The sequence below is a fragment of the Capricornis sumatraensis genome, chromosome 7 (genome assembly GCF_032405125.1).
Source record: "Capricornis sumatraensis isolate serow.1 chromosome 7, serow.2, whole genome shotgun sequence".
In the NCBI taxonomy this organism is placed as follows: Eukaryota; Metazoa; Chordata; class Mammalia; order Artiodactyla; family Bovidae; genus Capricornis; species Capricornis sumatraensis.
Window position 1 is genome coordinate 39,013,144 of NC_091075.1, and position 264,218 is coordinate 39,277,361.

At 40.1% G+C, this 264,218-nt stretch overlaps 3 protein-coding genes across 7 annotated transcripts; 2 read left to right on the forward strand and 1 right to left on the reverse strand.

The window, feature by feature from the left end:
- Nucleotides 1-13,763: 13,763 nt before the first annotated feature.
- PPM1K (protein phosphatase, Mg2+/Mn2+ dependent 1K) lies at nucleotides 13,764-38,456 on the forward strand. Of its 3 annotated transcripts, none has more exons than XM_068975212.1 (9): nucleotides 13,764-13,893; nucleotides 20,262-20,775; nucleotides 21,920-22,020; nucleotides 29,031-29,196; nucleotides 29,348-29,492; nucleotides 30,758-30,892; nucleotides 34,630-34,842; nucleotides 36,773-36,874; nucleotides 37,967-38,456. In XM_068975212.1, exons 2-7 carry the CDS (start codon nucleotides 20,336-20,338, stop codon nucleotides 34,759-34,761), a joined length of 1,119 nt encoding a protein of 372 aa, XP_068831313.1. In that variant the 5' UTR covers nucleotides 13,764-13,893; nucleotides 20,262-20,335; the 3' UTR covers nucleotides 34,762-34,842; nucleotides 36,773-36,874; nucleotides 37,967-38,456. The 3 variants fall into 3 exon arrangements, with proteins under 3 accessions (XP_068831313.1, XP_068831314.1, XP_068831312.1); XM_068975213.1 differs by having other exon boundaries at nucleotides 38,047-38,456; XM_068975211.1 differs by having other exon boundaries at nucleotides 36,773-38,456.
- Nucleotides 38,457-42,028: 3,572 nt separating this feature from the next.
- On the forward strand, nucleotides 42,029-169,616 carry ABCG2 (ATP binding cassette subfamily G member 2 (JR blood group)). 3 transcript variants are annotated; one of them, XM_068975750.1, is made up of 16 exons: nucleotides 42,029-42,066; nucleotides 126,813-127,031; nucleotides 134,179-134,238; nucleotides 135,109-135,223; nucleotides 136,038-136,190; nucleotides 138,837-138,994; nucleotides 146,669-146,820; nucleotides 148,967-149,071; nucleotides 150,206-150,456; nucleotides 156,243-156,325; nucleotides 161,128-161,217; nucleotides 162,805-162,929; nucleotides 164,154-164,308; nucleotides 166,118-166,207; nucleotides 167,038-167,120; nucleotides 169,442-169,616. In XM_068975750.1, exons 2-16 carry the CDS (start codon nucleotides 126,823-126,825, stop codon nucleotides 169,587-169,589), a joined length of 1,977 nt encoding a protein of 658 aa, XP_068831851.1. In that variant the 5' UTR covers nucleotides 42,029-42,066; nucleotides 126,813-126,822; the 3' UTR covers nucleotides 169,590-169,616. The 3 variants fall into 3 exon arrangements, with proteins under 3 accessions (XP_068831851.1, XP_068831849.1, XP_068831850.1); XM_068975748.1 differs by lacking the exon at nucleotides 42,029-42,066 and adding an exon at nucleotides 62,739-62,858; XM_068975749.1 differs by lacking the exon at nucleotides 42,029-42,066 and adding an exon at nucleotides 104,466-104,577.
- Nucleotides 169,617-177,110: 7,494 nt separating this feature from the next.
- Nucleotides 177,111-243,079, reverse strand: PKD2 (polycystin 2, transient receptor potential cation channel). The gene is made up of 15 exons (XM_068975096.1): nucleotides 242,479-243,079; nucleotides 233,204-233,317; nucleotides 206,803-206,936; nucleotides 204,879-205,129; nucleotides 200,777-201,001; nucleotides 197,655-197,883; nucleotides 195,129-195,296; nucleotides 192,448-192,629; nucleotides 191,192-191,312; nucleotides 187,688-187,786; nucleotides 184,610-184,731; nucleotides 184,242-184,359; nucleotides 182,717-182,880; nucleotides 179,614-179,761; nucleotides 177,111-179,257 (listed from the first exon to the last, which is right to left on the reverse strand). The coding sequence occupies exons 1-15, from the start codon at nucleotides 243,077-243,079 to the stop codon at nucleotides 179,021-179,023; spliced, it is 2,913 nt and encodes a 970-aa protein (XP_068831197.1). The 3' UTR covers nucleotides 177,111-179,020.
- Nucleotides 243,080-264,218: the final 21,139 nt, after the last annotated feature.

Below are 264,218 nucleotides of genomic sequence, written 5' to 3' on the forward strand. Positions count from 1 at the left end.
GTGCCTCCATCCAGAGGACCTTCCCAACCCAGGGATCAAACCCCCATCTCTTATGTCTACCTGCATTGGCAGGCAGGTTCTTTACCAAGAGCACCACCTGGGTTAGTGGTAAAGTGAAAGTGAAAGTCACTCAGTTGTGTCCAACTATTTGCAACCCCATGAACTATACAGTCCATCTAATTCTCTAGGTCAGAACACTAGAGTGGGTATTCTTTCCCTTTCCCTTCTCCAGGGGACCTTTCCAACCCAGGGTTTGAACCCAGGTCTCCCACATTGCAAGAAGACTCTTTACCAGCTGAGCCACGCTCATTAAATATGTTCCCATCCTGCAAGCTTCTTTGCCACTCTGCTGCACGGCCTTTGCACTTGCCCTTTCCTCTGACTGGAATATTTTACCTCCAAATATATGTATGCATCTGTTCTCTCCCTTCAGTATGGCTTTTGCCCTCCAATGCCAGGCTTTCCCTCACTTCTTCACCTCAAAGAGCACAAATTCCTTTCTCTAGCCCATTAGTCATCATTTCTTTTTTTAAATAGACCATTTACTGTTATAAATATCAAATAACATATTTATCTTTTTTGTTTTCTATTTCTTTCTCTAGAGTGTATGTTCCACAAGGACAGAATTTTGTCTCTTTCAGTTCAGTTCAGTTCAGTCGCTCAGTTGTGTCTGACTCTTTGCGACCCCATAAACCCCAAAACGCCAGGCCTCCCTGTCCATCACCACTCCTGGAGTTCACCCAAACTCATGTCCATTGAGTCGGTGAAAAATGCCATCCAGCCATCTCATCCTCTGTCATCCCCTTCTCCTCCTGCCCTCAATCTTTCCCAGCATCAGAGACTTTTCCAATGAGTCAGCTCTTCACATCAGGTGGCCAAAGTATTAAGAGTTTCAGCTTCAACATCAGTCCTTCCAGTGAACACCCAGGACTGATCTCCTTTAGGATGGACTTGTTGTATCTCCTTGCAGTCCAAGGGACTCTCAGGAGTCTCCTCCAGCACCACAGTTCAAAAGCATCAATTCTTCGGTGCTCAGCTTTCTTTATAGTTCAATTCTTACATCCATACATGACCACTGGAAAAACCATAGCCTTGACTAGATGGACCTTTGTTGACAAAGTAATGTCTCTGCTTTTTAATATGCTGTCTAGGTTGGTCATAACTTTCCTTACAAGGAGTAAGCATCTATTTTTTAAAATTCTTTATTTTTACTTTATTTTACTTTACAATACTGTATTGGTTTTGCCATACATTGACATGAATCCACCACGGGTGTACATGCGTTCCTAAACATGAACCCCTCTCCCACCTCCCTCCCCAGCATCTTTTAATTTCATGGCTGCAATCACCATCTTCAGTGACTTTGGAGCCCCCCAAAATAAAGTCTGACACTGTTTCCATTGTTTCCCCATCTATTTGCCATGAAGTGATGGGACTGGATGCCATGATCTTAGTTTTCTGAATGTTGAGCTTTAACCAATTTTTTCACTCTCCTCTTTCACTTTCATCAAGAGGCTCTTTAGTTCTTCTTCACTTTCTGCCATAAGAGTGGTGTCATCTACATATCTGAGGTTATTGATATTTCTCCCAGCAATCTTGATTCCAGCTTGTGCTTTATCCAGCCCAGTGTTTCTCATGATGTACTCTGCATAGAAGTTAAATAAGCAGGGTGACAATATACAGCCTTGACATACTCCTTTTCCTATTTGGAACCAGTCTGTTGTTCCCTTTCCAGTTCTAACTATTGCTAGACAAGGACAGAGAATAATAAAAATTTCTAACATTTACTATGCTCTCTAAAGTAAAAATCTACTCTGACTGCATAAGGTGTGAAGAGGTAGGATTAGTATTTGCCTGGAATATAGAAATTTGGCCTAGAGCTCCTGTCTGTAGTTACCAGCTCTGTGATGTTGGGCAAATCTCTTCACCTCTCAGAGTTGACATTTTTCTGAAAAACGAAGAGAAGAGGAGGAAAATAGTTCAAAGAAACCTCGTGTCTCTAAATTTCTTTGATCATATTGACTTCTGGAGTAGTCAGAAAACTTCTGGGATCTTTCCTCTCCCAGGCTACAAATGTAGTCAGTGAGTTAAGAAGAGAGAGGTGAAAGGTACCTGGTAACAAGCACTACTACGTTGTGATCCTTATCAACAGTAAACAATATGCTCTGCCTTCTCACGGGCACCACTGAGAAACCAAGACTCCTGGAATAAAAATTTCTACATCAGTCCCTTAACAACTGCTGCTGCTGCTGCTAAGTCGCTTCAGTCATGTCCGACTCTGTCTGACCCCATAGACAGCAGCCCACCAGGCTCCTCTATCCCTGGGATTCTCCAGGCAAGAATACTGGAGTGGATTGCCATTTCCTTCTCCAATGCATGCATGCATGCTAAATCACTTAAGTCATGTCCGACTCTGTGGGACCCTATGGACAGCAGCCCACCAGGCTCCTTTGTTCACGGGATTCTCTAGGCAAGAATACTGGAGTGGGTTGCCATTTCCTTCTCCCCTTAGCAACAAAGTGAACTCATAATTCCAGTGTGGCAAACCACACTACAAAATGGGCACTTTTTATTGTATGTTTTCCTGCCCACTGAAGCTCTTGCCACTAGGCTAGTCTTAGGCAAGTTTACTTCTCAGGCTCAATCTGTATTCCTCTCTAACTGCTTCTTTTCTCTCATTTCAGTGCTTCAGAGTGATGTATTCAACCCTTGCACTTTCTCTAAACACAGCAGACCCCCAGTAGATGATACTATCTAATCCCTACTTGGTAAAACAGGAAATGCTCTCTCTTTGTTTTTTCTTTCCATTTAGCTACAATCTATGTTCTTTTCTGGTGCATGAAGTAGTCAGATATATAGGCTTATATGTACAGTGTATTTCACTTGTGGAATACATCAAAACAGAAAGCCAATGTTTATTAATTTGCAAAGCTAACTTTGGTTAAAGTAATTTAAGGTCTTCAAAACAGAGATGAGTAGGAACATGTTTAACACACAGAGACAGAGTGGGCAGGGGATATGCTTTGGAGACTGTGGGTCCTGGGTTCAGTTGCCTGCTTTTTCACTCATTACCATGTGGCCTGGGGCAAATCATTAACATCTCTGTGCCTCAAACTTCCCTTATCTGTAAAATAGGGGCAATACTACCTACATCAAAGGGCTTTTCTGTGGTCTGCCTGTAATGCAGGAGACCCCAGTTTGATTCCTGGGTCGGGAAGATCCACTGGAGAAAGGATAGGCTAAACCACTCCAGTATTCTTGGGCTTCCCTTGTGGCTCAGCTGGTAAAGAATCTGCCTGTAATGAGGGAAACCTGCACTGGGAAGGGAAACCTTGGGTTGGGAAGATCCCTTGCGGAAGGGAAAGGCTACCTACTCCAGTATTCTGGCCTGGAGATTTCCATGGACTGTATAGTCCATGGGGTCACAAAGAGCTGGACATGACTGAGTGACTTTCACTTTCACTATAATAAGCTGATTTCTAACAAATGTTAATGGCAGGCAAAGATATTTATGGGGGCAGCAAGCAGAACATATCAGGTATCAGTGACTTAAACTCAACTTCCTTGAGAGATAAATAGCACAGTAGAGGAGCATGGAGGGCTACAGTCCATAGGGTCTCAAAGAGTTGGACACCAGAGTGACTGAGCACGCACAGTTAAAAACATAAAACTCTGGGGCCAGGCAGCAAAGATTCAAGTCCCAGCAAGCCATCATTTATAAGCTATATAACTTCAGGCAAATTACTTAATCTATCTCGTCCTCATCTTTAAAATGGGAAAGATAATAATAACCCTATCTCATAGGATTCTTAGGGTTAAATGAGTTAATACATGTAAAGAATTTAGAACAGTGCCTGGAGAGAGTAAACATTTGCATGGTTAGTGTGATAGTTAATTTCATGTGCCAGTTTGACTAGGTCAAGCTACCAGACATTTCTCTGTGAAGGTATTTTTAGATGGAATTAACATTTAAATCACTAGGTTGAATAAAGCAGATTCCACCCCCATAATGTGGATGGACCTCATCAAGTCAGTTAAAGGCCTTAAGAGAAAGACTGATATCTCCCAAGGAAGACATAATACTCTTCCAGACTGTCTTCAGACATGAGCTGCTCCATCATCTCTTCCCTGGGTCTCCAGCCTTCCACTCTGCTACAGGGCCTCTGTGCTTGCCCTTTCCTTTGAGAATATATCCATGGTCTGTTATCTCCATTCAGATTTGGACTTGTCAGATTCCACATCAAAAGAGTCAGTTCCTTAAATCTCAGTCTCTCTCTCCACACACACACCCACACATCTTATTGCTTGTTTCTCTGGAGAGTTAATAATTATTATTAGAGTTAATAATTATTATTTCTGTTTGCAGCATAAGTTCAGTTCAGTTCAGTCACTCAGTCGTGTCCGACTCTTTGAGACCCCATGAACCGCAGCTCGCCAGCCCTCCCTATTCATCACCAACTCCTGGAGTCCACCCAAACCCATGTCAATGGAGTCAATGATGCCATCCAATCATCTCATCCTCTGTCGTCCACTTCTCCTCCTGCCTTCAATCCCTCCCAGCATCAGGGTCTTTACCAATGAGTCAGCTCTTCGCATCAGGTAGCCAAAGTATTGGAGTTTCAGCTTCAACATCAGTCTTTCCAATGAACACCCAGGACTGGTCTCCTTTAAGATGGACTGGGTGGATCTCCTTGAAGTCCAAGGGACTCTCAAGAGTCTCCTCCAGCGCCACAGTTCAAAAGCATCAATTCTTCGGCGCTCAGCTTTCTTCACAGTCCAACTCTCACATCCATACCTGACCACTGGAAAAACCATAGCCTTAACTAAATGGACCTTTGTTGGCAAAGTAGTGTCTCTGCTTTTCAATATACAGTCTAGGTTGGTCATAACTTTCCTTCCAAGGAGTGTCTTTTAATTTCATGGCTGCAATCACCATTTGCAGTGATTTTGGAGCCCCCAAATATAAAGTCTGACACTGTTTCCCCATCTATTTCCCATGAAGTGATGGGACCGGATGCCATGATCTTCATTTCCTGAATGCTGAGCTTTAAGCCAATTTTTTCACTCTCTTCTTTCACTTTCATCAAGAGGCTCTTTAATTCCTCTTCACTTTCTGCCATAAGGGTGGTGTCATCTGCATATCTGAGGTTATTGATATTTCTCCCGGCAATCTTGATTCCAGCTTGTGTTTCTTCCAGCCCAGCATTTCTCATGATGTACTCTGCATAGAAGTTAAATAAGCAGGGTGACAATATACAGCCTTGATGTACTCCTTTTCCTATGTGGAACCAGTCTGTTGTTCCATGTCCAGTTCTAACTGTTGCTTCCTGACCTGTATACAGGTTTCTCAAGAGGCAGGTCAGGTGGTCTGGTATTCCCATCTCTTTCAGAATATTCCATAGTTTATTGTGATCCACACAGCCAAAGGCTTTGGCATAGTCAATAAAGCAGAAATAGATGTTTTTCTGGAACTCCCTTGCTTTGTCAATGATCCAGTGGATGTTGGCAATTTGATCTCTGGTTCCTCTGCCTTTTCTAAAACCAACTTGAACATCTAGAAGTTCATGGTTCATGTATTGCTGAAGCCTGGCTTGGAGAATTTTGAGCATTACTTTACTAGCATGTGAGATGAGTGCAATTGTGTGGTAGTTTGAGCATTCTTTGGCATTGCCTTTCTTTGGGATTGGAATGAAAACACTTTTTCCAGTCCTGTGGCCACTGTTGAGTTTTCCATATTTGCTGGCATATTGAGCGCAGCACTTTCACAATGTCATCTTTCAGGATTTGAAATAGCTCAACTGGAATTCCATCACCTCCACTAGCTTTGTTCGTAGTGATGCTTCCTAAGGCACACTTGACTTCACATTCCAGGTTGTCTGGTTCTAGGTGAGTGATCACACCATTGTGATTATCTGGGTCGTGAAGATCTTTTTTGTTTAGTTCTTCTGTGTATTCTTGCCACCTCTTCTTAATATCTTCTGCTTCTGTTAGGTCCTTACCATTTCTGTCCTTTATTGAGCCCATCTTTGCATGAAATGTTCCCTTGGTATCTCTAATTTTCTTGAGGAGATCTCTAGTCTTTCCCATTCTATTGTTTTCCTCTATTTCTTTGCACTGATTGCTGAGGAAAGCTTTCTTATCTCTCCTTGCTATTCTTTGGAACTCTGCATTCACATGGGTATATCTTTCCTTTTCTCCTTTGCTTTTTGCTTCCCGTCTTTTCACAGCTATTTGTAGCTCAGGCAGCCATTTTGCTTTTTTGCATTTCCTTTTCTTGGGGATGGTCTTGATTCCTGTCTCCTGTACTATGTCCTGAACCTGCTTCCATAGTTCATCAGGCACTCTGTCTATCAGATCTAGTCCCTTAAATCTATTTCTCACTTCCACTATATAGTCATAAGGGATTTGATTTAGGTCATACCTGAATGGTCTAGTGGTTTGTTTTCTCCATTTTCTTCAATTTCAGTCTGAACTTGGCAATAAAGAGTTCATGATCCGAGCCACAGTCAGCTCCTTGTCTTGTTTTTGCTGACTGTATAGAGCTTCTCCATCTTTGGCTGCAAAGAATATAATCAATCTGATTTTGGTGTCGACCATCTGGTTTGCAGGTGTTGACCATTATGGTTTGCAGCATAAAGTGATACTCTATTCTGGTTCTTCTCTAACAGCACAAGCTGTCATTAATCACAAGGCAAACTGTTACTTTGATCCTTCCATTTCTGAAGGTTTAAGAAAACTAAGAGGAGAAAACTAAGGTTTGGTTTGAGCAGAGGCTAGGGAGCAAGCGAGCCAGAACCCTCATGGCAGGTATAGTAAATGATGTGTTTGGGTGGAGTGAGTGTCTGTTTAGGAAAGTAGTGGGTCAGAAGGTTGCTGAAGGGTAGCAGCAGCCCATGGAAAACTGTGAATACCAGCTGTAGAAGCTTAGGCTTTCTTTTATAAATTTAACACTATTGGAAATAGGGCGCTACTGAAGCTTTGTGAAACACTGCTATATGATGCAAAATAGTATCAGTGGGTGTAGGATGAAATTGGAGGAGGCAAAAACCAGAGAAAGAGAAAACATGTAGAAAATATTATGTAAGCTTGCATTATGCAATTACATACAGTTCAAAGAGCACTAAGCATCTGTTTCCATACTGTTTTCATTGGGTCACATTTCAGGCCATTTGACTGTCCCTCATGTGGGCAGACTGATATCCCTCTTTTGGTCCCCTCCCCTTTGTTTCTTTGCTATAACTTTGCCTTCTTCCCAGTTTTCTGACTATTTCTTGTGGTCTATGTAAAGGTGGGGTGAGGATCAGGAACACTATTTCTGTTGTTCTTTCAGACCTGGAGTTACTTTTCCTTGTTTCAATCTGGGAAGATAATTGTCAATTCTTATTTTCTTTATATAAAAGTATCCTCAAGAAAATCAATCTTTCTCTCTTGCTAACTTCTCATAGCATAATCATTGTGCACTATTAATTTATTTGAATTTTCAAAAGCTTTTCTGAAGTATTTTTGTACATAAAAATATAGACTATCCAAAGTTAAAGTAACTTTTAAATGATACATGCTAAAGGCTGGTTTTCAAGTCTATATTTAACACTGCCAGGGAAAGAAACAGTCTTTCCCAGAATATGCTAATTAACTGGGAGAAAAATACTTTCTCTTCTGCCATTGGAAAGGAAACTAACCAATAGAAAAGCAGTTCAGCACCTACACCCACTCTATGTACCTAATAAGGAGATGTGTTTGTACATGCCAATAACTCATGCTTCAGGTTGCCTGACAACCAGTGACAAATGTGCCTTTCATCATCTCTTATAACATTACCTTGAGACTCTGAACTCTAATCTAAATGAGACTTAGAAAAGAGGAATGAGTTCAGAACATTAGGTATTTCCAACAAGTTATAAGTGTACACATTTTTGAAATTACAGATCTCACAGACAATGGCAGTTTTTAATGCTGCATGCATTTTTTTATCCACTTGTATAAAACTAGGTATTTGTTCATTCATTGCATTCTACTGACAAGAAAAGTATTGAATATTTCTTGTGAAGATTACATGGAAATTTTTGGCATGTTTCAACCATATCCTAATAGGATGACATTAGCAGATATTAATGAACACTGAGTGAAGATTCTTGAAGGTGTAATTCTACCGTGTCATTCTGTAAAACTTCCCACAGCTGGAAGGGTACAATTTTAATTTAATTTGTTTATCTGTTGCTTCACAGGCAGACCAAATCTTTTTTTTTTTTTTAATTGGTTCTTTACAGCCTCATCCAATGCATTTCAAGTAAAATCTTCAAAGAATAATAACACTGTTTCTTTTTTATGGGACACTTAATTCTCTGCTTAATTTAATTATTGTAGTAATTATGAAAGTCTGGCCAGGGGAGGTTATATTTAGTGCTATTTTACATCTGATCTGTTTTACATCTTTTACACAGCAAAGCTTGCTACTTGTCTGAGGCTGCCCACTGTTCAAAAGCAATGTTGGAATCTAGGTTCCAGACTGGGTAAGGTACATTTCTATGATTCCAAGATATTTCTCAAGAGTTAGAAACTTGCTTTTATTTCCTTTCTCATTCTTTTCTAGGTAGCCTTGCATAATATTCAGTGACTGAATAATCTCTAATTTAAAAGAGAGACAGAAAGGGGAAAAGGAACCACAGCACTCTAAGAATAATACTTAGAGAAAGCCATACTTTTCCAATTACAGCATTCATCATACTTAGATATATGCACAATGTCTCCTTTGCTCTCTTCCAATTTTCATGAGAACAGAGACATTTATATTGTTCATTCTTTGCTATAAACCCCATAGGAACTTCATGAGAAATTACTGAAAAACTAAATGAAAATTTCTTTTTGACTAAAATTGCCCCAAGAAAAACTCAACCAAATGACATTAAGTTGGAGCTACTTGTATGAGTCAGGATAGGCTAGATTAAGTTGATTCAAGATGCAGTAACAAACAATATCAGGGGTTCAAAATGATAGGGACAGAATGAAGGGACAAAACAGGTGATTAAATAGTTAATCCCACTAGGGGATTGTAAGTATAAAAAGTATGAGAGACCTCTGTAAATTAATGATTACTCAAGAAAGTAGGTTTGCTTAACCACAAAACCAAGCAATCTAGCTTAGCAGCAAAATCATGCAACAGAAACATGAGACATGCCCCAAATCAATGAAACAGTGGTGGCATGAGACCCATATGCTACTCAATGAGTTCAGTAAGTTAATGATCCCTAGGACATGCTTTCTGCACACATTAAAAAAATAGTAATTTGTGGACCTAGCTTGATTATATAGGGACAAGAAAACTCCCCTGCTCAACCTGGAGGAGGAACTGATGACGGAAGCATGATGTCTACTCAAGAAAGACAAAGAAATTCTCCTCCCCCCACACCCCTACCCTACTGTTCCTTTGACTGTAAAAGTGTAGCCCAGTAAGTTCTCTGGGCATGGTACCCCCGTGCCTCCCTGCTTGTTAGCCTCACAAGCATCCTATTCTAGTAAATCACTTCTTATCTATCACTTTGCCTCTCGCTAAATTCTTTTCTGTGAGGAGACCTAAAGGTCCGTGGTACTGGACCTCTTGGGGAGCACCCAAAATGACACCCAATGGTTTCAAAAACAACAAAGGTTTGTTTCTTGCTCAGGCTATCTGGCTATGATGAGTTGGCAGCAGGATTCTGTTCTTCGTAGTTACTCAGGGACCCAAATTGAAGATGTAGACACGATCTGGAACTTTGTTGGTTGTAATGGCAGAGGGAAATAAGCCTTGAAGGGTCTTGCAGAAGGATATTAAATGCTGCAGCCCTGTCACCTCCACTCACAACTCATTGACCTAAACTAGTCACAGGTACTCTATCTTCCCATAGCATCACCCACAAAGGGAATAGAAATTGCCTGGGAAGTGGAGAGCAGGAAATATTGCAAATGTTGTTAATGACTATCACATTTCATTTCCTTGATTTTGAGCTTTTGCAATTTAAGTAGGAAAATGCAATTTTGTTTATAACCTTTTCTACATTTATAAAATGCAGTTTTCTTCACAACAGTTCTATATGAGAGTGATGTATATTGAGATTAAATATTTGAATAAGGTCAAGTAGAACCCCTTATGCCTGGAGAATTCCATGGACAGAGGCTACATACAGTCTATGGGGACGCATAAAATCAGACACAACGGAGTGACTAACATACTTTTGAAAGGTCCAAAAGAAAAGTCAGAGGTAGAAATGGAAAGAGAATTCAGATCTCTATAGCACTGGTACTGAGTGAAGCTTATTTATTCCCTATTTGTGGAAAAAGAGCAACAATTATATTCTAAAATAAAATCACCACTACAAGTTTTAACAGGGTCCAAAGACAAGACGTAAAACTTCTTTGAGTCAGTGCTTTGACAGTTATGCTGGTGACACACAGAAGGGACAGCTGGGCTAGCATTTCTGGATAGAACTGCCTGAACTGTGGGAAAATGTAGCTTAATATCCCATACTTTAGGCATGAGGCCAAAAGGAGCACATATTCTTACTTGGAGAATTACCAATTCTAATGCAGCCAAAGAAAAAAATGTTTCCCTTTACCTTCTTAGATTCTCTGCCTAGGGACCCTGGAAATTAAACTGACAAAAACAAATCAGCAAGAGAAAAAACAGTTTTAATTATGTGAGTATGTGGAGAAATTTCATAAAGAAATAAGACTCTAGGAGACCAAATGGTTGAGGTTTATGTGGGGAAATTTCATAAAGAAATAAGACTCTAGGAGACCAAATGATTGAGGTTTATGTACTATTTTAGGCAAAACAAAGGAAAAGGGGTTTCTGAGTGGAGAAGACAAGTTGCAGGAATATGAGAGTATAAATGTCCAGTAAATAAGCGTTGTCTTGTTATGCAGAAGAGTCTCTCAGCTGATAATAGTTATCTCTGAGACTGGCTCTCTTTCCATGCTTCAGAGTCAAAAGCAGAAATGTATAATTCAAAAGAAGTAATTGCTGGCTTTATTTATAAACAACTGCGGTAGGATAAAGAATGATATGATTTTCAAATACAAGGCCAAGGACTGTATTAGTACCAAACATTTGCACATTCTTCAGGACAGCCTAACTGACCTTGCTTATCATATGACTGTGGTTTACAGTCCATTACAGTAAAAAGATGTAGCAAAGTCATGATGTTCTCAAATCCTGGACATGCAGTTTGTGACTGCTTAAAAAGAAGGTCAAAATGGCAAATGTAATTCTAGGTGTTTTAGACTTTCAAACTTAAAATTTCTCACATCAACAGTCCTTGTTGCCAAAAGTTTTCACATTTGTGAGAGCAAAGTCCTTCATGATCTGGTGTTTATATGTTTGAGATATTGAAATATATAGTATTACATTTTTGATGAACAGATTAAAAAATAATTGTATTTAAAACTCAGCCACCAAAATGTTCCATCAAAAGAAAAGGCCAAAAGATATGTACTAGTATGTTTATAGTAACACTATCTATAATAGCTCCAAACTGAAACCTACCCTAACATCCATCAGAAAGGTAAATTCAAAGGTACACTTACAGAATGAAATAACATCAATAATTGACAACTATATGGAAGGATCTCATAAGTATAAAGTTGAGTAAAGAAGTCAAGCACAAAAGAATGCATACTTTATGATTCTATATATATCCAGTCCAAAAAGAGGCAAAACTAATCTATGGTGTTGGAAGTCAGGATAGGCAATGACTGGAAGGCAGTATGACAGAGTCCCCTGATGGAAATAATGTTTTGTTTCATGATCTGGGTAGTGGATACACAGGTGTGTTCAGATTGTGAAAATTCACTGAGCTGTATACACTTAGAGACTTCTCAGCTGGCACTAGTGGTAAAGAACCCACCTGCCAATGCAGGAGATGTAAGAGATGAGAGTTCGATCCCTGGGTCAGGAAGAGCCCCTGGAGAAGGGCGTGGCAATCTACTCCAGTATTCTTGCCTGGGAAATCCCATGGACAGAGGAGACTGGCAGCCTAGGGCTTCAGTTTATGGGGTCAGTAAGAGTTGGACACAACTGAGCGACTTAGCATACATGTACTCTTAAGATATATGTCTGGATATATGGATATACATACAAACATGGTGGGAGAGGGGCTTTCTGTAAATAAGATTGCCTTCCCTAATGGCAATAAAAGGTTTTTAAACAGGAAAGTGCACATAGCCCATGAAAACAGAATCACTCTCAAAAGAGAATACTCAATGAATTGGATTCAAAATAGTTGTCCTGGGACCAGGCTACCCAATACATTAAAACAATATGACTGTGGTTTACAGTCTATTACAGTAAAAAGATGTAGCAAATAATAATAATTTATCTTTAAAATCTTCAGTCTCTCAGCTTTTCTTTACCTCCAGTGGAATCACCATAGTTTAAACCAGGTCATCTCCCGCCTTGAAGCTCTTCTGATTTAGTCTCCTAACCAGTCTCCCAATGCTCTATTCTGCCTGTTCTCTGCACATTAACCAAAACGATTTACGGTCTAAACCAGATTCTTTGCTTCTTTGCCTAAAATGCCTCAATAGAGTCTCATTAAATCTAAAATGTAAAGGAAATTCCAAGTCTTGGTTACGTCAGCAGGCCTCTGTCTACCTTCTCTCCTTCCGTCATACTGCTCTCGCTCTCCCTCTGAACTAGAGCCACACTGGCCTTCTTTCTGTTCTCCCAAAATGTCAAGCTGTCCCACCTCAGGACGTTTGCTCTGCATCTTCTCTGCCCAGAACAGTCATCTTTTTCCAGGTTCCATGGCTGACTGATCTTCTCATTCTTCCTTTAAATGTAATAAAGTTCTTACTCCCTCCCTATCTAACTTCACCCTCCAATTATTCTCTATACCCACACCTTGTCTATTTCATTCCTTGTGATGATTTGTTATTATTTTATTGGCTTGTTCACCTGTTTGTCTTCTCCCTCTTCCTCCTCAGTTAGACTGGCAGCTTTATGAAGGCGACAATCATGCCTATTTGCTTCAAGATTATATCCCAGTGCCAGGTGTTCAAAAGGTCCTCCCTAAACAAATATCAATGCCTATACTTGTCAAATGAAAGAATCAACATTCCCAATGAGAATTTCCTGGCTGTTCAGTGGTTAGGACTCTCCGACAGGGGTTCCATCCCTGGTCAGGGAACCAAGATCCCACAACCTGTGGGGAGCAGCCGAAAAAAAGGTAAAAAACCCAAAAAACATTCTAAAGGGATCATGAGATGCCTGCCTGCTCAGTCAGGAAGAACGGTGTACTGTGAATGTTTCAAAGAATAGCAATGAAACCTGATGCCTTTCAATACCTTTGCCCTGCAAAGTGCTAAGTGCTGGCATTCCGTTCTCGCTCCTAGTTGTTACAACTACCGCTCCATTGCCCCAGGCGACACAACACCACCTCTCTTCAATCCTCTGGCGAGGTACCAAATTTCTCGTCCACTGCCGAGGCGTTCCCTCGTTGGTTTGCGCGCCATGGCCTTCGAGAGGGCGGACATCTCCATAACCCACGACTGGCCCAAGTCGACGTCGCTCTGCTGTGAGCTACTGAAAGTCAGCCAAGTCAAACTGATCTCGCGGGGAGGCACGGTCCTGTCGGAACCTGTGATTGGCTGCGACGAAGGGCCGGGCCGCGGGCGCGCCGCCTCGTGAAGCGTGGGTTGGTTGGAGCTGCCGTCAGTCAGCGGGAACAGACTTCCCCTCTCTATCTGACCTACTGCGGGCGAAAAATTCTCAAGAATTTCCAGCAGATTGAGCCAGTGGCTGTTCTAACTGCTTGCTTCAGAGATTGAAAACATCGGAGAAGGCAGTCTTATTTACAGAAAACACCTCTCCCGCCCTCCATTAGCTAATTGACCATTTTCCAGGGATATTGCCATCACGAGGTAAGAGCTTGGAGAATGCATTTCATTTATGTTAACCGTTTATAATATTATTTACAGGAGGGGGCACGTCCCATTGCTCCCCATCTGCGGAATGGAGAGTAAACGGGTTCCCCAGGGAGAGGAGGGGAAATATCGGTTTAATTTCTCCAGCTCCTTGAGTGCATGCCCAGCGGTCACTGTCTGGGTTCGCTGTGCGCAGCTTTCTTCCTTCTCGAGGTTTGGAGCAGCATGTCGGGGCGGGGCCCACCTCGGCTGAGCCACCCGCTGCTGGCATTTTCTGCGATTTTACGTTCCGCCTGAACTTGGCCGGAAGGCTGGAGGCTCTTGCCCGTGAATGTGCTGGATCGGGATGGAAGGAGGGAATGGAACTTGGAAGGAACGACGGCTGGCGTGCTGCAGTGCATAGGGTCGAAGAGTCAGACACGACTGAGCGACTGAATTGAACTGATGGAGGGGAGGAAGGGGCTCCCAGCCCACGCTTTCCTTCCGCGAAGCCTCGAGTCGCGGGCTGGAGGATGCTGCGAGCGTCAGCGCCTCCTCGCCGCTGCAGCACTGGTCGGGCTGAGGGAGACGTGGCGACACCCGGAATCTGTACGCAGCGAGGGTGGTTGAGAGGCGGAGACCGGGCGGCGGAAAGTGCTGGAGGGAACCCAGCTATCAGTGGCTGCGCCGGCGGGAGGGTGTGCTTCCTGCCTTGTTTCGCCCTGGTCATGCATCTGTCACGGCCAGCCAGCCAAGCCCAGGATCCCAAACTGTCCAAGGGTGAGCTTTTCAGGGGATCGGAGCAGAGAAAGATGCAGAGCCCTGGTTGGTGTCGATCTGAGGACGTGGGTTTTGCTTTGCCAAAAGAGCGCTGTAATCTCAAGGCCTTCTGGCCCTTGATGTCTTTTTTTTTTAGCAGCCACTGTCTGTAGATTAGAGATTTCACGGGAGATGACAAAGGCGAGACTCCGGGTGGCACTAGCCAGGGAATTTGGAGTATCTAAAGCTCCACCGGCCTTTCTGAGCTTCAGTCTGGAAATATGCAACAAGGCCTCTTCAGTCTTTTGCATCCCCTTTGCCTGTGCGGAGGAAAGAATGAGGTTGTCCGCGGTTTCAGAATGAGTAATTAAGGTGACAGATTATAATGGTCTTGAAAGATAACAGTGGCGTCTTAGCCTAGGAAAAAAATACTCCACTGTGTAATAAAATATATCAGTTATAATTTTTCAAGTTTTTTTTCTTGCAACCTTGCTGCTGCTGCTGCTAAGTCGCTTTAGTCGTGTCCGACTCTGTGCGACCCCATAGACGGCAGCCCTCCAGGCTCCCCCTTCCCTGGGATTCTCCAGGCAAGAAATACTGGAGTGGGTTGCCATTTCCTTCTCCAATGCATGAAAGTGAAAAGTGAAAGTGAAGTCGCTCAGTCGTGTCTGACTCTTGGTGACCCCATGGACTGCAGCCCACCAGGCTCCTCCATCCATGGAATTTTCCAGGCAAGAGTACTGGAGTGGGGTGCCATTGCCTTGCAACCTTAGTCACTTTCTATTGACCACCAACTCAAGCACCTACTTGACTGGAGTCTTAAGAGGAAGGAAGAGGGGAAAGATGTTAGTGATGTAGCATAGAATATAAAGGAAAATTCTCCTTTTAAAAAAAAACTAAATTTACTGAAAATTTAATGTATAGATGTCAACACTGTATTAGGTACTATAGAGGAAATGAAAAATACACACCTTATACTTGGTTGTTCTGGAAAATTCTTCTTAAATGAGGTTTGGAACATGATTCTGTGAGTTGTATCCACGTTAACTGAAATGTTTTTTAAAATATTTATGGAATTAGAATAATGAATACTTTTCATTGCTCCCTTGTTCTTTTCTCTGTTTGCACATCTAAACATATGTTCAGGTCAAACATAAGGGGAGTCATTCGGGGTTTCTCTTGTTGGTTTTGTTTTCTCCTTCATTTAGACTAGTACATTTTCTGTCCCTTCCTCCTAGCAGGGTACTGATAAAGAGGATACTGGAGTCCAGAGGTTTCCATAATATTTGAATTTATTGGGATAAATTGGTTGTTTTTTTTGTAGAGTCATTAAAGAAACATTTTAAGAATATTAAAATTACCTGTGTTTCCATTGTGGAAATTATTGATAATGAAGATACCTGAGTGCCACTTTATAATCGGCAGATATGAATATGTCCTTAAACATTTTTGCTAGAAATATAAACCTAAGCAGGTTTGAGCAGTACTGATCCTTAGAACTCCTGAGTAATTTTGGCATGTGCTTAACATGACATCAATAAACTGCCCTTTTGACCTGCTTTCAGCAGTCAAGAGCAGTTTAACTCAAATCCCAAGTGCACCCTCCTGCCAGGGACCATGAATGCCTCCCTATTCCAAAAATACATTTAGCCAGCTCTGAAGTATTTAAATCATTGCAGGATTATAAAATTGGAGTAAGATGAAAGTATAAAATTGGCATAGCAGTCTTGTAGTGGTATATGTGGTTTTTCTTCACCACTCAGTTCAGTTCAGTTCAGTCACTCAGTCGTGTCCGACTCTTTGCGACCCCATGAATTGCAGCACGCCAGGGCTCCCTGTCCATCACCAACTCCAGTTTACCCAAACTCATGTCCATTGAGTTGGTGATACCATCCAGCCATCTCATCCTCTGTTGTCCCCGTCTCCTCCTGCCCCCAATCGCTCCCAGCATCAGGGTCTTTTCCAATGAGTCAACTCTTTGCATGAGGTGGCCCAAGTATTGGAGTTTCAGCTTCAGCATCAGTCCTTCCAATGAATACTCAGGACTGATCTTTAGGATGGACTGGTTGGATCTCCTACCGCTATTATTTTTAAACGAAGTGTATACCTCAGAAGTTTACCAAATGCATTTCCTACACTCAGGCTGTGGCTTTTTAACCAGCACTCTTTTGTGGAATCTCAATGTCTGCTCTTGTGGACTCTCAACTTATTTCATTTAACCCTCTTTTCTGAGAATCCCCCCTGCTAGTCAATATTATTAAATCAGGAGTCAACTTTGTTCAATAGAGTTCTGTGTCAGAATCTGATACTTTAATCAGATTAACCAAAGCATATGGTGTGCCATGTAATGTCTTCTTGGGCTGTTGGTTCATTTAAATTTTGCTTTGACATTTTGTGTCTTCAAATGGCTTTCAAGCGGAATTACTTGTGCCCTTTGACTCTTTTGGGTTACTTTGACTTTCAAAGATTGAATATAACTGTTAAAAGGAAAATAAACTAGGCTTGATCTCTGATTGAGAGACTGACATAAAGGGTTCCTGAATAACTATTTTTGGCTTGCAGGATGATAAACACAGGACAATTTTTAATTCCTCAACTGACAATAAAAGATTTTTTATGTATTTATCAATTTGTTCTCAGCTCTTTCTGTTATAAAGAACACTGAGTTTTTTAAAGGCTTTTGTTTTTTTCCCCCACATTATAAATTCTACCTGCTAATCAGTGTCTAATCATTTCCATGGGCATCTGGAGAGCTAGGGGAGGGGAGTGGCAATAGCGGCTGATTGGTAGTTTGAAGCTCTGAAGGAAACTTCTTGATGTGTAAGTTTAATTCAGAGTTATTAATTAGCTTGGGAACAAAGTCCTCTTTGAACTGTTTCCTTGGGAACATGGAGATTAGTATGATGTTGTTATACTGCATTTAGCAAAGGAGATGGAACCACTTCTTTAGATACTCCCTTGCTTGCATAAGTGATGCTGACCTAGTTTGTAAACTGGTGAACTGGTTTATGCTTCATGTATGCCAATAACTGATAATATGCCTTAAAGTAAATATTTTCCTGTGACTCTTCTGCTTACTTTCTGAGATAATTGTGCAGATAAGGAATGAGGAAGGAGGCCAAGTTGAAGACTGATTTTAGTTTATGTAGGCTTAAAGAAACTGCTCAACCTGCATTTTTCATTCTTAAGTAATGTTTATAGTAGATGCATATTGCCTGATGTGAATGCAGCTCTGTTCATTCGGAGGAGAGAGTGAGAAATGACGAGAGTATCCTAGAAGAGCTGCAGGGAAACTATTCAGTATTTATTAGTTTGTAATTCTAGAACCCTTGTTTAAAGTACATGTGTGACTGCAAAATGACCCAAAGCTGAATATGGTATACATACTTTCAGATTGAAGCCAAAAGAATAATAGTACTTTGCTAATTTCTGGTGTACTCTTTGAATGTGAATGTTTTCTGATAAACATTTAAAGTTTTATTTTTCCTATAATGCAAAGCTGCTTTGTGAATTATCTCCATCAAGAATATACTTAGTTCTCTTACTTGCAAGATGGTATTACACTTAGAAAGTTCTCTACAAATTCACCTTTATTTGACACAGTTTTTGTTTTTGAATAAAATACAACCTTCAAACAGAACCAAAGGAATAAACTTTTCTTTTTATTTTGGTAATGGAATGCATTGTTTCTCTTTGATACTTGATAAAGAGGTACTGTGTCTCCTCCACCCCCAATAATGCAAAAGAAGTGAGTTTCAGACTTTAATATATGATGTTTGCTAAAAGGCCAAGAAGAAGCAGTCTTCTAAGTTTTTCATGACCTTTGAATTATTTGGGAGGCCATCTTCATTCTAAATTCTTAGACGGCTGTGCTCATATGTCTTCCATTGCTTAGATTTACAAGGGCTTTTTTTGGAACCTCATCCTTTCCTTCTACTTCTATTTACTTACTGAAAGGATTAATGGTTCTTCCTATACATAACTAGACTGATTTCCAAAAATTTGTTTGAAAATGATTGTTTAAAATCTGTAATACATTTTCTTATAGATGCACTCAAGCTAGGCTTTGTGTGTGTATGTGTGTGTGATTGTGCCTTTTGAGGAGATACAGTTTTTTCAAATTTATTTCTTATAGAGAAATAATTCAAACATACAATTAAGAATAATATAACACCTCTATACCCTCCAGTGGCATTATCAAATCTTGATATTATGTTATTTTTTCAAGTTGGTTTTTAATTCATAAAGTAATAGAATGAAATACTTTGGAGATGAATTTCTGCTTAAACCTTATTTGTATGCAAACTGCTAGCAACACGGTCCTTCCTGCAGGGGTATAGGAATTCCCCCAGCCATACAGGCATTTGGATGAGCCTCAGATGTTAATGTAAATGCATAGCTCGGCAGCTCATAAAAAGACTGCTTGTCATAAATTCAGTTTCCCCTAATCTCTGAGATCACACACATCAGAATTACTTTTTCTTTGTGCCTCTGGTGGGTGTTTGCATGAGCCAGTTTATATTAACCAGAGTAATAGAATATGTAAAGTTCAATAAGTTGAGAAACCTTAAAACAAACAGAACTGATGTCATAGATTGTATCTGTGCTACTTGGGCACTCTCTGAGTACAAAACTATCACGATGTGAGGTAGTTAGAATAGGAGAAAGGAGTCCAGATTGGCGATGACTAAAAGACAAGGAAGGGGAAAGCCCGGAAAGTAGAATACAGGAAGGTCCGAGGACCGGAGTGAGGACCTCAGATAGAACAAACAGCTCTCCCGGCTAGCCCAGTTTACATAGGGCAGGCCCGGGGGGAGGAAAAAACATATTAAAAAAGGAGCCTAAAGGGCTGGGGGTCTCTCTCTCTTCTCTTTATGTCTTTTGGGTCTGCATGCCCTCACACCTCGAGGATGTATTTTCTTTTATTTTCTAAATAAAACTGAGCTATAACACAGAGCTGTAACACTGATCTGTCCAAGAGCTGTAACACTGATCTGTCCGAGAGCTATAACACTGATCTGTCCCGAGAGCTGAGACATGGTCTGTCCAAGGGCTTTAACGTCCTTGGCTTCAAATTTTTGTTGTGATGAGACAGAACTGAGGAAATTACACACTCCCATGACAATAAATATTCTAATAACCAGTTATTTTTTTCTAATTTCTACTCTTGTAAGAGACTTTGTTATTGTTAATATTTGCTCCGCCTTTTCTTCAGAGCAATGAAGTTGATGAAAGAAAGACTATTTATTTACACCTGTTTTCTATATTCTCCCTAATCAAAAGTATGGGCCTGCCAGAACTGCAGCTCGGCATCACCAAGGAGGTGGTCTAAAATATGGCATCTCAGGCACCACCTGGCAGACTGAATCAGAATCTACAGGTGATTGTAGGTTAAAGCTGGAGAAGCACTTGTTCTATGTGATCTGTGCACACTGTCAAATTTTTATAGAAGTTAAACACTGTGAGTGGGTGGGGTAGGTAAATCGATTCATTTTTGAACCACTATTCTCAGGACTAGGCTGTTAAGTGCTCCCTTTCTTTACAGACTTCATTCTTGATAATATCTAATGATATATCAGTTGTATTTCAAATTACTGATGGAGTGTTCTGTCTCTTTCTCTACTCAGTTGCATCATTTTTCTGGAAGGCATCCCATTATTGTTCCATTGACCTTTCTCTCATTCCCGAGCCCTCTGGAGTTATGTCAACAGCTGCCTTACTTACTTTGGTAAGAAGTGGTGGGAACCAGGTGAGGAGGAGAGTGCTGCTCAGAGCCCGTGGTCTGCAGGATGACAGGTGGGTGACGCCCACGTGCCACAGCTCCACTTCAGAGCCGAGATGGTCTCGCTTTGATTCTGATGGTAGTGGCCGACCAGCCACCTGGGATAATTTTGGCATCTGGGATAACCGCCTGGAGGAGCCAATTCTGCTACCGCCCAGTATTAAGTATGGCAAGCCAATTCCCAAAGTCAGCTTGCAGAACGTGGGCAGCGCATCGCAGATTGGCAAACGAAAAGAGAATGAAGACCGGTTTGGCTTTGCTCAGCTGACCAATGAGATCCTGTACTTTGCGGTGTACGATGGCCACGGTGGACCTGCAGCGGCCGATTTCTGTCACACCCACATGGAGAAATGCATCCTGTACGTACAATGATACAATGATTTTCACTCTTTGCAGTTTGCCTTTTCCTTCCTGTTTAAACTTTCACCTTTTGGCTGAGACAGCCACTGTTAAGGTAGTTATTTGACTGCTTTCATACTATGGGTTTATGAACAAGCAGTAGCTCAAGCGTGCCATAAATTGCTGATGAGTAGTACCATTTCAGAAATGTGTATGTTTTAACCTCTCTCTTGGTGAGAGCATTGACCAGAATCTACAGCACTTGTGATCATTTCAAGGGAATTCACATAATAAAGTACATGATCTCATGTACTGTGAGAATCTATGAGAAGCACTTACTCCTCTCTGTGCATGGTGCTTAGTGCTTCAATAAATAGTAATTATTTTTTCAAGTGGTATGAATAGCTTTGAATACTTGTTGAAAATAGCTTTAGATGATTGGCAAAAACATGGGGAAAATGCTTTTAATGAGGATGTTTTGGAGCTCTTTAAAAAGTTTATTTACTGCAGTCAATATTTACATATTTTTGAGGATCACACTACTTCTAGAATTAAAAGAGGTGGAAAACATGTAAGAGTTATGACCATGTGACTATTCTTCCCAAGCAGTTATTCATACTGTTCATCAATTGATTTATGTATATCTTGCCTTATCCACAAAGGAATTCAGTGGCTTAATTAAATATAAAGGAATTCTTGACCTCTCAGGATTGTGATGGTGAGGGTTAATATCTTTAGACTGGAGACTTAGGCTTTTATTTTATTGTTTTTAGAACTTATCTCTGGGCCTAATTCTTTCTTAATTTGATTTATTAATATGTGGATCTTAAGCATCTGAAGATGCTTTCCCAGGTGGCTCTAGTGGTAAAGAACCCACCTGCCAATGCAGGAGACTTAAGAGATGTGGGTTAGATTCCTGGGTCAGGAAGATTCCCTGGAGGAGGAAATGGCAACCCGCTCCAGTATTCTTACTTGGAGAATCCTATGGACAGAGGAGCCTGGTGGGCTTTGGTCCATATAGTTGCAAAGACTCCGACAGGCAAGCATCTGAAGGGCAAACCTTGGAAGTCCATTGTATGGAATGACTCTGCTAGCTGGAGGGACAAAGAGGAAGGTGGGAAACCTACGTAAAGTGATTGGCCTCTTTTTTTTCTCTCCCTGAAGGGATTTGCTTCCTAAGGAGGAGAACTTGGAAACTGTGTTGACCTTGGCTTTTCTTGAAATAGATAAAACCTTTGCAAGGCACGCCCACCTATCTGCTGATGGTAAGTAAAACAATCTCTTTCCTTAAAGTCCTGGGGAATTTGGGGTAAGAAGGAAACAATTTAAGCCTTTCAGGGGTGGGAATTTTAATATTTATTGTAAGGATGCTTACATTGAAAATGACTTTTTAAATAATCATTATAAATATTATTTGGAATCCAAACTAAGGGTAGTATCTCACATTTAAATGAAACATATTAGAGGTTGTTTTAGAAATTGAAGCTCCAAAATAGATCTGATGTTGAATTTTGATTTTAAAAAGATTAAACATTAAAAAAAATCTGTTTGATTGTTCACTTTATGAACAAGAAGCATGTACGAGAGGGTTTTTTGTTTTTTAGAGGAATCTGATGAATGACTATTGAAATTTGCTAAAGGGTAATCTCAGAGAGTAGTAGTCCAGACAAGAAAATTGCTAATTGGTCCTCAAAAGGACAATGGTTAATATGCACTACTTTGTGAAATTAGAAGGAAGATATTTTTTCTTCCACTTCTTAAAATAGCTTGATCTTGCAGCTTTCCTATGGTAACTAGTTGACATTTTTGTTTTTATTTGTTAAACACAAGACTATAACAGCTGAATTTTAGGATTTGTATACTGGATGTCCTTATATTTTGAAAGAAAAATGTCTCTGATTTTGACTAAATTTATTAAAACCATTTCATGAAAATGTAGCTAATGTTTTCTAGTTAACTGGCCCCCAAATTTATTGCTCATAATATTTGAATGCTTCTACAGCAAACCATTAAAATGTGTGCATATAGACCTCATAACTGATTTTAAAATGAATCGTGCAATAATATTCATCTGTCTTTTGTTCATCCTCTTGTTTAAAGAAGGTCAAAGCTCACCACAGCAATGTTATCTTTGTAATTTTCAGTTGGAGTGTGTAGGGCTGGAAATTCTCCCCATTTCACAGTTAAGGAACTGAAACTCAGAGATAAAAGGTCAGTTGGAGAGTTAGGGCTGAGATTTTCCTAGCACCCACCATGGCCTCTCTCATGGGCATATTTAATGTGAGTATTAGGATGACTCTGGGATGGCTTCATTTGCCATCTTAAGACACTTTCCTCCTCTTTTTCAAGACCTTTATCACTGTCATAATTCTTCAAAAAGCTTCAGAGTCCACTCTCAGTGTTCGCGGATTTATTTTCTCATTTGTAGATTACTTAGGTCCATTTTCTTTTTTTCCTTTGGACCTTTTTCCCCTTCCAACTGGCTCCTGAGCTTGTGAGAATAAGAGGTGAGAGAGGGTAGGTTTTAGAATAAGATTCTGTTCTTGTTCCTAATGGGTAAAACATACGAAGGTGAAGAGGACATTAAAACACTTTCTTATAGTTTTATTTTCATAACTCTGAATATTGGTATGCTCTTATTTCATTTATAAGCAGGTCGGCTGTATCTCACACCATGAAGTTTATCGGCTGTAGTGCAGGTGGTGTGCCCCAGCTGTTGTGTAAACAGGTAGAGCTCACTGGGCAGGGTTTTCAGAAAGGACTGTTCAAGTGTATCTTGGAAATGTGGCCAACAATAAAAAACCATTAACCTTTCATGGGTGTAGTCAGCCCTTTTGTGCAGGATCTAATTGATAAAAATGCTTAAAACATTGATAGATTTGGTATAAAATGTGACAGGACTCCTTTCATTTATGAAATAATAAATTACAGTGGAAGGGAATTTTGAATTTAGGGAGAGAATTGATCTAACTTGCTATCTTAAAAGAAATTTTCTACAGATACCTTTCTCACGTCAATTTAGTTGTGCAAAGGAATGAATAAAATAGTTCTTCATTTCTAATAATTAAGTGAAAATGTATTCATTTAAACTTAGTTCCTCTGTCATAATTTTTGAGTTAATGATCTCAGAACTTTCATAAGATATTCTAAAGTTTGTTTTTCATTTAATGGCAGTTTGCTTACAAGTATAATGGAGCATGACAGAAGGATGGTTAGTGTATTACTAAAAGAAAAAGAAGGGATCTATTATGACATTGTCCTTCTTGAATCTTATTTTGGATGTATTCTTATAGGTCAGTTAGTCTCTATGGTTTTTGTTTTTTAAATAAGTATTTTGAGAACAATTTTGAAATTTATTCTTAATCAGTTGCCAGGCTTTCAAAGATTTCAAAAATTGGCTTTTGATATTTGGGGCTTATTTTATCAAATATACTAAACTTTTCAATTTGTGGATTTAAAAAGAACGTATACCACTTCAGAATTATTATTTAAATGAAAAAAAATTTTTTTTTACTTTTTAGTAGAACTGAAGCAGTATCAGTATTATAAGAGTAGATAATATTCTTTTTGGCACAGCTGTGGGTAGGACCAGTGCTAGTTAAATAAAATTGTGAAGTACAGTTTGCCCTCTCCAATTTCTTTCACCTTTTCTTTTAGCATCAGCTCCACTTGTCCTCACTGAACCCTTTCTGTGAGCAGCTTGAGGGTAGGGACCATGGCTTATTCATTTTTGAATTTCTAGTGTTCAACATCCTGCATAGAGTCTGAAAAGTACTCAATAATTATTTGGACTAAACTGATCTCCATTGCTTACTCTTTTATAACTTATAACTTGACTGTCCTACAGCCAATTTAACTAAATTATTTAATGTATATATTTTTATGTGTTACCACTTCAGGGGGGATTTGAATTTTGAGTAAGGAAAGCTGAAAAGAGATTGGTTAAACCTCAGGAATCACTAATGAATCACTCATGAATCATTAATGGTGGAATTTCAGGTAGGGAGGAGTGCCCCATGTCATACTATTAGCTTTCTCAAAAGAAAGTGAAAATAATAAGGTGAAAATAAAACATACTCATCTTTTTAAGACTCTCATCTAAAGCTGTCATATCTGCATAAAATACTTCAAGCTTTCTCATTAGCATTTAAAATATTTATTATTTAAGTTTTAAATGAGGGTAGTTTGAGGAGAATAAAATCAGAATACCGTTTATCAAGAAATAGCCCTTAAGATATTGCTGGCTATCTTTATTGATTTGTTGTAGATACATTTTGAACTTACCCTTATTTACAAATAGCTAATTTCATCATCATCTTTGAATATTTTGTATTCATTTTATACCAGTCATGTGTATTTTTACAACTAATGAAATCAGCCAGTAAGTTCAAATGGTGTCTGCCCATTAGTTTATTGTTTAATGGACAAACTGTCACTTAAGCCAGATGGTAGAAAAACTTAGATGATATCTTATATCCGATAAACTCTTCAAAGTGTTTCTAGATTACTTAAGATTTGAAAGCAACAAAGCTCCCCAAGAGACAAATGGATCAAAGAGAGAAGATGCTCTGACGTTCAGAGTGGGAGACGTTGGTGGCAGTATTGTGAGTCTTGTTGGAAACTTCCCTGCTCTTCGTATTATTTGATCTCTTATGGAAGAATTAAACTAAAAAATAACCAGTATGAGAAATGCAGTGTGTTTGATTACCCTTGTTATGTTGGAGGCAGCCAAAAGCAAAAAATAGGGACGGCATTGGAGAGATACTCTTATTGTGCTGTTACTGCTTCAACTTGTTCCTCTGATTTAGTGTTTATGATTCATTCATGTCTAGAGCATCATTTTGGTAAATATTGAAACTGTATTTGTTTATCCGTATTGTTGACACAGTTGAATAATTTCTGGGTGGGGGAGGTTATACTTAGAAAAGTACAGCCTGATTCTTTATGTTGCCATTCAAAATCTTGATCATTTTTTCTTTTGATATATTGACCTGCAACACTAGGGGAAAGAGAGAGCTGCGTAAACTCCCATTTTATGAATTACATAAAATTGTAAACACTTTTTAGCACTCAAGAGCCTTACTAGCTTTTATTTAAACAATTAAATTAATTATTCTATTCAGGAAATACCATCTAGATCCTAAAATCCCTGCATTTACCATGAACAAATAAGCTACTCCTTGTATCTGGTATAGGAGGTGCTTTGATTCCTTTTGATTTATGTTTTAATCCTAGCAATTTGGTAGTATACTGTAGTTTACATCCTCTCTAGTACGCTTGTCAGATACAAATTATTCAGTGCTCTACCCGTGAATTTCCCTTTTGTTACTGGGACAATTCTGATGTTGATACCAAACAAATTTAGTGTATTTTTTTCAACTCAGTAAAGGTACTGATTTACTCTTCAAGACTAATTGGCTGAGTCTGTGTGTATGTCACCACATATATGTCTTGGTGCACATACATTTGTATATGGGCTTTCCTACCTTGGGAAGACACAAAACTAAGAAGTGTTATTCTATGATGAAGAAAACAGACTCAGCTACAAAATACCATCAACTTGGTCAAACTGAGTTTTGGAATCATTGACTTGGCATCTCCTGGAATATTATATAATTTGCTACTGAAAATTTCACCAAAATAAAAACCCTTCCCCTTATTTTGCAGCTCTTTCTCTACCCTCCCCTGTGTTGCAGGTTTGTAATGTTTGAGCACAATTCCTGGGTGAATTTCCTATTTGCCTCTGTGCGTGTTATTTGTGGCAGAGAACTGTGCCTGGTCAGCAGCTCTAGACCTGGAGCCCGTGGACACTATATGCTGGGCTTCAGTGGAAAGAGAGATCTGCTTAATTTTGTCCCAGGTGAAGGAGTCCAGCGGTTCCTAGCCTGGACTACTGGAAGGTTCCCACATCCTCTTTGTCCCATTAGTTGAGATGACTTGCAGTAGAAAATGTCCAGTGAGTGTTAAGAACTTATTGAAAGATGTCTTAGTTTTATAATTTTATTGTTAAGGAAAAAAGTGAGAATTTTTACTCCCATGTTAAACGTTAAATGAAACTAAATGCTGATTTAATATTTATATTCTTAGATGCTTAGCAAATCAGAATCAACTGTTTAGAAAACTTTCCCATAAATCCTGGGATTTTGGAACTGTGAAGCTGGGTTGGTTAAAAACTCAAACTCTTTTAAATTAAATATCTAGGTGGCAGAACCATGGATTATAATCCTAAATGGCTAAATTTGAAGTTTTTCGTTTATGAAAGTATTAACTCTTTTGGGGCTTCCCTGGTGGCTCAGAGGTTAAAGCATCTGCCTCCAATGTGGGAGACCCGGGTTCGATCCCTGGGTCGGGAAGATCCCCTGGAGAAGGAAATGGCAATCCACTCCAGGACTATTGCCTGGAGAATCCCACGGACGGAGAAGCCTAGTAGGTTACAGTCCACGGAGTCGCAAAGAGTCGGACACGACTGAGCGACTTCATTTTACCTTAGGTAGCCAATTAAAAAACACTTGGAAAAAAAGCTGCCTCTTACATTTCAAACAAAGGAGAGGAACATTAAACTCCCTGGACAAGTAGCATCTAAGTAAATGCCTATGTTTTCTTACCAGGCTCTTCTAATCATTTGAAAAGATTACAGTGGTTCAACTGTAAAGATTCCGTTATACGATGTTTTATGAAACTCACAACCTAACGTTTGTAATATAAACATCACTGATACTTACACTGAAACTTTTGTGTTGTACAATGACAATATATAATCTACTTTACTACTGCCACAGTGATATTACTTTGGCACAGCAGTTCCAAAATCAAGAGATAAATGGGAAGATAGTGCAACTATAAATACTACTTCTCAGTAAATTCAGCATGAATATAGGAGATTAAGCAGGGTTTATTCATTTTTTTCCCCATTTTACTTTTCTAATTAAAGCAGGCATTTAAATACATTGATTGGAAAATATATACATATTTATCTTTCCAAATGCGTTACTGCTGTTTTAAAAATTGTCTTAGAAAAAATTGGAAAGACTGAGCCTCAATCAGTCAATAGCATTTCATTTTACTTAAATCTGCCTTTGAAGTCAAAATCATCTTTAGATGATCACCTGAATATTTTACTTAGATGCTTTAAAGAATTAACCATGTTATTGAAGATAATACCTGCTTTAACTGTTATCTTGTTAGATTTTTCCAATTTGCTTTACTTTTTAGTCTACTTCCACAGTATTCTCTTTGACAAGGCTCAATGCACCCTCAAAAATTTCAACAAATAGTGACGAACTTAGGGAGGCAATTTAGAATAAACTAAAGAAAGATGCAAAAATGCACTTTGAATTGGATGAAGGAAACCGCGATGACCTCAGGCCAAGCTACATATAATTTTGTTATTGGTCAAGGGAAATTAACGTTCTTGGAATGCTCTGGGCCCAGGCTGTGACCACAGGAGCAGCACTTGGCAGTACTTTCCTGCATTTGGGAACAGACTGATTGTTTCAGATCCTGCTGGAACCAGAAGTGTGAACTATACCAAGTTTATGGGAAACTAGAATGAATTTCATTCCCTGCCCTCCAGATTTTCTCCTAATACAATGATGGCTGTAACTTTGTTTTACATCTGGGGAGGACAAAGATAATCAAGGAAAGAATGTGAACCTTTAACCATTTTAGGATTTCTTTTTTTTTTTTTTTGCTGAAGATTTGTAAAATTAAAGCAGTTATAGAAGGAAAGAATATAAAATACAATTCTTAAAGAGCCAGTAAAACACTTGACATATCTTGCTTAGCCTATTAATTGATAATACTTTCATAGGATGGGAGTAAGAAATGGAAGAAAAATATTGAGTGTTTAGATTATAGAAAAGTTGGCTTGCCTGAATGGGCGCTGTAGTAAATCACTCTGCCTTATTAGCCAATCTAATTAAAATGTATTACTTTTAATCCTGACACCTGATGTACACACAGAGATGTCAGAATGATAAATTCAAGTGAGTTCTACTTTATATAAATAGAAGCCATTTGGAGATAGTGATGCATTTTTTACCAAATTAGGTTAGCAGCTTTTTCTGTTTGCATAGAGCCTTGTTACTGAATTAAATACTTCTTTTTCTGCATGCTCTTACTTCCATAGTTCATTTGCGTTTTATTTGCATAGCTCTAGTTAAATTAGAATGATACATTTCAGCATTAGTTTAACATGCCTGTGTTTTATTTTGTAATAAACATTCCAGATCCAATCATTTGATTGTCACTGACTTGTACTCTTCATCATTTGCAGCAACGCTTCTGACCTCTGGGACTACTGCAACAGTAGCCCTATTGAGAGATGGTATTGAACTGGTTATAGCTAGTGTTGGGGACAGCCGAGCTATTTTGTGTAGAAAAGGAAAACCCATGAAGCTGACCATTGACCACACTCCAGAAAGAAAAGACGAGAAAGAAAGGTACCACTTCTGCTAATCGATCTATGAGGATGATATGTATATAGTTCAAAATAGAAATAAAACCTTGCATTTTAAACTGACTTCATGCTTAAGTTTAACCGTTGGTTTTCTGGGTATCACATCATAGTCTTTTTTAACTTTTTTTGACCAGGATTAAGAAATGTGGGGGGTTTGTAGCTTGGAATAGTTTGGGACAGCCTCATGTGAACGGCAGACTTGCAATGACAAGGAGTCTCGGAGATTTGGATCTTAAAACCAGTGGTGTGATAGCAGAACCTGAAACAAAGAGGATTAAGGTAAGAAAAGACTTGCAAACACTTGATACACAGGCAAGGAATGAACACAGGATTGTCTCCAGCTGCAGGCTTTCTTAGAAGCCTTCATTGAAGCCTGTATGACTTCTAAAAAGAAGTGATTAGTGGAAGGAAAGATAAACTTTTCAGATAAAGTAAGATACTTCTTTCCTGGCCTTATGTATGATGAAGTGTTGGCTTTGTTTCATCCTGCTATGGAAATTGCCTGGAAGCCTGGTTTTACTGCCCTTCCTCACCAGCACCTCATCATTTAGCATCACCATCATTTGGAAGCTATCCTGACTTTCCTTTTCCACCAAGCCAGAGAATCACCCCACCTCTCTTTCCAGGACATCTTCTGCTTGCTACTAATCAGTCCCCCTTACACTATACTTCCCCCAGCGTACACCTTAGTGGTGAACTTTACCTATACCACTCCCAGCCTGCTCTAGTACCTCACACATTATATATAGGGATAGGCTCCCGGTAATGGCAGCAAATGATTGTTAATTTATTGAACAGTTTTATGTCTTATAGGTATCCCACGTATGTTCATTTCATCTAACAAATACTTCTATAGCAGTTTACAATGTGTGGGGCTCTGTTCAAAATAGCCACTCCTATCCCATTTTACACAGAGAAAACAAATCTGAGCATATACAGTCCAACTTACCTATGTTTTCCCAGCTGAAAAGTAGAGGTGGGCTTCACACCAAGGAGGTCTTAGCCATTACATTAGGCTGCTGCTAAGTCACGTCAGTCGTGTCCGACTCTGTGCGACCCCATAGACGGCAGCCCACGAGGCTCTCCCATCCCTGGGATTCTCCAGGCAAGAACACTGGAGTGGGTTGCCATTTCCTTCTCCAGTGCATGAAAATGAAAAGTGAAAGTGAAGTCGCTCAGTCATGTCCGACCCTCAGCAACCCCATGGACTGCAGCCCACCAGGCTCCTCCGTCCATGGGATTTTCCAGGCAAGAGTACTGGAGTGGGGTGCCATTGCCTTCTCCATACATTAGGTTGCCTCTCAGCATTTAGCTATCTGGCTTCTTCCTCTATGGTGTTACTAAGTAAATGTTAGGTTTGTCCTCCATGATTGATGCTAAATGTTGCTGTTGTTACCCTAAATGAAGGCCTGTTTTCACTCTGTTTGTCTGTAAGTTCTGAAACACAGATGACTACTCTGTAAACAGATAAAATTGCTGAATTATGACGATTATTCTAAGGCCAAGTCTAGTTTGTAATTCTGTACGTTTGGTTCTGATTGCAGTTACATCATGCTGATGACAGCTTCCTGGTCCTCACTACAGATGGAATTAACTTCATGGTGAACAGTCAGGAGATTTGTGACTTTGTCAATCAGTGCCACGATCCCAATGAAGCAGCCCATGCAGTGACTGAACAGGTAACACAGCAGAGCTCCTGCAAGAAAAATCCCAAAGTGGGGAGGAGAGGACAAAGCCAGGTGCAGGTCTTGGTGCAGCCAGGAGGGGCCGCCACTGTCTGGAGATTTCTTTGAAATCATGTGTTTTAGCTTTCAGTATTACAGTAAATTTTACACTTGACCCCATAGTATTAACAATTAAAAAAAAATTTTTTTTTGCTGGTTCTCCCAAGTAGTTAAGTAAAGTTAATCTGTCAAGAAGATGAGCTATTTTTATTTTTGGCTTTTTACCATCTTGAAATGTTAGTAACATCAATAGTAAATTATAACAATAGCAAGTACTATGTGACAGACACTTTTCTGTTCATATGTATTTAACTCATGTAATCATCACAGTAACCCTCTGAGGCTGGAGCTAGAACTAACTCTTCTTTGCAGAGGAGGAGAGCAGAGGCACTGTCACATTCCAGAACTGGACTTCAAACCCAGATAGCTGAGCTCTCAGTCCAACCACTAGATGATGTGAAACTAGACTGCTCCATGTAAATACCCAATATGAAAACACTGTGGTTAAAAACATACACTATGGCATAATCAACTTCTTGTTTTTAAAAATGGGTGCATGAAAACAGATACAAAAAAGTATATGGATGAGTGGTGTGTCAGTGTGCCAATTAGAGCTAAAATTTGGAAGCTAGATAATATCCAGTGTAAAAAAAAATGTAAAATTTCCATGTTTTAATATTCTATTTGGATAGATAGCTCTTCTAAGTTCTAGCCCCCACTAATCATTAGAGGCACACTTTAACTCATACATACAGTTATTTTTGCATTCCCAATTTTTACATTTGCAATCGGGGAGCCAAATTTGGCCCAAACTTTTAAGTGCTAACATTTAGAATTAAGATATAAGATCTTATTTAAAAAGCATTGTTTACTTGGAAACGGATAAGCATGAGTTATTCACTTGGTAACTATATATGCTCATGAAATTAAGAAACAGCCCAATTCTTGTGTATGACCACTTCTTTCTTAATTTCAACCACTTGTCTTAAGATATATATTTTCTAACTTACCAGGGCATACTATCCCTCATCTGAGTATTATTACTCATTTAATACTTACCATAATCAATTAATTTCATTTACATTCACTTTTCCATGTTTTAGAGGGAGCTCTGTAATAAACATTCTGTATATATTTGTGCATATCTATTTCCTTCAGATATTGCTTTCTTAGGTTAAATTCATCAAAGCAAAATTGTTAGGTAAAAGAATATACAGCATTCTGAAGCTTGTAATAAGCTTGCCAGATTGCCCTCCAAAAATACTGTCCATGTTATACTTTTCACTAGCATGTTTTATAGTTTGTGTTTCTACAAATTCTTATCATAGGTAATGTCTTGCCAATTTGATAGATGGAAAAATCAAATTTTAGTGTTTTAAGTTTGCACCTTTTTTCTTTGTTAGTAAAGCTAGCCATTTGCACAGGTTTACTAGTCATTTGTATTTCTTGTCTGTGTATAGCTTTTTTCCCCATGATCTTATAGGCATGTTTGTCTTCATGGTTCTTGTAAGAACTTCCTATATATTAAGTATATTAGTACTTTGTCTAACATTGCAAATATATATTTTGATCTTCTAATTTGTTTGTAAAACTTAAAAAAAATTTTTAGAAGGTTTTTATATCATATTTTTATCAGTCCTTTCCTTCTAGTTTTGACCTTACCCTGTGAGGTCTTTTGAAGTACGTTTCCTGTTAAATATAATCCCAAGGACTCTTATCTTTTTCTCTCTTTTTTAAATTTATAAAAGTGTGATAACATATTTATAGAAGACTTGGAAAATTCAGAACAAAGTTACATATATATATATTATAATTATTTTCTCAATTAGATAAATTAAGATTTTTAGTTGGAGTTTCAAAATCAAAGTCTCAAAAATTAATAGAATAAATAGAAAAGTAGAAGGATATAACAGACCTGAAAAGCACCATGAACCAATTCAACATAATTAAGATTAATACAGTTTTTACACAACAGCAGGATACAAATTCTATTCAGGTTCCCATAGACTATAAACCAGGAGACACTGGAAATATCCAGAGATGTAAAAACAAGGTGCAAAAATTCATGGCCTAAAGGTATTAAAATCATACAGAGTCTGTTCTTTTTTCACTGTGGAATTACACTGACCATATCATTTTCTGTTTGCATTTGTTCCTAAAATTGACATAATTCTACTGTAGGAAGTATAGTTTATGCCAATTTTCTATTTTGTATGAGCCATAATAAACTATCTTATAGTTTTATATCTTTGTATACTTCCATTTCTTCTTAATTTTTAAAATTTATTTGCTTTTGGCTTCCTTGGGTCTTCTTGCTGCACACACACAGGCTTTCTCTAGTAGTGGTGAGCAGGGCCTATTCTTCATTGTGGTGCATGGGATTTTCACTGGGGTGGCTTCTCTTTTGCAGAGCACAGACTCTAGGTGTGCAGGCTTCAATAGTTGCAGCACACAGGCTCAACAGTTGTGGCTCATGGGGTCTAGAACATGGGCTTAGCAGTTGTGGCAGATGGACTTAGTTGCTCCATGTTATGTGGAATCTTCCTGGACCAGGGATTGAACCCAGGTCCCATGCATTGGCAGGCAGATTCTTATCCACTGTATCACCAGGGTTATAATTTCTTTAAGCTAAATTCCTAGAAGAATTGCTAGGTAAGAGCTATCACTCTCTGAGTCCTTAACCTTTCATTCAGTTCAGTTCAGTTCAGTCACTCAGTTGTGTCCGACTCTTTGCCACCCCAAGGACTGCAACATGCCAAGTGCTGGCGACGGAATGAAACACCAACACTGCAGAGTGGTTTGAATCTTTATATTTTAACACTTGTTTCTTACAGCTGCTTTATTTTATATCCCTTGCACAACAACCTACAGGGCAAGCTGCCAAGCACTATGATTCAGAGACTATACAGTGCGCAGGTGCAGGGCGAGATAACCTTTACCTTGACCTATTTACTGCAGCTAAGACTTTATTTTGGGGAACTTCCTTATCAACTTAGAATCCATTTTGTCCCAGGGTCGGTTCCTTTTGAGGAATCAGAGAAACATCCTTGTGTGCAAGAATTGTTCTTTTCCCACGGCAACAAACAGGATTCTTAGCTGAACATCTCGTTTGCAAGAATGTTCAGCTCTGGTTGAGAGTCTTGTTTGCAAGCACTTCTCAACCTTCCTTAAACCTAGTTCCCTACACTGGGCAGAACATCTCGTTTGCAAGAATGTTCAGCCCTGGTTGAGAGTCTCGTTTGCAAGCGCTTCTCAACCTTCTTTATACCTTGTTCCCTACACCAAGCTTCCCTGTCCATCACCAACTCCCGGAGCTTGCTCAGACTCATGTCCACCAAGCTGGTGATGCCATCCAACCATCTCATCTGTGTGTAACCTTGCATTAGTTCCTATGCTAAATGCTTTATGTTTACTTTCTTCTTCAGGAGCTACATATCTCATACCTTATTAGTTCACTGGTACAATTTGCCAAAACTGCTACAATGGTATATACTTTGGATCGTTAGTTATCCTATCACAATCTAAAATTTTAAACTGTGGGCATTGATACCTGGGGAAAGAATCACAAACCACTGTGGAATAACTCGTAACTATGTGTTAAACCAGTTTGGCCTTCCAGGAAAAGACTGATTTCTTTTTTGTACGGATCCTGATTTCCATTGTTCATTTCTTCTTCCTGCCGTACCTTGCAGGCAATACAATATGGTACTGAAGATAACACTACTGCAGTAGTAGTGCCTTTTGGTGCCTGGGGAAAATACAAGAACTCTGAAATCACCTTCTCATTCAGCAGAAGCTTTGCCTCTAGTGGACGATGGGCCTGATTGCTTGCTGGGACTTGGAGTTTCTGTGCTACAGTTTTTCACTGAGTGTATCAAGAAACTGATTAGATTTAAAAGTCAACTGTAAGTGGTGACCCTAGAACTCACTAGACCAGTACATAAATCAACATAAACTTAGTAACCATCTACATAGTAGTTTTTTGTAAGTACCTGTGATATTTATGTTCAGCTAACTATATACTCAGCCTAAATATGTGGAATTCAGATACTGTGAGTGAGCCTCTGAGTTGAGTGAGCAAATGAAACATAGTTTTGATACATTTGTTGAGTGTTAAATTTCTAATTTTTAAAACTTTTAGGCAGCTGTGAGCTTCTTTTGATCATTTCTAGTCTTTATTCATTTGACCAGGTTCTTGCCTTAAGTTCTTCAAAACTAGTCAATATTTTGATGGCTACTCAATGTGTTATCTGCAAGTGTTTACTATATTTTGTATTCTGCATCACTTGCTGGTGAACTTAATGTATTGTTAAGAAATTAATTCGGCTAACTTGACACTGTTAAAATGTATACATATGTACTACAGTGCACTTACATATTTCAGCTGTGTCACCAGGTCTCTCCTATGTGCGCTGTTCTAAGTCGCTTCAGTCCTGTCTGACTCTTTGTGCCCCTGTGGACTGTAGCCCTCCAGTCTTCTCTGTCCATGGGATTCTCCAGGCAAGAATGCTTGACTATGTTGCCATGCCCTCCTCCAGGGGATCTTCCCGACCCAGGGATCGAACCTGTGGCTCCTGCATTGCAGGCAGATTCTTTACCTCTGAGACACCAGGGAAATCCCAGGTCTCTCTTGCCCCCACTCAGTTCATTCCTGTTTTTCTGTAGCTAATATATAGCTGTGACTATTCATTCATATCAGAAAAGAAAGTCCAATATAAGAGTTCTTTGGTCAAAGCTATACAAAGTACATCTGATAGTATCAGGTATTTTGTATGAAGTTTCTATTTGTTATCTCTAACCCTAAGTTTTGTGTTTTGTATATAGTCTGTTTACATCACTTTTTATATACAGTAAGCAAGTTGGATAATTTGTCCTTAAAGATAATCCCACATTGACTGCTAATTGCTACAGACATAGCTTGAGGTTTATGTCTTCTTTTTCTCAGACTCATAAGAAACAATAAATCTAAAAGCATTATCTATTTCAGCTTGCTATGTAATTTAGGGGTATAGAACTATATTTCCATATATCTGTGTGTAAGTTTACTGTTAAAATGTGAATCCCTAAATATGTGTATGGAATTATATCAGCAGTTTGTTTCTGCAGACAGTGTAAATTTGTTATATGTAGGTGTATGTACATATGTATATTTTGGACTAATGGAAAATGAAAGGGAACAATCTTTCATAGCTCCTTCACCAGTTAGCTGTAGATTATTGATACATTTATCTCTAACAACTCTTGACAAACTGAGGGAAGTTTTGTAGTGGAGAACCAATGGTTACTGGCAGATAGGTTAAAAATTATTGTAGGAGATATTTTGTGGTAGGTAACTTATGTGGAAAAACCTAGGAACAGAACCAGCATGTTGAAGCTACATTGTTATATGGTAATTTGCGTATAAAATAATAGGATGTGAGAAGAATGCTTAAATGTTAAGAAAGATGTGGAGTTTTTGTTGTAGAAACAAAAGAAACACCAAAACTTTAAAGTTGATATAATTTAAACTCAAGTTTTCCGGTTGATGTTTTTTTCTTCTTTAAGTTTTACTCAAGGCTTATAGAAGGAAGAGGGCACAATATATTCACATTTTCTCACCTTTTGGGGAATGGAAGAAAATAAATCTTGAGCTTTCCTGTCTGTATTAGTTAGGAATTGTCCTTTGGAAAAAAGGGTATGGGAATTTTTCAAGTTTTCTTTTTTTTTTTTAAGGAAATTTGGTAAAAGAAAGGAAAATATTACAAGAAAGAATATGGTCTTCTATTCGTTGCTTGGAAAGTGAGGAACCAAAATGGTTTAAGAAGGCTGGAAAACTTTCTTGCTTTTTCTGTATAGGGTCCTGGGACATAAACATGGAGGCTACATTTAGGAGTATGAAGAGTTTCCAAATTAGGAAGCTAACAGAAAAACTGAAGCACAGGATGACCTCCTAAAAATGTAGGTTTTATTTTTGTTTTGAATTCTTCACTTTGCTATTCCTCTATTTTACTTTAAAAAAACAGGGGTGGGAGTAATGTCAACTTCAGAGGTCTAAGAGTCACTGATCCATTGGGTGGATTGCCAACTGTGACAAAGAAGAATTTGTAGACTACATAGGCCTTGGTCTGAGGTGGAGTTTGCTCTGATCCACCTGAAAGTTTTTAAAACCTGAAACCAGTCAGCTTTGACTACAGCATAAAAACACACTGATATTTGTTTTTTAAGCCACAATGTTGAAGTACAACTTTTAGATTATTGTAACCCACAAAAGATAAGCATACATGTATTAGGCTTCTAAGTCTGTTACTGAAAATTATGCAAATAGTGGAACAAAAAGACTGTTCTAAATAGTTTTTTTAGTTATAACTGTGAATTTGCCATGTGGCTATTACCATGTGGGTATCGGTATGGTGTAAATTATATTAATGTAATTAAACTTAAATCAATTGTATTTATGTTTACCTTTCATTTATATGTAGTATATAAATCATCTTTTAAAAATGTGTTGCCAAACTCTATTTGCCATCATTGATTTGGCAAAATATTCTTAAAATCATTGTGATTTTCCACAAGTATAAATTGAGTACCTTATATATTCAAGTGTAAATAGAATCCTGCTTTCTATCAACCATTTGCTACAGACCCTTGTGTTAAGTTCTTCAAAGTTTTATGCATTTTTTTTCTAGAGAAAAAAAGAGTTTCGGTGGAATCAGTTTTGAATTTCTATACTCTATAATGGAAACATTTCTCAAGTTCCATTTAAAAAATTACTTACTTTGAAGAATTGTTAGCATGTAATTTAAATAGAAATTATTTTTTCAAAGTTGAATTTTATTTTTTTAATGAATCTTGGCAGAGAATGAGTAGGCCTATGATAACTTTTCAGTATCAAACAGGATATTTAGTTTCCTTGCAAAGAATGGACAAGGATTAAATTTCATGGTAGTATGATATACAATAAGACAATGCTTCAAGGTGGGGTGAGGGAAGGGATAGTCAAAGTTTAGTATTGAACCCTAAATACAAACACTTACTTGTATTTTCTTTTAGCACTTCATTTGTTCATATACCTGCATCTATGGAAAGTGACATAAAATCTTGGTTGGGTTACATTTTATTGTATTTACTAGATTGACTTCTCTGGATGAGTTCAACAGAAATAAAAACTCATGTCTTTAGAAGCCAAACTGTGATGGTCTGCCTGTTGCTTTTGGCATCTGGAATGAGACCGCCTGACTCTCTGGCAGCTCCCCTTGGTTGTTAGATTGTTGAAACGGCCCACTGATGGTCCTATTGAGCGTTCCAGGCTGTGAAATCATCATGTTGTTCCATCTCCAAGAATGACTCATCCTTCACTGGATTCCTGTATAGAATTTAACACCTTGCTGTGTCCCAAATTAAGTTCTGCCAAAGTGCTCTTGTGTACATTGGTTTTATAATTTACTAAAGTACTGATTGGGTGTATAGCACTTCTGTAGTGTGTTGATATAATTGCTGCTTTGACCATTGTTTTGAAAGTATGAATTATAATGACTGTAAGCATACTAAAATCACATAAGTGTTTAAAACATTTAAATAAAGTACATGCATTAAACACTTTTAAAATCCAACTGTGTTTGTTTGGCATCCACACACTCCAATATATTATGTGGCCTTGTGAACACTGATATAAAGCAGTCAATGAATGATTGGGAAATTTTTTAGCAGCGAAATTCTGCCTGTTTGCAAAATTAACATGAGAATCTTGGAAAATATTATATATACTTATTTATTCAAATCTTTTTGATTTAAAACAAGATTTGTCTCTTGCATTTCCCTCATCCAAAATATTTGTTGGTACATCAGAAGAAAATGGTTGTGAAGATTTCTATAGTATTTTGCCTGTGGTATATTTCACTGCAGCATCTCCATGTATTAAAAATGAGAACAAATGTTCAGTGGAAATTCCACAAGTAAGCAAGTTTTAATGTCCTCATTGATTGAATAAAATGTCATGTTGCAGTCTTTTGTCACAAGGATCTCTTCTAGAGTATGCTCTGAAGGTAACTTGGTAAACCCCATGGTAGCAGAGATCTATTTTGTTTTGTTGAAACTCCTGACCAAGAACTTTTTATACTTTTAGCAACGAGGATAAAATGTTTGTTGAATCATTAATGTTTATTGAATAAGTGAATTAATTTCATTAATTAATGCATTGAATTACACTTTCATTAATTTTATGTTAGTGGGGAAATGGGCATTAGCTATTTTAAATATTAAGCCATACATATTATTTAATGGTGAATGAATAGTATTTAACTTCTTTCCGTGTTTCCTTAGCCTGTGTCAGTTTTTCCTTGTAAAGGATGTTAGTATAAGTATGGTACAGAATTTTGTTCTGAACAAAACCTAAGGAGCAGTGCTGTATGGATGACTATAACCTTACTTCTTTAAAAAGCTGAGAAAGGGAAATGATTATTAAGGATTTCTGTGCTATTTTCTTTTGCATATATTATCTTTTTTTTTTTCAAATTTGCATTTTTTCCTGCAATGTGGTACATGCAGGATCTTAGTTCCCTGACCAGAGATCAAACCTGCACCCCTGCAGTTAAAGTGCAGAATCTTAACCTCTGGACTGCCAAGGAAATCCCTCTATTACTTGATTTAATCTTTTTTTGGGGGGTGGAATGGGGAGAATATTTGTGAATACTACAGTGTAGGTGTTAAGAATATGGTCCCTAGGGTAAGAAAGACTTGGTTTTGATCATTTAATCTTAAAATCTATTCAAGGAAGCCTTTCTAATGATCATTTTTATAGATGAGGAAATGGAGCCTTTAAGTAGTTAATAACAGCAAGATCTAATCCAGATGCTTTTGACTTTAGAGCCTTTCTTCTATCTTACCATACCTCCCTAATAACAAAAGCAAAACTAATTCACTGCTATCAAACATATTAACATTCACCTGCAGAAGGCTTTCTGGTGGATGTGAAAAAGTCATCAGGACATGATCCAGAAACTGAAGTGGATGAATGAACATAACAGAGACAGTAACTGAGCATTTGTTACCTAAGACTAGGGTAGAGAACTAAATTATGTTCAAGCCAAAGGAGTATAACCGGGGACCAAATGAGTGAATGCACAGAATAATGCTTTAAACTGCAGGGTTGAGATGATCACTTATCAAGTCCAATAAGTCAGTTTACCAATGACAAGCATTTTTTGAGAACCTACTATATGTGTCTGTAAATGACACTAGGGTAGTGTCACTAGCAGGGTTAGTGGTTGATCTCCCTAGAACTTGGTCAGGAGACCAGAAAGTGAGGAAAGCGAGTTATACTGTTGGGGCCAGTGTGAGAAAAGCAGGAGAGACTCCACCTTGAAGCCTGTCACCCATCTTAGAGACAGGATGTGAACTGGGCCTGAACCCTGCCCAAGAGTGAGGAAACTGTTGCTAGTGAAAACCAGGTCTCCTGGAGACTTCCCTCCCTACAGATGGCAAACGGAGATTGTAGTTGTGGTCAGGCTGCCCCTGTTAGATTAATCATGGAGACATCCCCCCCTGATGTATAATTGTTGTTCCCCGCCTTTAACCTTAATTGTTTGTTCTCCTAGCACCTACCTGTTGTAAAACTCAATCATATACAACAAAGAGATTGTTAACATGTAACCAGTCACGTGTGTGTGTAAAACTGGGCCTCTCAGAAACATCAGGGTCCTTGTTGGGAACTGATTCCCCTTGGACTTGCTGGCATAATAAACTGTACTCCAGTCTTGAGTGTCCCCTGAGCTGTGTTTTGCAGCTCCGGATTCCACAACATTTCCAGAAGGACATTAGTGTTGACCTAGACAGGTGAAGCAAAAATGTTTGGAGCCAAGAGAGATCTAACCAGTGAAGTCACTGAACCTTGTTCACAAGTCAAGGGTAGATTCTTTCAAGGACCAGGTGACTTATGTCATAGGAGGCAAGCGACCAAAGACAGGACTGGTTACATATTTCTTGACAAATGAAAATGCTAGGCCCTTATTCAAGACAGCAAGTGCAAAGCTCTAAAACCAGTATAGTGTTTATAGTGTTAGTCGCACAGTCTTGTCCGACTCTGTGCAACCCCATGGGCTGTAGCCTTCCAGGCTCCTCTTTCCAAGGGATTCTCCAAGCAAGGAGTGGGTTGCCATGCCCTCCATCAGGGAATCTTCCCCACCCAGGGACTGAACCTAGGTCTCTCGCATTGTAGGCAGATTCTTTAGCATCTGAGTCACCAGCTGGGCCCTGTGCAGCTGTACAGGTCGTGCCCCCGTATCCGGAGGGGAAATAACTCTCAAAGCAAACGCAACAAGTTAATGCAGAGCACGGGAAAAAGTAGGGCGCCCATTCACTACATCCCAAGGCCTTCCAGCACTGAACAAGCAGCACTGTGGGTGGTGCTTGGCCCCAGGTGGTGACTAGGGCTGCTGCCTCGGATTCCCCAACCAGGTACACCCGAGCAGCTCGCATCCTGGCTTCCCAGGCAGAGACGAGAATAGCGGTGTGGGGCGCTCTCCTCACTTTCAGGAAGGGGGCTGGAGGCTGCGCCCAGATCCTGTAACCCCCGCCCCGCGCCCTCCATCCCCCGCCCCGCGCCCCTCCATCCCCCGCTCCGAGCCCCTGTATCCCCGGCCGGGCGCTCCCCCCGCCCCGCTCCATTGGTCTGGCGGCTGCGCCTCGGGAGGGCCTGGCGGAGACCCGGGCCTGCGCCAGAAAACGGTCCGAGCAGCTAGCTACCCTTCCGGTCCTCCTTTCCCGCTTTCTTTCTTCTCGGGTTCCATCCACCCTAAGTCCTTTTCTCCTCTCCTCTCCCCGCCCCGCGATGTCAATCTCCCGGGATTGACATAGAACGTCGCCTAAATACCAAAGCCGAGAGAATCGCGCGCGGAGGCGCTCGCTGGTCCCGCCTCCTGCCGGCTTTCTTTACTCTGTGCGCCCCGGGTGGGCTTGGCGGAACTGGCCTCTACACCCCGACATCCTCCAGAGACTGCCCGGGCGCCGACTGTTTGGAAAGAGGATGGGACTGTTGGCGGCGGGGAGGCGCTCATCTGCCCGGGATAATAGCTGGAGAGGAGTGCGGGATGAGAGCTATCCCCCTGATGGTGTCCCCGCAACCAGGGAGATACTGTAGTTCCTCGGTCCTGGAGGTATGTTCTGGGCAGCACAACACAGCAACTGCTACGTATTCACTCGTCTTTACAGATAATACTGACGAGATGGAAGGACTTGTCTGAGGTTTCAGACAAATCGTCATCCCCAGGAACTGCCCTGTTCCTAGCTCTTGCTTAAATGGTGGGCCTGAGTGGCTATGTGTGTCCCAACTGACACATTTTTGCTGTTTGGATGGCAGGATCCTGAAGAGAGCCATTCCTTAGCTAGTCAGCGACCAAAGTCTATACTAAAGGAAGGATCAGCTCTCTAGCTGTGTAATGGGAGGAGCTGGTTTTGAGAGATTGTTGTCAGCTGGCATGGCCATTTCTAGATAATCCACACACTTATGACTTTGGAGAGAGGAGATACTTCCCCAGAGAGCGACAGACAAATGGAGGGAACAGCTGCCTCCACCGTGTGTGTGTGTGTGTGTGTGTGTGTGTGTGTGTGTCCCCAGTAGCCTCTGACTCTTTAACACCCCATTGATTGTAGCCTGCCAGGCTTCTCTGTCCATGGAGTTTTCCAGGCAAGGATACTGGAGTGGGTTGCCATTTCCTTCTCCAGGGGATCTTCCAACCCAGGGATAGAACCCTCATCTCCTGCATCTCCTGCATTGGCAGGTAGATTCTTTACCACTGTACCACCTGGGAAGCCTGCCTCCACCCCAGCAGAGTCTCAGTTCCAACCCATGGCTAGTTTGATAGGACTTCTGTACAGGCCTAAACTTCTGCAGTTAACAAAATACGAAAAGTTACTGCCTGAGGGTACAGCTAGGGATTCAAACACAGCCCTATTACTGCAAATTTTTCCACAACAGAAATCAGGTAAGGTTAATAAGCACTTATATATTAAGAATTAGGTGGAAAAAAATTTCAGAAGGAACTGAGAATGCTGCAGTTGTTCATTGAAAGCCAGGAGGAATAGAGTAATCGGGAAATGTGTCAGGCTCCCTCTGTCCATTCTCCACATGCTGATCTCCACACACTCATGTTTGCATTCTTTCAATCTCACCTCCCAGATAATTTAAAACACTTTAGCATTGCATTAAAAAAAAAAAAAAAAAAGCCCTTTCTTCCTGGTCTGTTCCCTGCCTGTACTCCTTTGTCATTTTTTTTAACTTTCCTTCTTACACTTTATCCCAGCCTGTGTACGTTTTTCTCTCTCCCTGTAACACAACCCCATTTCTTTCCCAGGTAAACTTCAAGTTCAGATGTCATTTCCCATGGGATGTTTTCTTCTGCCATTCCTTCAGTCTAAATGTCCCTTCCATTTAGTCCTCTGCCATCCAATATTTACTTCTGTTCTAACACCTGTTACCTTGTATCAGAACTCTTTGTTTCCTTCCCTTTCTTCACCATGAGGGTGAAATCTTTGAAGGCAGGGGCTAGGTCTCTTTTCTAAATAATCCTAACAGCGCAGTAGGTGTTTGGTAAAGTTTGGAATGCATGAATGACATACTTAAAATAGAGAAGTTATTATCTCATTCCTGAGCCTTATCTTAGTGCTTGAGGGTACACCCTTCCAAAATGATGAATCATGGAAAGAATAAAAATACAGTGTTACTAAGAGAAATGAAGCCTTCAGATTTCTAAAATTACAACCAAAGTGGGCAGGTGGGCCCAGCACCATTGTATGAAGATCTTATTCAGTCAGTTCTAGCAAGCTAGGATGGCACAGCTGAGAAAGTATGACAGTGGTACTTGAAGTAAGAAACAATGATAGTGTAAGAATATCCAAGTCTAAGGGTTTTTGTAGATCCTGCCAAGAACATCTTTACACTGTAATATTTCCCTGATGCTAAACATAGGAACTAAAGAGCCTCTTGATGAGGGTGAAAGAGGAGAGTAAAAAAGCTGGCTTAAAACTCAACATTTAGAAAACTAAGATCAAACACAAACAAACAGAGATCGTTGAATCTGGTTCCATCACTTCATGGCAGATTGATGGGGAAAAAGTGGAAACAGTGACAGACTTTATTTTCTTGGGCTCCAAAATCACTGCAGATGATGACAGCAGTCACGAAATTAAAGACACTTGCTCCTTGGAAGAAAAGCTATGGTAAATCTAGACAGCATATTCAAAAGCAGAGACATCACTTTGATGAGGGTAAGAGGAGAAGGGAGTGGCAGAGGATGAGATCGCTGGATGACATCACCAACTCAATGGACATGAGTTTGAGCAAACTCTGGGAGATAATGAAGGACAGGGAAGCCTGGAGAGCTGCAGTTAATGGGTCACAGAGTCAGACATGACTTAGCAACTGAACAACAACAAAACACAATGAGAAGCTTGTCTACTGCCAAAGCCTAGAACCAAGTTCATCGAAGAGAATCCCTGCCTCAAGGTTTCAATTTGGAAAGTCAGAGGATAGTAGAATTGGGTTTTCTAATAGTAAACCTCTTATTTTCAAGGTCACACAGTTTATTAGGTGTTAATCCAGAAATTGTTACAAGCTGTACCCCATGGGGCTTCCCCCAGTGGCTCGGCGGGTAAAGACTCCTCCTGCAATGCAGGAGATACAAGAGAGGGGGGTTCGATCCCTGAGCTGGGAAGATCCCCTGGAGGAGGGCATGGCAACCCACTGCAGTACTCTTGCCTGGAGAATCCCACGGACAGAGGAGCCTGGCGGGCTACAGTCTGTATGGTCACAAAAGAGTTAGACATGACTTGATGTGACTGAGCATATACCCCATAGGTCACTGTGCAGTTTTTGAGGACAGGGCCTAGGTGGTTTTACTCAGTCATGCACACACGCAGCACCTGTCACAATCCTGCCACAGTGGGCACTCAGCTTACTGAATGAAGGAAGAAAAGAATAAATGTGCTCTACCATAGGGGTATAGATGAGAGGGAAAGGCACTGTCATTTCTCCAAAGATGGAAAGCTTTAGAATCTGGGGGAAAACAAATATTTACTTTGAAAATAAACTTAACAAAGTAAAGGCAAACTATTTTAGATGTCACAAAGATCTATGTTAAGTTGCTGAATCAGTTGTTACTATTTCAAGAGGATGATGGAAACTTATCTTCTGAAATGTTGGCTTGTGTGTGTAAGAGGGGTCAAAGCAAAATGGTCCAGTCTTGAGCTTCCTGAATCCTGGCCTCCTTACCTGAAAAACTGAGCAAGTTATTTGGCCCAGTTATTTAACAGATGACTCAGTTTTGTCATTTGTAAAATGGGGATGATTATACCACATGGGTTGTTGAGAGACATTAAACAGTTAATACACAACCTATGAAGTAATTTGTATCCCATTTTCTGCCACTATTTCCTATTTCTCTAGGTGTCATTTTGCCTTTCACTGTGGCATAAAACATCTGTTTTTCCTCCGTCCGCTTCTGTGCTTTTTTCCTTCTCACTACCTTTCTGCTTTTTTCTTCTTTTTTTTTTTTTTTTACTATCTCTCTCCCTAACCAAATTCTTTTTTTTTCCTTTGGCCATATGAGGAATGTTAGTTCCCTGACCAGGGATGCATTCCTCTCCCTACGCAATGGAAGCACGGGGACATAACCACCAGATGGCCAGGAAAGTGCCAGTTTCTTCTTAACATTCTCATAGTTTTTCCTCACTCACCTGAAAAATGACTGATGGCTATGAACTTCAGTAAACTTATAGAATAAGAAAGTTAATAATAACTATTAAAACACTATTTTCTTTTCCCCAAACTAATTTTTCATTTCTGCCATGTTTATGCATACTTTTTTTGTATTTGAAAATCAGTGAATACGTTCATGCTAATTTAGCTCTGATTTTCTTCACTTAATATAACTTTATACTGAAAGGGTCAGGATATGTCCTTCCCTAATATGCCCCTTTGACATGAGGATTAATTTGAGCTGAATGCAATTAAGAATCAACAGATGCAAAAAGAAGCCTTCTCAGCATTTTCTTTATCTGATTAAAAAGCAGAAACTTCTGAGAAGTGAGGCTGTCATAAATTCCCTCTTGAGGATTGTCTTATTCCTAGGAGAGAGATAAAAGTAAATATACCGTAAATCTCTCTGGGAGTTTCGTGGCCATGAAGACAGAAAAGACTACTTGCATTTTCACAAACAAATATTATATCAAACTTTATCTCCAGGTTATTCTCCTAAAAATCCATTTGTCTTTCCTACAGAAACTTACTTGTTCTTTCCATAGAAGATTTTTCTGCATTTCCCTCCTTCCCCTACTAAGTTAGGTACATAAGCTTCTATCTTTAACCAGTTAGCTGCTAGCTATTTCCGTATGAATAAGCCCTTTTTTTCTCCTTTTGTCTTTTGTCAGCTTAATTAAGAGGTTCCCAGGGACTAAACCTAGGAGGGCAGAGCAAACATTTTTCCTCCCATATACCACAGTTTGTCACATTCCTCTCTCGTGGGGCACATTGATTGACTTTGATTTTTTTATTCTTTAAATATATACTTCCTTTATGACACTTTCCCTTGCCTTCTCTACTTCATAGATATATACAAACATACACATGTAATTATGTACATATATAAAATTTGCTGCATTTGTTGTCTAAATCCTCAGTTTTTGAGTCATCAGGTGGTGCTTTCCTCTTGAGAGTCTCTCTTTATAGAGGTGATCAAGGCACCAGTCATAAACTATTGTACCTAGATTTCTTAAACTCTAAATATTTATTAACAACCATACCAACATGGGAAGCAATAAAGAGAGGTGGGGTTGGTTGGTACAGTAAAAATGATTGCTTTGATTTGAGTTTCCCTCTTTTCTCCTAGAGCTTCTTGTGCTGCCAGTTCAGTACATAAATAACATGTATGAAGAGTTTACAAGAAAAATCTGTCAGGATTACTGCTTTTCTGCTGTGGTGTTTGGCTTTTAAAATTTAAAATTTTAAAAACACCATGGAAGTAGATTTGGTGTTTCAAAGTTCTGCCACAAGAGTGATTTTAAGTAATGTTCATAGCCTCTGTTTATATTATCATATGGTTTATAATTATGATTGTAAGTCTCGGTTAAATGATTACCATGTGAACAGCACCATACTGTGGGACTACAGAAGCCTAAGATGTGGCCTTTAGCTCTGGAGGAGCTTATAATCGGCAAAGTGAGAAACACAAACTATGGGTTCTGAGGTACTTGGACGTAGTCATTGACAGTCTTGATAATAAAAGTATGCAGCATAGGATTTTTGACTCTTTATAAACAATACTGTCTTGTGTTTGCTTCTAAACCTTAAAGAAAAATTGGAGCAACTTTTCCATACCCTGGAACAAAGGAATAGATCATCATAAATTTGCATGGATGCATTCTGGAGAATTCTGAAGACTCCATCATAGACCAACACAGGTTGGAAAATGAAACAAGTTTGGCATAATATCAAAGGTCCTTCCACCATTTTCAAATAACTGACCTAAGCACTGCTGTCTGTTACAGCTTCTCAGAGCACTGAGGAATGGTTAAAGTCAAGGGAAAAACAAGACTGGCAAAATATTTGCCTGGGGACCATCTTCTCAACCTCCCTACCTCGATAATTTGGATTAGTTTCCTCCCTACTGCATGCCATGGATTCTGATTAGAAAGAAGTCTTCTTTAGCTGAAGGACTTCATTGTTCTTTGAGTTAGAGGATGAAGCTGGCTGTTTGAAACCTTTCTCACTTTCCCTATTCCAAAGTGTTCAATATCTACTCAAACAAAATTGGGAATTAAACTCTATGTAGATTTAAGGGATATACATATTTTTGAAAGATAAAGGAGGCCTCTAAGAATTAGATAGGATTTTTACTACAACTCTTTACTTGGACACAATGCTTCCTTTATAAGAAATAAGGGATCGTCAGTGGTTCTTTGCCTTTGTAAAGAAATAGCTGGGGATTTCACAGAAGTTCCTAGGAATAATTAGCTTATTCTCAGTTGCTTGGAAAATAGGTGATCTGGGACAAGAAAATATACATTGTTAGATGCCGGGAGCCAGTGTGAGGAATCCTGCCCGTGGCAAAGGTCATGAGGAAGGAAGCCAGACATATGCGAAGGTGTGATCTAGCTTCAGGGGTTCCCCCTGGGTTTTCCTGAACATCTACCCCCCAAAACCAGAGTCTGCCTGCTTTATTGTACTGTGCTTTCCACTCTTCTGACATCCTCTGGAAAAAGTTAACTCAGGGCTTCAGTCTCCTGTATATGAAAGGAACGTTTCAGCTCAAACCCCTCTGATGGCTCTCTAACTTGCCTGACAGGTTCCCCCGGACTTTTTGCAACTTGTGAATTGCTTACAGCCCCCCCCAACCGCAAGAGGCACAAAGCTTAAAGCATCTTAGAGATACAGAGCCTTTTCTAAAGAGCTGAAAATTATATTGGTGACAGGTTTCACTGTTGACTCAATAACTGCTGCCAGGCCTCCATATTCTTTATCTTCTAGGCACCTGAAGGATATTAATCAATATAATTGAGATATCGAAATAGGAATATAGTAGTTTTGATGTTAGCAACACTAGACTTTTGAGTTAATTAACTCTCTTTGTTATGAATCACTGTACTTCTTTCATTGTTATAAATTGTTGTGTCCTTGCTATGTAAGAATGTAACTTTAGTTAGTGCTTTCTGAGAGGGGCACCAGACTTTGGGAAGAACAACACAAATAAGTCTTCTGGTTGACAAACCCTTATCAGAAAAGGGCTGTAAAATGTTAATTGGCCTTCTGACCAGAAGATGATGTAAATCACCTAAGACCTGTGTATGCAACTAGGTATGCAGAGAGAAAGCCTGGTCTCGATGAGTCAGGGCTGCTGAAGCTGCATAATTTTGTATTATCCATTGATCTCTATGTAAAATCAAAAGGTATATAAGGCCTTTCCGGACTATAGAGGATGGGCCAGTCATTGGAAAGACTGGTTTCCCCTGTGTCTTCTTTTCTTACTCTATTTTCTGGCTGAATTCCCATCTGGGGCATGGAGGCTCGCCATGTATACTTACTTGCCCCAGCTTCTAAGATCCATGAGAGAGGGAGCCCAAGGTGGGGCACCCTCCGATATTCAAACAGGCACCGGTGGTCTAACGTAGATGGTGCAAATCTCTTGTCCTGAGATTTTATTAGTTTTCCACATAAACCAAGTTATTCAGCCTCTTTTCTCCACTAAATTTTCCTACTATACGATTTCTTCTTAATTTCTTTTATATTTCTAAATAAATAAGTTTTTCCTCGCCATGCCGTCCCCGCTTCGAATTACCCTGGATCCACTGGGCTGGACCCTGGCAGTTAGATAGTGTGCCCAAGTCGATAGAAGGGATTCCATTCAAAAAGCTGCCTTCCCATATATTTTATCTTATTTAATAACTTTAAACCAAAGGTGTTCAAATCTTATTTCACAGAACCCAGTGAGTCCTTAAACATTTTGTTCTGACCTTTTGTTTGTGGATTGGTGGATATCTTTGATTTTATTTTTTTTTATTATATTATTTTTTTTAAATTTTTATTTTTACTTTATTTTACTTTACAATACTGTATTGGTTTTGCCATACATTGACATGAATCCACCACGGGTGTACATGCGTTCCCAAACATGAACCCCCCCCCCCACCTCCCTCCCCATAACATCTCTCTGCGTCATCACCGTGCACCAGCCCCAAGCATGCTGTATCCTGCGTCGGACATAGACTGGCGATTCGATTCCTACATGATAGTATACATGTTAAAATACACAAATATATTTTTGTGAATTGATTAATATATTTTATCAAGTTCCTACTGGTATACTAGGTACAATCCTAGGGACTAAGGCTCTATCAATGAACAAAGCAAATAAAAATTCAAATTATATTCTAATGGAATCAGAAATACAGATATAATAAGTAAGGAAATTATGTAATATGTGAGAAGGTAATAAGTGCTATTAACTAAAATAAGATATGGCAGATCAAGAATGCTAGTAGGAGGAATTGCAATTTTTAGTTGGTCAGGGTAGTCCTCATGAGAAGTTACCATTTGAGGAAAAACTTGAAGGAAGTGAAAGAATGAGCTAAATAGATGAATAGGGGAAGGACTGCCCTGAGCAGCTAGAGCACTTGCTAGGAAGTGGGTCAGTGTGTATATTTGAGCTATAACAGGGAGATATGTCTCGCTATATTACAATTCGTAAAGGGGAACGTGAGGTCGTAGTAGGGGTGGAAGATACATATTGTAAAGGTGTTTGGCTTTTACTCTTAAGAGAAATAGGAAAATAGAAGAATACATGGTGGGAAGTATTTAAACAATAGAGATATGTATTTTCAAAACAGCATCTCCACTTCCTAACCCTATACTTCCCAGACATTGCTGCCATTTGGGATCATATCTTTCTAAAGGTTTTTCTCCATGATTACATGCATGCTGCTGCTGCTAAGTCACTTCAGTCATGTCCGACTCTGTGCGACCCCATAGACGGCAGCCCACCAGGCTCCCCCGTCCCTGGGATTCTCCAGGCAAGATCACTGGAGTGGGTTGCCATTTCCTTCTCCAATGCAGGAAAGTGAAAAGTGAAAGTGAAGTCGCTCAGTCGTGCCCGACCCTCAGCGACCCCATGGACTGCAGCCTACCAGGCTCCTCCATCCATGGGATTTTCCAGGCAAGAGTACTGGAGTGGGATGCCATTGCCTTCTCCGATTACATGCATAGATGGGTACAAATAGAAATACACAATTTTGTTTCGTGAGGATATGTGTGTGTGTCTCTGTCTACATGTGTGCATTTTAACATAAAAAAAAAGCTCATTCAGTCGCGTCTGACTCTTTGCGATCCCATGGACTCTACAGTCCATGGTATTCTCCAGGCCAGATTACTGGAGTGGGTACGCATTCCCTTCTCCAGGGGATCTTCCCAACCCAGGGACTGAACCCAGGTCTCCCACATTGCAGGCCGATTCTTTACCAGCTGAGCCACCAGGGAAGCCCAGTGAACTTGTATTCACTGTGGAGATAGGAGACAGTGGACCCCTGGGCGGGACACAGTTTCCCAGGTGGTGCAGTGATAAAGAACCTACCTGCAATGCAGGAGACGCAGGACACGTGGATTCAAGCCCTGGGTCAGGAAGATCCCCTGGAGAAGGAAATGGCAACCCATTCCAGTATTCTTGCCTAGGAAAGCCCATGGAAAGAGGAGCCTGGCAGGCTATAGTCCATGAGGTGACAAAGAGTTAGCCACAGCCGAGTGAGCACATACACAGGGCCAGACATCAGGTGTTTGTCAAGCAGAGTAAAATTCAAGCTTTATTCTCACCCAGACACTTCAAGGACAAAGCTAGAGGCAGAAGCTGAGCTCTGCTAAAGTAAAGAGATAAGGTGCCCACTCCTGAGGTCAAGGAAGACTTCCCTGTCTACACATGCATAGGAAGGCTTCTTGGGGGCCTAAAGAGGGAGGGGTCCCCACCCCATAATAAGTGTGGACATGCATCCATAGGCCTCTGCAGTGGGATCTATCTTAGGAAAATATTGTGCTCCCCAAGGACCCTCTTGGAGAGGGTCCTAGGACCAATCAGATGTGAAGAGAGAAACAAGATGATTGGTCAAATACATACAAAGACCCGGAAGGACCACCCTATATAAGGGGTTTCCAGCACCTTCTTACTGTGCTCCTCCTCGCTGAGGATGCCTGCACTCCTCTCTGGGTGTGTATCTCTGCCTAGTTTCTGACTTACTATACTCCTCCTGAGAGAGGATGCCTGGACCCTTTCTCTCTGGATGTGTATCTCTGTCCTGCTTTTGACATAAATTAACAAACAGTTTTTCAGTGTGCTTTCCCATAGATTGTGTTGTATCTCTAATAATACACTTTGTACGTATTTTTACAGCTTTTGCCTTCTTGAAACATTCTTGCTTTCAAATCAGGGAAAACCAAAGGGCCATTTTGCTTCTAGCCTCTACCCCCTGGCAGTCTAGTGGCTAGGATTCCTAGTTTTCATCCAGGTTCAGTTCAGTTCAGTTCAGTTGCTCAGCCGTGTCCGACTCTTTGCGACCCCAGGAATCGAAGCACGCCAGGCCTCCTTGTCCATCACCAACTCCCGGAGTTCACTCAGTCTCACGTCCATCAAGTCAGTGATGCCATCCAGCCATCTCATCCTCTGTCGTCCCCTTCTCCTCCTGCCCCTAATCCCTCCCAGCATCAGAGTCTTTTCCAATGAGTCAACTCTTCGCATAAGGTGGCCAAAGTACTGGAGTTTCAGCTTTAGCATCATCCAGGTTACCCAGGTCCAATTCTTGCCAGGGAACTAAGATCTCTCTTCAGGACCACTCACTGCTCTTCCTCCAAGATCAATATGACTTGTGTTAATTAGCAGCTTGTTTTTTATAATTGACGTGTCTTGGAGACTTTTCTTTGTCACGATAGTACACATATTTCTATTTCATTCCTTTTTAACTATTACTTAATAGTCTATTGTACACATATGCTGCATTTTGTTTAACCATACCTTTATTGGTAAGTGTGTGTGTGTGTGTGCACCTGTGTACGTGTGTGCACATGCGTGCGTGTGTGTGTGCTTAGTCGCTTGGTCGTGTCTGACTCTCTGTGACCCCATGGTCTGTAGCCCACCAGGCTCCTCTGTCCATGGCATTTTCCCAGCAAAACTTCTGAAATATTTAAGTTCTAATTTCCCTCGTTCCTTCCTTCCTTTCCATGTTGAATTACTATTGTCTTAATATTACATTTAATAACATAAAATTACATGTTGCATGAAACACGGGAGGAAACTAAAAAATTAAATTTGTGTTACCTTCCCTCAGAAAAGCAGTGTTTCTTAAGTTAGAATTATTTAGACTTTCCTTCATGAAAACAAAGGCTTCGTTTACTTCTTCAGCAAGGACTTATGTAATGTTTACTGTTCTGGAATAAAAGGCAATTATGAGAGTTTGAGCCCAGTTATTCTGAGCTTTGCCTCCCTGATGGCTCAGGTGGTAAAGAATCCACCTACAATGTGGGAGACCCAGGTTCGATCTCTGGGTCTGGAAGATCCCCTGGAGAAGGGAATGGCAACCCACTCTAGTATCCTCGCCTAGGACATCCCATGGACAGAGGAGCCTGGCAGGCTACAGTCCATGGGGTCACAAAGAGTGGATACAACTGAGCGACTAACACTTTGACACTTGGACTTGCTATGAGTTCACTCAGTCACCTTAACTAAGTCGACCATGGGTCTTTATCAGTAGGGAGTGAGGATCCATTACCCACAATCTGCATCTTCTTTTCTGGGCACACTTTTTACCGACTACTTATATGCAGCCCGCACCAGTATGATATTTAGCCAACACTGTTGTTAGCTTATGTTGTGTAAGTCTCGACTTACCCAACCTTGATGTCAGCACCTGAAGGACAGGACCATATCTTACATTCATTCCCATCATGTTGAACTGATCTCTAGAATCATGGTTATTTAGTTTTAACATATGTTTTAATTATCCTTAAAATTATATTTACCAAGTAAGTTTTAATTGATTCAGAACAAATCTCGGGATAAAATTTCTTCCATCTCTATGGATGTGTTGGCATTTCTTTTAAGTTTATCATGTTGCACTGGTCTGATTTTTATCCCCCGACTTTGCTTATATACAGATAGTTACTTGTTAGCATAATACACACATGCAGGATACAGATACCTCTGCTTTGTCGATGCTTAGGAAAAGTGGGAAAGTGTTAGGTGTTCAGTCGTGTCCAACTCTTTGCAAAACCATGGGCTGTAGCCCACCAGGCTCCTGTGTCCAGGGAATTCTTCAGGGAATGGGTTGCCATTCCCTTCTCCAGGAGATCTTCCTGACCCAGTGATTGAACCCAGGTCTTTTGCATTGCAGGAAGATTCTTTACCATCTGAGCCACCAGGGAAGCCCATGCTTACATCACAGCAAAAGGGTCAACTGTGCAATGACTAGAAAATTACCACACAGAATCACAGTAATATCATATAAATAATTTTGCACATTTATGTTTATGATCAAGAATAGGATGAATCCTCTCTGATATGCAGTGGGTGTCAGTAAATGCTAGCTCCTCTCCTCTCCCTTCAACAGGAAATAATTCAGTTCAGTTCAGTCCCTCAGTCAAGTCCAACTCTTTGCGACCCCATGAATCGCAGCATGCCAGGCCTCCCTGTCCGTCACCATCTCCCGGAGTTCACTCAGACTGAAGTCCATCGAGTCGGTGATGCCATCCAGCCATCTCATCCTCGGTCGTCCCCTTCTCCTCCTGCCCGCAATCCCTCCCAGCATCAGAGTCTTTTCCAATGAGTCAACTCTTTGCATGAGGTGGCCAAAGTACTGGAGTTTCAGCTTTAGCATCATTCCTTACAAAGAACACCCAGGACTGATCTCCTTTAGAATGGAGTGGTTGGATCTCCTTGCAGTCCAAGGGACTCTCAAGAGTCTTCTCCAACACCACAGTTCGAAAGCATCAGTTCTTCGGGGCTCAGCTTTCTTCACAGTCCAACTCTCACATCCATACATGATGACTGGAAAAACCATAGCCTCGACTAGACAGACCTTTGTTGGCAAAGTAATGTCTCTGCTTTTGAATATGCTATCTAGGTTGGGCATAACTTTCCTTCCAAGGAGTAAGCGTCTTTTAATTTCATGGCTGCAGTCACCATCTGCAGTGATTTTGGAGCCCAGAAAAATAAAGTCTGACACTGTTTCCACTGTTTTCCCATCTATAGCCTTATTTAAAAGGGAGAACACAGATAAAAGTTCAAATATATCCATATATGACAAATTTTATTCCAAGGTTTGTTCTAAACCTTTTTCCTAGCTGGAATAAAGAGTAATATCACACACATTTCACATGTGTGAAGATTTGTTGTATTGTATGACTAAAATGCAAATAATTTAAAAGTGCTATCCGTGTTATTTTTGGTGTTACGTATTTTCTATTGAGGGGAACTTGAAGTGCAACTACTACCATGAGGGAAGAGGGATCCCTTCATTAAAAAGTGATCCTCATATTAAAGAAGAACCCTGGAGGAGTTATTTCTTGATGATTAGAGTTTCTATTTGGGGTGATAACAAAGTTTCAGAAATGGATAGTGGTGATAGTTATACAACACTGACAATGTAATTAATGCCACTATATCAAATACTTAAAAATGGCTAAAATGGCAAATTTTATGTTATATGTATTTAGCCACAGTAAAAATGATAAAAAGAAATAGAATTTCTTAACAATGTCCAGATTTCTTAAACTTTAATTTCATTTCAATAAATATTTATTGACTGCCTGACCTGTGCTTAGGTATGCACCATAGGGAGGAAAATTAGCACTTGATTCCAAAGAGAACTTCTGGCAAGGCTGATTTAGTAATTAGCATTTCAGGTATCTTTTAATATTGTTATGTCAGCTCTAAGGAATGCATTATTGTTTTACCTCCAGTTTAAATTGAGAAGGCTTGGACAAAAACAAACGAACAAACAAACAAACAAACTTGTCATGGCTGGTAAAGAATGGAGCCAGAAGCTCTTAGTATATGCCATATTTTGTTACTTGACATGCTTTATGTTTTCAGAATATGAAATGCCTGTTTAATACAGCCTTAACTTCCTATTGTACTTCTGGGTTAGGAAAGAGAACATTAGAAGGATGGTGTGTTCCAAATAAAACTCCTCTCTTCAAATCCCTAGTGGGCTTCTGCAATGAAACCTAACACTGTCTGTGCTTGGTTTCTTTCACTTCCTTTCCAAATTAGTGTTATCTTCCTGCTTGCACTCTTGCTAGAAGGCAGAGCTTGTAAAAGGAGACCCCATTATGTCAGACCTAGCAGAAGACAGGAAGTTTACACAGAGGAAAACTATTTGCTCAGATTGCTTTAGTTAGTCCTTATTAAAGTTGCCATTAGTGTCAGAGATACTGTCGTTGGGATTCTATTGCACAAAAAGAAGGATATCTCTGACATGTGAATTTTTCCTTTTCCCATCTCCTTGCCAGGAACACCAGAAAAGGATCCCAGGCTGGTTAGAAGCATTAGGTTGTCAGTTTGAACCCCAGTGATGGAGAGGGAACTGTACAGTGGAGAAAAAAGGAATTCAATGAGATATGAGAACTGGATATTTTCCCAAGACTAGCTTGTTTGAAAAGCCTCAGTCTTTCTAGTAGTTGCAGGGGGCTGATAAGGTTCCTCTCTGATACTGTCTCTTGAGCCTTGAGAGCTGGCAGGAAGGGAAGCTCCTGGACTTTTAACAGATGTAGCTCTCGCTTGAAGTTTCTATGAGAAAGCCGACAAGAGTCGAAATCTCTGTATCCCCACTGCCTCTCTACAGAGGTTTGGGCTGTTTCCCTTTCAACATCACAGATCATAACTGAGGTGAGTCGTCTGGTTTTGTTTTTCAAATGTTTGTACTGAGTGGAGAGTCTGGATTCTTTTTCGGTATGTGCTTTAACGAGTGTGTTGTTTTAAAATGATACTTCTCACACTTGAATGTGCATATGAACCTGGAGATCTTGTTTAAAAGCAGCAGAATTCAGTGGATCTAGGGTGGCTTGAGAGTCTGCATTTCTGAGAAGTGCCCAGATGACCTCAGTGCTGCTGGCCCATGAAACAGTAATAACGGCTTAAAACCTTCTAGGTTTATTGCTTTGCAGGGCGAGGGGTTGGGAGATGTTGGCAGAATAAAGGTGTTTGGCTGAGCACATGATTTGTGTAGAGCGCCTGGAAGGAAAATGAGACACTGTCAGTGCCCAGATTGACTTGCTTTGATGCACTAGCTCAGAGTTTTGGGGATTGTGCTAAATAGTTCCTAAATGTGGTAAGCCATGTCACCCCAAGTGAGAGAGAATGTTGGTCTGCTCCCTAGATTGCATGGACCACTTTGAGCAGAGCCAGAAATATTTTTGCAGTTTGAGGAATAGTATTCATATTATGCCTTTACTGGGATAACTAGTGGTCACTTGAATATTTCAGCTTCGACTGAAAATTTTGCATCTAGAAAAATAACTGATGTCTTCCTCCTCCCATTTGGAGGTTAAGGTTGTGAGGCATATGAATCTGTTTTATGATTTAAAGTCAATTTGAGTAAGGAATATAATTGATATGTTTTATCATCTTGTGAGAGTGTTCCTCTTTAAATTGAATAACTCCCTGCCCTAAATGGTACATATTTATCTGAAAGTTGCTTTTAACCCCAAAGTGCCAAGCCAAGAGGGAGAAAAATAAACAACAGGAAGTGTGCCTTGCTGAGGGTAGAAAATAGTAATGGAAGGAAAACAGGGAAAGAAAGGAAAGTGATGGCATGGAAGTCAAATTTGCAAAATGAATAAAAGAAACCCCAGCCTGAAAATAGGATTCCTTTTCCCACATGCATGGGAGTTTTTCTAGAGTGGTAGCTTGTGTCTTCCTCAGCTAGAGAAATGTGCTTAAGATAGACTAAGCAAATTAAAATTTGTGTTGTTTTAAAGTACATGCTGAAACTATTTGTCATCGAGTCAAGGATAGTCAGTGGAATCAAAGGTCAGTGGCATGAACAGACCTGGCGAGGCCTAGTATGAATCCATTTAAACCATCTCAGACGGAGGGGAATTGCTTCTGTTTTAAATAAGCTTCAAATAACTTTCCTTTCTATTATGGAGTATAACATAGGAGTTACATAAAAGTTTAACAACCTATATGGCTACTGTTCTGACCAATCAGAACAGTAGCTACAGTAAACAGCCCATATAATGGCAAACCACTTGTAGGCAGTAAGAAGCACATGGGGTTGAACATCAGCCTAAGCTAGGTTTTCATGAACTTTTACTGGGGGGAGAAATCGTAAAGCTACAAATGAGTTCAGAGACATATAACCTATAATATATATTCAGAGTTCAGAGACATATATTCCTGCCAACATCTGTCAACACTTTAGCCCCGTTCTCTCCAGTGAGGCCACTTCCCTGTCTTCCCAAGCCCATGCTTGGGAAGAATGAATGAGCAACCTTTCATTCTGGCTATGTATCTCCTGCAACCTTCACTGAAGAAAGTAGGGTTCTCTTAAGTCATTGTAGGTGACTCAGAAGTCCTATCCATTCCCTGAGTAGAGGGAAAATGCCTATACTCTTTTATAAAGAGATACTGCAGAAAATGAAATGATCACCACACTATCCTTCCATACAAAGCATCGTCACATACTGTACCTTGCTTCATTTTTCACAACTATCATGGGGATATGTCATGTCAAGGGGATTTTTGGTTTTACCTGTCATGGAGGAAAATGAAGCTCTTGTTAAGCAATTTGTGAGAAGGCACACAGCTGGTTAGTGGGTGTATTGAAATTAAACTCGCTTGTTTGCTCTAAGTTCAGGTTTATCCTGTACTTTTCTTCATCTTCCCAAGCATCCTCTCAAGACCTATGACAGCCCTCATTGCTCTCTACTAGAGTTCATTGGCTTTCCCTGTCAAAATTTGAAACCTTAGTGCATCCTTTTTCTACTTGTTTTGTCAAAATTTTTAGTGTGTTTGTCACAACCTTTGTATCCATTAAAACCTTTAGTTCCCAGGGGTAAACATTTTAGAGGAGGGCCTCTAAACTTTATTTTGACTGAAAATTACCTGGGGAGTTTGCTAAAACTCAGATTTCTGGGTCCTAACTTGAGAGATCTCAATCAGTAGGTCTAGGACTAGGCCTAAGAGTTCACGAAATGCCTGAAAGCTGCCAGGTGATTTTAATTCTACCATCCGGACAGCATGCTTTTAGACTACAGGCATAGCTTCAGTCAGTTTCTTGAAATAACAGATTTCCGGTTTAGATTCCACATATGTGGAATATCATATCATATATCACTGCATATATGGTGTCTGTTTTTCTGACTTATTTCACTTAGTATAATAATCTCTAGGCTCATCTATGCAGCTGCAGCTGACATTATTTAACTCTTTTTTCTGGTTGAGTAGTAGTCCATGGTATATGTGCCATGTCCTCTTTATGTCTTCATCTGGACATTTAGGTTGTTTCCATGTCTTGGCTATTGTGAGGACTGCTGCTAGGGGTGCATGTTTCTTTTTAGATTATAGTTTTGTCTGAATATATGCCTAAGAGTGTCTGGCTCTTTGTGACCCCATGAACTGTAGCCCACCAGATCCTCTGTCTGTGGGGTTTCCCAGACAAGAATACTGGAGTGGGTTACCATTTCCTTCTCCAGCAGATCTTCCTGACCCAGGGATCAAACCCTCACCTCTTATGTCTCTTGCATTGGCAGGCAGGTTCTTTCCCACTAGCACCACCTGGGAAGCCCCAATGGTGGGGCTGTCAAAAAAAAAAAAAATCAGATGATCAAAAGGGTATATTAGTAAATGTCAGGAAGCCTCCTTCTCCAGATATCCCTTCTCCAGATATATAAAATAGCCGTGGCAGCATAGAAGAAAGTGTGAGCTAATAATAAAGGTGTCACTTCCCTAAGTGGCTGCTGTTGTTGTTGTTCAGTTGCTAAGTTGTGTCTGACTCTTGGTGACCCCATGGACTGTAGCCCACCAGGCTCCTCTGTCCCTGGGATTCTCCAGGCAAGAATACTGGAGTGGGTAGCCATTCCCTTCTCCAGGGATCTTCCCAACCTAGGGATCAAACCCAGTTCTTCCACATTGCAGGCAGATTCTTTCCTGGCTGAGCCCCCAGGGAAACCCACAGCATGGGGTACATGCCTTAAATGAGCAGCCAGTAGTACAGAGCCAGAATGTGTGGCTGTGGGGACCACCGAGAGGAATAATTCCTCCATCCACACTGGCTGCCTAGGTGCTTCTCTCACATGCTAGACATACGCCTGCCTCCATTTCCTTTGCCTGAATGCTTTTCTCTGCTCCATTTAAAATTGCAAAACCTTCCTTTGCCTTCTAGACTACCACTTCCTTTACCATGTGCCTCTCTCCAGGACTTCTCACCTCTAACATACTAGACTATATAGATTGAGTTACTGTTTATTATCTGTCTTCTTCCAAGACCAGGGTTCTGTTTCATTCAATGTTCTATCCTCAATATCTAAGATTGTGCCTGAAACATGTCTTTGTTAGTGTTTAATTGCTAAGTCATATCTGACTCATTTGTGACTCCATGGACTACAGCCTGCCAGGCTCCTCTGTCCATGGGATTTTGCAGGCAAGGATACTGGAGTTGATGACCAATTCCTTCTCTAGGGGATCTTTCTGACCAGGGATCGAACCCATGGCTCCTGCACTGGCAGGCGAATTCTTACCACTGAGCCAACTGGGAAGCATGTGCCTGAAACATAGTAGGCACTCAATACATATTACTAGACCAACTACATAAATACCATTAACGTTCTTGGAGAAGAGTAAACAAATGTCTCTAGTGTCTCTAGAGAAGTTCAAGGTAGGCAGAGATCAGCATGCTGGGAAAATTACCTATATGTATACTGAATTCACTGAGAGGTAAGACAGAAGTAGTGTTTGTTAGAGAGAGCAATAGTGTCTCAGTTACTGATAAGTGGGAAAAGAGGTCACAGAGTCCAAAGATAGCAGCAGCCATGGAAAGTAGCCAGTGATGAAGTCTGGTGACCTGAAACAAAGCTGAGATTTGGGAGAAGTGAGTAGATGATCCACTCTGGGCTGTTCACATTTTGCAGTGGTTTCTTCTCTCAAAATAAACAAGATCAGAATGTGAAATTCTCCATCGTAACCTCAAGGGAAGTACTTTTGCTTCTGTAATGACTTTTGGCACTCCACTCCAGTATGCTTGCCTGGAAAATCCCATGGCCGGAGGAGCCTGGTAGGCTGCAGTCCATGGGGTCGCTAAGAGTCGGACATGACTGAGCGACTTCACTTTCACTTTTCACTTTCATACATTGGAGAAGGAAGTGGCAACCTGCTCCAGTTTTCTTGTCTGGAGAATCCCAGGAACCGTGGAGCCTGATGGGCTGCCATCTATGGGGTCGCACAGAGTCGGACACGACTGAAGTGACTTAGCAGCAGCAGCAGCAATGACTTTTTATGTTTTAATCACAAGAGGGCACCAAAGTCTAGCAAAAGATCACTTTTTTTTTCTTCATCTAAAGCTGCGTGCATGCTGTATTGTTCAGTCGTGTCAGACACTTTGCAACCCCGTGGACTGTAGCCTGCCAGGCTCCTGTCCATGGGGATTCTTCAGGCAAGAATACTGGAGTGGGCTGCCATTTCCTACTCCAGGGGATCTTTCTGATCCAGGGATAGAACCTGCATCTCCTGTGTTTCCTGCATTGGCAAGTGGATTCTTTACCACTGAGCCACCTGGGAATACCCTATCTAAAGCTTTTTGTTGTTCTATTGCTAAATCCGACTCTTTGCAACCCTATGGACTGCAGTAGGGCAGGCTCCTCCAACCTTCACTATCTTCCAGAGTTTGCTCGAATTCATGTCCATTGAGTTGGTGATGCTAACTATCTCAACCTCTGTCTTTGCCTTCTGCTTTTGCCTTCAGTCTTTTCCAGCATCAGAGTCTTTTTTAATGAAGTTGGCTCTTCACGTTAGGTGGCCTTTAATGGAGCTTTAATACCAGCATCAGTCCTTCCAATGAATATTCACTGAAGAAGGGGTGCAATTAATAATTACTTGGAGCCATATGTGTAAACAGGGGCTTTTCCTATGCAAACTGGGACGTAAGCTCTACACAATATGAGCATGACCAATTTAATTATGAGGTAGCTCTACTCTAAGGGGTCTTATTCTCAAAATCACTACAAATGCTTATGACACACTAATAGATTAGAAAGAAAAGTGACCAAACTTGCTTTTATCTTGAAGTGAAGATCAAGAAAGGCTTTCCCCTGTACCCTACTTCCCTAATTATCTTTGTTGCCTATCCTATTTTTCTCCTTAGTGTGATCTTAGTTTGATTATACCCTCAAGTAAGAGAATTGTTCTATCCAAAATTATCTCGATTATTTGAAATTGGTCTAAAGTGTTCTCTAAATTCTCACAGTTCTTTTCTGCATATCTCTTATCTTCTATACTATATATTAATTATTTATATACTTGTTTTATTTATTCTTTTGAACATGACTCACATGCTGATGATGTGAAAAAATAGGTTTTGAAAATGGCCTTTTTTTTTCCTTCTAGTTTTATTGAGATACAGTTGATATAACTTAGCACTGTATAAGTTTGAAGTATATACAGCATAATGATTTGGTTTACATACATCATGAAGTTATCACAATAAATTTAGTCAGTATCCATCATCTCACTTATGTAGAAAATTAAAAGAGTCCTGTTATTAGCATAAATTCAAAGTATGGTTGAAAGGAGATTGTGGTGAATAACAAAAGAAGCTCCTATGAGTCTTATCACTGAATAAATTACAAGAGTTCTAGAGGACTTCCCTGGTGGTGGTCCAGTGGTTAAGACTCAATGCTTCGAATGCAGAGGACACTTGTCAGGGAATTTCCCATGCACCACGCAGTATAGCCAAAAATTTAAAAAAGTAAAGAGTTTCAGAAGCTGTGTCGGGAACCAAGGGCAAAGACCAAATATGTATTTCTTACTGTATTTTTTTATGCCACTTTTGAAAACATACTATCAGCTTCTACTAGCCAGCCACCAGAGAATTTGAGGATGAGGGTAGTTGCCTGAGAAACCAACCATGGGATTAGAGGGTTGAACTTTCAGTCTCAACCTCCAGGAGGATGGAATGCTGAAAGTTGGGTTAATCAGTAACTGTTGACGATTGATTTAATCGATCACGCCTACGTAATGGAACTTCCCTAAAACCCCCTAATTTAAGGGAGAGTTCGGAGAGTTTCAGGATTGGTGTACACATCAAGGTGCTGAGAGGTGAGGGTGTACCCAGAGACTGCATGAAACTCTATGCTGCTTCTTCTGTCTTGGCCCTATGGATCTCTTCTATTTGGCTGTTCCTGAGTTGTATCCTTTATAATACACCAGTAAGTAAACTGTTTTCCCAATTTCTGTGAGTTGTTCTAACAAATTATCACACTTGAGAAGGGAATAGTGGGAACACCTGATTTGTAGCTGGAAACCTGGGACTTGCAACTGGTGAACTGGAGCAGTTTTGTAAGACTGATTCTTACTCTGTATTCAGTTCAGTTCAGTTCAGTTGCTCAGTCGTGTCCGACTCTTTTCGACCCCATGGACTGCAGAACGCCAGGCCTCCCTGTCCATCACCAACTCCTGGAGTTTGCTCAGACTCATGTGCATTGAGTCAGTGATGCCATCCAACCATCTCATCCTCTGTTGTCCCCTTCTCCTGCCACCTTCAATCTTTCCCAGCATAAGGCTCTTTTCCAATGAGTCAGTTCTTTGCATCAGGTGGCTAAAGTATTGCAGTTTTAGCTTTAACATCAGTCCTTCCAATGAATATTCAAAACTCATCTCCTTTAGGATGGACTGGTTTGATCTCCTTGCAGTCCAAGGGACTCTCAGGAGTCTTCTCCAACACCACAGTTCAAAAGCATCAATTCTTCAGTGCTCAGCTTTCTTTATAGTCCAACTCTCACATCCATACATGACTACTGGAAAAAGCAAAGCTTTGACAAGACAGACCTTTGTTGGCAAAGTAATGTCTCTGCTTTTTAATATGCTATCTAGGTTGGTCATAACTTTCCTTCCAAGGAGTAAGTTTCTTTTAATTTTATGGCTGCAGCCACCATCTGCAGTGATTTTCAAGCCCCTCAAAATAAAGTATATTGTTTCATCTGTCTACCATGAAGTGATGGGACTGGATGCCATGATCTTAGTTTTTTTAATGTTGAGCTATAAGCCAAACTTTTCCACTCTCCTCTTTCACTTTCATCAAGAGGCTCTTTAGTTCTTCTTTGCTTTCTGCCATAAAGATGGTGTCATCTGCATATCTGAGGTTATTGACATTTCTCCCAGCAATCTTGATGCCAGCTTGTGCTTCATCCAGCCCAGTATTTCACTTGAAGTACACTGCATATAAGTTAAGTAAGCCAGGGTGACAATATATAGCCTTGATGTACACCTTTCCTAATTTGGAACTAGTCTGTTGTTCCATGTCCAGTTCTGTTGCTTCCTGACCTGCATACTGATTTCTCAGGAGGTAGATGAGGTGGTCTGTTATTCCCATCTCTTTAAGAATGTTCCTCAATTTGTTGTGATCCATACAGTCAAAGGCTTTAGAATAGCCAATAAAGCAGAAATAGATGTTTTTCTGGAACTGTCTTGCTTTTTCTATGATCCAACTAGACAGATGTTGGCAATTTGATCTCTGGTTCCTCTGCCTTTTCTAAATCCAGCTTGAACATCTGGATGTTCTCGTTTTATGTACTGTTGAAGCCTGGCTTGGAGAATTTAGAGCATTGCTTTGCTAGCGTGTAAGATGAGTGCAATTGTGTGGTAGTTTGAGCCTTATTTGGCATTGCCTTTTTTGGGGATTGGAATGAAAACTGACCTTTTCCAGTCCTGTGGCCACTGCTGAGTTTTCCAAATTTGCTGGCATCTTGAGTGTAGCACTTTCACAGCATCATCTTTTAGGATTTGAAATAGCTCAACTGGAATTCCATCACCTTCACTAGCTTTGTTCATAGTGATGCTTCCTAAGGCCCACTTGACTTTACACTCCAGGAATGTCTGGCTCTAGGTGAGTGATTACACCATCATGATTATCTGGGTCATGAAGATCTGTTTTGTATAGTTGTTCTGTGTATTCTTGCCACCTCTCCTTAATATCTTCTGCTTCTGTTAGGTCCATACCATTTCTGAACTTTATCGAGCCCATCTTTGCATGAAATGTTCCCTTGGTGTCTTTGATTTTCCTGAAGAGATCTCTAGTCTTTCTCATTCTATTGTTTTCCTCGATTTCTTTGCATTGATTGCTTAGGAAGGCTTTCTTATCTCTCCTTGCTACTCTTTGAAACTCTACATTCAGATGAATCTGTCTTTCGTTTTCTCCTTTTCCTTCCACTTCTCTTCTTTTCACAGTATTTGTAAGACCTTGTCAGACTACCATTTTGCCTTTTTGCATTTGTTTTTCTTGGAGATGGTCTTGATCATGGCCTCCTGTACAGTGTCACAAACTCTGTCCATAGTTCTTCAGTTCTCCATGTCCCTCTGTCTACCAGATCTAATCCCTTGAATCTATTCATCATCTCCAGTGTATAATCATAAGGGATTTGATTTAGGTCATACCTGAATGGCCCAGTGGTTTTCCCTACTTTCTTCAATTTAAGTCTGAATTTTGCAATAAGTAATTCATGATTTGAGCCACAGTCAGCTCCTGGTTTTGTTTTTGCTCATTGTATAGAGGTTCTTCATCTTGAGCTGCAAAGAATATAATCAGTCTGATTTCAGTATTGACCGTCTGGTGATGTCCATGTGTAGAGTCATCTCTTGTGTTCTTGGAAGAGGGTGTTTACCATGACAAGTGCATTCTCTTGGGATTATTCATTCAAAATTGCACACAATATGGCCTCCATTTCAGGTATGCAGGGCTGGTTCAACATTTGAACTAAATTTTTGCAATCTGTCACATTGACAGGCCACGGGAAAAAAAAAATACGTGATCATACCAAAAGATGATAAAAAAATTGCTAAAATTCAGTATGGATTCATGATTAAGGACTCTTATCAAACCAGGAATAGAGGAGGATTCCCTCAACTTAGTAAAGAAATCTACAAAAATCCTACAGTCAACTTCATACTTCTGGTAAGAAAAGAGTTTTCTCACCAAGATCAGGAACAAGGCAAGGATGATCTCTCTCACACTTTCAAGATCACATTGGAAGTCCTAGCAATGCAATAAGACAAGAAGTCATGGCATTTAGGAAGGGATAAAACTGTTTTGGGTTGCAAATCACATCATTGTCTATGTAGAAAATCCAAACAAATAAACAATAGCAACAACAACAACACAACAACAAAAACTCCTAGAACTAGTAAATGAGATAGCAAGGTTGCAGGACAATGTTAATATACAAAAGTCAACCACTTTCCTATATACTAGCGGTGAACATTAAAGACACAGTACCATTTACGTTAGATCCCCCAAAGTGAAACTGTTGTTGTTTTACTCTCAAAGTCGTGTCCAACTCTTGCGAACCCCTCCAGGCTCCTCTGTCCATGGGATTTCCCAGGCAAGGATATTGAAGTAGGTTGCCATTTCCTTCTCCAGGGTATCTTCCTGACCCAGGGTTCGAACCCTCGTCTCTTGCGCCTCCTGCACTGGCAGGCAGATTCTATACCATGGTGCCACTTGGGAATCTTTGTAAATTACCAAGAAATACTTCGTTTTTATACCAGAAAGCCCGAAAGCAGCAGCTGGACCAAAAGTATTTTTGTTCCTGAAAAGAGAATATAACTGAATAAAGATAATTACATATTTCCTTAATCACTTTGCAGAGCATCTATTTTTCTATCATTTTCTTCTCTTCAAGTAGGAAAGGATTGTTTGTTACTGAAAGGGCCAACATACTCTACCTAGAAAGAATTCAAGCAAGCCAGAACCCTGGTGCAAGAATAAAGGTATTGATTATATTTTCTCAGTGTACCATTTGGGTACAAAGGGTGATTTTGCTATAGATGGTCAGTAATCAGCAGTGTGAGCGTGAAGCTGCTCATCCGCAGTTGCCACGTGTATCACGCGTTTGCAGTAGTTTTGTACATCTTCAGTACCTTTTAGGTTCTGGATCTGCTGGCCTCTTTGGCAGAACAAGAAAGTGACATTTTATTTTATTTGCTCTGCTGCCTATAAATAAAGGGAGAGATTGACAGTGTTTTGAAGGAATAGGGGACTTTGTTTGCTTTTGGTGAAAAACTTTTTATTCTCTCCCTAATAGAATGAACAATTGCATGGTTTTAGAGGATTAGGATGCTGATAGGAATATTTGATTTCATAATTTTAAAGTAGTTGGTTCTGCATGGAAATAAGCTTGAAATCCAGATCTTAAGCTGCTATAGTATTTGTCAGTTAAATACAGAATATGTTTGTGATTCCATGGAACAGGAAGGCCAGGGTGGCCTAAACCGTGCTACTCGGCTTCTTAAGAGTGCTGCCAGTTCTTTGTTTTGGCTTTGTTTTCTCAAAGGTGCTTCCTCCTTGGCCAGGGGCTCTTCACTCTTTCCTGAAGCACGTCTACCAGTTGGGACACATTAGGAAATGGCCCCCAAATCTATTTCCTTCAACTTGCACTGGCAGAGAACCAGACAGCCTGTCCTCTTTCCTGAAACACAATCACCAAAGTTGTTTGTGTCTTGGGCTCTTTTCTATAAAGTCTTGAAAAATCTTCCCGAGACCTCAGCAGATTGCAATATACCAGTTTATCAGTGTACATTATCCCTCTAGATATGAACTGCTTGACTCTCTCTGAGCTTTATTTGGTAAAACCAAGATTCTAATATTAAAATACATAAACATTAAACCTTTTGGGCATGCATTCCAATTACATTTTGAGTTGCAAATGTTCTTTTCTCTCTTGGAAAAGTAGGGGTCTAAGCTTTTCTTTTCACACTACCTTCTGATATGCATGCTAATTGCAACTCATTTGGTGTAAAAAGAAAATATGAAAATATAAACAATGCACAGATACATACTTCATTCTGAAAATTTACTCTCCTCCTTCACTTTCACAAACTTACTCTTATCTTTCCTTTGGATGTGATAATCTATCCCATCACTTCTTCCTTTACAATGCTTAAGAAATATGACTTAGTTTAGCCCTTTATTACCTTATTTTTGGACTGTTTTCTAGCTACTGTATTCTCTGCCAACAATGCTCACTCCTTTAATCCAACCTAAACCCTCCTATACCTTATCCCTAGTATAATCTTTATTCCAGAGCCACCAAACTAGTTCACCTTTCTTTACTGTTGAAAAGCCATTCGTTGTTCTCGCTATGGAAAGAATCAAGTCCAAATTTCTGAGCCTGAGAAACATGGCATCACAACCTGGGGCCGTTCCTCACTCTTCTTTTTTGAAAAAATATTTATTTATTTGGCTGCGAGAGGTCTTAGTTGTGGCATGTGGCTTTCAGTTCCTTGACCAGGGATTGAACTCGAGCCACCTGCCTTGGGAGCATGGAGTCTTAGCCCTTGGACCACCAGAGAAGTCCTTCCCTCTCTCCTTTTTTAAAGATCTGGGCTGCAATGTGAGCGAGTTAACATGCATCTCACTATCATCTCCGTTATTTTCTCACTTTAATCTTTTGGCACACTCTTACTTCTCAGACCTTGCCCCATTCTTACATCTTCAAACCTAATGTATTTTTCAAGGCCAAGATTTTTTAAGACCAGCTGCCTCCGTGAAGCTTTTCTGACCCCTGTAGCCTGCAGCCATCTCCTACTTTGAAATCTTAACACTTCATCTCACTTCCATTAATTTGGCAACTTATCATTTACTTTCTCTTGTATGTCTTCAGAACCACTGGCTCATATTATCACTTCACTTTGGGTTGCTTTTATCTTATCCCCTCAACTAAATCATTTCATTTCTTAGTATTTACTGTGCTTACTGCCGTGCTCTGTTTAGTCACTCAGTCATGTCTGACTCTTTGCAACCCCATGGGCTCTAGCAGTGTCAGGCGTGATGCTCTAGTGGACACTCCTGCACACCCTTCATCACCCGATGGGGAAATCTGTCAAAGGCTTTAAAGTATATTAGAAGGATAATTTTTATTAACTTATCCTGGGTCTTTAACACCATGGAGTTACCAGCTAGTACTTAAGTCCAGTTGGACTCCCTACCTACTGGTGCTTTTACAAAAGTTGTATTTTAATATCACCATTAGCAGCAGATTCTGTAAGTGAGGTATAAAGTGGTTAACTAGTAAGTGGTATAAACAAGGCTGGATCCTAGGCTCCTTTTTAACTGAAATCTAAGTGACATGAAACTGTGGTTGATTTGAACAAATGCCCTTCTTCCACTGAGACTAGGACAAGCAGCCTGCTATGGGCTGATGAGATATACTAAATATGAACTGTTTTGATCCCCTCAAGGGACTTTGTGGGGGGTGCTGAAAGGCCTTTACAAAAGTTTACTTGAGTTTTAGAAATTAATATTTGGTGATCAAAGCTGTAAATTCAAACCTCTAGTTTTCCTTAAGTCTATAAATTCCATTTACCAATGCTATTGCTGTAAGTCTAGCAGATTTTATTATTTACTTCTAATAGATCTTTCAATGGTGTTTGGTCTATATAAGCTTAGTTAATTTAACACTTTCAAATACTTTGTATGTGGAGGAAAAATATTCAATTTCCCTAGTGTGTTGGGAGACCCCTAGACTGCCGTCACCTTCAGATTCACTGGAAGGATTTACAGAACTCAATGTATAGGTCTACTCATAGCTAGGACTTATTACAGGAACATAGTAAAGATACACAGATAGTAAGGGAAAGACAAAGGCAGAGTTTGGAGGACAGCGTCTATAAGCTCTCTTATGCTTTTCTGCTCACACAAGGGGTCACGCAGTACATGCTGTTCCCCCAGCAATAGAAACTCTGCAACATATGTGCAGTATTTTTTAAATGTTAATTTTATTTTGGAGTATAGTTGATTTACAATGTTTTGTTCGTTTTACGTGTATGGCAAAATGATTCAGTTATTCATATGCATATAATCCATTCATTTTCAGATTTTTTCCCAGGTAGGTTATTTCAGAGTACTGAGTAGAGTTCCCCATGCTGTGCAGTAGGTCCTTGTTCTGGTGTGCAGTATTTTGGCCTGAGGAAACCACTAGAACTAGAGCCCAAGGTTTTTCTTGGGAGCTGAGTATGTAGGCATTCATGCTCTGTCTAGCATGCACCAGAATTCCAGACTCCCAGAAGGTGAGCAGGCATTCTGCATAAACCATATTGCTTGCACAAACAGCTTAGGCAAAGTGAACCATCCTTATCAATTAACTGTTGCATGGGAATACTCTGTGACTTAACTTCCAAATCCCAACCAAGGGCCAATCTTGAGAGCAGGCCTTTCTAAGGATAGCAGACTCAGACCTGCTGTGTTACTTCTATTTTCTAATTTAACAAACGAAGTTTTCCCGATTGCTCAAATAATGCATATGAAGCAAATAATTGAAATTATAAATATGATAAACTGTAGTTCTTTTAAATATCCTATTATTTTCTACAAACTTAGTAGGATTTCAACTTTAAATCAAAAGCCTAAATCACTTATTTAATTACACACTTGAAATTGGACTGACAAGATTGATCTTATACTCGAATGGGTCAAATTCTATTAAATAATGTAAATATATAAAATTTCTTTTTTATGTATAAGCAAAACATAAAAATTGTTTAATATCAAAGTATTAACATGGATCTGATTATCTTAAACATTTCTGTGATTACTCCCAATCCTTCCTAGAATGAAAGATGCTTTAACACTAAGGAAACTATGTCACCCTTAACACTAAGCTGATAAGGTAGCCTGACCTGGAACTGGAGATTTCTGCAGAGGTTGACTTCTTGCCCTGACCATGAATCGTAGTTGATTGGGTAACTTTAAAATGAGTTATTATCATGTCCCTGCATTTAGGTTATATATTAGCTAATTCTTCTGATTGTTGACTGAAGTCTACAATTTACCCTAGGTTAAGCATTGACTGGAAAAGGCTTTTTAAAAAAAAAACTTGTGGGAGAGAGAGACCTTAATGTAATTGTTATTTTGGTTTAAATTTAAAGCTTTTTGAACTTAATGGAATTCTTCATTCTTTCATATTGTTGCTATCTTTTAAGACAACACTTTTTTAGAATATGTATTAGAATACTGAGAGAGTCAGTTCCTAGGAAGGTTGATAAGAAGTCTGGGTTCCCCCAGGAGGAGAAAAGGGTCTGGGGCTCTCAAGGAGAAAAGGGCAAATTTTTTTTTTCTAAATGTCTTAGTCAATGTAACAATGTATCTTGCTCAAAGACATATTTCTCCTAAACAAGAACCTTCTGATTAATCTTGTTATCTTAAAATGTATATTATGGGAGTGGGTCTGGTAAGATATTTACAACCTTGAAACATTCTTTTGATTTATTGAAAAAGTATATAACTCCCTTTTCTAAGACTAGCAAGTGAGGCACTCTCCCTCCCCCTTCTGATGTCTGTGTCAGAAGCTTTCTCTGTCCCTTTTTCACTTTAATAAAACTCTGCTACACAAAAGCTCTTGAGTGATCAAGCTCGGTCCCTGGTCCTGAAGCTAAAAATCATCTTCGGAGATCATGAATTTGTCATCGTTCACCATAAGCTATCAATACTGTGTTATGGTTTTACCTATGTAGTCACAACTTTCAAAGTAATTTTCCCGTAATTTTTTAATACACTAAAAAAATGAAAGCAGTTGTAGGTTCACAGCAAAATTGAATGGAAGACAGATTTTCTGTATATCCTCTGCTCACTACCCCAAACGTACTCTCCTCCATTATCAATATCCCCCACCAGAGTGGTTCATTTGTTCCAATCAGTGAACCTACACTGACTCATAATCTCCCCAAGTCCATCATTTACATTAGCGTTTACTCTTGGTGATGTACATTTTATGTGTCCATAGTGTTAGTCGCTCAGTCGTGCCCGACTCTTTGCGACCCCATGGACTGTAATCCGCCAGGTTCCTCTGTCCATGAGATTTTCCTGGCAAGAATACTAGAGTGGGTTGCCTTTTCCTTCTCCAGGGGATCTTCCCAACCCAGGGATTGAACCCGGGTCTCCTGCACTGCACTGTGTCCATGGACTCTGACAAATGCAGCCATCACTGTAGGGTCACACAGAAAGGTTGTCCTGCCCTAAAAATCCTCTGTGCTCCACATTCTTCCCTGTCTCACCACACTTGGCAACCACTGACTTTTTACTGTCTGCATACTTTTACCTTTCCCTGAATGTCATGTAGTTGGAATCATACAGTATGTAGCCTTTACATAGTGGCTTCCTTGACTTAGTAATATGCATTGAAGTTTCCTCCTCATCTTTTCATGGTTTGATAGCTCCTTTCTTTTTGACACTGAATAATATTTCATTGTCTGGTTGTACCACAGTTTATTTATGCATTCACCAATGGAAGGATATCTTGGTTGCTTCCAGGTTTTGACAATTATAACTACAGCCGCTCTAATCATCTGTGTTCAAGTTTTGGTGAGGACTTAACTTTTCAGCTAATTTGGGTAAATACTGAGGAATGTGATTGCTAGATCTGGTGGTAAGGGTATGCTTAATTTTATAAGAAACTGTGACAGTCTTCCAAAGTGGCTGTATCAATTTGAATTCCCACCAGCAATGAACGAAAGTTCCTGTACACCATTTGATATTATTTTAGAGTTTGACTTTTTTTTTTTTTTTGGCCACCTGGTGTGGGCAAGATCTTAGTTCCCTGACCAGGGATTGAAACCAGTCCCCTGGCAGTGAAAGAGCTGAGTCCCAACCACTGGACTGTTAGAGAACGTGCTGGAGTTTGGCCTTTTTAATAGGTGTGTAGCGGTATCTCATTCTTGTTTTAATTTGCAATTCCATAATGACATGACGTGGAACATCTCTTCATATGCTTATTTGCTGCCTGTGTATATATCTTCTTTGGTGAAGTGTTTGTTGAGGTGTTTGGTCCATTTTTTTAAATGTGGTTTGTTCTCTTTTTTTTTTGTTGTTGTTGTTTACTAGCTAAGTCATCTCCGACTCTTTCGCAACTCCATGGACTATAGCCCGCCAGGCTCCTCTGTCCATGGGATTTCCCAGGCAAGAATACTGGAGTGGGTTGCCATGACCTTCTTCAGGGAATCTTCCTGACTCAGGGATCAAACCTGCGTCTCCTGCATTACAAGTTTGTTCTCTTAGTATTGAGTTTTAAGAGTTCTTTAGTAAGATGCTCTTTTCCTATGGCCTCCTTCAAGATTTTTTTTCTTTGTCTTTGATTTTCTGCACTTTGAGTACGACATGCCCAGATGCAGTTTACTTGACATTTATTCTCCCTGGTATTCTCTGAGCTTCTTGTGGTTTGTGATATTATGGACTGAATGTTTGTATCTCCCCAGAATTCATATGTTGAAATCCTAACCCATTTGTGATGGTATTAAGAGGTGGAGATTTTAAGAAGTAATTAGGTCATGAGGGTGGAGCCTTCATGAACAGGATTAGTGCTTTCATAAAAATAACTATAAGCACTTGCTGTCACTCTCTTTACTGTCTGCCATGGGAGAATACAGCAAGAAATTGTCCACCTACAAACCAGGACACCAGGTCTCATTGGAACAGAATCTGCCAGTACCTTGATCTTGTACTTCTCAGCCTCCAGAACTGTGAAAAATAAATGTTGTTTACATCATCCAGTCTGTAGTAGCTTGTTATGGCAGCCCAGGCTGACTAAACATGTGGTTTGGTTTCTGATCTTAATAGGGGGAAATTCTAAGTCTTTATTGCTTCAAATATTGCTTCTTTTCCTTTCCCTCTTCTTTTGACATTCCCATTATGTGTGTGTTACTATCTTTATAGTTCTGCTACAGTTCTTGGTTATTCTAGACCCTTAATTTTTTTAGTCTTTTCTCTTTGCTTTAGTTTCTGTTGACATAGCCTCAGGCTCAGAGATTCTTCTTCAGTTGTGTCTACTAATAAACCCATGAGAGGCACTCTTTATTTCTATTATAGTGTTTTTGTTTTCTAACACTTCTTTTTGACTCTTAGAATTTCTATCTTTGTTTATATTGCACACTGGTTCTTGCATGTTGTCGACTTTTTTTCCATTAGGGTCCTTAGCATATTAATCATAGTTGTTTTAAATTCGTGGACTAATAATTCCAACATCCCTGCCATATCTGAGTCTGGTTCTGATGCCTTCTCTGTCTCTTAAACTTTTTTTTTTTTTTTGCCTTTTTGTATGCCTTGAAATTTTTTGCTGAAAGCCAGGCATTTACTGGGTAAGAGGAACTCTGATAAATAGGTCTTAAGTGATGTGGTGGTAAGAAAATGGAGAGGAGAAGCTTTCTGTAGTCCTGTGATTAAGTCTCAGTTGTTTAATGAACCTGTACCCTGGGCTATGAACTTGGTAAGTACTTCTCAGTTTCTCTCCAGGCCCCCAAATATGGATAAGACATGATGGCTGGAGAGAGCTAGATGGGGTTCAGTCAGTCAGTCAGTCAGTTGAGTCGCTCAGTCGTGTCCGACTCTTTGCGACCCCATGAATTGCAGCACTCCAGGCCTCCCTGTCCATCACCACCTCCCGGAGTTCACTCAGACTCACGTCCATCGAGTCCGTGATGCCATCCAGCCATCTCATCCTTGGTTGTCCCCTTCTCCTCCTTGCCCCAATCCCTCCCAGCATCAGAGTCTTTTCCAATGAGCCAACTCTTCACATGAGGTGGCCAAAGTTTCAGCTTTAGCATCATTCCTACCAAAGAAACCCCAGGGCTGATCACCTTCAGGATGGACTGGTTGGATCTCCTTGCAGTCCAAGGGACTCTCAAGAGTCTTCTCCAACACCACAGTTCGGTGCTCAGCCTTCTTCACAGTCCAACTCTCACATCCATACATGACCACTGGAAAAACCATAGCCTTGACTAGATGGACCTTTGTTAGGTAGTTCCTTTTCCCCAGAGCAGTTAGACTCTGGTGAAATAATTTCAGTTGAGGGCAAGCTTTGTTAAGAACTGAATGCTCTGGTGTATTTCAAAATGGTTACTTTTCCTGCGGGAAGCCCAAGGGGCTTTTTCTCTGATCTTTTCTTTGGGAATCTGGGGGAACTCCAGGAGGTAAAACTCACAAGAGAGGGGACCCTTTGGAATTTTTAACTCACAGACTTATCCACTCTGAGTCTCTGACAATTCATCAATTATGTCCAGGTTCTCCTACCCTAGCACTGCTTCTCACAGAGGTTTTGTTTGTGGATTTCTACTCTAAGTTGTGATTTTCTCTATCCATCCAATTTTAGGGGAAACTTTGCCCCATGTGCTCACTTCTCTGACAGATCTAAGAAAAATTACTGATTTTTAAAATTTGTTGTTAGGAAAGAGTGATGTCTTCCAAGGTCTTTTTGGATCTGACTGAAAATTGGGAGTCTGCTCGAATGATTTTAAATGCCAATTTCTGTCCTCAACAGTGATGGCAAACACATTTTTTTCAATGTGTTTCTATGTCTGAATTGGTTGCCAAATGATTAATTGATGCTCAAGCAGCAATAATTAGTATTTGGTAATACTGGGGAAGGGGAAATTTCTTGAGTTCTTTTGACGGGTCTAATAACTGAATTGACACAAGACAGATTAACAAGAGAATAAAACAATTTAATTTGTATGCATGGAAGGTCTCTAGAAATGGGACCCCCTGAAGCAACTGAAGCAGGCTGTTGATATATCATATTAAGACCAAGAAATAACCATTTGCAAAGATATAACAAAACAGCTGGGTGTATGCTTGGGGTATCAGATTAATGAAGAAATAGCAAAGTTTACACAGCTTTCTTAGCCTCGAATTCCCCAACTCTCTTGACAAGACTGCTTTCTATTCTCCTGGTACAGGGAGGGAACTTTCATGGGGGAGAATCATTTCCCACTGAAGGGAGAAAGAGGAGGGTCCAAGGTTTTTTAAAATATTTTTTCCCACCAGCTGTTTTTCATGGAGCTTCAATTCAGTGTAATCATCATGGCATTGAGGCATATTCTGTGGTAGCCTGCCCTGGACCCCAATACTAAACTGTACTGAGGTAAGAACAGCTTAGTTAAGATGCTGGCTTCACTTTGCAGGCTCAGAAATTGGATCTTTTCACTGTGTACTTGTCCTAGGTTGGAACTCATAGTTGCTGATTCATGACAGTTAAACTCAAGAAGCTGAGGTGATCAGCTTGAATCAGAATGATAATTAATTGATTTTCTTAAGGGACATTCCTTCCTATGACAGAAGTACTCAGGTCACCTATGCAGTCACTTCTGGGTATGAGAGTAAAGATAAATGTATACACTTGAGAGATGTTTCATCCAAGTAATGGAAAATGCTTGCGTCAGCTGTCTCAACATACGACAGAGGAAAACATCTTTAGGAACTAGGTGTTTCATGTTGCCCTGCTCTAATGTTGAAAATGTAGTTAAATATTCTCAAACCCTATTAATTGTCAGTGTTCTTGCCTGTAGAATCCCAGGGACGGGGAGCCTGGTGGCCTGCCGTCTATGGGGTCGCACAGTCGGACACGACTGAAGCAACTTAGCAGTAGCAGCAGCAGTGATGATAAAGACATGGCTTATCATTTATCATCAGTTCAGTTCAGTTGTTCAGTCGTGTCTGACTCTTTGCGACCCCATGAATCGCAGCACGCCAGGCCTCCCTGTCCATCACCACCTCCCGGAGTTCACCCAGACTCATGTGCATTGAGTCGGTGATGCCATCCAACCATCCCATCCTCTGTTGTCCCTTTCTCCTCCTGCCCCCAATCCCTCCCAGGGTTTGGGAGAAGACCCTGATGGGTCTTTCCCAATGAGTCAACTCTTCTCATGAGGTGGCCAAAGTATTGGCGTTTCAGCCTCAGCATCAGTCCTTCCAATGAACACCCAGGACTGGTCTCCCTTAGGATGGACTGGTTGGATCTCCTTGCAATCCAAGGGACTCTCAAGAGTCTTCTCCAGCACCACAGTTCAAAAGCATCAATTCTTCGGCACTCAGCTTTCTTCACAGTCCAACTCTCACATCCATACATGACCACTGGAAAAACCATAGCCTTGACTAGATGGACCTTTGTTGGCAAAGTAATGTCTCTGCTTTTGAATATGCTATCTAGGTTGGTCATAACTTTTCTTCCAAGGAGTAAGCATCTTTTAATTTCATGGCTGCAATCACCATCTGCAGTGATTTTGGAGCCCAGAAAAATAAAGTCAGCCACTGTTTCCCCTGTTTCCCCATCTATTTGCCATGAAATGATGGGACTGGATACCATGATCTTAGTTTTCTGAATGTTGAGCTTTTAGCTAAGTTTTCCACTCTCCTCTTTCACTTTCATCAAGAGGCTTTTTAGTTCCTCTTCACTTTCTGCCATGAGGGTGGTGTCATCTGCATATCTGAGGTTATTGGTATTTCTCCCGGCAATCATAGAAGGTGATAAATCATAGAAGATGTGATTTATTATTTATCACAGAACATGATTCTTCTATGCCAGAAAATTAGCTAAAAACTTCATCCTCACAAAATCTTCAGAGATAAAGATGATTACACTTCGGTTGATTAGGAAGGTTAAATGATTTATTCAGGCTCATCCACAAAATTAATAAAATCCAGAGATAGGATTTGAACATAGTACTCTCTGAGCCCTCCATACACTATCTTAGACCAGTTTTAGTTTCTATGTATTAATAGAACAAACCCTTGTGTTAACACATTAGTTTTCTGACAGGTTTCTCTAAAACTAGTTATCAGTGGTCTGCTTTAGCTTTGGCAAGTTAATAAAGGTGACAGTGTGAAGCTTTCCATGAAATTGTATAACCTAGTATGAAAATTAATAAGTGAAACCTCACTAAAATGAGGTTTTTCCAGTAGTCATGTATGGTTGCAAGAGTTGGAATATAAAGAAAGCTGAGTGCCTAAGAATTGGTGCTTTCAAACTGTGGTGTTGGAGGAGACTCTTGAGAGTCCCTTGGACTGCAAGGAGATCCAACCTGTCCATCCTAAAGGAGATCAGTGCTGAATATTTATTGGAAGGACTGATGCTGAAGCTGAAACTCCAATACTTTGGCCACCTGATGCAAAGAGCTGACTCACTGGAAAAGACCCTGATGCTGGGAAAGATTGAAGGTGGGAGGAGAAGGGGACGACAGAGGATGAGATGGTTGGATGGCATCACCAACCCAATGGACGTGAGTAAACTCCAGGAGTTGGTGATGGACAGGGAAGCCTGGCGTGCTACAGTCCATGGGGTCGCAAAGAGTCGGACACGACTGAGTGATTGAACTGACTGACACTAAAATGAAGCTGGGAGGCCAGAAGGGGGAGCTTTCATGCAGGACAACTCCACATCAATTACAGGAAGAAATGCCAGTGACTGACCCAAAAGAATCATCAACAAAGACTCATCATTTATAGTCTCCAAAAGGAAAAAGAATACATAGCATCTCCAGGAAAAGATGTGTATCATGCCTCCCAGAAGAAATCTACTTCCTAGCAACTCAGTCAGTGAGAAACCATCATCACTCTGAACTCTCACTTTTCTCCAGAGGACTTTGATTCAAAACAACCTCTTGCAACATCCCCTCTTTTCGCCACGTTTCTTTTTTAAAATAATGTTTCTTTCCTTTGTTCACTGGGCTTGCCTATGGTTTCTGCCATGACTTGTTTGTTCCAAATTGTAATTCTCTGCTACACCCAGATAAACTCCCCCTTTTTTTTTTTTGCCATGAAAGTAGTTTATTTTTAAAATAGAGCATATTGTAATAAATGGGCTTCCCTTGTGGTTCAGTGGTAAAGAATCCACCTGCAATGAAGGAGAGAAGGAGGCGCCGGTTCAATCCCTGGGTCGGGAAGATCCCTGGAGGAAGGCATGGCAACCCACTCCAGTATTCTCTTCTGGAGAATTCCATGGACAGAGGAGCCTGGTGGGCTGCAGTCCACAGAGTCACAAAGAGTCGGACATGACTGAAGTGACTGAGCACAGCACACATAAAGATATGAGCATACTGTAATAAATAGTTATGTACCTACCATGAGGATTTTTACACAACTCATATCTGTCTATTTTCTACAAAGATATTCTTTAAAAATATAAATCAAACAAGTCACTTTTCTTCTTGAAACTGTCCACTGGTTTTCTACATTTAAATAAAAGCTCAAAGACCCAGTGAGCCACTAGGCCCTACACCATCTGCCTCCCCATCAGCCGTCACCCTGTCTCCTAACATTCTCCTTCCCATTCCAGATGCCCTAGCCTGTTTACCTCGCTGGTCCATGGAGATGCCAAGCAGTTCCAATCTGAGAGCTTTGGGCCTACTGCTCTCTCTGTAGCCCCATTCTGATCTCAGTGTGCTCTTTTGACTTCAGTTGTATGACTGTGGTATACAAGAGTTGTTATATTGTCTCATTCATCTTACAATTTTATGATTTTCTCTGATTATGTAGACGTTTATCTCTCATGTTCAAACAATCCAGAGGTAAGCATTCCAGAGACAGTATAACAATTCCCTGGTTTCAAGAATTCACATTCCTTCTATCTTTTTGCTTTGCTATCTGTGGTTTCTGTTCTGAATCATCTCACTGTCCAAGATAGTGATAGGTATTAGCAATGCCAGTCCTGTTTGAATTCTAGCCCGGAGGAAAGAGGAAGCAGGAAAGAGCATTCTAGGTTTCTAAGAAATATTGGGTAAAGGAGAAAATGGAAACCTGAGTTTTAAATTTTTTAATGTTTTTTGAAGTTAAAACTTTGATGTCAGAAAAAAAAAAACCACAAAAACCCAAAACTTTGCTGTCTAAATAAAATCCCATCTACCTTCACGGGAGCCTCAGAGGACAATAATAAAATGTTCTTTTAAACTGAACTTATTTCTAATCACCATACTAGTAAAACTGTAGTTAAGCTTGATCTTTTTGTATCACCTGTGACCCAGGAGAGTTTAGATCCTTTTTGTTTGCTTTAGCAATAGAAACACTTTTAAAAATTAAAAATGGATGTGCAACTCCAATATTTTAAAAATGTATTTTTAAATGTTAAAATTTATATATTTACTTATTAGGAAGTTAGTAAAAGCAGTATTTTTGATGAGCACAGAAATGTTGTGTAAAGTAATTTTTTATAGTTGTAGGAAGTCTGAAATAAAGTTATTTCTAAATTTGGTTGTATAGTATTGAGAAAAATTTGATTCAGAGACTAGTAGTCAGAAATAGCTTCAGGTTTTGAAGTTTTGTTCATCTTACAATTTTATGATTTTCTGTGATTAAACAGAGATGAAAAGAGAAGATTTATTCTGAGATACATATAAAAATGACACAAGTTAACACATAGGCTTCCAGTGTGGTAGATAGTACATGAGAAGGCACAGGAAGTGTGTTTTTATACAATTTCTTAAGTGTCTTAAATGAATAGATAAATACATATATATGTTTTCAAACTGTGATGCTAGAGAAGACACTTGAGAGTCCCTTGAACTGCAAGGAGATCAAAACCAGTCAATCCTAAAGGAAATAAACCCTGAATATTAATTGGAAGGACTGATGCTGAAGCTGAAACTCCAATACTTTGGCCATCTGAGGTGAAGAGCTGACTCATTGGAAAAGATTCTGATGCTGAAAAGATTGAAGGCAGGAGGAGAAGGGGCGACAGAGGATGAGACGGTTAGATAGCATCACCGACCCAATGGACATGAGTTTGAGCAAACTGTGGGAGACAGTGGAGGAAAGAGGCACCTAGGGTGCTGCAGTCCATGGGGTCACAGAGTCGGTAACTTAGTGACTGAACAACAACATATATATATATACAAAAATATATATAATATATATATAATATATATAATATACTATATATAAAAATAAATATATAAAATGAACATGTCGTTGATTGGCTTTCAGTTCAGTTCAGTTGCTCAGTCGTGTCCGACTCTTTGTGACCCCATGAATCGCATCACACCAGGCCTCCCTGTCCATCACCATCTCCCGGAGTTCACTTAGACTCAGTGTCCATTGAGTCGGTGATGCCATCCAGCCATCTCATCCTCTGTTGTTGGAGCCTTCTCCTCCTGCCCACAATCCCTCCCAGCATCAGAGTCTTTTCCAGTGAGTCAACTCTTCACATGAGGTGGCCAAAGTACTGGAGTTTCAGCTTTAGCATCATTCCTTCCAAAGAAATCCCAGGGCTGATCTCCTTCAGAATGGACTGGTTGGATCTCCTTGCAGTGCAAGGGACTCTCAAGAGTCTTCTCCAACACCACAGTTCAAAAGCATCAATTATTCGGCGCTCAGCAATCTAATCACACTAGGACCACAGCTTTGTCTAACTCAATGAAACTAAACCATGTCCTGTGGGGCCACCCAAGATGGGCGGGTCATGGTGGAGAGATCTGACAGAATGTGGTCCATGGAGAAGGGAATGGCAAACCACTTCAGTATTCTTGCCTTGAGAACCCCATGAACAGTATGATTGGCTTTAAACTGCTCTAAAACTGCTTTATTGACAGTTGGATATCACACATTTTAATGGTACAATTCAATGAATTTTCATAAATTTATAGAGCTGTATAACCGTTACTGATCTAATTTGAGAACTTTTCTATTACCTCAAAAAGCTTGCAACAAACTTATGCATACTGGTGCCAGTTGTACCCTCTCTGCTTCCACCCCCTCTTTACCTGAGAGGAGTAGATGGTCTGAAAGCTGGTGTCTTAATGCCTGTGTAAAAATATCCATGATCTGTGTTCCTGTAAACAGTGTCTGAACATAGCTGTAGAACTTGTAGTCAAAGATAAAAATTAAAAGTGATTTTGTCATTGAGAGGCCTGTGACCTTATTCATTGTAAGTACTGTGTAATAATGCATAACTGGTACTGAATTGTGTTATATGTTGAACTGGAATGTTCATATGGTATCAGAGGACAGTTCTGATGTCCAGAGTTTTCACTGGATCATGCTGGTTTTTTGTTTTTGTTTTGGCTGTGCTGGGTCTTTATTGCTGCAAGGGCTTTCCTCAAGTTGTGGCAAGCAGGGGCTGCTTTCTAGCTGCAGTGTGTGGGCTTCTCGTTGCGGTGGCTTTTCCTGTTGCAGAGCACAGGCTCTAGGCCCACGGGCTTCAGTCGTTGTGGCACATGAGCTGTACAGCACAGGCTCGGCAGCTGTGGTGCACGGGCGTAGCTGCTCCGTGGCATGTGGGATCTTCCCGGACCAAGGGTAGAATCCATGTCTCCTGCATCGGCGGGCAGATTCTTTACCACTGAGCCACCAGAGAAGCCCAGTGCTTTCTTGTTGATTGGCAAGTTGCAGATGACATTCTCTGTGGCTTTGGTTGCCTGCCAGAAGGAGGACTTAAAATTCCCAACAAAATTAAAGGCGTACTTGCTAGATAGGATACTTGGCATTAAGTAGGTTCACTATACACAGTGTGTAATCAAAGAACTGCTATCTTTCACAAACTCTCATCTTTGTTTCTGAGAGAACACTTGCAGTTTCTACAAAACTGTAAAAGTTGGCCTCAGTAAAAGTTGTTTGTCTCTCAGTAAAAGTCGTAACACTATACAGGAATTTCCCCCACCTGCTTTTGACAGATTGACTCCGTGGGATTTAAAACTTCCTTTTCTTCTGGAGTTGATAAGGTGACAATGCTCTTTTGAAACAGATACAAGTGAGATGTAGCAGGTGGACTAAGCAGGTGTGAAACAGGCCCTGGGGTAGGGTAGCTGACCTTATTGATAAAGCGGTGACGAAGGACAGTTACATCATAATGTACTAAGGTATGTTACAGAAGGAAACAAGTGATACAAAGGACGGGTTTGGGCAAAAGCCCATGAAACTATAAAGACTTCTTCCTTGACTAGCAAATGAGGTCACCCTGCCAGTTGTGTGGGCAAGACAGGAGTGGAGCTCACACGGTTCTCTGGCTGACCCAGCTGCTGAAACAGCAACCGCAGAGCAACTAAGCCCACTCACCACAACTACTGAGCCTGTGCTCTTGAGCCCAGGCGCCACAACTACTGCACCTAGAGAGTAGCCCCTGCTCCTTCTGTAGCACCGGTCGGTGATGATCCCCTCAGTTGGTTGTTGTCAGCTTCCATGCTCATCATCTTCAAGCTCTCATCTCCTTTGCAAATTTTAAACTACCTCTGCCCTGTGCATTCCTTAGGAGTTCCTGGGCCAAATGCCTTCTTGGTATTGCAAGTTGTCTTCTCTGCTTTACGACCCATTTTGAACTTGAATAAGAAAATTGCTTGAATTTACTTTCTGTCTAACATCTTTTCCCTAGTCCAAAATAGATGTAAAATAAACAGCAAGTAATAAACCATTAGCAAAAAACATAAAGTGAGAAATGTGCATTAAAACAACATATAACATAACCACACTTATTTAAGAATGTATTCCAATTTCAAACAGCAAATTTCAACCGTGCAAAACCACAGTTACTTTTGCACCAACCTAAGCATATTAAAAAGCAGCGACATTACTTTGGCAACAAAAGTCCGTCTAGTCAAGGATATGGTTTTTCCAGTGGTCATGTATGAATGTGAGAGTTGGACTGTGAAGAAAGCTGAGCACTGAAGAATTTGATGCTTTTGAACTGCAGTGTTGGAGAAGACTCTTGAGAGTCCCTTGGACTGCAAGGAGATCCAACCAGTCCATCCTAAAGGAGATCAGTCCTGGGTGTTCTTTGTAAGGACTGATGCTAAAGCTGAAACTCCAGTACTTTGGCCACCTCATGCGAAGAGTTGACTCATTGGAAAAGACTCTGATGCTGGGAGGGATTGTGGGCAGGAGGAGAAGGGGACAACAGAGGATGAGATGGCTGGATGGCATCACCAACTCGATGGACATGAGTTTGAGTAAACTCTGGAAGCTGACGATGGACAGGGAGGTCTGGCGTGCTGCCAGGGCAAATCATGGAGTCATTGCGATTCATGGGGTCGCAAAGAGTCGGACACGACTGAGCGACTGAACTGAACTGAATGGTATTGAGTTGTAAAGATTCTTTATATATTTTGAATACAAACTGCTCCTCTACTCCATACATTTTTTAAAAGGCATAGGTAATGTTTGTGTTTAATTTCATTTATAGAATTAAATCAAAATGCATAAATATTATTTATGGTGTGTGGGGGGGATCATTGAGGATTAACAACCCCAATCATAGAGGTTGTTATGAGATATACGGTTTGCAAATATTTTCTCTCAGTCTGTGACTCATCTGTTCTCTCTCTTTTTTTTTTTTCTTGGTGGCCAAAGTATTGGAGTTTCAGCTTCATCAGTCCTACCCATGAACACCCAGGACTGCTCTCCTTTAGGATGGACTGGTTGGATCTCCTTGCAGACCAAGGGACTCTCAAGAGTTTCTCCAACACCACAGTTCAAAAGCATCAATTCTTCAGTGCTCAGCTTTCTTTATAGTCCAATTCTCACATCCATAGATGACCATGGAAAAACCATAGCCTTGACTAGACAGACCTTTGTTGACAAAGTAATGTCTCTGCTTTCGAATATGCTGTCTAGGTTGGTCATAACTTTCCTTCCAAGCAGTAAGTGTTTTTTAATTTCATGGCTGCAGTCACCATCTGCAGTGATTTTGGAGCCCACAAAAACAAAGTCAGCCACTGTTTCCCCTGTTTCCCCATCTATTTGCCATGAAATGATGGGACTGGATACCATGATCTTAGTTTTCTGAATGTTGAGCTTTAAGCCAACTTTTTCACTCTCCTCTTTCACTTTTATCAAGAAGCTCTTTAGTTCCTCACTTTCTGCCATAAGGGTGGTGTCATCTGAAACTCCAATACTTTGGCTACCTGATGCGAAGAACTGACTCATTTGAAAAGACCCTGATGCTGGGAAAGACTGAGGGCAGGAGGAAAGGGGGACAACAGAGAATGAGATGGTTGGATGGCATCACCGATTCAATGGACATGGGTTTGAGTGGACTCCGGGAGTTGGTGATAGACAAGGAGGCCTGGTGTGCTGCAATTTCATGGGGTTGCAGAGTCAGACACTACTGAGCAACTGAACTGAACTGACTGAACTGAATGGCTAAAATGGTTTAAAAACAATATTTAAATAAAAAGTTTGTGAAGTCCTAAAGCTTCTTCTTGGTATTCTAGGATTATTAGACCATAATTTCCAACATATTGCTAGGAGTGTTTGAGTGGCATTTAAACTCAGCAAGCTGAGTATCTCATTTTTAGCAGAATCACGGACTGATGGAGTTGAAAAGGACCTAAAACTTTAGCAGAATTAACACTTCTAATTCTGTAAATAAACTCCTACATGTTTGAATGACTTAATTGCAATGCTGTATGGAAGGTTTATGGAGCACTGGAGGCACAGCCAGATTTGAGGACAAACAAAAACACCAGGAGTCATAAGTTCAGTTAAGGCAGGAGTACAAAAAAATCCATGTTTCCTGATAAGACTAGGGCTTTATTTGCTGGCTCATGATAAAAAACAGTTTAAGCATCAAAGAAGAGTAAGGAAGAACTCTAAACTCTGTAGAAACCAGGCTTTAAAAATAGCCTCAATGACTGTTGTAAATACTAACAAAGAAATAAAACTCATGCTGATAAGGGAATTGTATTGTGTTCAGTATTTTAGGGTTAACTTTGTACATTTACCTCAGACTACGCCATGCCTCATTCGCATTTGTGATTTATGTATATTTCTTTTTGTTTATCTCTTTAAACTTATTCATTCATTTAACAATGAATTTATTGAGTACCTATTTAAAGCTAGAAACTAGCCTTAAAAATTAATTCTCACTCTTATAAAGAAAATACATAAGTAGCAGTTATAAAATTATGGAGTAAGTACTCTAACATATTTTATAAGTAGGTGTGTTTTTGAGTATAAAAATACCATGAAACAAAAAGTTGTTTTTTTGGAAAGATCAATAAAGCTTTAAGGAACATTGACTAAGGAAAAACAGAAATCACTAAAATCAGAAGTGAAAGTGGGATCATTACTCTAAATTTTATAGAAATAAAAATAATATAAAAGGATACTATGAAGAATTGTTTGTCAACAAATTGGGTAACCTAGGTAAGGTGGACACATTGCTAGAAAAATACAATCTGCCAAAACCAACTCATGAAGAAATAGAAAATCTGAACAGACCTATAACTAGGAAGGAGATTGAATCAGTAATTAAAAACCACTCGAACAAAGAAAAGCAATGGACAAAATGGCTTGACAGGTAGATTCTACCAAATATTTAAATAACTAACTCTTCCCCAAAAATTTAATCTTCCTAATTCATCTGTGAGATCAACGGCCCCTTGGTACTAAAGCCACACAGAGACACTCTAAAGAAAACTAAACCACTATCCCTTGTGAATATAGATGCAAAAGTCCTCAATACTCGCAAATTGAATTGAGCACCATATTAAATGGATTATATGCCATGACCAGGTAGGATTTAACCCTGGAATATGAGGATGGCTCAACATAGGAAAATCAATGTAATACACCATATTAACATAATGAAGGGAAGAAGTTACATGATCATCTTAATTGATGCAGAAAGAGCATTTGACAAAATTCAGTACCTTTCATGATTTAAAAAAAAAAAGAAACCTCAAACTAGAAGTAGAAGGATACTTCCTTAACCTAAGGGCCATATGTGAAAAGCCCATAGCTAACATCTTACTCAATGGTGAAAGACAAAGCCTTTTCCCTAAAATTAAGAATGAGACAAAGATGCCTCCTTTTGTCACTTCTATTCAACAAAGGCTTCCCAAGTGGCTCCATGATAAAGAATCCGCCTGCCAAGCAGGAGACGTGGGTTCAATTCCTGGGTCCAATCCCTGGGTTGGGAAGATCCCCTGGAGAAGGAAATGTGACCCACTCCAGTGTTCTTGCCTGAAGAATCCCAGGGACAGCAGAGCCTGGTGGGCTGCCGTCTATGGGGTCGCACAGAATTGGACACGACTGAAGTGACTTAGCAATAGCAGCAGCAGCAGCCAGTCTTTTTGCCTGGGAAATCCCATGAACAGATGTGAATTTTTTTTTTTCACTCATTTTTTAAAACTTCTGAACTGTTTGAATCACTTGAAATGAGACACATAATTCTTATATTAAAAAAGAATTTTTAAATAAATGAAGTTCCCAAAGGGTCAGTTAGTCAGTTTAACTTTCTATGTTAAGGATAGTTGTCAAAAAAGATACCCCACTAGATGAAGTTTTTTCTTCCAACTCTGAAAATATGCTATTAACATCATACAAATCTTTTTCCAGTCTTGCAGTGGTTTCAAGTGAGTACATCCCCCCGCCCCTCTCCCATACGATGTTTAGAAATGAATGGCACCCCACTCCAGTACTCTTGCCTGGAAAATCCCACGGACGGAGGAGCCTGGTAGGCTGCAGTCCATGGGGTCGCCAAGAGTCAGACACGACTGAGTGACTTCACTTTCACTTTTTACTTTCATGCATTGGAGAAGGAAATGGCAACCCACTCCAGTGTTCTTGCTTGGAGAATCCCAGGGATGGCGGAGCCTGATGGGCTGCCGTCTATGGGGTCGCACAGAGTTGGACAGAACTGAAGTGACTTAGCAGCAGCAGTACCCTTTTTGGTGGTCATAATGTCTGAGGGTTGCTATTGGCATGTAGTGGTCATAGGCCAAGGAGGGAAAGCGTACTGTAAAGTAAGCAATAGTGTCATATTGAAGAAATCATTTGCCAAATCTATTCTTAGAATGATTTTTTCCTATGCTTCTTTCTAAAGTTTTATAGTTTTAGCTCTCAGGTTTATTTCTTTTATCCATCTTATTAGTTTTCTGTCTGTGGTGTAAGGAAAGTTTCCATATTCATTCTTTTGCACATAGATTTAGTTTTCTCAACACCGTTTTTTAAAATTGAAATATAATTGGTACACAATATTATTTAGTTTTAGGTGTACTATCTAGTGACTTGACATTTGCATATATTACGAAATGATTGCCATGACAAGTCTAATAACCATCTCTCATTCAAAATTATTACAATATTGTTAACCATATATACCGTATATTACATCCCCATGGCTTATTTATTTTATAACCTGGTATTTGTACCTCTTAATCTCCTCCATCTATTTCTTCCCCACCCTCCATTCTGGCAACCACCCTTTGTTCTCTGAGTCTATGAGTCTGTTTTCAGTTTTGTGTTTGTTTTTTAGATTACACATATACATGAGAGTATACAGTATTTGTCTTTCTCCGTCTGATTTATTTCACTTAGCATAACACTCCATAGACCCACTCATGTTGTTGCAAATGGCAAGATTATTTTCATGACTGTGTAGTTTTCCACTTAATACATATACCACATCTTCTTTATCCATTCATCTTTTGATGGACACTTAGGTTGCTTCCATATCTTGGCAATTGTAAATATTGCTACTGTGAACATTGGAGTTCATGCATTTTTTTGAATTGTTTTTGGTTTTCTTTGAGGGGAGGGGTGAGTATATACCCAGGAGTGGAATTATTGGGTCATAAAATAGTTCTATTTTTAGTTTTGTGATAAACCTTTGTACTGTTTTCCACAGAAGCTGCACCAATTTACATTCCCACCAACAATGTGCAAAGCAAAGCTTCCCTTTTCTCCACATTGGGTGATAATTTTTATCTTTCAATATTTTAAATATATCACTCCACCTTCTCTTGCTCTATAGAGTTTCTGCTGAGAAATCTGCAGATAGCTTAATGGGGGTATCTTTGTAGGTTACTATCTTTTGTCCCCTGTGTGTGTTAGTCACTTGGTCGTGTCCGACTCTGCAACCGCATGGACAGTAGCCACCAGTTTCCTTTGTCCATGGAATTCTCTAGGCAAGAATACTGGAGTGGGTTGCCATTCACATTTCCAGGGGATCTTCCTGACCCCACGGATTGAATCCAGATCTCCTGCATTGCAGGCAGATTCTTTACCAACTGAGCCACAAGGGAATAGCTATCTTTAAAATTCTTTCTTTATTATTAAATTCTGTCTTGGAGAAGATTCTTTTGCATCAAGATAATTAGGTATTCTGTTAACTTGGTAGACTTGTATATCCAGTTCCTTCCCCAGCTTTAGGATGTTCTCAGCTGCTATTTCTTTAAATAAGCTTTCTGCTCCATTTTCTCCCTCTTCTCCTGGGATACCCATTTTCTTTATGTTGTCTTCTCTAATGGAGTTGGATAGAGTTTCTTCAATTTCTTAAGATCTTGGCTCTTTCTCCTCTTCTGCCTAAATCACTTCTAGATTTCTATCTTTGAGCTCACTAATTTTCTCTTCTTTGTGGGAAATGGAATTTCCCAATACTTCTAATGCATTCTCCATCCCATTTTTTGAGTTCTTTAGCTCCGCAGCTTGTTTGGTCCTTTTTTAAAGTTTCAGTCTCTTTGATAAAGTATTGGTTCATTCCTTACTTTTATTCCTAGGCTCACTAAACTGCCTTCTGAGCTTTCTCATGCCTGTTGAGTTGTTCACTATGGCTATTTTTAATTCTTTGTCGTTTAGATCACAATCTTCCTTGACTTCAAGTTTGGTCATTTTCTTTTTGTGATACTGTGTGACTGGCTTTTCTCACAGTGTTTGATGAGTTGTTTCTCTGCTGGTGCATTTGAAGTAGCAAACCCATTTCTAATTTAGATGAAGTTTTGTTTACTTGGGCTTCCCTGGTGGCTCAGAGGTTAAAAGCATCTGCCTGCAATGCGGGAGACCTGGGTTCGATCCCTGGGAAGATCCCCTGGAGAAGGAAATGGCAACCCACTCCAGTATTCTTGCCTGGAGAATCCCCTGGACAGAGGAGCCTGATGGGCTACAGTGCATGGGTTCCCAAAGAGCTGGACACGACTGAGCAACTTTGCTTTGTTTACTTAGAGTCTAACAATTCAACAGATTGGTAATTAGAGGTCTTCTGTTTTTTAGTAGATATGGCACAAGTTTTCGGTTTTTCTTGCTGCGGTGACTCGGACAATATTTGAGAACTGGCACTTTCCACCCTCCACTGCCTTTGCCAGAGGTGTCACAGGTGCCCTCCGTGGTCTCTGCTTGTGCCTCTGGGCTCATTGGTGCCCTGCTGATGTTGGCACCATTGCTGTCACTGTCATTGCTGCCAGGGGCACTGGGATGGGGGGTGCCCCACTGTGTCTGGGGTCACCTGGTTAGCCTCAGCAGGAGGGGTGGGTGGGAGAAGCTGGGGTCAGACAGGTGCCTCCACCACCGCTGGGGCTGTCAGGTTTGTAGGCACCACCATGGGCAGGGGGATGAGGATCACGGGCACCACCATGGCTTGAGGGACCGGAGTCATGGGCCCTGCTACTACTGCTGCCTGGTCTGCCATGACCAGGAAGCCATATGCGCTGCCTGCACAGCTGCTGCCTGGCTCTCTGGGACTGCAGGCTCAGCCATTTCAGAGGAGAAGCTGGGGTTGTAGGCACTGCCGCCACTGTTACCCTAGTTCCACCTCCTGTGTGTGTTCCAAACCACCCACCTTCAGATTTACAGATGTGTGGGTCTCTCCAGCATCCTGGTAGTTTGAGCAGAGGCAAGTTATGGATGTCTTACTAGTTGGAAAGTGAGGGGGAGAAATAAAGCATCTTACACTGCCATGATGCTGATGTTACTCTCCAGCAATTTTTGAAATCAGAAAGTGTGAGAACTCCACTTTGTTCTTCATTTTCAAGATTCCTTTGGGTATTTGGGGTCCCTTGAGATTCATGTGAATTTTAGGATGAGTTTTTCTATTTCTGCAAAAACACATTGGGATTTAGAGAGTAATTGGATTCAATCTGTGTATCATTTTGGGTAGTATTGTCATTTTAACAATCTTAAGTCTCCAATCCATGAATACATGATGTCTTTCCATTCATTTATGTTTTCTTTAATTTATTATAGCAATGTCTTATAGTTTACAGTGTACAAGTCTTTCACTTTGTTGGTTAAATTTATTTTATTCTTTTTGAAGCTATTATAAATGAAATTGTTTTCTTAATTTCATTTTCAGATTGTTCATTGCTAGAGTATAGAAAATCAACTGATTTTTATGTATTGACTTTGTATGCTGAAACTTTGATGAATTTATTAGCTCTAACAGTTTTTTTTTTGTGTGTGAAATCTTTAGCATTTTCTTCATAAAAAATAATATCACCTATTAACAGAAATCATTTTATTTCCTTCAAGTCTGGTTGCCTCTCTTTTTCTTGCCTAATTTGCTTTGGCTACAACTTCCAGTACCATGTTGAAGATTGTTGTTGTTGTAGTCGCTAAGTTTTGTCCAACTCTTTTGCAACCCTATGGACTATAGCCTGTCAGGATCAATTGGCAGCCCACCTGCCAGTGCAGGAGACATGGGTTTGATCCCTGATCTGGGAAGATCCCACATGCCGCAGAGTAACTAAGCCTATGCACCACAACTATTGAGCCTGTGTTCCAGAGCCCGGGAGCCACAACTACTGAGCTCAGGTGCTTCCGTTATAGAAGCCCGTGTGCCATAGAGCCTGTGCTCTGCAGCAAGAGAAGCTGCGGCAATGAGAAGTCCACGTACTGCAGCTACAGAGTAGCCTCCACTTGCTACAGCTAGAGAAAAAGACCAGGCATCAAGGAAGACCCAGCACAGCCAAAAATAAATAAATAAATTATTAAATTATTTTTTAAAAAGTTGGTGAAAGATGAATATTTGAGATAAAATGAAAATTACTAAGATCTACATCTTCAGACATGAAAGAAAATATTTATGAAATAAAATTATTTGTTGTCTGAAATTTGTTTCAAAATAATCTGTGGGAAAGGGGGAGAAAAGAGGAGTATCAGTGAAATGAAAATTGACTACCAGTTGAGATTAGCACATAGTCATTCATCATACTGATCTTTCTACTTGTGAAATGCTTGGAAATTTTCATGTGTGTGGGTTTAATCATTCAGTCATGTTCTACTCTTTGAGACTGTAGACTTCCAGGCTCCTCTGTCCATGGAATTCTCCAGGCAAGAATACTGGAGTTGGTAACCATTCCCTTCTGCAGGGGATCTTCCCGACACAGGGATTGAACCTGGGTCTCCTACATTGCAGGCAGATTCTTTACTGTCTGAGCCACTACAGTGGTAAGAAAAAGTGAAAAAGATGACAGATACATTTGAGAATTTCTAGTTTCAGCAATATTGCAGAGTTAAGAGGCCCTGAAACTACTCAGCTACATAATATCTAAAAATACTTGATAAAATATTAAAACCACTCTTATTTTTTAACTTAAACTTTTTATTTTCCATTGAGATATAGCCAATTAACAATATAGTGATAGCTTCAGGTGAACAGTGAAAGGACTCAGCCGTATATATACATGTATCCATTCTCCCCCAAACTCCCCTCCCATCCAGGCTGCCACATAACACTGAGCAGAGTTCCATGTGCTATATAGTAGGTCCTTGTTGAAAATATTGAAACCACTCTTACTTGACTGGATGATTCCCACTAAGATCAGAATGGAGTACAGACTAGGCAAGTAAACTAAATTTTAGAGCCTTGGATACTCTGAGACCTACAGTATTCTGACACTCTGAACTGCATTGCACAGAGGGGACAGAAGCAAAGCCTGAACTCACGTAGAAGGGAAGCATAATACCTACATCTAAGAGAGGTACACCCTCAGAACGGGTGAACTAAAGGTGAACCACAAGAACGTGTTTCTGTGTTGGACTGGGCTATGAATGAAAGTTAAAAAAAAAAAACCCAACATTTTCTTTGAGAACTTTTTCTACTGGCTAGATGTCACATAGTTTGGGACTCAGTCCACATATTTTGCCTGGTCCCAAAACACAAGCCTATAATTTAAAGAGTATCAAGTTAGGTACTATCCCCAGGTGCCTGAGAGAAGTAAAAATAGACTTTTCCAGATGAGCATACCCTCAAACAGGCCTCAGAGAATTCCTGGAGACAGTCAACAAAAAGCTCACAGTAAAAAGTATAAAACAAAAATCAAGCAAGCCATAGTTAGCAAACCCAGTACCACAGAGAGTTCAACTGTTATAATTAATTATCAGAATTAAACTAAAAAAGTCTGCTGGAAATGCTTTTAGATTTAAAAAGGACATTGAAAACATGAGCAAAAATAGGACACTAATGATTAGGCCAATTTGAAGAAGAACAAAATATTACTCTTAGAAATTAAAAAAAAACTTACCGAAATTAAGGATTCAAATGGATAGAAAGTTAAAATAAAGATTAATGGAAAGAAAGAGCAACCCACCCCAGTATTCTTGCCTGGGAAAGCCCATGGACAGAGGAGCCTGGTGGGCTACAGTCCATGGGGTCTCCAAGAGTCGGACATGACTTAGCAACTAAACAACAACAACAGATAGAGAATTAGTGACTGGGAGGATATGTCTGAGGAAGTTATCCAAGGTATAGCCACAGGGGGGTAAGATGTGGAAATATGAAAGGGGGATTAAAAAACAAGAAGGAGTAGGAAGAAGGGCCATCAGACTGTTACGTGTCTTCCTTTTCCTACAATGGAGCAACCCATTGGCTACATCCCTAGCCAGCGCTTAGTTGTACTTTTATTTTTTAATTTTGGGATTAACATGATTTATTTCATTATCAGTCTTACAAATTACTGAGGTTGGGTAAGGCCTGGATTGTAGCTTCAATTTCACACTTTTGTTGAGGAACAGCCTGTTAGTGAACAGAAGGCCGTGGAGGTGCCACAGTTCATCCAGCAGTGTTAGAGACCTTCTCAGAGGCAGCAGGTGAGACCAGGCACATCACAGTCAGAGGTCCACTCCAGCAGCTCTCGGGGTCCACTGCCTCCCCCCACCCACCCTGCTCTGTGGAGGCACAGAGGCCCCTAGAGGCACCAGGGAGACACGATGGGCTGAGGGGCTTCACCATCAGGTGGTGTGTCTCTGCCTCAAGACCATCCATACCACACATCCACAGGCACTCTCTCCCACCATCTACACTCTTTTTATTTATTTTTAAAACTAGTGTATTTTTAAAAATATACTTTTATTTGGCTGCGACGGTCCTAGTTGCAGCAATGGGATCTTCAGTCTTCACTGAGGCATGCAGGATCTTTAGTGGTGGCATGTGGGATCTAGTTCCCCAATCAGGGATCAAACCTGGACCCCCTGCATTGGCAGTGAGGAGTTGTTGCACCACCAGGGAAGTCCCACTCCACCCTTTTATAAGTGGGCAGCCTCATCCCTGCCTGGGCTTCAAGCAGAGTGCCTGGTTCTGGTCCCCAGCTTTTTGTCAGTGGAGTCCCCTTTATTTACCCAAATTCTTTACCCCCATTACCTGTTTCTGGACTCAAGACCTTCAACCCACAAGCTTGGTAATTCTCGCCACTTTGGATTTCTTTCATGGAGATATTCATCTTGGTTTTGCAACTGCCTGGATTTTCTTGTTTTTCTTCTTTTATTTTGATCCATTGTGACTGAGTAGGATTTTGAAGGGTGAACAAATTTATTTTACATTCTCTCTCCAAAGAAATCTTTTAGCAGTTTTTGCATAATCCCACTATGCTTCAGTTTCATCTTCAAGATAAAAATTTTAACAGAACCCACCTAAAGGCATTGTTTTGAAGATCAAATGAGATTTAGAAAAAACTGCACAAAACCTAAAGGCACTTAGAACATTGCCTAGCAAGTACCAAGTACTCAATAAACATTAGCTACTACTATTGGTATTGGGGAAAGATTGAGGCTACCTTATGTTTTCCAAATATACATTATTTTATTGTCTTTATTCAACCCTTTGACATAGGTATTATCACCCTTAATTTGAAGTAAAGAAATTGAGGCACCCAAGGGTCAAATAGCAAAAGCTGTAGAGGTGAGATGAACCTTGGGTACATCTAGACTGGCTGTTGACTTTGTTATAATTAATGTATATTTCTTGGTCTAATATGAGTGATGACATGGAGAAGACTAAAATCTCATTCTGGATGAAGTTATAAGCTTTGGCTCTGTTGACATCATCTGTTATAATAGATGGCATGACAACCAGAAGTGAAAAAAGTCTAAGGCATTATATAATGGATGCTGTGTCATTTAATGCTCATTACACTTTAACTTCAGTTGCTCCTACGAATGAATTCTTGTCTCTACAGTCAATAAAATGTTATAGTAGTCAGTAAGGGATCATATGAAAAAGGTCAGTCTCAATAAACCCTTCTCCACTTTTACAACATTCAGGTCAGGATGGATAAGCCCCTGAATCACATAAGATAAACTCACTTTTATTATTCAGTCAATAAATATTTATCAAGTATCTGTTGTGTTCAAGGCTCTGAGCGAGGCAACATTTAGGAAATACACTGAGGTGGGGGACATACTTTCTACTTTCGTAATTCCCTTTAACGACCCACAAGACATTCCAGCTTCTTTGTCTCTCACATTCAATGTTTTATCTGTTACTAGGACTGTAAATTCTTCCCTATGGTGTTTCTTTCCTCACAAATTTTTTTCCACCATAAAACTCTAGTTCAGTCTATTTTTTTCATTTCCAGACTGTTCACTGCTTTCCCACATCCGCCATCCATCATATACGTAAACAGATTACTCTTCCTAAAACCACTTTGACAGTGTCATCCCTCTGCATTAAACTTTCAATGATTTCTCACTCTCAAGATAAATCTGCACTCTTGGTTTGGCCTTAGGGCCTCCACATTTGGCCTTAGAAGATTCTCTTACATTTCTGTTAATATGTTTATGAGAATACAGCGATTGAGCTACTCTTCGGTGAAGAACTTCCATGAACAAATGCTGTATACGTGTTCTGCAATGATGAAACCTACTTAATCAACTTGTTTTAATCTAGCATCTCATCTTTCTTTTCCACATATCGTGCGTTCATAAAATCTTTTGTTTAAGTAAACGTTTAAATTGCAGTATAACATACATACAGAAAAAGCAAAGAAAATCTTAAGTAAACAATCTGATGTATATTTAAAAAGTGAACATACCTGTATATCTGCCACCCTAACCTCTTTATCTCTCTCTGTCTATGTATATGTGTATACATATTTTTATATTTGTTTATTATCAATATCCCAAAAGTTTCCATTATGTTCTACCCTAGTCATTGTCCTCTCCAAAGATAACTACTCATCTCACTTTTATCACCAAACGTGAGTATTGTTTATTTGGTTTTTTTGGGGGGGGCTTGTTTATTTTTATTGAAATATAATTGACATATAACAAATACACACACAAATATATATATGCATATATTTGATCTGAGTAACAGATATACAAGTGTGTTTACTTTGTAAATATACATCAAGCTGTTTACTTAGATTTTCTGTACATTTTCTATATGTGTATTATACTTCAGTGAAAAAGTTTAAAGACTTTATAGATATGTGAACTTTGGTTTGGTGAACTCTCAACGTTTAAACTTTCAGTCTATTTTTCAAGGACAAATGTTACATCTTCTGCCCCACTTTCTAACTCTGCAGATTAATTATCTGTACCTAATTATATACACTTCCCCCTCTACTATGCTTATTTTTTAATTATATACATTTCCCCCTCTACTATGCTTATTTTTAGGGCTTGACTACCTCTGTGAACTTTACAACCAAATGAATTATTTGGTCTCTTGTCTGCTACATAAAGAAAATTATTAGAATCAAGGTGATCTGGCTTCACATCTGGCCTCAACACCTCCACCACACCCTGCTCTCTCACCACTCCCCCCTCCCCCCCATTATGCTGTCTCTCTGTATTAATGCCAGCCTCTTTTCTCCATACCCATAAAAGACACTGATAATTGGTTTTTGGTGTTTCTCTTCTTTCTAAGATGGTCACTACCTCGGCAGAGTCTGTGTTTATTTAGATGACCAAGCCATCAGCCTAGCTTTTGTGTTCTTTGATCTCAACTTAACCTTCAGTGTAGGCAGAATTCTAAAGATCCCCATCTCCCCCCAGGGTCCAAGGTTCCACTGGTCACTTAACCAAGCATTACTCTGGGAACTGCTCTGAGGAATTTTGAAGTTGTGATAGAAGTTCCAAATGCGTTCACCCCAAAATAGTGAGATTATCTAGATGGGCCTGAGGTAATCACACAAGCCCTTTAAAAAGAGGGAGATAAAATCTGAGAGAAGTTTGAGGACGTGCTTTGAGATGAGGAGTCACATGAGAAGGAATGTGGGCAGCCTGAAGAAGATGGTTGACTGTCAGCAAGGAAACACAGACCTCAGTCCTAAAACTACAAAATGGATTCTGCCAACAATCGGTCCTTAGCAGATCCTTCAGATGGAAGTCTTCAGATAAGAATCCAGCTGACCGACTGGATTGAATGCATGATAGCCTAAGCAGAGCCCAACCTAGCCCACCTAGATTCCTGACCTCCAGAATTGTGAAATAATAAATGAGTATTGCTTTAAGATGCTAAACTGATGCCAAGTTCTTATTCAGCACTAGAAGACAGACCTTTCTTCCATTTCTGTAATTCAACTGTCATGTTCAAATCATGGGACCTTGTCAAGCCTGGATTGCTAATATTATAGGCCAGTTTCCTAATCAGTGACTTCACCCTCTGGTTTCAGCTCTTCAGCCTCCAAGTGACCCTAATTTAGGTCCCCTCACCACCTCTCTCTTCTTGCCTTCACTTTTCTGTGATGAATCACTTAACCTGCTCAAACTCTTGCTCTATTTTTCTGTTGCTTTACCCACCCAGCAAAACCACATCCTCAAATTTATTCAGCCTCCTAACCTGCTCTTGGAGAAGGCAATGGCACCCCACTCCAGTACTCTTGCCTGGAAAATCCCATGGACGGAGGAGCCTGGTAGGCTGCAGTCCATGGGGTCGCTAAGAGTCGGACACGACTGAACGACTTCATTTTGACTTTCACTTTCATGCATTGGAGAAGGAAATGGCAACCCACTCCAGTATTCTTGCCTAGAGAATCCCAGGGATGGGGAAGCCTGGTGGGCTGCCGTCTATGGGGTCGCACAGAGTCGGACACGACTGAAGCGACTTAGCAGCAACCTGCTCTAGCTTTACGTCTCTGTGATTGGGAAAGCCATGTCCATTTGTAACTCTGATGTCAGTACATTTATAGAATCCAGTCTTAGGGGTCTTGGTGCTCAGCAATCTCTCTTTAGGTCCCTTGGAAGAAAAACTTTGTCTACCAATTTAGGTTTAGTGGTGGTCGGGGAGGAGCTGAAAGTTAATTGACAACAGATTAAAGGAAAAAAGATAAGGTCCTGGGGTTTATAGACCAGTTTAATAGGAGAAAGTGGGATGGGGAGAAAGGGATTCTATGGGAAAACAAAGGACTTTTAGGAAAGACAAGTAGGCTGTTAGGGAAAGAAGCAAAGATAGTTCTTTCAGTTTTCTCTCTTTTCCGTAATTAAAACATTTATCTACATGAGGACACATCTTGACTCCCTCCCTTTTGGCCACAACTTAAAAATATATAATATTTGCTTTTCTTTTCTAATTCCCCTGAATTCTAAACCCATTCTGCTTTCTAAGTTACCTGATTAACCACCTTTTCTTCTTTATGGCTTGGCTTCTTGGCATGCACACCTATTCTGGCCTAATTTAAACCAAACAAGAAATATTTCCTCTGAGCCCCAAGATACTCTTTAGATATATGGCTTTCTCTCACCTTCCTTTTATAGTGAGATTTTTTTGAAAGTGTTGTTTATACCCTGTTTCTATTTAGAGACTAACTGTTCTCTCACTGAATTGATCGAAGGCCCCTGGTAGCTGATAAGCGGAGCCATGGTGGGGGGTCATGGTGCATACAGCCTTTTGCACTGGTTTTTATTTGCTTCAACTTAAGTAGTAGTGAAAATAAATACACTGGGAGCCAATACAGATATTATATTCCCAAATGCCCCCAGGGCTATAATAAGCCCTGCCTGACACCTGACATCTCACATGCTAGTAAAGTAATGCTCAAAATTCTCCAAGCCAGGCTTCAACAATACATGAACTGTGAACTTCCAGATGTTCAAGCTGGTTTTAGAAAAGGCAGAGAAACCAGAGATCACATTGCCGAACATTCATTGGATCATCAAAAAAGCAAGAGAGTTCCAGAAAAACATCTGCTGCTGCTAAGTCGCTTCAGTCGTGTCCAACTCTGTGCGACCCCATAGATGGCAGCCCACCAGGCTCCGCCATCCCTGGGATTCTCCAGGTGAGAACACTGGAGTGGGTTGCCATTTCCTTCTCCAATGCATGAAAGTGAAAAGTGAAAGTGAAGTACCTCTGTTGTGTCCGACTCTTCGCGACCCCATGGACTGCAGCATACCAGGCTCCTCTGTCCATGGGATTTTCCGGGCAAGAGTACTGGAGTGGGTTGCCATTGCCTTCTCTGAGAAATACATCTACTTCTGCTTTATTGACTATGCCAAAGCCTTTGACTGTGTGGATCACAATAAACTGTGGAAAATTCCTCAAGAGATGGGAATACCAGACCACCTAACCTGCCTCTTGAGAAATCTGTATGCAGGTCAGGAAGCAACAGTTAGAACTGGACATGGAACAACAGACTGGTTCCACATAGGAAAAGGAGTATGTCAAGGCTGTATATTGTCACCCTGCTTATTTAACTTCTATGCAGAGAGTACATCATGAGAAATGCTGGGCTGGATGAAGCATAAGCTGAAATCAAGATTGCTGGGAGAAATATCAATAACCTCAGATATGCAGATGACACCACCCTTACAGCAGAAAGTGAAGAACTAAAGAGCCTCTTGATGAAAGTGAAGGAGGAGAGTGAAAAAGTTGGCTTAAAGCTCAGCATTCAGAAAATTAAGATAATGGCATCCGGTCCCATCACTTCATGGCAAATAGATGGGGAAACAGTGGAAACAGTGGCAGACTTTATTTTTTGTGGGCTCCAAAATCACTGCAGATGGTGACTGCAGCCATGAAATTAAAACATGTTTACTCCTTGGAAGAAATGTTATGACCAATCTAGACTGTGTATTAAAAAGCAGAGACATTACTTTGCCAACAAAGATCCATCTAGTCAAGGCTATGGTTTTTCCAGTAGTCATGTATGGATGTGAGAGTTGGACTATAAAGAAAGCTGAGCGCCGAAGAATTGATGCTTTTGAACTGTGGTGTTGGAGAAGACTCTTGAGAGTCCCTTGGACTGCAAGGAGATCCAACCAGTCCATCCTAAAGGAAATCAGTCTTGAATGTTCATTGGAAGGACTGATGTTGAAGCTGAAACTCTAGTACTTTGGCTACCTGATGTGAAGAACTGACTCATTGGAAAAGACCCTGATGCTGGGAAAGATTGAAGGTGGGAGGAGAAGTGGATGACAGAGGATGCGATGGTTGGATGGCATCACTGACTTAATGGACATGAATTTGAGTAAATTCCAGGAATTGGTGCTGGACAGGGAGGCCTGGCGTGTTGCAGTCCATGGTGTCGCAAAGAGTTGGACGTGACTGAGCGACTGAACTGACACCTGAATTTGCTAAGGAGGAACTGTGTTCTCTAAGTGGTGAACACATTAAGGAATGGGCCAAGTCCTTACCACTTCCTTGCAATTGGTAGTGAGGCAAGCAGATAGAGAGAGCTCAAGGGGGCTGGGAGAGGTTTGGAGGATATTAAGAATTCTATGAGAAGGATGAAGAGAGCTTCTCATAGGTCCATATAAGAGCTTTGATAATAGAGTTGACTGACTGATGGTGTTATAGGCCCAGGAAGCTTGTTCCTTTAATGAGAAGACTGTTTTTGATTTTTACTTTCATTGCCATTCTGTATAATAAATCATGCTTTTTATACTTTATCAACATTAAGTTAATTTGTTTATTAACTTTATTAATAAAGTTCATCAACATTAAGTTTATCAACATTAAGTTGATATCAACTCATCTGTTGCTGACATTCCATCAAGCACTGATACCCCTGTGAAAGCCATACAAGCAAACACCTTTCACTGGTGTGATGATTGGAAAGGAGTATTAGGCTCCCTCCCTGCCCCCACTGCAAAATCTCCCCGTTATTTTCAGAGTTTTCAAAAGGGTGGCTCAAGTGAATTTATGAATAAGACTATTGGCTTCCCTCCTGAAGGCATTTTTTCTGAAACATCTAGTTGTGCCTATGTGCACTGCCTACAGAAATGCATGGTGACACCTTGGCCCTTCTAGTGCTCATTTAAGATCACCAATGATACCACTCTAATGGCCAAAAGCAAAGAGGAATTAAAGAGCCTCTTGATGAGGGTGAAAGAGGAGAGTGAAAAAGCTGGCTTAAAATTTAACATTCAAAAAACTAAGATCATGGTATCTAGTACCATCACTTCGTGGCAAATAGATCGGTAAAAATGTAAATGGTGACAGATTTTATTTTCTTGGGCTCCAAAATCATTGTGAATGGTGACTGCAGCCATGAAATTAAAAGAATGTGCTTCTTGGAAGAAAAGCTATGACAAACCTAGACAGCATATTAAAAAGCAGAGATATCACTTTGTGAACAAAGGTCCATATAGTCAAAGCTATGGTTTTTCCAATAGTCTGTGACTGGGAAAGATTGATGGCAGGAGGAGAAGGGGGAGACAGAGGATGAGATGGCTAGATGGCATCACCAACTGAGACATGCGTTTGGGCAAACTCCAGGAGATAGTGAAAAACTGGGAAGCCTGATGTGCTGTAGTTCATAGGGATGCAAGGAGTCAGATACAGCTTAGCTACTGAACAACGATAATGATGTGTGTCAAAGGTGTGAACTCCTGTTGACCTCAGAGCTTTCAGTTGGGAAATCCTGACTTTGATAAGCCTATGATTTGACTGTAAGGCATGTAAAACATGACTATGACTTCAAGGGCAGAATCAAATAGAACTGAGCACAAAGCAATCTTAAATTGTTGGGAGACTGAATTTGGCACCAACTTTTTGTGGGAAATTTAGCTATATGTATTTCAAAACTTTTAAATGAGCATACCTTTTGCCTCAGCAAGTCCCTGTCTGGAATTTACCTGAGTGTGTGTGTAATGACAGAGCTTATGAAGATATTTTGTGAATAATAGGAAGATTGGTTAAAGTACATAACAAACACTGAATACCATGTGCCCATTAAATATAAAGTTGTAGAAAGATTTTGAATGACAGGGAACCATGTTGCAAAATAGCAGTTTTACAAAATATTAATAGTAATAGCTACCATCTAGCGTGTGTGTGCACTCAGTTGTGTCCAACTCTCCACAAAGCCCGCCAGGCTTCTCTGTTCATAGAATTTTCCAGGCAAGAGTACTGGTATGGGTTGCTGTTTCCTACTCCAGGGGAGCTTGCTGACCCAAGGATTGAACCTTGGTCTCTTGCCTTTCCTGCATTCAGTTCACTTCAGTTGCTCAGTCGTGTCCAACTCTTTGTGACTCCATGGACTGCAGCACACCAGGCCTCCCTGTCCATCACCAACTCCCGGAGTTTACTCAAACTCATGTCCATTGAGTCAGTGATGCCATCCAACCATCTCATTCTCTCCCCTTCTCCTCCCACCTTCAATCTTTCCCAGCATCAGGGTCTTTTCAAATGAGTCAGCTCTTCATATCAGATAGCCAAAGTATTAGAGTTTCAGCTTCAACATCAGTCCTTCCAATGAACACTCAGGACTGATTTCCTTTAGGATGGACTCCTGCATTGGCCAGCGGATTCTTTATCACTGAGCTACCTAGGAAGCCCCAGCATCTATTAAGTGCTATGCAGTCCACGGGGTCGCTAAAAGTCAGACATTACTGAGAGACTTCACTTTGACTTTTCACTTTTATGCATTGGAGAAGGGAATGGCAACCCACTCCAGTGTTCTTGCCTAGAGAATCCCAGGGATGGGGGAGCCTGATGGGCTGCCGTCTATGGGGTCGTACAGAGTCGGACATGACTGAAGCGACTTAGCAGTAGCAATGAAATCACATACATTATCAGTGCTTTATACACATTGTCTTATTTAATGTAACTATCCTGAGAGATCCTTTCCCCTGATTACCAATAACCACTTAAGGACTAAAGAACTAGTTCAGGTCTCCAGGATTTGGAGAGCCAGAATTCAGACTATCTGACTATCTGGCAGACTTTCTGACTCCAGAGGTGATGATGTTCATTCCTGTACTTTGTATACAAGTCCATTTTTGTTTTTTAAGAAAATATGTATGCAGAGAAAAAGACTAAAAGCAGATGGTATGTGGCTGGTGGGTACAGATGATTTTCATCTATTTCTTGATATGTAATAAGAGAGGGACAAAAAGCTTAGTTAAATGGAAAGAAAAAAGTGTTAGATTAAGAACACATCTAGGGACTTCCCTGGTGGTTTAGTGGTTAAGACTCCATGCTCCCACTGCAGGAAGCATTGGTTTGATCCCTGCCTGGAACTAAGATCTTCTTTGGCTGAAACAGTGGGTGCTGTGGGGTCAAAAAAAAAAAAAAAAAGAGAATACATTCAGTAGTTGTTCCAATAACCAGGCACTATAAATACTGGGCTTCCCTGGTGGCTCAGAGGTTAAAGCATCTGCCTGCAATGTGGGAGACCTGGGTTCAATCCCTGGGTCGGGAAGATCCCCTGGAGAAGGAAATGGCAACCCACTCCAGTATTCTTGCCTAGAGAATCCCATGGAGGGAGGAGCCTGGTAGGCTATAGTCTACAGGGTCTCAAAGAGTCTGACCCAAAAAGTCGGACGGGACTGAGGTACTTCACTTCACTTGATAAATACTGGGCATATTAAAAAGCAGAGGCATTACTTTGTCAACAAAAGGTCCGTCTAGTCAAGGATATGGTTTTTCCAGTGGTCATGTATGGATGTGAGAGTTGGACTGTGAAGAAGGCTGAGCGACAAACTGTGGCTTTGGAGAAGACTCTTGAGAGTCCCTTGGACTGCAAGGAGATCCAACCACTCCATTTTGAAGATCAACCCTGGGATTTCTTTGGAGGGAATGATGCTGAAGCTGAAACTCCAGTACTTTGGCCACCTCATGCGAAGAGTTGACTCATTGGAAAAGACTCTGATGCTGGCAGGGATTGGGGGCAGGAGGAGAAGGGGACGACAGAGGATGAGATGGCTGGATGGCATCACTGACTTGATGGAGGTGAGTCTGAGTGAACTCCGGGAGTTGGTGATGGACAGGGAGGCCCGGCGTGCTGCGATTCATGGGATCGCGAAGAGTCGGACACGGCTGAGCGACTGAACTGAGGCAGATTCTTTACCACTGAGCCACCTGTGAAGCTTAGCCCAAAGTAAAATGTTAACTTAAAACGACTATTTCTTTATAATGCAATGCAATTATGAAATGCTGGCTTCAATGTTAAATTTTTGAACAGAATTTGATAGCAATGATCCGCTTGAGAAAGCATTAGGAAGAGGTTATGAACTCTTTTCCTGAATCTGCACGCTCTTACAGCTTTTCTACACGATCGGAGTATTGAATAGATGCATGTATTACAGGATTGTGAGGAACATATTTAAACTATTCATTGTAATGATTTCATTCAAAAAAAAATTTTTCCCCGTCCGGACACCCTTAGATTTGGTTCCTGATTTTGTTGGCCCTGGGACGCGGGGACCTCATTTCTCAGAAGCTCATTCATTAGAGACCGCCTACTTGCCCCGGGGGTGGACAATGTGTGTGACAGGAAAAAAACCTCGGTGCCAGGGTCCCCTGGTACTTAGGGGTGTGGGACACTGGCAGTGGCTAAATCCGCCCATGTCAGACCAGGTATTGATCCGCCCGGGTAGCATTTTGTGGTCTCCAGGGGTACTCCCCACTGTCTATTTCATACCAGCCCCGGAAGCAGGATTTGTAGCTTTGTCCCCGCAAGCCCAGGGATAGTCATTTCCCTGACCCCTTCTCCGCGGCCGGCTGACGGTCAGGTCCAGTACCTGGCTGGGTCCACTGATGACGGTTGCGTGCTCTCAGCCCAGACTCCGGGCGCTTATCGCAGCCAGGCAGGCAGCGCCACGCCTTTCACGGGCCCTCGCCCGAGGGAACAGGGGCGCGAGGGAGGGGCCGCTGCCGGGCGCTGTCCCGGTCAGCAGTCTAAAGCTTGCGAGGTGAAGCTGGAGTCGGTGCTGCGCTCGCTCGTCGGCCCTCGACCGCCGGCTCGCCGCCCGCTCTCTCCGACGTGACGGTAACCCGGGGCCAGTGCCTTCCCAGGTCAGCCGCTGCGCCGGTGAGTGCGGGGTGCTAGTGGGGCGCGCGGGCGCGGTGGGTGGGCTGCCGCCGGGGGTCGTGGGCGTCGGTCGGGGAAAGTCGCCCCCGGCCGGGCTTTGCCGCCAGCGCGGGCTGTGTCCTGAATCCCACACCGTTACTGGGCGAATCCCGAGCGCGCGAGACGCTAGAGGGAGTCTCCGGTGGTCAGATAGGGACTGGGGAGACGCTGGAAGGAGGAAAGGAGCCAGAGAGTTTTTGTAAAAGCTTTTCACCATTTAGGAAGCACTGTACGGATGCCTGATGTCATTGTTAAGTAGGAGCTGCTTCCGTAGGAGGGTGTATTTGGGAGGTCCAGCTGACTCAGCGTTTTATATAAATGTTAGTGCTCTGCCTCTGAGCACAGCAGCTCCTGAGATTGAAGCCCTCGGTTAAAACTGAACCGCTAACTGAGTGAGTAAATTGTGAAAACCGTTTGGAATATGTGGCATGAAAGGTCCGTGGCTATTGTGTGTGCATTTGGTAGGCAATAGAAAACTGTACAATTGAAATGACTGGGTTTTAATTATTCCCTCTCAGTTTCATTTGAAAGTGAGTATGAAACAGACTGAAAATTTAGACTCCCCTAAATTTGGACCCCTCCTCCAGAAAACATCTCCTTGGTGCAACCGATTTCGTGTCTGGTAGTGTGCAGTCCACGGGGTTGCTGATGGTCGGATACGACTGAGCGACTTCACTTTGACTTTTCATTTTCATGCATTGGAGAAGGAAATGGCAACCCACTCCAGTGTTCTTGCCTGGAGAATCCCAAGGACAGCGGAGCCTGGTGAGCTGCCGTCTATCGGGTGGCACAGAGTCGGGACACGACTGAAGCGACTTAGCAGCAGCAGCAGCAGTGTGTGTTAGTGAAGGCAATGGCAACCCACTCCAGTACTCTTGCCTGGAAAATCCCATGGATGGAGGAGCCTGGTAGGCTGCAGTTCATGGGGTCGCTACAAGTCAGACACGACTGAGCGACTTCACTTTCACTTTTCACTTTCATGCATTGGAGAGGGAAATGGCAACCCACTCCAGTGTTCTTGCCTGGAGAATCCCAGGGACAGGCGTGCCTGGTAGGCTGCCGTCTATGGGGTCGCACAGAGTCGGACACCACCGAAGCGACTTAGCAGCAGCAGCAGCAACAGTGTGTGTTAGCGGGTTGGTAAAACTCTTACCTTTCCCCAAATGTATGATATTGGATAGATAAAAAGTTATTGAGTATGGAGGTAGCAGAGAAACTTGTAAATATTGGTACCTTTAAAGGGATTAACCGATATGCTAAGTCGCTTCAGTCGTGTCTGACTCTGTGCGACCCCATAGACGGCAGCCCGCCAGGCTCCCCCATCCCTGGGATTCTCCAGGCAAGAACACTGGAGTGGGCTGCCATTTCCTTCTCCAGGGATTAACCACTATATTCTATGCCTATTTCTTCTCCCTAGGACATAAAGTTTGTCCACAACTTTGGTTGGTGTGCTAAAGCATTGTTGAGCTGCCTTTTGTAATTTTTCTGTGGATAGCTGACTTATTAAAAATTAACCAGCTTATTAAAAATACTGGTTAAAAATGCTACTAAAGTTAGAATACAGAAAAATATACAACCAAAAAAATTAGATTGTAAATCTAGCAAACAGTTAAAAAAAAATACCCATAATGTTGCTTCGTTTCATTTTTTCACTCAGTGGTAGAAATATAAAAGCTCATTCCACTTTCAGGAAAAAAAAAGATTTATAGCAACAAATGTTTATTGGTCATCTTTGTTCTGGACCCTGAACATTTAGCTAGAGCTCCCTTAGGTGCTGTTACATCAAAATGATATTAAAATACAGCCAAAATCAATTTCTACATTTATTTGTGTTAAGTGTTCATGAGCTTTTGAGGCAAGCCTAAGTATTACAAATGGAAAGAGAAATGCACCAAGAAAACAGTCACTGTGGGAGAGTACATTTCAATGCATGTGGACAGCAAATTAAAGTTATATCTTGGAAGCTAGAATAAAAACGGACCAATCAGTCACACAGTTCAATGAGGACAAAGGCAGGAAATATACATGAGCTCCTTAGAGAAGCTTTTCCTGGCATCTACTTCTGAGGGAAATGTCTGATATCACAGAAGGCTGCAGACTGAAGTATAGCGGCGGAAGAGTCTCCTGGGTGCCCCACCCATAGTACAGGCAGTCGTGCATTTTCTAGGACTGCTTGCTGTAGCTGTCATTCTGCTCACCATAAGTATTATGAGAAACTGGTAGGATGCTAAGCCTCTATGGTCCCACATGCTGTGGTGTGATAGTTTGGGAATAAATCTGGATTTTATAGAGGGGTAGGTTCATGTCTTCACATACTCTGTTTCTCTCAGGGATTTCTGACAGAAGTTTGGAATCGGTTGAAGGTTATATCAAGTGAGAAGTTTTATTCTATGTTGCTTACTGGGGTTAGAGGTTAAGGTTGAGGCTGTTTTAGTGAAACTTAAAGAACCTGAATGACCATCCTTGATACAGGGTATATAGGTCTGTGCTATGCTGTGCTTGGTCGCTCAGTCGTGTCTGACTCTGCGACCTCATGGACTATAGCCTGCCAGGCTCTTCTGTCCTTGGAGATTCTTCAGGCAGGAATACCTGAGTGGGTTTCCATGCCCTCCTCCAGGGGATCTTCCCAACCCAGGATCGAACCAATGTCTTCCTCCTTGCAGGTGGATTCTTTACTGTCTGAACCACCAGAGAAGCCCAAGAATACTCAAGTGGGTAACTATCCCTCTCTGGGAACCCTATTCCGACCCAGGAATCAACCAGGGTCTCCTGCATTGCAGGTGGATTCTTTACCAGCTGAGCTACAGGGAAGCCCATATAGGTCTACTGTAAGCTAAAGTTTATCCTTTTAAAAAATCAGTTCTGAGTTCAGAATGTGAACCAAAATGATGGAGTATCTAGATGAGTTTGGCTTCATAGTTTTGGTGTTTGTTTTTTTTTTCCCCCAACAGCAGTTTATGAGATCTAATTCACATATCATACAGTTCATATCTATTTAAAGTGTACAGTCTCTGCCATCTTCACATTTTCGTCATTCTCGCCCCTAAAAACCAGTTAACACTCACTCCTCCTTCTCACCATAATCCCCTTAACCCCTGTAGTTTTTTGGAAACCAGTGTTTCCAAACCTGCTTCACAAGACTATTAGAAAGTGGACATCTAATTTTTGAGCCACATACTCAGCTTGTTTATAGAAATAAGTAAAATATTCAGAGAATCTTAGCAGTGAAAGTTAGTGGTGTTCTGTTGTTTAAAATGAGGTGGGTAGATGTGGGTGAAGCAGAAGTGCTGCCCGCATCCCAATTCCAGTGAAGAAGTTTTGCTTTTGGCAAGAAGGGTGGAATAAAATCTTAAAACTCCATTGAAAATGCTGATTACTAGCTCAGTCCCTTTGCAACTGAAAAGACGTGTTACTCTTTAGAGCAATGGTTGGCTGGAAATTACTGCTTAGATTCAGGTAGCAGTAGGTAGTTCTCTGTCATTTAACAGGATTTAAGTTCTTATCTGGAAGCATAAAAACGAAAGTCTCTAGAAAGCAGCAAGCCCTGTTAGCTCCCTCTGAAAATACTTGAGCTGAGTGTCTTACAAGGAAAGAGGAAAGATTGCCTGAGGGGTACCCAAACTTCAGATGTTTTGCACAAGAGACCTGTCGCTTCTCTTCTTGTCCTGCTGCGTGGGCAGTTCTACGCTGACCACACCCTGACTTCACCCTAGAGGAGTGAAAAGAAAGGATGCAAAAGGTAGAGGGACCGCAGAATCTTTAGAAAGGGAGAATAAAGTATTTCGTTTTACAACTTTGCCTCCACCATCCCATGTTAGTTTGGAATGCCATATGAGAGTTGGGCCAGAAAGAAGGCTGAGCGCTGAAGAATTAATGCTTTCAAAATGTGGTGTGCTTTCAAAATGTGGTGTTGGAGAAGACTCTTGAGAGTTCCTTGGCCTGCAAGGAGATCAAACCAGTCAATCCTAAAGGAAATCAACCCTGCATATTCATTGGAAGGACTGAGGCCGGAGCTGAAGTTCCAATACTTTGGCCACCTGACGTGAAGAACCGACTCACTGGAAAAGACCCTGATGCTGGGAAAGATTGAAGGCAGCAGGAGAAGGGGATGACAGAGGATGAGATGGTTGGATGGCATTACCATCTCGATGGACATGAGTTTGAGCAAGCTCTAGGAGTTGGTGATGGACAAGGAAGCCTGGTGTGCTACAGTCCATTGGATCACAAAGAGTCAGACATGACTGAGCAACTGAACAGAATTGAAATTTAAAAAATTTTGAGAAGCTGAAGTAGTAGCTATATTTTCCATCCACGTTTTTCTCCAGTACTTTGGCCACCTGATGTGAAGAATGAACTCATTGGAAAAGACCCTGATGCTGGGAAAGATTGAGGGCAGGAGGGGAAGGGGGCGACAGATGAGATGGCTGGATGGCATTATCGATTCAATGAATGTGAGCTTGAGCAAATTCTGGGAGACAGTGAAGGACAGGGAAGCCTGGCGGGTTGCAGCCCATGAGGTCACAAAGACTTGGACATGACTGTGACTGAACAGCAACAACAAAAATAAGATGACCAGGTCTTCAGAATTAATAAATGGAAATGGCTGTTAACTGGTGAATGCTTGCTGTCTGCAGGTGGTTTTTATATTTATTCTCATTTTTTGGTCACACCATGCCTTTCAGGGAGGTATTGGAGTTTCATACTTGCAGAGGAGGAGGGAGAGAATTGACAGGGTTATTTATTGCTGGGACAAAGTACTTTATTAAAGATCACCAACCGTTTCTTTTTTTTTTTTTTAAACTTCGCCTGGTCATTTGTTTCACATTTTCTTTCCATGTTCACAGAGCAGCTCAGTTCATTGTAAAGGCATGCAGGGACAGTGAAAAGAACCTGTGAGAGCAGGGAGGCCCAGACCTACCTAACTTGGGTCTAGTCAGTGTGCCATGAAATCTCTTCATCTTTCTGGACCGGTTTCTTCGTGGGACTAAAGAATATAGGAATTTGAGCAAAAGAGGTCTGATTTTATTTAAGGAGTCCAGAAGTAGAATATGAGTTAGTAGAAACTGCCAGAATAGTACTGTTAGGTATGCTGAGAATTCTTAGTATTTTTATCTGATCCTACAATAAAGGATTCTGCAAACCATCTACTTTGATTTAGAATCTTTCTGATCCATTTCTCCTTTTCGTAACATAGGGAGACTGTTATATGTCTTTCTAGAATATCTCATATGATAGTAATAGTTACCCCAAGTAAACATATGTACTTCAGAAACCTAAAGTAGTAGGCTAACTGTAGTTAAAAACCTAATAGTATCATTTCAGTTATCTCTTCAATCTAATAGTACTGTTATTATCATGCCAGACCATTCATGCTTCCATCTGGAATCTAAGCTATGAGTATAATCCATTTGACATGTGCAATGTTGTTTTATACCCAGCTATTACTAGCAACCTAGGGCCAGGTGACTCATTACATTTGCTACAGTGTATGTGCTGTTTAGCTCTTTCCTGGAGCTATAAGCTATTCCTTGTGTTCTGATTTCATACTTAGATATATACCTTCCCTCTCCCCCAGTGAGATATGTTCTATCTAGCCTCCTAGAATGCCACCCTTATCCAGAAGTAAATTCAAGTGGTTTGAATTTTTCAACAAACATAAAATTGCTATTCTCTCCCTCTATAATATGAGAAACTAGAAAAAGAGATCTTTGGTGCATTAGTCTTTATAAAACAATGCTTTTCCAAATATATACAACTGTGGCTGGGTTGCATAGGTCTTGATAAGGAAGTTTTAAAGAACAAAGATGTCAGTTTAAGTCTAGTATTACACTAGCATTATAAACATTGAAAAATACAGTCACTGAGGCGGACACAACTGAGCGACTGGACTGAACTGAACTGAACTGATGAAATCCAAATAAGTTTATAGTTTAGTTTTAACAATGGTACTATAGTTATATAAGATGTTATAGGAACTCTCTGTACCATTTTCTCAGCTTTCCACTATCCTTTTTTCTGTTCAGGATCCAGCCTCAGAGCTCACATTGCATTTGATTGTTGTATATCCTTGAAAGTTAAGTCGCTCAGTCGTGTCCGACTCTTTGTGTCCCCATGAACTGTAGCCTACCACACTTCTCTGTCCGTGGGATTTTCCAGGCAAGAGTACTGGAGTGGGTTGCCATTTCCTTCCCCAGAGGATCTTCCCAACCCAGGGATCGAACCTGGGTCTCCCGCATTGTAAGCAGACGCTTTATCATCTGAGCCACCATGACAGCTCCTCAACCTTCTGTTGTTTTTCCTGACCTTGACACTTAAAATGAATACTGTTCAGTTATTTTGTAGAATGTCTTGCAATTAATACTGGATATTTTCTCATAATTAGATTGAAGTTATGCATTTTAGAAAGAAATTGGAGAAGAAAATGGCAGCCCACTCCAGTATTCTTGTCTGGAAAATCCCATGGATGGAGAAGCCTGGCAGGCTACCGTCCATGGGGTGGCAAAGAGTCGGACAGGACTGAGCAACTTCACTTTCACTAGAAGTAATCCCAGTGCATCATATCAGGGGTACATGATGTCTTATTACTGATGTAAACTGATTTAAACTTTGGTTAAGTGCTGTTTGTCAGGTCCCTGATGGTTATCATTTTTCCCTTTGTATTTAATATATATCATGGGAGAGAAACTTGGGCCTTGCAAATATCCAGTTTCTCCTTAAGTCTTTATTCACTAGTTTTAGTCCATTGGTGGAACTGGATGTACCTGGTACTGTGTTGTTCTAACAGTGATGTAAAGATTGCTTTCTCATTACTTCTCTTTATTAATGAGAATTTTGAGGAAGAGCTGTTCCTTCATTTATTTATTCAACTGTATAAATATAGACTCATAGATATTTATTTTATTGTATAGGTTATAATTCAATGCAGTCATTATTTAATTGCTGATCAAATGGTTCCACCATTCGCCACTGGGAGCTCTTCTTTCACGTTGGCCCCTGTGCCCTTTTGACGTACCACTTCCCCATCCTGCCTTTTAAAAAAGCATTTCCTTGCTTTCTGGTATCATGAAATGCTCCAGGCTGATTTTTCTATTTTCCGTGCCCTGACCCTTGCACCAGTCATTTTTCCAAGGCACTCTGGTTCCTTGTTTTGGAGGCTGTTATTACCAGAAACCAGGATCTGGGTCGTAGGTGTGTTACTGAAGTTGCTTTGAACTTTTAAAGTTTCATAGATTTGTGACTTAGCAAATGCATCTCTATAGGAGGAGTAATGCCTTAAATTTCAAAGACTCTAGAGACCATAGTTGCCAATTTGCATTCAGCCTCTTACGGGAAAGAAATAAAATTGGAAGGGCTAGAATTTTAAAAGTTCCCAGTTTTTCTCAAATGAAGACCTGTAAGTGTTTATAAAACAAATAGATTAAACATATTAATTTTTATTTACTCAGGCTCTGATAAGAAAGTAGCTTGTTATTTACTGAATGTTGTGAAGGGGAGATATGCATAGATCATATCTTTAAGAAATATAAAATGTCTTTAAATGAATTGTGAGATCCTGGCCTCCACTTCCCCACACGACAAAGACTTCGGGGTAAGTCTTTGAGCCTACTTTCTCATTCTGAAAAGAAAGGTTTTAGGCAAGATTTTCATTTCTCTCGTCTCTTAGTGGGCTCAGAGGACCCTGTAATATCCAGACATTTTGGACCCTTTCTCTATATTTTAGTTATAATTTAGTGTGTGTTTATTGGTTCACTGGTTAAAAAGATTCAGTTTAATTTCAGATCTGATTTATGTTAATCATGCCAGCTTACTTTTAATATTGAAATTTACTCAGTTAAACTTTATTTTAATCTAAGCCAGTCCGGACCATGTACAGAAGTCTTTTCTAAGAGTTCCGTTTCTACAAACCTTCTTTAACTTTCTTTTTACTGGTAGGTTTTGTCCTATGCTTTTCCTTTCTCTCTCTCTAGAATAAGATTACTTTCTTTTTCCTCAACAAATTGTATTTTCATTTCTTATACCTTTTTCCCTTTCATGCGAGATGTTTTCCTTACCAATTTTAGTTGTCTCAATTACATGCATTAACCAGAATTCTAACTTTTTAAAAACCTTAATTTCTAGTGAAAACTAAGAAGTATGCAATTATAAACTTTTTTGATTATTATTCTGTAGATTGGCAAAATCACAAATACTGTTTATGATTTCTAAAAAATGTGTTGTTTTTTAATGAAATTTTTTCAATGTGATATCTGTATTAGTAGACCTAAATATCTTCTCTGTAAAAAGGCAGGCTATGTTGAGGAATTAATGTTTCAGTATCTTATTTTATTTGGGTATAGTCTAGATATTTAAATGGAGAAGGACATGGCAACGCACTCCAGTATTCCTGCCTAGAGAATCCCACGGACAGAGGAGCCTGGTGGGCTGCTGTCTATGGGGTTGCACAGAGTCGGACCTGACTGAAGCGACTTAACAGCAGCAGCAGATATTTAATAATCTCCATCATTTCACTTAATTTAGCAAAACTATAAATATTAAGTCACCAAAAATCTGGAGAAACTGTTTTTAAGTAGACAAACCGTAAGACATAATTATTCTTAAAGAATTTACCTCAAAATTGTTACTCCATTTATATCTGTTGAATTATAGTTATGTTTAAATTACCCATGAAAACTAATGAGGCATTACACAAAATAAGCCATCATTTCAAGATATTTTTCTTGAGAATTTTATAACAGAGATAGTATGACCTATTTAACTTTTGGTAAACGTAGGTACAGTAAAAGAAAGAACGGTCTATATTCATTAAACCAATAAATTTAAACTTTAAAACTGATTATTAGTATAGTATTGACTATTTCCCAGATCACAGGAACTTGAAATTTATTTCGGTTGGCTTTCTTTTAAGTAACTTAATTTAAAAAACTTTTTTTTTTTCAAGATTTCTTATTTTTAATTTTTTGGCCAAGCCCTGCAGCATGTGGGATCTTATTTCGCTGACCAGGGATCATTCCTAGGCCCCTTGTCAGTGAGCACATAGTGTCTTAACCACTGGACTGCCAGGGAATTTGCAGGCTAGTTTTTTAATTATATTTAAAAAATATCAATTTGTAAGTGATTACTTTGTCAACAAAGGTCCGTCTAGTCAAGGCTATGGTTTTTCCAGTGGTCATGTATGGATGTGAGAGTTGGACTATAAAGAAAGATGATCACAGAGGAATTGATGCTTTTGAACTGTGGTGTTGGAGAAGACTCTTGAGAGTCCCTTGGACTGCAAAGAGATCCACCCAGTCCATCCTAAAGGAGATCAGTCCTGGGTGTTCATTGGAAGGACTGATGTGGAAGCTGAAACTCCAATACTTTGGCCACCCGATGCGAAGAGCTGACTCAATGGAAAAGATCCCCTGATGCTGGGAAAGATTGAAGGTGGGAGGAGAAGTGGACGACAGAGAATGAGATGGTTGGATGGCATCACAGACTCAATCGGACATGAGTTTGGCTAAACTCAGGAAGTTGGTGATGGACAGGGAGGCCTGGCATGCTGCGGTCCATGGGGTTGCAAAGAGTCAGACATGACTGAGCAAATGAACTGAACTTTTACATCAGTTAAATACAGCTTTTTTATATGTGTAATTTTGATAATATTATCTGGAGTTAGGAACATATCATATGTATAATGTACACATAGAAATATAAAAAGGCATAACTAGAGACCTCATAGCTTCTTTTGAAAACTTAGTCATGTATCAGTTATTGCATTATAAATTTACTAGTTTATAAATAACAATTTGAATAAGTTAAATATATATGCTCAGATGACTAAAGGTTTTCACTGTTTGTGGAGAATATTTTAAAGTTTGTATTTGTCCTTGATAAATCCTGAAGGAGGCTGTGAATTAGATTTGGTGAGGGATGCTTTCCAGCAGTTTGAGTTCAGCAAATCCTGTTTCTCTTTCTCGCTCTGTATTTTTTGGTGCAGGTTCTACTTGATTGAGCTAATTCAGCTCAGTCTCAGGTCCTTGTGGGATGTACTTATGTTTCTGATATGTAGAGATTTGTAAGACAGGACAGTTGCTTTTAATTCCTCAGAGAACTGGTCTGCCACCTATATGGTACTGAAAGATTGATTTGCACAGCTACATTTTCTTTATTTGCTTCTTTATATCAGTAAAAAGATTTCCAACTACAGTGAAAATCAAGAGTTATATGTTCCAGAACTTTAGGGTTCAGTTTATCCTGCTTTCCAAACTTTGCAGAAGCCATTCAATAAAGGCCCTCTTTTTTGAGTATACAAATTAAACCCAGAGCAGTTTACTCTAGGGGCTAAAAGCCTTCATTCTTTTTATTAACTCCTGAATATTAGCCCCCAGTTTTATTTCATATTGTGTGGGCTCAGGTAACCCTATTGATTTTCCTTAGTGTGTTTAACCAATGTTGCCTGAGGGGCAGATGTATAAGCCCACCAGGCAAGGGAGACCTAAGTTTATCCCATAATATAATTGGCAGAAGAGATTTAACCATCTTATATAAAGCCCATTTAAACATACCAACTTTTATAAACATTCATCTCAATTCTCTCAGGTCTTATATCTGTAATTTTAACCTCCATTAAATCCCCATCAACCTGTCTTGGTCTTACACAGTGTCCCAGAAACGTTTCTTTTTATCTCCCTGACCACGTTATCTATTTTTATATAAAAGGCTTTGGATTTCCCAAGCTGAGGGGTTGAGCCAAGGGATTCAGGACCTTTCGTTGATATTTTAACTTGATTAATTGGCCTAACTGTTCCCCCAAGCAACTGAATTTTCTAGCAGCCTTTTAAATATGTATATGTTTTGCTGTGCTTAATTGCTCAGTGTGTCTGACTCTTTGCAACCCCATGGAATGTAGCCCACCAGGCTCCTCTGGCTGTGGGGGATTCTCCAGGCCAGAATACTGGAGTGGGTTGTCAGGCCCTCCTCCAGGGGATCTTCCTAACCCAGGGCTAGAACCGAGGTCTTCTGCCTTATAGGCAGATTCTTTACTGTCTGAGCCACCAGGGAAACCCAAACTGGGGTAAATAGAGTGGACTTGTTTGGGGTTCTTTAATGATGGGGACCAATAGAGAGCCCCTTTGGCCATCCAACCTTAGCATTGTATCAAAATGTTTGTTTTGATACATGTATTTATTGGTTTATTTATCCCATTTCTTAACCATCTAAAGATTTTTATTGTTTTGGAACAAGTCCCTTTAAAATTTCTACCTTGTTGAGATGTCTCTAGACTTTCTCTGCTGTTTTTTCTTATTCCTGTTAATCAACCTAACTAACAATCTAATGCTTTTATTAGCATCTGTAAGACCCATTGAGGGGAAATTGACCATAGATTTAGCTTCCCAAACTTTCTTTGTTGTTGCTCTTTGTTCGATTAAACTAAGGGAATTACTAAGGTTAGCCATTATATTTTTTTGTATCCACTTTCTACTTGGGTCTTTTCATAGGTGCCAGTAATGCAGCTGTTAATAATGAGAGTTCTCTAAAAATTTACCAGTTTAGAAGTTTCTTCAATTTTAATCTCCATTGTCTGGCCATTGTCAGAGCTCTCATAACACAGGGAGGAAAAAAAAGTCTTAAGAAGATCAGGTAAAACATTTATATCTCAAAGACACAGTGGGAGAAATGCTAGTTCTTCCTTTGAAAAGTTTTTTGTTCCTTTAAGGTCAGAATTCCGAGAAGATGTTTTATCAAGCTGGCTTTTTCTAGCTGCACACACACACACACACAAATTAACTTTGAAGTGTTAAAAGAACCCACATTTGGTCCTTTTTAAGGTGAGATTCTTGAGAGTCCCTTGGACTGCAAGGTGATCCAACCAGTCCATTCTAAAGGAGATCAGCCCTGGGTTCTTTGGAAGTTCTTTGGAAGGAATGATGCTAAAGCTGAAACTCCAGTACTTTGGCCTCCTCATGCGAAGAGCTGACTCATTGGAAAAGACTCTGATGCTGGGAGGGATTGGGGGCAGGAGAAAAAGGGGACGACAGAGGATGAGATAGCTGGATGACATCACCAACTTGATGGACGTGAGTTTGAGTGAACTCCGGGAGTTGGAGATGGACAGGGAGGCCTGGCATGCTGCGATTCATGGGGTCACAAAGAGTCGGACACGACTGAGCGACTGAACTGACTGACTGACTAACTGAAGGTGAGATTTCCTTTAATTCCCAACAAAGCAGGTACTTGTAGGAATAAATTCTGTACATAGATAATAAAGTCTTCCCAGCATCTCTTAACTGTGGTAATCCAGTTTTCAACTGAGCATAATCTTTCCATTGTCAGTTCATCTGGGATAACCCAGGTACCTCTTCTTGAAATTAAGTTCAGGGAAAATCTCCTCCAGCAAGAATTTTATTCACCACCAAATAAAACTAAGGATAATCAGCCAATAGTAGAGATCCAGGACCCAGAAGAGACTTACCTAAATTCATCTGGACTCTGAGGAGGTGCCTAGGCAGAAGAGGTCTTTGCTGGTACCAAGGCTCCAGATTCTTGTAGAGTTCGGGTGAGGGAGAGAAGTCTGCTCTGGGTCTCTGTCGCTAACTAAAGTGGTCAACTGAAGAAAAAAGCACAACCTGAAAGTTGCAAGTTAAGTTTTATCTGAGGATCTTACTGAGGACTGTGGTTCAGGAGACAGCCTCTCAGATCGCTCTGAGGAACTGCTCCAAAGACAAGAGAATAAGGGAGTAGCCGGGATATTTAGGAGATTTTGCTGAAATGAGAAACAACAACAGGAAAAACCAAACCATATAGTCAAACATCAAAGATAACTGATAGTCACAAAAAATAGACATTACTAGTTAATGATTTTAGTACTTTTCTGTATGAGAAGATACGAGACTCTGGGCTCATTGTAATTATTCCTTAGATATGCATCTTAACTATCCAGGGCCAGTGCCCAGAACACATAATGCTTCCTCTTTTCCCTATCCTAATTTCTCCTCAGCTGTACCAGGGGGGTTTGGGGAATGTGGCTGCAGTGGCTAATGGCTTGATCCTCGTTTATTGGAATAAGAGGCAACATTCTTTGTTTACTAGAATGGCAGGCAACATTCCTTGACCATGTCTGTCAGTTTCCTCTTAAATGTAAATGAGTGTGAATGTAAATGTAAAATGAATATAAAATGTAAAATGAATATAAAATGTAAATGAGCTTCCGTGGACCTGAAGCTGGACCATTATCATACTTGCCCTTGTTTTCCCTTAATTGGGCAGATCTGGGGGAGGTAGAGAGTGGGGTTGCTTTGGAATGGGGCAAACAGTAGAGAGTCATTATAAAACTTCCATTGGCTGTGACCATGCTGTGGGAATAGGTGCCTTTTGCTTGTTGGAATGCTGAATCTTCCTTGCTCTACCAGCCCCCCTCTCCTGTGGATAAAGGCTGCACACCAAGGGTAACTGGCATCCTAAGATACATATGTGAATACAGTCTTAGAAACCAGATAATGTTTTTACATACAGTTTCAGAGTGCTTGTTTTGTGTCTGGTGTTGTATTTAAGAGGCTTCCCTGGTGGCTCAGATAGTAAAGAGTATGCCTGCAGGGCAGCACCTAGCTGTCACAGGCAGGACAGTGTCCGCATCTTGGCTCTTGAATGGCTACAGTAGCCTCTATGTGGCCTCCCTGCTCTGCTCCTCTCTCCAGCTCCCCCACCCCCACCCCAAGTCAGAGTGATCTCTTAAAACATAATTAGATTATGTTATTCCTCCACCCAGAAGCCAAAGCAAAGTTCTTACAGTGGCCTGAGGTATGGACACTGCCAGAGTTGACCTGAACCTCTGACTTCATATCCTATACTCTCCCTCCCTCTGCTTCAGCCCCACTGGCCGTGCTGTTCCTTAGCCTAGCACTTGATCTTGGCAGCCCACGTTTGCAATAAAGTCCAAAGGAGATAACTTTAAACTATCATTATTTTACTTATAATTTGGGAGATGGCTGAAGGCCAAAAGGGCATGAAAAGAATGTTCCTGCACTGTGAGCTTGGGCTAGAAAAAACATTTTAATGCTAATTTGCTTGATGAGCTGTGATCCAAATACTGGTCATACATTGTTAGAGAAAGCTTTGTGACTGTTATTGGGAAGCTTTGGAGGTGGCTGGAAGGTTTATAGTTTATTTAAATTAATTATTTTTCTTTCATCAGCCCACCTTCAGTATTTGAAATTTGAAATAGAGTAGTCTGAAATTTACCATGAAAATGGTATGAAATTTATGTTATTGTTGGGGAGCCATTAACTGCCTACTTTGGCCGGGCATGATGATAATTGCTTGCCTGAGTTGTCTCACAATAGGAGGTCCTAGTAAAGAAGGAGGTGCTACCTCCAGAAAGTAACAAGAAAGAGTTCAGGAGGCGCCAAAAAGAGAAGGGAAGAGTCAATATGCCCTACCAACCTCCCAGAATCCTTCTGGCTGAAATCGATCTTGGCTGAGAGATGTATGCACCACCAGGGAGGACCCTGAGTCAGAATGTTTGGCCAGAGACAACCTGGAAACCAACCGCATTACCATAAACGCTGAGACTGTGAGCCACGTGGTGGAGCAGTTCTCCTGGGTTCCCTTTCCCTGCTGCTCTCCACCGAGGCACCCCTCTCTAAGAAAGTCTTTTGCTTTGTCAGTTTGTGTATCTCCTTGGACCATTCATTCCTGAGTGTTAGACAAGAGCTCACTCTTGGGCCCTGTAAGGGGGTCCCCTTCATGCACTCAGTAGTCAAAAATGTTTTGGTAAAATGTGAATTCTGTTTGGGGATCAGATTTAATGCTTCACGGATTCATCTCGTTTGTTTTATTTGAGGAAAGTGATTTAATTCAATTTAGCTATTGTTCAAAAGACAGTTCTAAAATAATGGAAGCATTGCCTTTTTTCAGCCATTGTATATATGATCATTTTATAGATTTGTTATTCTGAACCTGAAATATATAGCACTGTCCTATTTTTGAAATAAATGTAATATCTCTTTCTCTGTCTTTGGTAGCTAAGTCATGTCCAACTCTTGCGACCCCATGGACTGCAGCCTGCCAGGCTCCTCTGTCCATGGGATTCTCCTGGCAATAACACTGGAGTGGGTTGCCATTTCCTTCTCTAGGGGATCTTCCCGACCCAGGAATCGAATCTGGGTCTCCTGCATTGCAGGCAGATTCTTTACTGACTGAGCTATAAATATAGTATAGTTTTAAGATATTTTGAAATCTGAGGATGAATTTGATAATAGCATATAGCAAGTATTTTTTTTTTTTTTTGATGCAGGATGAATATGGGAGTGCTTGGAGTGGCCTCATAGTGTTCAAGTATATGTGTCTTTTATGGGGTTATAAAATTGATTGTTTATAAAGTAACCCAAGAATGAGAAAATACATTTTTAAAAAGTAAGCACTTTAAACCTGTGTTGTCCTATATGGCAACTATTAGCCATGTGTGGCTATTTAAGTATAAGTGAGTAAGTTAAATAACGTAAAACATTCACCAGCTATATTTCAAGTGCTGAGTAGCAGCCATATGTGTCTGATGGACAGCACTATTTTATTATCCCTATGCGTATTAATAAAAAACATGGAAAGAAGCATAGGCACTTTTTCATCTGACCTCCGATTATCTTGAACTCAAGAGAATCACTTCTTGGGCCTTATTTATAGCCTTTTTACACATAAGAAACCAGATTACCATCTATAAGATCAGTGGTTGTGTAATTTGTGAGAATGAAGCGAATTGGTAATTTTTTTTTTTTTTTTTTTGGTGTGGGGGTGTGCTGCTATGCATGTGGGATCTTAATTCCCTAACCAGGGATTGAATCCATGCCTCCTGCAGTGGAAGCACAAAGTCCTAACCACTGTACCATCAGGGAATTCCAGGGAGTTGGTAATTTTTATCTTGTCAAGTTATATATCTCTTAGCTGGTGCTTCCTAATCTCCACTATTTTAAACATAACCTCAGCACTCAGTCCTTGATAAATCCTTCTATTAGATACAGAGAAGGAGAGGAAAAAGTTTTCATTACCAGGCCCATTCCTTTGTCCTAGCGTGTCTCACTGGTTTTCTGCAGTAGCCTCCTGACTGGCCTTTGCTTCCACACTTGTCTCACAGCAGCAGCTAGAGTGATTTTTAAAAAACACAGTTAAGATCATGAGCCTTTCCTGGTTGAAAGGCCTCAGTGGCTTCTCTTGGACTATACAGACCTTCCGCAATGGTATTTCTTCCTGTCTGTCTGTCTGACCTCATTCTTTGTGCCGCCCTCCCCAGATCACTCTGCTGCAGTGCTGTGGGGGCCTTGAGTGCCAGATAGTTCCTGGAGTGCCAGACAGTTCCTTGACCTGAAGACATCAGCCCTCTGACTCCAACGCTACAGTGCTGGTTTCAACACTGGATGTTTGCTTCAGGGTGGAACTGTCAGATCAGAGATGATGTGAAAACCCATTGATGGATAGAGGACTCTTTAAACTTCAGGGATTTATTATGGAAGTTACAATTCAGATTTTGAGTTCCTTTTCTAACAATGTTGAAAACTATCCTGCTTCTATTTCTGTTTGTTCATAAGTTTTGTAGCAGTCACCTGACAGTGACCCAGGAAGCCTAATTCCTTGTCAGGGCAGCGAGGTCTTGGCATCACAGAAAATAGCTGAAGAAGGTGTGCTCACCCAGCATGTCCTCTTGGCTATGAGGCAGAGCGTCACTTTTGCTATTATTATCCCTAGTGGGAAAAAAAAGTAAGAAGAAGGCCTGAACTCTTGACCTGAGGCTGCTCTGCTGCTCTGGCTCTACCAGCAGATGCAATATTTACAGCTGTGGACAGGTATCTGGCTGAGGACTTTAGAACTGAACTCTACTTTTATTACCTGTGTGCAGTGTCTATTGACTTATGCACTCTGTTTATAGTAGACTGTCTGATTAGGAGTATGGTAAAGAGTAAGAGAGAGAAAAGTGGCATTTTTTTTTTTTGAAAAGCGAGTCATACATTATTGAATTCTGCAATAGGGAGCAGAATTATATATGGTTGAGTGTGTGGGCTTCAGAGGCAGCAGGCCTATTTTGGCTTTTTTTTTGGTCAATTAACTAATTTATTTTAATTGGAGGATAATTACTTTATAGTATTATGATGGCTTTTTTCATATATCAGCATGAATCGGCTACAGGTATATGTGTCTCCCCCATCCTGATCCCTCCTCCCACCTCCCTCCCCACCCTATCCCTCTGGGTTGTCCCCCCCCAGCACTGGCTTTGAGTGCCTTGCTTCATGCGTTGACCTTGCCCTGGTCATCTGCTTTACATATGGTAATGTACTCGCTTCACTGCTGTTCTCTCAAATCATCTCACTCTTGTCTTCTCCTGCTGAGTCCAAAAGTCCATTCAAAAGTGGTATTTTTAATGCAAGCTATCATTCTTATAATAGATATACCAGTGTCTATGGAAGAAGACTTTCCAAAAAAGTAAAAATGTACCAGGCCCATTCCTTTGTACCTCATTTTGTACATTTGTACAAAAATGTACCTCATTTTTACTTTTTTGGAAAGTCTTCTTCCATAGACACTGGTATATCTATTATAAGAATGACAGCTTGCATTAAAAATACCAATGTACCTCATTCGGAGAAGGCAACGGCAACCCACTCCAGTACTCTTGCCTGGAAAATCCCATGGTCGGAGGAGCCTGGTAGGCTGCATTCCATAGGGTCGCTAAGAGTCGGGCACAGCTGAGCGACTTCACTTTCAGTTTTCGCTTTCATGCATTGGAGAAGGAAATGGCAACCCACTCCAGTGTTCTTGCCTGAAGAATCCCAGGGACGGCGGAGCCTGGTGGGCTGCCGTCTATGGGGTCGCACAGAGTCAGACACGACTGAAGCAACTTAGCAGCAGCAGCAGTAGCAGCAGCAGTACCTCATTAGTTAGAAAACAACAAGAACAAAGGAAAAGTGACAAAGGTAGGCACAGGTAGAAAAGATATAGCTGGAAAGGGGAAAAGAATCTCATTATTCAAAGCTGCTCAGTCATGTATAGAAGACTGTTCCGGCTGGTGAAAAGATAATCAGGCCAGTTAACAGAGCAGGCCGGTTCAGGCGAGTTGTATGAAGCCATTTGGATGCTTCTTTTATTTTTGAAGTCTTTGAAGTGGGTCTCAGATTCAGAAAATGATTTAGCACATGCTCTGGAAGCAAGAAAGCAGCAACAAGGTGGGAGTTGATTTTTGTCATAGGGAAATCTAGATGTGGTATATATATATATATCTGTAGAGAAAGATTAATGTTTACTGAGAGACAGTTACTTTCAGTGATTCCTCTAAAAACCCAAGATACTGGGATAAACCCAGTATCTGGATAAAACTGATATACTGTATATAGTATACCCAGGATACTGTATAAACTGGAGACTTGAGTACTTTGAGGTTAATATGGTGCTGAGATGTGTGTTTTTAAAATTTTGTAATCATTCCTGTAAGTTTTTTGTTTCATCTTAGAGTAATATATTGTTTCATATTGGTGTTAGAAATAAATATGGTTTTTGGTATAATGTGCTTCAGCTGGATGGTGTACCTCAGTTAGGCCTGCTGCTGCTGCTGCTATTGCTAAGTCTTGATTTGTGACACATGAATTACTAAGACCCTGTACTAAGCACCTCCTATTCCTAAGCACCTCCTAGCAATGTGAATTACTAACTTAATCCTATCACAGTGAAGACGAACTCAGTATGCACACACTTCTAAAATTGTGATTGTATTTATCAGTTCTCTATCTTGGATGGATGGATGGATTATGGATGATCTTTCTTGGGTACTATAGTTCCAGTTGGTGCCTCTTATTAACAAAAAATCTCACAAAGATTTTGTACTAATGTCTATCTTGAGCCAATGGCCTATTTAAATTCAGGTGGGATATTATTTGATTCTCTTAATGAGCCTTGTGGAGTAGGAAATGACAACCCATTCCAGTATTCTTGACTGGAAAATTCCATGGGCAGAGGAGCCTGGCAGGCTACATTCCATGGGTCGCAAAGAGTTGGACAGACTGACCACACACACACACACACACACACACACACACACAGCCTTAGGAGAGTGTTAGAAAGTGTCCTTACACACACACACACACACACACACACGCACAGCCTTGGGAGAATGTTAGAAAGTGTCCTTGGAGCCTGAACATCAAATGGTGAATGGCAAGAGAAGCAATTGCTTGTGTCAGGCTAGTATAGTTTGGCTTTTGAAGTCATGGGGGATGGCTTAAGAAGTTTACAAAGTCAATATGCAAGGTCTCTATAGTTATTTGTACCTTGAGCCTTCTCTTTCATTGCTTTCAGAGAGTAGCGCTTTAGCTAATTATTACCATTCATTGTGCTCACAGATTAAAACTAAGCTCTTTTAATTTCCTGGGTGCCAGTCTATAAGTGGTTTCCTACTTTTGCAGTTTCCAAAATGGAATATGTTTTAAATGTGATAATAATAGAGCAGTTTCTGGCTATAGGAACAATTACAGATTATTTTGGTTTGGCGGACGTTCTACTATGATATGCTCAGGTGTGTGTGGTTTTCTTATGCATATCCTGTCTTGGTGTTCCTAGAGCTCCTTCACTGGAGAAGGAAATGGCAACCCACTCCAGTATTCTTGCCTGGAGAATCCCAGGAACAGAGGAGCCTAGTGGGCTGCTGTCTATGGGGTCGCACAGTCGGACACGACTGAAGTGACTTAGCAGCAGCAGCAGAGCTCCTTCAGTCTGTGGCTTGATACCTTCAGTTTTGGAAAATGCTTGGCCAATATTTCCTCAAATACTGATTCTGCTTCATTTTAATTTTCTCTTTTTCAGGTCTCCAGTTACATGTATGCCAGATCGTTTTCATCACATCTCATATGTTTCTTAGCTCTTTTATGTAGTTAAAAAAAAAAGCGACTTCTTCATTCTCTTCAGTCTGAAGTTTTTTGTTTCTTTTCCATGCTGATAATTTTCATACACTCTTCAATCTGGATGTTTTCTACATAGCAGTCTGTCAGTTCACTAATTCTTTCCCAGTTTGTATCTAAACTGCTATTAAACTCATCTACTGATTTTTAAAAAACTATTGATTAGTTCTTTGGTGATAGTCTATCTTTTCATTTATTTTCTTAGACATATTACTCAGTTATTTTAATGCAGATGTCTGATGACTCCAACCTGCAATACTTATGGGTCTACTTTTGTTTTCTTGTTTTGGAACATTAGGTCTTATTTTTTGGCGTGCTTGGTAATTTTTGATTGAAAATTTGGATGATGATGACTTTGGAATAGATTTAAATTTCTTTTAGCAAAATATGAGTGGATCACATTGCTTGAGTAAAGGCTGGTCTGTTTCTAGGTTGCTCATATTTCCAGGTCATAGCCCTACTGGTACGATCTCAAAAACTTGGAGTTTTCAACTGATAAACTCACAGCTCCAAACTTTGTCTCCCTGTTAATGAGCTGCTACTACTGCTAAGTCACGTCAGTTGTGTCCGACTCTGTGCAACCCCATAGATGGCAGCCCACCAGGCTCCTCCATCCCTGGGATTCTCCAGGCAAGAACACTGGAGTGGCTTGGTATTTCCTTCTCCAATGCATGAAAGTGAAAAGTTAAAGTGAAGTTGCTCATTCGTGTCTGACTCTTAGTGATCCCATGGACTGCAGCCTACCAGGCTCCTCTGTCCATGGGAGTTTCCAGGCAAGAGTACTGGAGTGGGTCGCCAGTGCCTTCGCCTATTGAGAGCTTTTGAGCAGCTTCCTTCTGCCTGGTTTTTCTGGGTTTTGCCCCATGTATGTGTAATTTGCCTCGAGAATGCTAGCATGGAATGCTTCATCTTTTCTCTTTTCCAGAATTTTAGATACTTAAGTCCTGGCTGGTTGGTTGCACCCATCAGAAAACATTCTTCAAAGAGCTGAATCTTGTATTTTGTCTGCTCTACAGTTGTCCTTAGGAGGATGATTGGTTTGGACCAGCTACTCTACTGTAGCCAGAGAGAAAGTTCTTCATTGATTACTTTGATTTTTAAGAATTAAAACTAAATTTATGGAAGTTTCATTTTTCAAAGCTATTGCACAAGCTGTTAAGTTCACCTTAAGATCCTTCTCTAAATCCTTATAAAAGGGCCTTTTCTAACTTGTTAAATGAAATATTTTAAACTTCATTTATAAATTTAATACTCACTTGTTGTTTTAAATTCTTTACTTAACTATTGGTTTGATCTTCTCAATCATTTTTATACATAATTCTAAACCCTCCTAGAATGTAAATGTTGCCCATTAAGAAAATGAGTTTATCATTCCAAACAGTTTTGGAGTTTGTCTTCTTAGTTGATTAAAGGAACACAGCAACCAGAGATGTAAAGTCAGGAGCTTTAAATTCAAAGAAATGTCTCTTGTCCCTGACTGCTTGGCCAACCCCCTTTTTGTAAGATCTATGTCATAGACTCAAATAAGAATGGAGTGATGGTGATCATGTAGCCTGTCCCTGATCTTGAGTCATATTATAATATGTTTTTTAAGTCAACTCTAACTCCCATTCATCTTTTGCTGCTTCCTGAGTTTTGAGTAATTTTCATACTCTCCCTATTTACTTGTTAGATGTTTAATTGACATCTAATTGGAGTTTATGTAATAAGAGTTGTGTCTGCCTCCCTAATGTAGGTTCCAAGCTTATTATTATTGTTGTGATATGGCCTGTTCATTGGAAATGGAGCTATTTATTGCACTGAAGTTTAAAACTGGACTTGTTTTAAAATTTTAAAAATACATTTAATTGTATCAAATATAGCCAAAATATTTTTACTTAAACATGTTATCAATATAAAATGACCAATAAGGCATTTTACATTAAACTTTTTTTGATCTCTAAAATTTTTAACAAATTGAGATAATTGACATAATATCATTAGTTTCAGGTGTACAACATAATGACATAATATTTGTATATTTTGTGAAGTGATCACCAAAATAAACCTAGTTAACACATTTTTTTCTTCTTATGGTGAGGACTTTTAAGATCTCTCTTGGCAACTTTCAAATATACAATACAGTATTATTACCTATAGTCACTGTGCCACATTATATCCGAGGTCTTATTTATTTTATAAGTGGAAGTTTGTACCAAAGCAGTTTTGTTTTAAGTGTATTGTTAACTACTGTTTACAGTTTCATTTACCCGGACTATCAACTTATTTTTGCTTTTCCCTCCACAGAAAGGCGGAAATGTTCAAAATGTCTTCCAATAGTTACGAGGTTTCTATCCCAATGTCAAAAAAACCAAACGGCATTCCAGAGACAACCTCTAAGGACCTGCAGACGTTGACTGAAGGAGCTGTGTTAAGTTTTCATAACATCTGCTATCGAGTAAAAGTGAAGACTGGCTTTCTACTTTGTCGGAAAACAATTGAGAAAGAAATACTAGCAAATATCAAGTATGTCCTTGAACTTTTATTTAAGTAGGTTCATTGACATGCAGGTTTTGGCAGGCTTTGCTTATTTCACATAAAGGTGTGCAAGTCTATACAGATATGTAGACACGTGCTTTCATTTAATTTGACTAAACTAGCAGTGAAAGGGTTGGATCACATGTTAAGTATATATAAATATAAGACTATAAACTAAGTCTAAGATATAAACTATATCTTAGCTTAGGTTATGTAGTTGAAGTCCAAAGTGATAAGAGAATTTAGGATCCAAATTAATATTTAATTATAGTTTAGAATCCAGGTTAATACAAATCTTCATTCTCTTCATCCAGCAACTAATGCATTAAATGGTGGCAAAGTGGGCAATAGAGTAGGAAGAAAATGAGCACTTAGTATCTACTGGGTCCCAAGATATCTTTTTCATATAGTATAGCCCTTAGGGTTTTACTGTTTTTTCTGAATTCTAGAAAATTTGAGCTGGATTCTTCCTCTCTGTGGAGTGGAAAGTGCATCTGGGTTTGCTTAGATAGCACAGCCTATGTGTTTTGTTAATTTTTTTGTTTAATAGGGGAATAATTATTCCTAGATAAAGCAAACAGCTTTTTCGGGCTTTCCAAGACTGGAGGAATGGTTTATTAAGAACACTTTGGCCAGGTACGGCTATGAACCTGTATGGAATCAGATGCTTCTCACGTTTTCTTAGTGCGTTATATGCGACTGTGGTCTTTTCTATTACTGGCAGCCAACTGCTTCCAGAAGACTAGAAAATGACAAATACAGGAGAGAATTTTGGGATGTGGGTTGGGAAAAAACATCAGGGATCTAAAATTGATTAGGTTGCCAGAAGGCCAGGAGCGGTGTAGAATTAAATAAAATTTTCTCTATACAATAACACAGACTGTACCACCTTCTTATGTTGAGAAACTCTATGTATCGGGAGAGGAATAATTGATGAAAAGCTTTTATCTTTTGCTCCATATCTAGACTAGCATTGACCGACCCTTCTGTAAAGCTTACTTTTTTTTTTGGTGGAGCATAATAATCAAGAAAAGTGCTGGTCACTTCAGATTTTGTGCTGATAAATGGAAGGTAACAAATGATTGGAATATGTACAGGTTGGTAAAATATACACTGCTCCAGGGTACATTTACCTTGCTTATGCTTTAAAGGTAGTAAATTAGTAACTTGATACACTAAAAGCCTCATCTGCTCAAGGCTTCATAATGTTTTTATGGTTCAGTGGTATGCATTTTAGCAACAGATGAGTTCATCCTACATGCACTCCTAGGTTCATAAAAACTCAGTCAAATCTTGCAATCCTTTCAAATTTTACAGTTAAAAGGGTACAAGGTTGGTTTTTTTTTTCTTGCTTGCTCACACTACTGGTTTAGGCCGTGGTGTTTTTTATGTTCCCCCTATCTGCTGGCTTCAACTAAGTAGAGTTTCTGGGATGGGGAAGAGGGTGCTCTCCTTTATCTCATTTTTGATTCATGTTTAATAGCACCATCAGCATGCAAAATAGTACCTGTGTTCCAGAAAAACTGATGAGGATTTTGATTTTTTGTTTTTTCTTTGGACATTTTATAATCTCACCTGTAGAATCAATGTAGATTCTCATTTCCCTCTGGGGGAGAAAATACTAAAATAAAAACTGACTATATGAATTCACTTTGGCTTTTCACTTTCATGCGTTGGAGAAGGAAATGGCAACCCACTCCAGTGTTCTTGCCTGGAGAATCCCAGGGATGGCGGAGCCTGGTGGGCTGCCGTCTGTGGTGTCGCACAGAGTCAGACACGACTGAAGTGACTTAGTAGTAGTAGAAGTATATGAATTAAAAAAAGTGAGATTTTGCTTCCTTATAAAAATCTTCCTGCTTAGTTTTTCTCCATACCCAGCAGCTGAACTTTTTTCTCACGAAAGCTGAACATTTCTAGAAAAAGTGATCCATTCCAGTGACTGTGTGGCTATCTTATCATGTTCAGGAAGATCCATTATAGTCTTTGGGAATTTTTTAAATTAATAATTTATTGTGAGATAATGTCAAGTTTAAACCTTGTGGAATATAACCGTCTCACCCAGATTCCCAGCTGTGAATATTTCACTGCATTTGTTCATCACTTTGTTTCTTTATCTACCAATTGTCGCTAATATTTTTCTAAGCCACTTGAGAGCAGGCGGTCTGTATGATGCTCCAGTATTCCTAACTCCGCCAGTGTATATTTTCTAGACATAGTGACCCTCTCTTAGAGAAACACAGGTTGTTGTCTCTAATAAGCTCAGGGGAAGTGTAGCTTCATAATGAATGCAATGATGGGTCTTACGGAGCCTTGGTAAACCATGCTCTTCACACGGTTGACTGACCACCACATCATGTCTCTTCAGTCTCATCCAAGCTGGTTTATTCCTGGCCAGCCCCTTAATCTTGGTCATCTGGTCATGTTAATGTCTCCCAGCCTTCTTTACCATATGTCACCATTTTCCCCTTTGTAAGAGACAAATTTTACAAGATAGATACTGTGACATTATTCCAAAATTCTATTTCTCATTAAACTTCAGCCCAGTAGCTCTAGCCCCCATTGATGACCCCTGCCTGAATCAGCAGGAACAATCTGTTTTGGTAGTTAATTGTTCTATATTTACCTAAATGTGACTTTCTGTTTTCATCCATCTCTTCTATATGTATTAGTTTGCATTCTAGTAAAAGGAAGAACTTCATTCACCATCTCTTATATTTGTATTTGTATAAATACAGACCCATAGATTTGTATTTTATTCAATAGCATTCAACAGTAGTGCATTATTGTCATTATTTGTCTTGATACTCTTATTGTTCTTGAGTCGGTCAGTGAGAAACTTCATGGTAGGTTCTGTATTTTTTTAACTCATTCTTTTGACATATTCTCATTCTTTGAATATTTTGTTGGTACAGCAAGAGGTTTCAGACTCATTGTGTACTTAACCTGTGTCAGACCTGGAATCAGCTGATGTTCCTTTTTGTGGAGGATAGAAATAATTGCACACCAAGATCTGGGTGCTTGGAATGTTTATCGCTATTAGGGTTTAGACTTATAGCTTTTAGACTTCTTAGTGGACAGACCTAGGGAACATATGTATGTTTCAGTATATGCACATGTGTACTTATATCTAAAACTTTCTATATCTGTGTATGTAGATTAAAACCCATGACTTCTTATTATTACATTCTCCAATTTTTGTCTAATATTCCAATGTTCTTTCCACATATCCATGTTTGTGAAACATCATTTCAGAATGTGACAAGCCTGCTTCTCATTGTCTTTGAGCTACCTATTGGTTGACTCAATCAATATTCTTATTCTTCAGTATAAGGAGACTCGTGCTGCTTCACCTATTGCCCCTCTTCCTCCCACTTCCCTTTGCAGCCTATGTTCTTGGATACTGGCATTGCTGTACTTCTACCCACTTTCATCACCTTCCTACTGAGAAGGGAAGTGGAAGTCTAATAGAAATAATCGACGTATTTGAACATCAAATAACAAATAAGGAATATAACTAAGTTTGTTCCCAATCAGACTACACCTATTTTTCATAAACTTTTCCTACTTCTTCTTTTTTAAAAAATATTTATTTATTTGACTGTATTGGGTCTTAGTTGTGTCATGCAGGATCTTTCATTGTAATGTGCAGGCTTTCTGGTTGTGTGTGGGCTTAGTTGCTCTGCAGCATGTGGGATCTTAGTTCCTTGACCAGGGATTGAACTCACGTCCCTTGCATTGCGAAGCAGATTCTTAACCTCTGGACTATCAGGGAAGTCCCTTTCCTACTTCTTGACATTAGTTTTTATTGAAAATATTTCTTTTGATTTTCCTATAAGTAATTGTCATTTATGGAAATGTGGAGACTCATTTATTCAACAAATGTCCAGTATCTACTAGGTACTTGACATTGTGCAAGATGCTAGTGACAGATGTGTCCTCTGTCCTCAGAAACCTTTTATTCTGATGGGAGACTCAGACAACTAGCATACCTTACTGTGTCATTCTACTGTAATAGAAGGGTTAGAAGACACTGTGGGTATCACTAACCCTAAATCAGAGGTTTGGAGGTGTGGGGAGAGAAAAGGTGAATATTGTATATGTGCACACTTATGTGTGAGTGTGTGTGTGTGTGTGTGTGGGTAGAGGGTGGAGAAAGGTCATGTTCCAGGCAATGAGAATGGCATTGACTGCAACCCAAGACCAAAGGATTAACCCATTATCCGCTAAAAAGTAATACATGTGATGTGAATCTTTTAGCTAGGTTTCATTTCATGTATTCAGTATTCAGGTGGTCTACCCATTGTAAACCACTACACTACATGTTTTGGGGGTGGGGGAAAAGACAGGATGACATAATTCTTGTTGGCAAGGTTTTACAGTGTAGAGAGGGGAACTTTCCTGCATGTAAATACTGTAAAGCAGTACTTAAGGGTGGGGAATCGGTTTTGAGGGATGACAGTAGGGCAGAGGGTAGGGTGGGGAAACAAGGGAATTATAGACCATAGACTACTTTATGGGCCATCCATCTGTGTCGCAACGACTCATCTCCGTTGTAGCATGAAAGCAGCCATAGATAATACATACATGAATGAGTGTAGCTCTGTTCCAGTAACACTTCATTTATGGAAGCAGAAGACAAGTGACCAGCTGTACTAGAATGTAAATTCCACTCGGGCTAGGACATTTATTCTCAGCTCCGACCTGTGTCCTAGAAGAGTATCTTGTTATACATAGTAGACACTGAATAACCGTGTTGAATGAATGAAGGGAATATTAGCCACTGCTCCACACTGGAACTGTTGTGATTGCATGCTATTGTTGTCTCCTGTAATTCTAGGGCTTAGTACCAAAGTAAGCCCAACTCAAGAACCTGTAAAATTCTCTCTTAGAATTTTTATATTCAGTTCAGAATTAATTTATTCAGATTGCTTGATCTTAATCTGAGGAGATATTTTTAAAACCTGGAAAGATTTTCTGACAATTAAATCTTTTTTTTTAAAATTTATTTATTTGGCTTCACTGATCTTAGTTGCAGCATGTGGGATCTAGTCCCCGGATCAGGAATTGAACTGCCCCTTGCATTGAGAGCATAGAGTTTTAGCCACTGGACCACCAGGGAAGTCCTAACAATGATGTCTTAATGAATAACAAGCTTATATCGGGTACATTAAGAGCTATTGATAAATCCATCTTGGAAGTTCACCCAACCATTAGCATGTCTTTTTACATCTGTGGGGAAAGGTCACTGAAAAAATAAGGGATTTTTCTGTTTTACAGTTTGTTCCTGGTTTACCTAACTCATTTATTTGCCAGTGTTTCAGCTGATGAGCAAAGTGAAACATACTTGTCATCCTAGTACCAGCCATTTCACAGTTTTGATGTTGCAAGCTCAAAAGTCAATAAACGCTGAGGTCCTCTTGATTGGAAGCACTGAGGCACATTGTAAAGTTTATCACTCACAACACTTGTGTAATCAAATAATTTGTTTCTGTGAAAATACGTGGGAATGAAATACCCTTTGGTTTTGGACCTTCCACTTGGAATAGATGCCATTTTCTCTGTGGAATAAATTGTGACTTGCCTACCAATTTCAAAAAGAGATTGGCCTTAGTCATCAGAGTTGTGAAAGGGCTTCACAGGCCTCTTATTTCATCATGTCTTTATAACTGTGGAGGCCTTGCCCTTAATTCTTCTTTCTCCCATTCATCCTCTTTAACCATTCTACTGGCTACCTATAGGATAAAAGCCAAAATATTTGCCCTCTTCTTGTGATTCAGAACCATCAATACTACCTTAATTTTTTCCTCCCTCCTGCTTTCTTTCTGAATATTGGCTGGCCTCAAACATCTGCCTTGTTTGGAACATGCTGTGTGTACACCATCTCTGTATATCCTTAAAGGTCATCTACTGTAGGAAGTGGCATCCACCATTTTTAAAATTGGAGGATAGGTGCTTTACGATGTGGTGGTCTCTGCCATATATCAACACAAATCAGTATAGTTATGTATATATATACACACACATATATACGTATACACACACACACACACACACATATGCTGTGCTTAGTCACTCAGTTGTGTCTGACTCTCTGCGACCCCATGGACTGTAGCTGCCATGCTACAGTGGGGCATGGGGATGGGGATTCTCCAGGCAAGAATACTCGAGTGGGTTGCTATGCCCTCCTCCAGGGGATCTTGCCAACTCAGGGATCAAACCCAGCTCTCCCACATTGCAGGCAGATTCTTTATCATCTGAGCCACCAGGAAACCCCAAGAATACTGGAGTGGGTAGCCTATATCTTCTCCAGGGGATCTTCTCAACCCAGAGATCAAATCCAGGTCTTCCACATTGCAGGCAGATTCTTTACCATTTGAGCCACCAGAAAAAAAATATATATATATGTATCCCCTCCCACCACTTCTAAACTGAGAAATAAGTATAAATTTCTACTTATACTTTACAAGAAAGAAAATAATATATCTTAAGGGTATATATTTTACTTTTCTAATTTGATTAAGAATTTTGGGAGGGTTTAGAACTGGTGATATTTTCTTTTTAACCACCTTGGGGTGCTTTATTCTAGCCATTAAATTTTCATTGCAGGTGTACTGCTTCTTTGTCTGACTAGATTTGAGCAATGAAAACACTACTACTGATGATTCTAGAAATCCACTGACATTAATTGTGTAGAAGTTGACAAGGTAGCAAGTCACATGATGTGAAGATAATAATCGTCAAGCATCACTCAAGACTTATTATGCACTTTATTTTACACTGTGCAAGGAGAGTAAGTGTAACAGAGATGCTTCACCAACATCTGTTATGTCAGGGAACTTTGAAAGTTCTTGTGTCCTTTTCTAAAAAATTTAAATGTTGTAGAGAATAAGCAAAAGGAGTTTAGAGGAACCCAAGTCATTTTTATTCTAAGTCCTGACTAGTGATTAACATTCTTTGTAGTATGCTAGATTTTTATTACTCAACAATTCAGTTTCTTTTTCCTTTAAGAGTTGATTTGTGCTATTTTTTCTCCTATCATTTTATCAACCTTCATTGAGTGTATTAAATACAAACCCTAAATTATAGAACTGGTTTAAAACTGGATAAGTAACTGGATATATTTCTGCATTTACAGTGGAGTCATGAAACCTGGCCTCAATGCCATTCTGGGACCCACAGGTGGAGGCAAATCTTCGTGAGTATAATAGTATAAGTAAGCTTTTTCTTTGTAGTTTTCACGTGTGGTTTTTAAAAAATGGAATTAGAGTCAACATAAATATTATGTTAGTTTCAGGTGTACTATATAGTGATTTGACATTTGCATTCATCAAATGATCACCATGATAAGTCAGGCCATCTGTCCCTGTATAAAGTTATTACAGTATTATTGACCCTATCCCTTATACTGTGTGTTACATCCCTGTGGCTCATTTATTTTATGACTGGAGGTTTGTACCTCTCAAATCTCCTTCACCTGTTCCCCACCCCCAGTTTTAAGGTGCTTTTAAAGAACACTTTCGTGTGAGCAGGTGTGTGTTTGTTGAACATTTTCTCCATGTCTGGTTTGGTACTGGTTGCTACGGATAAGGTGCAGTTGTGCTAGCTTGTGATTGTGTCCTGAGGAAGTCTTATTAGGTCAGCTTTACTAATAGGACACTGACAGGACTCGATAAGGTGATGGGCATACAGCTGTCAGCTATGATTTGAGGTATAGAGTGGAAAAGGAAGGGGATAAAACTGAAAGTGGGGAGAGGAGCCAACGGCATAGTGAAGGCTTATATCTTAAGCAAAGGATCGCATTGCCTGCCTGGAGACCCCCAAGGTCAGACAATCAAGGGGGCAGTTTGGGTGGTCTGTGCTGGATCAGGTAAGAGAGCTTTACTTTCATATTTTTGGGCTTTATTATAGCATATAATTTTTAAAAAGAAGGTAAGATTTACAATATATGTATATAATTTTAGTTAAACCATATAATTTCTTGATCTGTTAATTTGGATTCAAATTAGCTAAGAGGCAAAGCCTGATTTGGAGGGGGAAAAAAAGCAATAATGTATGTCTTTTATAGGTTGTTAGATATCTTAGCTGCAAGGAAGGATCCACATGGATTATCTGGAGATGTTTTGATCAATGGAGCACCTCGACCTGCCAATTTTAAATGTAACTCAGGTTATGTGGTACAAGTAAGTATTTGTGACTTTACCTATTAGATTTCTTCTGATTTTTTATATGGGCAAGTGCCTTGGCTGATAGTTGAGTGTGCTTCCAATTGACTACATGACATAATCATAGAAAAAACTTTTCTTTATACCAGCTTTTCATAATATCCTATAAGATTCAGAACAGTATTATATGAAAGAAGAAAGTCTGGAATATGACCCTTGTAAGGGCAGTAGTATCAACTCTTATTATCATATCATTTCTAAAACACATTACTATTTTACTGTTTTTGCCTTACCATCACGTCTCTCCTTCCCCTAGCTTAGAACAGTGTTATATAATCCTTGTGTAAAGCATTCTATAAATGTCTGCCAGTAGTAATCATAATTACCTGTGTTCTCTCTGGGTATACAGGTTAGAAATGAAAATTAATTCATCAGGCTATGTAGCTGTCTGAACATGGAGTTATTGTAATTTGTTTAATTGCAAGTTCATTACTGGGGCTTCCCAGGTGGCACAGCGGTAAACAATCCACCTGCCAATGCAGGAGATGCAAGAGATGTGGGTTCCATTCCTGGGTCAGGAAGATTCCCTGGAGAAGAGAATGGCAACCCACTCCAGTATTTTTGCCTGGCGTATCCCATGGACAGAGCACCCTGGCAGGCTACAGTCCATAGAATTGCAAAGAGTGGGACATGACTGAGCACACAACACACACAAGTTCATTGTTAGCTAGAACTTGGGTATCTTGTTTTTGTGGATAAGTTAGATATACTACAGAGTGATGATATTAGAAAAGACCTCATATATCTTGTTAAAATGCCATTTTTCTTTAAGGATGATGTCGTGATGGGGACTCTGACAGTGAGAGAAAACTTACAGTTCTCAGCAGCCCTTCGGCTTCCAACAACTACGACAAATTACGAAAAAAATGAACGGATTAACAAGGTTATTCAAGAGTTAGGTCTGGATAAAGTGGCAGATTCCAAGGTAATGTGGAAAAAACTGATAATATCATAGTGAGCAAATAGGACCTCACCTGTGTGGATAGTATAACTTACTCAGAGATTTTCTATAATATGTATGGTCAAGAGTGGCTGCTTTCTGAAGCCATGAGAAAAGTGACTGGTTACCTAACATGAAGATGGAAGTTAACCAGGTTAACAAAAACTGAAAGTGACTCACTCTTGGGCAGCAAGTGTGGCAATGCGTTCTAGTACGTGGAAGTGTTCTTTGCTATGAACAGGTGACCCTTTCTGTGATTGCAGCTCTTGGTCCTGTCCCACCTCTGGTCGGTTGGTTGTCACGTCTCATTCAGTGTCTTCACGCTAACTTTCCTTCTTCCTGTTTTCTTTTCCTCTTGCAGTTGTTCTTCTTCTGTTCTTCCATGAGGCTTTCTTCCATTGCTTTTGAGAATTCTATTTCTGGAATTCATAAATGGTGAAAATTCAAGGATTCAGTATGTTTCACTTTGCTGTCAGTTGGCTTCCAAAATTACATTCGGTCAAACTAGGGATTTATTTGTAGTTTGTGTAGCTTCCAACTTGTTTTTCTGAAGTCTTTCTTTGGACATTTTTGCCTCCCATTCCTCCCTCCCTCGCTTCCCTTCTCCCTTTCTTCTACCAGTGTCTACTTACAGACTGTTACGTGCTGGTCTATTTTAGGCTTTAGATATAACAGTTGTAGGCAGGAGGGTAAAGTAACTCCTTTTGTGAGTTATGCAAGTTTGGAAAGAAGAATTGAGATAAATGAGTGACCTTTATGGTTGATGACTAGGTATAAAAAGATTTTCTAGAAAACATCTGTATCTTTTGGTGAAGATGAGCTTTTCAGCTTGTGATGGCTCTAGTTTAGTCCCCTTGTGGTAGAGGTAACAAAGAATGGGGATATTTTGCTGGCTGCTGTTTCAGATGATACTTTCTGACATTATTTAATGTAAAGTATATTTTGCTGTATTTTGTTTGGAAAAATAACCCTGAGATGCCACCGTATTCCACTAAATTAATTTTGGGAGGATTGGGTTTCCTTTGTATTAGCTCTGTTTATTTGATAGTGTCTTTCCAATAAGGTATTTATCATTCTTTATCTTTAAGTAAAAGTTCTCTACCAATAGGCAGTCATTACCCATTCCTTGCATGGATTCCCAGGGAAAATAAGCTGAAACAGTTTGTTGACTTAGAATTTATTTATCTAATTAATTGAAATACTTCACTTAATGTTTTTAGTTTTTATGAAATTTTAAGCATGACAAATGTAGAGAGAATAGTCTGATTACTTAGTTGTTACTGAGTCCAAGTTTGTATAGCTCACCATGTGACAGACCAGTAAATTGAGAGATGAATTGTTGGGGCAAAGAAAAGTGACTTTATTTGAAAAGTCAGCAGACTGAGAAAACGGTGGATGAATGTCCCAAAGAGCTATCTTACCCAAATTAGAATCAGACATTTTTTATAATAAAAGAGGAAGAGGGTGTGATTGGTTGTTACAAACTTCTTAATGTCAGAATCTTTTGTTCTTGCAGCTTTCATGTGGATCTGGTCACAATGTTCCTATAAACCCTAACAAGACAAATGTTATTCTCTGTTATGCAACTTTCTATCTCTGTATGAACAGAAAAAGTCTAATCATTCTTACCTTTAAAGGTCAGATCTTGGAGAATGGGCTATCCTGTATGGGCTATAAGCCACATTCATTCAGATTTCCTCATTTTTCTTGAAAATGTCTGTCACAGGTCGGTTAGAGGATCCGATCACGGGCATGAGTAGCACTTGATTCTTGTCTTTTTGAAGACTCATGATATAAGAACTGAAGTGATAATATGATTGAACCTGGCTTCATATTGAATCTATTCCTTTAGATCTGACCTGTATAGGCTGTTGCCTGAGCTTAGCCATGCTGGCTCTACATCTTCTACAAAATGATATTGATAACTATTAATATGAGAATGATTTCCTACTTCCTTTCTCCCCCAAAACCTTCCTGGTCCCCCACCACACAGTAACGCTGACTGGTTGAAAAGACCCAGCCAATTGCCCTGTAGAACAGTCTTCCTTCCCATGTAGAATAGCCCTATAGAATAGTCTACTCATCCTGTTGCCCTGTAGAATGAGTCAGGACTTCTTTAGTAAGTTAAGGTACAGGAGGGCTCAATTTGGGAAGACTTATGATGATATAAGTGGTGCTAATGTGGAATAATAGAAGGTGAACTTTCCTAGCTACCAAGCCACACTGATGACTTTGTTGGGGATGGGGTGGGGGTATCAGAAGGCTATAAGAAGACTAACAATTATAGATGCTTTCAACTTCTCTGCTCCTATCTTCATCTCTCTTTTTGGTCTGTAATTTCAGACCAAATCTTTTAGTGTTCTAGCTTACCTGTCGTAAAACTAAATGTTTGGCTTGATAAGAAACATACAAAGCATAGGTTTCATATTTTACCAGTTCTGACCTGAACCTCAGTTTACTCTTCAAGTTAAAGAGAAGCCTGCCTCTTCTCCCATATTGTCATTTATTTGCTATTTTGAAAAAACGAGGATTATGTGATGAAGTAACTCTTATAGGGCTGGAACATTTTAGGAGCTCAACAAATGATAGCGGCAGAGGATGTGATTGTTGATAATGGTATTTGTGTTTTAGGTTGGAACTCAGTTTATCCGTGGTGTGTCTGGAGGAGAAAGAAAAAGAACTAGTATTGCAATGGAGCTTATTACTGATCCATCCATCTTGTTCCTGGATGAGCCCACAACTGGCTTAGATTCAAGCACAGCGAATGCTGTCCTTTTGCTTTTGAAGAGGTAAATGCCATGAGAATATTATTCTTTCACTGATCTACTGCGTGGTCACCTGCTACGTCCCAGGTATTCTTCTTGGTGCAAGGGATTCATCAGTAAGCACAACAGACAGAAATGTCTTCCTTGGTTGCAGGGAAAGTCAGTTAATGTAAGTGTTTCATGAAAAAATGAGGCAGGCTGAGAGTGTAGCAAAATATGGCTATGGTGGAATAGAGATGCTGTGTTATATATAGAATGATCAGGGAAGACCTCAAAGAGGTCTTGAGCTGGAAGCAGATGAACAAGACCTGGATATATGAGAGTAGAGAGTTCTAGTGGAAGGGACAGCCAGTGGCCCTGAGGCAGAGTGGGCCTCCTGTGTTTGGAACCCAGTAAGCTGTGGAGGGGGGTGGGTGTTAATTATTGATTACTTTGCTCAGGGTGCCTTAGCGTAGTATAACAGACTGGATGGCTTAACATAGAAATTTAGTTCTTCACATTTTTGGAGTCTAGATGTCCAGGATCAGGCATTCAGCAGAACTGTTTCTTCTGAGGTCCCTCTCCTCAGCTTGTAGATAGCTGTCTTCTCTCTGTGTTTTTACTTCATCTTCCCTCTGTGTATCCACGTCCTAATCTTCTCTTCTTATGAGGACACTGGTCCTGATTGAATGATGACACTCACATGACCTTATTTATCATAACTGCCTGTTTATAGTAAAGAGCCTCTCTCCAAATACAGTTATATTCTGAGGTGCTCCTTAGCACCTCAGTACCTCAACATGAATTTTGAGGACGCACAATTCAGTTCATAACAGTTAGAAAAGGACATGAGATGAGTTTGAGTGGTTGGCAGATTATATAGACTATAGGCCACTCTAAAAACTATGGCTTTTAATGTCTAGGTGATGTGGCAAGCTTTCAGAACCGAGGACCGGCAGTTATGTAGAGAAAAGCCTGTATAATTGGTCAGGGGTGAATGGGAGGAATCCAGTGAGGAGGCTGTTTGTATTAGCACAGTTGAGGTATGATGCCAGCTTTGACTAGGATGGTAGTGGGAAGAGGGGAGGAAGCGGGTGGGTTCTATCTATTTGCCAAATAGAGTCAACATGATTAGCTTAGAACTGGTTGTAGGGTGTGATTATTGAGAGAATAACTTCTGAGATTTGGGGCCTGAAAAATGGAAGAACAGAGTAGAGAGTGTCATTTACAGAGGGAGAAGGAGGAGAGGGTGGGAGTATGAAGAGAGTAACATGGAAACATATACACTGCCATGTGTAAACCAGGTAGACAGTGGGAATTTGCTCTATGATTCAGGGAACTCAAACTGGGGCTCTGTAACAACCTAGAGGGGTGTGATGGAGAGGGAGCTTTAAAGGGAGGGGGCATAGGTATACCTATGACTGATTCATGTTGATGTTTGGTAGACACCAACACAATATTGTAAAGCAATTATACTTCAAGTAAAAATAAATTCATTAAAAAAAAAGAATATCATTTACTTTTACAAAGAAGATGGTTATAGGATAAATTTCAAAAGTTTTAGACATCTTTTTAAAAAAGTTTCAACCTCCCAGAACAGTTGCAAGAGTAGTACCAAGTACTACGTTACTGCCTTACACACCTCCCCACCACAGAGTCCACAGCACTGATGACATTGTCACCACTCAGTGCATGGACTCCAGTCCGACTTCCCCAGCTGCCCCAGAAGTGTCTTTTTCTCCCTTCCTGGCTCAGGATTATCTTCAGAAACACCCCCCACTGTTTGTTTTTTTTTTTGGTCTTTTCTAATCCTGAACAGTTCTTTATTCTTTCCCTGCCTCTCACGTCCTCACACATATTTGAGAGTACATTTCATAGGGCGACCCTCAAGTTGTATCCAACCAGTGTTTCCTCACGATCAGACTCATGCCATGAATTCTTGGCAGGGATGCTGCAGAAATGATGCCGTATTCTCAGTGATAACATCAGGCTCTGTGATTCTGACTTCTCCCATCATGGATGATGTTCACCTTCATCAGCTGGTCATGTTGGCATCTGCTGGCTTTATCTGCTATGAAATAACTATTTTCCCTTTGTAATTGATTAGTGTTTTATTAGGGGAGATAATCAGATATTAGGCCAGTATCCTGTTCCTCATAAAATCTTCCATGCACCAGTTTTAGCCTATATGCACAACTGCCTCTATCAGCTCTGAGTCTGAGAGTAACCAAATGGTGATTTTCTTTTTACATCATTCATTCAACATGTATTCGTTGGTCTTTTACTATAAAGAAACTTTCTTCCTTCTCTGTTCATATGTTTACTCATTTTCTCCTTTTATTAAGTGGGTTATAATCTGTTATTCTTACTTATTTTCATGACAAAATTCACCCTGATTTGGCCAATGGGAGCCTCCTCAGGCTGCCTTTTGTGTCGTTTTTACATGTCCCTGACATTCTTTAAGGATTTCTTTACCTTATGGTCAGCAAGATGTTCCAGGCTCATCTTGTACTTTTCCTGTATCACATATCTCTTCATGGAGTCCTGGTTCCTCCCAGTTTAGCTATGATTTAAAAACCAACATCTGATTACTTGGTGTGCTCACTGCTATGGGAGTGTCATTGCTTCTAGACCCACTTAGCAGACAGACCTAGGAAATGTGTATGTGTATGTATGTATATATAACATAGAAATACATATGTATATTTTATTTGGAAATATATTTACTATAAATATGTTATATGTATGTGTATAATAGTTTGAATATAACTTACATGTATAAGCATATTTGTAACTATTGCACTATTAGTAAGTCAGTTCAGTTCAGTCACTCAGTCCTGTCCAACTCTTTGCGACCCCATGAATCGCAGCACGCCAGGCCTCCCTGTCCATCACCAACTCCCGGAGTTCACTCAGACTCACATCCATTGAGTCAGTGATGCCATCCAGCCATCTCATCCTCTGTTGTCCCCTTCTCCTCCTGCCCCCAATCCGTCCCAGCATCAGAGTATTTTCCAATGAGTCAACTCTCGCGTGAGGAGTCCAATGTACTGGAGTTTCAGCTTTAGCATCATTCCTTCCAAAGAAATCCCAGGGCTGATCTCCTTCAGAATGAACTGGTTGGATCTCCTTGCAGTCCAAGGGACTCTCAAGAGTCTTCTCCAACACCACAGTTCAAATGCATCAATTCTTCAGCGCTCAGCCTTCTTCACAGTCCAACTCTCACATCCATACATGACTACTGGAAAAACCATAGCCTTGACTAGACAGACCTTAGTCGGCAAAGTAATGTCTCTGCTTTTGAATATGCTGTCTAGGTTGATCATAACTTTTCTTCCAAGGAGTAAGCGTCTTTTAATTTCATGGCTGCAATCACCATCTGCAGTGATTTTGGAGCCCCCCAAAATAAAGTCTGACACTGTTTCTACTGTTTCCCCATCTATTTCCCATGAAGTGTATATATATAGTTTTAAGTGAATTTATATTATTTCCAATCCTGATCTAACACTTGAGTGCTCTTTTTAGCCTTCTGCCTTTCTGTGTTTTTAAATGACTTTTCAGACAATGAGAAACTTGGCTCCCATTATCTCAGTATGTTTCCTTTCTTCCTCAGTAACTAACTTAATTGTTCAATTTAATCAGTTTCCCAGTCACTCTGGTGGTTCCCTATGCTTACCACCTCTGGGACAATTACCGCGATTCCCCATTTTTAAAAAGCTGTTGGACATACCATCTTTATATGGCATGCCCTCCATGTCATTACCTATCTTTTTTTAAAGTTTTATTTCTTTATTATATATATATGTATATATTTTGGGGGGGGGGCATGTTGGGTCTTTGTTCCTGTACATGGGGAATTTCTCTAGTTGCAGCAAGTGGTGGCTACTGTTTGTTGCCGTGCACAGGCTTCTCATTGAGGTGGCTTCTCATTGTGGAGTATGGGCTCTAGAGCACTGGTTCAGTAATTGTGCCACATGGGCTTAGGTGCCTCTCAGCATGTGGGGTCTTTCAGGAGCAGGGATCGAACTCAATGTCCCCTGCTTTGGCGTGTGGATTCTTAACCACTGAACTACCAGGGAAAACCCTACCTTGCTTCTTCTGATGTCCATGCCCTTGTAAGCAAGCCTCTATGCTAGAATAAGAAGAAACGGGAAGATGGAAATGTCTAAGATTTTAGACATTTTAAGTTTGAGATATCAATTGCACATATAAGTGAAGATGTCAAGTAACAGGTCTGGGATTCAGGTTCAGTTAGAGAATACATCCATGATATTTTTATTATCTGTAATTAATTATATTAACAGTGTTCTTTAGAGAATGACGACTTCAGTTCAGTTCAATCTCTCAGTGATGTCCAACTCTTTGCAGCCTCATGGACTGCAGCTCACCAGGCCTCCCTGTCCATCACCAACTCCCGGAGTTTACTTAAACTCATGCCCATTGAGTTGATGATGCCATCCAACCATCTCATCCTCTGTCATCCACTTCTCCTCCCACCTTCAATCTTTCCCAGCATCAGGGTCTTTTCAAATGAGTCAGCTCTTCACATGAGGTGGCCAAAGTATTGGAGTTTCAGCTTCAACATCAGTTCCAATGAACATTCAGGACTGATTTCCTTTAGGATGGACTGGTTGGATCTCCTTGCAGTCCAAGGGACTCTCAAGAGTCTTCTCCAACACCACAGTTCAAAAGGATCAATTCTTTGGCACTCTGCCTTCTTTATAGTCCAACTCTCACATTCATACATGACCACTGGAAAAACCATAGCCTTGACCTAGATGGACCTTTGTTGGCAAAGTAATGTCTCTGCTTTTTAATATACTGTCTAGGTTGCTCATAACTTTTCTTCCGAGGAGTAAGCGTCTTTTAATTTCATGGCTGCAATCACCATCTGCAGTGATTTTGGACCCCCTCAAAATAAAGTCTGCCACTGTTTCCACTGTTTCCCCATCTATCTGCCATGAAGTGATGGAACCGGATCCCATTGTTTTCTGAATGTTGAGCTTTAAGCCAACTTTTTCACTCTCCTCCTTCACTTTCATCAAGAGGCTCTTTAGTTCTTCACTTTCTGCCATAAAGGTGGTGTCATCTGCATATCTGAGATTATTGATATTTCTCCCGGCAATCTTGATTCCAGCTTGTGCTTCATCCAGCCCAGCATTTCACATGATGTACTCTGCATATAAGTTAAATAATCATGGTGAAAGTATACAGCCTTGATGTATTCCTTTTCCTATTTGGAACCAGTCTATTGTTCCATGTCCAGTTCTAACTGTTGCTTCCTGACCTGCATATAGGTTTCTCAAAAGGCGGGTCAAGTGGTCTCATATTCCCATCTCTTTCAGAATTTTCCACAGTTTATTGTGATCCACACAGTCAAAGGCTTTCTCATAGTCAATAAAGCAGAAATAGATGTTTTTCTGGGACTCTCTTGCTTTTTCGAAGATCCAGCAGATGTTGGCAATTTGATCTCTGGTTCCTCTGCCTTTTCTAAAACCATATTGAACAGCTAGAAGTTCACGGTCCAAGTATTGGCTTGAGAGAATTCTCCTGGCTTGGAGAATTTTGAGTATTGCTTTGCTAGTGTGTGAGATGAGTGCAACTGTGTGGTAGTTTGAGCATTCTTTGGCATTGCCTTTCTTTGGGATTGAAATGAAAACTGACCTTTTCCAGTCCTGTGGCCACTGCTGAGTTTTCCAAATTTGCTGGCATATTGAGTGCAGCACTGTCACAGCATCATCTTATAGGATTTGAAATAGCTCAACTGGAATGCCATCACCTTTACTAGCTTTATTTGTAGTGATGCTTCCTAAGGACAACTTGACTTCACATTCCAGGATGTCTGGCTCTAGGTGAGTGATCAGACCATCATGATTATCTGGGTTGTGAAGATCTTTTTTGTACAGTTCTTCTGTGTATTCTTGCCACCTTTCTGAATATCTTCTGCTTCTGTTAGGTCTATACCGTTTCTGTCCTTTATTAAGCCCATCTTTGCATGAAATGTTCCCTTGGTATCTCTGATTTTCTTGAAGAGATCTCTAGTCTTTCCCATTCTGTTGTTTCCTCTATTTCTTTGCACTGATCACTGAGGAAGGCTTTCTTATCTCTCCTTGCTATTCTTTGGAACTCTGCATTCAAATGGGTGTATCTTTCCTTTTCTCCTTTGCTTTTTGTTTCTCTTCTTTTCACAGCTATTTGTAAGGCCTCCTCAGACAGCCATTTTGCTTTTTTTTTTTTTTGCAATGATGACTTGACATAGAATATCACACTGTGTTAGGCTTCATTATGTTTTGGACTAGTTAGCTCACAAGCATCTTTCCTCACATTGGAGAGCTTTAACCTCGTCTGTCTAGAGTTCCACTGTGTATACTAATCACTTGGGGTCTTATTAAAGTGCAGATTCTTATTCTAGATCTCTGAATGGGAGGCCAGCGTTCTCCGTTTCTAATAGGGGATACTGATACTGATACCTCAGACCACACATGGAGAATAGCGTTCTCACACCAGTCCACCTCCCTGCTGCCAGTCCTTTACTGGCTCCTTCCTGTCTACTGACTGATGAGCCAGCTCTGAGTGACAGGATTCATCATGGGCCTATTTTCCATTGCTGTCTTTTTTGCAGTCTCCAGTGCCTGCCTCTGCACATGCACCTCAGCTCTGCAATGACACTGAACCACTTGCAGTTTTTGGAGTAGATCGTGTTATGGCACATTTTGTTTGCTGTCTTCCTCCACCTTCTCTCCCTGTCAGTCCCTCTGATACACTACTTACATCATCTTCAGATGGGTTATCGTCTCCTATTTGGCTTACAAGGCACCTTCAGCTACTTTTACTCCTCCTTGTATCAAAACGATTGGTCTTTTTGAGGTAGAACAAACTTGTATCCATGGCTAGCATATAGTACTCAGAAAATGTTTAAATTGATGTGATTCTTCTCATACTACTACTACTAATAGTAGTTTATTGTTTTCAATAATAGTTTTTGAGTGGTGATTTTGGCTTTTCTTTCTTCTATCCATAAGTAGTAGCTCCTGTATGAAGATAGGAATTACTATCTTTTGGCCATGGTATTAGATCAGGGATCAAATCCCAACCTGCCCCTTCTAACTGTGATGCTTTGAACCATTGCTTAGTTCTCTGAGCCTTATCTGTTATATAAAGGTAAAATTATTGGTACTGTTTTGTAACAATATTGTGAGAATTTAGATGAGGTCATCTATAAAAACAAAGATATAGTCAGTACTCAGTAATGTTAATTGTATTATTAAGGCAGAGAATTGAAAACTAGTTCCAGAAGAGCCAGAAGACTTAAATGAATGATCGATAAAGATGGGGCATATGACCATTTTTTAAAGATTTAGTTCATAATAAGTTTTCAAACTTGAGTGTACTTACAAATTACCTGGATGCTTGTTAAAATATGCTTCCCTGGACCCAGCAGGTCTGAGTAGACTGTCCAGGAATATACATTTTTAATTAATACTCTGATTGATTCTAGATTGCCCAAGGAAAACACTTTAGAAAGCCTAGTTTCATGAAAACATTGAGTTTAGGTTCCCTAATTATCAGATAGATTATATGAGATGAGAAGTTAGTAAGAGAAAGTCAAGTTGAATGAGGAATGAATGCTCTAAAGGCAGGAGTAATAAAGTATGTTACCAAGGAATGTAAGTTACAGATGTTTAATGACTCATTGTTATCTTCTCACTATTAATTTAGGATGTCTAAACAAGGACGGACAATCATCTTCTCCATTCATCAGCCTCGTTATTCCATCTTCAAGTTGTTTGATAGCCTCACCTTGTTGGCCTCAGGAAGACTAATGTTCCATGGGCCTGCTCAGGAGGCCTTGGGTTACTTTGAAGACATTGGTATGGTTGCCTTTTTTGTGCTGTAAGATCCTTCATTAATAGTATCCTAAAGGAGAACACAGGAGTCACTTGGAGTGCTGTTTGATCTTTGAGTAGATATACATATATCACACTTTCCACTGCTCCGAAACATCTTCGGTTAGTTTGGTGTTAGAATTTTTTTTTTTACTTTGCAGTGCCAGTTTGTTATTTATGTCTCTTTTTTGTCCTGTTTGAGTACATGCACATGCACACATTTGTGTGTGTGTGTGTGTGTGTGTGTGTGTGTATTTCTAATGGGGCTATATCTGTTGTCCTCAGTTCTGGTGACCTTTCCCTAACAGTTCAATAAATATATTGACCTTATGGCCAGTTATCTGTCAGATGGGTATTTTTGGAAAGATCTAATGTCCTTAAGTTATTTGTCTTCTTAGCTAATACAGATTAAGGTTTATCATGTTCTTCCCTTACATGGGATATTGGTTTTCCTTGGTGAGGGTTAATGGAGATGCTATTATATTTAATTTTCTAGTGATATTAGGTTGTGGATTTAGCATGTATGCAACTTACCTGTCAATACAATGGCTATCATAAGTCTGACTTCAATGGGCCAACATTTCTGATGGTTCTGGACTGCCTGTTTCTATTTACAATGGAAATAAATATATAATTTTTAAATGATTCATGCAGTCTACTTTGTTTTAGAGGTACTTGGATATGATTATAGATGATGCTCCAGGACCTCAAATATAGTTTAAAATATTTGCCACCCATATTTTAAAATGTTTTTGTTTAATCTCTATCATTAAGTCTACATGGGTCAAGAGTTTTGGGGAGATGAACCTAAGGGTCAGACTACAGGCAAAGCTGAGTTCAGATGATCATGTTGTTACTGAGTCTAAGCTCATACTGCCTGCTGCTGCTGCTAAGTCGCTTCAGTCGTGTCTGACTCTGTGCGACCCCATAGTCAGCCTCCCACCAGGCTCCCCTGTCCCTGGGATTCTCCAGGCAAGGACTGCACAACAGGCCAATAAATCAAGAGATAATTTGCTGGGTCAAGGAATAGCGACTTTATTTGGAAAGCAAGCAGATCAAGAAGATGATGGGCTAGCATCTCAAAGAAACATCTTACCCATGTTATAAATCAGGCTTCTTTTATACTAGAAGGAAAGGGTGTGTGGCTGATTGCTGCAAACTTGTTGGTGCTGGAATCCTTTGTTTTTGCATTTGCCTGTGTGGGTGTGGTCATGGTGTTCCTATAAACCTCCAACAAGACAAATGTTATTCTTTGTTCTGCAACTTTTTATCTCTATATGAATGGAAAAGTGTTATACCTTTAGAGATCAGACCCTGGAGAATGAGCTATCCCATATATTTCAGGCTACAGGCAACATTCTTAACTTGTAGCAAAAGCAATAGAATACAAAGATTAAAGCAAAAGAAACAGATCTAGTATGGAGTCAGATTTGTTCTTCCCTGTTACAGTGCCAGGAGAGGTCAAGGTAAGCATTCAACTGTGCTGTGCCAGCTACATTCTCTTGAGAATGCTGTTCTGGTGATTTGTTCTCTATATTGGAATTATAATAGCATAATAAATAACCATTTGGACCTGAATTTAGTAGGGGCAGAAATAATCATTGCTGAAGTAGGTACTAGCATTCTAGCAGTCTCTTAGTGAACGTGAAGAGCAGAACATGCCCCAGGCCTCTCCCAAACACAGTCCTTCTGTGCCTTAGCTGGCTTTGCTTGTTGCCTTGCTTTAAAGAACATTAGTCTTTCCGTGGGTTTTTATTTCAGTGTGTTCTTTTTTTCTTAGACCCATGTCTAGATTTTTGAAGAAGTTCTGATAAGCACCAGAGCATATTGCTAGCTATTTCAGATCTCATGAATTATGATGGGTAAGGACCAAGCTCTAATGTAAGACTTTATAATAGTCCAGGGTTGGTTTGGAGTAGGTTGTTTTGCGAAGAGTCAGAAAATTGTTGAAATATTGTGTGATTAAATATATAAAAAGAAAATATAAATTAATGAGGGGAGAAGAGAGAAGAAAAATGAGAGAGAAATTATTAGATTCTGTCTTCCCTACCAGCATCTCCCTCGCTCTCTAAAACAGTCTTTATTTACCGGGACTATCAATTTTGTGTACCTGAGTGACCTTCTTTTGCAGGTTTCCACTGTGAGCCCTATAATAACCCTGCAGACTTCTTCCTGGACATCATTAATGGAGACTCTTCTGCTGTGGTGTTAAATAGAGAAGACACAGATGATGAAGGTAAACAAATCTGTTGAGAATCACAGATTATTTTCTAATTGAGTTGGCTGAAGTTTAGCAATATGGTAGCTTATTAAACCATGGCTGTTTGAATTTATATCAGTGCTATCCTCTGATACTGGTTGTACTAGTTTGTTTGGCTGCTGCAACAGAAATACCATAGACCAGATGATTTAAACAATAGACATTTTTTTCTCTCAATCCTGGAGACAGCAAGTCCAGGATCAATGTATCAGCAGATTCAGTGTCTGTTGAGGACCTGCTTCCTGCTTCATACATGGGCAACCATATTATAGCTTCTTCAGGTGCTGGGAGTCTGGAGGGAGCTCTCTGGGGCCTCTTTCATAAGGGCACTAATCCCACCTCCTGAGGGCTCCAGCCTCATGACCTAATCATCTCTCAAAGTCGTTCCATTCAAATACCATCACACAGGGGACTGGGTTTCAGCATATGAATTTTGGGGACATACAAACATTCAATCTAATAACATCAATCAACACAGATTTTTTTTGTCTGTGAGAGTGGTATTTATTTAATCTGTAAATGAGCATTGATAGGACAATGTCAGTTCTAACAAGAGTTCCCATTTTAAAAGAAGTACCCATTGTTTACAGAGTGGTCCCTCAGTTTCCATGGAGGATTGGTTTCAGAACCCCCTCCCCCCATGCCTTGTAGATACCAGAATCCAAGGATGCTCAAGTCCCTCTATAGGCCCTCTATATCCCTGGGTTCCATGTCTGCAGATTCAGAGGGCCAATTGTGTAGTGTTTTGAAATAAGAAACTTGGCAATTTATGCATTTATTCATTGTAAAAAGCAAGAACCAGGTGTTCTTTTTTTTTTTTAGGAATTATAACTCTGAATTGTGAGAAGTCTGTTTTGAAAGATTTAGGGTCCAAATATTATAATTAGGAAAAGGTCAGTGAATTTGCTGTATCCCTAAGTTTATGGAGGGAGGCCAATTTAGTCTGTTTTCTTACCTTGTAAATCAGTGACAGAACCCATAATTTTTTTATACTCAAGCTTTAGAATGAAGATGCTAGAGTAAAATCTAAGAAAGGGGTATAGAAAAATGGGTTAAATCTGTTGTTATTTTTAAAATAATGTTTCCTTTTTATCTGCCTTTATTCCACAGCTAAGGAGACCGAAGAGCCTTCCAAAAATGATACTTCACTCATAGAAAAATTAGCTGGGTTTTATGTCAACTCCTCCTTCTTCAAGGAAACAAAAGTTGAATTAGATAAATTCTCAGGGGAGCAGAGAAGGAAGAAGCTTTCATCCTACAAGGAGATCACTTATGCCACCTCCTTCTGTCATCAGCTCAAATGGATTTCCAAGCGTTCATTCAAAAATTTACTGGGTAATCCCCAGGCTTCTATAGCTCAGGTAACCTACTGGACTCTTCTAATTATGCTGTAAAATACTAATTTGGGGGACATTATGCTTATCTTCTGCCCACGCTATATTTATTTATCCCCATTCCATTTAGAGTATAGAAACAAGCAAAACCTAATTAGGTTTTTACTTGTAGAAAGACTTATTTTTTAGTGGAGTTTTTTTTTTTTTTTTGGATCACCCACTCAGAATTTTTTTGGTTCAGACAAGCTGTAATGGATAATCTTTGTAGAAAAAAAAAATTTTTTTTCCAAAACTTGTGAAGTAAAGAAAATGTTTGACCACATTTGTGGTTTTCTGATGGCTGCACATGTTCATTTCCTGATGCATTCAGTAAGTTCTTATTGATTATGCGCTGCATTTTGGAGCTTGTATATAGCCATGAACAAAAATAAAATCCCTGCTCTTGGGGATCTTTCTTATGAGGAGAGACAGATGATAAATTCATATAGAAATAAATAGCATGTCAGATGGTAAAAGGGGCTGGGAAGAGAGTTTAAGCAGAGAAATGGAGAAAGGAAATGAGAAAGGAAGGGAAGAAGGGAAGAGGGAAAGAAAGGAAAGAGGTTGGTTGGTTTGCATCTTAGATCGGGTGGCCAGGGACACCTTCAGCTTGGTGTCGCTGAATGCCCCTGAAAGCAGTAGGGCCTCTCACTGTTTTCTTGAAGAGCCTTTTTACAGATGCTTTCCCTTCTAATCAGCCTTCCTCATTTAGGGGTTCTGATCTTAGGAGAGCACTAGATGCCTAAAACAGTGTGCAGTTAACACAAAGGTAGTAAGCAGACTGGAATTCTGTTCAGTAAGACCCTTCACTGTCAGACTGACCTTCTCTTAATTAGGTTGAATTAATGTTCCTTTTTCTCTTTCTCATTGATAGTTGTTGATGATTACTCCTTTATGATTTTTCTGTTATTCTTAAGCCCTCTGTCATCTAAAACCCTCATTTTTTCATCCTTTCTAAGTGAAGTGAAGTGAAGTCGCTCAGTTGTGCCCAACTCTTTGCAACCCCATGGATAGTAGCCTGTACCAAGCTCCTCCGTCTATGGGATTTTCAAGGCAATAGTACTGGAGTGGGTTGCCATTTCCTTCTCCAGGGGATCTTCCCAACCCAGGGATCGAACCCAGGTCTCTCACATTGTAGACAGACGCTTTACCATCTGAGCCACCAGGGAAGTCAAGGAAGTCAATTTAACCAGTTATTTTGGGAGTAGCTAATTTTATTTTCATTGAATTTCTACTGAGTACTGAAAGATGGTGTGTTGTTGGCTCTAATGAAATATCACTGATTTCTTACTATACATGCCATCATTTTCATACTGTGGTAGTGTTGCCTTTTAAGTATTAATTTCAAGAGCCTATATCCTTCAAGGCATACTGCTCATTAATCCAGACACTTTTTACTTGTTATTTGGCATCTGTCAGAACATGAAAAGTTTTATGTACTTTCAGTCAAGGGTACTTTTTAATTCTTTTAGTAGATTTAATGTTACTTGGGAACAACTTCTGTAAACAATGTCAACCTCATTATCCATTGTTTAACAGTAAAATGATATGACTGTTGATTCTTTAGTGTGATTTATACATTAGATTTTTTTATTTGGAAAAGAAATTTCTCTTGCTTCTGAAAGTGGTTTCTAACTATCTTGTCCAAGTCACATATGGTTGGCCCTCAGTATCCGCAAGTTCTGCACCCACTGAGGTTGGAGGAACTCACAGATGTGGAGGGCTGACTGTATGACTCCATTTTATATGAGGGGCTTGAACATCTGTAGATTTTGATAGCCAAGGGAATCCCCCTGCTAATACCAGGAAATGACGCTATGTGGTAGTTCTGGGCAGGGGTGATTAGAATGTGGGGCTATTTTTACACCGGGTTTCTGCGTCTTTTGGTGCTGGGTTTTCTTCAGATTCCAGCTCCAGGCAGGCCTAGTGTCTCCAGGTTGCATGTTCAGCTACTTTCCTCCTCAGTGAACTCAACCTCTGTCACAGGAATCCCAGCAATGTTCACAGCAGTGATAATGTCACAGAACAAGGACAGAATCTTGTTTTTCCCTGAGCATCTGCCTGTGGGGGGAAACTCTTTCTCAGATGAGTCAGTCCTGGAAAGTAAGCTTAAGCCAGAAATAGGCAAAGCTATTTTATAAAGGGTCAAAGAGTAAATACTGTAGGATTTGTGGGTCATATGGTCTTTGTCTCAGGTAGTCAACCCTGCCGTTTTAGGAAGAAAGTAGCCATAAATACATTTAAAAAATAAACATGACTGTGTTCCAATAAAGCTTTTTTCATGGACTCTGAAATATGAATTGTATATGAATTTCACATGACAAGAAATATATATATATTTTTTGCCATTAAAAAAATGGTCCAAGAAACCCAGAAACCATTTTTAGCTCATGGACGGAACAGAAATAAGCCTAGGACCATAGCTTGCTGACTTCGATTTAGGGTCTTTTAATCTTGGGAGTCTGTCTTTCACTTCTCTAAGTGTTTGAATGTGGAGCTATTAAATAGTCATTTAAATGAGCTAGACTTTGCTTCTGGTAATACATTTAACCGAAGTTTGTCTTTGGAAGGTCTTGGAATGAATGGATTTTTTATATAAGATTTAATATTCATTTAATGTCCCAAAGTTTTCCTGGTCAAGTCAATTTGGAAAATACTATCGTGTCTCTGAGAGAGTCATAGTTTCTATGAGCACATTTAACATTTGACTATGGATTAATTTTTTCAGCAACAGCCATAAACATCCCTTAGAATTCACCTTGAAAAATGTTGCTAAACACAACTGAACAAAATTAGAATTACATATTTAGGAAATTTCCTTTTTTTTCCCCTTCTGTTCAAAAGACTCCTCCTGCACAGAATTCATAGGATTCTTTGCTCCAATGAGAAAAGTTTAGTCTTCCTGTTTATTTTCTTTTGTTTAATGGTAAAAGGAATAACAGACACACCTTGTAAAAGCATGCTGAAATTATGAGATTAATCACTTTGTCAGTGTTTGAAAACATTCCTTGAGAATACTTTTAGCGCTTTGAAACCTTTAAGAAACATCTTAATGATAAAACTGACAGTCTGTTAATATGTTATTAACAGAATGCAAAAAAATGCAAAAGAAGCAAAGCATGTAGAGTGTCTGCTTTTAAAAGTCTGAATATTCTTGGAGTTTTACAGCGTGAAAGTATAGATTTGTATACTTCTGCATGCACACATGCTAATGGGATCATCATTATTTATTTTGGGAGTTGATCTGTTGACATGAAGTATAGTATATTTTGAAGGCAATTAAGATAAGCCAGGGTAGTAAATTTTTTTTTTTTCAAATTTCTCACTGTGTTTTTTTAGCAAGGCAATTTTTAAGTACATCTTAAATCATATTTTTTCCAGACTCTGATCTTCACAAGCTAGTCTTCACAGATCATGATCTTGTTTTCCAGTTTTGTTTGCCTCTTGCCAAAAGTGTCTTGACAAGTTACTACAAGCTTTGATACCATTGCACTGTTGTAGTGCTGGGGTATTTTTTTTTTTAACCCTGAAGATTCCAAGGTATATGGTAGGATATTTTGTTTTCTTTGGATGATCATCTCTTATATCTTTATATTTATACATTTAATAAAATTTAATTAAAAGTATAATAAATATAATTTCCTTTTATAAGTTATAACATAACCCTAAATCTTTGTTTATAAAAGTATCTTTAAGAGACATTTTATCAGTCTTAAAAACGAAAGTGATGTTTATCCAGTCTTCTTCAGTTCAGTTCAGTTCATTTCACTCGCTCAGTAGTGTCCGACTCTTTGCGACCCCATGAATTGTAGCATGCCAGTCCTCCCTGTCCATCACCAACTCCCGGAGTTCACTCAGACTCACGTCCATCGAGTCGGTGATACCATCCAGCCATCTCATCCTCTGTCGTCCCCTTCTCCTCCTGCCCCCAATCCGTCCCAGCATCAGAGTATTTTCCAATGAGTCAACTCTTCACATGAAGTGGCCAAAGTACTGGAGTTTCAGCCTCAGCATCAGTCCTTCCAGTGAACACCCAGGACTGGGTCTCCTTTAGGATGGACTGGTTGGATCTCCTTGCAGTCCAAGGGACTCTCAAGAGTCTTCTCCAGCACCACAGTTCAAAAGCATCAATTCTTTGGTGCTTAGCTTTCTTCGCAGTCCAACTCTCACATCCATACTTGACCACTGGAAAAACCATAGCCTTGACTAGAAGGACCTTTGTTGGCAAAGTAATATCTCTGCTTTTTAATATGCTGTTTAGGTTGGTCATAACTTTCCTTCCTAGGAGTAAGCATCTTTTAATTTCATGGCTGCAATCACCATCTGCAGTGATTTTGGAGCCCCCAAAAATAAAGTCTGACACTGTTTCCACTGTTTCTCCATCTATTTCCCATGAAGTGATGGGACCAGATGCCATGATCTTTGTTTCTTGAATGATGAGCTTTAAGCCAACTTTTTCACTCTCCTCTTTCACTTTCATCAAGAGGCTTTTTAGTTCCTCTTCACTTTCTGCCATAAGGGTGGTGTCATCTGCATATCTGAGATTATTGATATTTCTCCCAGCAATCTTGATTCCAGCTTGTGCTTCTTCCAGCCCAGCATTTCTCATGATGTACTCTGCATAGAAGTTAAATAAGCAGCATGACAATATACAGCCTTGACATACTCCTTTTCCTATTTGGAACCAGTCTGTTGTTCCATGTCCGGTTCTAACTGTTGCTTCCTGACCTGCATATAGGTTTCTCAAGAGGCAGGTGAGGTGGTCTGGTATTCCCATCTCTTTCAGAATTTTCCACAGTTTATCGTGATCCACACAGTCAAAGGCTTTGGCATAGTCGAGAAAGCAGAAATAGATGTTTTTCTGGAACTTTCTTACTTTGTCAATGATCCAGCGAATGTTGGCAATTTGATCTCTGGTTCCTCTGCCTTTTCTAAAACCTGCTTGAACATTTGGAAGTTTCTTAGGAGTCATCAAACACTCTTAGGAGTCAGCAAAGGTGGGTAAGAATGGGGAAGACTTGGCAGCTTGTCCAGTTGTTGGTGGTAGACCCTCTGGGCTGAGGCTGTGGGAGGAGCAGTGACAGGAGGGTGGGTAATGGAAGCACTCGGGTGCCTCGGCGAGAGCTGGCTGAATGCTTTGCTGACGGTGACAGTGCACTTTTCCACTGTAGGCGTGGACTCCCCAGGTCAGATAGATGACCTCAGTTTACCCCTACTTCCTTATTGTGTAAAATACCATTGTTAGAATTTTTTTAAGTGTACTTTAAAGTTTTTATTTATTTTTATTTGGTTTTTCATGTTAAGAGTAAGGATATCCTGTTTTTATTGGAACCTCTTGAAATATCACACTATGCATGTTCATTAGCACAAAGGTTGAGAGTTTAGGCCAGAACTCTCAGCAAGTTGGGCTTTATTTTGCCGCCAAACTACTTTTCTGGGTGCCTGCATTGTTCTGCTTCACTGTATGTCATTCCCAGGCCCCAGAGCCTGAACTGGACCATGAACTGGCAGTGCCTGCTAAAACACTGGGAATCTTAGCTTTTCTACTTTGTCTTCCTGTCAGTCTCCTGAATGCACGGATAAGTTATTTTCACTTTAACTTAAAAAGCAGTCTAGTAACATGTACATTTTATATTTTCCTGAGGACTGTGTTCAAGCCATTTAAAATATCTGTATCAGTGGAGAGATTTGATTATATAGCCAGATATATTTTAATAATAAAGGGTGTATTAAGTTTTTACCTTTAATTGAAATTCTTTTTTCTTTTTGAAAAGTTAATTGTGACAGTCTTCCTGGGACTGGTTATAGGTGCCATTTTCTATGATCTAAAAAATGATCCTGCAGGAATCCAGAACAGGTGAGTAAATCTGGGTCTTGATTTTGAGAGCGTGTGGTTACTTTTCTTTCAAGTTTATGAAATTACATTAAGAATTTGAATTTGAAACAAGCACAGGGTACACTGAGGAGTAGGACAAGTCAGTGAATTTAAAGCTGAATGAGAGTTTTCATATTCATATATAACATATATACATGTATCATGCTAAACTAGGCAGAACATAAAATTTACCCTGTTAACCAATTTTAAGTGTACACTTCAGTGGCATTAATTACATTGTTGTGCAACCATCTTCACCATCCAATGCTAGAACTTCTTCATTTTCCCAAACTGAATCTCTGTACTCATTGAACACCAACTCCCCACTCCTTATTTTCCCCCAGCCCCTGGAAACCACTGTTATACATTTTGTCTCTAGATTTGAGTATTCTAGGTACCTCATATAATTGGAATCTTAGAGTATTTTTCCTTTTGTGACTGCCTTATTGTCTTTAGCATAGTGTCTTCAAGGTTCATCCATGTTGTGGCATATGTCAGAATTTCTTTTTAAAGGTTGAATAATATCCATTGTATGGATATACCATATTTTATGTATTGATTTATCTGACCATGGGTACTGGTTGTTTCTGCCTTTTGGCTTTTGTGATTAATGCTATTATGAATGTGGATATACAAGTAAATATCTGTTTGAGTCTTTGCTGTAAATTCTTTTGGATATACACCCAGAAGTGAAATTATTGGATCATTTGGTGATTCCATTCATTTTTTGAGGAGCTGCCATCCTCTCTTCTATAGCAGGTGTACCATTTTGCATTTCTATCAGTAGTGCTCAGGCTTGTAGTTTTTTTCCCAACCTCACTAACACTTATTTTTTTGTTTTGTTTTTATTAGTGGGAGATGGTATTTCATTGTGGTTTTGATTTGCATTTCCCTAATGATTACTGTACTGTTGAGCATCTTATCACATGTGCCTTAACCGTCTACGTATCCTCTTTGGAAGAATGTCTGTTGAAGTTCTTTTTTAAAATCTTGTTTATTTATTTATTTATTTGGGCTCTTCTGGGTGTTCGTTGCTGCATGGGTTTTTCTGTAGTTGCGGCAAGTGGGGTTACTCTAGTGGCAACGTACGGGTTTCTCGGTGCAGTGGCTTCTCTTACTGCGGAGCGCGGGCGTTAGGGCACTTGGGCTGCAGTAGTGGTGCCCCTGGGCTCAGGAGCACAGATTCAGTAGTTGCCGTGCATGGGCTTAGTTGCTCCACAGCATGTTGGATCTTCCCAGACCAGGGACAGCAGCTGTGTCTCCTGCATTAGCAGACTAATTCTTTACCACTGAGCCGCCAGGGAAGCCCTATTGAAGTTCTTTAACCATCTTTTTAATTGGGCTTTTAAAAAATTGTTGAGCTGTAAAGTTCTTTGCATATACTAGACATGAACCATTAACAGATATAAATTAGCGCATATTTTCTGCCATTCTGTGGGTTGTCTTTTCTTTCAGTTGCTGTGTCCTTTGATGCACAAAAGTTTAAAATTTGACATAGTCCAGTTTATCTGTGTTTTTTTTTCCTTTTGTTTCATGTGAGTTAATTTCTTTTTGATTTTTGATTTGTTTGACATGGGGTGGTGGTTGGGACTCAAGTTTTTTCTATTGTAGGGTTAGTACTACCTTACCTGGTTTTGATTACAACATGCTGTTAAAGCTACATTTCCTGATGAAACTTTGTAATGGACTGCTGTATAGTCTGAATAAAGGAGCTGAGCAGAGTGGAAGACTGTAGAGCTCTTCTTGACTTTGTGTTTTGAGAGCCGTTCTGGGCCAGGCATTTTCCTCTGGGCTTTCCATCTGGGGTCCTCAGGTTACCCTTCCTGTCAGAAGGTTGGATGGTTTTATTCCCATTTCACTATTGGGCAAAGTTGCAGTAGCTTAAGTTGAATCTGTTTTGATATTTGGGAAAGGGTGACTGTTAAGAAAGAACAAGCATAAAAGTCAGTGCCTCAGGTAAAGTAAAACATCTCCTATGTGGCAGCAGATCATGAGATAATTATTGGAGTTTCATTTTCTTTTTTTTCCAGAGTTATGTCATTGTTTTTCTTTTTATCTTTCCTGAAGGATGTGCTCTTCTCTGACCTGTTTGGAAACTTGTTAGTAATAGACAGTGTGTACCCTTTGTAGATGCCGTGTTTTTGTGAAGCACAAAGCACAGATTCCTGTAATCACAGGAATCTAGAGCTTGTGGGGCTTTTGTGTTGTTGTAGCAGGAAGCATTTGGAAAAAGAATATTGGGAAACCTGTCCTCAAGTGGAATTTAAGAAATCTGGTTATTAAAGTTCTTGGTGAAAGAATCCAGAGAAATATAGGAGATCCTTAACTGTTTTGTCAAATGTTTTCTGGAAAAATAGAGCATTGGAGCTATTTTAATTTGTATGTTTGATCTATGCTTACTGCCACTTTTTATCATTTGAAGTTGCCTTGGAGGCCACTGTGGTTTGGTTCTCCTTTTTGGGAGTGAATTATTCCAGAAAAATGCTCTCTGTTCTTTTTCTTAACCTGTATAATCATGTATAGAATATGAGCTCTGTGACTTAATAACTACCTTACAGAGTTGTGGAGATAGCTAAACAAATCATAATTAATTAAGGAAAAAGTTACTTTAAGAATATTTGAATCAATAGATAGATATTACAGACATGAATTACCACCTTGGAAAGAACTGGAATACATAAAATTCTTTAACAATAAAATTACTTAGTATAAAATAAAATTGTCCTGTGATTTAGAAGAAATTTCATTGTATGCTAGTTCAAAATCATCGTGAACATTATTGTACTATTAGATGTAACACTTAACAAATGAGCTGAATATTGCCATGTCCCACTTCCTGAAATCACCTTTCTTGTTGATGTTAGGCTTATTTGTGTATAGCAAGTAGAGCACACTTAGCTTCACAAGTTGCATAGTTGCTTGTGTTGTAGGCCTGGCTATTTCCCATTTCTTTATTGTATAAACATTTACATTTAAAACAACCTATTCCCTAAGTTCTTTATTTTGGGAGGAGGAAGTGTTAAAAAGAATTACTGACTATCTACAGACTCTTTTTTTAAGAAAGTTATACATTTGGGTTTCAGAGAAGGCAATGGCAACCCGCTCCAGTACTCTTGCCTGGAAAATCCCATGGATGGAGGAGCCTGGTAGGCTGCAGTCCATGGGGTCGCTAAGAGTCCAACACAACTGAGCGACTTCACTTTCACTTTTCACTTTCATGTATTGGAGAAGGAAATGGCAACCCACTCCAGTGTTCTTGCCTGGAGAATCCCAGGGACGGGGGAGCCTGGTGGGCTGCCGTCTGTGGGGTCACACAGAGTCGGACACGACTGAAGCAACTTAGCAGCAGCAGCAGCACGTACACTTGGGTTTACCTTTTAAAAAATTCTCTTGTATCATTTAAATGATGTGCCACCGCATCTCTTTTAGTTTCAACTCACATTCTCAATGTCAGTTAAGTCACTTGGTTAGGAAGGAAAGCTCTGCAATGTTTCAGGAGTATTGGCGTGCTTTCATAAAATTCATATATCTATCCAAGCGTGGATTAACTGAGTACTTTCCTTTTTAAACTTCGATTATTTTACTGAGAGAGAAGCATTAATAGTCTTCTTTTTCTCCCAGGTACACAAATTAATTTTTTCTTTAAGAGCATTCTTTTTTGTTTTCTGTTTTGAGCTCATTAGAAAGAGACCCCATTAGCAGAGGGTGTTCAAGGAGAGTATCAAGGCTGTGCTGGTGGTTGTGCAATGGATGTATATGATCAGGTGTTGGTCAGTGTTTCCCTCCACTGGCTTTCACTTTGCCTTGTCTTAGTTTTTTCATTACTTGACTTTTTAAAAAGTGGCTGATAGAGGTTTTTAACCTTTTCAGGCTTTATTTGTCTCACTGTTTCTCTGTTCATACTTTAAGAACTATAATTGGCGTTTTGTTAGTTAAAATCCAAGGTGATAGTATTTTTGTGGAATACGTAGTCATTGGCTTGACTGCCACAGACTGTGTGTTCTTGCTAAGTTGCTTGAGTTGTGTTTGACTCTGTGTGACCCTATGGACTCTAGTTGCCAGGCTCCTCTGACCCAGGGATTCTCCAGGCATGAATACTGAAGTGGGTTGCCATGCCCTCCTCCAGGGGATCTTCCTGACCCAGGGATCAAATCTATGTCTCTTACATCTCCTGCATTGGCAGGCAGGTACTTTACCACTACCGCTACCTGGGAAGCCCTGGTGCAAAGACCCACAGACCCGGTGGCTTAAACCACGGAAATTCATTTCTCGCAGTTCTGGAGATAAGGTTGCAGTATGATCGGGTTCTGAAGAGGATACTCTTCTTATTTGCCACCTTCTTGCTATGTTCCTGCATGGCAGAGAAAGACAGCTCTGATGTCTCTCCGTTTTCTTCTAAGGGCACTAATCCATAGTGAGGCCCCTACCCTCATGACCTCATCTAAACCCAACCAGCTCCCAGTGTCACCATCTGTAAATGCCATCACACTGAGGATTCCAGCTTCAGCACAGGACCTGGGGAGGATGCAGTTCAGTCTACAGCAGACTTGGTCATGAATTTCAGGCTGTGCTCTGTGGAGTCCCAAGGATACCACTGTGGAGACGCAGGGGTATGGGAGTGACCTGCTGGGGCTCATGCTTCCCTCTCTGTTTTAACCAGAATGGTTGTGTGTTTAATGTGTTAAGATATCATTTGAGGGAAGCATTTTGCAGGGAGAAAAATGACCTGAGAATGTTTAATTGACTGCAGTGCTTTGTCTTTTGTTCCCTTTCTCACATCGCAGAGCCGGGGTGCTCTTCTTCCTGACGACCAACCAGTGTTTCAGCAGTGTGTCAGCCGTGGAGCTCCTGGTGGTGGAGAAGAAGCTGTTTATGTGAGTAGGTCTCTGTTTCAGGAAGGGGGCTGCTGCTCAGACTGGTCACATCCGGAACTGGGCCGTGGCTTGGTTCCTGGGGGTTACCAGTGTTGATTGAGAAAGAGCAGCCAGAGTCTGGGAGGGAAACCATGAGCACGTGGGGCCTGAAACAAAAGGGAGAAGGGAGTTTCAAGATTAGGGCACCATGCACAAATCTACATGCTGCAGAGAAAGCAAGCAATAAGAGGCTGAAAAGAATCTTTTGTTTTTAGCAAATAAGAAGTTGTGATGACCCACAAGAAAAGTTTGAATGACTTGGTAGAGAGAAGGTAGTGTGTGGAACAGTGTATTCAAGATGAGGAGGTAAAGGTGACCAAGAATACAGACCAAGTCTTCAGTGGGAGGGGGCGTGACGGAGCAGCCAGGGAGCAGCCTTCAAAAATGTAAGCTGTTTGGTTTTTTCTGTTTTTCATAGTTGGAAGAGATTTGCGTATTTACATGTTGAGGAAAGGAATCATTAGAGAGGGAAAGAATGAAGATCTTGGTGGGATAGTTTGGAATTACAGGAGGAAGATCTCAGGAGAAGGAGGGATCCAGAATCTAAGAGGGGTAAAAAGAGAATTTGATCACTGGCAGGTTGGCAGGCACTGTGGTTGGCAGGCATGATCATGGAAAGAAGTGCCATTTTCTTTTTATATCATGAGAGGAGAAGAAGTAAAAGAGATGAGTGATCCAAAGCTGCATTTGAGGCTCAGAGAAGAGCAGCAGCACCTTCTTCATAGTTAGAAGCAGGGAGAAAGGAACCACTGAAATGAGCTCCTGACAGGCTGGCCTTCAAAGAGAGCCAGTGTCAGGAGAAAGGGAAGTGATGCAGGACCTGTTCCCCTAGAGTGGGTTTTCAGAGGCAAACTGGCCAGCATTCGGAGGGAGTTCTGCAATGACGAGAGGGGTCATTGCACAGAGCCTTGGGGGATGATATCCCAGGGGAGGCACACACATGAGACGTGCCTAATGCTAACCGGGGAGAAGGGTGGTGGGCTAACCTCGAAGATGGGGACACCAGCTGTTAGACCTCTGGTAGCAGTGGAAATCTGTATGAAAGTGAAAGTCACTCAGTCGTGTATGACTCTTTGCGACCCTGTGGACTATACAGACCATGGAATTCTCCAGCCCAGAATACTGGAGTAGGTAGCCTTTCCCTTCTCCAGGGGATCTTCCCAACCCAGGGATAGAACCCAGGTCTCCTGCATTACAGGCAGATTCTTCACCAGCTGAGCCAAAAGGGAAGCCCGAGAATACTGGAATGCATAGCCTGTCCCTTCTCCAGTGGGTCTTCCCGACCCAGGAATTGAACCCAGTCTCCTGCATTGCAGGCAGATTCTTCACCAGCTGAGCCAAAAGGGAAGCCCGAGAATACTGGAATGCATAGCCTGTCCCTTCTCCAGTGGGTCTTCCCGACCCAGGAATTGAACCCGGTCTCCTGCATTGCAGGCAGAGTCTTTACCAACGCCATCTGTGTAGCAGGGAGGACATCTGTATAGCAAATGGTTTAATCTCCTGGTCTTAAACTAATGTAGGATGTATGATGTGAATTTTTGTTTCTAGACATGAATATATCAGTGGATACTATAGAGTGTCATCTTACTTCTTTGGAAAACTGTTATCTGATTTACTCCCCATGAGGATGTTACCAAGTATTATATTTACTTGTATAACATACTTCTTGTTAGGTAAGCAATAAGACAAAAGATGTGTGTCTTTAGTCTTGGATGGGAGGGGACTTTCTGTGAACATGCTTTGGTTCTCAAAACTATAAATCAAGTCCTGAGATTAGGAAGCATCTGTTCATTATGCATGCTCTGAAATAACTGTTCTCCGAGGAGATTTTTGTCAAGGCTTTCTCCAAAGTAACTTTTAAAACTGTTTATAAAACTATATATATACACATACTGTGTGTTATATACAACAAACATGGAAATAATTCCTAAAACTACTTTACACTATGTAGGAGGAGCTAGAGCTGGGATATTGATTACTTACCTATTTATATTTTTATTTTTGTGTATGAATATATAAAAATAATGAAGATAGTGACTTCTGGGGCTTACTGGTAATAAAATATTTGTTTGATAGATGTAGAAAGATTGATTTGTGCATTTTGTTTAGACCATACCCCAGGCTCATTGTATCAGAATTCTCTTTTATTTCTCACATACACAGATGCCCACACACACGGATATATATACACTCCAAAAATATTTCTTTTTTGACAAGGCACTATTGATTGAGTTTAAACTTTTGTTTTACAAATGAGAGGGTGTATCTTAAAGAATCAGGCATAGAACCTAGAGTCTTAAATTCCTATCTGGTGTTCTTAAGGCTGTTCTGAAGTCTTCAGATTCTTGTTTGACCCATAGTATTAGCCCATGTTAGTTTATAAAGCAGTTTTATGAAGCTTATTTAACCCCATCCTCAATCCCAGAGGTATAGGGTGATTTGTCTTGGGAGACTTGGATTATGGACCTACTCCCCCAGATTTTAAAACCACTGAGTGGTCATATAATCCTGACCTTACCAGTTATCTTCACTAATGCTTTTGTAGCAAAGAGTGAGTAATGTGATGTCTAGGTAAAATGAAAGTGCTCTTGGCAAGTTTCCTTCTTAGAAGAGAAAGCAGTAGAATTCTGGCTAATTGTCTACAGCTCTCCATCTCAGGCATTCAGAAATTGTTAATAATTACAAATAAAGAAGCAAGAGCATTACATGGAAAAGTGCTTATACAGTGAGCATAAAAAAGAAAACTGCATATAACTTTGCACGGTTATATTGGGTGGTTGGAGGAAGGATGAATTTTTTCACTGTGATAGTAGTTTCTCAAAGTATTACAATGTTGTTTGCATAATAAACAATCCCTGATACACAGTGTTGGGTTAACCCCCTCTTTGTTCCCTAAGGACTGAAACCAAAGGTGGAGGCCTTCTTCATCATGATGTTTACCCTGATGATGGTGGCTTATTCAGCTAGTTCGATGGCACTGGCCATAGCAGCAGGTCAGAGTGTGGTATCCATAGCAACTCTGCTCATGACCATCTCTTTTGTGTTTATGATGGTAAGTACAAACTGTGCTTCTCTGAGGCATTATGATTTCCCCTTATTCCTACCTCCAAACTTGCCTATCCTGTAAGATCTGCTTGAGGATTCTGTACATCGGGCTCTTTGCTTCAAGGAGGCTGTATATTGAAATATAGCTTATATTATTAGAGAATGTATCAGCTTTCTCTTGATCTCACCCAGCTAGTTTTGCTACTGTTCTAATACAGTAATTAGAACCTTAGTCAATGTATTGTTACTGATGAGCTTTAAAAAGAGGCCTCTTGGTGACAAACCATCAAAGCTTGATAAATTGGAACTTTGAAAACCCGAAAAATGTTTATTTTTAAAATTTTAAAAAACTGTTAAAATGACAGGTCCATTGTCTGACTTCCCTGCTGGTGGGAGAGAACTGCTGGCTTGTTTAATTGGCGGCTGAGATGGTTTGGTTGGATCTACTACTCTTCAAGGGGAAACCTAAATTCCATGAAAATAGAGCAACATGGGTCTGTCTTGGGCCCCTCCTATATTTTGAAAAGGAGTGTTTTAAAAATACCAAAAAATTCCAGTACTAGGACCTCTCCTTTCTGGGTTTTTGACATTTCTTTATGTCAATGTACTTCTCTTTACCTTTTAAAAACAGTCACTTCATCCTAACCTTACATGGCCCTACATTTTGCACACACAGAGATGAATCAGTAGGTGAAGGGAACCAGTTACTACTTTCCGCCACAAACATCAAATAAACAGAAACGTGTAGCCTCTTTACTTCATACACATGCCATTTCTACTATAGTAGCAGTGCATGTCTTTAAAAGGTAGGTATTAGCACAAACTCTTGCCAAAGTTTAATTCTTCCATTACTGAGTTTGAAAACTGCCAATCTAACCATTATTGAGAAAACGGGCAACATTGTATATGTTTTCTATAGTGTCATATAATACATAAGGTGTTCTTCAAAATTAAAATGTTTTATTTTATATATTAGATGCTTTGATTTGTTGTTATTTAAGGATTTGTATTATATGTGAAACTTTAGAAACTAGTCATAAGACTATATTTTACCCAGATATTGTGTGTTATGCATTAAGCACTTGGTTAGGTCAAGTTTAAAGCTATGTGGTCACACCAGGAACATTGTCATTGTTACGTCCATCCCAGCATACCTTGTGCCAGTTAGAAAGTGTTTTATGTGAACATTTTCTCATGTAGCCATCTCTTGCTGGAGTGGTCATTTCTGGAATCTTCATTGTAATGCTCCTTTTGGCAGCTTTAAATGAAGAAATTGGCCGTATTTTCTGCTGTGCTTTACCACATTATGCTGTGTACCAGTTCCAGCCTTTGGGTTATTTTAAGCATGTGAACTGAACCCAAAATTATTCCTAAGGTCATACAGAGATATAATGTAAACCCTTGTAAATAACAAATATTACTGTGTTATAGAAATTGGGGCGTGAGGTACTCAGGATACATTCAGGTGTGTTTATTGGTGGGAATATATAGTTGGTTGTGTCATTCCAAATCAGTACTAGTCACCTTCCATTGTGTGCAGTTACAGAGAAAGTAAAAGCCTCAACAATTAGAAAGCTCCCAATTAAATGAAATGTATATTACAAATATATTTAGATCCCTAAACAGCCTCAGCTCCAGAGAGATATACATGTACAGAGGATAGGGTAAGTCTTCAGAGTAGTGGAAAGAATTTCAAAGAAGAGTTGGCCTTAGCAGAAGTATTCACTAGACTGTCAGGGACTTAAAGAGGCTACTTGCTAGAATTCTTCATGAAGTCACGGCACCAGATCTGATTCTTGGTATTTGTTTTTTGCAGATATTTTCAGGGCTGTTGGTAAATCTCAAAACCATTGGGGCTTGGTTGTCGTGGCTTCAGTACTTGAGCATCCCTCGATACGGCTTTGCGGTATGTTCTCCTTGTCTGTCACTGTGCTGGTTCATTGACCCCATGCTGGAAACAACCCGAATAAAGCCTCTCATGTCCCTGGCCATGAGCTGTGCAAGTTTTAGGACCATGAAGGAGAGTTTCCTATTAAGCCTTGGGTCAACTTGATAATCACCTGGGATTTCTCCAGTCACCTTTTTGTCTGAGGGAGCTGAAGGATTGGGAGATAACTCATAGTTAAGGACAAAGATTGACTAATTGATATAAAAAATACAGTGTTTCAGTTCATCAAAGAAATCAATGAGAAGATGAGGGCCTAGAATACATATTTTAAATTGAAAGGGAAATTAGAAGAAAAATCATGTCATATTCACAGCTACTATTGACTTTAGAAAGCTAATCAGCTCCAGAGAAAAATGTGCCTTAATATAGTAAAATTAAATTTTTAACTCCTAAGAATTATAACTGATTTTGATGAGAACAAAAAAGAAAAATGCAAAGATTGTTACTATATATTAACAATAGTCATTGAGTATCGCTGTATCATTTTAATTATAGTACTATGGGTTATAAAAAATGGGGAGAGAAGAAGGAAAAAGCTATGGGATAATATAGCCGGAGATCTCTCTTCTTGGTTTTTGTATCAGAGCCCCAAATCCCAACCCTAGGCCTCTTGATTGCCAGGAAAAATAATTTTAGTTGCTTTGGTATGACAAAGACTGTGAATGTGAAACTTTGTTTTGAGAGAGAACAACAGAGATTAAACTTAGTGGACATAATTGTAATAATTCTTTGGAAACCTTTTGAAATTTAAAACTATTTTCTTTATCCTGCTCCCACTTATGTTCTAGGCTTTGCAGCATAATGAATTTTTGGGACAAAACTTCTGCCCAGGACTCAACGTAACAGCAAACAATACCTGTAGCTATGCAATGTAAGTTTGTGTTCAGTGTCATAATGAGCTTGCTTACTGTTGTGGTGTGATGCAGAAATACCACTGGGCTGAGGGATCCTTTCACGGACACTGACTTCTCTGAGTCTGAATATTTTCATTTATAAAGTGAGTTATACACTAATGCATGTGAAAATGCTCTACAATTCCTGGGTGTTCTATCTAGGTCAAAACTGTATTTTACTTGGAGAACCATTTCTTATGTGTTATTTGTTTGGGGTCTTTTAAAAGATCCTTTTGCAGTTTGGATTGTGGGTTTGGATTTCTATTTTTCAGCACATTTGAGTTTGAAATAAGAGCTGCTTTGGTATTTTTATCAAGCCTTGACAGTACTGGAACTGTATGGATTATATGAAGTGTATGGACCCATGAATTTAGGATTCCTGTGAGCTCAACCCACGGCCAGGGTGAAAGCATTAGTCACTCAGTCGTGTCCGACTCTTTGCGATCCCATGGACTGTAGCCCACCAGGTTTCTCTGTCCATGGAATTCTCTAGGCAAGAATACTGGAGTGGGTAGCTATTCCCTTCTCCAGAGGATCTTTCTGACCCAGGGATCAAACCCAGGTTTCCTGCGTTGCATGTGGATTCTTTATCATCTGAGCCACCAGGGAAGCCCAACCCATGGCTAGTAGTAAGGGCTAAAAGGGCATTAGGAGTGGAAAGGAACATTTTCCTGCCCCAGTCTGGCTCTTGCCACTTCCTCCTGTATCTAGGAGACAACATGAAATCAAAGTCTGCACAACCTTTTTTTTTTTTTTTTGACTGACTTGGAATACTCCCTCCTGAAGGATGTTTCCTCTAAAGAAAGGAGCATATATTTCCGTAAGCTTGAGAAGGAAATCTCATTTTTTTTTGGCATAATAAGCAAAAACAGATTTTAATAGAAATGAAGGTATTGTTATAAAGTTAAGTAACATTTCCTTTTGATGATTGCTGTTAATGCTTTGATTTTGATATGTTAATTAATGAGAGAAAAGAGAATGCTGGTATCCTAAATCTCATGAATATTCAAGAGAGTTAGAAGTAATTCTTAATAATAGGACAAATTGCTATTTAGAAGTATTGCCAGAAAACCTCTATGAAGAGAAGCTTTCCTTATCCTGCCTACTCCCTTTCTTTTGATCTGAGTATAACATTTTTTTTTTCAACCTGCTAAATTCTAAGAGTAGCAGAAAAATGGAATCAGGTAATAATTATGGTTGTGCCAGATATTTTTAATACCAGGTGCTTTTCTAATCAGGGCTACTCCATCCTCTTCTGCTCTGTTCCAGCTCCCACTAAGGCATACCTGATAATTTGACCTGCTGGTAATGTCTTAGAGCCGAGCATCTGTGATGCTCATTCCAGTCTTGTGTAAGAGCTGACAGAGTGAGACTCTGGTAGGAAACCTCTATTCACCTATTCCCCTAGTTGTAGAACTCTCAGCCTGTGTTTTTTCTTTTTTTTGGTATGGCTGATTTATGAGTAATGAGCCCTATAAACAGCTTTGGTCATCTTTGTAAGTGCCTTCAGTATCATCTGCTAAAGCTGAGACTTTCCCCATCAGGCGTAAGTGAAAAATTACTTGATAAATGTTTCTGTCCTTTGAAGAGAGGCAGCATCATAGACTTGGAAACCAACCTATTTAGGGAGACTAGCAACTTGATTCAAAGTGTGAATCTGTGAAGTTGATCAAGTTCCTTAAACTTTAGTCTCCTCATCTTTCAAATTTGGGTTGTTTTAGGGATTAACTAAACTATTATATGGGAGCTTCCCAGGTGGCACACTGGTAAAGAATTCGCCTGCCAATTCAGGAGACACAAGAGATCCAAATTTTTTCCTTGGGTCAGGAAGATCCCCTAGAGAAATAAATGGCAACCCACTCCAGTATTCTTGACTGGGAAGTCCCATGGATAGAGGAGCCTGGGGGGCTACAGTTCATGGGGTTGCAAAGAGTCAGACATGACTTAGCAACTAAACACACACACACAAGCTATTATAAGCAGGTTGCTTCATAGTATCTAACAGAATTGTAAGCACTCAATGACTATTTTCTGTATATTTTTATGATGCATATGACTGACCTATGAGTCCCTGTTATATCCCAATAAAATAGAATGATAAAGCTAAAACCACATACACACATACACATACACACACTCACACCACAAAAACCCTCTAAAACTCTTTTCTATTATAAATGAAGGGATGGTTATTTAAGACTTGGTAATCTGTAGGTTTCTTTAAGTAACAGTGAATATATTGAATAAAATTTGACATATGCTAAAAATGAAGTCATATTCTTTTTCTGTTGAATTTCAGATGTACTGGTGAAGAATTTCTGACCAACCAGGGCATCGATATCTCACCTTGGGGCCTGTGGAAGAATCACGTAGCCTTGGCATGCATGATTGTTATCTTCCTTACAATTGCCTACCTGAAATTGTTATTCCTTAAAAAATTTTCTTAAATTCCTCTTTAATTTCAATGATTTACCCCCCCCATTAAAAAGGGACATCTTGATTTTCATATCCAATGAATTTTTTTTGGTTGTTTTCATCTTTTTATTTATTTATATTATCCCAATGTGTTTTATTATTTTTGGTTGTCTTCTTTTCACTTGCCTCATACTATTGTTCAGCAAGAATTATTTTCAACAGAAACATTTATAGAAATCACAGTGAACTAAATTATACTTGAAAAACCCCAAGTCATAAACTAGTGATATTATGTACTGCATATTAGTTCATCTTGTCAGATGGTAACAATAGGAAAGAAATCTAGTTTAATTTATTGACCTGAAAAAGAAATGAGTTCTAGAAACTTGTGTCAAGTTACTAATATATCTGGTATTGGTATCCTTCCCTTTAAAATGAATAGGCAGGTTAGTTGCCCTCCAGGTTCAATATTATATAACCCTATGTCCTCCATTATTTTATAAATAATAAATAACAAATATATTGATGCTGTAGTAGAAGTATGAAATCCAAACCATGCTGGAAAAACAAGGTGTCATATATGGATAAAAAAGCCTTTATAATAGAAAGCACTTTGATAAGCTTTTTAAGGTTATTCGAATTTACTGACGTTTCCCTCTAGTGGAAATAGAGTATCTCAAGAGTCTTAGCTGGGTTTTGGACTCCCCACCCCCACCTCCCAGGTACAGAGGGCCAGGATTCTGGCGACTTACCTTCTTGAGTAGTTCAGTAGTCTATAATCTTGGCGTGCATCGTAATCTCTCGAGGAATTTTGCTCCAACACAGATTTCAGGGTCCTATGAGCCCTACTGCATTGTAATCGCCAGGATTACCTGTGTAAAGAGCTGTCCACAGCAGGATTTGGTAATTCCCATGATCTTTTCCAGCTCTGACAATTTTAGACGTATGACAGAAGAACTGTTGTAACTGGCTCTATACAGGTTTTTTACTTTCCTACATATACACCTCACATATTTACACATCTTCTCTTTATTCTAACATTTACCAGTAGGGAGTGTTTTTAAGCATTTTTTATAAGAAAAGGTACTGTCCAGTGAATTATAAAAGGAACACAACTGTACAACCATTAGTCCATATCAAGAAATAGAACATTATCAGTGCACAGAAACCCCCTTGGGCTTCTCTCCCAAGACTACTTCTCCTTTCTCTCTGGATTATTTTTGAAATGACACTTGGGCACTCCCGTCTGTTGCTACTATCAGATTATCACTACAGCTCAGTTTTGTGTGTCTGTGTGTATAAATATATCCTTAGTTAAGCGCCCCCACTTCCTTATTAAAGGAATAGCTTATTAATATAAGCTATTCATTTTATAATTCTTTTGCTTTTATAGGAAAGTTGCAAAAATCATGCAAAAAGTTCCTGTATATCCTTTGCCCAGGTTCCTTTAATGTTAACATTTTGTATACCATGATCCATGTCAAAACTAAGAAATTAACAGTGATACATTACTTTTAAACTATATACTTTATTCAGATTTCACTACTTTTCCATCAATATTCTTAACTGTTCTAGGATGCAGTTAAGGATATTCTGTTCAATTTATTCCCTTTTTAAAAGTAAATACTTTTCAGTATTAGAGGAAGTGAGTGAAGCTGAGGAAACAGTGTGTAGACCTGCTATGGCCGGTCATCATGGAATCTCATTTTGTCCCAGTGGGTGCCCTGCCATGTTGTTGCAACATCGATCCAGGGGCATAGCATTATAGTTTCATCTTTGGACTTTAAGGAACATTTTTTCTTGTTTTATGACATTGGATTAATACATCATCTTGTAATACATCATCACACCCCCTTTTTACCTGATTATTTTGTGACTATAGGACCGCTGACAAAGATTTGTCCAGTCCAAGCTGTGGTTTTTCCAGTAGTTGCGTATGGATGTGAGTTGGACTATAAAAAACGCTGAGTGCTGAAGAATTGATGCTTTTGAACTGGGGTGTTGGAGAAGACTGTTGAAAGTCCCTTGGACTGCAAAGAGATCAAACCAGTCAATCCTAAAGAAAATCAGTCCTGAATATTCACTGGAAGGACTGATGCTGAAGCTGAAGCTCCAATATTTTGCCCACCTGATGCGAAGAACTGACTCATTAGAAAAGACCCTGATTGGGAAAGATTGAAGTTGGGAGGAGAAGGGGGCAACAGAGGTTGAGATGGTTGGATGGCATCACTAATGCCATAGATATGAGTTTGAGCAGGCTCTGGGAGTTGGCGATGGACAGGGAAGCCTGGCGTGCTGCAGTCCATGGGGTCACAAAGAGTTGGACACAACTGAGTGACTGAACTGAACTGATAGGGTTAGTGAGTTTTTTCCTCTACTTGGTATAGTTCTTTCTTTTTACATAACCCTGGCTTACTCAGTTCTCTATATATACTCTTTGTTACACAGGGAGAAACATATTACACAGTTCTCTGTGTACAGACAGAAATACATATTTATACTTTATATACAAAATATACTTAACAAAAGAGATAGTAAAGCCAAAATATTAATACCTACTTCTAAAAGTAGTAAGAATTTAAATATATCTTGTCCTACTTACCCTCCCTTTGTATTACAATTATCTTTTTTCTTTTTTAAGTTATTATGGTAAGAAACACATAAAATTTACCATCTTAACCATTTTTAAGTTGAGAAACATTTTAAAAAGTATAGGACTTCCCTGGTAGACCAGTGGGTAAGAATCCACCTTCCAATGAAGAGGATGTGGGTTCAACCTCTTGTCAGGGAACTAAGATCCCACAAACCAGCAAGCTGCACACCATTAAAATCCCTCAGGCTGCAGCTAAGACCCAGTGCAGTCAAATAAATACTTTTTAAAAATGTAAGTGAAAGGGCAAGTCTTATAAAGTAGAAAATAAAAAATTTTTTTACAGAGATTTATTTCAGAATATGTCTATATTCTTTTGGATTTTGATTTTATTTTCTTGCATGTCAGAACTAGTTGATAATGAAAAGGATAAATAAATTACTTTCATTTAAAATAAAAGCCACCAGGTTGTTAAACCCATGAATAGCCTCCTTCCTTCCATCCTTTTTTATAACAACAACCAAGATGCCACAGAACCTTCCAGAGCAAGTCGTCTTGCACTTTTCTTTGAAAGCCCCACAGAGCAACTGAAGGAGTAAAAATAATAGCCAGCATTCATTTATTTCTGAGGATTTGCTGCTGCTGCTGCTGCTGCTAAGTCGCTTCAGTCATGTCCGACTCTGTGCAACCCCATAGACTGCAGCCCACCAGGATCCTCCATCCATGGGATTTTCCAGGCAAGAGTACTGGAGTGGGTTGCCATTGCCTTCTCCGCCTGAGGATTTAAGACTAATTAAAAAAAAAAAACTAATTCAAAGGATATCTACTCCATTCATAGGAATTCGTTAAGCTAACCTGAATAGTTGCAACAGATTCCCTGGTAGCTCAGCTGGTAAAGAATCTGCCTGCAATGCAGGAAACCCCGATTTGATTCCTGGGTTGGGAAGATCTGTTGGAGAAGGAATAGGCTACCCACTCCAATATTCTTGGGCTTCCCTGGTGGCTCAGCTGCCAAAGAATCCCCCTCCAATGTGGGAGACCAGGATTTGATCTCTGGGTTGAGACGATCCCCTGGAGAAGGGAACGGCTACCCACTCCAGTATTCTGGCCTGGAGAATTCCATGGACTGTATAGTCCATGGGATTGCAAAGAGCTGGACACAACTGAGCATTAAAAAAAAAAAAAAAACAGTGCAGGAGAAAATCAGTATCCTCACCTCACTCTCAAAGATATGTGTTTATCCTCAGTGGACTAAAGAGCGCTAAGGAAAAATACCTGGAACTCCGCCAAACATGGCTACCAACTTAATGTACCTCCTGGCCTTCTGTCTCTATATACACATTTTTAAAAAATGGTTGACTCACATGGTGATTGTAACCTTTTGTCGCCACTGAGCAAAATGAACATAAAATACTTATGTTCTAAATCAAAGTAACTCATTTTCTAGACATTTTCTCCACTTTTTTTTTGTTACCCTAAGTTAACAGCAAAAAAAAAAAAAAAAAAAAAAGGAAAAAAAACAAAACTGGGGAATACTGGGTTCTCCAGTATTCTTGCCTAGAGAATCCTGTGGACAGAGGAGCCTGGTGGGCTGCCGTCTATAGGGTCGCACACAACTGAAGAGACGCAGCAGCAGCAGCAGGGTGGGGTTTCCCAGGCTTGCCTGATGAGAATCAAGATCATCTGAGATGCTTATGTAAGAAAGGGAAAAAGGAAGAAAGAACTATTGTTTTTTTCCCCTGTTGACTTAGAATCTCTGAGAAGTGGACCTGGAAATTCCAGGTGATTCTTTGGGAAATACTGAGGGTTGTAATAAGGAGTTAAGACCATTTAATCTACATTTGTGATGATTTGATCCTGATGCAAGAATCACTGTGTAATGTCTGTGTTCTAAGCCATCTATCTTGTATCCACATAAGTATCAGAATCACATTTAGAACTAAATGAGCTCACTATCATCACTGGATCTTGAAACCTTTTTAACCTGCAGAATCTTTCTTTTACCTGGCAACCCCACAGAACAGCGGGCATGGGTTTCTGATCATAAGAGCTGAAAGGAATACTGCTCTAGTCCAGTGAGGATGTGGCCTCTCGGTTTGCCCCCCTTTCCAAGCAGTAAAGCTGAGGCATCATCTCAATGATTAAAGGGAATGATATAAGGACTTTGGGCTTGGCTGTATACTGTTTAGAAAATCTCAAGCTGTTCCGACTTCATTTTGCAGATGAGGAAACTTGAGTTTCAGAAACTGTGACTAGCCCAATAATTTGTGACAGATGAGTAATATTTCCTTGCTGAGATTTGGAACATACTACAATAGTACCAGCACCCAAACTGTGGGGTGGGGTGTCGCTTTTGCAAACACGTGCAGAAGCCAAACATGTGCAAAACTGTTTATCTTTACAGTTACTTATGCAAAATTTTCCACTTCCCCCTTTTCTCCATTTATCAGGTCTGTGGATTTGATTAATGAAATAGGGATCCATGAAATAGGGATACTCATAGCATCTGCCTCCATAGAGGTGTGAAGATTAAAGTAATACATGTAAAGTGACTTGAAGTACCTGGTGCATAGGATGTGCTCAATACATTTTAGTGATTCCTATCATATTCCATAGGACATCACAGTGGTTATTGGCATCATGCTAGTGCCAGATCATGCCTGACCTCTGTGGCAGAGACTGGAGTAGTGCCATCCACCAGGATGTGTTCTATGCATCAGATCAGGGCCAAATCCAGCTCACTGCCTATTTTATGTAAATAAAATTTTACTGGAACATTGCTCTGCTTATTCATATTTGTATTGGTTGTGATCACTTTCACACCATGATGGCAAAGTAGTTGCAATGCAGAGAACATTATGGCCTATAAGACCTAAAATGTTTACTATGTGGCCCTTTAAGAAAAGTTTGCAGACCCTGCATTCAACTTAAGAGTGCCTCAACTGTTCAACAAGTATGATATATGTAAGATTAATTTGTAAAAAATTAGCAATTTTCCTTTATCTCATCATTAACAAACTTGAAAATTTAATGGAAGATAAGATACTGTTCATGGTAGCAATAAAATCATTAAAGAGTACATAAAATCTTTAAGAAATTTAAAGAAACACTTAAAGGGTATTAAGGAAGTTCTGAATAAGTGAAGAGTTACATCAGGACTTGCCTGGTGGTCCAGTGGCTAAGACTCTGTGCTCCCATGCAGGAGACCCAAGCTCTATCCCTGGTCAGGGAACTAGATCCTACATGCTGCAAATGAGAGTTCACATGCCCCATCTAAGACTTGGAACAGCCAAATAAATAAATAAAAATGAAGAGTTATGTTTCTGATGCTATAAAGAGGCCAATTCTCCCCAGACTAATCAATAAGTTCAATGCAATTCCAATTAAATTTAAGCAGGACTTTTTTCCCTCTTTCCTCCTCCCCCACTCACATACCCAGAAACCCATCAAACTCTAACATTTATATGGAAAAATAACTGTTGGTAAAAATAGCCTAGTTGATAAAATGAGGGCCAAAGAGGAGAATATACATGAAAACTTTAGCACATATGAAGGAAGACACACTATAAACTCAATAATAACAATTACTGTATAGGAACATTCATAGATCAGTTTAAAGGATTAAATAATAGACACATGGTATATTAACATGACCTGAAATACATCAGTGATGCCATGAAATAATGAGGAAAATGACTTATTTAATAGAGTGTTGACAAACTGGCTCAGTTATATGGTAAAAAATTCCTATGGACCTTATGCAAAGTTACTCTTAAGATTTATTAAATGTGAAAATAAAACTATAAGTTCAATAAGTTTATGACCTTACAAAGGTCTCTTTAAAATCCCCAAACACAAAAAAGCAAAAAAAAAATTGTTTTTGATAGATATCACTGCATGTAATGATAAGTAACTTCCCTGGTGGCTTAGATGGTAAAGAATCTGCCTGGAGTGTGGGAGACCTGGGCTTGATACCTGGGTTGGGAAGATCTCCTGAAGAAGGGAATGACACCCACTCCAGTATTCTTGCCTGGAGAATTCCATGGACATAGGAGCCTGGTGGGCTACAGTCTATGGGATTACAAAGAGATGGACATGACTGAGCAACTAACAAATAAGTAACAAGTATCACTACATGTAAACTAAGGAAACCTCGAAACAATTATCAGTCAGATGAGAGATATTAAGAGTCCAAAACCAATAAAGGATTAATAATTAAGCCACATGAGGAACTTATGCTAATCAACAAAAAAGATCATGACTCAGTGGAAAAATGGGCACTGAACAAAAACACACCTGTTTCCTGTTAGATCAAAGCGTACTATTTTAAAGATGTGAACAGGCAATTTACAAAAAGGGAAATCCAAATGTTCAGTCTTACTAAGAATCAGAGAAATGCCAAATAGAATAAGACCTTATTTCAAAACCATTCCATTACAAAGATTTTGGGAAGCTGGATGGTATCAATGCTGGTAAGGGTGTGGGTAGAACTGGTACTTTAATGCGGGTAGTGAAGTTGTAGACTGCTGCAATTATTCTGGAGAGCAACCTGACAGTCCTGGGTAAAATTAAATATGTGCCAGGGACTCAACATTCCAACTCTTTTCATGTACCCATTGAGGAAAGAATGAAAAATCAGCAAGGGAATTATGAACAAAGATTTTGAAATAGCAGAAATATTGAAGCCAATCAGAATGGTTAAGTACAGTGTGGTGGCTGTATACTAGGAAATATTATGTAATCATTAGAATAATTTACTAGAGGTACATCTTACAGAAAAAGTAATGTGTCCATTGTTGTGTTTGAACATAAAAAGATACCTTTTTCAAGGTTTAAGCTTTTACTATTAGTTTCATGACAGAAAACAAATCACCCAATTGCTTCTACTTAAGAAACAGACCAACTCTTATATCTGCTATTATATCAAGTCTTTATTAAGAAGTAAAGTGCTCAGTATTACACATTAATGAAATTCCCAATTATTGAGACTTACATATGTAACAGTTTCTTAATGGTACCAATATAAAGAGGAAGATGATAGGGGAGGGACGAGGCGGGAATTCTTCATGACTGAAGAAAAAAATGTAACTTATGGGTAAAAAGAAAGAACTCTGCAAATTTTTACAGGTGAAACAAAGAAACAGAATAATAATAAGTATCATAAAAAGACTTTCTAGTGACCATAATTGGTATATGGCACATGGTCAATATACATGGATACCACATAATAGCTGCACTTCAAATTGAAGCTTGTTTACATGTAACAACATGGTACACATACATAAATACGTACACTCAATATCCCTGGAATGCAAATTTTAGTACCTAATAATAAAGAACTTTATTCAAAAAAAATATTCAGAAGAAAGCAAAGATGGAGATGAGCCATAGGAAATAACTGTTAAAGAAATGCAATCTGTATCACTTCTGTAGAAGACAGCTTAAAAAGGTTTTTTTGCTCGTTTTCTTTGAAAATTTGACTGACAAAGTCTACCAGTTAAATAAGCAACTATGTGAATTTAAGCTATAGTATGAGAAACAGGTCTCTCTGCTATTCTCCAAGTGAGAATTATTCACCAGTGCATTCTCTCTTGCTTGTCTCATTAGCTCTCAAAAGGTCAGCATACATAACAGTTTTGAAAAATAAGATTTTTAGTTTTTGTTAAGAAATAGATTTCTTCCCCATAAATTTGGTGAGCCCCTCTCCTAATGAATAAAAGAGGTGAAAAAAACCCCTGCAAACTCAAACTTTGGCTGATACCTTCTGATGATGGTTGAACTTTCAATAACCAAAACTCTTTTTCATTAAAATGAATCCCACTTAGGTTATAAATTCTAATTTTGAAATGCAGGATCAAGAGTATTTGAGTTCTGTATTCTTAAAACAGTCTAAAACTCAAGTCTTAGTTTTATAATATTTTATATGAATTTCCAAATTTCTTAATATTTTGTTTAAAATGAACATATTTGCTGAATCAAAACTTTTGATACATCCTAAAAATTTTAGTAAGTTTATCTTCCTAGATTAGTTGCAAATAAGTTCAGTCACATGAGCAAAAGACTATACAGATAAATCTTTATATTAAACTAATTCTTAGGAAAACATCAAATTTGGTGATTTGGCTCTTTCCAATTCTCCTATGTTATTGTGAGAAATGACATTTAACTCACAATTGATCTTTGATGATTTCATGCAGCTCATTTCAAATAAGAGTGAAAATAGTGTAAAAATTAAGTGAAATGGTTAGTCCCACAGGCATTAGATATAAAATAACAAAAAAACATAGTGTTCAACATTTATCATAACCATTCATACAAATTTTAGCATAATGACTACATACCCATTCTATGGTTTGGGATTCTTTTCCAATTCATCTTTTAGAAAAGTGTACCCCAGAAAGGTAGTTAAAATAGAAGTCTCCTTTCTTAAAAGAAAGCTATGCATTAAGCCTATGAGCTAAGCCTGAGTGGAAAGGAATGCCCCTATTTTCCTTCACACACTTAGCAAGAATGACAATACTGATTTTTGTGATTGGAAATAAAACTCAGAAGCCTTTTGACAGTTCTAGCTTTAAAAGGCTACTTCATTGTCAACTGAGGAGACTCAGTCATGGTAACAAGTGGGCACACCACTCAATATACTTTACAAAGAATTTTTTTTCTGTACTCAATATTTACACCTGAATTTCTTATATGAGAAAAAGAAACATCTTCTTTGATCATGGGCAAAGTTTATCAAAAATAAATTAAAGTGCAGAAGAATTAATGATTGGTCACAAAGACCAGCATCATATGGCGGTCAGGGCACATAAATAGTGTACTTGTTATGGCAACTCAGAACAGGCACCTTCTCACCTATTAAGAACACACGTCCTACACATGAATATTGGCACTCCCATTTCCACCTCCACCTTCCATTCCTTCTGTAGACTGGGAGGAAGAAGGGCGAGAGCTCCTGGGGCGTGGCTGACCATTTAGTCCTAAGGGTGTGCCTAAACCATGACTTATTTGGGAAGCTGCATCATCAGATTCCCAACGTTCCAACTCTTCTCGCACAAGCCGTTCCATCTGTTCCCTGTGGATTTCATTGTCACGACCCAGCCTTTCATCCTAATGAAGGAAAAAGAAAATAAGGTGTTGAGGTGGACTGATGTATATTCGTGAATTTAGGAATTACCTTCGGAAATCTGGGGATCCAATAATCCCACTTTAGTAAGGCTAGAACAATACCAGTCTTAACAACAATTCTCAGAATCACTGGAGCAATTTTTTTCTGAGGGGAGGTTCCAGGGAAGGCAGTATCATCAGTGTGAAGAGTATTAAGAAAGCAACAGCTCTGGATTATCATTTTATCTGCACTGATTTGCACGTATGGAGAAAAACATCCTCTTAGATTAAGGGTTACTTAAACTATGACCTTGATATTTTATAGAATCAGGGTGTTTCTGTTTCAGATGACCACTAACCTCAGCCACTCCATCCAGCAGCCTTCCCAGCACCTCCCTTCTCTTCAGTTTGGCCCGCTCCATGATCTCAAGCTTCACTATCACAGCATCAATCTTGGACACGATGCTGCCGATGGAGTGCTCCATTCGGTCCACTCGTCTCACTAGGCTGCAGGAAACCACAGTTGAGAGGGGCAAAAATATCTTGTGTTGTTGACTTTTCAGCCCAGTTTGCTTAGCAAATGGAAATGCTAAGATTTTTTCCTTAAACAATATTATAATCTAAAACACTTTCTAAATAGTCTAGAACTTTAGAGATTTTTCACACATTGCTGGTGGGACTGCCAACTGGCACAGTTCTTTTGCGAGTCAAGATTTTATCAGAAGCATGTCTACCATAAAAGGTATGCCTATCTATCTTTCAGATATTCCATTTTTTTTGAAAAGTTTTTTTTTTAACTTTTTATTTTATATTGGGGGAACTGCCAATGTTGGAGAAAAGGGTTCAATCCCTGGGTCAGGAAGATCCCCTACAGAAGGAAATGGCAACCCACTTCGGTATACTTGCCTGGGAAATCCCATGGACAGAGGAGCCTGGTGAGTTATAGTCCATGGGATCACAAAAAAGTCCAATACGAGTTAGCGACTAAACAACAATAGGCAATTAACAATGTTGTGACAGTTTCAGGTGAACAGCAAAGGGATTCAGCCATATATATACATGTATCTATTCTCCCTGAAACTCTCTTCCCATCCAGGCTGTCCTTTGAGAAGTTTTAAAGAAAATAAGTATATGTGTAATTTTTGACTATAGGGATATTCTCTGGGGTTCTGCTTAGTAATAGTAGGTCATTAAAATGGTTAAAAATTAATAGAAGATTGCTTAAATATATTATTGTTTCTTTACACAATAAAATTCGAAGACACCAGAAATTATACTGTGACAGAATGTTTCATGCAATAGAATGATGTTTACATTCTAATCATGAAATAGAATGACATTATTTATAATGTAAATAAAGCAGTTAGAAAACAGTATGCTCACTTATGATCCCATTTTTTTTGAATAAACACAATGTTATATAAATACTTTCAAAAAAGGAGACAAAACTTTTGGAATGGTAGCATGAGGGCCCTGGAGGGCATCTCCCCATTGAAACAACCATAACTGTTGAAAATTACTAATTTTTAAAAAATTTCTGGAAATTTTCTTAAGGGCATACAATAAGAAGATTTTTTTTTTTTTTTGAGTAATATTTGAACTATAATCTGCTCTCTCTCTCCTGTTCCCTAGCTCAGTGTGACAGAGCTCTCCTAGGGGTGTATGCGTGCTTACTCAGTCATGTCCAACTCTTTATGACCCCATGAACTGTAATCTGCCAAGCTCCTCTGTCCATGGAATTCTCCAGGCAAGAAAAATACTGGAGTGGATTGCCATGCTCTCCTCCAGGGGATTTTCCTGACTCAGGGACTGAACTTGTGTCTTCTGCGTCTCCTGAATCAGCAAGGGGATTCTTTACCACCTCCAGGGGTGGGTCAGCAAAGAACACCCAGCCCTCTTCTGTCAGCTCCTATTGGAGGGCTATATTTATTTCCCAGGAAGGGTCAGGCTGTCAGTATTTCTCATTACTGTACCTCCACCTCCAAATCTACACTGCAGAGACTTTAATTCAGACAAGAATGGCTGAAGAGATGGGATTCTTTTCTTCCACTCAACTTCCAGCTGAAGGGTAGATTCTTCCATGCCCGGAAAGGCAAGCGGAGAACACCAAAGGCTCATGCCTTATTCATGAAGCAGGGTGTCATTGTGAGAGAAATGGCCCACTAGCTCTGGAGCAGTGACACCAAGGTTTTGCCTGGAAGGAGAGTCAGGCCACAGAACAGAGCTCCAAAGCTTCCCCAAGTGAACTGGCTTTATTTGGAGCAAACTTTGGGTAAATTCAAGCCTAAGAGTGTTCTTGAAAACAATGGAGATTGTGGTGATAAGCAGTTAAGAGGAGGCTGGTCACTCCATGAGATCCATCAAGTTAAACCATTTACTAGCTAGTTTACCAGAGAGAACCAGGAGAGAGAAGTCAGCCAAAGACTGGCTTCAAAAACTCCCCGTGAGAAGGCGCCTGAATTTCACTGGATCAGACTGTGGAGCAATTTGTATCCCAAGGCATTGATGACAATCAAAGACCAATCAGCCAACAATTATGAGAACTGAGAGGCAGATGTAGTATCAACAGAGGCAGAAGGCTAAACAGAGAGACCAGGGGAAGACCTGCAAGTCCTGTCTCCCCAGGGTAACTGTGTGCGTGGCCCGGCCTGTGACCTCTGAGAAGTGACACTGGAGGTTCACAATGGGGGGGGGGGAATAGACGCCACTAAAAAGCAAATACACAAATGACAACAAAAACAAGCTCTGAGGGGAAGGGGAATTTATAAGTATTTATATTATTTAACATCTCCAGTTTTCAAAAAAATTATGAGGACACACAAAGAAACATGAAAATGTGACCCAAACACAGGGGGTAAAAAAGCAGGCAACAGAAGCTGCCTTTCAGAGGGCCCAGATAGACGACAAAGCAGTGCACAGAGCTATTATCAATATCTCCAAAGAACTAAATTAAGTCATGAATAAAAACAAAAAATAAAGGGCAGTGTGATGATGCCACCTCATCAAATAGAAAATATCAGTAAAAGAAGAGAAATTGTTAAAAAGAACTAAATAGAAATTCTGGAGTTGAAAAGAATAAGAAATGAAATGAAAAATTCCTATAATAAATTACTTTCATAAACAGAAAAGAACATCAATAATATTTATTAAAAAGAACTGACAATTAGTCATGGAAAAGACAAAATGAGAGAGGTGGGAAAAGCTAGTCAGTGTCATTTTGATTCTTGTCAACTCAAGTGAATGAGTGAGTGAAAGTCGCTCAGTTGTGTAGCCCCATAGACTATACAGTCCTTGGAATTCTCCAGGCCAGAATACTGGGGTGGGTAGCCATGCCCTCCTCCAGAGGATCTTCCTAACCCAGGGATCAAAGCGAGGTATCCCACACTGCAGGCAGATTCTTTACCAGCCAAGCCACATGGGAAGCCCCTTGTTAACTCGAATTATCATTTCCTCAACACTTACACTTGAAACTCTTCATAAGAAACCCCACTGGAGATGCTGCCCCTCCTTCTGGAGCTATGCCCACTGTCGTCGTCATCCTCCTCCTCAGAGTCATCCAGGCTTCGAGGGAAACTTCGGCTGCTCATGGGACGTGGTAAAGAGCTGTGATCCAAGTCCAGGTCCTCCTGAAGAACACGGGATCACTGAGTGACGGGCAGGAAGCCCTCGGCCCCACAGAAGCTTCATGGAGGACTGGGACAAAGGGGAAATGGGTGTGTGCCATTCACCTAGGATTCCTGTGAGGTTAACACCAGACTGTGATCCTCACACTTTTCAATCTCACGTACTGGCAAATGTTCAAAATAGATTTTAATGACCAGCAAGAAGTTGCTAACTCCTTGTCTGGACAAGAAAGAACAGTAAAAATACAGAAAAGCAAAGAAAAAAGTAAATGAAGAAATATGTGTTCACCTTTTCATAAAAGGGAACACATGTTAATAGCTACGAAGTAAGGAAGGATACCATCTCAGAGTAAGAATTCTGGCTAAATACAGCCACGTGAAAATATTATTCATTGTCTTCTTGCTCATACTTCACTATGACTGGTGAAGTTTTTCCACTTAAGGGCACTGTCTTGTGGAGCAGCATTTCAAACCCACTGTTCTATACTGTCTTCTCATAGGAACTGACTTTTGCGTAACATTCATTTGCATTCTCTGCATTTCAATTAGCATGGATTTTCTGGGGTGTATTTAACTATTTACTTTTAAAGTTAATGTTAAAATTTTAAGTTATTTTTTCTGATTATAAAAGCTCATATAAGCTTATTTTTAACAGTTTCATAGTAAGTATTCAAATGGAAGGCTTTGGTTAGTTTTATTTTATTATACATGATAATTTAGAGAACAACTAAATTTATCTCTTCTGAGAAATCTTTTTTCCTTATTCTCATGGACACTGTGAAGTATATAACTACTCAAAGTTTTCGTCAAATGGGTTACTAGAAAGCTTAGGGCTAAATCTGCTGCTCAATCTTATTAGGCATGACAGGGAGCTCAACCTGGTGTTCTGTGATAGCCTAGAGGGGTGGGATGTGGGTAGCAGGAGTGAGGTTCAGGAAGGAGAGGGTATATGTATACTTATGGCTGATTCATGTTTCTGTACAGCAGAAACCAACATTAAAAAGTAATTATCATCCAATTAAAAATCAATTAAAAATTAAAAAGTATATTTTTTTGTGAAGTGCATTTTTTAGTTTCATTCAGGTTTGCCTTTATATCTCAGTTTTGTTCCACTTCACTCTTTTTTTCTACACTTATGCTAACTTAATGCATTTCAATATATTATGGTGTTATATATCCTTTTCGGAGTAGGCAGGGTACTACTACATCAATGGAGAGAGAGAGAGAACGAGAGAGGGAGAGAGAGAGAGAGAAAGATAGAGGGAAAGAGAGACACACATATGCTCCCAACAACCCACTACTTAATAAGCTGTTTGAAATATTGCAGGTGCTGAACCAATCATGTTCTCCTAAACCAGACCCACCCTCTCTTTCTCCAAGTCGTCTCGCATCTGCTGGTGCTCATGTTCAGTCAGTTCCTGGTCTCCATCCTGGTCATATTTTGTGAATATTGCCTCAATCTCTGCATCAGTATGGCCTTTCCTGAAATTAGTGAGAGGTTACAGATGAACTCATCCGTGCACACGATCCATCCCAAACACAGACACACTGACATGCAGGAGGAAAGGAGAAACTGCTGAGTCAGGGCCATTCTCTTAGAATACATTCCAGAAAGACACCCACCTCTGAAACAAATGTGTCTCTATGAGCACTTGGGCTAGAAGGAGACTTGGCACTAAGGATTTATCTTTACATAAGGACTTTCCCAGCACTGGCAAACTGAGATTCTTACCCTTTGAGATCTTGCCGAAGTTCATCAAAGTTTAACTTGCCTCCCCCTTGCCGCAGACTCTCTGAAATGTCATCCACAGTATTTTTCTTCAGTTTTAGTTTGATCAAGGCTTTATGGTAACCCTGCCAGAAAGAAAGGCTGTTTTAGTTTATCCTCCTTTTTCATTTGTTCTGCCTTTCGATTACAGTGGTAACTACTGTAAACGCAGTGACCAGAACAGTATCTGACATAAATGGACCACAAAACAGGTGCAGGTTGGATAAATGACAGACACATCCTGAGTTTTCCATGAAGCTCATGTGGGAAGGGAGAAGGCAATGGCACCCCACTCCAGTACTCTTGCCTGGAAAATCCCATGGATGGAGGAGCCTGGTAGGCTGTAGTCCATGGGGTCGCCAAGAGTCGGACACGACTTAGTGACTTCACTTTCACTTTTCACTTTCATGCATTGGAGATGGAAATGGCAACCCACTCCAGTGTTCTTGCCTGGGGAATCCCAGGGATGGGGGAGCCTGGTAGGCTGCTGTCTATGGGGTCGCACAGAGTTGGGCACGACTGAAGTGACTTAGCAGCAGCAGCATGTGGGAAGAGTCAGGTCTTTCAGTAAATGAAAAACTAGGGATCTTTTGGTTTATATTCAAGTTTAGTGTACAGGACAAAAGTCAGTACATTCCACAGCTGTCTGCCTCAGAGTATGTAGGAATGTGCAATATTTCTTGAGAAAACGAAGAAACCCGAGTCATAGATTAATTATTTTCTATATTATCTTATAGTTGATAATTTCTTTTCCTAAGTCATGAGTGTAAAAAACACTTCAGTGACAAGGAGATGAGGATTTTTCACTATACACTGCAGTCCTTACTATACATGGCAGCGCGGGGCTGTACAAAAGACAGTGCGACTGTGTGAAGTAATGTTAATTAATCAATGGGAAAAAGTATGACTGTTCTGTGACCTTTGAAACTTTTGTTAAAACATTAAAAACTCCCTCGGTGTAGGCTACAAATCTATGGGGAGATTTTAAAAAGAGTAAAATGATTATTTTAGTACACTGACATTTTAAACAGTAGAAACATTGAAAACTGAAGTTTTATTTCTTTGTAAGAAACTTATTCAGAGTACCCCAAACAATAATTGCCTTCTTCTTGTTACTGTATAACATACACTATTAAGTGAGCATCTTTTCTACATCTTGATGAGTTATAATCCTTTCTTAAACTGGATCAGCTTCCAATATTTTATCCCTTGCCCTTCCGAAGTTGTGAAATATCTCTGCTGCTGCTAAGTCGTTTCAGTCGTGTCCGACTCTGTGCGACCCCACAGACGGCAGCCCACCAGGCTCCCCCGTCCCTGGGAGTCTCCAGGCAAGAACACTGGAGTGGGTTGCCATTTCCTTCTCTAATGCACGAAAGTGAAAAGTGAAAGTGAAGTCGCTCAGTCGTGTCCGACTCTTTGCGACTCCCATGGACTGCAGCCTACCAGGCTCCTCTGTCCATGGGATTTTCCAGGCAAGAGTACTGGAGCCCCTTTAATGTGAAATTAGTTGCCAGCATAAAGACATCTTCATCCTATTTGTCACAATCTCTTTCCTCATTTATGTTGATAAACATGCCTTCACTAGTACCATCTGGCTGCTCTCAAGCTCTTGAGAGCAATGTCAACACTCCCATGGCCAGCTATGTATTTCTTCTAAAAATCCATTGTTTGTTTTCAATTTCACTTCCAGCATTATCATTCTTTGTTTCTTTGCTATACTTTCCTCTTTGCTGGCGTATTCTTTCCTTTCATTATGCATATTTATAAAATGTCACATGGGTTTATCACTGGGAGATAAGGAGGCAACATGACTATAAATTTTGTGCATAAGCTGAATAGCAGATGCTCAGGGACCAACCCTTGACTCTGGAAGAAGTGACATTATGAGTCACTGACGATGATGCACATTTGTTATTTGTGTGATGACTTACAGAGCTGGTAGTGAAGTTTGTCCTTCCTGCTATTACTCACAGTTAATATGCTATGATAACTGAACTATACTGTGATAACTGAAAGTGAAGTTTGTACTGTATACTAATACTCAGTCAGTATCCTGCAGTAACTGAAATTTGAACTGTGTTGAAAGGCTGGTGTTATTTAACTGAAATCACTGAAACTGTACACATCAGACCCAAAGAGCAAAGTAAAGACTGCTTGTAATTACCCTGGGGATTTGCTGGAATATAACCAACTGTTATGTAAAATTCAGGATAACACAAATGTTAGGTCTTGTCCAGGGGTCTTTGTTTTACAAAGCGGAAGTTCTCTGTTTCAACATGATTCACAGACAACATTGTCCTGTGTTATGAACCAAACAAAAAAATATTATGGTCAAGGAACCACTGTATCCCACAGAATGATGACTGGCAACAAGCTGTGTACTTCAGATGTAGTTATTTGTTGTTGCTGAAGTTTTATACTTTAAATCAAGTAAAGAAGTCACATGGAGAAGAACAAAGTTGCCCAGCTTTCCTGTCCTGCCCTTCCATTTAACAATTAAACACTTCCTGAGAAGGTGCGTAAGTGAAAGTTCTCAGGACCTTAGGCTGTGGACTTGATCCAAGGACTTCTTCCTTTGACTTTTAAAACTTCCCTGGAAGGTCAAGGGTAAAGTGTGAACAACAAAATATTTGCCTCTAAAACTTCTTTGCTTTTTTAAAAAATCAAAATTAAGATAGAAGAAGGGAAAATGTCTTTATATAATCTTCTCTTCCCATTTATTCTGAACTCTGAATCTAAAAGTGAGAGCTGACTAGAGAAGGTGTCAAAATAAATAAAGAGGATGAACCCAGCAGCTAAGCTCTTAAGAGGCAAGAGATTATTGAGAATTCAATTCTAGGGCATTAAAGGATTCCCAGAATTTAAATCCAAGATAGCAGTGTGTCTATCTCTGTCTCCAACGTAGAGAACATTTAACTTATTCCTGGAACATAGCAACCTATTCTTTATTTTAAATGATCATGTTGATCTGGCAATCTGGCTGAAACAACATTTATTTCACGTAGAAAATAAAATGATTCTGAGAATTAGGGCTTGTCATACCTTTCTGATAAGATCCGAGAGTTCCATTTCAGCTTTCTGCTGGGCCAAATCAGATTTAACTTCAGAGTAAGTATCATTGATGATGGCCAAAAACATATTCTGTTTGTACATCAAAGAAATTTAGAGATTAAAGAAGAAACCTAAATATATTTTGTAAACATCAATCTAAAATTGGACACATTTGACCTTTTTTTTAAAAAAAATCTGTTTCATGAAGTCATCAATTAATAGTTTTGCTACCAAATTCTTTGGGAAAATTAGTTTTTCCTTTGTTATGGCAAATAAAAATGCAATATATATTCTTACTTACAAATGCAATATTTTCCAAAAAGAGACAAGAATGAAATACAACAAAATATTAACGTATTTACCTAGGAATGGTGGGGGTATTTTATTACTTTTGCTTATCTATGTTCTGTACATTTTTCACTTGACATAAGTTATTAGAGGTATAGAACTCTAAATAGGTTCTCAAATTTCAGTAGTCAAGCCAGACAAGTGGAATCTATGCTTATTTCAAATACTGTTATAATAGTTGAGGTTCACAGAACATAGTTTAAGTAGTTAAAAAGACCTCCGCAAATAGAAACATGGTAGGCAGGCCTAGCAGAAAAGATAGTCAAGAAAAGCTCAGTGGGAAAGACATAGACTTTGAAGTCAAGCAAACTTGGGTTTCTACCTTGGCACTGCCACACTATATTCATTCTTTTATTCTTCATTCTAAAATTTATTTGTTTTTGCATTTATAAAATGGGAGAAATAGTAGTATTTCCACTACAGATCTGTGGTAAGGATCAATGAGTTCATCTATGTAAAGGACTTAGGACAGAATTAACAGATGGCAGGTGCTACATTATTTATAGCTACTATTATCATTCAGTAGTGGTTAGTCCATTTTCCTGACTTTTCCCTCCCCCACTATAATGGTTTGCATTTCCAATGCCTGTTTCCAGTGGATTTTCTCAAAGTATCACACCTAATTGATAAGGTCCTTCTTTAACATGTTCTTCCTTTGGTTTTCCTTTTTAGCATGTAACTACGGTTTGTGACTACACAGTTGTGTATTATGTCTGTTTTCCATACGAGTCCACAGAACCGTCACGAGAGGAGGGTTGGTATCTATTTTCCTTACTACTTGCATCCCCTGCTACTGCTAAGTCGCTTCAGTCGTGTCCGACTCTGTGCGACCCATAGATGGCAGCCCACCAGGCTTTGCCATCCCTGGGATTCTCCAGGCAAGAAGACTGGAGTGGGTTGCCATTTCCTTCTCCTAGAAAGTGAAAAGTGAACGTGAAGTTGCTCAGTCGTGTCCGACTCTTCGCGACCCCATGGACTGCAGCCCACCAGGCTCCTCTGTCCATGGGATTTTCCAGGCAAGAGCTTGCATCCCCAGTACCCAGTATATAGCCTGAAATGTGGTGGCTCCATAAATATTTATTGATGACTGATGAATAAACAAATCAGAGCTCCATTATTTTAATGAGCTACTAAATCTCTATGAATTAAGGAGGAATATCATTTAGGATTCTGTATCAGAAATGAGAGCAGAATATAAAATACACAGAAGTTTGTGGCTTCATGTTCAATAATAAGGGCAGACAGCTGCAGTCAGTGGACTGTAACCCAGCTTCGTTCTTCCCACACAGGCATCTAATGCTTTATGTCTCTTTTCCAAATGATCAATAACTAATGCCTGCAAATGTCAGTGGAAATGGATTATAGTGAAATCTCTTCTTCTGAAGAGATTTCAAAAAATGGAAAGTGGCTAGAATGGTTCTTGAAGGTGTGGGGAGAGGAAGTTCACGGCCTCTCCATTTTGCGTCTCTTGACTGAGGGGTGGACTTTGAATAGGAGGTCTTTCCCTGTGGATGGAGGGGCTTTTGCTCCTGGCTAAGCCAAGCCAGTTCATACCACTGTGGTTTCTTAAGTGGGGGCAATAGATTAACACTTGGCAGTCATCTCAGAACGGTGGCCAGCCCTGCCCTCGGCTTGCCATTTACAAGGAAAAAAAAAAAAAAAGATTTGTATTGATAGTAGCCTCCCCTCTCTCTGGAGGGTACAGGGAGAACAATTCCTTTTTGTGAAGTAGTACAAATAAATATTTCAGTATAAAGACAAAAACTAAGAGCTTTTCATGTTCCAGGCATTGATCTGATAAAATGACTGAACAACTTAGGAGGCACTGCCTGTTAGAAGCTAACATTCAAATATGTCTGCGTTTGAGCATTTCCAATTGCTATGATCATGTCTCTCTCTGGCAGACTGATGTACGGAGAAAACTTAGCGGCCTGCAGTCGACTAAAGGGTCTGCCGCAGAACTCTCAATTCCTGATTTCTGCTCTCTTAGTAGAGACTCTGGGATTCAGATGCTTCAGAATTCAAAATATTACTAATGTGAGAGAGTGACAAAGGGTTACTCTTCTATTTTTTTCTTTAATATATGACAGGAAACAGAAACCTTTAAGAGGCTTAAGTTTAAAACTAATCATGATACATACAGACAGCAAGATATAAATGCTATTCCTGATTCTTTCAGTCCAATTAAAATACATCTAATTCTCAATCAGTAAACACCATATACTTGACCACTAAATACCTGGACCAACTCTGGAGCTCCTACAACTGAAATAATGAACTGTATACAAAGGATCTTTACAAAATCAACTAAAAATGGAAACACTGTTTTTTTCTTAAGATATAGTTAATGTAAGGAAAATCTTAAGTGATAGTGTTTAAAATGAAAAATACCCACAGCTCAGGTTAAGCTAACTTAATACTTAGTGGAGTGGACAAATAAATGTATAAATGCTAAGATAAAGAACAAAATGCCTTTCAAAAAAACTTAATTAAAGACCAAAATGCTAAAAACCTGAATTTGTACCAAACCAAGAGAATAAGAGGAATATTTTTGAAAATAAAATTTAAAACAACTTCCATTCATTGTGAGATTTAGTTTTAAATTAAAATTTGAAATATTCTTTGCATGCAGTCTCTAGATATATGAAATATGAATAAGTTAAAACAACCTATCTTGACCTCGACAAACAACAATTCACTCAAAGGTCACTCCTGGTACCCTGCATCTGGCTTGCTCTGTCATTTTCTATTTTTAAAAAAGAAAAGAAGAAGGAGAGGAATGAAAAGTCATGCAAGCAAGCGATCATGAAAGTGCTGACATTTGTGTTAAAAAAAAAAGCGTGTAAGCAAATTCTACTTCTTAGGCAAAGCACTATCTTAGGTAACTATAAATCTGCACTTGATTTACTTTTTTTTAAAATTGAGTACATATATATAGATGAAAGATCATGGAAAAGATATTTGGTGAAGACTTAAAACTGTGAATGAATGAGAAATAAAACATGTTTTCTAATATCTACTTTTTTCTATACTTCCCAGGTCTTTAAAAAACTGATTGAGAATAAAGTGTGAGAGAAAAGAAAAGATGATTCATGATGGTGATTTATGAAGTTTCAATCACCTCACTATAAACCAAAGTGTACATACCAAAAGAATGAAGAACATAAAGAACACAAATGTAGTGAAATAAATTGGTCCCAAAACTCGATTAGCTTCCTCAATCTCTGCGAAGTTGATATCACCCAAAATGATACGGAATTGAGTGAAGCTATAAAAACAAAACAAAACACAACACCACAATACAAACACATAGAGTGTCCAGCATTCTTTTGACATAACATTGCTCAAAAGATAATTTCATACTTTTGGACCTTTTGTAAAAATCAATGTAGAAAGCTGCCAAATAACAGAAAACTGTCAACCCCTTGGGAAAACTCTTGCTACTTATATGAGCAATTAAAAGCTTTCTAGAATAAAAACAATATGCTTTCATGCAAAATGTTATTTTCATTTCATTAAAAAGAAAACATAGTAATTATTATTAGATGACTTATAAAGCAATTGACTATAAGAATTTAATACATAATCTGGGTAAAAGATGATAACTCTAAATCTTCACAATGGTCACCCTGCATATGAATTTAAAATCTCTTAAGAAAAAAAGATTTTTGAAGGATAGCCAAAATTGTATGTGTTTGAAGATCCAATATTCTCAATGCACTTAAAGTGGGGTCAAGAACTGCTGTGTGTTGCCAGATGCTGGGTCTTAATCGGTAAAACTGTTTCCATTCCCAACTTTCATGAAACAGTAACATTATTTAGGCATTCTTGTACACAAAGCCCTGTTAACTTCTACTACCATGACCATCATCTTTCCTAACTTCTTTCTACAGGCCATGGAAGTCTGATAGTGGCTACTTTACCTGTTTCTAACATTGTATTTATGAATTTTGGGAAAAAACCTGAAAATTCCTGTATTGGTTTGTGCTTCTCCTCGAATATTAGAAATAGCTTTTTTTTTCTTAGAAAATAAGCTGAAGTTTAAATGTATGGCAACAATATTTGATAGGTATAAAAATAGAGGCAAATTGTGTCTTAAATGCTACCATCTGCATTTGGTGCTGAGTAGACCTCATTCTTTGGGACAGAGCTGGTTTATGATAACTATTATTCTATATCTTACTATGGTACTTTTAGGCTCTATTTTAAACATTAGCATTTCAGAAATTATTGTCACAACTGCATTGGTGGGTTAATGTTTTTGGAAAGAGAATTGATTCTCATTTTAAACCACTACTTTTAAATATTTGGTAGTTACCCAGCCCCCATGACGGTTTCTTTACCCTTGAGAAGGCAGTGTTTTCTCTGATTAAATCTGTCTTCTTCATTTCATATATACTTACATACACTCTTGGAAAGTACTGAAGTCATCAACTTGAGTGCCAAAGACAAGGTATGCCAACTGAGCATATGCTAAGAAAATAATGAAGAACATCATTGCAAAGCCAAAGAGGTCTTTGGCACATCGAGACATGGTTGTAGAGAGCTGACTCATGGTCCTGTTAAAGCTGATAAATTTGAAGAGCTGCACAAGAGAGGAAAAATATACACAGATGAATGGGTAATATACCACATTACCCAGCACCACAAAATATACCACAGACGAATGTGGTATGTACACACAATGGATATTTATTCGGCCCTAAAAAGGAATGAAATTTTGATGCATGCTACAACATGAGTGAACTTTGAAAACACTGTGCTAAGTGAAATAAGCCAGACACAAAAACATGATTCTACTGATATGAGGTGCCTAGAGTAGGGAAATTCATAGAGACAAAAAAGGAGAATAGAGGTTCCCAGGAGCAGCAGAAAGCGAGAAATAGTTAGTGTTGAGTGGATACAGGGAAACGGGGAGTTAGTGTTGAACGGATAAAAAGGTTGCGGTGTGGATGATGAAAAAGTTCTGGAAATGCAGGGTGGTGATGGTTCACAACACTGTGAAGATACTTAATACCACTGAATTATACACTTACAAGTAGTTTAAATGGTAAACTTTCCACGTATATTTTACAGCAAAAAAAGAGAGAGACAAAAAATATGTTTTTTTTTTTTTCCAAATCCAGCAACTTATATTATCCCATTCACGAAGTATTTGTTGAGGGAATACCATATACCAGACATTGTTCTTGGAGCTGGGAATACACCAGTGAACAGAGCAAAGCCCCTGCCCTCATGTCACTTATATTTCACATGTTGGATAAAACACAGAGAAAACAAGTTTAATTATAATTAAAATGATCACTGATATTTCTCCCCTAGAAAGACTAAAAGAGAAAAAACCCACAAATGAAAACTAGCTAGGTAAGGCACAGAGAGCAATACTCAATATTTTGCAATGACCTATAATGGAAAAGTGGAAGTTGCTCAGTTGTGTCTGACTCTTTGCAACCTCATGGACTGCAGCCTGCAAGGCTCCTCTGTCCATGGAATTCTCCAGGCCAGAATACTGGAGTGAGTAGCTGTTCCCTTCTCTAGGAATAATGGAGAAGAATCTGAATATATATATATAAAACTGAATCATTTTGCTACACACTTGAAACTAACACACTGTAAATTAACTATAGTCCAACAAAAACAAAAAGAGTTAAGCTAAAAAAAACACTAGTTAAAAAAACTCCAGAAAATACTTATTGAATATTATCAACTGTTATTTACTGGGCATCAACTGTGTGCCAGGCATTGGCCAGGGTACAGAGTGAGGATCTGTACCAGGCTCTGACTGCACAGCCACATTGTGCATTTCTGTAGACAAGGCATTGAGGATGCAGCCCCAACTGGGCAGCTCCAGCCCAGAGGGCATGAATCCCACACAGTTCTAGCTAGGAGCCCTGGTGGAAGGACGTGGAGAGATCCATCAGAAGTAGAGTTCTGATCCCTGCCTTAAAGAACTTAATGGTTCCCATGGTCTTGGGAGTAAAATATTCACAGGTGAAGCACTAAATTAAACACTCAGCCTGAGGCACATACTGAAAGCAAATATCTAGCATTTTACTTAAAGACCTCTTATAAACTGTTTCTGGCCATAACAAGACATTTTTGATGGTTGTTGTAACATTACTTAATACAGCTCCCAGCACTATTTATACGAAATTGTGATTATTATTACGGTTTGTGATAATGGCTTGGTATGTTAGTGATGGTTTCTCTTGAACAAATATGTAAATGAAAAAATGGAATGAGAGACTCAGGACAAGGTCTAAACCCCCTGATAAATCTCAGGCCTTCCAGCTATGAATATCATTCTGAAAAATAAGTAACTGTTGGAAAGTCTCTTCTATAAGGTGCTCTTCAATACAACTTTAAAATTTAAATGAAAATCTAGTCACTTGTGACTAACAGCAGTTACTATCTGGATGGCACAATCACAAAACTTAACTGGTGACAGTCTGACAGCTGTCTAAGAACTAAAATTTCCTGCATCTCCAGAATTGAGGCTTATTGTATATGACATGACTCACGCTTTCACATACAAGGAAATGCACGTGATGCTTTAGAAGAAGGAAATGAGTCCTGAAGGCACTACTTGGAGGAGGTGTCTGTCCAATCTCAATTCTAGGTAAAGCTTCCCTAAGACCTCCACCTGGAAAGGAGGCAATGTTTCCAGAGAACATTTCCAATGCAGTCTCTCTCCCTTCCATTTCCCCACCCTTCCCCCTTCTTAGTTCCTTTTCCTTCACCTGGTCACCCCACATCAGGTAAAATTCGAACCCGTCTCTGTCTCCGTACAGCCAGGGGCCCTAGGCCAGCAGACACACTGAATAGGGGCTCTTAATGCATTTATTAAACAAAACCTACAAAGATAGTTCTTGCAAGAGTGCAAGCAACCAGGAGCCCCATTCAACAGTGAGATAAAAGATCACGAGAGTCCTGCTCATTTGTTTCAGTCATAATACACGGAGCAGCTTTGGCTACTTCAATTTCGCCACAGAAGCAAATTCAGGTCCTTCAACACTTTCTGTGACTCACACTACCAAAAAGAAGAAAAAATATTAAAAATCTGAATGTGAAATTTATAAATTACCTTAATCCAGACAAAAAACACTATGACAGCAGCTATGTTGTTGAACTGTGTTTGCCAGTATGCCAGATTCTCAAAGTTGGGGAAAGTATTTTGATCTTCAAGAAACTGTAGCAGAACTTCCACATTTGATGTTCTGTATATGTTAATTCCTATAGCGACCACTGACAGCTGGAAAACAAAAGATTAAACAAAGATTTTATTACAGTGTTCTAGAAATCTATAGCTCACCTTAAAATGACTAGTTTATTTTCCTTCACCAGTGTATTAGTTCTAGGGCTCACCACTCTATTCACCCAATGGCATTCATAAAAGTCACTCACACACCCAGAGAGAAAGTGTTAAGCACTGCCATAAAAAGTGAAACAATACACTGCTTGCACTTCCCTAGTTAGAAACAGAATTCAGTGAGAGCACGTGTGTGTGCACACACCCGAGATGTCACTTTATTACAAAACAAATCACACAGGAATGCCTTCTGTTTTTTCTGCCACCTGCTTTCTCAGGCCTCATCTCACTCTCTGTTTTCATTTGTGGGGCTATTTCCTCACTCTCTAGCCATCTATCCTTTCCTTTATTCAACAAATACATAGATATCTGCACATACAGCACTGTGGCAGGGATCAAGAGGAACAAATGGAAGTAAGAAGTACACACCTCGTCTTCGAGAAACTTCTACTCTGGTTCAAGAGCAAATAAACACACAAAGACAAATAGTACCAAAACCTTCAAAGAAGCTGACATCACGCAACACAGGTGAAGGGTGAATCGAGACGTATTAAAAGGAGTGCTCGTGAGAAAAAAAGAAGGAGCTTGGTCTTAGATGGTGGAATGATGGGCACAGAGGGTTTGAGAAGGCTTGCAGTGGGAAGACGTAGCCCAGAGGTCCCCCTTGCTTGTTTCTGTCCTTTAACTCATGACCGTACAACTCTTCATATCCGCTTTGGTTCTGGGCTATAAAACCAGGTTTGAGGGTAATACTGGGCCCTACTTGCATCCATCACCACTGGGTGAACGTGTATGTGTGCAAAGTGCTAAGGGTCAACCAGAAATGTCTGGCCCGCATGCAGATCGTGAATCCTTGGCAGCTGGGCTGTGGCAAGCGCTGTGACCTCTGCTGTTCATTCTCTTTCTTTCTCGTGGTCACAGACCACTTCATCAGCCCTTGCTGGGATGGCTGTCTTGGTGATTATCAGAGTCAAGACCTGACTGACTGCCAACCACAGATGAAAAAGAACACCTCACCACCTTCCTTTTCTTCTCTGTAAAGGAGTCCCAGTCCTAACCTAGTATTTTTTGCACTGGTGGTAGGAATATTTCCTTTGAGCTTTTTGGAATATACTGATAAGTGTTTTCTGTATAGACTTAGCTGAAAGAAAATGGCTGACTGACTGAATCTAAAAATAACTTTTACCAACTCTCACTAGGTACCCTTTGTTTTAGCTCTGCCCAGGGCAAATGTTTATAAAAATACGGAAATAAAGTGAAGTGAAAGTCACTTAGTCGTGTCCGACTCTTTGCAACCCCATGGACTATACAGTCCATGGAATTCTCCAGGCCAGAATACTGGAGTGGGTAGCCGTTCCCTTCTCCAGGGGATCTTCCCAACCCAGGGATCGAACCTAGGTCTCCTGCAACGCAGGCGGATTCTTTATTAGCTGAGTCACCAGGGAAGCCCATCAATGTCATATCATAGAAAGACACTGAATTTCCTTGAGACTCTTCCTTCAAAATAGAGAATGAGAGAGAAAAGAGAAGAAAGTGAATTTATGAGAGTTTGGGTCATTATGTGACTCCGAGTTTTGAGATTCTCATCTCTTTCTACCAAAGAATTTTCTTTTTTTGATATAAGCTTCACAGAAAGCATGCCCTATTTCTACAGGGTCAGAAAAGGTTTCAAAGGAGAAGTAGGGTTCTAGTAACTGTTTCCTGTACTTATAAAAGCACACTGTCTGATCTGTGGTCTTGTCAGCACTAAGAGTTAAAAAAAATAACAACAGCATAGGGAAGCAAGTTTCCAAGAAAATACTTGCAAAATTCTGTGGCTGCTGAGCCAAAAAACTAGCCTCAACTTTCATGATATCAACAAGAAAGAAAATATTAAAACTCCTACACAAGTGATAAGAAAGTGTTAGAATTCTGTTTGTATTTATTTTTATCCAAATATTTAAAATTCTATGATGTGTAGGATTTTGCAAATGTACCTATTACACCACTACCAAAACAGAATAAACAAAACATTGTAATCTCTCCCACATCTCGGATGGCATGCCAAAGCCAAATATGAATTACTAAGCTATTCTTCTTATTAGTGTGGCCAAACAACAGCCTATTGTAAATGCCTCTCCACTTCATATGCAGAAGGGTTACTCATGCAAAATGAGACAATTAGGAACACTGAAGCTGTTATCACAGAGGAGAACTTTAGATTCTCCTTCAGGAAGATAAAGACCCAAAACAGTGAGGACAGCAGAGACTCTAACACGCTTCTAAAACAGAGAGGAGATTTGGTGTTGTTCTCCAACCTACCACGATGATCACAACATCCAGACAATTCCAGAAACTCCTGAAATAGTGTAGCTTGTGAATGCGAATTTCCAATATCTCTTCCACCACATAGTAAAGGATAAAGAAACAAAAGATAATCTCACAGGCTGCCAGGAAGAAATCAAAAGTTGTAACATAGCGGATCAGCTTTACAGGCTGAAATTGCCAAGATGGGATCACACCTCCTGTTGCTGGGAATTCGATCAGTAACCTGCATTGTAATAAGAACAATTAAAACAATAACATCAATAACACCACATGGATGCAGTCAGGGAAGAACATTATCTACTCTGTCCCTGCACTAGAAGGTAATAAAACTGCAACCACAAGTCACCCCAATTGTGCATGTGCGCTCAATCGTGTCTCTTAGCAACCCCATGGACTGTAGCCCGCCAGGCTCCTTTGTCCATGGGATTTTGCAGGCAAGAATACTGGTGTGGGTTGCCATTTCCTACTCCAAGGGATCTTCCCAACCCAGGGATCAAACCTGCAACTCTTATATCTCCTGCATAGGCAGGTGGGATCATTATCACTAGCATCACCTGGGAAGCCCCAGTCATCCTAGTTTGGGATGACCACCACAAGTCACTCCAAACAAGTGACAAAATGTTCTTATCACAGCCAGTAACCCCCTCCTTGTAGAATTCTGTGTCATAAGAAGAACAAATTTTGTCTTCCCAAATCCTCCCAGACCAAAGAGATTATTTCTCCTCAGTCTCCCATTTACTTTTCTGGTAGTCATACTACTCAGAATGCTGTATAATTGTTTTCCAAATACAGAAATTAATCAAACAAGCCTTTCTCAGACTTACATCAAATGTAAGTCATTCAACTAGGCAATGAAGAACGTAAGAAGTTTGTGTCATCTTTCAAAACACCTATGGCCCAGCTGAGAAGTAGGATGTCTGTTTTGTCTACAGATAAAGATACGGAACGAGTTTCTCATTCATGCATTTGGTGAATCAACATTGAATATTTGCTTAGGAAAGCCTTTCTGTTATTGGAACTTCCTAGAACCTTATAGTGAATTAGTGCTTAGTAAATGTCTGATTGTCTGAAACAGTAACATGTGTTTTTACATTCACACTGAAGGCACTGTCTTTAGTGCTTTATCATAATTGAAATGAAGATGCTTCTTGCCAAATCACCTTTGCAGGTGTCACAGTGAGAAGGTTAAATGATTCACTTAATGGTATAATTTCCCTTCACACTAGAAATAGACTCTCTAGACCCTTGACTTTAAGACTTTTAAAAAGACCTCCAGTCAACTATTAGGCATAACTATCTCTCCCATTACAGGATAGACAGGACAGGACCTCTAGAACCTGAGTATCTAAGGCTCAAGCATGAGCAACACTCAAGCAGACGCAGGGTCTACAGCAAATTAGAATTGGTCAAAGCGTGAAACATTTTCCTTCCTTCATAGTATCAGTATTCTGTTTCCTTCCTATTTGATGTGCTAGAGAGTAGGAGTGAGAACCACAAACCAGAGAGCAATACTGAAATGAAGAGCCTTGTGACAGCCTCAGTGTAAACTCGCAAGGGCAGGAAGCGGCCTCTGCGTGCTGAGTCATCTCTCTCTGCCCGTTCTGGTTCTGCATGGTCAACCCCTCCAGATACTGAGGCAACAATGCAGAAGAATGAAGCAACTGCCTTGACAATATTCACTCGTGAACTATGGTGAGGAAGTGAGACATATTCATTTATACCTTCTATATATATGTTACTTCCTTAAATGTCAGTCAGAGTTGCTTGCTTGTGTTTATCCTCTTTCTGTTCTCACCAGAATCAGATGTTCAATAATAACTGCAGCACATTTTCATTCATTTCTAGTAATATCTATTACTTGATTTAATGTAAATCACAATGCAATTTAATGTGAATAAAGTTAGATATAAAGACTGGGAAAATCCACTTGGCTATATAATGTAGAGTTTGAGTTCAGTCTCAAAAATAAAGCTACTACAACAATTTATCCTCATTATTTGGTGGGTAAACATATGTGCAGGGCTTCCCAGATGGCACAGTGGTAAAGAATCTGCCTCCCAAGGCAGGAGACTCAAGAGATGGAGATTGATCTCTTGGTTGGGAAGATCCCCTGAAGTAGGAAATGGCAACCTGCTCCAGTATTCTTGCCTGGAAAATTCCAAGGACAGAGGAGCCTGGTGGGGTTGCAAGAGTTGGACATGACTGAGCGATCGAGCACACAACACAGGCAACACAAATGTATGTGCAAGTAATTCATGTTGGCAGTGTTTGGATGTTGCCGCAGTGTTCACAAGGAGGATTAAAGTGGGTGGCTGCTGAATCTCCAGAGTTCTGCTTTTTTATAGCACACTACCCTCTAACATGCTATTTGTTTCTTTTGTTTATTGTTTATCATTTATTATCTCCTCCTGATTGAATGCAAGCTCTACAAGGACAGGGAAATTTATTCTGTTCACTGATGCATGCCAAAAGACTTGAACAGTGCCTGGCATATACTAAGTGTCTAATAAAGGTTTGGTGAATGAATGGATGAATGAGAGGCCCAAACAAGCCAGTGAGATCTTTTGTTAGTTTCCTCACTATCAGCAGAGTGGTCATGATGGCGACGTCACAGAATCGGTAGGAGGAACTTTATGTATCTTCGGTAAATCTTTTTAAGTGTGAGCAGATACCTAGGTACCCTGCTCAACCCAGGCATAGCCCCTGACTACTGTGCTTGTGTTCTGGTAGCAGGGGCATCGTATAAGACTGGGAAGCTCAGGAAAATGAGACAAGATTTGATGCCAGGGCTCCTTGGTAACAGAGTATCTTCATAATGAGAAAGGATAAATGCCAGCAAAACACAGTGCTTTATCTGAGAAAGTTCCAGCTTTGGGATGAACCTGGATCTGACTTAAGATTCTTCCTAACTTGCAATATTCAGGGAACCTAACTCATTTCCCCTAAATGGCCCCATCCCAATAAGTTTTTGGTTTTCATCCCTCCTTGTTATCATTTTTGATCCTTGACACTCTCATGCAGACAACTGCAGGCAATGGTTTTCTGGCTTAAAATCCAGACTAGGATGTATTTACAAATACACAGAAGCGGAAGGAATGAGTGCCCTTCATACACACCTGATCACGCAGAATAGGTTAACATTGGCGTTGTACACTGAAAAGTCAATAAAAATTGCCCTGGTTCCTCGGTCCAGCCAGACATTTTTCTTGAGGTTAGCAACCTGAGCGGCTGTTTCCTCTCTTGTTCTTGACAAATCCAGGTAATAACCAGCTCCACTATAAGTTGCAATCATTCCCCAGTGGCTACTCCCATTCAAGTCTTTTTCACTTGTGTAGATCCAACTAATTAAAAAACAAACAAACAGGTAAAATCAATGGAACACTTGAAGCAATTACAGAGACAACTGGTTCCTGGTAAGACAGAATAGGTATTGATAAAAATAAATGCAAGTCTCATCAAGCTGGGTAATGTGCTTTCCATGGAGCTTTGCATTTTCTCACATAATTCTCAAATAGCTATTATCCCCCTGCTAGGAATAAGGGCCCTGAGGCTTAGTGAGGTTCAGTTCTGTCTCAAATCTTTTTACAGTAAAGTCAGAAACCTACCCCAGAACTGTCTGTATTCAGAGGTCTATTCTTAGTCCTCAGCTGATATGGTTGCCTTCCCAGGGTAACTTTGGGACTAGATGACTGGAGGCCTCCCAGAAATTCCAGCCCAAACGGGTACAAATTCATCAGGTGCCACTGGCAGAAACCAAACTAAGTTGAGACTCCACAGAGCATTGGGAATTTAATCCACAGACATTTCCAGAGGCTCTTGGGAAGCACATGATGATTTGGCATTAACGAGGACAGAAAGATGAACCAAGATCCTTTCTCTCCCAAATTTATAAAGAGTAATTAAACCATGAAAATACAAGGTAGCAGATAATAAGAACCAAAGAAGAAGCATAGAGAGATTGCTTGGACCAATCTGAGGGAAGCTAGTCTTCTTTGAAGTTTCAGTGATGAAGAGAAATGTGAATCAGAGAAGGATTTGGGAAGAAAATATGTTGAACATAGGTTGTGGAAGGTAAGCAGGATTCAGACTTACATAGGGAGATGGGGATGGTATTTTTAAGCCTGAGACTGGCAGAGCCAAGGAAGTACAAGGTGTCTGCCAGTAGTTTGGTTTGGCTCCCATATGATGAAGAAGAGAGGGCTGAAAGATAGACTGTGGTCAGGTAGTGAGGGGCGGGCCTCACAGGGTCACTGAAGAGAAGGTTTCTGGGAGGCAAAGAACAGGGTTACTCTGGTGGCTGCCCACAAGCCTGAAGTGGTGAGGAACAGAGAATTTGTGGGCAGAAAAGAGTCAACATAGTGGGTCTTAGACCACCGTTTCTTAAAAAGCCCTGCTTGCAAGGTTGGTCCTCAGCTGGTACATGGAATTTAGGTGGTAAATAGCTCCCTACACTGATGAAACACTTTCTCTGACCAGAAACAGTGGCTTGAGGTACCTAGGCTTCTGTGAAAACAAGGTGGCTTATGCTGCATGCCTGCTTTGCTTCTGGGAGTCTGGGATTTGAGGATGTGCCAGGCAGAGCCTGCCTATGTGACCAGCACCCAGTAAAATAGGGCAGGCACCAAGTCTCTGATGAGCAACATTTCCTATGAGTTGTCACAGTGTGTTACTGGAGGAAGGAAGCATGTCCCGCGCAACTCCGCTGGGAGAGGACCTTTGCAAACTGCACCTGGTTTCCTCCAGACTCTGCCCCATGTGCCTGTCCCTCTCTCTGCTTTTGCATATATCCTTTCATTGCAATAAACCTTAGCTGTGAATATATGCTGAATCCAGGGAGCTCTTTGAGCAACTTGGTGAACCTGGGGGTGGTCCCGCAGACCCCAACACAGCTGAGCCAGCTGTCCCTACAAGAACCAAGAGGCGACGAGGCCTGAACTAGAGCAGTGAGGTGGGAAGGAAAAGGAAGAACTGACACAGGGCCACAGCAACGACTATCAACAGAACCTGGCACTGATTTGGAAGTTGGGGCAAGTGAGAGGAGACCTCTGAAAAACGACTTGAGTCTTTTTCGGGCAATTCAAAGATGGTGGTGCCATGTACAGGAGGGAGTTCAGATCCAACAAGAAAGTGATGAGTTCAGTTTGGGGCATTTTCAACGATGGGAGCTACATGTAGCATGCAGACTCATCTTCTATCACTCGAATGTTAGCAGTGACAGAACATTGCTTCTTCACTCCAGCCAGCACCAAGGGCATTTCTAGAAAAGGGAGAATTCACTAGGAACACGCCTGGCACATGTTAAAACTCAGTATATTTGTTGAAGAAACAATGAATCATCAAACAGAGATGAGAATGGGAGCCATCTGAATACCAAAGGAGAGAGTATAAAGAAAGAAAAGATAGAGATCTGAATATAGAACCTGGAAATAAGAGAGAGGAAGGGGGTTGTAGAATTAAGAGAAACTCAATTTCACTATCACTCACCAAAGTCAAAAGAACAAGCAACCAACAAGACCGTATCCTGCAGAGGGGTTGATGGGGATTAGGCTGGTAATGGACCAGTGGATCAGCAAACAGAACAAACCCACTAGTAGCTTCCAAGAGAGATGTTAAAGGCAAAGGCTTAAGCATTAAGGTGTGAATCAATGGTAACGCAAACGAAGAAGCAGTGAAGACTCTTCTTTCAAGAAGTATGGTGATGAAGGGAAGGCAAAATGGGAATAACTCAGATTCTGGCAGGACCAGGGATGGTCTAGAAATACATGCAGGAAGGACCCCTTCATAGCCCCCCTGCATGGAAAATCACTAATTCATTGTGTATCCAACAGGTATTTACTGAACATTTTGGATGTTCTAGGTACTGTTCAAAGCTTTGGAAATATACTGGTTGAACAAAACAGAGTCCCTGCCATTAAGAAGCTTGAATCCTGACAGGAAGCTTAGGGCAACAAGCAGCCACCAGAGTAACATAATTAATATGGAAGAAGCCATGTGGTATCACAGAAGAAACATGGGCTTTGGAGTCAAGCTGGTTAAATCCTAGCATGGTTCCATTTACTAGCAGAAACACTTTGAGTAAGTGAGCCTCCATCTTTCCATCTTTCCATCTATAAAGTGGAACCACAGTTTAAACACGTATTTTGGAGAAGGAAAAGGCAACCCACTCCAGTACTCTTGCCTGCAGAATCCCATGGACGGAGGAGCCTGGTAGGCTGCAGTCCATGGGGTTGCTAAGAGTCGGACATGACTGAGCGACCTCACTTTCTTTCTTTCTTATACTTCGCGGGAACTAGAAAATGGAGCATTAGAGAATAAAATCGTTTTTCACAGCCTGGAAAAATTGTGTTTTGAGGATTCAGTCCCTTTACTCTAAATCTGATATGTAGTAAGTTTGTTTCTTACAGGCCGGGGCATTAAAGAGGGTGTGCACTGGATGACAGACAAGGAACCCGGTTACTGAAAAGGTGTTTGCCCTCAAGTGTGTCAACTAATATGGAGTCTGGTGTCTTAGTTCCCAACAAAGGGATCTAGATAAACTGCAAGAGTTTAATAAAGCTTAGAAGAAAATTCTAACCATAGTGACTTACCCAGGGCCCATGACCCAAGAGATCCACCTTGGGACAGCCTGAGAGCTCTTCTCACTTTTTACAATAATTCTACAAATAATGACTGCCCTTCCTCGATACACAAGATGTTTTAAATATGGTTATCAAAGAACACTAAAAAATCCCTGCAAATACACACAATGTAGATATGTACTCAAAATCATAAACACACATTTGAGAACAGGTTTTAAACCAGACAGAAAAACTGCCTCAAAAACTTATTATACACTTTAAATAATTGTACTCTGAACACAAATTTATTTCTAACAGCTAATAAAAAAGAATTTCTGTATCAAAAGAACTTCCTAGTAACAACCTAGTGAACCATGGCCCTGGATCTATAAACACAGGATCCAGGCATCTTCAAAGAAACCTCTGAAGGCCCAGGTAGCCTTCTGCCTGTGGGGATGTGGTCAATAATTACGCCTTTTGAAAAATATATATGTGGAAGCTGACGCATGTAAAAAGTAGAGAAAACTTGAGAAGCCAAAGTTTGGCCACAGCCTTAAATATAAGCCTTAAGGGCATATTCTCCTTGGTGAAGGGTCAGAAAATGATGGAATGAATGTCCGTGAGAAGCCAGGGCCCAGGTCCACAAGCCACAGACACTTACGCAGTTCCATTTCTAGGACCGAATGGAGCCCGGTCTTCACTGCTGACGGAGTAGACATCATAGCACTCTTTAATCTCATCTCTCAAGTCCAGGGGGATGGAACAGGATCCATTTCTGACTCTGAGCTGCCGTATACGTGGTACCCCTAACAGGAGGTTCTCATAGTAGATGAAGCTTCGGTTGTCGGCTTCTGTTCTGTTGCTGGGCTGCGTCTTCCAGTAGAGCCCATCCAACAAGGCGCCTTCTGTGAACTGAAAGCAAAGGCAACATTTTTGAAAAGCTCCAAGCTCAGAGGCTGCCTTGTTTCTTCCTGGAATGCTTGTGTTACCTACAGTTTGACAACTCTGTGAACAGAGCAGAGTGACAAGGGTGGGTTTTGCTGTCAGAGGAACTGGATCTTGCTCCAATCGTGCTCCACCATTTAATTGCTAGCTGCAAGGACTTGAACATCTGTAATACCTATCTTTTTATTTTATTTTTTGGCCACATCATGTGGCATGTGGGATCTTAGTTCCTCAACCAGGGATCGGACTTGCGCACTCTGCAGTGGAAGTGTGGAGTCTCAACCACTGGACTACCAGGAAAGTCCCTATAATATCTATCTTTTGTGTGGTTGCTATACCTGGCACAGAGTGGGCACTTCATAAATAGTAACTTGGATTTTTACCCTAGTTCTAAAGGCAGGGGGTGGGGGTGGGGGGTGGTGGTGCCGTTTGCATGAATCTATAACCATGATCAATTTCACTTTCCCTTATTAAAACAGCATCCCACATAGTAATCATGGTTCATTATCATTGCAGAGATAAAAGACTATCGCCTTGATTACCAGTCTGCTATCTGGCAGACCTTTAAATTGTCTGGAGTTTTCTGTCATACTGTGAACTCTCTAGCCCCCCACCCCTTCTTCCTCCTCTCTGTTTTTAGAGTTTGGCATTCATCATCACAGAACTGTGTATATGTGAGACATCTTAGTTGGTCTCTAGGGATGACAAACTCACATTTGTCACACTGAGTTGTTTCTCAGTGTCTTATCTTTATCAGATGGTCAACTGAGAGGGAATGCTTTGCTTTCTTGAAATGGGGAAGACTTACATATGTGGTTTCTGATTCCAAGAATTTTTAAGCATTATTTAGTGTACTCTGGTTCTTGTGATCTATTTCCTCTATCTCTAAAATCAACAGCTGTGACGCCAGAGTTTAAGAAGAATGTTAGAAAGTATTTCCCCAGGAGGAAACAAGCATTTTCTCTCCAAATTCCCTTCCCATATTCTTAGATTCTGTATATACCTTCGAGATCAGTTTAAATATTTTTCCTATGATATCGCTTATTGCTTATCCTTTAATGTTAACGTTGGAATTTGTGATAATTTGAGGAGGGGCTGGGTTGAATTTTACATTAGAGATCTTTGAAAGAATGTGCCTGCCTTGTACTAGGCACATGAATCCCTGTTCTGGAGTACATGCCACCATCAACGAAAGAGACAAGAACAGAAGTAAAAGAAGACAAAACAATAAATTCTGCCCTCATGGGCCTTATATCCTAGGAGATACGCAACAGATATTTACTGCATCATGAATGACTGAATGAATGACAACCTAGGGTGAGGAAGTCTCTGTCACACTAGAGAGAAGTCCATTCTTCTTACTTCTTAGACACATGTAAGCACTCTGTATGTTAGTTTCTTCATTTACAATCTGGGACATGATTTTTGTGCTTACCTTATTAGGTTACAATGGGGGTTAAACAAGGTAAGGTATGAGACAAGGTACATGCAAGGTTCTCAACAGAAGTGCTAACAACTCACCATAACTTATAGCATCTCACCCAGTGTTAAGTGCATAGCAGGATCTGTAGACACCACTGAATTGAATTTATGAAGTCAAATAAACAATTTTCAATGATAAAGAGGTTATTTGCAAATACCTTCCAGAAGTCTTCCATTGAAGAAAGAGTTTTAAAGTTAGTTTTCTCCATTTTGGACACTGGGGTGTCCAGGAAGAGTTGTGACATAATCCGGGTGTAGTAGTACACACTGGAGCTCATCATCCCATAGGTCACTGGAAGACAGAACAAGCCAAATGAACTGTGCAAAGGACCCAGCACACTCGCTCACACCATCCCAGTGGACACGCAGATAGCCATCCTGCCTTCCTTCCCTTCATCATTCTTCCAGGGTTCCTCCCCAGTTCTCTGGCTTGCTTACGTGAAACAGAATTGGCTTACTACTGAATATCAGATTAAGATCAGGCGTCTCTGATCTTGATGCTTGGGACTTCCAATGTGCCCTTCAACTTCACTTCCACCACCTCCCAGACCACTCTCCACACCAGTGAGTCTGATGCCCCCAGCAGAGGTCACCTGGAGCTTCTCATCCTCCTGCTGTGGGTTGCTGCTCACTCTCTCCACAATAGGATGGGTAGGCCATTCTCACTTTATTCTCAGATCAATTCTCATTCTTCTCTGTGCCTCACAGCTGACCCCTACAGACTGCGCCACTGGGTTCCCCTGCATTCAGTCAACAGGGGGCAGGACAGGGCATCTGGGGGCCCAGGAGTTGGGTTTTCCCCTCTGCTCTCTCCCTCACTACCTGGATGCAGTTTGGCAGGACCCTCTAACTGTGGCCACAGCTGCTGGGGGCATCTCTTCTCCGGTCACACTGGCCTCACGCCATGCCACTCCCTCTCCTGTCCCTTCAGGCCTGCAAGTGGGAATCCTTCCCAGCACCTCATGTCCCCTTGCTGACTCTTGTAACCTTGCCACACCTCTGTAAACAGCCCCTCTACTAAACTTTCTTTAATTACCACTTGCATCTCCCATCTCTTTCCTTCTGGGATGCTGACTAACACAGACACATCTGCCTCCCACCCACCCACCAGATCTTGTATGGCACACTCTAAACTCCAGCCACAGCTCTGCCACGCAGACTTGCCAATCTTACCCGCCCATTCTGAATGGTCTTGGAGAAAGGTGGGGAGATCATAGTCTGAGTAGGTCACAGGAGATTATTAGGATTTGAATTTGATCTGTACAAATCAGGTCTGTGACCTGTACAAGTTGCTTGTAACCTGTACAAGTAGCTTAAACTTTCTAAGCCTCAGTTTCCTCTTCTATAGGATGGAGATAATGAGTTACTTCATGGGAGGTTTTGGTACTTAAAAAAAAAATTACTAAAATTTATCCAATACAATGGTTGATACTTCAGAGTCTAGTAATGGTGACTTTTCCTCCCTAACCAAACTGCTACAACAAATCTATTCAAAATCTCAACACTTTAATGAGTGCTGTCTTGTGCTGAACTCTAATGACTACAGGTATAATACACTATAATACCTAACCATGCCTATATACTTCAAGAAGGAGGAAATACTTCTTTTTATGTTTCTTTTGATCACAGAGGTTTTATACATCTTTTGACCACAGTTCTCAACACTCAGGACGTGATGAATACTTAGTTGATTCTGTAACAATCTTTGGGACAGCATAAAATGCATTTTAAAACCTCATAGTAGAAGATGGCGGAGAAATAGGACGGGGAGACTGCTTTCTCCCCCACAAATTCATCAAAACAACATTTAAACGCTGGGTAAATTCCACAAAACAACTTCTGAATGCCAGCAGGGGACATCAGGCACCCAGAAAACCAGCCCTTTGTCTTCGAAAGGAGGTAGGAAAAAATATAAAAGACAAAAAAAGAGACAAAAGAGGTAGGGACAGAGCTCCGTCCCAGGAAGGGAGTCTTAAAAAGAGAGAAGTTTCCGAACACCAGGAAACACTCTCACTGCCGAGTCTGTGGCGAGCCTGGGAAGCACAGAGGGCAACATAACAGGGAGGAAAATAAATAAATAATTAAACCCCACAGATTACGAGCCCAATGGTAACTCCCTCAGCGGAGCAGCAGCGCAGACGCCTGCATTTGCCACTAGCAAGCGGGGGGTGGGCAGGGAGGCAAGGGCTTCATTGCTTAGAATAAGGATCTGGCCTGAATGCCCTGAGGGCAATCTGAGTGAACTAACTTGGGCTAGCAAACCAGACCGTGAGATAGCTACCACGCAAAAAGCCGTAAGACGCTGCCAGGCCTGTGCACAGAACAAAGGACTGAACAGACCTAGCCGGCTGCAGACCATCCCCCTCCGGTGACAGGCAGCCAGAGCCGGAATGGGGCAATCGCAGCCCCAGAGAGACATTATCTACCAAACTGCAAGCAGGCTTCTTTGCTAACTAAGACTTCTTGGGGTTCTGGACAGTCAACACCCGCCTGAGAAGGTGCACCGGTTGTACACCCAGAAAACCAAGCGGCAGGGATGGGGGAGGCGATAAGTTGCAGCAACCGCGCTTGCCAAACACCTCATCACCTGAGCTGCTCGGACCTGGGAAGGGCACAAAATGCAGGCCCAACCGAGTCTGCGCCTCTGAGGACTACCTGAGTGCCTGAACCTGAGCGGCTTAGACCTGGGAGGTGCATGCAGCCCAGGGCTGGCCTCAGACGGTTCCTGGTGGAGCAACCTAGAGCCTGAACAATGTGGGCACGGAGGGTACAGGCACCGTGAGCAGGGGCAGGCCCAGTGTGGCTGAGACACTGCGAGCACAGGCCAGTGTTATTTGTTTGCAGCGTCCCTCCCTCCCCACAGCGCAACTGAACAAGTGAGCCTAAAAAAAGTGTCCACCACCGCCCCCTTTGTGTCAGGGTGGAAATCAGACACTGAAGAGACCAGCAAACAGAAGAAGCTAAAACAGAGGGAACTGCCTTGGAAGGGACAGGTGCAACAGATTAAAACCCTGTCATTAGTACCGACTACATAGGAAGGGGCCTATAGATCTCGAGAAATATAAGCTGGACCAAGGAAATATCTGAAAATGAACTGACCCCAAAATACCCACAACACCAGAGAAAGTCCTAGATATATTTTTACTATTTTTATGATCATTCTTTTTTTTAATATTTTTAATTTTTAAGTCTATTACTCCTTTAATTTTCATGTTTATAACCTACTGTTACTTAGCAAAAAAAAAGACCTGATTTTTTTTAAAGCAAACTTCATATATATATATTTTTAATAATTTTGTGACTTTTTTCTTTCTTTTTTTCTTCTTTTCTTTAATATTGTATTTTTGAAATTCCAAAGTCTACTCTAGATTTTTAATCTTTGCTTTTTGATATTTGTTATCAATTTTGTACCTTTAAGAACCCAATCTTCAGTACCCATTTTTACTTGGGAGCAAGATTACTGGCTTGACTGCTCTCTCCTCCTTTGGACTCTCCTTTTTCTCCACCAGGTCGTCTCTGTCTCCTCCCTACCCCCTCTCTTCTCTACCCAACTCTGTGAATCTCTGTGTGTTCCAGATGGTGGAGAACACTTAGGGAACTGATTACTGGCTGGATCTGTCTCTCTCCCTTTGATTCCCCCTTTTATCCTCCTGGCCAGCTCTGTCTCCTTCCTCCCTCTTCTCTTCTCTGTATAACCCCATGAACATCTCTGAGTGGTCCAGTTGTGGAGTGCACATAAGGAAATGATTACTGGCTAGCTTGCTCTCTCCTCTACTGATTCCACCTCATCTCATTTGGGTCACCTCTAACTCCCTCCTCCTTCTCTTCTCCATGTAACTCTGTGAACCTCTCTGGATGTCCCTCACTGTGGAGAAACTTTTCATCTTTAACCTAGATGTTTTATCAATGGTGCTGTATAGATGGAGAAGTCTTGAGACTACTGTAAAAATAAGACTGAAAACCAGAAGAAGGAAGCTTAAGTCCAAACCCTGAGAACACCAGAGAACTTCTGACTCCAGGGAACATTAATTGACAGGAGCTCATCAAACACCTCCATACACTGAAACCAAGCATCACCCAATGGCCAACAAGTTCCAGAGCAAGATATACCACACAAATTCTCCAGCAACACAGGAACACAGCCCTGAGTTCCAATATACAGGCTGCTCAAAGTTACTCCAAAGCCACTGACATCTCATAATTCATTACTGGACACTTCATTGCACTCCAGAGAGAAGAAATCCAGCTCCACCCACCAGAACACTGACACAAGCTTCCCTAACCAAGAAACCTTGACAAGCCACCCATACAACCCCACCTACAGAGAGGAAACTCCACAATAAAGAGAACTCCACAAGCTGCCAGAATACAGAAAGGCCACCCCAAACTCAGCAATATAAACAAGATGAAGAGACAGAGGAATACCCAGCAGGTAAAGGAACAGGATAAATGCCCACCAAACCAAACAAAAGAGGAACAGATAGGGAATCTACCTGATAAAGAATTCCGAATAATGATAGTGAAAATGATCCAAAATCTTGAAATCAAAATGGAATCACATATAAATAGCCTGGAGACAAGGATTGACACGATGCAAGAAAGGTTTAACAAGGATCTGAAAGTAAAGTGAAAGTGAAGTCGTTTAGTCATGTCTGATTCTTTGCAACCCAGTGGACTGTAGCATGCCAGGCTCCTCTGTCAATGGGATTTTCTAGGCAAGAGTACTGGAGTAGGTTGCCATTTCCTTCTCCAGAGGATCTTCCCAACCCAGGGATCGAACTCAAGTCTCCTGCATTGTAAGCAAGACACTTTACCCTCTGAGCCACCAGGGAAAAGAGTAAATATATAATGAATAATGCAATAAATGAGATAAAAAAAACACTCTGGAGGCAACAAATAGTAGAATAACAGAGGCAGAAGATAGGATTTATAAAGTAGAAGATAGAATGGTAGAAATAAATGAATCAGAGAGGAAAAAAGAAAAACGAATTAAAAGAAATGAAGACAATCTTAGAGACCTCCAGGACAGTGTTAAATGCCCCAACATTCGAATCATAGGAGAAGACAAAAAGAAAAGACCATGAGAAAATACTTGAGGAGATAATAGTTCCCTAAAATGGAGAAGGAAATAATCACCCAAGTCCAAGAAACCCAGAGAGTCCCAAACAGGATAAACCCAAGGAGAAACACCCCAAGACACATATTAATCAAATTAACAAAGATCAAACACAAAGAACAAATATTAAAAGCAGCAAGGAAAAAAAAAAGCAGCAAGGAAAAAACGAATAACACAGAAGGGGATTCCCATAAGAATAAGAGCTGATCTTTCAATAGAAACTCTTCAGGCCAGTAGGGAATGGCAAGACATACTTAAAGTGATGAAAGAATATAACCTACAGCCCAGATTACTGTACCCAGCAAGGATCTCATTCAAATATGAAGGAGAAATCAGAAGCTTCACAGACAAGCAAAAGCTGAGAGAATTCAGCACCACCAAACCAGTTCTCCAACAAATGCTAAAGGATATTCTCTAGATAGGAAACACAAAAAGGGTGTATAAACCCGAACCCAAAACAATAAAGTAAATGGCAATGGGATCATACTTATCAATAATTACCTTAAATGTAAATGGGTTGAATGCCCCAACCAAAAGACAAAGACTGGCTGAATGGATACAAAAACAAGACCCCTATATATGTTGTCTACAAGAGACCCACCTCAAAACAGGGGACACATACAGACTGAAAGTGAAGGGCTGGAAAAAGATATCTCATGCAAATAGAGACCAAAAAAGAAAGCAAGAGTAGCAATATTCATATCAGATAAAACAGACTTTAAAACAACGGCTGTGAAAAGAGACAAAGAAGGATACTACATAATGATCAAAGGATCAATCCAAGAAGAAGCTATAACAATTATAAATATATATGCACTCAACATTGGAGCACCACAATATAAAAGACAAATGCTAACAAGTATGAAAGGGGAAATTAACAATAACACAATAATAGCGGGAGACTTTAATACCCAACTCACACCTATGGACAGATCAACTAAACAGAAAATTAACAAGGAAACACAAACTTTAAATGATACAATAGACCAGTTAGACTTAATTGATATCTATAGGCATTTCACCCCAAAACAATGAATTTCACCTTTTTCTCAAGCACACACGGAACCTTCTCCGGATAGATCACATCCTGGGCCATAAATCTAGCCTTGTAAATTCAAAAAAATTGAAATCATTCCAAGCATCTTTTCTGACCACAATGAAGTAAGATTAGATCTCAATTACAGGAGAAAAACTATTAAAAATTCCAACATATGGAGGCTGAACAACACACCGTTGAAAAACCAACAAGTCACAGAAGAAATCAAAAAAGCAGTGCTAAGGGGAAAGTTCATAGCAATACAGGCATACCTCAAGAAACAAGAAAAAAGTCAAATAAATAACCTAACTCTACACCTAAAGCAACTAGAAAAGGAAGAAATGAAGAACCCCAGGGTTAGTAGAAGGAAATAAATCTTAAAAATTAGGGCAGAAATAAATGCAAAAGAAACAAAAGAGACCATAGCAAAAATCAACAAAGCCAAAAGCTGGTTCTTTGAAAGGATAAATAAAATTGACAAACCGTTAGCCAGACTCATCAAGAAACAAAGGGAGAAAAATCAAATCAATAAAATTAGAAATGAAAATGGAGAGATCACAACAGACAACACAGAAATACAAAGGATCATAAGAGACTACTATCAGCAATTATATGCCAATAAAATGGACAACGTGGAAGAAATGGACAAATTCTTAGAAAAGTACAACTTTCCAAAACTGAACCAGGAAGAAATAGAAAATCTTAACAGACCCATCACAAGCACGGAAATTGAAACAGTAATGAGAAATCTTCCAGCAAACAAAAGCCCAGGTCCAGATGGCTTCACAGCTGAATTCTACCAAAAATTTACAGAAGAGCCAACACCTATCCTACTCAAACTCTTCCAGAAAATTGCAGAGGAAGGTAAACTTCCAAACTCATTCTATGAGGCCACCATCACTCTAATACCAAAACCTGACAAAGATGCCACAAAAAAGGAAAACTACAGACCAATATCACTGATGAACATAGATGCAAAAATCCTTAACAAAATTCTAGCAATCAGAATCCAACAACACATTAAAAAGATCACACACCATGACCAAGTGGGCTTTATCCCAGGGATGCAAGGATTCTTCAATATCCACAAATCAATCAGTGTAATACACTACATTAACAAATTGAAAAATAAAAGCCATATGATTATTTCAATAGATGTAGAGAAAGCCTTTGACAAAATTCAACATCCATTTATGATAAAAACTCTCCAGAAAGCAGGAATAGAAGGAACATACCTCAACATAATAAAAGCTATATATGACAAACCCACAGCAAACATTATCCTCAATGGTGAAAAATTGAAAGCATTTCCCCCTAAAGTCAGGAACAAGACAAGGGTGCCCACTTTCACCAGTACTATTCAACATAGTTCTGGAAGTTTTGGCCACAGCAATCAGAGCAGAAAAAGAAATAAAAGGAATCCAAATTGGAAAAGAAGAAGTAAAACTCTCACTGTTTGCAGATGACATGATCCTCTACATAGAAAACCCTAAAGACTCCACCAGAAAATTACTAGAGCTAATCAATGAATATAGTAATGTTGCAGGATATAAAATCAACACACAGAAATCCCCTGCATTCCTATACACTAATAATAAGAAAATAGAAAGAGAAATTAAGGAAACAATTCCATTCACCATTGCAACGAAAAAAATAAAATACTTAGGAATATATCTACCTAAAGAAACTAAAGACCTATATATAGAAAACTATAAAACACTGGTGAAAGAAATCAAAGAGGACACTAATAGATGGAGAAATATACCATGTTCATGGATCAGAAGAATCAGTATAGTGAAAATGAGTATACTACCCAAAGCAATCTATAGATTCAATGCAATCCCTATCAAGCTACCAATGGTATCTTTCACAGAGCTAGAACAAATAATTTCACAATTTGTATGGAAATACAAAAAACCTCAAATAGCCAAAGCAATCTTGAGAAAGAAGAATGGAACTGAAAGAACCATCCTGCCTGACTTCAGGCTCTACTACAAAGCCACAGTCATCAAGACAGTATGGTACTGGCACAAAGACAGAAATATAGATCAATGGAACAAAATAGAAAGCCCAGAGATAAATCCACACACATATGGATACCTTATGTTCGACAAAGGAGGCAAGAATATACAATGGAGAAACGACAATCTCTTTAACAAGTGGTGCTGGGAAAACTGGTCAACCAATGTAATAGAATGAAACTAGAACACTTTCTAACACCATATACAAAAATACACTCAAAATGGATTAAAGATCTAAATGTAAGACCAGAAACTATAAAACTCCTAGAGGAGAACATAGGCAAAACACTCTCTGACATAAATCGCAGCAGGATCCTCTACGACTCACCTCCCAGAACATTGGAAATAAAAGCAAAAATAAACAAATGGGACCTAATTAAAATTAAAATCTTCTGCACAACAAAGGAAACTATAGCAAGGTGAAAAGACAGCCTTCAGAATGGGAAAAAATAATAGCAAATGACGCAACTGACAAACAACTAATCTCAAAAATATACAAGCAACTCCTGCAGCTCAATTCCAGAAAAATAAACGACCCAATCAAAAAATGGGCCAAGAACTAAATAGACATTTCTCCAAAGACATACAGATGGCTAACAAACACATGAAAAGATGCTCAACATTACTCATTATCAGAGAAATGCAAATCAAAACCACAATGAGGTACCATTTCATGCCAGTCAGAATGGCTGTGATCCAAAAGTCTACAAGCAATAAATGCTGGAGACGGTGTGGAGAAAAGGGAACCCTCTTACACTGTCAGTGGGAATGCAAACTAGTGCAGCCACTATGGAGAACAGTGTGAAGATTCCTTAAAAAACTGGAAATAGAACTGCCTTATGACCCAGCAATCCCGTTGCTGGGCAGACACACCGAGGAAACCAGAATTGAAAGAGACATGTACCCTAATGTTCATCACAGCACTGTTTACAATAGCCAGGACATGGAAGCAACTTAGATGCCCATTAGCAGATGAATGGATAAGAAAGCTGTGGTACATATACACAGTAGAGTATTACTCAGCTATTAAAAAGAATACATTTGAATCAGTTCTAATGAGGTGGATGAAACTGGAGCCTATTATACAGAGTGAAGTAAGCCAGAAAGAAAAACACCAATACAGTATACTAACACATATATATGGAATTTAGAAAGATGGTAATGATAACCCTGTATGTGAGACAGCAAAAGAGACACAGATGTATAGAACAGTCTTTTGGACTCTGTGGGAGAGGGAGAGGGTGGGATGATTTGGGAGAATGGCACTGAAATATCATATATGACATTATATATATGAAATGAATAATATATGAAATGAATGTATAATATCATATATGAAATGAATCACCAGTCCAGGTTTGATGCATGATACTGGATGCTTGGGTCTGGTGCACTGGGACGACCCAGAGGGACGGTACGAGGATGGGGGTTCAGGATGGGAACATGTGTATACCTGTGGTGGATTCATGCTGATGTATGACAAAACCAATACAATATTGTAAAGTAATTAACCTCCAATTAAAATAAATACATTTATATTAGGAAAAAAAACAACCTCATAGTAAGTGATTTGGGGTTTAAATGGTTATTTAGTAAAATCTTTCTCTCACCTAGTCCGCTTTCCCACCCAAGCATACCAGAGAACTAAAGGAGGAGTGGATAATAGTGAACCAAACATGAATGAGTCTGCAAGTCCAACTCGAGCAGTCAGTGGAGCAATAAACACAGACAACCACATTGCTCGTGTGCTATATCAAGAAGGGTAGGGACATCTTCCAGTCCCTTCCCTTAGTCTCCCTCCATGTCATCCTATGACCCACTAATTAGGACAAGAATACTCCTCTTTCAGTGTTACAGGGCTTGCCACCTCTTAAAACGACATTGGACCAGAGTTACAGGTTTGGACTTTCAATACACTCACATCGATGGGACAAGATGTTGTACATGAAGATGAGCAACATGTGATCTCTGTCCTCAAGAAGAGGAGCTCACGGTGTCCCCACACGGGGGTGAACAAAGTACAATGTACTCTACAAAGGTCTTCAGATCCAAAGCAGATACCACACTCAAGAGGAGGTGTGAAGACTCCCCAAAGTCAACTAAACAATTATTAAACTGATTTTGCAGTTAACTTGAAATCACAATTTGCTTTTGATTGGCTGGTTAATGTGGAGCATACTTAAATTTTTTACTTGTGGGTTTTTGGTTGTTGAAAAAGAATTATGACAAACTAAATGCTTTTATTTATAAATATCATACATATATATATATACATACACACATAAATGGATATGTATATATTTTAGCCACTGATTTTTAAATGTATCTCCTTTATTAGCCTCTATTTTTAATAGACTGCTTTTGACATTCTCAGGACCTGTATGGAATCTAATAGCTTCACTCAAGGGAAGAGATACAGCCTCTTGGCTATGCAGCGCCACCTGCTGGAGATCCAGAGGCACAAGGCCACCTAGCATTGAAGGGGATGATTCTAACACGTTCAATCAGCAAACAGGAACTCAGCCCCTCCCTTGTGCCAGGCAGTGGGCTGGTCCAAGGGATATCTTCAAGTGATAGCTCCACACACTCCAGGGGTCAGCTGCACCATAAGTCTACCTCAGTTCAGTTCAGTTCAGCTGCTCAGTCGTGTCTGACTCTTTGCAACCCCATGAATCACAGCACGCCAGGCCTCCCTGACCATCACCAACTCCCGGAGTTCACTCAGACTCACGTCAATCGAGTTGGTGATGCCATCCAGCTATCTCATCCTCTGTCGTCCCCTTCTCCTCCTGCCCCCAATCCGTCCCTGCATCAGAGTATTATCCAATGAGTCAACTCTTTGCATGAGGTGGTCAAAGTATTGGAGTTTCAGCTTTAGCATCAGTCCTTCCAAAAAACACCCAGGACTGATCTCCTTTAGGATGCACTGGTTGGATCTCCTTGCAGTCCAAGGGACTCTCAAGAGTCTTCTCCAGTACCACAGTTCAAAAGCATCAATTCTTCGGCACTCAGCTTTCTTCACAGTCCAACTCTCACATCCATACATGACCACTGGAAAAACCATAGCCTTGACTATGACTAGACGGACCTTTGTTGTCAAAGTAATGTCTCTGCTTTTTAATATGCTATTTAGGTTGGTCATAACTTTCTTTCCAAGGAGTAAGTGTCTTTTAATTTCATGACTGCAATTATCATCTGTAGTGATTCTGGAGCCCAAAAATAAAGTCGGACACTGTTTCCACTGTTTCCCCATCTATTTCCCATGAAGTGATGGGACCAGATGCCATGATCGTCATTTTCTGAATGTTGAGCTTTAAGCCAACCTTTTAACCCTCCTCTTTCACTTTCATCAAGAGGCTTTTTAGTTCCTCTTCACTTTCTGCCATAAGGGTGGTGTCATCTGCATATCTGAGGTTATTGATATTTCTCCTGGCAATCTTGATTCCAGCTTGTGTTTCTTGCAGCCCAGCGTTTCTCATGATGTACTCTGCATAGAAGTTAAATAAGCAGGGTGACAATATACACCCCTGATGTGCTCCTTTTCCTATTTGGAACCAGTCTGTTGTTTCATGTCCAGTTCTAACTGTTGCTTCCTGACCTGCATACAGGTTTCTCAAGAGGCAGATCAGGTGGTCTGGTATTCCCATGTCTTTCAGAATTTTCCACAGTTTATTGTGATCCACACAGCTTTGGCATAGTCAATAAAGCAGAAATAGATATTTTTTCTGGAACTCTCTTGCTTTTTCCATGATCCAGCAGATGTTGGCAATATGATCTCTGGTTCCTCTGCCTTTTCTAAATCCAGCTTGAACATCTGGAAGTTCACAGTTCACATATTGCTGAAGCGTGGCTTGGAGAATTTTGAGCATTACTTTACTAGTGTGTGAGATGAGTGCAACTGTGTGGTAGTTTGAGCATTCTTTGGCATTGCCTTTCTTGGGGATTGGAATGAAAACTGACCTTTTCCAGTGCTGTGGCCACTGCTGAGTTTCCCAAATTTGCTGGCATATTGAGTGCAGCACTTTCACAGCATCATCTTTCAGGATTTGAAATAGCTCAATTGGAATTCCATCACCTCCACTAGCTTTGTTCGTAGTGATGCTTCCTGAGGCCCACTTGACTTCACATTCCAGGATGTCTGGCTCTAGGTGAGTGATCACACCATTATAATTATCTGGGTCATGAAGATCTTTTTTGTACAGTTCTTCTGTGTATTCTTGCCACCTCTTCTTAATAGCTTCTGCTTCTGTTAGGTCCATACCATTTCTGTCCTTTATCAAGCCCATCTTCACATGAAATGTTCCCTTGGTATCTCCAATTTTCTTGAAGAGATCTCTAGTCTTTCCCACTCTATTGTTTTCCTCTATTTCTTTGCATTGATTGCTTAGGAAGGCTTTCTTATCTCTCCTTGCTATTGTTTGGAACTCTGCATTCAGATGCTTATATCTTTCCTTTTCTCCTTTGCTTTTCGCTTCTCTTCTTTTCACAGCTATTTGTAAGGCCTTCCCAGACAGCCATTTTGCTTTTTTGCATTTCTTTTCTGTGGGGATGGTCTTGATCCCTGTCTCCTGTACAATGTCATCAACTTCATTCCATAGTTCATCAGGCACTCTATCTATCAGGTCTAGTCCCTTAAATCTATTTCTCACTTCCACTGTATAATCATAAGGGGTTTGATTTAGGTCATACCAGAATATAATCAACCTGATTTCAGTGTTGACCATCGGTTGATGTCCATGTGTAGAGTCTTCTCTTGTGTTGTTGGAAGAGGGTGTTTGCTATGGCCAGTGCATGAATCAAGGCAAACTGGAAGTGGTCAAACAAGAGATGGCAAGAGTAAACGTCAACATTTTAGGCATCAGTGAACTAAAATGGACTGGAATGGGTGAATTTAACTCAGATGACCATTATATCTACTACTGTGGGCAAGAATCCCTTAAAAGAAATGGAGTAGCCATCACAGTCAACAAAAGAGTCTGAAATGCAGTACTTGGATGCAATCTCACAAAATACAGAATGATCTCTGTTCGTTTCCAAGGCAAAACATTCAATATCACAGTAATCCAAGTCTATGCCTCAACCAGTAATGCTGAAGAAGCGGAAGTTGAAAGGTTCTATGAAGACCTATAAGACCTTCTAGAATTAACACCCAAAAAAGATGTCCTTTTCATTATAGGGACTGGAATGCAAAAGTAGGAACTCAAGAAACACCTGTGGTAACAGGCAAATGTGGCCTTGGAGTACAGAATGAAGCAGGGCAAAGGCTAATAGAGTACTGCCAAGAGAATGCACTGGTCATAGCAAACACCCTCTTCCAACAACACAAGAGAAGATTCTACACATGGACATCACCAGATAGTCAACAACAAAGTCAGATTGATTATATCCATTGAAGCCAAAGATGGAGAAGCTCTATACAGTTAGTAAAAACAAGACTGGGAGGTGACTGTGGCTCAGATCATGAACTCCTTATTGCCAAATTCAGACTTAAATTGAAGAAAGTAGGGAAAACCACTAGACCATTCAGGTATGACATAAATAAAATCCCTTATGATTATACAGTGGAAGAGAGAAATAGATTTAAGGGACTAGATCTGATAGATAGAGTGCCTGATGAACTATGGAATGAAGTTCATGACATTGTATAGGAGACAGGGATCAAGACCATCCCCATGATAAAGAAATACCAAAAAGCAAAATGGCTGTCTGAGGAGGCCTTACAAATAGCTGTGAAAAGAAGAGAAGCAGAAATCAAAGGAGAAAAGGAAAGATATACCCATTTGAATGCAGAGTTTCAAAGAGAAGTGAGGAGAGATAATAAAGCCTTCCTCTGTGATCAGTGCAAAGAAACAGAGGAAATCAATAGAATGGGAAAGACTACCAAGGGAACATTTCATGAAAAGATGGGCTCAACAAAGAACAGAAACGGTATGGACCTAACAGAAGCAGAAGATATTAATAGGTGAAGAATACACAAAAGAACTGTACAAAAAAGATCTTCACGACCCAGATAATCATGATGGTGTGATCACTCACCTAGAGCCAGACATTCTGGAATGTCTCAGGAAGCATCACTACGAACAAAGCTAGTGGAGGTGATGGAATTCCAATTGAGCTATTTCAAATCCTGAAAGATGATGCTGTGAAAGTGCTGCACTCAATATGCCAGCAAATTTGGGAAACTCAGCAGTGGCCACAGCACTGGAAAAGGTCAGTTTTCATTCCAATCCCCAAGAAAGGCAATGCCAAAGAATGCTCAAACTACCACACAGTTGCACTCATCTCACACACTAGTAAAGTAATGCTCAAAATTCTCCAAGCCAGGCTTCAGTAATACATGAACTGTGAACTTCCAGATGTTCAAGCTGGATTTAGAAAAGGCAGAGGAACCAGAGATCATGTTGTCAACATCTGCTGGATCATCAAAAAGGCAAGAGAGTTCCAGAAAAACATCTATTTCTGCTTTATTGACTATGCCAAACCTTTGACTGTGTGGATCACAATAAACTGTGGAAAATTCTGAAAGACATGGGAATACCAGACCACCTGACCTGCCTCTTGAGAAACCTGTATGCAGGTCAGGAAGCAACAGTTAGAACTGGACATGGAACAACAGACTGGTTCCAAATAGGAAAAGGAGCACATCAGGGGTGTGTATTGTCACCCTGCTTATTTAACTTCTATGCAGAGTACATCATGAGAAACGCTGGGCTGGAAGAAGCACAAGCTGGAATCAAGATGGCTGGGAAAAGTATCAATAACCTCAGAAATGCCGATGACACCACCCTTATGGCAGAAAGTGAAGAGGAACTAAAAAGCCTCTTGATGAAAGTGAAAGCGGAGATTTAAAAGGTTGGCTTAAAGCTCAACATTCAGAAAATGACGATCATGGCATCCAGTCCCGTCACTCCATGGCAAATAGATGGAGAAACAGTGGAGACAGTGTCAGACTTTATTTTTGGACTCCAAAATCACTGCAGATGGTGACTGCAGCCATGAAATTAAAAGACACTTACTCCTTGGAAGAAAAGTTATGATCAACCTAGACCGCATATTAAAAAGCAGAGACATTATCTTGACAACAAAGGTCCGTCTAGTCAAAGCTATGGTTTTTCCAGTGGTCTTGTATGGATGTAAGAGGTGGACTATAAAGAAAGCTGAGTGGCGAAGAATTGATGCTTTTGAACTGTGGTGTTGAAGAAGACTGTTGAGAGTCCCCTGGACTGCAAGGAGATCCAAACAGTCCATTCTATAAGGAGATCAGTCCTGGGTGTTCATTGGAAGGACTGATGTTGAAGCTGAAACTCCAATACTTTGGCCACCTGATGCAAAGAGCTGACTCATTTGAAAAGATTCTGATGCTAGGAAAGATCGAAGGCAAGAGGAGAACGGGACAACAGAGGATGAGATGGTTGGATGGCATCAGTAACTCAATGGATATGAGTTTGAGTAAACTCTGGGAGTTGGTGATGGACAGGGAGGCCTGGTGTGCTGCAGTCCATGGGGTCGCAAAGAGTCAGACACGACTGAGCGACTGGACTGAACTGAACAGAAAGTACCAGATATTCAAAAGGAATAAAAAGTTGGGAAAAGTAAGCAAAGACCACATAGTGAAATCTATTGCATTTCAGACTTTATCTGGAAATTGAGGTGATTATAGCATGTTTGACAGTTGAATGACCTGGTTTAATCTGTGTCAGAGATGGAAGTCTGGAGGCAATACCTGGGAGCTGAAAGTCCAGAGATCGGGTGCTGTCCAGTCTGTGGTCCAATGGTGTTCAAGGACATCTTCTTAAATTTAAATATATCTTATCAGCCCCCTACTCAAAATCCTGGTTTCCCCTTACAAAAGCCCACTGGACCTGCAGGGCCTGACCTTTGACCACCTTTCCATACTCATCTATGACACTCTCTCCAGTCACTGCACTCAGCTTCCAGAATGTTCTGAATCCTATCCTGCCTCATACTAATCACTCTTGCTGTCCCTTCTTTAACTGACTGGCTCCTATTCTTGCTTCAGGTCTGAGAGGCCTTCCTTGCAGGGAAACTCTCTTCCCAATTGTCTTTCTTATCACTTACTAACACCTCTGAAGCTAGGGCTAATTTTTTTTAAACTATATTACTGAACAGTTCATTGAATCAATAAATGAATAAACCAGGAAAGAGATGATTAAGGTTAAGAAGGATAACAGCAATGTATGAAGAAAGAGATTTGAAAAGCACCATAGAGGAAGAGTTATGTGGAACAATCTCATGAGAAGAGTGAGGGAAAGCATCTAGGATGATGCCCATGTTTGAGCATTATTAATCCAATTAGATTAATATTAAGTAATCTAATTAATCTAGTTAGAGAATGTGAGCGAAGCATGTTTGGAAGGGCAGGATAATGAGTGCAGGTTGAGGAATGTTAAGGATGAGATGGCTGTGAGACGCAGCAGGGGAGGGTCCAGTGACAGTCGGCATGAGGTTCATAGTTCACGCGAGAGGCTGAGAGGGACTTGGGAGCAGCAGTGCACAGGATCACTTGAAGCTGTGGAAAAGATCCCCTAAAGAGAAAGCCAGGGGCTCAGTCACAGAAAATCCTCTGTCTAGACACATTCTGGGAAGAAAAAAATAAAGAAAATGAATAGAGCAAGGAGGAATACAGAAAGAGACAGAGTCACAGAAGCCAAAGAGGGAAGTTTCTAAAGTACCAAATGCCACAGGACCATGTGAGAGAAAGGCTAAAAAGCAGCCCCCGAAATTCGGCAATTAAGAGGTCCCTGGTGACCTGGGTGAGGGCCTTTCAGGAGCCCGAGTGAGGCTGTGGAAAAAATTAGTAAAATTTAGTCACTAAAAAGTTAGTGAAGTAAAGTTAGTAAAACTCCCAAATATTTTAATCCAGTTTTGGTTAATATTCAAAGGAACTTGTAAGTAACAAGTTGTGATGGAAATCTCTGAGGGACAGAGGTTGTTAATGCAAGTGCTTTAGTGAATGCCTGTATTAAGTAGTGTAACTTTAAAAAAAAAAAAGAGAGAGAGGATATGTGATATTTACAAAGAAGTTACCACGAAGAAATAAACAGAAAGCTATGCACATAAAGGCCATGCTTAAAGTAATATTTATATGTGGATATACATTTCTTGCTGTTACAGCTTTTGTCTAGTTTACCAAAAAGGACAAACAGCTTTCCAGCCACAGTGGGTCTTCAGTAGTTACACAGACTGGAGCCTATGAACTTAAAACTGCACGTTTGCTATGGGGACCTCCATGGGGAGCTGAATGTTTGTCACCAGAAATGGAATTAGCTCCCGCCAGTGTGATGATTAACCCACTGCCTTCCACTTCACTGACCAGGTTGTCAACAATTAATCTGCATGGGTTCTCTTATGAATTAAGAAACCTATCTGTATACTATCATGCTTACAAGATTTTTACAAGTAAAATAAAACATTCATTCCCTTTTTAATTGACATATAATTAACAAATACTATAGTGTAAGTTTAAGGTGTACAATGTGTGGATTTGATACTATTTATTTCTCTTTTTAGAATATAAGGCAAAGTCTCCTTCTTTCGAAGATAAAGAAATGGAGGTTCCCAGGTTTCTCGTTAAAAGGGCCCTTCCTGCCCTAGGACATGCGTGTGTGCATGCTGTGGCTTCAGTCATGTCCGACTCTTTGAGACCCTATGGGCTGTAGCCTGCCAGGCTCCTCTGTCCACGGGGAATTTTCAGGCAAGAATACTGGAGTGGACTGCCATGTCCTGCTCCAGGGGATCTTCCCAACCAAGGGATCAAACCCTTGGCTCTTATGTTTCCTGCATTGGCAGGCAGCTTCTTTACCACCAGCGCCACCTGGGAAGCCCTAGGACATATCATACCGCATTGTGATAATGCTGTTTCTCCATTTCACTACTTCTTTAGCTACTAGAGAGCGAAGATTAAAGACTTTCCCACGCTAATTGTTTATACTTTCTACTCTGTAAAATAGGTTTTATTTTCTTTTCTGTAAAATATTTAGTGTAATCTTAGTGTTTTTCTCAGTGACTGATGGATAGTAAACACGTTAAAATGTTAATCCTTTGTCATATTTCTTGTAAGTATTCTTTACAACTGTTTTCTGCCTTTTAATTCTGTCTGTTCCTTTGAGGTATAGAAATTATTAATTCCTATGATGTTGACTCAATTTCTTGTGTGATTTCTATTATTATGTTTAAACACAGGAGATCTGAACAATTGGAAGGACTGATGCTAAAGTGAAGCTCCAATTCCTGGCCACCTTATGCAAAGAGCCAACTCATTGGAAAAGACCCTAATGCTGGGGAAGATTGCAGGCAAAAGGAGAAGGGGAGGCAGAGGATGAGTGATCAGATTGTATCATCGACTCAGTGGACATGAGCTTGAGTAAACTCTGGGAAATAATGAAAGATAGGGAAGCCTGGCAGGCCGCAATCCATGAGTCACAAAGAGTCAGACACAACTTAGGGACTGAACAACAGCATATATATAAGTAAGTACTTTGATGATCAATTCATAGGAGTCTTAGGTTTCAAGTAAGAACAAAATCTAAATTACAGGGAAAGTGGGAATACTTGGTATTTCCATGGTATTCCTATCCTCTTGGTTAATCAGACTGATGTTAAACCCATAGAGGTTAGAACCAACACTGCTAAGGTGGAAAATAAGCTCTTTATGGGCACTTAACTGCTCCAAATGAATGTTCAATCAATTAGAACCTACAGTTCTGTAGAACCTACTGATGAGAGAAGTCAGCCATTGTCGACAATCTTTGGGACAAATTTTGCTCTTATTTACTATAGCTCAGTTGGTAAAGAATCTGCCTGCAATGTAGGAGACCTGGGTTCAATTCCTGGGTTGGGAAGATCCCCTGGAGAAGGAAATGGCAATCCACTCCAGTCTTCTTGCCTGGAAAATCCCACGGACAGAGGAGCCTGGCAGGCTACAGTGCATGGGGTCGCAAGAGTCGGACATGACTTTGCGACTAAACCACCACCACCACCACTATTATTAATATAATAAATGACAGACAGATCCTAGAACTTTTTGTGTATTACTCCTAATTGCCCCTTTTAAAATAAGAATCTTTCAAAATATGTACTCTATGGATGAGAAAACGAAGGCTCAGAAAGGTTAAATAACTTGTTCAGGTTCACCTAGTGTGTAAGTAGTGAGATTTGAACCTAGATCTCTGTGATGCCAAAGAATAACATTTCCTACTATTTAGGCTGCCTTCTCGAACCCTGGACTTCCCTGATGGCTCAGACAGTAAAGTGTCTGTCTACAATGTGAGAGACCTGGGTTCGATCCCTGGGTTGGGAAGATTCCCTGGAGAAGGAAATGGCAACCCACTCCAGTACTCTTGCCTTGAAAATCCCATGCACGGAGGAGCTTGGTGCAGGTTACTGTCCATTGTATCACGAAGAGTCGGGCACGACTGAGCGACTTCACCTACCTAGTCTCGAACCCTATCTACCTCATATAAAGGGCTTCTAATATGCAAGGCACAATGATAAGTACTTATCTTATTTATGCACAGAGTAATGAGATGGATATTATTAGTAGTCTTTTGATATTGATCTTGCTGGTAAGATTTTAAAACTGGTAGTTAAAAAGATGATTTTGAACAAAAGGGAAAGGCTCTGCTTAGAGTAAATCATGCCTACTTATCCTTGCTGCTGCTGCTGCTAAGTCACTTCAGTCGTGTCTGACTCTGTGCAACCCCGTAGACGGCAGCCTACCAGGCTCCCCCGTCCCTGGGATTCTCCAGGCAAGAACACTGGAGTGGGTTGCCATTTCCTTCTCCAATGAGTGAAAGTGAAAAGTGAAAGTGAAGTCACTCGATCGTGTCCAACTCTCAGTGACCCCATGGACTGTAGCCTACCAGGCTCCTCCATCCATGGGATTTTCCAGGCAAGAGTACTGGAGTGGGGTGCCATTGCCTTCTCCCCACGGACTGCTAGGCCCCACCAAACTGCTCTCCAGATAAAATGTGTCTCTCAGGCATGTGCCCCACTAAAATCAATAACAGATTCCTCAGCTTGGCATTCAGGGCCTCCTCAGGGAAGCCACAGCTTACCTTTCCAACTATTACTCCACCCAGGGCCACCCCCACCCCCACCCATACCCCATAATCCTCCCACCCCTCCCATGTACACAAGGCATAGGACCTTGGCTCCCACAATCCCCTCTGCCTGGAATGACCCTAACCCCTTCCCTGTCCCCAATCCCTTCATCTGTGCCCCATTCAGCTGGGTCCTGTACAGTTCTTCACATGGAGTCTTTCACAGAACACTCAAAATGTTGGCCAAATTGGGTGGAACTTAATCTAACCACCCTTTTCCATCATCATCTGACAGAAACAAACAGCTACATCTTGGGATGCCAACTAGAGTGCCAGCTCCTAAACTTGGGAGTAGGGACCATTTGTGTGGCCTGGCCTCTCTGCCTCTTATCTCTGAAATAAGAGCAATAGTTCTTGTCAGAGAAGCTGAGTGCCTGAGATGAGAGGCTTTGGAAACACACATTCTCAAGTACAAGGCCATTATTTTCAACTCCCCTTAGGCCCAAGCCCCATTGACCAACTAATGCTAAGAACTTAAAGCTTGCTTCCAGCCAAATGCCTCTTCTTATATCACAAATGTCCCAGTGTAGCGCTGTTGAGAGGGCTGCCCTGAGGACACTGGATAGCCTGCTGGCTTTTTATTTCCACAGAGTGTAGAGATTTCCATCTCGAGTGTGGCTATCAATTCGTGGTTTCAAGAAGAGCCTGGAGTTTGAGGCCTGCTTGGTCAACAGCTGAGAGTCCAGCTCACAGATCAGAAGAACTGTGGAGTTCCTCAGGTAAGCATTTGAGAAAATCTTTATCTTATTTCGTGAGCAGTTTGAGCTAGAAGATAATATAATTCAGTGAACTCTACCCAAAGAGCTTTGACTAATGGACTGATGTTCTTAGACCAAACCTTTTTGATTTATTAATTTATTAGGATAAGGACTTGGATAATATCAACTCTGTTGATGCTGTAAAGCTGAGAGGGCTAACTGATAATATGAGATGGATGAATCTAGATCCAAGATAATTTCAACAGATTGGAATGAGCAGATCCTAATGAGCTGAAATTGAACAGAGCTGAAAGGGAAGGCCTTCATTACATTCCAGAAAAAATACTCAAATACTAGCTGGGGGACACAGTGCTTTATAGTTTGTGGTGAAGAGACTAAGGAATGATGTATCCGAAGAGTCAGGCCATGGTAGATGCACGGACTGCAGTGTAGTATTTGGATGAGAATACCCATGGCCCCACTCTTTCATGGTGAGGCTCCTGCTGTACGTTCAAAGACTGCGATAAACTGGAGGGAATTTCTATCACGTGGGTTGTTTAAAAGCATGTCTCCAATCACATGATCAATAGTTAACAGAACTGGAAAGGTTTAACCTAGAGCAGACCTGGAAGAGAGCAAATGTTTGTCTCCAAACTTCTGATGGGCTGGAGGAGAGACAAGGAAAAAGTCCGTGGTATTAGGTGGGCTTGGAGAGTAGAACTAAGAGAGGAAGTTAGATGAGGATGGACTTTGGCTTCGCATAAGGAAGAACTTTCCAACACAGCCATAGAAAAATGAAATGAACTATTTCAAAGGACTCAATTTCTTCATCTGGAACTCTTGGTCAGTCAGAGGGAAGGATGACTGACCTTTCGGGAAAGATGTTGCCAGGCAGAGCAGGGAATTTTACCATTCAGAGGAGGTTTGATCCATGACTGCCAAAATTCCCTCTTACCAGAGATTCTACAATATTCTGAAAATAAAACTTCAATGTAGAAAAAAGGTAGCTGATATAAGAAAAAAAAAAGTGATGAGTATGAAAAAGAACAAAAAGCATAAAAATTCTAAAATAAACAAGAAATGACAAGTCAGTTATATGACAAGGTTGTTCCCTGAAACTCTAGCTAGCTATTTAGTTTAGTTATCTGGCCTAGTTCCCAAACCTTGTCAGTGTATCTGAAAACTCACTTCTTTGAGCCACAGCTGGAAGGCTTTGACCTAACAGTTCTGGGGATACTATAATTATAAAAAAAATTCTCTCAGTGATTCTGATGTTCAGGCAATTTGGGGGAACACTGGAATTTTAGACTTACTTATACAAATTTTTGTATTTTGCATAATATATACATATGAATATGTGTCATGTTGAAAAAAACAGTAATAATAATGATTCTAATCTACCTGTTGAAATTTAAGGCCACTATAGTTTAGTATTTGGAATGCACAGTAGGAAGTCAAGAGATACCTAAAGTAACAGGCAAGTTTGGCCTTGGAGTACAAAATGAAGCAGGGTAAAGGCTAACAGAGTTTTGCCAAGAGAACATACTGGTCATAGCAAACATCCTCTTCCAAAAACACAAGAGACAACTCTACACATGGAGCTCACCACACTGCCAATATCAAAATCAGGTTGCTTATACTCTTTGCAGTCGAAGATGGAGAAGCTCTATACAGTCAGCAAAAATAAGACTGGGAACAGACTGTAGCTCAGACACGAACTACTTAAATTAATTAAATTCACACTTAAATTGAAGAAAGTTGGGAAAACCATTAGGCCATTCAGGTATGACATAATGCAAATCCGTTACAACTATACAGTGGAAGTGACACATAGATTCAAGGGATTTGATCTGATAGACAGAGTGCCTGAAGAACGATGGACGGAGGTTTATGACATTGTACAGGAGGTCGTGATCAAAACCAGCCCCAAGAACAAGAAACGCAAAAAAGGGAAATGGTTGTCTGAGGAGGCCTTACAAACAGCTGAGAAAAGAAGAAAAGCAAAAGGTAAAGGAGAAAAGGAAAGATATATCCGTTTGAATGCCGAGTTCCAAAGAATAGCAAGGAGAGATAAGAAAGGCTTCCTCAGTGAACAATGCAAACAAACAGAGGAAAACAACAGAGTGGGAAAGACTAGAGATCTCTTCAAGAAAATCAGAGATACCAAGGAAACATTTCATGCAAAGATGGGCACAATAAAGGAGAGAAATGGTATGGACCTAACAGAAGCAGATGATATTAAGAAGAGGTGGCCAGAATAAATAGAAGAACTACACACAAAAAAAGATCTTAATGACCCAGATAACCATGAACTGTGATCATTTACCTAGAGCCAGATATCTTGGAAGGCAAAGTCAAGTGGGCCTTAGGAAGCATCATGACGAACAAAGCTAGTAGAGATGAAGCAATTCCAGCTGAGTTGTTTCAAATCCTAAAAGATGACACTGTTAAAGTGTTGCACTCAATATCCCAACAAATTTGGAAAACTCAGAGTGGCCACAGGACTGGAAAAGGTCTGTTTTCATTTCAATCCCAAAAAAGGGCAATGCCAAAGAATGTTCAAACTACCTCACAATTGCACTCATTTCACATGCTAGCAAAATAATGCTCAAAATTATTCAAGCTAGGCTTCAACAGTATATGAACTGAGAACTCCCAGATATTCAAGCTGGATTTTGAAAAGGCAGAGGAACCAGAGATGAAACTGCCAATATCTGTTGGATCATAGAAAAAACAAGAGAATTCCAGAAAAACATCTACTTCTGCTTTATTGACTATGTCAAAGCCTTTGACTGTGTGGATCACAACTGTGGAAACTCTTCAAGAGATGGGAATACCAGACCACCTTACCTGCCTCCCGAGAAACCTGTATGCAGGTCAAGAAGCAATAGTTAGATCAGACATGAAACAACAGATTGGTTCCAAATTGGGAAAGGAGTACGTTAAGGCTGTATGTTGTCACCCTGCTTATTTAACTTATATGCAGAGTACATCATGAGAAACGCTGGGCTGGAAGAAGCACAAGCTGGAATCAAGATTGCTGAGAGAAATCTCAATAACCTCAGATATGCAGATGACACTACCCTAATGGCAGAAAGTGAAGAAGAACTGAAGAGCCTCTTGATGAAGGTGAAAGAGGAGAGTGAAAAGGCTGGATTAAAACTCAACATTCAAAAACTGAAGATCATGGCTTCTGGTCCCATCATTTCATGGCAAATAAATGGGGAAACAATGAAAACAGTGACAGACTTTATTTTCTTGGGCTCCAAAATTGCTGCTGATGATGACTGCAGCCATGAAATTAAAAGACACTTGTTCCTTGGAAGAAAAGTTATAACAAACCTAGACAGCATATTAAAAAGCAGAGAAGTTACTTTGCCCACAAAGGTCTGTCTAGCCAAAGCTATGGTTTTTCCAGTAGCGATGTATGGATGTGAGAGTTGGACCATAAAGAAAGCTCAGTGTCAAAGAATTGATGCTTTTGAACTCTGGTGTTGGAGAAGACTCTTGAGAGTCCCTTGGACTGTAAGATCAAACCTAAAGGAAATCAGTCCTGAATATTCATTGGAAGGACTGATGTTGAAGCTGACGCTCCAATACTTTGGCCACCTTATACAAAGAGCCAACACATTAGAAAAGACCCTGATGCTAGGAAAGATTGAAGGCAGGAGGAGAAAGGAACAATAGAGGACAAGATGGTTGAATGGCATCACTGACTCAATGGACATGAGTTTGAGCAAGCTCTGGTAGATGGTGAAGGACAGACAAGCCTGGCAAGCTGCAATCCATGGGGTTGCAAAGAATTGGACATGACTGAGTGACTGGACAAAAACAACATAGTTTAATATTTAAGCACCATTTCTACAGTGGAAGCAAACTTGCCTTTAGTATTCAAGTTCTAAGGGCGTAGAACATAAAAGTTCAAAATATCCCATCTCTTACTTTATAAGCTTTAAAGAACTGAATAGATCATTTCTAGATTTTCAGCACTGCCTAGATAACACATGTTTTCAGAAGTAATGAAATATTTTTTCCTAAACAAATAACAGAAATTTTCAGATAATTAGGTAGAAAAAAACAAGAAAATGGATGTTGTTCAGACATATATGTTGTTGTTTAGTTGCTGAGTCGTGTCCAATTTTCTTCTGACCCGTGGTCTATAGCCCACCAGACTCCTCTGTCCATGGGATGTCCCAGGTGAGAATACTGGAGTGGGTTGCCATTTCCTTCTCCAGGGGATCTTGACCCAGAGATTGAACTCGTGTCTCCTGCATTTCAGGTGGATTCTTTACCACTGAACCAACAGGGAAGCCCCTCACAGATATACACTTTTTAGCTTAACTAACTTTTTTTCCCCCTTAAGTTCCCATGCAGATAGGCAAAGTCTCAGAAAGTGTAAGAAGTCATGCTCTGTTAAAGCTCATTGAAAGCTTATTAGTATTAATAAAAACCTGTGTGGTGATGTTAAATAAGTCAATATTTAATTTCTTAAAATTACAAATATCAAAACTTAAATGTTTCCTTAATCTTTTATGTTCAACTTACACATCTTTTTATAAATCTAGTAAAAAAAAAAAAAACATTTTTTAAGGAAGATTTTAGCACTCAGTTAAATTCAAGGTGGTCAATTTTAATAGAATAAGAATGGCATTATTAAAGTATTGATTAAATCCTAACTCTCTCCATTTACAAAGAAGGGGACACTTTCCAAGGGTGGTGTCGATTTTTAAGCATTTCTCAGTGGACACTGTAAGAACAAACTCCTTTCCCTGAGGAATATAGTAAGAGGGCCTTTGGTCATAAACCTGTTTCCTCTCCGTTCTCACAAAGGGCTTTAGATGGGATAGGACAGCACTCCATCAACCAACATCCTTTGATTCAGAGGTAATTCATTGCCTGTGACTTTCTGGATTTTGAGGCACATGGTTTCAAAGACATGTTTTTTAGCTAAGGCATCCCTCCCCAGTTCTCAGAGGATGTGGGTATGTATTGAAAGAAGGAGATGAGTCTGCAGTAAGTTTCCTGTAGAGTGACAATCCACAATTACTGAAGATTTGGAAGAGATAATGAGAACGAAAGCATTCATACAACACATCCAAATCCAGGAAAAGGGGACTTTTAAATATATAGAGCCATGAAAGCAATATTAGGTGACACTATATGTATTTTCTGAAAGTTAAACTCCATACTCTACTTCATTCCTATATAGACTTTACACTAACTGATGAAATGATACTGACACTATAATTATTGCCAAAACATCTGATACAAAAGTCGTTTTACTTGGTTTCTTGATGTCTGGGAGTCTTGGTGTCTGTTCCGTGCATGTCACAGTAAAAATGGTCACAGCTGATAATAAAGTGGCCAATCAGATAATGCCAAATTTTGATCAACGTTTACGTGAGGAGAGATGAGAACTCTACCAAATTCTAAACTAGAATTAATAACAGAGAAGAGAACTTCTGAAGTAACTGTTGAGGTGCCTCCATAGTTCCTTTTAGTCATGATTTGACAGGTCAAATATTTTCAACACTTTTCCTTTATTGGAAGGAAATGTTCTACTTACAGATGCATAAGACTATGAGAAAAAGGAGGTATGTGGCCAGTTCCCGTAAAACACTTTTAAGGTACTTCTCTCGGTCAGTGCTGCTTTCCTCCATGAGTCTTGTTCCCCAGAGACCTTTAAAATAATAATAAAAGATGTCATTTTATTTTTCAAAAATCTCATGAATGGTGAAAGAAAAAAACACATACAAAATAGTATACTTTAAGGGAGGTTCTCCTGTTTGTTTTTTTTAGCATGCTCTAAAAACAACTGAGAAAGGGTTTTAGTAGAAGTACCTTTAATTTGGGAATACATCAGTCTCCACTGTCTCACCCCCACAAGGTGTGCAAAACACAAGGCAACAATCTGATCACTGTCTAAGCTCCCAACCTCATTAGAAAATATCTTAGTAAAAAATTAGAAAGAGAAGAGGAAATTTGGGCAGCTTCCGAGAGGAGGTTAAATAATTGTGCATACATATCAGCTCTGCCTATATGCAGGAGGAATTATCCTCTTAAGTAACTACATTGTAAATGATACCTTTTAGGTCACCTCTGATAAAAAGAAGTCCTGGTTGGAGCATCACTTCATCGTGGAAACATCTATCAATATTCTAACACACTGATGTAAAATCTCTGCTCTGTACCCATTTTTGCCTTTTAGGAAACTCAACGCTGAGTGATTACACTAAAAACATGCTTAGCCGAACAGATTTTTAAAATTTCAATTAGCATATGATTTTTTTTTAATTTATTTTTTTTAATTTTAAAATCTTTAATTCTTACATGCGCTCCCAAACATGAACCCCCCTCCTACCTCCCTCCCCATAACATCTCTGTGGGTCATCCCCATGCACCAGCCCCAAGCATGCTGTATCCTGCGTCAGACATAGACTGGCGATTCGATTCTTACATGATAGTATACGTGTTAGAATGCCATTCTCCCAAATCATCCCACCCTCTCCCTCTCCCTCTGAGTCCAAAAGTCCGTTATACACATCTGTGTCTTTTTTGCTGTCTTCCATACAGGGTCGTCAGCATATGATTTTTAAATTAAAAGCAACAACTCATCCGCCTTCTCTCTCTCTCTTTGGAGAAAGAGTAAAATCAGCAACCATGCTCCATATTTTAGCAGATGGAAAAAGTGTTGGGCCAGCTGAGCAAAGATGACATAAGCCTTGGTGAGCTGGCTGGAGACAGATCCCGCAGTTTTGGACGCGGCCAGCAGACAGACATGGTGGCCGTCCAAACCCCCACTAGTGAACAGTGTGGTCAAGTCACATTACTGGTTACTTGGAAGAGCCTTTCCAAAAATGACAAACCTCTCAATCCTTTTTGTTAGATTAACTCGACTGTTAATGGCGAATTGCCTCACACTTGAGTCCACAGACTTTAACCCCTTCCTCATGGAAACTCATGCAGCCACTGACGCCACAATCAAGCCACAGAGAACGGGGGGAAATGGTATATGGTCTTGCACTCGGAAGAAATGACTTCATCTCTAGTGTTTATGTACTTTTTAAGTCTTATAATCATACATTAGTTCTACTCCTAAATTGGGGTATTTCATTTCCTTTTCTCTCTCCCAAATTTCTTTTGGAAAAATCAGCATCTGCCTTCAAAGACACTGTGTTACGCGTCCTAGGTTTCACCACGCCGAAAGTGGAGCATAACTTATGACTAGGTTTTCTTCTGCCAAGATCTGGTAGTTGTCAGGGAATTACTCACTCAGAAGAAATGCAGCAAGTAGAATGTTTGTTCGGTGAAACTCTATCATATTAAAGAATTATTACAAATTTAGATGACATGGAAAATTACAACTCAAAATAACAGAGAGGCAGCCAAATATTAGGCTCAGTAGCCCTGGACACGACCACACCATTTCTTTGGGTGTATTTCTTTTGGAGGCCAGGCCTAAAATATACACATAAGCGGAAATTGCTAGTCCCTTGACCATCAGGACAGACGGCTGCCTTGCTTCACTTGGTCAGTGATTTCACTCTTTCCCATGGTTTATAAACAATTATGCACCAAGGAAAAGTCATAGTTCTTAATATTTACAAATGGTTTTGCCTGACCTATAAATAGAAAAACCAAACTCCTATCAAATTTTCTTTAAACTAAGTTTGCAATGGTTGACAGTAATTTAATTCTAGCCCTTGAAGGAAACATTTCAAACAAAAAGAAACAAGCCCGTTTATTTATATTTTATAAAAACATATTTTTATGGATTTACTTTTTCTAAATTACTCTAGCTACCTCCTCAAATATGATTGCTATAAAAAATTCATACAGTTTCTCCATTGGGTGTATATGTAGGGTCAGTCTTCAGATACAGGGACCCCCTCACATCTTGATGGGTAAGAAATGGCTGCAACTACAAATGGAAAAAATAGCTGTCCTATAGCCAGCATGTTTCCCATGTTTAGCAGGAATGATACAATAGGAACGGTTAAGGGTAGAGTTCAAGTCCAAAATGGCAGCATTCTTCAAAAGTAACTGTCTTTTCCCACCTTTTCCCAGCTGTGGAGGGAGTACCTGAAGGCACTCACGTTCTGTAGATAATGTGTCTCCATCTGTTAGGAGAATGTGATCTGAGAGGACAGGGGACAATACACAATTTCCTTCCTGTGTAAGAAGGTGCTTAGTCAATGCTAGAGTCCAAAGTCAGAGCACATTACCTAAACAGTGTTCCCAATTAATATGCATATGGGGGAATTCTGAGATGGATAATCCAAAACACCAAAAATGTCTCCAACATAACTGACTTTGATGGGGTTTCCCTGGTGGTCCAGTGGTTGGGACTTTGCCTTCTAATGCAGGGGATGTGGGTGTGATCCCTGGTCGGGGAGCTACAATCCCACCTGCCTTGCAGTCAAAAAACATAAAATGGAAGCAATATCGTAACAAATTCAATAAAAGACGTTAAAAAAAAGAGGTCTACAAAAAAATCTTAAAAAAAAAAACCAAACTACAGGCTTCCAATGCAAGGGTCATGGATTCGATCTCTGGTTGGAGAACTAAGATCCCAAAGGCTGTGTGGCACAGCCAAAGAAAAGATTTTGAAAAAAATGCCCTTTTGCAACTCTTTTATCCAAATGCTTCTAAGTGAAAGTCACTCAGTCATATCCGACTCTCTGCGACCCCATGGACTATACAGTCCAAGGAATTCTCCAGGTCAGAATACTGGACTGGGTAGACTTTCCCTTTTCCAGGGGATCTTCCCAACCCAGGGGTCAAACCCAGGTCTCCTGCATTACATGTGGATTCTTTATGAGTTGAGCCATACGGGAAGCCCAGTAATACTGGAGAGGGTAGCCTGTCCCTTCTCCAGAGGATCTTTCTAACCCAGCAATCGAACCTGGGTCTCCTGCATTGCAGGTGTATTCTTTATCAACCGAGCTATCAGGGAAGCCCAAATGCTTCTAAGCCCTTTTTATTTTGCAATTTATAAAAAATATCACAGAGAGAATGATATAATGAACTCTCATATATCCTTCACCCAGCTTTAACAATTACTATCAACTCCACACCAACCTTGATTCTTCAAAACCCTCACCGACTCCTCAATTTTTTTGTTTCTTTGTATTTCTTTTTAGTCGTGCCAGAGGGCATGTGGGCTCTTAGTTCCCTGACTAGGGATTGAATCCACGCCCCTTTCATTGGAAGCACTGAACGTTAACTGCTGGACTGCCAAGGAAGTCCTCCTCAATTATTTTGAAACTAATTGCAGTGATCATATCAACTCATCTTGTCAATATAATATCTCTCAGTTCTATGATAAAAAGATTCAGTGTGGATCTTTTGCCTCACATTCTGCTAAGTTGCTTCAGTCGTGTCTGACTCTGTGCGACCCCAGAGACGGCAGCCGACCAGACTCCCCCGTCCCTGGGATTCTCCAGGCAAGAACACTGGAGTGGGTTGCTATTTCCTTCTCCAGTGCATAAAAGTGAAAAGTGAAAGTGAAGTCACTCAGTTGTGTCTGACTCCTAGCGACCCCCTGGACTGCAGCCTACCAGGCTCCTCCATCCATGGGATTTTCCAGGCAAGAGTACTGGAGTGGGGTGCCATTGCCTTCTCAGTGCCTCACATTAACCCTGTCTCATCTGAAATGCATGAACCCCTCAGAACTCCTTGATCATGACAAGGTGTGGTGGGGGGTCTGGAGTCTGCTGCTGCTGTTGCTGCTGCTGCTGCTAACTCGCATCAGTCGTGTCTGACTCTGTGCGACCCCATAGACAGCAGCCCACCAGATCCTCCATCTCTGGGATTTTCCAGGCAAGAGTACTGGAGTGGGTTGCTCGCGCCTTCTCCGTCTGGAGTCTGAGCTGTGTTTAAATGAAGCATCAGCCCTTAAGAGCTATGAGACCTTACCTCAAACCATGAGCCTTCACTTCCTCATTTGGAAAGGGGATAAGAGTACTTCTCTGTGGGGTTGCTCTGGGAATAAGAAATTTTATATGTGTACAACATTTAGAGTGGTTGGAAGAGGCCCATTTATAGTTTCAGAAATAGGTTCAAATTTGTGAGGCATCCTACTTCTGATGCTAAGTTGGTGTGAAGACCCAAATCCATACAGACTTTGAAGTCTCTGTGAATAGCCCGACTGAATTCTCGTTGGATTCATGTCATAAAAGAATCCCGTTTTTGTGCTTGGACACATATGGACCTTGCTTAGAAAGATGAATACAATCCTTCCCAATAGTCATTTGAATTGCTTGGACACCTTCTGAAAGGGAAGTGACTTTTTATTATTGGTCCATTTTCTATAGGACAGTCAGTTGCTACTTTAAATGATACTGACTTTTGAGCCTCCAATTCTTAGGCAGCCTCCTCCTGAGGTGAAGACAGGAATGTGTCACAGATTACATACATCTTCCACAGACAACTCACACTCACATGCCACAAACTGAGATTTCTGTCTTTTTTCCTTTGTCTAGAAAACTGTTTTCCCTGTGGCTAAATAGGTGGGTTAACGGTACCAAGTCAGAAACACAGGTTTCATTTTAGAATAGGCCCTTTTCATAACCCTCACATGGGGCTGGTCCACAATTCTGATCGGTTCCGCCTCTCTTTAATCTAGCTTTCTTCCATCCCAGCTCACAATCCTTGGCTGCAGCCTTTGTCACCTTTTCCTAACCTGTTCTCCATCTCACCCGATTCCCTGCATCCTTGCTAGAATCATCTTCAGATTGGCATGTGACTGTATCAGTCCCCTGCTTGAAGCCCTCACTGTCTCTGTCTATAGGAAAAAGTATTAATACCAAGGAGGTACCAGCCATCTTGGTCTTACTTCTGCTATTCTTCCCTTCCCAACTCCCCCCTCTGAGTTCTTCAAAGTGTAACTCAAGTTTTATTTCTAACCTCCCCAGATAGAACTAACTGGACCTCTCTTCTTTGGGTACCTGACCTGGCACTGCAATTATTTACTTACACCTGTGATCCCCCTACTAAACTCTAAACTCCTTGGGGATTGGGATCTTAATATTATTCATCTCTGTATCCCTAGTACCTACCACAAAGGAGATGCTCCATAAATGTTTGTTGACTGCACAAATGCTGTTACTAGCAGAGTCTTATCATACCGCACAGAGTAACAGCCCTCCCTCAAACAAAATCCCCTCACAATGAAAATACAAAGTCTCATTTGTTCACAATTATAGTGCAAATAAAAAGGGAAAAATTATGGAGTGAGGGTTGGATTAAAAATACAGGGAAAGTAATAATAGCCAAAAGGTAGAAACAACCCAAATGTTCATCAACTGATGAATGCTGCTGCTGCTGCCACCGCTAAGTCACTTCAGTCGTGTCCGACTCTGTGCGACCCCATAGACGGCAGCCAACCAGGCTCCCCCGTCCCTGGGATTCTCCAGGCAAGAACACTGGAGTGGGTTGCCATTTCCTTCTCCAATGCAGGAAAGTGAAAAGCGAAAGTGAAGCTGCTCAGTCATGTCTGACTCTTAGCGACCCCATGGACTGCAGTCTACCAGGCTCCTCCATCCATGGGATTTTCCAGGCAAGAGTACTGGAGTAGGGTGCCACTGCCTTCTCCCAACTGATGAATGGATAAACAAAATGTGTTGTATACATACAAGAGGATACTATTCAGTCATCAAAACAAATGAAGTTCAGATACATGCTGCAACATTGGGAAACGTTAAAAACATTATACTAAGTGAAATAAGCCAGATGTGAAAGGACAAATACTGTATGATTCCACTAATATGAGGTACCTAGAACAGGAAAATTCATCGAGACAGAGAGGTTGCAGGGCAGGGAAGAAAAGGGGAGCTGGGAGGTAGTATTTAATGGGCAGACTTGTTTGGGAAGATGAAAAAGTTCTGGACATGGACAGTGATGACGTATGTCTGAAACAGTAAACAGAAAGTGACTGTAATAAATTGATACATCCATAAAACACATTCAACTTTGGAAATTCAGAAAATCTGATAACTCATATAGATTCTCAAGTTTTATCTCTGCGTTAAACAGTGTTTGCTAAGAAAAAAGTAAACAAGATCATTGGGTTGGAGATGCTTTTAAGCTTGGAGCAGTCTTTCAGTCTTTTAGCCTTCTTTTTTTGCCTCTGGTCCAGGTCATCATCTCCCCTTCACTGGCTGCCCCCTACCTCGTCCTCCTGCCTCCCTATCTCCCTCTGTAAGCGCTCCTGCACAGCATGAGGCCTGACTCATATTCCCTTTCGGCATGTTCTGCTTCTGCCCCAAAACTTTCAACTGCTTCTTAGTATTTAGAGATAATTTAATTCCTTGGTTAGACACAATGCTTTCTATAATCAGGCCTCAAACTTCTTTGCCATCTTACTCCTGATAAGAGAACAGATCTATTCAGTGTCCAAAGAGAAATGATCATTTGTTTTCCCACTCAGATTTGTGTCATTGAACAACTGAAGCTAGAAGGGAACTTGAAGATTAGGTTCAACTCTTCCATTTTATAAATGACAAACAAAGGCTAGGAATTCTGATGTGAGACCTCCAGGGAAGCGCCTGAAAACGCCAAACTTGAGTTTGGCTCCTATCTTTAGAAATTCCAAGTCACTCTCTCTCTTGCGACCCTGGGCGCTACTTATATAATGCAATAAAGATTTTTGTTATTGTATCCCAAGATGGGGGTTCGATCACTGATAGCTCAGTGGTAAAGAATCTGCCTGCCAATGCAGGAGACTCAGGTTTGATCCCTGGGTAGAGAAGATCCCCTGGAGAAGGAAATGACAACCCACTCCAGTATTCTTGCCTGGGAAAACCCATGCATAGAGGAGCCTGGCAGGCTAGTCCATGGGGTCACAAGAGTCAGACATGACTTAGCAACTAAACAACAACAATATCCCATGAGGGAAAAAATATCACAACTCATTCATGGTTACTCATTTCACATTTCTGGGTTTCTGTCCACAGGTAAATGGTGATGCGTTATTTTAGTTCTTTCTTTTTTTTTTGGTGGCAACTAGCACAGTCTATTTTCACAGTAGGTACTACTAATTATCTAACAAAGGTTATTTAATAAGTGACAAGGATATCAATTATATTTCTTCACAAAGTAATAAAATTTATTTCTAAAATTTTCTATAAAAAAAGATTCTCATGATTCTACTCTCCTAATTGATAAGGTCAGGAGATCTTATCAACCATTGATAAGGTTGGACCAGAAGTTTTACTGTTACTTTATTCACTGTAAATTTTTTGAAACTTTTCTTTAAAAGAAACAAACTTACATATGCACTCACATATTTCACGTAGTTATATTCCATTATTGAGCTTTTTCAGACAATATGAAATGTGTTATTAAACACTTAAGCTGAGTTAAAAGGATCATGACTTTCCATTGCTTATTAACTTATAAGAAACCTCTCATTTTAGTGAATATTTTAAAAAGCACAGTTAATACGAAGTAAAATAATATAAACTTTGAATACAATTTGGAACCTTAAAAAAGTATTAATGAGTTTTTTCACTAATCTTCTCACACAGGTGACTAAAAAGGGTCTTTTGGTCCCCACCATGCCCTGAATCAATTAAACTAGCATAATCACTATGTAAGAGCACCAAAATGTACACTTTTAGAATCCATGATTTAATTTCTACTTATGAAGCACTCACAACATGGCAGACTTGCTACATATTTTATGTCTCATCTCATTTAATTCTCCCATGTCAAGAGCTAAGTATTATGATTATCTCTTTTTTTAAACAAAATAAAAAACTGGAGATCAGAGCGGTTAAGCAGTTTGCTAGAGGTCATTCAGTCAACCTGTGGTGTAATTGGGATTCAGGTATAAGCCTGACTTGGTACTAGTCATGTTGCTATGAAAATATCTGGATAGTTTTTTGTGCAAGATTTTCAAAACTGACAGGAACGGAAGGGAAGGGAGAATTTCAAAAGACTGAGACTGGAAAAACTCTCAAAAGTAGAGATTAAAATCATTTGGATGGTAAGAGCAAATACAACTCTTTTCCAAGGATGCCTCTGACAAAACTTTGCAAAAACAGGATCCCATCTGCTCCTGGAAAATTTGTGTCCTCTTAAAAGGCACTGGCAATTTTTGAAAATTCCTTTCCTGCCTTTTGGAGAGCTGGGTGCACCAAACTCTGACATATTTCCACACAGCTGGTATCTGATGACTTCACTGTTTCATTGGAATGTCAAAGAACATTAATTTAGTTATTTAAAAACATACTTCCAAGTTTTTCAAACAGTGTTAACATTTACTTTGCAACTGTTTAGGGGGAAAAAAATGCCTAGAATTAGAAATGGCCAAGTAACTGTTTTCCTAAACATTTTATTCTATTCGTAGTGTTCTCAACAGCTCCCTCTCCCCTAAACAACCACAGACATCACCAAAACAACATCAGTGACTACCCAATGACACTCCTCCCACAACTGGGACACTGTGTGCTTACCCTTTCCAGAACGGGATAAGGAGCAACAGGACATCCAGGCCAGTGGAAGACCATGGGTGCTAGCAGAGAATTTTTGTTTTTATTTAGTGAGATTAGCAAATATGCAGTTGCAACCACCATTATAAGCTGTCTTATAAGATGACAGATTTTCTTTTAGAAGGAGGTATCCAATAAATTTGCACCAACAAGGGCGCCGTGGAATTCCGCGCTAGGTACCGGAAATAGAGCAGAATTAGCAGAGGTGGGGAAGACGCTTCCAAGGGAGGCGGGGACGCAAAGGGGATGCGAGCTGGAGCCCGAGAGAGCTGCCCTCAGCGCGGATGGCTCCGACAGCGCCCGCAGTTCTGGTTTGTGCATCAGCCGCTGAGGGTCGCGCTCTTACCTCGCAGCCCGCGAACGAGTCTCTCGGCCCAGGCCACTCGGGGATGCTGCCCGTCCAGGGGGAGGTGGCGATGCAGCGGGTCCCCGCCGCCGGCGGGGCTGGGACTCGGCGGGCCCTGGTCCTCTCGCTGACGCCGCCTCCCGCTCGGATGGCCCGCACCGTGGTAGCCCCCCAGCCCCCGGCCCCGGGCGCCCGCGGAGCTCACGGCCGAGGAGGAGGCCGACCTCCTGCTGCCGGGGCGCCACTCTACGTCCATCTCCACCACCATTCCCCCTTCTTCTCCCTCCACCTCCTCTTCCTCCTCTTCCTCCTCGGCCTCGAAGCCCGGGTTGTCGCGGCTCCACGCCTGCCGCGAGCACGACGAGAGCGGAGGAGACGGGGAGGCCGAGGCTCCGGCCGGGGGGTCCCGCGCGGCCGCCTGGCGGATGCGCTCCATCTCGATCTCCAGGCCCCTCTGCTCGCGGAGGCCGCCCGGGGCAGCGAGGCCGGCGCCGGCAGTCGCGCCGCCCGCCATCAGCCGCCCGGGGCCCGGGGCTCGAGGGGCCGGCGACCGCCTCGCGTCCCCGGGCTGCTGCGGCTGCACGCGGCTCGAGTTCACCATCACGGTCACTGGTGCCCGGGGCGCCCTCGCCGCGCGCCGTGCTCGGCGCCGCCTGCCGCAGGAGCCATGTTCCTTTCTTCCTCGGGCCCGCCGCCTCCTGCTCCCCGCCCCCGACCTCCCTGCAGTCCCGCGCCCCTCTCCCGCCCCCTCGGCCCGCCTCCCCCAGCCTCGCCTCGCCCAGCGGCCGCGGCGCGCTGCAGGGGGAGGCGCGAGGAAGCCGCCCCCGCAGCCGGCGCGCTCGGGGAGCGGCGTCCGGGCCGGAGTTCCAAGTGCAGCCAGAGCCCGGGCGCGCGCGCCCGCATTCCATTCGGGTGGAAGGGCGCGGGCGGGTTGGGAGTCGCTGACCCGCCCGCTTGCCTGCCCGCAGGCAAAGGGTTTCGGGAGCTGTCACTGCCTGCGTGACTTGAGATAATGCTTGGGTCCCCGTTACCCGCCAGCCACTTCTACCTCGATTGACCAAAGTGCGGGGCGAGAGGTAAACCGCTTTATGGGATAGTGAGAGAAAACGAGATCCAGCCTGAATTGATGTCTGCAGCAGGGGCAAAATCTTTCCTTCATCTGAAAACTATCAATACCGACTAACTCCTAGCGCTGACTTCCTTGGCCTTTGGAGGGCGGCCCTCCTCGCCCCGATTCTGCTGCTTTTTGGATGGTCTCTTTGGCTTCTCTCTCCACACTTTGTGGGGACCCCAAGAATATGGTCTCGGGGCTTCTGAATGGCTGGTGCTCCGCGTGAGGTCCGCCGATCCCTTCCCACCACCCCACCACCCGTGACTAGCGGAATCCTACACATCCAGCTCGACACTCTGCAGTTGTCTCAAACTTCATTCATCCCAAACGACATTTATTATCTTTTCACCTCTTCTCTAAGCCGGCTTCACCTTCTGTATCCCGGTTGAGATCGGAGGCATCCCTCAACTCCCCAAACTACACTTCATGTTATCCTCATCTACTTACTCTTGTCCTACACTTCATTTTCCCCAAACTATCTTACTTCTGCCCCACAAATATCTCTCTGATGGGACCTCTGATACTCATTCCCATTGTCAATGATTTTTGTCCAGGGCCCTTAGAGCTTGTTTTGTTCTTCATCGGAACAATGGATCTGCCAACTCCACCTTCCTTCTCCACTTCCTGATATCCGCTGTCTCCAAATCATGTTCTGGAACCAAACCTACTCATGTCACGTCGATGCTTAGACTTCTATGGAGGCTTCTGACAGCTTAAAGGATAGCATTTAATTTCTGTAGTTTGACTTAGTAAATTTTCACAATCTGCTCCTATATTTTTTGCTAGGGTCGTCATAACAAAGTACCACAGACTGGGTGTCTCAAACAGCAGATATTTATTTTCGCACAATTCTAGAGGCTGGAAGTCTCAGATCAGGGTGTTGACAAGGTTGGTTTCTTCTAAGGCCTCTCTCCTTGGCTTGTAGGTGGCTGTCTTCTCCCTGCGTCTTCACATGCCCTTACCTGTGTGTGCATCTGTGTCCTAATTTCCTCTTTTTTTATGAGGACACCAGTCAGATTCCTGGATGAGGGCCCATTCTAATGATCTCATTTTTTACTTAATTACCTTTCAAAAAGACCCATTTTCCAATACAGTCACATTCTGAGATGCCCTGGTAGGGGAGGGGAGGGTGTTTGACTTCAACATGGGAATTTCTGAGGGGGACACAATTCAGCCCATTAAAGCTCCCAGTCTGCTCTTCTAGCATGGTTTCCCACCCCATACAGCCACCTACGCAGCACCTTTTGCTGGTTCCCTGTGCCCTCATCAAATGCTGTTTGTATTTAGGTAATTACAGCCATCTTATCATCTAATCCTGCAGTTTATCTGCAGGTGTCTGTATCCTTCACTTAACTATGATGGTCTCAAGGGTAGGGCTGGTGGATGTGAATTACTGGCCTGGCTCATGCCACCCATCAATTCCTTTAGAAGACATTTCTTGCTGAATTAGGAGCTAGCATGTAGAGCAGAGTATGACACAGCCCCTGCCCCTCAAGAAAAGTGTGTTAGTCACTTAATTATGTCTGACTCTTTGTGACCCCTGTGGATGGTAGCCCACCAGGATCGTCTGTCCATGGAATTATTCAGGCAAGAATACTGGAGTGGGTAGCCATTACCTTTTCCAGGGGATCTTTCCTGACCTAGGCATTGAACCTGGGTCTCCTACATTGCAGGCAGATTCTTTACCATCTGAGCCACATCAAGAGAAGATAGATAAATAAATCAGAAATGATTGTCTTGGGTAAGGGTTGTGATGCCTGTCATTTGAGGAGCGTCTAAAGATGTCAGTGCCCCCAGCAGAGCATTATCAGGTCAAGTAGTCAGACATCTGGCCAGAGGAGAGCCAGACCTGAAAAAAGAGGGCAGAATCTCAACCAAAGGGTTCTACTGTAGAATAGGTCCTGTTGTTGTTGAACTGCTAAATCGTTTCCAAATAGGTCTGCTGCTGCTACTGCTGCTAAGTTGCTTCAGTTGTGTCCGACTCTGTGCTATCCCATAGACGGTAGCCTACCAGGCTCCCCTGTCCCTGGGATTCTCCAGGCAAGAACACTGGAGTGGGTTGCCATTTCCTTCTCCAGTGCATGAAAGTGAAAAGTCAAAGTGAAGTTGCTCAGTTGTGTCCGACTCTTCGTGACCCCATGGACTGCAGCCTACGAGGCTCCTCAGTCCATGGGATTTTCCAGGCAAGGGTACTGGAGTGGGGCTAGTGTAGTATTTTTTAAAATATGATTATTAACATTGGTGTGATGCTTTGTTAAAAATACAGATTTTATGTCCCCACTGCAACCTTATTGATTCAGAAGCTCCAGAATTTAAGGCCTAAAATTCTGTATCTTCTTGAAGAATTCTGGAGCACCCTACATTGAGAAGTCCCAATATGTTCCAAATGGATAGGGTTTCATGAAACATTTCCCTGGTATTTCTAGTGCTTTGTTATCACCAGTGGTACCATCATCTGCAGCCCAGGTCTAGAAGAAACATCAGTGATCCTTAAGTCTGACTAACTCTTTGTGCCTACAGTGTGCTAATTATGAACCCTGCTTCAGTTCCTGCTCTGCCGCATCCTAGCTGTGACCTTGGGCAGGTGGCTTAACCTTATTGTGTCTGTGAATATGGAAATAATAATGGTATTCACCTCATAAGGTTGTTGCGAAGATTAGGTGAATTTATACATGTAAGGCGGAGAAGGCAATGGCAACCCACTCCAGTACTCTTGCCTGGAAAGTCCTATGGACAGAGGAGCCTGGTAGGCTGCAGTCCATGGGGTTGCCAGGAGTCGGACAGGACTGAGTGGCTTCACTTTCACTTTTCACTTTCATGCATTGGAGAAGGAAATGGCAACCTACTCCAGTGTTCTTGCTTGGAGAATCCCAGGGACGGGGGAGCCTGGTGGGGTGCCGTCTATAGGGTTGCACAGAGTCGGACACGACTGAGGCGACTTAGCACCAGCAGCAGCAGCAGCAGCATACATGTAAGGGCATGTGGAACACTGCCTGGCACAGGGTAAATGCTCAAGTGTAAGCATTATACACTCTTATAGCTTATTCATGATAAATGTTTTCATTTGTGATAATGGGATATTTGGAAATCTTTGTCCTAACCAGACAGTGAACTTCTTGAGGATGGCCATTCCATGACCAGGACAGAGGATTCCATAACAAATACTAAGGGAGCATCTGCTAGGTGCCAGGCACAACACCGAGAGAGAGTGCAAGCGATGACACCAGTGAAAAGCCCCACCCTTACAGCAGATTGGTTGGAGGAATGAATGAATCTAGTCAGATACAATCATTTAAGCCACACAGCTAGACTGCTGACAGGGAGTTCCTAATTCTTCATGTAGATCTCTTTTTAACTTTTGCAGACCACCATTTCTCCTCTGGGCTCCAAGGGCCCTTGGAATAGCTTATGCCTACATGAAGCTATCATATTCCCAGCTCAAAATGCTGTTTTCAGTTTTGTGATATTTGACCCCCAAGGATATTTTGGTTTTCCAGAGTTCAAGGTTTAGAAGATGGCAAATTTCTGCCTATTTATTTTTTGTTTGCTCTTTCTATTAATATTTTCTGCTAGCAGGCCTAGAGTCCAGAGACATAAGGAGGAAGATATTTGTGGGTTCAAATTCTGTGTGTTAACTATACATAGTAAGTAACATTATTATATTAGTTAGAATATACAAAACAAAATACTATTTGGGCAGATCCTTCAGGGAGCTATAATCTCATTGGAGAGATACACACACTGAGTCTAAATGACAATAGACAAGAGAATATAATTTAGTATCAGGTCAGTAGTGAAGATTTTCAACATGGGAGGAAAGAGGAGGAACTACTCAGGCTGGCGTGGGAGGGGCAGGTAGGCAAGCTGAATCATGGGAAGCCTTAGACACATGATATGGAGTACAGACTTTATTCTGTAATTAATAATAATAACATACATCCCCTTTTACAGTATCAGTTATTTAAAACATATCTGAAATATTCTAAGATGATACCCCCGTCCTCTAAAGAATGCAGATTGGAAATGTGTCCGCATATACAGAATTCAAACTTAGATGTGTGTTTACTTGAAACTTGAAACACATATCATTGAAAAAAAAATGTGATTATTTAAAATGTGCAGCAATATTTTTGTAATGTAACTTGGATAGTATTTGATCCATAGCATCTTTAAATCTTACATTCCAGGAATTTCAGTACTAATTTCTATCTTAGTCTTTATAAACCCTTTCCAGCTGTCGAATACGTTTCCTGCTCAAATATTTATTCATTCTTTCCGGCTTACCAGTATTCTCTTTCTGCTTTTACCTTGACATGTTTTGCCCCTTCAGAGCTCCCTAGCTTTTGCTCAAGCAGGCCTTGAGGTTGTAAATTTCTTTTCTCACAGAATTTCTTCCTTTAGTACCCAGTGTAAAACTGTTTTTCTAAGAAGTTATCACTTTTTAAATGAAAGGAAATGCACAACTCATATTTTTCTTCATCTGGTTGCTACGTTCTATTGCCATATTACAAATTTCAGGCATCTATAGGACCTAAAACACTGTGTGGAATAGATAAATAGATAAATTGCCTGAATGCAGTTTGGTTGTATTTCATCTGTGTGGTTGATTCTCCTGGGGACACACTTGTAAAACCTAACCTATTAATGTTAGTGCCACCGAGGACACTCAGAAGCCATCTGAAAGGCAGCTTTCAAAATAGTCTAGCTTAATTTAATACTTAGTATTCTCCACACCTCTGACTTCAGTACTATTAGAATTGCTTGTTTGTTTCCTGTTTTGCTTTAATCTTCCAGTGTGAACCAATGAAACAGACGCAAGCCAAAGTACCATCGGTCCCACAGATTCCACCTTCAGACGGAAATCCAAAAGGAGTCTCTGGCATGTGTGGGGTTGCTTAGCAACTCACCCAAACAAACACATTTCCCTTTCGATTTTTTTCTCAGTCCTTATTTATTCAAGAACATTTTAAAATAAATTTTTATCACTTGACATCTGAAATCAGTAGAAGAAAATTTGGTGTTTGGGGCTTTATAAGAACTGCCAAGCATACTAAAATGTTTACTTTATTTAATTTCTCACTTTACTGCTCTATAAATGCAAGGCTGGGATTTGTGGTATTCTTCTTCATGTCTGGAGTTTGGTTTGGATATGTCCCTACCTCTGTGGGGGGTTACCATGGCACCACTTTTGGTTGGCACTGTGATTTTGATGATCTAATCTCTCCCTCTGTTTCTGGCTTTGAATAATGAGATTAAATATCAACCTTACAGATTACTGCAGAGTTTTTGTTGAAGGCATAATGAGGGAATGTTAATAAATTCATCAAACACAGACTAGTCATCAGGTACCATGTGGAATTCTGGGGAGGCAAAGATAAGATATGATTCCTGCCTTCAAGGGGATCAAGTCTTCTCAGTCAAGGGTGCCATTTATACCTGACACTAATATAATATTGTAAATCAACAATACCTCAATAAAAAGACAAAACAAACATTTAAAAAAATTTTATTTTAGTTTTAATTGGAGGATAATTACAAAATTGTGATGGTTTCTGCCATACATCATCATGAATCAGCCATAGGTATACATAAGTGCCCTCCCTCTTGAACCTCCCTCCCACCTCCCTCCCCCCCAAAACAAACATCTTTACATCACTCCCAAGTCCTCTTCTAACCTGGTAAAGACTTAAGAATCTAGTCAGGCATCATCTCCTTGCGGAAACTTCTTTAGGCACAGCCTTGGCCTTGCTGTTTGAATTTACGTGTCCCTCTACCTTGCAAACCTTTATTACAACATTTACACCTTATATTGAAACTATCTGTTAACACAGTAGTTTTTCCAGGAAGGAACGTAATCCCTGGGGAGCAGAGACCCTGGCTCATTTGTAGTTTAGCAGCCTAGCAGCCAGTTCCCTTTCTTATTATAGCAATAATCATATTTTCCTGGGGAGCCACCCTCTCTCCCATTCTGAGTCCATGAGCTCCTCAGATGTGGCTGACACTATCACTAAGCTCCTAAGTGGTGGGTGTGGGTCTCAGGCTTGGCCAACCAGAGTATATCATCCCCTTGACACCTGTGAAAGGTATTTAAGAACAGGCATGGGAGATGGTTTTGTCCAATGGAAATTAGGACATCATAATATTTTTTTGAGCTCTTGGAAAAGAAAAGCTTTTCTTCCCACTAGATTTGGAGTTGTAAGGATGTAAGTCTAGACAAGTTGGCAGCCAAAATGTTTATGCCAGGGGAAAAATAGAAGCCAACAATATATATACGTAAAAATATATAATGTGAAGACTGGAAGAATACCAAAATTGAACTGGTGATAATGTTTGGGTGGCCATGCTATTCAAGAACTTTGTAAAATACATTTTTATAATTTGCTATATTCCAGTTTTGTCAGATGCATATATATATATATATATGTCTTTATTCACAGTCAAAAGATTTTGAATAATATAGGATCAATAATAGAGCTCTTTGGAATACTGTGTGAAGCTTTTCTCTTTACCAGTTTATAAACTTCTTCACTATTACAATTTGGATGTAGTTGTTCAAAAATTTTGAATATAGCTCTGTTTTCACTAGTTCGATTTCCAAAAGGATGTCAGATTTTTTTCCAGAGCCTTTTGATGCCAGCACACATGATGTTTACAGCTTTCCCAGGTTTATCAGACTTGCCAGAATATACGCTTTATATCCATCTAGCATAAATTTATATATCATTAGAGTGCAAAAGAAATTGTCCTTGCCCACAACATTTGTAATTAGCTTGCAGGGACAAGCTATACACAGATAAAGCAATTATTCAGTGAGTGCTATATGGAAGGTTTTTGCTGTTGTTGTTGATGTTTTTATTCTGGTTGCTATTTAAGGGTCTGGAGTCTAGCTCCTAGGGATTCTGATTGATTATGTGTTGGGTGGGTCCTAGGAGGTGGAGAATTACCAGGTTCTCATGACATCTTTTAAGCCCGTGAAAGCTGCACTGAAATTAGATCTATTCCTGGGCTTTAATAACCAGTACTTTCTTTTTTGATTACTTTTGGTTAGAGTTTTGTCCCTTGCACTTGAAATAGTACTAGTTAATAGATTTGAATGGAAGTAGATCATACAGACTGGTAAGGGTTGTGGTAATGATATAAGTAAGATGCTATATGAACAATTGATAATCTGAGCTAAGTCGGCTAAATAGGGCATACAGGATGGCTAGTAGGCTAGACCACTCTGCAAGGGTTAAGAGGTTAGAGATTTGAAGGGATGCTGAACCCTACATTTCTTTTTTAATATCTTTGAAATCTTTGCTGTAATTTCCAAAGGGCCTTTTTAAAATATCTTTCATTCTTACAGTATTTTTAATAGCATCACTTCATAATTTTGTTGAAGTCCAATTTATGACTTTTTTCTATGGATTGTGAAACTTTGATATTATATTTAAAAAATCTTTGCTTCACTGAAGGCCATGAACATTTTCTCCTATATTTTCTCTAGAAGTTTTGTAATTTCATGTTTTACATTTTGGCATATAATCCATTTTGAGATAATTTTTGTATATGATGTGAGGTATGGAGGGTGGGTTTGTTTCTATTTTTCGCATATTGATATCCAATTGTTCCAGCACTGTTAGCAAAAAGACTATCCCTTCTCTATTAAATCATCTTTGCACCATTACTGAAAATCAATGGGCTACATATGTGTGAGTTTATTTCTAGGTGATCTGGTCTGTTTCTTTGACTCAGGTGTTTAACCTTTACTAATTCCTTCCTGGTTTGGTTATGGTAGCTACCTTCACATTCTCCCTCACTGGCTATATAAGATCTTTTGAAGTTGTAAATTTTAAGAGTTTAATTTTACTGAATGACACTCTCAGTCCCTACTTTGGTCTAACCCATAAAGCGCTGTTGCTCATCAGTTTATCACAGAGCATTAGTGATCTATGTTGGGTTTCTGTCTAAATGATATTTTGAAATTATTTACAAACTCTTAATGTCAATCACCTTTTTTTAATGAAGCAAGCAATTATTTTTTAATTCATCAATTTTTCAGTAACCTTTGACTCTTGTTTTGAAAGATAAGTATATTAGCAAATGTATACTCTCCACAAACACTTTTTAAAATGAATAGTAACTTTTATGTAGCCAGTCTATAAACTTTCATTTTTTCCTTAAATAATAAATATAATATCTATTTTTTATATTTAGATATGCTCAGTACTCATTGCCAGGACTTTTAAAATATAAGTTGCCCCTTTTTGGGTTACTTCTCTTGATTTAGTCATTTAGGGATAGATTTTTTTTTATTAAGTAGTTTCTTTTCTTTCTTACTTTTTTTTGTTTTTAAAAGAAGGACTCATTAATGCTTCTTTGTTCCCAGAATCTGTACAAAATTGAGACTGCTTTTCTGTTGCCATAAACATAAAACAAATGGGCAGGGCACAATATTTTTGGCTCAATCTCTCTTTTTTTTTTCTCTTGTTTTCAGGATTCTGGAAACATTCTTCCACCTTCCTCTGTCATTAAATGTTGCTATGGAGAAGTAGGAGGTCCGATTAAACCCACATTTTTCTCTCTCAACTCAACTTTCATATGAGTTGATTTTTCTGTCCAAAAGTTACCTGTTTAGTGAGTTTTTAAAATAATTCTGCTCCAAGAATTATATATATGGGTTGATCATTCTGCATAACTGTTTTTCTGGAAAATACTGTATAATTTAATCAGTAAATCAAGATTTCCATGTATTTTAGAAAGGCTTTCTACTTTTATACTTTTGAAATATTGTTTCATTTGTTTTGTTCCATTAATCCAGGAATACCAATTATGCATATGTTGAAGCTATTATTTAATTTACATATTATCCTCTTTCCAATGGTTTCTCCTTTTATCATTTTCTGGTTTTGTTTTCAATAGGATTTTTACATATCCTGTCCCTCATCTCCACCTTTCATATTTTTGTAGTTTTAAATGCTACTTAGCTATTTATTTTAAATCTTTAATTCTCTTCATGAATTATGCCAGCTCACTTTTCATTTCTGCATGGCCATATATTTTATTTGATGTTTTTCATTCCTTTTTTTTTAAGTTAATATTATTTTTAAAGGATTTCTGTTCCTGGACCTCATGGAGCAACAAAAGCATATTTACCCACTTCCCTGAAATAAATAACCAATTAAAACATATGAAAAATGGTTTCAAACACTGGACAATAGACAGTGATGAATAGTAATCCTTGAAAGAAGAAAAACAAACAACATGATTCCTACGGTTTCCCCAGTAATTCTCTAACTCATGATTCCAGGCTACAGTACAGTCTTCCTTAGTTGAAAAGGCAGAGTAAGTTGAGAATTTGGAGAAGCCAAGGTTTATGGAAGTCGCAGACAGAGTACCAGAGAGGCGAGAGCTGCACAAAGAGCTCCAGAGATGTCCAAGGTGCTGCCTTTGAGTCTTCAAAGCATTTGAAGAATCTGCCTGAGGCAAAGGGAAGAATTACCTGGACTTCCCTGGTAGTCCAGTGGTTAAGACTCCATGCTTTCAATGCAGGGGATGAAGGTTTGATCCCCGGTCAGAGAACTAACATCCCACATGCCACGTGGCCAAAAACATAAATTTAAAAATAAATAAAAATCTGGGGCTTCCCTTGTAGCTTAATTGGTAGAGAATCTGCCTACAATGCAGGAGACTGGGTTCAATTCCTGGGTTGGGAAGATCCCCTGGAGAAGGACATGGCAACTCACTCCAATATTCTTGTTTGGAGAATCCCATGGACTGTAGCCTGCCAGGCTTTTCTATCCATGGGGTCGCAAGAGTTGGACATGACTTAGCAACTAAACTACCAGCAGGTAGAAAAATTCTCAGTGCTTTCATGGAATGGGGAATTTTTAAAATTCTTCAAACGTCCAGAGTAGAGAAACTTTGTAATACACGGGTGTTGAGTAGAAACCTCAGAAGGGTCATGCCTCAGTAATGGAGCTGGATTGACTGTCGTTCAGTCGCTCAGTCCTGTCTGACTCTTTGCAACCCCATGGACTGCAGCACACCAGTCTTTCCTGTCTTTCTCCATCTCCCAGAACTTGCCCCAACTCATTAACCTACAAACTCATTAGCCTAGAACATCTAGTCAAAATAGTCTGTTGAATACGTCATCTGTTTTCTAAGTGAATCTAAGTGATACATTAATTTTTTTTACTACTGTTATGTTCTTTCCCTGCAATGACACCCCACTCCAGTACTCTTGCCTGAAAAATCCCATGGACAGAGGAGGCTGGTAGGCTGCAGTCCATGGGGTCGCGAAGAGTTGGACATGACTGAGCGACTTCACTTTCATTTTCACTTTCGTGCATTGGAAAAAGAAATGGCAACCCACTCCAGTGTTCTTGCTTGGAGAATCCCAAGGACAGAGGAGCATGGTGGACTGCCATCTATGCGGCTGCACAGAATCGGACACGACTGAAGAGACTTAGCAACAGCAGCAGCAGCAACAACTTTATATTTTTTAAGTCAGTGTAGTTTCACAAAAAGTTGAGAAGAAAATAGAGTTCCCATCTAACCCTTGCCTCTGCATTTGCCTAGCTTTCCCAATTATAAACATACTGATCAGAATGATGCATGAAGTACAATTAATGAACCTATATTTGCACAATATTATCACTCAAAATCTAGAGTTTATATTAGGGTTCACTTTTGGTGTTGTACATTATATGGTTTTGGGCAAGTGTATAATGACATATGGACTTCCCTGGTAGCTCAGCTGGTAAAGAATCCACCTGCAATGCAGGAGACCCTGATTCAATTCCTGGGTCAGGAAGACCCCCTGGAGAAAGGATAGGCTACCCACTCCAGTATTCTTGGGCTTCCCTGGTGGCTCAGAGAGTAAATAATCTGCCTGCAATAAAGGAGACCTGGGGTCAATCCCTGGGTTGGGAAGATCCCCTGGAGAGGGCGTGACAACCCACTCTAATGTTCTTGCCTGGAGAATCCCCATGGACAGAGGAGCCTGGTGGGCTACAGTCCATGAGGTCGCAAAGAGTCAGACACGATTTAGCGACTAAGCACAGCATAGCACAACACATAATGACATGTATTATATCCCTATTTTAGCATATATGGAATAGTTTCTCTGCTGTAAAAATCTTCGGAGTGGTGCCTGTTCATCCCTCCATGAGGGATGATCTTTTTACTGTGTCCATAGTTTGGTCTTTTTCAGAATGTCATCTAGTTAAGAGTCATACACTTTTCAGATTGGCTTCTTCCACTTAGTACTATGCATTAAATTTTTCTCTGTGTCTTTTAATGGCTTTAATGTCTCATTCCTTTTCAGTGCTGAAAAAGTACAGTTTATTTAGCCATTCACTTACTGAATGATATTTTGGTTGTTTCCAAGTTTCGGCAATTATGAATAAAATTGCTATAGACATCCATGTGCAGGTTTTTGTGGTTATGTTTTCAATTCATTTGGGTAAATACCAAAGAGTGCTATTGCTGTATCCTGGGGTAATAACTGGGCCTTCCCAGGTGACGCAGTGGTAAAAGAATCCATCTGCCAACGCAGGAGATGAGGATTTGATCCCTGGGTCGGGAAGATACCCTGGAGTAGGAAATGGCCACCCATTCCAATATTCTTCCCTGAAAAATCCCAATGGACGGAGGATCTTGGTGGGCTGCAGTCCATGAGGTTGCAAAGAACTGGACATTACTGAGCACAAACGCAGGTAGTATGTTTAGTTTTGTAAGAGACTACCAAACTGTCTTCCAAGGTAGCTGTACCATTTTGCATTCTTATCAACAGTGATCCTTGCCAGCATTTGATGTCATCTGTGTTCTGGATTTTGACCATTCAAATAGGTGTGTGGTGGTATCTCATTGTTTTAACTTGTATTTCCCTGATGGTGTTGGAGAAGACTCTTGAGAGTTTCTTGGATAGCAAGGAGATCAAACCAGTCAATCCTAAAGGAAATCAGTCCTGAATATTCATCGGAAGGAGTGATGCTGAAGCTGAAGTTCCAACACTTTGGCCACCTGATGCGAAGAACTGACTCCTTGGGAAAGACCCTGATTCTGGGAAAGATTGAAGGCAGGAGGAGAAGGGAAAGACAGAGGATGAGATAATGGATAGAATCACCAACTCAACAGACATAAGTTTGAGCAAGCTCCGGGAGTTGGTGATGGGCAGGGAAACCTGGCATGCTGCAGTCCATGGGGTCACAAAGAGTCGGACATAACTGAGTGACTGAACTGAATTCATGACATATGATATGGAATTTTTTGTATGCTTATTTGGTAAGATATCTGCTAAGGTCTTTGGACCATATTTTAATTGTGTTGTTTGTTTTCTTATTGTTGAGTCTCGAGAGTTCTTTTTATATTTTGGATAACAGTCTTCTGTCAAATTTGTCTTTTAAAAATATTTTCTCCTGGTCTGTATCTTGTCTTCTTGTTCTTTTAACTTTATCATTTGCAGAGCAGAACTTCTAAGTTTTAATAAAGTCCAGCTTACAAGTCCTTTCTTTCATGGATCACACCTTTAGTATTTTATCTAAAAAGTCATTACCATACCCAAGGTCATCTAGGTTTTCCTATTATTATGTTTTAATCAATTATTTACTGTGATTATAATAGTTTTTATTATGTAACATTTTGTCTTCCTGTTATTTGGTGTGTAATGGTTCATAATAGTTTTATTCGACCTTTAATAATACAGAGTAAACTTATAGCTGCATTGCATGCTATTTGCTTTTTAACTCTACTTATTTGACAGTAATGTTTCAATCATTTTTTAAAAATGAATCTGTTTATAAGGAAAACACATAAAACAAAGAGAAACAAAATTGATGTAGCATTTTTTATAATTATTACTTTTTTCTCCTTATATTGATCTGTCTTTGAACATAGGAGCTTCATCTATTAACATTTATTTTTTTCAGCATTATTGTGATTTGATTTAATTAAAAGTTGTATATAATTAGGTTGTATGATGTGATTTTTTTAAAGTTGTAGAATATGATGATTTAATATACCTGTTTATTGTGAAATTATTACTATAATCAAGTTAATTAGCAAACCCATTAGCTCACATAGTTACTTTGTGGGTAGGTGTGTGTGTCATGGTGAGAATACTAAAGATCTACTCTTAGCAAATTTCAACTAAATACAGTATTATTAATTATAATCACCTTGCTGTGCATCAAATTTCCAGAACTTATTCACCTTGTGATTGAAAGTTTGTACCATTGACCAACATCTCATTTCTGTCAGACCCCAACCCTGGCAGTGGCTGGTTCTGTGAGTCTGGATTTTTTAGATTCCGTGTATAGGTGAGATCATATAGTATGCGTCTTTCTGGGTCTTGTCTTATTTCACTCAGCATGTCTTCTAGGTTCATCTGCATGCATGCATGTGTGTTCAGGAGCTTCAGTCATGTCTGACATTTTGCAACCCTAGGGACTATAGCCTGCCAGGCTCCTCTGTCCATGGGATTCTCCAGGCAAGAATACTGGAGTGGGGTGCCATGCCCTCCTCCAGCTAGGTTCATCTATATTGTTCCAAACAGCAGGATTGCCTTGTTATTTTTAATGACTGAATAATATTCCACTATATATGTACATACTCTTTTTTCTTTATCCATTCATCTGTCAAAAGACATGTTGTATCCATATCTTGGCAATTGTGAATAGTGCTGCTGTGAAAATGGAAATGCAGATATCTCTTCGAGATCCTGATCCCATTTCCTTTCGATATATATCCAGAAGTGGGATTGTTAGTTCATACAGCTTATTAGTTCATTATATTTTGAACTTTTTAGGAACCTCCTTTTTTTTTTCCCTTAAGGGCTGTGCCAATTTACATTTCCACCAGCACTATAATACACTGTATGATATATTTTGAGTTAATTTTTGTGTTTGGTATAAGGATCTTATTTCATTCTTTTGCATGTGGACTTCCAGCTTTCTTAGCATCATTTTCTGAAGAGATTATCCTTTTCCTATTGAGTATTTTTGGTGCCTTTGTCAAAGCTTAGTTGACCATATATTTATTTCTCAGCTCCTAATTCTGTTCCATTGGTCTGTGTGTATTTTTATGCCAGTACCATAAAATAGTTTGAAATCAGGAAATGATGCCTCCAGCTTTGCTTTTCTTTCTCAAGATTGCTTTAGAGGTTTTCCTAGATCTACCCCTAAATATTTGATTGTAATTCTCTTAAGAATAAAGCCTGAACCACTTTCAAAATGTAATGCAATGATCACACCTAATAAAATTATTAATAATTCCACAAATCACCTAACATACTGTGTATATTCAAATTGCCATAATTGTTCCTCAAATGTGCTTTGTAGCTTTATTTCTGTTTTAATCCAAGAGTCAATCTAAATTCTTGTTTTGCCCTTGGCTATGCCTGTTTGAACTTTCAAACTAGCATCCTTTCTCATCTTCTTCCTCCTTTTTCTCTCATCACATTGACTTTTTTTGGGGGGGTAAGATCGAACAATTTTAGAAAATAAAATTATGCTCAGGATGCTCAGTTAATCTGAAAGTCAGAAAAGCAATGAATCATCTTTTATTATCATATGCCCTGTGCTTATACTAAAACATGCTTTGTTGTTTGTCTGAAATTCAAATATAAATGAGTGTCCTGTGTTTTATCTGGCAACTCTACTTTTTGAAAGTTGAGGCCTGTTGTATAACTGAGCAGTTCAGTTTCTAGATTTTTTCTGTTTTTTTCTGATTTGAATCAGTTAAACAGTTTTTGAAAAAATTTTTTCATATGTGATGGTATATCTTCTTATAGGATCACATTAGAAGGCCTGGTGGGCTGCAGTCCATGAGGTCGCTAAGAGTTGGACACGACTGAGCGACTTCACTTTCACTTTTCACTTTCATGTATTGGAGAAAGAAATGGCAACCCACTCCAGTGTTCTTGCCTGGAGAATCCCAGGGATGGCGGAGCCTGGTGGGCTGCCGTCTGTGGGGTTGCACAGAGTCGGACATGACTGAAGCGACTTAGCAGCAGCAGCGGCAGAAGACACATATTTAGCAGTTCCATTAGTGAAGCTGTCTGATTACTGGATGAAGAGAGTGAGTAGTAAATCTTTCTAGTTAAAAGCATCTTCTTCCTTTGGAATCAGTAATTAGTGGAGTAATGTTCTGAGACCAGTCGAATTTCCTGTTCCCAATAACCTCTGCAATGATTTTTACCATTCATTAGTGATCATTTCCTGAATCAATATTACACTGTGGGTTGCAAAATGAGTTTGTAATTTTCTCTTTCCTCTACATTTATTATTATTAACTGGCATTCATCTACAAAGAAGACCTTTCTTTCATGCTCTCTTACAGTCTCACTATATACTAATGGAATTAAGAAATTCAATTTGTCATAATCTATTACTTCCATTATTCTTTTTATTCTCAAATTACTCCAGTTTTGGCCAATCGAAGTCTCCTTGAAGTCTGCTCTTTGGTCCCTTGTATATGATTTCATTATGTCTTTGAATGATTCCTTGCTTTTATCATCAAAGCAATTTTCCAGGCCTATTTTTAACTCATTTTGCTTAAGAACAGGAATAAACCTTTCCTCCTCCCAATGGCCTGTGACAGCGCTCAGTTGACTGCTGTCCTTCTGAGTCCATTGCCTCTGCTCTGCTTTGTAATAACGGAGTTGGACCTTGTGAGCATGTTTCCTTTGCCAGCTGGCATGATGGCAGGCTTCGTCAGCAGAGGGCACTGGAAGGACACCGCAGGAACGGGCTGCTCGTGCTTGTGTAGGTCCTCTCTTTTTGCTCCAAGGAAGAGTTGCCGTAATGTGATTGCAGAATGTTCAGTGCAGCTCACCCTCCAGCTGGTTTTGCTCTCATGCTGGCAGGCAGTTCCTACTCAGTCCCCTGCTCAGTCGTGGCCCACAGTTTCCTGCGCAGACCTGGACACTCCGGGGGGAAGTGCCCTGTTTGACAACTTCAGCCCACCAGCTATGGACCAGGTCTGGCCCAGGGTAACGCCACAAACTGCTCCGTCATCCGCTGCGCTACAGCTACACTCTCTTTAATGAAGTCTGAATCTCAGCCTTGGGGAAAGGGCCCCTCTTTCCAAATTGTTCCTTGAGTACTCTCAATCCTAGGGTGGACTTCCCAGGTGATGCAGTGTAAACAAGTCTGCTTGCCAATGCAGGAGACACAAGAGACATGAGTTCAGTCCCTGGGGCGGAAAGATGCCCTGGAGGAGGAAATAGTAACTCACTCCAGTATTCTTTTTATTCTTTATTTTGATTAAAAATGTTTTTAAATTAGAAGATAATTACTTTACAATATTGTAATGGTTTTTGCTATACATCAACATGAATCGGCATTAAGTATACATATATACCTTCCTTCTTGAACTCTTCCCACCCTTGAACCTTGAACCACTCTTCTTGAACCCTTCCACCTCCCTCCCCATCCTCCCCCTCTATGTTGTCACAGAGCACTGGCTTTTTGTTCACTGCATCATACATTGTTCCACTGGCTGTTTATTTTGTATATGATAATGTATATGTTTCAGTGCTATTCTCCCAAATCATGCCACCTTCTGCTCCTACAGTGCCCCAAATGTCTGTCTCCTTTGCTGCCCTGCAAGTAGGATTGTCAGTACTATCTTTCTAGATTCCGTATATATGCATTAATATATGATATTTGTCTTTCTCTTTCTGACTTACTTCACTCTGTATAATATAACAGTTCATCCACTTCATTAGAACTGACTCAGATGTGTTCCTTTTTATAGCTCCAGTATATTCTTCCTGGAAAATTCCATCTACCGAGGAACCTACCAGGCTGCAGTCTATGGGGTTGCAAAGAGTCAGATATGACTGAGTAAGCAGGTAATCCTATGGTATTGTTAAGGTGATTTTTTTTTTTTAATGTCCTCTGGTTCATCCCCAGCTTCTTGTTAATAAGTCTTTATATTAAATTTTTCCTCTTAAAATAACTGATGTGTTCCTTGTCTTCTCACTGAATCTTAACCGATACAGTGCAGAGGATGGTCTTTAATGGTGCCACCATTCAAAACTGCAGTTTCAGGATTAACTTGGTCATGTCCTTGGATTTGAGTATAGTCCTAAACCACTTACCAATGGGAAATGAGTTCTTGTCTTCTTTGGTATACCATAACAATTAATAAAGGTATGACCTACAGTTTATTGTGATGAACTGACAATTAAAGCAAGTATATTGGGAGTCCAATATACCTGACTAATGATGACAACAAGGATGGTGGTGTCTTGGTCTGTTTGGGCTACTATGGACTGGTGCCTTACAAATACCAACAGTTATGGAGGCTGGAAAGTGCATCAGAGCATCAGGAGATTTGGTGTAGCTTGCTTTTTGGTTCATTCTACCTATTTATTTCAGTCAAGAAGCAACAGTTAGAATCAGACATGGAACAACAGAATGGTTCCAAATTGGGAAAAGAGTACGTCAAGGCTGTATATTGTCACATTGCTTATTTAACTTCTATGCAGAATACGTTATGTGAAGCACAAGATGGAATCAAGATTGCCAGGAGAAATATCAATAACCTCAGATATGCAGATGACACCACCTTTATGGCAGAAAGCAAAGAGGAACTAAAGAGCCTCTTGATGAAGGTGAAAAAGCAGAATGAAAAAAACTGGCTTAAAACTCAACATTCAAAAAATGAAGGTCATTGCATCTGGTCCCATCACTTCATGGCAAATAGATGGGGAGACAATGGAAACAGTGACAGACTTTATCTTCTTATGTTCCAACATAACTGCAGATGGTGACGGCAGCCATGAAATTAAAAGACGCTTGCTCCTTGGAAGAAAAGCTATGACAAAACTAGACAGCATATTAAAAAGCAGAGACATTACTTTGCCAACAAAGGTCCATCTAGTCAAAGCTGTGGTTTTCCCAGTAGTTATGTATGGATGTGAGAGTTGGACCATAAAGAAGGCTGAGTGCTGAAGAATTGATGCTTTTGAATTGTGGTGTTGGAGAAGACTCTTGAGAGTCCCTTGGACAGCAAGGATATCAAACCAGTTAATCCTGAAGGAAATCAGTCCTGAATATTCATTGGAAGGAGCTGAAGCTCCCATACTTTGGCCACCTGATACAAAGAGCTGACACTAGAAAAGACCCTGATCCTGGGTAAGATTGAAGGCAGGAGAAAGGGATGACAGAGGACAGATGGTTGGATGGCATCGCTGACTCAATGGACATGAGTCTGAGCAAGCTCCAGGAGATGGTGATGGACAGGGAAGCCTGGCATGCTGCAGTCCATGGGGTTGCAAAGAGTTAACCATAACTGAGCAACTGAACAACAACAAATGTATTTATTTGCTGATACCACAGTGTTTTTATTAGGGAGGCTTTATGGTCTTAATATTTGTTAGGGCTAGTTCTCGCTTACTGCTTTTATTTTTCAGGATTTTCCTTCATATTGTTGTATGTTTACTTTTCCATATGGATTATAGAATTAGCTTGCATAGCTTCAGGGAAAAAATAACTTTTATTTTATTTGGAATCACATTGCATTTATATGTTATGAAGGGAGTATTGATATGTTAATGATGGATTTTCCTGTGTGAGAATAAACAGAGCCTTTCCATTTGTTTCAGGCCTCTTTTTTTGGTTTACAGGAGTGTTTCACAGTTTTCCAAAATAGTTTTAGCACATTTTCTGTTAAGTATTTTATCTTTCTTTGTTTCTATATTAATAACATTGTATCTTTTAAATGATCACTTAGTGTTTTTTATAAATATGCTTTCAGCTGAATTTTATATCATGCTTCCTTACAGAACTTGTTAGTTGTTATTTTTAGTACTTATTCTGTTTTTTCTAGGTGTAGTATTAGTTTACATAAAAACATAATTTATTTCTCACTTCTTATGCCTCTAAATGCTTATGATTGCTAGCTTATTATCTCCAAAGCTATGTTATATAATAGCAGAGAGAAAGGAGAAGCTTGCTTGGTCCTTGTTCTTAATGGAAATACCTGTAATCCTTCTCCATTAATAATGATGCTAGTATTCAGATGGAGATCTAATCATATGACATCTTTCAATCTAGATTTAATGATATGATCCATTATAGGAATGAATTTACTAATACTGAAGCATCATTTCCTGGAAATAAATCCCCCTGATTATGATGCATTCTTTAAACTTGATTTCAGATTGTGTTTGCTGGCATTTTATTTAGGATTTTCCCATTGCCAGTCACAAGTGAGACTGATTTATAGTTGTGTGTGTGTGTGTATGTGTTTGCAATCATTACCAGGTTTGTGTCAAAGTAATACTTGTTTTATAAAGATCATTTGAGAGTTTTCCTTTTCTGCTACAATTTAAATGGTATTGGGATTATCTAGTCTTGGAAGTTTTGATAAAATTCCACTGTAAAATCATTTGGGCCTAGTTTTTATAGATAGTTCTTTGATAACTTTTTCTTTTTCCACTATAGAAAATTTCCATTTGTGTTTTCTATGATTAGCAAAGTTAATTTTGGTAAATTGTATTTTCCTAGGAAATAATCCAATTCACTTATATTTTCTGTTTGACTTGTGCAAAGTGAGTCACTTTTGATTTATAAAATTTTGTCATGTCCTTGGTTGTCTCCTTGTTTTTATTTCTTATTTGTGTTTTCTCCCTTTCTTCCTTCATTGGGTCAGCTAGTGGTTTATCTGTTGTGCTGATTTGTTTTTTTAACAAAGAATCAACATTTTGTTTGATTAGTTTCTATTGCTTTTCTGTTCTCTACCTCATTACTTTTATTTTTAACTTTCTTATTTCCTTCCTTATGCTTTCTTTTCCTTTGTTGTTCTTTTCTAATTTTTAAGATGGGAACTCAATGTATTTATATATTTATTTTCATTCTTTTATTTTGTTGTTGCTGCAAGAATTTAAGGCTATGGATTTTCTGTGATCACCAGTTTAACTGTACTCTATTGAGTTTACATTTCATTACAAAACTTTTAAAGAAATTCTGCAATTAAAAATTTTCCACTTTATCCCAAGAGTTGTTTAATAAAGAATTAAAAATTTTCCAGTGGGGTTTCTAGTTTTAGGAAGAGCAGAGGAGCTAAGGATGAAATAAAGGCACGTGCTCCACTTCAGGTTTCCAGAACTTTTAGTTTTGAATGAAGTTGAAAATTTTGAGTATTAGCTGAAACTGCATTTAGATTTTTTCCAATAAAAAAAGGACTGTTTGTTCAATATCTACAGATGATCAGAATAGCTATGGGAACTACCAAGTTGTCATCCAAGGGCAAGGAACCAATATTGAGAGAATTAATGGAGAATGACAAGAAACAGTAAAATTGATTTGTTGTTGCATCTAGGCACTCATTAGCTTTTCTTTTTTAAAAAAATTTATTTTTTTTTTGGCTGCTGGATCTTTGTTGTTGCACACGGGCCATCTCTGGTTGTGGGAAGCGGGGGCTATTCTTGGTTGCAGTGCAGGAGCTGCTTCTTGTGGCGGCTTCTCTTGCTGTGGAGCGCGGGCTCTAGGCATGTGGGCTCAGTAGTTGTGGTGCTCGGGCAGCATGTGGGATCTTCCTGGATCAGGGATTGAACCCATGTCCTCTGTATTGGCAGGAGGATTCTTAACCATTAAGCCACTAGGGAAGCCCTTATTAACTTTTGTATCAGCTTTGT

Coding starts and splice junctions, on each gene's coding strand:
- PKD2 (XM_068975096.1), bottom strand. CDS start 243,079: ATGGTGAACTCGAGCCGCGTGCAGCCGCAGCAGCCCGGGGACGCGAGG. Junction 201,002..204,878: donor GGTCCTAGAAATGGAACTGC/GTAAGTGTCTGT, acceptor TTTTTTAATTAG/TTGGATCTACACAAGTGAAA. Junction 184,732..187,687: donor TCTCGGATCTTATCAGAAAG/GTATGACAAGCC, acceptor TCTTTCTGGCAG/GGTTACCATAAAGCCTTGAT.
- ABCG2 (XM_068975750.1), top strand. CDS start 126,823: ATGTTCAAAATGTCTTCCAATAGTTACGAGGTTTCTATCCCAATGTCA. Junction 164,309..166,117: donor TCTCTTTTGTGTTTATGATG/GTAAGTACAAAC, acceptor TGTTTTTTGCAG/ATATTTTCAGGGCTGTTGGT. Junction 167,121..169,441: donor AATACCTGTAGCTATGCAAT/GTAAGTTTGTGT, acceptor GTTGAATTTCAG/ATGTACTGGTGAAGAATTTC.
- PPM1K (XM_068975211.1), top strand. CDS start 20,336: ATGTCAACAGCTGCCTTACTTACTTTGGTAAGAAGTGGTGGGAACCAG. Junction 22,021..29,030: donor CGCCCACCTATCTGCTGATG/GTAAGTAAAACA, acceptor CATCATTTGCAG/CAACGCTTCTGACCTCTGGG. Junction 29,493..30,757: donor CTGAAACAAAGAGGATTAAG/GTAAGAAAAGAC, acceptor TTCTGATTGCAG/TTACATCATGCTGATGACAG.